The following is a 231130-nucleotide window of genomic DNA, read 5'->3' as shown; positions in this document are numbered from 1 at the left end:
TCCTATGACATATGGGAATTAACCCCATGTGGCTAAAGCCTTTGACCTCATCCCCAGCCTAAGAGCACAGAGGAGTAAGGAAGACTTCATCAATCACACCCTGTTGCCCATAGAGGTCCATCTTGTTTTGGTAATGGTCAAACCGTGTTGTGCAATTTAAAAGTGGTGTTGGCCTTCTCACACTCTCTTTCCAGTGACAGACCCCCCCAAAAAAACGGTACCCTGCAAGACAAGGCAAATGATGAAAAACAGATCTTCCACCCAGAGCTCAGGTGGTTGGAAGAGAGAATGATTTGGTATCTCTCACATCTTTTCATCTTTCAGTGAGACCTGTGTCAATGTCACTGATCTTTCTGGTAAGGAAACCATTGCCAAGAGGGACTACTGGTGTGGTGACAGGTCCTCCCCATATGCTGTCATGTCAGTTTCAAGGACTGTGTCATGTCGGTTTCAAGGACTGGGCAATGTTATTCTGTCTACCAAACTGTGGGTCACAGGAGGAAACAAGACCTGTCAGTCCTCGGAGTTCTTGCTCACTTGGGATGAAAGATCAGGCCGATTGAGGATGTGGCCTCCATCCCCTCTGACAGCCCCCACAGGAAGGAAGGTCGCTGTGGTCACTGTCTGTGGACAGGACTCCTCAGGTTGTTTTCTGTTAATAAATTGCTTTCCTGTATATTGCGGTAAATAAGGATCAGGATAAACAAATAGGCCGAATAGATGTTTATTCAGGGAGAAATAACTTACAACCTAGACAGATGAACACCAGGAAATTCAACCCGATCCTCTCCTGTCCGAGTCACGCCAGAAAGAGAGCGCCTTCCTGGCCCCCTCCGACCTCCTTCCTCAGGTCACCTCCGCCCATCGCTCCACCCCCCAATGGGCGTGGTCAGTGCTACAGAAGGACTACCTCACTACACCTGTAAGCTTTAAAGAAAAAAACAAAACAAACAAACAAACAAAAAGTGGGGGGGGCTCTCTGGCTTGAGGCAGCTCTGACTAGCTAAATCTGGGACACCTTTGGCATTTCAATAGAGCAACGATGGATCGTAATGTATTAAATTAGAATGGTTGAGTTTACCCTGATAGAAATAAATGGGGAAAAAAAATTCCTCAAATGGAGAGAATGGTGGCATTAGAGAGTGACCATCAAGGCACCACCACATTGTAATAACACATTGCAACGATGATCATCAGCAGGGATTTTTATTTGATGAGAGGCAAGATATTCTCATAGTTTGGAGCCAGCAAGATGGCTCATCAGATAAAGGCACTTGCCATCCAAGGATGCAAGCCTGACAACACAAGTTCAATCCCGCCAAATCCATACAATGGTCAGGGGGAGTACTGACCTCATGAAAGTCCAGGGACTGTGATGAGTTTGACAAACCAAGATGAATGATAGATAAGTGTTTATTGAGGAAAAACTTACACAGATGACAATAAGTAACAGTCTCAGCATTCTTGCTCCAAAATGCAGACCCTGCCTCCCCAGTACTCTCTGCGACCCCAAGGGGGTCTCCAGTCCTCTCCCTTTAACCGTTCAAAAGGCATGGCCACTGTTCCAGGTACACAGGCAAATATATCACTACAACTTCACAAAGTTGTCTTCTGACCTAGAAAGAGAGAGGATGATGATTATGAATAAAAATTGGCTCACAGTTAAGGCCGTACATTGCTCTTGCAGAAGACCTGAGCTAGGTTCTCATCACCCACACCAGGTGACTCACAACCTCTTGTAACTGCAGCTTCAGGGGTATCCGAAACCTCTGGCTTCTGCCTCCAGCTGGCACCTGTACTGACATGTCATCCCCAAAAATGAACCTTAAAAAAAAAAAGAGATTATCATAGCTTCAAGGTAATTTTCCACAAGACAACTGTTAACTATAATTAGGTCAGAATACTAACTTTTTTTTTTTCCAAGACAGGAACTTGATCTGTAGACCAGTCTGGCCTGGAACAGAGAGAGATCCACCTGCCTCTGCCTCTCGAGTGATAGGATTATCACTCTGGCTAGAAGGCCAACTTTCAGAAGTTTTCTCCTTTCACTGTGGGATCCAGAGATGAAGCACGACAAGCACTTTTATGTGCTGAGCTTTCTCGCTGGCCTAAAATAGTTAATTATTAGCTGCAGAAGGAAAATAGTAACTCTACAATGGAGGTATTTGGCGGACCTAACCTTCACTAGTGGTCCAAGTTAATAAGCCAGCAGTGGGACAAACAGATGGATTTGAGAACATGACAGCTCATAGCAGACAATACCATATTCTTTGTCCTGATAACTGTTCTTTGAGCAACACTTGTTCTTGATTTTAGGAAATACTCATGAAGTATTAGGTAAAGGGACCTCATGTCTTTGGTTTACTCTGAAGATATGGAGATACAAACATGTGAATAGTCTGTGCTACATAGTTTTATGTCAACTTGACACATGCTAGAGTCAATTGGAAAGAGGGAAACTTGATAAGAAAGTGCCTTCACCAGTTGTCCTGTGGACAAGCCTATAGTGCATTTTCTTGATTGATGTGGAGGGTGGGGAGCAGCTCACCATGGGCAGTGCCATCCCTGTGCTGGTGGTCCTAGAAAGCAGGCTGAGCAGGCCCTGAGGAGTAAGTCAGTAAGTAAGTTCCTCCATGGTCTCTGCATCAGCTCCTGCCTCCAAGTTCTTGCCCGGACATTCCTGTATTACAGACAATGAGATAAACCCTTCCCTCCCCAAGTTGGTTTTGATCATGGTGTTTATCACAGCAACAAAAACCCTAAGGCATCATGTTGTGAGCTAAATTGTGTCACCAAACTGTGAATATTGAAGGATACCTAACATACCCCAGAACATGGCTATACTCGGAAGTAAGACTGGTTTTTTTAATATGTCTATTTTATTGTGCTTGAATATTTTCTTGCATATGTTTATTTGTACCATGTGTGTACAGGGCCTTTATACACCAGACAGGACATCAGATTCCTCATAACTGGAGGTACAGATGGTTGTGAGCTGCCCTGTGGGTGCTGTGTCCTCTGAATATAAGAATACCAGCAAGTTTTAAAGAAGTGTGCGTTAAGATAAGGTCTTTACACTAACTTCATCTGGTTCCAGTCCTTAGAAGATGTGGGAAGAGCCAGGGGTGCTCACACAGAGACAGATCTGGGAAGGTGAGGCTTCCTGTCCACCCTGTCCTCAACTTCCAGTATAAGGTGTGGGAAAGTGAGTTCCAGGTGTGAAGCCACCCAGGCCATGACCGTTTGTCATGATAGCCCTATCAAAAAATAGAAGGGAATGTAATACAACAAAATCTGCTCAAATATCAACATTTGGGGACTCTTAATGACAATCATAAGAAAATTAAGCTTGTAATTTTTCTTTAAATTTGAATTGTATCATAATGGGAACTCTTAGAGGCAATCAAGATAGGTGTAGAGTCGGATTCTGGGCTGCTCCCTCAGCTGACCTCCTCTGCTGTGCATGCTGGCATGGTAACAGTGCCTGCTCTGCAGCCTGGGAAATAGTTTCGTGCACTCACCTACAAGCTTCTATACCATGCTTATTATGTAATGGAAAATCAATAACATTGGGTTAGACACAGATGAGGCCTCCAATGTTTCCTAGGGCACTCCCTCTGAGAAACCTACTTATCCCATGGTGAGTGACTTTACTTACACCAAATTGGGTGTGATCTCACCCTGCCAGGACACCTCATCATGCAGGGAGGTACCTTGTTGCCAGTTTCTAGAGTCACTCTCTGCTTGCACTGCCCTACAGGACTGTAGGCCAATTGGTTCGCCATTCATCTTCTAGACTCTAGGGAATGGGTGCCCAGCCTTGTACCCCTTGTACCTCAAGACTCTGGCTCATGGCAGAGGAAGTGGCTTGGATTGCACTTCTAGCTGACCTCAGTTGGGGTCAGAGAATGCTCTTCATTTTCCTAGGCCTCATTTGCTCCTGCAGATTGAGAATGTGGTACTAGGTCTCTGGTTTGATCTCCTGTCCCCGTGAGCTGATGTCATTTAGAGCTCCTGGTCCCCTTCAACATCAGGATATCAGTTCAGCACTGGGCCAGCAGCATGGGTCCCTTCACACTAAAAGGGACCCCTTCTGGTACCTTCAGTCACCTGGTATTGCTCCAGATGCTTCCACCTCCCACCAGTCTTGCACTAGTTTCTTACTACTGGTAATTAGTGACAGCTTCTAATAGTGATGATTGTGCCCTTAATGACACACTTCCTTTGTGCCAGGCACTGTGCTCAGTGCCCACAGCCTATTCTCGCACTGTCTTTCACTGTTCTCTTTTATTGTGAATCAGGACCTCATATAGCCCAGGCTGGCCTCAAACTTCTTATGTATCTGAGGATGACTAACTTCTGACCCTTCTGCCTCCACCTCCTGAGTGCTGAGATTACAAGTGTGTGCCTCCATACCCAACTGGGGATCAAACCCAGGGCTTTGTGCATGCTAGACAAGCACTCTATCTACCAACCAAGCTACATCCAACACCCTGCGTGCTGTGTAATACTGCCTGCCAGCTCTTCCTTTTCACTGTCCCAACCAGTCCAACAAGCCCCCCCTCCAGCAATTGATTCAAACTCATGTGGCATGTCAGTCTTCCCTTTTGATTATTTAGAGAATACTTTATTGCTGTAATCAGACCCATGAGGATCCCTAAGGTATGCTGCTCCTGTTTAAAGAATATCAATATATTTAAAGGTGTTTTCCCTTCTCCCAAAGCCTGCCTAGTGAGAATCACTGTCACCATCTCAGAGCTGTGGGCCCATCAACTAGGCCAGAAGGTGGGGGACCTCTGTTTCCCCAGGTGTTGGGGAATATTAAGATGTGTGACTTTTGTTTATGCTGCATTTGTTTAACTGTAACGAGGTTCTTGTCCTGGCTGGTCTTCAGCCCCTAATGAACACAGGGATGTGAACACACTGTTGGCTGGTGGCTAGAGCTTCTTATTGTCTAGCTTTGTCTTAATTATTAACCCATATCCATTAATCTATATATTTTCACGAGTTCTTGGTTTACCGGAGAACACCTGGCAAGTCCTCTCTTCCTGGGCTCACATGGCAACTCCATCTGCCTACGTTTCTAAGAATTCTCATCATCTCCTAGCCCTGCCTATATATCCTGCCTGGCCAATCAGCCAATCAGTGTTTATTCATTAACCAATAAGAGAAACATACATACATACATACATACATACATACATACATACATACATACATATATATGGACATCTCCCATCATTTAACTCTGTGAAGTTGTGATTCTTTGCCTGCCTAAAACACCTGATGGGCTAATAAAGAGCTAACAGCCAACAGGAAGGCAGGAGCAAGGATAGGCAGAGCTGGCAGGCAAAGAGTATAAATAGAAGGTGGCCAGAGGAAGGAGGAGCAAGAGAACAAGGAGAGGAGGAGTTCAGGAGCTGCCCAGCTGTCCAGCCACGCAGCCACACAGCCACGCAGCCACCCAGCCACACAGCCAGCTACAAAGTAAGATTTACAGAAGAGAGAGATAAAAAGCCCAGAGGCAAATGGGAGTTGAGGTAATTTAAGTTAAAAGCTGGCAAGAAACAAGCCAAGCTAAGGCAGGCAGTCATAGCTCATAATAAGCCTCCATGTGTGATTTATTTGGAAGCTGTGTGGCAGGCCCCCAAGAGTCAAAAAGATAAAGCAAAAGAATAAAACATTGCTTAACACCCAAGTGTGGTGAGTTCCCTGTCTCCTTCAGCCATCTCCCTATCTCAGCAGTTGAGTCTCACCTTGTAAAAATTTACCAGCTGGTCTTTGTCAGAGGGAGACCTGAACTTGGGGCTAAGAACTTGGGGCTGAACTGTCCTATGGGACTCTGTTAAGGAGGTGTCCTCCAGTGGAGGTTCAGAATTGTGGACAGTATTGAACTTCGAATCTGTTTCTTCTTATCCAGAGCCAGCTGTGATAAAATTTAATTTATCAATTAAGCACAATAAAAAATTAGCAACAGGGGCTAGAGAGATGGCGCAGCGGTTAAGAGTGTACCACTTTTGCACTGAATTTGGTTCTCAGCTCCCCCATTGGTCAACTTACAGCAACCTGTACCTCCAGTTCCAGGAGACCCAAGGCCCTCCTCTGGTCTCAGCACACTGCACTCGTGTGCACATTCCCACACAGACAAGTGATTACAGTAAAATGATTATTTTTTCAAATTACTTATTTCTGTACTTATTACACAGTGTTCTCTCTGCATGCATGCCTGCAGGCCAGAAGAGGGCCACAGATCTCATTACAGATGGTTGTGAGCCACCATGTGGTTGTGGGGAATTGAACTCAGGGCCTCTGGAAGAGCAGTCAGTGCTCTTAACCTCTGAGCCAACTCTCCAGCCCCATAAAATGATTCTTTAAAGAAAAAGATCAACAACTGATAATGATAAAATAGGATAGTCATAGGTATCATAGGCGTGATGTGAATGTGGCTCCCTTACCTTGTTTCTCCTGAGTCTAGACAAACATCGGTATTTTCAGGTGACAGCTGAGGACATACAAGTGAAACTGTGGGAAAGGAATCATGGATAAGAGACTCTACCATGCTGTATACATTCCTATGTTTTCCTATTCACCCCTCACTTTCCCCTCTAAAAACTTTTCCTCTGACAGTGGCAGTGGACGTACTTATCTGACATGCTGGAGACCACTGAAAGCATTTTAGATTTTGAGTCTGAGGATATTTGCATATATTCAATAAAATATTTGGGGGTTAGTGCTTGAGGATGAATGCAACATTCATTTGTATTTCATATTAATTTTCTATATAAATCCTAAAGCCAGTTTTGTACCTTATTTTTAGTGCATCCTTTTTGTTTTGTTTGTATGGTGGGAGATGTTTTCTTTTCTTGTGGGCTGTATCCCAGGCTGGTCTTGAACCCATGTAGCCAAGAATGACCTTGAATTCTGACCCTCTCACCTCTACCTTCTAAGTTCTAGGGTCCCTAGGGATCAAACCCAGAGTCTATGCATGCTAGGCAAGCCCTCTTCCAGCTGAACTATACCCCCAGCTTGCCTGAGTGTACCTGTGTCACCTAAGATCAGGTGGCATCATGATGGCAATCAAAATGTTTCAGATGTGGAAGCATTTCAGGCTTGAGACTATCAGAATAGAATAGTCTGCCTTGTCTAGTTCTTTCCATGTTGGATTATGGCAAACTATGACTCAGGTGCCATCATTTAGCTGGACTCCTCCTGCCTACCACATCACTGGGCTAGAGAGAGACCCCAACATCACTGCCACAGCCCCTCTAGCAGAAGTTGGGACTACACAGTGCCATCCTGAGGTACCACAGCTCTCTCAGATGTCAGGGGGCCTCTTGCAGGCCCCAGGCCCCTTACCGTATTCCGTCTCTTGCTCCACCTTCCCACTCGACACATCTTCAACCTTCAATCTGGCCTCACCCTTCCTGTCAGTCATCCTCCCATGCCCTTGCAGAAGCCACTCCTTGTTATGTATCAATCCCGCATCTCCACCTGTCCACTTCCTGGAGCCTGATGCCCACAGCACAGCCCACTTTGCCCTAGCAGTTAAGTTTTCCTTCAGCCCCTATCCCATTTCTCTCCCTCCTTCGTGGCCACGCCCCAAAGCATCTCACTCCCTTCCTCCAGCACTGCCAGTGCTACCCCATAATAGACCCTTGCTGAGGCGCTAGAGACCTCTTTGCTGCTATAACTAAGTGGTCCATGAGATGCTTGGCAGCCTTGTGCATTGTCCCTTCCTTTTGTCTTTCCTCTTCAACTTTCAAATCCTCTTCACTGGTCGGGCCCTACCCCTGACTCTTTCCTAGTCCCTAGTTCCCAGAGCTTTGGCCTTTGCCCTCTCTCCTCCCCAGGGCATCTGAGCCTCATCCAAGTGTTGGGTGTCATTCCTCTCCTGTCTCCCAGGCCACATCAGCTTACTCTGCCCTGCATGCCATGTGCCGCTCCATATTGTCTGCCCTGTGTGCTCCCCTTGTGTCTTTAGCAGCTTAGTGGCACCCCCTCTCCCACCACAGCCATTTCAGTGAGAAAGCAGGTCATGTGTTTAACACATCACTGCCAGACGCCCACGGCTAACGGTGACTGGCTTTTGATGGCCTCACATCACCCCCTCTGGCATCCATTCCTCTCCCCAGCTACCACTCCCTTCTAGCCAAGCTTTCTCTCCCCAGGACAACTGCCACTGTCGCCTGCCTGTCCTCCATGCAAAGGACTGAGGGAGCATCTGAAAACCTCAACTTGACCTTCCTTGGCTGCCTTGTTGACCAGAACCTTCTGTGGTCCCTTCCTAACTGCAGGACAAGTGCAGACCTTACTGTCAGGCCTCCAGGATCTGCCCCTCCCCTGCTATTGCCTTAGTGCGCTCTCTCTCTCTCTCTCTCTCTCTCTCTCTCTCTCTCTCTCTCTCTCTGTTTTTCAAGACAGGGTTTCTCTGTGGCTTTGGAGCCTGTCCTGGAACTCACTCTGTAGACCAGGCTGGCCTTGAACTCGTAGAGATCCTCCTCTGCCTCCTAAAGGCGCACTCCACTGCCTGGCCTGCCTCAGCTCTCTTCTCCCCCCCCCCCCGCCCCCAGCTGCAGCCACCAGGCTCTTCTGCACTCCCATGCTCTTAGTCCCACAGATCTGGCCGGCTGTCTTTCAGTCTCTGCCTCAGATGTTGCTTTTTTCAGCAGCTTCCCACATCCCACTGGGAAGGAGCTCAGGCGAGGAGCCCCAACTCCCTGGGACCTTTCCCACTTCCATGTTTCCACAGCTATCTCACCCGGCCCATTACTGTTTGGCACTGCAGCCGCCTCCTCTTCTTTTCAAACACAATGTATTTATATATGTGTGTGCACAGATGGGGTCTGGGGTTGCTAGGAGCGTTGTCTAGAGGTGCATGTGTGCGCACAGTGCAGGACAGGGAATTAGGCTACTTCAAGCATTGCTACAACAGCAGCGTGTGCATGCATGTGTGCGTGTGTGCGTGCGGTAGGTTACTATACTGTCTCCAGTTACTACACTGTCATAGGTTACTATACTACCATAGGTTTTTACTCTATTGCCTATGTTCCCTGCCTCCCTCTTTCCTCCTTGGATTCTGAAAGGTTCTTTGCTTACTTTGTGGTAATTCACCTATTTCCCTACACTAATTCAAGTTGGACTTTTGCCGCTTATATTCAAAAGTTGTGACTCGTTTTGATTTCTCTTTCTTCCCCTCTCTTCCTCCTTCCTAATGCTTCCCTTCCTTCCCTCCCTCCCTCCCTCTTCTTCTCCCTGTTCCTTTTTCCCTGTCTCCAAGATCTTGCAACAGAGCCCAGGAACTAACTATGTAGCCCAGGTTGGCCTTGAACTCGCAACTCTCCTGTGTTCACCTCCTGAGTGCTGGGATTTCAGGTCTGTGCCACCACACCCAACAATAGCCTTTTTCTGTTTAATCAAATAGGACCTTGGCCATCTTTTCTCATTTTTCTCTGATGGAAATCTCTATATAAATGACTACATTGTCATGTCAAACTCATTTGCATATGATTTGAGAAACCTGTCCAAAAACCGAAACACGACTAACAGCTTATCAAGCACAGAGGTCTTTGTCATCACAAACTAAACATAACCTTATGTTGCTGATTGTAAGGCTTGAAACATAACCCTTGTTGATCACCTTGAGGTCTAGTGAGATATTCACAAAGTGTCTAAGTTCTTCCTGCTTCCTTTTCCAGATCCTCTCAAATTATATATGGCTACATACATCGTTTGGGCCTCTGAGTTGCGAACCACATTGCTTCTAACCAGTAGCTTTAAGAGCTAGAGTTGGATGCAGTAGGAGTTCATCCCCTGCCATGGTGACCATGAGTGCCTCTGAGCCGAACTCTAAGTGGTGGCAATAAACAGGAGATCCTATCCCTCCTCACACTGAACAGAGAAGTACCTTATGGTTAGCCAATGAAATTGAGGGGCTGTTTGTATCAACGGTATTCATCCCCCACCTATCCTGCCTGATACAATCTAAAATACAATCCATTATCCCCCCCCTCTCTCTCTCTGTGTGTGTGTGTGTGTGTGTGTGTGTGTGGTGTACATGCAAATCTGTGGAGGTGTCAGGGTTCCTGCTCCATCATTCTCCACCCTATTCCCTTGAGAGGGAGCCTGAACCTGGAGCTGGGCTAGCAACCTGCAATCCTGAGTCTGTCCCCCATCACAATGCTTAGAGGCTCCAGGAGCCTCTGGCCACAGGCTGCTTTGACATGGGTTCTAGGTCCTCGGGCATGCTCAGCAAGTGCTTCTGCCTGCTGAGTCCTCTCCCTAGCCCATCAGCTCATGATTTTGACCAAGTTTTCACAAGCACCATTTTAGTCCTTCAGGATACTATATAGTAAAATACCTTAGACTGGGTAACTTACAAACTGAAAATTCACTGCTGGTAATGCTAGAGGCTGGGAAATCCAAGACACCAGCAGATTCTACCTAGAGCAGGCCTGCATTGCTTTAATCAATGACTTGTTGCCAAATCATGCAGTCAAGAGGCCAAAGGGGGCAAAAGGCTCTGTCAAGGCTCTTTGTAATGATAATGTTATAATAACATCAGGAGCATAATTAGGAGTGAAAGCCCATGACAGGTGTAAACAGAATCCTTCATTGGCATGAAGAAGTATGCTGGGGTTGATTAAAAAAAAAACTTACACATACACATTCTTGTCTATATAACCAAACTTTTTGTTTTTGGAGACGACATCTCACATCATTGATCAGACTGGCTTTGAACTTGCAGCAGTCCTCCTGTCTCAGCCTCCCAAATGCTAGGCTTACAAAAATGTGTCACTATTCCTAGCTCAACTTGCTTTCCTAGCCAGCTGGGAGACAGTGCCCTCCTGGGGTGCTTCTGGTGCTGCATCATCAGGGTCACTGAAATGCCTCTGGGGTATGTGTGGGTGGTGGCTCAGTGGGCAGATGCTTGCTCTGCAAGCATGGGGATCCGAGTACTCACATAAACATGGTAGTGAATGTCTGTACCTCAGCCTTAGTGGCTAAGGCAGGCAGATACTGAGATCACTGGCTGGTCAGCTTAGCCCAAACAGAGAGCTTTGGTTTAGCTATGGAGTATCCTGAGAGTTTCTGAAGGCAATAGACATGGAGAAGGGTAGAGGACAATAGCCAATGTCCTGCTTTGGCCTCAGAATGTGTGCTCAAGGATATGCACACCCACACACTTATGTGCATGCACCACATAAATCACATACTCACAAACAAATAAGTGTGGGGAAGAAGTCCTTAGGTGGGTTTTCCTTGCCTGCTGGGGATTATTTCTATGTGCCTAGGCCTGCTGGTCAGTAGAAAAGTCCCAGGGAAGAATCAAGCCTTCAGAACCAAGGATCCACTGTGGAGGTGGCACACACCTTTAATCCCAGTACTCAGGAACCAGAGGCAGGCAGAGCTCTGAGGCCAGCCTGGTCTACAGAGTTCGTTCCAGAACTGTCAGAAGAAAACATAGAGAAACCCTGTCTCACACAAACAAACAAATCCAGAAACTATGACACTAATCTGTTAGAAGTCATCTGTCTCCACACCCTTTGCTCGGGAGCTTTGACACCAGCTGGTGCTGACTGATGCTCCTGGTGGTTGCTAGTGAAAGCCAAGGGCTTCGCTACCTGCCAAATGTCAGGCCACTCAGAACAGAGCCTCTAAGCCAAGTACTTGGAACTCTCTGGTTTTGGTACCTGGAGCCACAAGCTTCTGAATGTGTCAGCTCAACCTATAAGCCTTTGGCTCTCTTCTGAGTAGAACAAAGGGAAGCCAGCCAGCCAGCTGGTCACATGCTGAGCATGTGGGTAAGGGGCCTCCACCGTGGGAAATCCCTCCTTTCCTGACCAGGGTCAGGTTTTCCCCTCAGGAAGGGAGTGGATGTGGTGGCTGCTTCCTTCCTGAGGAGGGCAGGAGGGCACAGCCCCAGTTGCCCCTCAGAAGCCACATAATTAGCCTAACCTCACACAGCTGCCTCTGGTCTCTAGGTCCCCTGCTGTCATCTTTCATACAGCAGAAGGATTTTACACACTGCTTTTCTGCATAAGCCACAGCCACAGCCCAGCACTCTAGGGCCCAGCTGACCTCCTTGGTCTCTGCTTACTAGCTCACCCACTAGCTTCCAGCAATACTCATCCATGTAATTTTATCCCAATCCGTGTAATTGCAAGATGTTGATCTCACCTCTTTTCCATGGTTCCTTCCACCTACAATGTTCCTACCTTCCTAATCCAACTATCCAACTCTTATTCAGACTTTGAAACACAATTTAATATTAAGGTCAGTCTCTCCCCTCCCAAGGAAAGAAAACCTCCAAGGCAAGGCAAGGTAAGATGTGGAGGTTTTAGCTGGATATTTTACAATTCAAGTCTTGCAATTGTGTTTTAAAGATCTGTTTAGCATGTGAGAGAGTCTGACAGATGGTGTCCCTGCTTCTGAGTGCTGAAGGGGACAGACCTTCATCTGTAACTTGAAATCAAAATTGTGAGGTTTTATTTTTTATAATTTAAGGAACGTGATGTTTGGGGAAAAGATTTTTGAGTTGGTTTCTTCAGATCAATGATTTTAAATGGAACTAGTGGAGATTTTTATAGCTCATATTATATTACTAATAATTATTAACTAATCTATAAATTGCAGTTAGTATATTTGTAATTATTAAATGCTATGGTATTTTCATGTTAAAAAAAGGTTCGGGTCAGTCTCACCACTAGGAAACTCACAGAATGCACTAACCTGTGCTCACAGGGGCTCCCAGGGGCTCCCAGGGGCTCCCAGGGGCTCCCAGGGGCTCCCAGGGGCCTGGCAACCAGGGAGCCTGCATGGACTGACCTAGGGTCTGCATATATGTTACAGTTGTGTAGCTTGTTCTTGTGAGACTCCTAACAGTGGGAACAGGGGCTGTCACCAACTCTTTTACTAGCTTCTGGAACCCTACTTCTCATACCGGGTCTCCTTGCCCAGCCTTAACACATGGGGAGTCCTTTCCTAAACAGAAACGGGGTGAGGGGTTTGGGGGTAACAGAGTGGGGGTGAGGAGAGAGAGACTGGGAGGAGATGAGGGAGGGGAAACTATAAAATAAAAAAATACATTTATTTAAAAATAAAATAAAGAATGGGTCAGTTTTTGTTTTTGTTTTTTTTGTTTTTGTTTTTTTTTTTTTGTTTGTTTGTTTTTTTTTACTATCAAGGCCAACCTAGAAACCCTTCACGTTTTGTCAGCCATGTGGTGTTTTGTCAGGACCCCTCCCTCAGGCCTGCCTATGGAAAGAACAGACATGTGTCAACAGTTGATGTGGCTGGGATCCAGTAGAACTTTGTAGAAGCAGGTGACAGTAGGCTGCATGCCCACTCCTGCTCTCGAGGTTCGTCATAGGGCTTCCCACAGGAAGAATCCCTGCCTTCCAGCTATGACTTCCTTCGCCTCACAGCTTTTATCTGAACGCCAACCAGGACTATGGTGATTCCCTTGCTGAAATTAAGTGGGTTATAACATGCGATTAAAAAAAAAAAAAAAAAAAGCTAAAGTAGCAATGATAAGATTTCACTATGTGGCCCAGGCTGGTCTCCAATGTCCAACCTTCCTGCCTCTGCCTCCCGAGTGCTAGGACTAGGTAGGGACCATCACATCACAAATTTTTGTATAAATATAAAAGTATTGAAATGCACAGCAAGTGAAAAGCTAATGCCCATGGTATGCTGTGGCGGCCATGATCATGCCGGGAACAGAGAGAAGAGGTAGAGGGGTGAAGAAGGGGAAGGGATTGTGAGGAACTACAGACAGAGAAGGCAATTTATTCACTACAGGTCAAATGATTAGGTAGGCATATGTCAGCAGGCAGCACACAGACCAGTACACAGGCTGCACAGAGGTGGGTACACAGACTTGAAAGCAAATACACAGGTAGGCTGGCTGGTGAAGGCAAAGGGAACAGCTAATAAGGGCTCTGACCTTATAGCCGTGTTTCTACAAAACCACACAAGAGGCACTCTGCCAGGAATAATTATATAACAGATTATATCACCGTTGACTCTAAGGTTCCCTGGACATCCATTGTCAGCCATTTTGTGCTGACTCATAGCTCCACCCATGCACCATGTCCATGGTCAGCCATGTTTTAGCTGACTCATACCTCGTATCCACATTACTTCCATGTTGCCTCAAGAATAAGCCAGCCCTTAAAGCCCGCTGTTCCCAACGCACTCACAGCCTTAGAGCCTGTATTTGGGGTCTGTTTGAGACAGGATAGAAAGACTAGTAAAACTGAGGCAAAATGTGGACAACAATAACAGCGTAATTAACAACAGTTGCTGTGACATTTGCCTACAGAGGCAATATGCCTTTTACTTCCATCAAAATACTTCAGATAAGACTTGAAATAGTAGTGAATCCTGCTTAAAGCTTGAGGACAGAATATGGATTCTCACCAAAATTCTCTTGCACAACCTTTGACTTTGGTTTTATTTTATCGGGTTGCAATCCTATCCAGGGATCCTGTAGAGCCACCCTATAACCCCATTAATCAAAAAGGAAGGACTCTGGTGTGAGGAACTGAGCTCAGGTCCCTAGAATCATGTAAAGCTGGTCTCTACCAGCCCTCCTACACTGTGATTCCAGGAGGAGCCAGGGACATCTTTAAAAGCTCACAGGCCAAGCAACCTGGCACTTCTGGTGGAAAATAACAAAGAGATCTTTTAAAAAACATTGTGTTCTTTTTAATGGATATATGTATGTATCTGCACATATGTACAGATGTGTAGGTATGAGAACATGGGTGCAGGTACCTAAGAGGACAAAGAAGTCGGATTCCTCTGGAGCTGGGGTGACAGGTGATTGTGAGGAGGCTGGCAAGGTGCTAAGAGTCAAATTTTGTCCCTTGGAAGCATAGTATGTCCTTAACTGCTGAACTGAGCCATCTCCCCAGCCCCGAGGAATGGTTTAAAGGTGGAAATCAAGGCTTGACAGCCAAGGTTGTCCTTTGACCTCTACATTCCAGCATCAGCACTCCTGTACAGACACACAGGATCGCACCAAGGAAAACATTGTACGTGCCGGGACCCTTGGGTGCAGCTCTCTCTTGAGAATTCACACCCACACTGTATGTGAACTACCATTTCTCCTCTCTCCCCCTCTTTCTTTCTCTCTCTTTTGTGAGACAAGGTCTCATTATTTAGCCTGTGATGATCTGGAACTCTATGTAGACTAGGCTGGCCTCAAACTCACAGAGATCTATTTACCTTTGCCTCCCAAGTACTGTCTCTAAAAGTGTGCACTACCACACTAGGCTTTGCTGTCCTGTTGCTAAGTGTGCCCCCTCTCTAAAAAGCATTCCTCAGGTTGCTGCAGGTGACTTCTGGTGGCCTGCCCCACAGTCACTGCCATATTGACAGGAAGCTGCTCTCATCAGGACAACTTGAACAAAGACTTTAAACATACTGCCTTTCACTTCTACATCTTGCTGGTTGCCAATTGGGATGACTAGTATTGTCAGCTTGACAAAAACTTGAGTCATTTGGGAGAAGAGAACCTCAACTGAGAAACTGGCTCTATTAGGTTGGTCTGTAGGCATGTCTGTGGAGACATTTTCTTGATTAATGATTGATGGTGGCACTGTGAGTGATGCCATCCCTGGACATGGGCATGGGTACAGGTGCAGACATGACAGGGAAGGCTAGGTCTGGGGTCCCGGACCTAAGCTTGCTCTCGTTTCCTGGTTGGGTTGCAGAGAACATCCGGGTGGCATCCATGAAGTGGGAACCTGTGGTGGTCGTCTGTTTCATGTGTAAGTGACTTCTCCCCAAATAAACCACGCTTTATCCAATACTGAGTCCAGTGAAACTTATTTCCCATGCTTTACTGAGGAAGCCAGTAAGCAGCACCCCTCCATGACCTCTGTTTCAGTTCCTGCCTTCAGGTTCCTGCCCTGGCTTCCCTCAGTGATGCATTGTGACCTGAGACCTGGAAGCCAAATAAACCCTTTCTCCCCAAGCCCTTTTTGGTCAGTGTTTTTACCATAGCTACAGGAGAGCAAACTAGAACACCTGTCTTTGCTGACTAGGGTGCCAACACCACATGCCCTTGGGCTTTGTTGGTTTTAGTAACTGCAATTTTATCAGCATCAAGAACATAGTCTAATGGGTGGGGGATGAAAAGATAAAGCAGGTCCTGCTTCTGCCACTCACTGACATGCAACTCTGGGATTAATTTCTTCACTCTGTCTATAAAGTGGGGATGATAGCAATGTTGTGATAGGGATAGAATCAGCAAATGTAAGCTTGCCCTATTGATGTAGAGTTAATTTCTGTCTCCTTCTCTAAGGGAGGGGACTGGTCTACTGTGACCCTGTGGACTCCTGGGAAACTCTGTGGTGCTTGTAGGGGCAGGCTTGACTACAACCCTTAGGACAATTTTTTTTCTTCTCTTTTCATCTCTTCTCTTCTCTTTCCTTTTCTTTGTTTGCTTGTTTGTTTTTGAGACAGAGTTTTTCTGTGCAGCTCTGGCTGTCCTGGAACTCTGTAGAACAGACTAGCCTCTAACTTAGAGATCCGCCTGCCTCTGTGTCCCAAGTGCTGGGATTAAAGGTGTGTGCCACCTTTAATCCACTTTCCAAATGATCTCTCATTCCCTCTCTTGATGTAGTCATTCATTAGCCAAAAGAACCAATAGAAAGGACACTTTGCTTCATCATCCATGAGGTTTTGCGGTTTGACTGCGTTTCCGTGCAACTTTGAGTGCCTCTCTAGCCCCACTGACCCAGGCTCCTTGCTTGTTCCTGTGTTTCAGATGTGGTTGTATAGCAGGGTTGTTAAACCCGGCATTCTGAACACAGGGTGGGTGTTTGGTTATGAATGGAACTCATCCTGTTAACCTTTCTGTTACTGGGCAGGATGCCCTGTGTTTTTCAAGCTTCCTTATAGCCATCACCCTAACTTCATTTTGGGGAGTATGGAAGGTAAATTGTTTTCACTGAGAAACTCATCTCTCTTTCTGAGATCAAATTTAAAGCTTGAGCAAAATTTAAATCTTAGCATAAAGGAACAGTTTCCCCCTTGCAAAAAAAGAGAGATTAATTACTCATTAACTTCACTTACCATGGCTGATGGTAGTGAAGCCACGCTCTAATCAGTAAAGCTCTAAACAGTTTTTAGTAACTGCAGTTGGACTTTGTATTTATTTATTTATTTATTTAAGGTGTTTTGTTTTGTTTTTGAGGAAGGGTTTCTTGTGTGGCCTTGGCTGTCTTAGAACTTTCTCTGTAGATCAAGCTGGTCTTGAATTCACAGAGAGCTGCCTGCCTCTGCCTCATGAGTGCTGGAATTAAAGGTGTGTGCCACCACTGCCTGGCTACAGTTGGTTTTACAAAACGGTGCACATTTTTATTCACTCTTTTATTGTTGTGGGATATTTGTATACTGTGTGAAAGTGTATTGCTGTGGTTGATGTAATAAAAATCTAAATGACCAATAGCTAGGCAGGAGGTATAGGCAGGACATCTGGATAGAAAAATGAAGTAGGATGAAGAATCTAGTTGCAAAAGAGTTGTCAGCCAGACAGGGAAACAGGAGGTACAAACTGAAAGAAAGATAAAAAGCTACATGGTAGAACATAAATTTAAAATTGTGAGCCGGGTGGTGGTGGTTCATGCCTTTGATCCCAGCACTTGGGAGGCAGAGGCAGGTGGATCTCTGTGAGTTTGAGACCAGCCTGGTCTACAGAGCTAGTTCCAGGACAGCCTCCAAAAGCCACAGAGAAACCCTGTCTTGAAAACAAAACAAAACAAAAATAAAAACAAAACAAAACAAAAAAAACCAAACAACAAAAAAAAATTTAATTTAAGATATAGGCTGAGCTTTTATAATTAATAAGAAGACTCCATGTCATCTTTCGGTAGCTGGCTGGTGGGACAGAGAAAATTCATTACTTTTACTTATATTTTTGAGATAAAATTTTTCTATGTAGCCCAGCCTGACCTTGGGTTTGTGAAACTATTCCTTTCCCTCTCAAGTTGCAATGGCAGGATTATAGGTGTGTGCCAATGTCCCGGCAAATTGTGTAGATTCTTAACTAAACACAGAAGGTTGGTTGCATTGGCTGCCCCACAACTGGGCTTTTGTGCCTGTGAAGGGACTAGAAGAGCACTAGCAACTGGCTTTCCATTTGGACAGAGATGTCTGGGAGATATAGCAAGGCCTCTGGCTCACAGCTCATTAGAGAAAATAAAAACAACAGAATCTGGTGGGCTGAAGATGAGGAAGAGGACCTGCTGAGTCAGCAGTAAATGAGTCACCAAACCTGTCTCCTGGCTGTCCTCCAACAGTCCTTATTATTAAGTAACATCATCATTGATCTTAACTGTTATTTATCGAAATCCCACTTTAGATAGGCACAAAGTTTCAGTCTTCTCAGTGACCATCGTCTACCCTCTTATGTCACTTCTCAGCTTCACAGCAATCATTTGACCAAATTCCTACTAAATGTGCTAAGCTATTTCCAGACATTTATTTATTTAGAGACAGAGTGGTTGGGATCCAACTGAGTTATTTGAGGCTGAGTTTGAACTCCTGATCTTCCAGTCTCCAGCATCTAAGTGCTGGGATTATAAGTATGTAATTACCACATTTCTTGACATCTTGAGGTAGGGTTGACAGGCAAGAAATAAAATTTTATCACTTAACACAGTTTGTTTAGGGGTGGGTAGACTGCTCAGTTGCAAAGTGCTTGCTGAGCTATCATAATGACCTGAGTTCAATTCCAGGATCCATGGAAAAAGTTAAATATATGTTTGTAATCTCAAAACTAAAAAAAAAAAAAAAAAAAGGGATTGGAAAAGACATCTAACGTTGACCCCTGGCTTACACACACACACACACACACACACACACACACACACACACGCACGCACGCACGCACGCACGCACGCACGCACGCATTAACATATTTGTTTGGTCTTAATTAAATCTAACCGGAAGTTTGGGAGAACCTGGCAAAATCAGAGTAGGTTCTTCCCAGTTAAGTTAAGTCCTGTGGCTTTGTTGGCTTTTTTACTATCTTCACGAGCTGTCATGAACAAAAAGTTTGGGGCCCCCGGGTTACTAGAGGTCAAGGTGAGCTGCCTTCTGCCCGTCACCAACATGTCTGCCAAAACTGCCGTCACGAGGACCTTCCGCCCGATGCAGACATGGCCGCCAACAGCCACGCACGATTGGCTCCAGTGGGAAGCCCGACCTCCCCCTGGCAACAGAAGCGGGTTCCATTGGGCAGTTACGGATGATGGCAGCGCCTGACCGCGAGAGAGACCGTGCTTCGGGGCGGGTCCATAGGCTTCCTGTCGCACGGGCTCCGTCGATTGGTGGAGAGCCAGAGGGTTGTCACGTGATCGAGGCGCGTTTGTTTGCGGAAGTAGGCGGGCGGAGAAGTGCTGAGTAAGCCGAGGTGAGTCACGGCACGGCGGGGGCGGGGCCTAATGGCCCTTCCCAAACCTTCTGGGTACCCCTATCTCGGATGTCGCCACCCGGACCCTGCTTAGGACCGTCTTCGTGTCTCCGACTCTGAGGCATGTCCTCTGTTAGCTCTTGTCTGACCCCTCCAGTGCTCCCGGCTTTTGTCCTTTGATTCCCCTGGTGTCCCCAACTCCCTTCCGGTGACCGCATTCTTCTCGTTGCCTCCCTTAGTTTCCCTAACTTCCTGAATTAACCCTTTTCTTCACTCAGTGCCACAACTTTCACCCTGGACTACCCACTGTCCCCAGCTCCTCCCTGTGCGCTTCTAAGTGCTTCTGGTTTTCCGCTTCAGTAAATTATTGCCCGATTTCCCCCACGCCATCTGCTTTCTGCATCTCTCCCTTTGTCCCCCTCCCCTTTTAACCCCCTGCCTATCTTCTGTGCCTCTGATTTTCATCTGCTCCCACATGCGTTCTTCCCCGTTCTAGCTCCCAATTCTGGGTTCACCCCCAGCTCCCACAGATGACCTGGAAGCTGGTGACAGGAAACCTGTGACCCAGGTGACCATGTGACTGGGCCAGGGATTGAGTTTGAGACTGGGAGGGCACAAGGGCTCATGGGTCTGTGCCTGTGTTTTTAATGGGCTACTCACATGACCCCAATACTAACCCTCTAAGGTTCCCTCACCTGCCCTCTTGCCAGCCCAACAGGATTGGGCAGGTTTGGTTTAGCATCATAGAAGCTCCACCCTTGGGCGAGTTCAGGGTTTTCTTGTTTTGCCCTCCATGTTTGTGGAGCTTGGAGACCATGTTCTATCCAGGTCTTAATTTTCTCATTACCATCGAGGACTGTATTTCCTGCCCACTGTGGCTGCCCTGAGGCTCAGTATTTGAATGAGAAGAGTTAGAAGACAATGCTTAGTGACCAGTGTGACCCTGTATAAGTGCATGGCTTTGCTGTTTGTCATAGGCAGGATGGAAAGGGAAAGGGACCAGTGATAGGAAGACATGTTCATGTTTTCAGTGTTTATTAATCACCTCTGTTAAACAGGCTCTTTTATTCATATTACCTTTGCTTTTCATTCATTTTCCACTGAGCAAATATTGATGTAGTCAGCACTCTTCCCACTTAGCATGAGAAAGGGAGGCCAGTTGATCTGCCTCGACAAGACCATGCTAATGAGCTTGGAGCTGGATTTTCAGTGTAGAGGGTCCCCAATTTATTACTTTTAAAAATATTTATTTTATGCATATGAGTGTTTTGCCTGTATCTATGTAAGTGTACCACATATGTGCCTGGTATCTATGTGTGTTGGTGGCTGGATAAGGTGCTGGATCACATGGAACTGGAGTTACTGAAGATTGTGAGCTGCCGTGTGGGACCTGGAAATTGAACCCTGGTCCTCTTCAAGAGCAGCAAGTGCTCTTAACTTCTGAGCCACCTCTCCAGCTATGAGGATTCCCAGTTTCTAATGGAAATGGGAAAGTAACAGATACTGTTCAGTGCTGAATCACATTGTTCATAGGGCAGATGCCTTCCCTTCTTTTCCTCCTGTGCCCTGTGGGGAAGTAAGGGGATCTGTGCCCCACAGTGTGACACCAGCCATGTGACTGATGTGGTTTAAGGGTTCTTTCTGTTGGCTCAGTGCTTAGGGCCTTTCCCCACCCTTCTATGGGTTACTTTGCTTGTTGAATGTGACTATGGTAGCATACTTAAGAGGGGATTTCCTATTTGCACAGCTCAGTGTTATCACTGAGCTACAGTGAAAGGAGCTACTGTGTGCCTCTGTGTGCTTTCTCTGCACTTAAACGCCTTGTGTGTGTACACAAGTAAGTGTGGCTTTAGTGGCGGGTATGTGCTCCTGAGCATCGTGTACAGATAGGAAAGGAAGGAAGTTGAGAGTGACAGCAGGCTTCATACCTGGATGAGCCCTCAGGCCCTCAGCCTGCAGCTATGGGAGTGGGGTGGGATGGACAGGAAAGGCCTCAGCTGCTGAGGAGGGTGGCAACCCAGTGTTCCAATCATGACACACCCTTCGGGAATCAACAAGAGGTTCTGTGTTTGATGTGCGCCTGGAAGCCCCTAAAGTGGCCATCTGAGATCTGCTAGGATGTTTTGGCTGTCTCTCCTCCCTCCATGGTTGTCTGGGTCAGGTGGAGGCAGCCCCATCACTGTTCAACTTTCATGGCAGGCTAAAGATGAGCTTGATTGTTGGTACCCTGCTGGTTGGTACCCAGGCGGTAAAGCTGATTTTTCCAGGAGGAACCAGTCCAGCATCCAGTAGCACTATTAAGACCCAGCAGGGCTGGAGGATGGTCTCTTGGGGGCTGAGGGGAGGTGCTCCTTGGAGGAAAGCAGGAGGCCTGAAATACCCATGTTTCTTTGTGGAGAGAAGAGCCTGATGTGCAGAGGAAGGGGGGATCTCCTTGGCCTCAGGATGCCAGCAGGTGGCTCACAGATATTCACTCATTCCCATTTGTTAAGTTAATGATAAACTTAATGTTTATCCATCAGCTGCTGGAAATGGGTGTTATGCCCTTGAAGAAGGCATAAAAGCAGTGTCATGGTCCCTTTGTGAGGGGTTGCAGAGGAGAAAGGCTGAGGGAAAAAGAGGGCTCCTATGTAACATGAATAAATAAAAGACCCAGAGACTGATTTTTGGGGTTCAAACTTCAAGCCGAATATCAGAAAAGCAAAGCAGCTGGCCTCTAGCTCAGGCTTAGTGGGCTGATCCTTTCTCCACGAGCTCCACCAAGCCTCAGACTGTAAACTTCCCTTGTTGTGGCTGGGGAATAAGTGCACCTATCTTCAGTGTGGATGGAGAATGAATGCCTCTCTGAGACCTTGCTTCTGTCTTATATACTTCCCTAATGTTGGGATTAAAGTTGTGAGCTATAATTCTCTTTTTGACTGACTCTTGTGTAGATCTGGGTGGCCTTGGACTCACAGAGATCCATCTATCTCTTAATCCTGAGTCCTAGGATTAAAAGTGTGCCAACATCTGCTAGCTTCTGGCTGTTGGGATTAAAGGTGGCCTGGCTTCTGTAGCCTGTGGCTGACTTTGCTTTCTGAATCCTTAGTCCAGTTTTAATATCATAAATAATGTATCACTACACATCTGGAAGAGGTAGCCCCCAAACTGGGTCTTGAGAGACAAGAAAGGAAAAGTTTATTTCATTAAATGCTTCTTGTCTGTCAGGAAAGAGGTTAAATGAGGCAGGGAGTGATGCAGGCCAGGAATGGAAGGTGCTGGAGCACCTAGGCACACTCAAGCGCAAGTATGACAGTCTGGGAGTAACGCTGGGCCTGAATTACCAGAGTGGGGTGAGGGGCTAGAGTGCAGGCTGGCCCTCTTTTGGGAATTCTGACTTGTGCTCTGCAGTTTGGACTTTCTCTGAAGTGTTGGAGATTCACAGGACATGCAGGGTCGTGGGGGGGGGGGGAGGCAGGGTACAGTCATGCAGCAGGAGGTGTGATCATGCAGCATGGGGGAGAAGGGTTACAGTCATTCTTTGTGTAGTCTATGTGCTAGATAGGCACCAAGAAGCCATGTGGGTAAGATTGGGTCAGGATCTGGGCTTTCACGAACCTCCATTTAGAAATGTCTTAAATGCCCGCTTGTAGGAAGGGGCCAGTCTAGTGTTTGCTTTGCCTTTGGAGTGATGTTTTACTCTTGGCTTTTTTATCTTTTTGAGGTGCCCAGCCACCCAGCTCCCAAATAAATCACACAAAGAGGCTTATTCTTAGCTATGAGTGCTTGGCCTTAGCTCGACTTGTTTCTGGACAGCTTCTCTCATCTTAAATTAACCTGTGTACCTTTTCACTGTATGCCTTTCTTCTGTATGTCTTCCCTTTTTACGCTGTGGCTGGGGGCTGGCCCCGATGTCCCCCTCTCCTTGTTCCCTCACTGCATCTTCTCCTTTCTCCTTCTGTTTATCCTCTCTGCCTGCCCTCCCCGCCTGTCCTTGCTCCTGCCTTGCTATTGGCTGTTCAGCTCTTCTTTAGGACCTTCAGGTGTTTTAGACAAGCAAAGAACCACAGCTTCACAGAGTTAAACAAATCTAGCATAAACAAAAGTCACATACCTTAAAATAACATGCTATCACACAGGGATCATGCACTCATGGACCCAAACAACCCCTTCTGGGGAACTCACTGGAGACTCTTCCAGAGTCTCTTCAGGGTTTTTGTTTTTCACTTTGGTGGCCAGATGTATTCTCTTGTCTTTTGAACCGTTCATTTGAGGCCCTCCCTGGGTGTAATCTCCCTGTCTCTGATGAGAGTCTACTAGTTTTTGGCCTTCCTGTCTTCAGTCCCTTCAGGAGAGCCCCAGACCCTACCGACACTGTCTGTCTTCCAGAAATAAACCAAGCAGATCCACTGGACTCCTGACTGGAAGCAGGTGAAAGAGACAAGGCCACAGAGCTTGACCTTACACTGGAGTCACCACTGGCACCATTGCTGTGGATGGTTTTGGGCTTGTCCCTTTTCACCTGTGGCACTTATGCCTGGAAACAGGCAGTCTATATCAAATGACCCCATCAGGGAGCCTGTTCTGCCATGGAGCAGAAGGGTCAGTAGTAGATAACGAAGGGTATAAGAACATAGACACTGTAAGAAGCAAGCCCAACAGGGGACAGGTGGGAAATGATGCTCTAGTAGCAGCTTGTTCCTAGCCTGAATTCTGCTGTGTGGCTAGGCTGGAAGGACCCCGCTGGGCCCTGAGGCAGTAGGGACAGGGTGGCACACATGTCTTCTCTTTGCCTTGTAGCATCATTGACTGGCCATGCCATTCTTGTTCCAGGATGTGACCCACAGTCCCATAGAGTTCATTTCCTCTCATCCACCGAATGAGAACAATGGCTGCTGTTAGAGTGTCACAGTGGGCTGGCATCCTGGCCTTTTCCTTAGTTATATCATTGTGTCACACTGGCCCCAGCAGACTGGATGGGAGCCAGGCCTTTCAACACATGGGAGGTGTCTCTATGGGAGGTGCTGGGGTGGGGATCTTCCTCTGTGAGGCTGCTGATTCCACTGGCAAGTGGGTTAAACCAGTGGGGCTCTTGAGTGTTCTCGAAGCCCCCCTCCTTCCTTGGAGCACTTCTTTGTATCTGGCCTGGCCTCTGGCAAATCTGCATGAAGCTATATCTCTTCTGAATTAGGGCTGAGCCCAGGCTCAGCCTACACAGCTGCTTTCTATAAAGCCATGGTAATTTTGTGTGCCATTTGGAAAGTCAAGAAAAGCAATAGTATTGCCCATGAAACCAGACCCTTCACCCCAGATATCCTGGTATGCTGCTTTTATCTATTGTCTTTTCTATGTTGGATCTAATTTTATATATATATACAGAGAGAGAGAGAGAGAGCTATGATGGACATGTGGTGAAGGTCGGAGGACAACTCTGTGAAGTTAGTTCCTAACACCTTAACATGTGTTCTAGGGATTAAATTCAGGTTTCTAGACTTGCACAGTAACTGTCTTTACCCAGTGAGCCATCTCACCAGCCCTTCAAAAAATTGTGCAAAATATTACTAAGTTAAATTTTGTCATAAAGGCTAGGCTCACAACCATAAAAAACAACTTGAGCCGGGCAGTGCTGGCACATCCTTTAATCCCAGCACTGGGGAGGCAGAGGCAGGAGGATCTCTTGTGAATTTGAGGCCAGCCTGATTTGCAGAGCTAGTTCCAGGATAGCCAGGGCTGTTAGAAACCCTGTCTTGGAAAGTACATAAAAAAAAAAAAGTAAGAAAAGAAACTTGAGCTGTACTCCATGCAGGGGTGAGAGACCTTTGGAGCTGCTCATAGAGGGCTGTGGCACTCATGCCTTCCCAGTCTGCTATGTGACCTCAGGCATGCCACTTCACCGCTCTGTGTGTGTGTGTGTCTGAAGGATCGACCTAGGTTATCAGGCTTGTCTGCAAGTGCTTTAATGTGCCAAGCCACCTTGCCACCCTGTGGTCTTATTTTTAACCATGACCTCATGTTGTCTGTCTATTTATCCTCTGTATCTATTTTGTGTTCTTTGTTTTTGTTTTGTTTTTGTTTTGAAAAAGAGCCTCTCCTTGTAGCTCTGACTGTTGTAGATCACACATATCTGGAAAACAGGGATCTCTAACTCTGGGCCTGGGGGCATGGCCAATGAATGTGGGGTCCTGAGTTCCATCCCTAGCAAACACACAAACACAGATCTGAGGCTCCAGTCTAAACTGAGAGACAATTTTTATAGCAGAAACTATGACTTAATCTGTAGTTTGAGAAAGAAAATCTCTAGCTGGGTGTTGGTGGTGCACACCTTTAATAACAGCACTCAAGGGAGGCAGAGGCAGGCAGATCTCTGTGAGTTCGAGACCAGCCTGGTCTACAGAGCAAGTTCCAGGACAATCTCCAAAGCTACACAGAGAAACCCTGTCTCAGAAAACCAAAAAAAAAAAAAAAAAAAAAAAAAAAAAAAAAAGAGAGAGAGAGAGAGAAAGAAAGAAAGAAAGAAAAAGGAAAATCTCAGTTAAGGAGGATGAACCCCAGTCTCCAGATGCCTTTAATCCCAGCAGTTGGAAGAAAGAGGCAGGTGAATCTCTGAGTTCTAGGCCAGCCTGGTCTACAGAGTGAGTTCCAGGACAGCCAGGACTGTTACACAGAGAAACTGTGTCTTGAAAAAAACTGAAATCTTAAAAAAAAAAAAAAGCTGGGCACAGTAACCCATACTTGGGATCTGCTGGAGAGGCAGACGGGGGGCGGGGGGGGTCCCTGGTTCCCACTGGCTAGCCCATCTAGCCTACTTGCTGAGTTCCAGGTCAATGAGAGAACACCTGAAAACAGATACCTGGGGTTGATTGACCCTGGCCACACAAGCACGTGCAGACATTCGCACACATCTCTATGTTCACAAATCCCCAAACGCACACTTGGCAGGTATGAGCCTGAGTTCATTTCCATCCTGATGACCCGGCTCTGTGGCTGTTTTCAGAGCTCTGTGTGAAAGCAGTGACAGGGAGCAGATAGACAGCTACTCCCTGCCCCCTTCCTAGTGCTGTGGTACAGTCTGGTGGGTGATAGTGAGGGCCCTTGGCTTTGCTTATGGAGTTGGCATGCCCATGCCAAGCTTTGCGATATCCAGAATGTCCTCTTTGGTTTTCAAGGAGAGAAACTGCTCACTTGCCCAGGCCTTGTTGCAGATAGCACATTTATGCTCACTGTGCTTACTGTCTGAAAGGTCCCTGGGTTGGCCTGAGGGTCTGGAACTTTCCATCAGACCTGCTATTCCATGAAAGGTGGTTTCTCTCCTTTTTAGGTTCCTGCCAGTCAGAATCGGTACAGAGCTGGTGGGGTGATGGAGTGCCTGAGCAGGAGGACACCTGTGAGTTGGGCATGAGAGGCTGCGTCCAATTGACCAGAGACCTTATTTTCTTCTAGAGCAAGGGGGAAAGCTGGGCCCTCACCCACCCCAGGGAGAATGCAGTTCTTCGGACGCCTCGTCAACACCCTCAGTAGTGTCACCAACTTGTTCTCAAACCCATTCCGGGTGAAGGAGGTGTCCGTGGCTGACTATGCCTCAAGTGAACGTGTTCGAGAGGAAGGACAGCTGGTTCTGTTCCAGAATGCTTCCAATCGCACCTGGGACTGCATCCTGGTCAGCCCTAGGAGCCCCCAGAGTGGCTTCCGGTAGGTGATAGGCAGTGAGACATGCACTCCCCTTTCATTCCCACTGTCCAGAGCTTTTAGGGCCCATGTGGATATGGCTTCTTTGGAGCGTCTTTTGCCTGAAAGTCCTATACTGGAGGGAAGGGCCAGGAGGAGAAAATAGTGTGTCATTCCTGAGTCTTGATGACTACAGATGGTGGGAAGGAGGAAGAATTGGGAAGCTGACCGGGACCCACTGGGGTGCCCTTCAACTGGATCGTAGTACCATAGGAGTCAGGGTTTGGACAGCTGCTGTGTAAGGGCTGGCAATAGGCAAGCTGGGACTTCTTGGAGCTAGAAGGCTAAGGCAGGGGTCCAGGGCAGGTAGAGTGGGGAAAGGGGAGATTCCACAGAGCCAAGTCTCCATTTCAGGGTCTGATGGAACTGGGCTGCCTCATGTTGAGCTGTTTATAGCAATGCTCTTTTGGCTTGCTCTTCTGTCTGGCTATCCCATCACCCACCTGTTCATAGGAGCTCTGTGTTTGGGGCCAGTCAGCCCTGAGAGGTGGCACACATGGGCTGTGTCTTTAAGGAACATGCAGACTGGTGAAGGAAACCACGAGTACACAGGCCTGCTAACCCCCTTGTAAGGAGCTGTGTTTTGATAGAAGTAGTGCCTGGGTAACCATAGAAACACAGGAAGCAGTCCTTTCTGTTGCTGGCCAAGCCTGCAGAGCTACTCTGGAGAGGGATGGCTTTGTTCCAGAGGAGAAGGGAGAAGGTGATTGTTCCAGGCTTTCAGAGACAGGGAAGACTGATGCAGAGGACCTTAGTTTGGTTCTCAGTTTGTGGGTCAGGCAGCTCACAACTGTTAACTCCTGCCCCAGGAATCCAGTGCCCTCTTCTGGCCTCAGAAGGCATGGCATTCATGCAGACACACACACACACACACACACACACAATTTAAAAATTGTGAAATACAACAGATATCTAGAAGAGTATCTTTTGCTCAGAGATTAAGCACAAATACCTCTGTACTGACATTATGCTAAGAAACAAAGCATGCTGTACCAGAGGCTTCTTTTCACCAAAGAATGGCAACCAGCAAGTTGACTTTCGTGTTCATTGCTTTTGTATTCACCCAGTTCCCAATTTCCTTTCTTTCTTTCTTTGTTTTTTTTTTTTTTTTTTTTTTTTCCTTTTTTGGTCCAGACAGGGTCTCTCTGTGGCTTTGGAGCCTGCCCTGGCCTGGAACTCGCTCTTGTAGACCAGGCTGGTCTTAAACTCACAGAGATCCACCTGCCTCTGCCTCCCAAGTGCTGGGAGGCAGCATTCACTTTTTAACTATACATTTCTCAGAATGCAGCCCTGTTATCAAATAGCATGTGACTATCTTCAGGTCTCTGTCAAGACACTGCAATAGCTCTGCTCTTGCTTATTGTAGTGGTAAAGCAGTTAGCCAGGCAGGTCAAAGAGCAGAGTTTTGTTTGGTGACAGGAATGCCAGAGGATTTGGGACCCTGTTTTATAGCCTGCACATGTGGTAGATGTGGATTGGGGCTTTGTTTTTTAAAAGATGTATTTATGGGACAGTGAGATGGTTCAGTGGGTAAAGGCTCTTTCCACCAAGCCTGACAACCTGAGTTCAATCCCTGGTACTCACATTTGCGTGTGCACACATACAAATAAATAAATGTAGTAAATATTTTTCCAAAAACAAGATGTACGTGTGTGTGTGTGTGTGTGTGTGTGTGTGTGTGTGTGTGTGTGTGTGTGTGTTGTGTCGGAAGACAACTTTTGGAAATAACTTACTGTGTTATCGCCAAGCTTTGGCATTTAAATTTTTTTTTTAAGTTTTTTTTTTTTTTTTTTTTTTTAATAGGGAGATGGACTTGGAGGATGGAGTAAATCAATAGAACTTTTTTTTCCTTTTAAATTTATTTTAGAGAGTTTGTAGACATTAGCCTTTAACATAGGACTTCCATCTAGTTTTTTCTGCTCTGTGTCTGACCCCCTCATGATGGTTTGTGTCTCTTCCCTGTTTTCCTGAATTTTCTTTTCTATTCTTTTTGTCTCCACACACTTGGTTCTGCCTGTTTTCTGTGGACTTTTCTTCCCATTCACTAATTTTTTTCTTCAACACTGTTCAGTCTGTTGAATTTCAGCTTTTTCAGACTATGTCTCACATACCCTAGGCTAGTGTCAGGCTTGTCACATAACTTAGGATGAAACTGAACTCACCTAAACAGAGCAAGTAAAGGAACAAACAAGTGGGAACACCCACTGCCATGATGGACTGGAGGATAAAGAGCCAAAATCTGCCAGGGCCAAAGCCCTGCTATCCTCCTCCTGTACGCCAAGTCCTGGTGTTGTCTTTATAGCCTCCCCTATAATAACAGACACTCTGTCTCAAAAAGACAAAAACAAAACAGAACAGAACAGACACTCAATGGGCCATGGTGGTGTGTGTCTTTAATCCCAGCACTTGGAAGGCAGAGGCAGGTGGATCTCTGAGTTCGAGACCATCCTTACCTACAGCCAGGGATACATAGAGAGACCCTGTCTTAAAAAGCCAAAACAACCAACACACACACACACACACACACACACACACACACACACACACACACAGACTCAGAGCAGTGTCCACACTGGTTTGTTCCTATAGTTGCTCTGTTGAGACCCATATCCAGCATAGAGCATGCCCGGAGTCTTCAGAGGACAGATTGGGGAGGACGAGCTGGCTCCATCAGACCAGCCGTCATCAGATGGGCACTGCCTGAACTAGAGCCAGGTAGCTTCTGACTTGTATAGGTGTGAGACAAAGCCCAACTATTGAGAACCATGGCCAGAACTTCAGGTCACCACCTAACGTGTAGTTGCCTGGCTTTGTGACTGTGCACTACTTTCTCAACATACTCACAGGAGTGCAGTTAATCTGTCTCATGTTACAGATGGGACTCAGGGAGGCGTTTACCAAAGGCACAGAACAACTTCATAGCAGAACTGGACTCAAACCCAACTCCTTTTCAATAAACAGAATTTTCTGATGAGGAAAACAATGCATATGCTCATTAGAGAAACTTAGAAAAAAGAGAAATGGGTAGGTGTTGGCACATTTTCTGTCCCGCCTGGTCCTGTCTTGTTTTGGCAAATTCATCAGTCACTTCCCTGTGGTCCTGCATGTCCAGTTTATACAGCATACACTCAAACAGTCCAGGTAAGAGCAGTTTCTTGCTCAAATGGCTATTTCTGCCATGTTGAAGGCAAACGCCAAACAAGTTTCTTCAATACCCATCTTCCTCTTTGATGTAATTGGTGTTGCCAGGAGCAGTTGTGTCTCACTGTCATGAAAAACCCTAATAAACCATCTTAAATGCCATCTTCTGTAGGTCTTTGAAAGGTTTGAAGAATATCGGGTAGGAATGTTGGATTCATTCTGCTTCTAAATGCATTTTGACACATCCTTACAGTCTTTTTTGCATAGCTGAGATCACTTTGTGTTATATATTATTTGTATCCTGCTTTTCACTTGTTACAAAATACACATCTCCCTGTACTTTTAAAATAATTTATTACATTTTGTTTATTTTGTATGTACTGGTACCATAGTGTAGGGGTCATGTCATAGTGTAGAGGCTGTGTCATAGGAGGTCAGAGGACAACTCTTTGGAGTTTTGCTGGCCCCTCTCTATTAATGTTAAGCCGTTTTCATGGCTGTATAATATCCATTGCATAGATAATTGAGCCATGGTATTCTGTAGCTGACCATCTAGGTTAACTATCACTAGTTCTGACCATATACAAAGATCCAGAGTTTGAGACTGAGACTCCTGGATGTGACAATTAGAGGAGTCTGTGATATGGCTTTCATTAAATAAGATATAAAAGCACCAGATGAAAGATTTCAAGCAGAGTTAAGTCCAAAGTAAACTCTACTTTTTGAGGGTGGTGTTGGTGTTGGTGTTGAGGGTGAGGGAGCAGACTGACTGCAGCCTGGGGCAGAGGGTGGCATTCATGGTCTGATTATGTTGGGCACTGCCCCTCAGCTGGCCCAGCTTCTGTCCCCATGACTCACCTCAGTGGCCTCTCTTCCTTGGTGGCAGACTCTTCCAGCTAGAGTCAGAGGCAGATGCCCTGGTGAACTTCCAGCAATACTCCTCCCAGCTGCCACCCTTCTACGAGAGCTCTGTGCAGACCCTGCATGTGGAGGTGCTACAGCACCTGTCTGACCTCATCCGCAGCCACCCCAGCTGGACCGTGGCACACCTGGCGGTGGAGCTTGGCATTCGGGAGTGCTTCCATCACAGCCGAATCATCAGGTGGGCAGTTGCCGGCATGAGTGTGCATGTTGCTCGAGGGCTGGGGACGTTGGAGTGTGGTGGTGGATGGTGATCAGCCCTGCGGGCACACGTGCTGCCTGTTGCAGTGGAGTGTCCCAGCTCAACCTGTGTTCTTTCCATGGCTTGGGTAAGAAAGGATCAGCACTACCCTGGCTACTAAGTGAGAACACTGATTTCAATCAGAAGGAAATGCATGTTTCCAGCTATTCTGTCATCTCAGAGAGCCCGTGGGACCAGGGCACAGCTATTCAATAGGAGAGGACTGAATAGGGACTCAGATATTAGTCTCCTTCCCAAGCCCCACTGTTTTCCTGGAAGCTTGGATGGCCTCTTTTATATCCATCTAATAAATGCTGTGTCAGCAAATCCCCCCCACACCCCGCCCCCAAGAGATCACCTTGGATGCCCTTGCAAGTCACTGGCTGGCTGTCCTGACTTCTCGGTTTAACGACTGGGTTCTAGCTAAAACCTTATCAAGCTGGGCATGGTGATGCCACCTTTAGTCTCAGCACTTGCCTGGTAGAGGGAGGCAGATTTCTATGAGCTCAAGGCCAGCCTCAGTTACGTAGTAAGACCTTATTTCAAAAGCAAAGCCAAAACGTCTCTGAGCTGTCCAACTCCCAGGAATGACCTTGGACACCATGGTATCTCATCTCACAACAGTCCCTAAAGAATGGAGGTTCAACAAGTTTCTGTATTGCACGACCCTTTTCCGTGTCATCCTATTGTCGCCTCATGTTGGTGTGGCCCGAGGGTCCATCTCCCCACAGGTGAGCAGAACATACTGCAGCCTGGCACAGCTCAGCAGATACGATGCAGTGGCTCAGGCTGACCTGGGGCTCGAGTCACCCCAGGACCCCAACTCTTGCCTGAACCCTGCTTCTACACTTGGACTTCTTGGCAACCCTGCCTTTGGTCCCCGTCTTATCACTTACCTATCGCTGCCTGCCCCAATGTCCCCTAACAGCTGCGCCAACAGCACAGAGAATGAGGAGGGCTGCACCCCACTACATTTGGCCTGCCGCAAGGGTGACAGTGAGATCCTGGTGGAGTTGGTACAGTACTGCCATGCCCAGATGGATGTCACTGACAACAAAGGAGAGACGGCCTTCCATTACGCTGTACAAGGGGACAATTCCCAGGTCCTGCAGGTGAGTGTTGGGTGGTAGGCAGGGACCAAGCAACCAAGCACCTCCTTCTGCCTGAAACTTGCTTTGAGGAGCCTTCTCACTCATCCATCCTTGATCCCTGAGGCTTAAGTTCCTTCATCGCTCCCCATCCCTGCCCCTGCCCCGTGACACTTAGAGGGAGATATATCTTTAGTCATGGAAGTGCTCCAACCTAGTGAGCTGGACTCTATGGAAACTTCAGTCAGGTATAGAGCTCAGTAGCTGCCCAAAGCCAGCCCCTGGGCTGGGTGCATCAGGTTAGCCCCTCCCTGAAGAGCTCAAGGTACACTGGGACTTGACCTAATTTATCGGTACTCAAGCCAAGCCAGAACCTAGAGGCATTTGAGGTAGGCAGTGATAGGTAAGTGATAAGACGGGGACCAAAGGCAGGGTTAAGTTGTTTTCAGGAATGCATTATTTTATGTGTATGGCTACTTTCCCTGCATGTGTGTCTGTGCACACATGTGCAATGCCTTCAGAGTACAGAAGAGGGTGACAGTCTTCTGGGGCTGAAGCCACAGATGCTTGTGATCTGCTATGTGGGTGCTGGGATTCAAACATCTACCTTCAGAAGAACAGCCAGTGTGCTTACCCACTGAGCCATAGTCATGGCTAAGAGATGGAGTAGTGCTGTTGAGAAGCCACTGTTCAGTTGGAAGGAAAGGCAGGTTCTGTCCCCTCTGCTGGGCATCTGGATTGTGCTAGAAAACACACATCTGTGTCTAATGCATAGCAGTCCAAGGGAAGACATGCCTAGTTCTGGAGGGGGAGTGAGGGTGTGCCTGGCCAGCAGTCATGCATTGCACCTGTCCCCTTACTGATGCTGGCTTGTGCCTGCATCATATGTTCTGGTCAGTTCTCAAAATGCTCTCCTGATTTTGAGTACTGTTGTGTTTTCCTCATATAAAAAACTGAGGTTCAGTACAAGCAAGAAATGTAGCTACTGAGGGCCAACAACCTGGGGATGTTGTAGGCTGGCCTAGGCTTCCCCCATGTGGGTCCCCAGCCTTCCTCTTGTTAAATCAGTACCCAGTGGTCATAACTAAGATCAGGGAGATGGCATTGAGCCCCAAGTAAGAGGACAAAATCCTGTCAGCTTCCCGCTAGCATAGTCATTCTTTGTGTCTTTGGGTGGGTTTCATATCTAGAGGAAAATTACATATGTGTATGGACAATTTTTCCTCATCATTATTTCCTAATAAACTACTGTTCATCTATTCAGGCAGTGGTGATACACGCCTTTAATCTCAGCACTTGGGAGGCAGAGATAGGCGGATCTCTGCAAATTTGAGGCCAGCCTGGTCTACAGAGTGAGTTCCAGGATAGCCAGAGCTCAAAAAACCAAAACAAACAAAACCCAGACAACTGTTCATCTGGTATTTACATTGTGTGAGGCTATAGACATCATCTAGAAAGGATCACAAATACTATGGGGTACATTCCATACTAAAGATGCCAGTACCTTAGGGTTTGGGTAGACCGGAAGGCACAGTACCGTGGATTGGACTCAGAACCTTACGTATGCCAGGTAAGCATTCTATCACTAGGCCACATTGACTTCTTTTATTGAAAACATAATACCTGCAAGCAGAAAGATATTCTGCAGGATTGGAGGTGTCCTAGTTGCTGTAACCACTCTGATCAAAATTGACTTAGGGGAAAAAAGAATTTACTTGACTTACATGTCTAGATTACAGTCTATCATTGAGGGAAGTCATAGCAGGATCTCAAGCAAGGACTGAAGCAGAAACCAGTAAGGACTGCTAGCCTCTGGCTTGCTCACCTGCTTCCTCGTGTTTGCCTTAGCTAGGTGTAAGATCACTTGCTTAAAGATGGTACTGCCCACAGTGGGCTGGGATCTCCTGGATCAATTAATAATCAAGACAGTCTCTCACAGATATGCCCACAGGTTCATATTACCCAGCAGACCGTTCCTCAGCTGAGGCCTCTCCTCTCACATGGCTCTAGACTGTGTCAAATTGACAGGACTATTCTGGAAAGAAGGATATCTGTGGGAAGCAAGAAATCTGTCCACCTAGAAACAAAGTTCTTTTTGTTCTTTTATACAGGGTCTCATGTAGCTCAAGCTGGTCTGGAACTCACTGGTAGTCTAGACTAGTTTTGAACTTGACCTTCTGAGATGACAGTCATGTCATCTCACCTGGGTTAAGATTCTTCAGACATGTTCATATGAGCCACAGTCAGGCTGATCCACACCCCACATGCTGAGCTCACTGTTAGGCTTTCTTATCTTCTCCAAATGCCATTCTCTGTTGCTCCTCTTTATCCTCGTGGAGTCAAATGTCCCTTCCCTTTCAGTGTCCAGAGGAAGATGCCCCTGGAGTGTTCTAGAGAGGGGAGTGGCAGGTCGCTTATCTGTGTTGTCCTGTTAGCTCCTAGGAAAGAACGCCTCAGCCGGCCTGAACCAGGTGAACAAACAAGGGCTAACTCCCCTGCACCTGGCCTGCCAGATGGGAAAGCAGGAGATGGTGCGTGTACTGCTGCTTTGTAACGCCCGCTGCAACATCATGGGACCCGGTGGCTTCCCCATCCACACAGCCATGAAGTTCTCCCAGAAGGGGTAAGCCTTGCCATCACATGACCCCTACTGCCCTTTAAGCCAAAGGCACTAGCCTCAAGAAAGCACTTGATGCTGTTATGTGGTAGCTACACATCCACATCTACAAACCACTGTGCAGAGAGTAGGCCGTTTAGAGTTTTGTACTAATGCACCCAGGTTTCTGACCTTGAGACTTTATGTGCCAGTTCTCAAGTCTGCTGCAAACTTGAGGCTTGAAGGATCTTCAGCACTTGGCTCTGGTGCTTACTGACAACCCAAGGATGCTAGTTCCAGCGGTCCAAGACCCTGTGTTCTAGCACATTGCTTCTTTGCAGCTGGCAGCACTGCAGGAGGCAGGTACCAGGCTCTAGCTCTCCTGTAAACCCTGGAAGTTCCGAGGTCCCACAAGGTTCTCCATTTGTGTTGGAGGAGAACTAAGGAGGTAAAATACTGCAAACTGCCACCCAGCCAGAGCACCATCTGGAGTGAGTGAGTGAATGGGGTCAATTGGTCTTCATCTGGCTCTGTGCTAAGCAAGATAGACTGCAGCCTCCCACCTCACGGTGCTGGACTACAGTGTTCTGTAGTGCAGAGGTAGGAAACAGGCAGCTTGTGACCTGAGAGGACACCAGATGATACACAACTGCCCATCTGCCTCAGGCTTCTCTGTGCCTGTGTGTCCCCTCCTTGGTGCCCTCTCTGCCCGACTGCGTCACCCTTGGTGAATCTGGAGTCACAGTCCAATGAAGATCTTTGTGCAAAGAATGGAGTCTGGGGACTCTTTGTATTGTTTTCTTTGTCTCTATTTCATTAATTTCTGCTGTAGTTTTTATTGTTTCTTGCTTTCCACTGGATGTGGGTTTAGCTTGTTCTTGTGTTTTCAAATTCTTGAGTTTTATCATTGGTCATTTATTAGTGTTCTTTCTGATTTTTCAATGTAGGCACTTAGAACTATACATTTTCCTCCTAAGACTGTGATTAATGTGTCCCAGGGGTTTTTTGTTATGTTTTTTGTTTTCATTTAGTTCCAGAAAATTTTTTTTCTTGATTTTTTTTTTTTTTCATTTACCTACTTACTCATCATTCAGTAGTGAACTGTTATATCTCTGTGACTTCCATGATGGAGGTCCTCTGCTCAGTGTGTGAGTACTCCTTCTCCTCTGCTCAATGTATGAGTGCTCCCTCTCTTCTACTCAGTGCTAGAATGTTCCCTCTCCTCTGCTCAGTGCCTGAGTGCTCCCTCTCCTCTGCTCAGTGCCTGGGTGCTCCCTCTTCCTCATGCCCTCACCAGCACAGTGCCCTATTACATTTTAATAATAGCTGTCCTCACAGCTAAGAGATAGAATCTCAGTGGCTCTGATTTGTGTTTCCCTTTTGGTTACTTAGGTTGAACAGCTTGCTGTAGACCTGTTGGCTATGTTTATGTCATCTTTAGAGAAATGTCTATTTGGGTCTATGAGGTGAAGTTCCCAGGGCAGGGAAAACCATCCCTGGGTTGAAGATTCAAGAAGGTTGTGGAATGGAGTAGAATGTCTTGATTGTGAAGGTAGAATTTTGAGATCCAAAGCCGAGTTCTCTTGGGCAATCTTAAAACACAACAAACAAAACAAAACAAAACCCCAAACAGGCTGGCCTTGAATTCCTGATCCTCCTGCCTTCCAAGTGCTGAGACTGTAAACATGTGCTACCACATTTGGTGCTATTTTGGACATCCTTTAGTCCCCTTAACAGATATTTATGCCCACTTCTGTGTCTATCAGGTAAAATATTCTTAGCATACCACTAGCTTCCAACCAACCCCCAAACTAAAAATGTCACCATTAGCAGATATACCATGGCAGAGATTTCCCAACCTTGCTGTAACCTACTTATAATGTTCCATGCCCTACCTGATAGATGATTTGCTTTTTTTTTTTTTTTTTTTTGAGACAGGGTTTCTCTGTAGCTTTGGAGCCTGTGCTGGAACTTGTTCTGTAGACCAGGCTGGACTCGAACTCACAAGATCTGCCTACCTCTGCCTCCTGGGTGCTGGGATTAAAGGTGTGCACCACCAAAGCCCGACTTAAAACATTTTTATATTTATTTTATTCATGTGAGTGTTTTGCCTTCTTTTATGTCTGCACCAATGTGCATGCAGTGCCCACAAAAGTCAGAAGAGGGCATCCAGATACTGTGAAATGAGAACTGTGGGTGCTGGGACTCCAACCCAGGCCTCTGGAAGAACAGCAGCCAGTGCTCTTAAGCTTCCCAGCCCATTACTTGCTTTTTAAAATTATTATTGCTCTGTCTTATATTTATTACTTGTTCATATGTAGCCCAGGGATTGAACTCAAGTCCTCAGGCTTAGCAGCAAGCACTTTTACCTGCTGAACCATTTTGTGCTCCACCCACACATGCCCTTTTTGAGAAAGGCCTATGCTATATAGTCCAGCATGGCTTAGAATTTGGAATCCTCTTGTGCCAGCATCCTAATGTTGGGATTACAAGTGTAATCCCTACCACGCCTGGCCTTAGTTTTCAATTTTTACCCAATTTTTGCCTTTTCATTTTGTTAGTCATTTCATTTCCTGTTGACCAGTTTTTCAGTTTAATGTAGTTCTGTTTATTTATATTTGTGCTATCTAGGAGGTCATCGTCAGGACAGCTAGTTGGCAAGCCCTAGGTGTCCAGTGCAGTGTCCCCCACTGTCCTGCTCTCTTCCTAGGTGTGCCGAAATGATTATCAGTATGGACAGCAGCCAGATTCACAGCAAGGATCCTCGATACGGAGCCAGCCCACTCCACTGGGCCAAGAATGCCGAGGTAGGCAGGTCAGCAGGTGAGAGGCAGGGCAGAGCCAGAGAAGATGCCTGAGCGGATGTCAGTGGCACAAGGATGCATGGCAGACTGCCCCAGGAACCGTTGAGGTCCCACCACTGTCCCGCTGCTCACTGGTTGGTGGACTTGATTCCTTGTCCATGGCTGGGGGCCCTGCTGCCTGCCTTTGGAGGTCTTGGGAAGCTAACAAAGCAGTGCATGGGAAACTGTGCCTCACATGTAGAAGGGGACAATGGTGATGGCCACTGAGCCCAGCAGTCCCCACAAAGAGCCTGGTGGCCATCCAGACTAAGGTCCCCTAGTGGCTCTGTCCTGAGAGGATGCCCAGTAGCCTAGCTTGGCAATACAAGTAGGCCACAAACATGCAAGTGTGTCCACTGTCAGGACTGAGAGCTGGCACTGCAGTGATGGGTTCAGGCTCAGGGTGCAGGAAGGGCTGACAGGGCTTTAGGGTCAGCACTGTCCTCTCAGTTCAAAGTAAGCCAGGGTACCATATAAAGGCCCCTGGGACACATCCCACAGAAGGCCTCAGGAAGTCAGTGCTGCAGGGCCTGGCCCAGAGACCCCTTTGTAGATCCAGGAAGGGAACAGAAGCTTCTGGAATCAATTTGTGCATCTTCACCTATTTGTCACCTAGTTGCTGAGGAGCTGGTGTATGTGGGTAAAGGTCTAAGGTCACTCATGGACCTGGGGCCTGCCTCTGGACTGCTCTTCCTTTGTTATACTGCCCCTGAGTGCCCACCTGGTCTGTGTCCCCAGATGGCCCGGATGCTGCTGAAGCGGGGCTGTGACGTGGACAGCACAAGCACTGCGGGAAACACAGCCCTGCATGTGGCAGTGATGCGCAACCGCTTTGACTGTGTCATGGTGCTGCTGACCTATGGGGCCAACGCAGGTGCCCGAGGAGAGCACGGGAACACGCCGCTGCACCTGGCCATGTCGGTGAGCCTGTGGCCACGTGGCCGCCCTGTGCTGGCTCTGCCAGCTGTCGTGGGGTGTGGGAGGGACAACAAAGGCACCCAGCCTCCGCTCACTCTCCTCCTTTCCTTGGCTGCTACATCATCAGACATGCTTCCTCCCTTGCCTAAAGTACCTGGAGGCAGCCATTGGTTGCTAGGAGACAGACTTCAGCCTTAAAGCATTCTAGTGTGATGGGACAAGGATGTGAACTTGCTTAGCCCATGGCAGCAAGAGTACCACTTGCTATCCATGTAGTCTCAGATGAGACTCTGAGGGAAGCAGTCATCCCACAGTCAAGAACAGCCTGTTTTGTACCATGACTGTCATGGGCGCATTGCCCAAGAGGCTGAAACTCTAATAAGACCAGGGAGGTTGTTAGCACAGGATGCCCCTGGAAGAATCTAGTTCTGCAGTTCTTCAGCTTTTCGACTTATTTTGTCCATTTATACTTTTGAAAAATGGCCAACCTAAACATCTGGGCAAAGGCCAAGTTCAAGACCACCTTCACCTACACAGTATTCAGGGCCAGCCTGGGCCACATGAGACTGTCAAAAACAAACAAACAAACAAACAAAAAAGATGTGGTAGTACACTTGTTTTGTTTTTTGATTTTTTTTTGAGACAGGCTTTCCCTGTGTAGCCCTAGTTGTCCTGGAACTAGCTCTTGTAGACCAGGTTGGCCTTGAACTCACAAAGATCCACAAGCCTCTGCCTCCTGAGTGCTGGGATTAAAGGCATGCTCCACCACCACCTGGCTGGTAGTGCACTGTATGTAATTCAAGACTCAGTCAGCAACAGTAGAATCACCACTCAACAGTAGGATCAGCCAGCCTGGGCTGCACGGCAAGACTATCTCAAAAGTAAAAGCCAATAACCAGGCACATACATCAGTAACATGTCTTCCCTTCCCTTCCCTCCTTTTCTTTTCCTAGTTGTTTTGTTTTTTTGTTGTTTTGTTTTTTTCAAGACATGGTTTCCCTGTGTAGCCATGGCTCTGTAAACCAGGCTAGCCTAAAACTCAGAAGTCCACTTGCCTCAGCCTTGCAAGTGCTGGAATCAAAGGTATGCACCACCACACCTAGCTATCAGTAACATTTCTATGAAAAACTTTATTTTCCAAACCAAAATAAAATTAATGAATGAAAAAAAGCAGCATTATTTTACATGTTGTGAAACTTTTGTGAAACTTTTGTGTAAAAACCATGAATTCTCATGTCTCCTGGGACATGAGCTCTAAAGCCCAACTCCTGCCTCATCTCCCCACCCCCACCCCACATGGGAAGTACACACCTTTTTAGATGTTTGCCAAGTTGCTTTGATGCTATACCAGAACTTGTCATGTGGCAGTTCTGACCTGCCGAGTGTGGGCCTCTCTGAAGCCATTTATTTCCCTGAACTTTGTCACACCACTGCCCCTGGTTCCTCTTGTGCTTTGCAGAGATCCCCTTATACGTGCATGACTTCAGTGTGAGGAAGTGCTTAAGCCCACTATAGCATAGGCTGATATGGGGAAATTGTGATTTTTTTCTCCTTGAAAGTTTGAATTTTTTTGTCCTGAGACAGAGTTTCTCTGTGTAGCCCTGGCTGTCCTAGAACTCACTCTGTAGACCATGCTGGCCTTGAACTCACAGAGTTCCACCTGATTCTGCATCCTGAGTGCTGGAATTAAAGGCCTGTACCTTTTGAATTTTGAATTTTATCATGAGGGGAAAAAAAATCGTCATTTGCTTTCTTACAGCTACAGGCTCTCTGCATTCATTTTGTTTTATTTTTATTTTTGTTTTGAAATAAGGGCTCTCTATGTATCCCTGACTGACCTAGAACTTTCTCCGTAGACCAGGTTAGCTTCAATCTCAGAGATCCTCCTGCTTCTGCCTCCTGTGTGCTGTGATTAAAGGCTTGTACCACCATGCCTGGCATTGCTTTCATTTTTGAGAATATGTGTCCTAGGTGGCTAAGGCTGAACACTGCTAGTTTATTTGGCAGTCTTTCCTACCTTCCACCAACCAAAGTAGCTAGTTGAGTTGGTAACTCACACAGCTATCTAATTCTTACTGATGCATCCTTCATCCTTTTGCTTGCTTGCTTGCTTCCTTCCTTCCTTCCTTCCTTCCTTCCTTCCTTCCTTCCTTTCCTCCCTTCCTCCTTTCTTCCTTCCTTCCTTTTTTCTTTCATTTTTGAGGGAGCACATGTAGTTGTGAAAAACAAAAGACTGCTGGCTGTGAACTTGATGCCAGTGTTGTGGTAAACTCTGAGGCACTGAAAGTTTCATTCACCATTGTTTTTGAACTGTCTTGTGTCAACGTGGTTCACAAGGCACATAACTTCTTAATGTTCTTGTGAAAACAGCTGTGACCTCACAGACTGTCTGGAATGTTCTCCTAAATTTATGGATTCCCCAGGCCTTATTCTGAGGGCTGTCTATGTGGCTTTGTTCCCTGTGCTATCGCATGCGGCACATTCCCCAGTTTCTGGTGAGTTACTGGCCGTTTTGGCAGTTTTATATTTAATCACTTCTATAAGTGAGTTTATTCTTTTTCTCCCCTAAACAAGGTCTTGCTTTACACCCCAGACTGGCTTTGAAATTGTGGCACTCCCTAATGCAGCCACTCAAGTGCCAGGGTTACGTGCCACACTCATGTATTTTTTAATAATTTATTTTTATTTTATGTGCATTATTTACCTGCATGTTTGTCTGTGTGAAGGTGCCAGATCCTCTGGAACTAGAGTTACAGACAGGTGTGAGCTGCCATGTGGTTGCTTGGAATTAAACCTGGGTCCTCTGGAAGAGCAGCCAGTGTTCTTAACCTCTGAGTCATCTCTCCAGCCCCATCAGCTGGTTTCATTTTAAACACACTTACGTTTATTTGGAAGGCCCTATTATAGCAATACCTTAAGTGCATATGTAAAAATCCAGAAAAGAAAGACCTGAGTGACCAGAACATATGTATTTGCCTGTATCCATATAAATCCAAATGGAACATGAACTACTTGGAAAACAACATTCTGGATGTACCACTTCATTCCCTTGGCAGGAAAATCAGGCTCTTAGAACAGAGCTTAGGTTTCCAGGCAGCCAGTCCTTTGGTTTGTGCTTGCCTACCCAGGGTTTAACTGCATGGCATTCTGGGGCAGGAAGCTCCCTTAAAGGCTGCCACTGGGGAGGGTCTATACAAGGTTGCCTGGAGTAGACAGGCAAGATGGCAATCTCAGTCCTCATGCATCCTGTATTGCTCCTGATTGTTGGCAGCATTTGGACCTTCCATGTCCCCAGATGCTTTACTGTTCTGTTGCTGTGAAAAGGCAGCATGGACAAGGCAACTCTTATAAAAGAAAGCATTTAATTGGGAGCTTGTTTATAGTTTCAGAGCCTTAGTCCATTATCAATCATGACAGAGAGCATGGCAGCAGGCTGAAGAAATAGCTGAGAGCTACATCCTGATTCATAAGCTGAGAGAGAAAGAGAGAGAGAGAGAGAGAGAGAGAGAGGACGAGTCCAACCTGGGCCTAGCATGGGCTTTTGAAACCTCAAAGCCTATCCCTAGTGATACATTTCCAACAAGGCCACACCTACTCCTAGTCCTGTTAATGCTGTCGAAGAGTTCCACTTCCTGGTGGCTGTTGTCATTCACAACACCACACAGTCTGGGTGCATTGCTTGCTTTGAGGAAGAGGGGGTGAATCTGGGCCAAGTCCTGTGCAGCTGGCCTTGAAACTTGACTGAGTGAAGAAGCAACAGATGCACTTAGAGAAAAGCTGGAGTGGGGTGGGATGTGCTGGCTCTGCTGGGCCAGCAGCAGCAAAAGGAGGGGCTAGCTAGTCTCATTGTGGCCTCTGTTGAGGCATGGTCTCAGGTTGCAGTCATAAGGGAGGAGGAAGCTGGGGTTGCTGATTTTTGCACATACTGTCAACATCTGCAAACTAGAGGAAGACTTTGCCAATCACGAGTCTAACTTAGGAAGGCTTTGACATCTCCATAGGCCTGAGGCGTTGGGGTCCTTGTCGCTATGCCGTGTCAGTAATACACATTCACTCCAGGGTTCTTCCATTTTCTTCCTGGGCTCTTGGGCCCTCCATGAGGGGTGCTCTAAAGGTCACTGGTGAAGGCACTGGTCTTCAAGGGGTGTTCTTTGTCACATCAGGGGACCCCAGTGTCTCCTCATGCTGCTGAGAGTCTCTGTGAGACAGTTGGTGGGTGAGGTCTTGGGCTGTTGCTTATTTCTCTCACCTTCTATTCCCAACAGAAAGATAACATGGAGATGATCAAAGCCCTCATTGTATTTGGGGCAGAAGTGGACACCCCAAATGACTTTGGGGAGACTCCTGCCTTCATGGCCTCCAAGATTAGCAAACGTATGTGTTATTCAGTCTGGGACCAGAGGTTGGGGGGGGGGGCAAGAATGGAGACTGAGGAGGGAAGTCCCAGCTGTAAGGTATCAGATTGGCCCAGCTGCTTCCTGCTGAGCAGCCTCATTCCCCAAAGACAGAGCAGGAGATACAGGCCCTCCCAGGGCTTGCTGAGCATGGTCCTAACTAAGCTCAGGGTGAGTGTGTTCGGGCTCCCAGTGTGGGTGAGACCAGGTCCACAGCAGCAGAGCAAGCATAGGGTCATTGCATGTACCATGCATGTCCACATATGCCTACGCTTCAGACATACTGGGTGCATACATAGACTTGCATGTGCATTGCTGCCCCTGCCCACTGTGCTTAGCTTCAGAGTTATAGGAGGCAGTTTCTGTTCACGGAAGCCTGCATCCCCTCTGGAGGTGCTGGAGTATGGGTTAGCATGGGTGTGTTGCCCTGATTGTTTGACTTCTTCTCTCAGCAGATAGCTCAGTCTCACCATCTGCTTAAACAACCTAGATGCCCCCTCCTCCCCTCACCTCCTCCATCATCCTCTCTCCTCCCCCCTCTTCTTCCCTTCCTTTCCCCTTCTCCTCCCCTCACCTTCCTTCCCCTTCCTCCCTTCTCCAGCTTTGCTCAGCCCTGGGTTCAGAGCCAACCCTGCAGAAAAGACGTGGGGCCCAAGGTAGAAGCAGGCAAAGGTGCTAGTTGTGTCCTCTCCCTGGTCTCCTCTGTTCCCTGGGACTGGTGCATTGGCTAGCTCAATCCTCTGGGGTTCTGCAAGGGAGGACAGTCCTTGTTTTTGAGAACTGCTGATCGTGGAGTTAGTAGCTTTGCATCATAGCAGGTGAAGGAGAGATGGAATGCCCTCAGTTAGTGGGATGAGTCTGCTCCCTCTTGCCATATCCCACAGTCCTCCTCAGCCCCTTCCCCGATGCCAAGAGGCTGTGTTCATGTAACAGACCAGTCAATATGCCAGTCAGGGTAGTTACCCCATATAGTCAGGTCACCTGCTATATGAGGACCGTGTGTAAGGGGGGGGGGTCTCACTTGCTAGCTGATGCCATGATTACCCTCTGCCGTCTCTCCTTCCCAAACCCTGACAAGTGATTACCAGGAAGGCGCTCTTGAGTCTGCTGAGAACTGTGGGTGCTGACCACCGCTTCCCACTCATCCAGGGGGTCCCCACGGACCAGAGCTCTGCAGCAACACCTCACCCCTTCTTCTCCCTGGACAAAACTCAGACCCCAGCAATCAGCTTAAACAACCTAGGTAGGCCACTGCCTTCCCTCCCTCCTCAGCTCTGTCTGGGCCCTCAATTCCCAGCAGCCCCCACTAAAAGGAACAGGGCTTCAGGGCAGAAGTCGCTGGAGGGAGGAGAGCCAAGCTTTATCAACCAGTATAGGCCACCAAATGACCCACAGATCCCTGAGGCCTACCGGGTCACTAGGAGAGGTCCCCGAGAGGATGTCCTGGACATGGGCTCAGGGTGGCTGTTTCCCGTGGTGCCTCTCAGGTGGGTACTGTCACAGCCTCTGGTTCCCTGAGAGGGAAGCGTGGATGATGAGGTGAGCCACCTGGCCTCAACTCTCACATTGTTTAAATCTGTGTAGCATAAGACTTGATACGTCTCCTGCTGGCTCCTTCACTTACTTACAGGCTTTTCTCTTTCTTTTCTTTTTGTTTTTTGTTTTTGTTTTTGTTTTATAAGACAGGGCTTCTCTGTGTAGCCCTGGCTGTCCTGGAACTCATTTTGTAGACCAGGCTACTCTTGAACTTACAGAGACCCACCTGCCTCTGCCTCCCAAGTGCTGGGTTTAAAGGTGTGAGCCCCACCCAGCACTTAAAGGCTTTTTGAAGTGGCCAAGTGACCATTTGCTGATGTGTGTCACTAATGCCCTTAGAGCAGTCCAAGAGTAGATGGGACCTGTTCCGGGCTTTCTGTGTTCTGGCGCACCCAGGGATCTAGGATGTTTGGGAGTGAGAGTCCTTAAACAGAACTGAGCAGCCACACCTCTCTAACTGTGGAGGTAGAAACCCCAAGCACAGCCCTGCCTGCCAACCTAGCCAGGCCTGGAGCTCTGGAGAGCAGAAAAGCTGAAATCCCCCAGCACCCACCTTTCTCTCTCCATTCACAGGCAGGCAGTCACTCAAACCAGGCTGGATGGCGGGGCCTGGGGTGCGGCCATGAATGGGTAATGCCTGCGCCTAAAAAAACCGCTGAGCCTGCCCTCTACTGTAGCTAGATCTCAATACCCACCCTACCCCCTCAAGCTGCACATCCAGGCATAGGCGCCATCCCTACACCCTGTCCCTGGCACCATCTGCTGTCTTGCTGGCCATTCTCCTGCATGTGTACCTTGCCTGCTCCATGGCATGTGCCTGCTAAGAGAAGCACAGCTGGCTCCCACCTACCTTGCTGCCTGTAGCCTCATTGCACAGTGGCTGTCAGCTCAGTCATGCAGGGTGACCTGGGGGGGGAGAGTGGGGATAGTATACAGAGGAAGATGACTAGATGGGGCAGATGGGTGGATCTGAGCCCAGAGGCATGGAGGAAGTTTGTAGACCTAGGACAGGACAAGGGTGGTCTGAGGGATGACTGGGATGTGTCCCTTCATTTGTGGAGTTGGCCCTGATCAGTGTCCTGAAGCCCTTTTGGCTGAAGGACTGTGGTCAAATCATGGGTGGCTGTCAGCAGCATCTGCTCTAATAGGTCACAGAACACACCTGGGAGGTCAAGCTTCAGGGTTGTAGAGGGATCTAGGAATTTCTGGGAGCTAGCTGGACAGGTAGGGAGCCCTTCCCAAAGCAGCAGGCTCCCTCCTCACTCCAGCTCCACTAGCAGGCCTGTGGCATAAAGCTTGGCTTTATCCTGGAGCAGAGAGCCCCTCCGGGGGCAGGAGGCAGATGCTGGGGGCAGTAGAGTATGAGTTCAGCCAGGTAGAAGTCAGCCTTGAGGAGATGTACAGAAGGATGGGGCACAGTTCTGTTTGCTCTAGAGACCTGTGGTGTCTGGGAGAGATCTGCTGGCCCCAGAGTGTCCTGCCCTCTCCCCACAGAGCTTCAGGATCTCATGCCCATCTCCCGAGCCCGGAAGCCAGCATTCATCCTGAGCTCCATGAGGGATGAGAAGCGAACGTAAGTAGACTGAGGACCAGGCTCACCTATGAAAGTTCTCCTGGTGCCCTCAGTGGAGTGTTCCTCATCCCCACCATGTGCTGGGAGGCCCTCTCCTAGCTGTGCACAGTCATGGCACAGACTGAGTCTTTGGAGCCTATGGCAGCTCCTTAGTGACAGATGATGCCCCCTCCAGAGAGCAGCACAGGGCCTTGCAGCAGGGTTAAGCAGTGTAGTCCCATTGTCTTTGCCTTGGCCTTATGGTTTATGGGGAGAAGGTGGTCTGAACCCCTTCTGGAGAGATGCCTGCATCTGCTTCCCTCTGCTGCCAGCTTCCCAACTGCCTTCCTCTCCTCAGACTTTGTTTCCCAGTTGTGTGCCCTGTCCCATTACAGGAGGTAGGCCTGAGAGACAGAGCAGAGATAGAGATGGGAGCTTGTTGTCCAGAGGTGGGGTGTGTGCAAAGAATGGTTGCTTCAGAGGCTGGCAGTGCCACCACAGGGAGTTATGGGCTGTTTGAGCTATCCTGCTACCGAAGTAAAGCAGCAGGTAGAAAACAGCCCATGGGAGAAAGGAGTCTATTTCATCTTCCAAGCCCAGGTACAGTCCGTCACTGTGGGAGGGTCAGAATAAGAATTTCAAACAACTAGTCACTTCACATCTGTATTCGAGAGCAGAGGAAACTCATGTATGCATGCTCTATCTTGTCTGTGCTCAGCTTGATTCCTCCTCTTGTACAGAGTTCAGGTCCTGCTAACTAGGAAACAGTGCTGCCCACAGTGGGCACATCTGAGCAGACCAACCCAGTGTGGGCAGTCTCTCATCAGGTCATTCTCATTTGTGTCAAGTTGACAATTAAAGCCAGCAATCACAATTGAGTTCTTACAGGCAGTGATGAAGCTGAGAAGAAGCCAGGCATGGTGGCGCATATTTGTAAATCTCACAGCTCCGAGGTTGGGGAAAGAGGATTGTGAATTCAAGGCCAGCCTCAGATAATGTGAAACTCTTGACTCACAACACCAAAAAACATAACAAAATCATAAAACCGAGAAGGGAAAATGAGCCTAGAAGGGAGGGTTGAGCATAGACTGCAGGTGTCCCCAGAGCATGGCCATGGAGTCCTGGCACCTTGCATTTTCTGTCATCTTTGGGACTAGACTGGGTTGGGCAGGAGAGTATAACCTTTTAACACTGAGACTTTACATAGTCATCTACAGAGTTCATGCACAAGAACCATGTAATTGCATTATAACACACACAACACACACACAAACCTTAAAAGTCAGTTTATGATTGCATTCATAGCTGTCCTCAGCCACATGCAACTCATGGGCTACAGGTTGGACAAGCCTGCTACAGTGTATGGACTCAAAAGCCAAGCTCCTCACCCATCATGCTCCCCACCCCACTTGCTGTCCTGCTGCTCACCCCACCCTTCCTTTCCCTTTGCATGTCTGAAACACTCTCTTCTTTCCTACCCACCTGGTTCCATGCCCAATAGCAAGTAGGCTCCAAGGCAGGCTCTGTTGCTTTGCTCATGTCCCCTGCTGTGCAGACGCTCAGGGGACCTGAGGTCAAGAGTGCCATCATGAGACCCTATTGGCCCACTGCTATCCTCACTGCAGCCATGATCACTTGCTCTGCCTGGACGGAGGGGGCGTGAAAGGCCTGGTCATCATCCAGCTCCTCATTGCCATCGAGAAGGCCTCAGGTGTGGCCACCAAGGACCTCTTCGACTGGGTGGCAGGAACCAGCACTGGGGGCATCCTGGCCCTGGCCATTCTGCACAGTGAGCATAGCCTCTGGGTGTGGTGGGGTGGGCAGGCAGGTCATCTGCCCTCACAGGTCAGAGTACAGGACCAGTTTAGGAGAGTTTTATGTCTCAGTGGCCTTTGTCCACCTCCATACTCCTGCAAGCCAGCACCATTGACCCTGCTAGCTGCTGCCAGTAGAAACACCTTTGGTGGATGGAATGGGCATTTCTGGGATAATAAGTGAGTCACAGGATGCTAGAGCCCTGGGCTGCTTGGACAGTCAAGACCCTGGCTGAGAAAGTGTGCCAGAGGTCCATGGCACAACCGTGGGAGTACCCAGGCTAAAGTATTCCCCTAGACTCAGACCATCACCTCACAGGCCACTAGTCCACCTCCTTTGAGTTAGCCTTGCAGAAGTACAGGCATTTGGGTAACTGGAGGTTTCCACATAGGGCCAGCATTGCCATTCAGGTGGCCTGGCATCTTCTCTGGGGAGTGATTGAGCTAGGTGGTGCTGACTGATTGGATATTCCTAGATTAAGACTCAGCTGCATCCCTATAGGCCTTGTCCCTGGTCTCCACCTTCCCAAGTAGTACCCCTTGCCTGGATGTTCTCCAAATTCTGTTTTTACCAAAGGACCTGCCAAAATCAAGATCCTGGCAGCCTAAGGCCCTGGCAGCACCATAGAACACCTCCCTCCATCCTAAGTGTAGGCCCCATGAGTACTCATGAGCTGTAAGGATGTAGAGCTGAGTCCTGGCTTCAGGAAGCTCCTGGTGAGATAGGAGTACAGGTACCTGGGGTGAGGCCGTGGGCTCATCCTAGGAGCTCTCAGGAATATGAGCACAGCTATCCCAGGGAGCTGTTGGGGCCATTTCCTGTGGGGCTCTGGAAAGGAAGTCTTCTACCAGGGAGAGCTGCTGGGGTTTGGTCGTCAGTGGTGGTCTAGCAGCAAGTACTTCACATGTGGAGAGATTCTCACCCTAGTTCTGTGGGATGAGCACACAGGGAATCTGAGGACCAGAGAGGGCTGCACTATGCATCAGACCAGAGCCAGGGCTGGTTTTGAGGAGTCAGCCCAGCTCCCCTGAGTCTTTCCTGGTCTGTGAGAGAACCTGCTCTACCCACAGTGCATGGGGTCTTCCTCCTGTAGAACGGGCAGAAGTCCTCGTTCATCTTCACATTGGAAGAGCTATGGCAGGGGAATAAGAAGTTGCCCAGTTCAGCCTCAGATAGGCACAAGGCCTGCTTTAGCAGGCCCATCTGCTTGCACACCCTAGGGAGCTTGTGAGATGGCTGGATACCACCTCCCCATAGCCTGTCTGGCTTGCAGGCTTAGAGGACAGGGGAATGGGACCAGCTCTGTACAATTTTATATTTTCAAGGCCCTTTTTGGTGATACACATTTAAGTAGAGGACCCTGAAAGGGGGCTTTCAGCCTATAATGGGCAGGTTTTATAGAAGGACCTGGAAGATTGTGTTCCATTAGCCCTTTGACAGATGCACCTCTTTACCACCTCCCACCAGTGCCTGCCCATGCTTCCTGAAGCTTACAGCTGCTTAGCATGCTCCTTCCCACAGGGGCCTGCACATCACCCCGGGGTCTCTCCATTTCCTCATCTTTTCTTCCTAGGTAAGTCCATGGCCTATATGCGTGGCGTGTACTTCCGTATGAAGGACGAGGTGTTTCGGGGCTCACGGCCCTATGAGTCTGGGCCCCTGGAAGAATTCCTGAAGCGGGAGTTTGGGGAGCACACCAAGATGACAGATGTCAAAAAACCCAAGTAAGTCACATTCCCTGCCTGCCCAAATCTGGGGATCAGGACGGTACCTCATCCAGTCTAGATGAGGGGCCTCTCCTGAGAACTTGGGGAGACTGTCTGCATGCATGGAGAGGAGAGGAACTGGGAGGGCCAGAGCTGGTGGCCTGGAGCTTCCTGGAGAGAGTGGGGCCTGCTTTCTCCAAGTCAGCTGGACAGCTTTGGTAGGCATTTCATGGGATATTGTCACACCGGACCATGCTTGTTCCTTGTTCTGTCAATGGCATCTGCTGGCCCAGCTTTGCGGTGCCCATGGAAGGGAAGGAGGAGAGCCACCCCAGGGTAGAAAGGCTAACTTCCCTTGAAGCTGGGAAAGAAGGAGCTAAAGAGGCCCCTCTGAAGACATGCTTGTAGCAAGGGCCATGTTCTTAGCCAGGCTATGAGCCTAAAAAGGCAGGAATATGGCTGTTCTCTGCAGCCCTGGCCTTTAACACAGACAGGCATTGAACAGTGTCTGTCATCCAACTAAGTGACTAGGAGCAAGAGAAAGGAAAGGGCTTCAGCTCCTGCCCCCCCCCACCCCCCGTGTTCCTGCCCTGACTTCCCTGAGAGTTGTGAGCTTGAAAAAAAAAAAAAAAAACCTTTCTTCCCCAAGTTGCTTTTGGTCATGGTGTTTGTCGCAACAACAGAAACCTTCTAAGATACAGTATATTTACTTCTGAAGTTCATTTAAGTTTGGAAGAGCTACCTAAGTATGAGAGTAGAATACTATTATTATTTCAGGACCTATGTGGTCCTCTATGTCTTAGTGTTTGTTTTATGAAACCAGGGGCTCTGATATTCAGCACATAATTGCCATCTGTTGCTTCCGAGGTCTCATGTGCAGCTTGTGCTGGTTGCTTGCCTGCTGGACGCTGCTGCTCAGCGTTAGGATGCTGACATATGCAGAGGTGGATTCTTGTACTGTCTCTATGTGGTCTCAAACCCTGGCGTCTTTCTTTGGTTTTGGAATACCGAGTCATCTTTTTAACTTATGTCTGTGCTAGTTCATTCCCCACCCCCACAGCAGTCTCTCTCCTTGTGTGTGTGTTTTCCCTACTTATCTCCTCTAGAGCTTTTAACCTCCCTTGATTTTCTTTTTAAAATTTTTAGCATTTATTTTAGAGAGAGAGAGAGAATGGAAACATAGAGGTCAAAGGATAGCGTTTAGGATTGTTTCTCTCCTTCCACCACATGGGCTCTAAGGCTCGGCCTTCGATTGTCAGGACTTGAGCATTCAATGCCTTCTTTACCTGCTGATCCAGTTAACCAGCCAGCCCAGCCTTCTCTCAAATTTTCTACTCCTTGTTTTACATATCAATCCCAGGGTTTTCTCCCTCTCCCCTCTTCACCCCCTGCCCTTTTTTTCAAGACAGGGCTCACTATATAAGCCTGGCTTTCCTGACAGACTAGCTTCAAACTCACAGGGACCTACATACCTCTGCCTCCCAAGTGCTAGAATCAAAGGTGTGTGCTACTGTGCCTACTTTCTAATGTTTGATGTCTTTGTGTTGCAGTCTGGGTAATTGCTTACCTGTTTTCCAGTCCACAGATTCTCTCTGTTGCTTTGTTTTTTTGTTTTTTTGTTTTTTTTTTTTTTAGTTTAATGTATTTTAATAGCAAACTTACAGGAACAGCACAGAAGACAGACAACATTAAAAACATGTACTTGCATGTAGGACAACTCAGTTAGAAAAGTATAGTGAATGGATGGAGTCTACTGTATGATAAAAGTGCTACAAACACCATTTAGTTGCCGTCAATAAGAAATTTACTTATTTTAAAAAAGTCCAAATGCTGGCATTGTCCAGAAAATTTTAACAGGTTTATTTATAATTGTTATAAAGTTGAACTGTTGAAAGTGTTCACTGAAACATTTTGCTTGCATTAATGCTTTATATCTTGCATTTATATTAAAAATTCACACACAAATGAAAATGGAAAAACTGCAAATACCTGATTTCTGTCCCCTATTTTTCCACTCGCAATCATATACTTAGGTACCTTTTGACCCCCCCATGGAAAAAATATCTAACATTCAGAACTACTGATAACAGAAGAAGAGGAAAAAAATTTTTGAGAATGAAATGTTTCCCCCCATAGTGGACTCTCAACACGTTCTCCACGTATGTGGCGGGCTAGCTGGATATCTTTTGGCATAATTGTTACACGTTTGGCATGGATAGCACACAGTTTGGTATCTTCAAATGGCCAACCAGATAGGCCTCACTTGCCTCTTGCAAAGCACCGATAGCTGCACTCTGGAAGCGCAGATCTGTTTTGAAGTCCTGAGCAATTTCTCGCACCAGACGCTGGAAGGGGAGCTTGCGAATCAGAAGTTCAGTGGATTTCTGATAGCGTCTGATTTCACGGAGTGCCACAGTCCCAGGCCTGTAACGATGAGGTTTCTTCACCCCTCCAGTAGAGGGCGCACTCTTGCGATCGGCTTTTGTAGCCAGTTGTTTCCTGGGTGCTTTATCACCGGTGGATTTACGGGCAGTCTGCTTTGTACGAGCCATGATGTAAGCACCTCCTTACTTACCCCCCTTCTCCTTCGGCTGGAGCTCGGCAAGCGAGAGGCGGCGCTGGTGTTAGAGAGCGCTGTTGCTTTGTTATTTAACCCATCTGTTGACTTCAAAAAAAAAAAAAATGTTCACGGACTTGTGCATATGGGTGTGTATGGTCCCCCCCCACCAAGGGGAACACTCTTTGGTCTTCAATTATTGCCTATAACCTACTGTCCCCTGGGCTGCAATCCCAGCCCAGTGATAGAGCTTAGTACGCTCCCAGCACTGCAGAGCAACAAAGATGTTACCAAGCCAGCATTTGTTAACTGCAGTGCCATGTCTGTTGCAGCCTGTGCCTGTGTTTGGTTGTCTCCAGTCTGCCTTGACTCAGAGTGGGTGTCTTCAGGCCCTTTGCTCTGTTCCCAGCTCTCTTGGTGACCTCTCCAGTGTGTCCTTCCTGATTTATCTGTTTACTGTCTGCACTGCTTCTTAGTGTTGAAAATCAGATTCTTTAAAACTGGAATGGGCCCACTTCCTTGGGTCTCTCAGGTACAAAGGCTTGCCTCTGGCTCTGCTGCTTTTATGGGTTATTCTCTTGGAAGCTTTGGGACTTTCCCCAGATGATGTGAACACAAACTAAAAGCTGACAGGCAGATTTGTTCCATTCATGTTCCATTCCAAGGTTTCTTTCCCTGTAACCTCCAGGGGTGAGGAAGGTGCATGTGAGCCTGGAGAGATGGTCTAGGAGTTGAGCATTTGCTGCTCTTGTGGAGGACCTGTGTTTGATTTCCAGAACCCACTTGGCTATTCACAGCCACTTGTAACTGTAGTCCTAGGGAATCTGATGCCTTCTTTTGTTCTCTGCAGGCAGTGACACACTTGATGCACAGACATACATGCAGGCAAAACACCCGTCCACAAATGTAAAATAACAATAAGTGTTTTCAACAAAAGGGCATGTTTGTGTCTGGTCTGTATTTATCCTGGAAGTGTAGCCCTTCGAAGTCCAACCCAATACAGAAAAGTCTCCCATTAAACCTCATCTTGGTAGACTTTTGAACTTCATTTATTCTGTCTTGTCAGGTGTCCTATCCTTGTAAACAATATTTTTTCATTGTGTGTGTGGGTGTGTGCCCATGAGTGTGGGTGACCAGAAGTCATGGATTTCCTGGTGCTGGAGTAAGTAACCAGCGATTATGAGCCTCCTGACGTGGCACTGAGAGCCAAGCTCGGTCCTCTGTAAAAGCAGGAAGTACTCTTGACCGCTGAGCCATCTTCTCAGCTCCTCTTGGACTGGAGGGCTGTCTCGGCGGTGAAGAGCGCTGGCCGTTCTTCCAGAGGACCTGGGTTTAATTCTCATAATTCACTGACACATACATGTGCTGCTACTCCAGTTAGATAGACTACACAGGGTGGCTAGCTGCCATGGTGCTGAGAGCTCCTGCAGGATGAACTTCCTCTCCAGGGTGGGAGCTGGAGCGCACAGAACCGGGCTATGCAAGCATCTGAACACATGCTAGTTTCGAAGGGTCTGTGCCAGGCTCTTTGTGTTACAGGGCTAGGAGGGGCCTTCTTCTTTGTTGTTGCTTTATGTTTGTGAATGCTTCCTTGCATGTGTGTCTGTGTGCTACATACATGCATGGTGCCTTCGGAGGCCAGCAGAGGGCGGGCATCCGGTCCCGGGGAATAAAGTTATAGATGGTTGTGAGCCATCCTGTGGGTGTTGGGAATGGAACTCAGGTCCTCTGAAAGAGGAGCAGGTACTCTACCCCCAACCCCCCAGGTGGGAAAGGGGCTTTTTTTAATGGGCGGTTGAGATGGCAGAAAGAAGACATAAAAGGAAGGTGTCAAAGGTCACAGTGAGGGATACCCTCCACCCACTCACCCCATGTCCCGGAACTGGAGCTGTGGCCTGCTCACTGCTCTCAGGGGCCTTCCAGAGTTGGCCTCTACCCAGCTGAGTAGCCATGCTTGTTGATTTAGTTTTAAACAACTCACAGCATGCTGAAGGCCCTGTCCCAAACCTTACTTCTCCTTGTATACCTGTGTCTTGGCACTCACCCGTCAGCAAGGGCCACCTCAGTTGTTCTTTGTGCCACGACACCCTGTGAGTAAGCAGTCATGGCTTACGATGGCTGGTGGCCGGTGGACAGTGAGGGTGTTCCCAGTCACCTGTTTTAATAATGAGTGCTGCCACTGGTGACTCTGTGCAAGCCTGTCTGCTGCCCTGGAGACCTTCTGGAGTGAATTTCCAGAGTAGGGTTATTGGATAGAGGGAAACAGCTGTGAGTAAGTACAGCAAAGTTGGCCAATTCCCTTCGTGAAACTGCCCAGGTCTATAGGAGACACCTGTGTGAGGACAGCCAGGGAGAACAGGGGTCCAGGGCATGACCCTGTTGAGGAGATGATGGTTGGCTGGGCCAACTGTCCTCTGTTGTTCCCTCAGGGTGATGCTGACAGGAACACTGTCTGACCGGCAGCCAGCAGAGCTCCATCTGTTCCGGAATTACAATGCTCCAGAGGCCAATCGGGAACCTCGCTTCAACCAAAACATTAACCTGAAGCCGCCAACTGAGCCTGCAGGTCAGCGTATTTGATGTGTCCATGGGAAGAGCTCACTGAGGCTGGTAGGGGATAGGGCATCACAGACAAGGTGCTGGACACCCTCCCCTCCCACATTACTGCCCTGGTCGTGGTTGGTTAAGGACAAGTGTGCTGGAGGCTGTTAGGCCTCAGTTCAAGAGGCCCCTGAAGTCCATGGTGACACAACCATCAGCAAGATGGCAGGACCCAGCAGCAAGGCCTTATGGGTCCTGTTTGTGGAGACTTCCTGGTTCCTCCCTCTGCACCCTGAGATCTGAAGGGACAGGTCTAATGTCACTGAGCCATCCTCTTTTCCCACCCTTAGATCAACTGGTATGGCGGGCAGCCCGGAGCAGTGGGGCAGCCCCAACCTACTTCCGGCCCAATGGACGCTTCCTGGATGGTGGGCTGCTGGCCAACAACCCCACACTAGATGCCATGACTGAAATCCATGAATACAATCAGGACATGATCCGCAAGGTGAGAGCCCTCTCAGGTCACAGTTGGACCCGACCATAAGTACTGCTGATGAGAACGGACCACTCCGATACATGTCCTCACCCATTTGTTCAACACTCGGCAGCAATCTTATCCCACAGAAGGCCTATCTGATGGGCAGGGAGCACAGAGACGACTGTGATCGGTGCCCAGCCCTGCTGTTAGTGGGGGGGGGGGCAGTGTACAGGCTGCACATCTGACACTACCCAGCTGGGACACTTGCCTTGCAGAGCTGTATCTTGCTTGGAGTCTGCACAAACAGGATGCTGTCCCATATATGTCAGTTCTGGAAGGGCTCCTGCAGAGGCAGGAGGAGGGGCCTGTGTGAGAGGACTCAGGTCTGGGAAAGGGCTCCTGAGCTTGGAACCTGTCCTGAGGTATGGGGCAGTGTGGAGGCACTGACTCAGCGGTAGGCAGTGGCCCTCACGCAAGTTGTTAGAGCGGGGTCACAAGGTCTGTCCCAAGGGAGGCAGAGCAGTGCTGTGGGTGAGCCGACGCTGTCTCACTTTCCTAACCTCCAACTAGTGTGCCCTGGGGAATCGGTGCTGGTGTCTGTGCCATACTTGAAGGCACCTAGCCAGGTGTGCACTGCTGGTTCCACGGCACAGACGTCCCAGCACAGTCCCCGAGCATTGACACGCTGGGCCACCTCTTGTCAGCTCAGCCTCAGCACCGACTCACCACCTGTCATGCCCACACCAGCTCTTCCAGGGAGCAGCTACAGGGGCTGTCCGGGATTCGATCTGAGTGTGTTCCTGTTCAAGGCCTTGTCTCTGCCCTTCACAGTTCTGCACTCAGCTTTGGCCTCCCTCTGACCCTACTGATTCCTACCTCTGACCACCTTTGTCCTGCTCACCACAGGGCCAAGGCAACAAGGTGAAGAAACTCTCCATAGTCGTCTCCCTGGGGACAGGAAGGTCCCCTCAAGTGCCGGTAACCTGTGTAGATGTCTTTCGCCCCAGCAACCCCTGGGAACTGGCCAAGACTGTTTTTGGAGCCAAGGAACTGGGCAAGATGGTGGTGGACTGTGTGAGTGGGTGCCCTTCCCCGGGCCTTTCCCCTCAAGTCTCTATCTGCAGCTGATGCCTCCACACACTGCCATGTCCATCCATGTCAGCCAGCCCTGGGAGACAGCCCAGACTCAGCCTCCTGGCTGACAAGGTCCCACTGGGGTTTCAGATGTTCTTTGACTGTAGATCTCTGTGTACACACAGCTCTGTGGAAGATCAGAGTGCATCCGGACAAAATCTACAGCAGGGAATGGGAGGCCCTCTGTCACTGTCCTTGCTGTCACTCAGAGATCCTGAGCAGATTCTGCACAGCTAGGCTAGCCACTCATGGACCTGTTCACATCACTCTGCTAATGAATGGCTGGAACCTAAGGATCTTGGAGGGTGGGTAGCAGGGCACTGTGGCCCGGCTTATGGAGACTGCTTTCCCTTAGTGCACAGATCCAGATGGTCGGGCCGTGGACCGGGCCCGGGCCTGGTGCGAGATGGTTGGCATCCAGTACTTCAGGTAAGGTTTGGGTCTGACCTGACTCCACCAAGGCCTGGTGAGCCCCGTATATACCCATCTCACCAGCAGAGCCCCCCCCCCCCTGAAATGTATCTACACACGTACCCAGCAGCCCTTGATGTGGTCTTTCCTAGCTTCAGGGCAGTACTCTGTTCCCTGGGCTCTCTCCAGCCCAAGTTCTTGTCCCTACCCAGGCTGAGCATCCTGGGTAACCCTCTCCTTCTTCCTCTCAACAGACTGAACCCCCAACTGGGAACAGACATCATGCTGGATGAGGTCAATGATGCTGTGCTAGTCAATGCCCTCTGGGAAACGGAAGTCTACATCTATGAGCACCGGGAGGAGTTCCAGAAGCTTGTCCAGCTGCTGCTGTCACCCTGAACCCCAGGCCCGCTGGCAGGGGCGTACCAGGCTGCCCAGCACACTGAGGGCCAAGCTGGGCCAGACAGCTCTGTATCCACTGGAGGACTGGGGCTCAGAGCACAGACAGGGTCCCCACAGGGCCAATTTGCACTTTGCCCAGAGCCCCCCTCAGCCCCTTTATGTGACTGTGAAGGACAGCTGACCCCATCAGCTGCCCCACATACCAGTGAGATCAACACTAAGGCACCCAGTGTGCCCAGAGGGGTCTCCCAGGTCTCCGGGCCACCTAAGCCCACCCCTTCTTCCCACTTCCTGAAATCAGGAACTACAGAAATGGGGTTCCACCTCATCTCCAGGCTATTGAAATCCAGTCTGTTCGACTTTGCCCCTCTGCACCTGCCAGCCACCCCGCCCCTGCAGCCACTCCACCTTAAGAGCCCTCCCAGCTCCCAAAGGTCGATCCTGTGCATACACTGTTCTCTGGAAGGAGAGTGGGCAGGGCTTCAAGGCCACCTCAGCTGTGAAATAAATGGGTTTAGACTCAAGTTCACCTGTGCAGTATGTGTCTTAGTGTGCCATCCCCAACCAGGACAGCCTCTCCCCGGGCCCTGATATAGCAGACAATGGAGTAGGCAGTGTTAGTGCCAGGCCCACCTGCCCACGGAAGCTGATGGGAGCCTCATCTGAGACCTGGCGAGGGCAGATGGTCTGCACACATGTCTGGGTAGTGAGAGAAGAGGGCCACACTTCGGCCCCACCTATGTGGGACTTGGGCCTGTGTCATCCTTGCTCTGGCATAAGGAGGTAGGGAATTAGGGCTGGAGAGGGAACTCAGGTTTACCTCCAGGTGCCTCGGCTTGCTCTGGCAGGAGGGTGTGTGTTGCAGACCCTATAGAACAGATGAAGGACTGGAAGCTCCCAGTGGGAGGTGACCTGGGAAAGTGGCTCATCTACGCATGCCCACCAGTCCACACCCAGAGGGTAAATAATTAAAGGGTATCTCACAGGAGCCTGCTTGCGTCACAGGGCACCGTCCCCACAGGGTCTGGTTACGCCCCAGATCACATTGACATCCCCCCCCAGCTGGTGAATAATTAAGCAGCCACCTCCTTCCAGACAGGACTCCATCTGCAGGCCCCACTCAACAGCTTCCTCGCTGCCCACCGCCTGTGGAACAGCTCTGGGCACCTGTAGAGACTAGACCCCACTGTTCTAAGCCCTGCTAGAACTCCCTGCCTCCTCAGTGCCAGCACCACCTTCCATGGCCCCCGAAATGGACCAATTCTACAGGTCCACCATGGCCATCTACAAGGTGAGCTCATGGGCCGTGGGCAGCATATAGAGGCCAGACAGGCTCCAGGACAGAGGAAGAGCCTGGGCTGGGCTAAATTGTAGGTGTAGGAGCGGGGAAAGGGCTTGGGAATTATATGCAGGACTCTTCCCCCATGCACACCTTGCACACCCTCACCTGTGAGGTAGGAAACAGCCAGCCTGTTGGATAGATGAGAAACTGAGCCCACAGTTAAAGAGCTCATTCAAGGTCAGCAAGAGAGAAGAGGTCCTGCTGGGATTGCGGTCAAACCTAATTCTAAGTGTTGGGGTTGCCCCAGGGCCCAGTGTGTTCTCCAGCTGGTGATAGCCCAGGGTGGTAACCCAACCATGTTGTAGACCCCCCCAAGGGGTCTTTTTGAAAAAGGGAAGATTGGGGTGACATCAGCAGTCCCAGGAATCTATTCTGGTGAGACCTGGGCACAGGATGGGCTGAGCTGTGCTCAGTGGGGTAGCAGCAGAGAGATGATTGCGTTCAGCCTGTGAGACCAAGTAGGGTTTGTCATGTCAGGAGGGAGCAGGACTCTCTGGGCCAGATGTGTGACAGAGGCTGTCTGCAAGGGACTCATGGCTTGGGACTGGCTCCCCCTAGATGCCTCTGTGGCATTTGTAGGAAGAAGCCAGGATTCTAGTGACCTCAGAGGTCAAGGTGACCTTCACAGGCTAGGTGCTTCTGTCCAACTGTCCTTCTTTTCACCACCATGGCCTGTGTCCCCTGCCCTCGGGTCCAGAGCATCACGGAACAGTTTAACCCTGCACTAGAGAATCTGGTGTACCTGGGCAACAACTACCTCCGGGCCTTCCATGGTGAGTGTCTTCTACCCAGGGACCAGCCCCTGCCATCACTGGGGCTGCAGCTTAGTGCTCCTTACTAGCTTCTGGGCTCACCCTCAGCCCTGGGTCGCACACCCACCCTTGGAATATGCACTCCTAGAGACTTTGCACACTGCCCTGCCCACTCCTCGAACACACAGGTGCCGGCAGCCCTCCCATAGGTCACACATGGAAGGTCTTCCCCAGCAGCAAACAAGGCAGCTGCCTCTTTATTCCGGAAGATCAAGCTTCACTCATCACCCAAGGACACTTTTACCCACTCCATCACATCTAAGTGTCCCCTTTACACAATCAGGGTAGCACAGATTGAGCACCGGGCCTAAATGTTCACCTTTCAGCTCTGTCCGAGGCAGCTGAGGTGTACTTCAGCGCCATCCAGAAGATTGGGGAGCAGGCTCTGCAGAGCTCCACATCACAGATTCTGGGTGAGGTTCTTTCCTCTTGACCCCACCCTTCACCCCCAGCCTCTGCCTACTGTCCCAGACCAGGGCCCTTTGCCTGTGGGTTTTTGTTTGTTTTTGTTTTTTGAGACAGGGTTTCTCTGTGTAGTCCTGGCTGTCCTGGAACTAGCTCTGTAGACCAGGCTGGCCTTGAATTTAGAGATCCGCCTGCCTCTGCCTCATGGGTACTGGGATTAAAGGCATGCACCTTGCTTACCTGTGTTCCTATTGTCTCCTTGGCTCTAGGGCCTATGTGACCCACGCTCTGGGGTTCATTAGGGCTTCCTTCCACACACGAGCCTTTCTAGAAGCTCCCACCTCAACATAGGCACATGGCCAGTGCTGAGAGCCCCATCTCTCATGCTACCACTCCCTGCAGACCAGAGTTACCAAGTCCTGAGCCAAAGCCATATGTGAAATCCTTGCACTTTGGACATGAATCCAGCCAGCAATGTCCTGGCTGGCTTCTGGAACAAGGAAGGCAGACAGAGAAGGCTCTCCACACTAATGGCAGCCCCTCTTGCCTCCAGGTGAGATCTTGGTTCAGATGTCAGATACTCAGCGACACTTGAACTCAGACCTGGAGGTGGTGGTGAGTATCAGGCCCCAGGGCCATAATCACCAAGCAGATAGGCTGCTGTTCAAGCATGAGGGCCCAAAGGCTGAGCAGATAGTCTCAGGTGGTCAAGTGCTTGCCTCAGGTCAGATCCTCAGCACCGATGTGAAAGTCCAAGAATGGTATGATCCCAGCACCGGGAAACGAAGACAGGAGCATCCTGCGGCTTGCTGGCCAGACAGTCTTGTGAGTCGGTGAGCTGTGAGTGAGTGAGTGAGTGAGAGACCCTGCCTGAAAAAAAAAGTAAGGTGGCAAGTCCTGGAGGAAGCCACTAGCTGTCACTCTCTAGCTTTCACGTATATGTACACACACATGCACATCTACCCCCCCCCCATGGACATACACAAACCTGTACATGCATACACCAGAGAGAGAGAGAAAGAGAGAGAGAGAGAGAGAGAGAGAGAGAGAGAGCCCATTCTCGCACCCACATCATCTAGGAACGACCTCTTAGGCTCCACTGACCCTTGACAACATGAAGACAAGTTAGCCTGGTCATGCCTCAGCAAGCCCAGCTGCCACTGCCTTTTCTGACCCATTTTATCAAGGAGCTGAGTCTCAGGGTCTGGGCATCACTGCTCACAATTCTAGAATGAGAGGAGCTGAGGAGAGAAAGGTCTACTGTACCAGGCCCAGGACATAACCCCTCTCCACCCCACCTCCTCCCTCCATCTCTCTAGTTGCAGGCATGGAGATCTGAATATACCACTCCATTGCCACCAGGAGTAAATACAGGCACCTCGGCAAAGGCCTCAAGCCTGCACATCCAGCAGTTCTGTCCACTCCAGGGTCCTAGCCCTGCTACCCTGAGCAGCTAGCCCTCTGCAAATGTTGTCATGGGCTGCTATCTTGTTGGCCTCATGGCCCAGAACTGCCAGCCCTTCCTCCTGCAGTCTGGCACAGGCGTTTGTATCCCCAGCAGGTGCTTCTGTTTGCTCCTAGCACATGAAAGTGAGAGCAGGAAGTTAGTTCAGGCTCGGAGCCTGGCTCCACTACTTACCAGATCCAGTGCCAGTGCCCTTGGACTCTGTACCACACTTCACCTACCTAAAAAAAAAATGGAGACAATTCTAGGGTTCTCTAGGGGGATAGAACTTGGCTTTGTGTGTTCTTATGGTTCACCTGGGCTGGGCAGGGCAAGTGTCACCCAGGCCCACTCTGTAAGGAGAGCTGCCTCTCCAGGCGCCAACTTCTTGGCTGTGACAACTGGGCAGGGCCCCCAGCCAGAACCACACCAAGCAGAGTTGCACAACAGGCTATTCCTTTGGCCCTCTGTTTCACACGGATCCTGGGCCCTGTTGGGGATGGCTGGGTTACACACAGAAATCTCACCCTCCCTCAGAGGGGCAAGACCGAACAGGTGACCAGGGACCATATGTATCCCACAGTGAATTCAAAGTTACAAGGCAGGGAATGTTTGGGGGCTTATAAGGAAGTCATGCGGAGGGAGGGATGTTGGGGAAGGCCTGGGGAGCTGTGGAAGCCCCCCCAGGGATGGACACAGGCTACAAGAACCAGCAGAAGATGAGACAGTAGCAGGGTCATGGTTGGCCATTACTCTCGGATGCTCTTTGAGTAAAGAAATGACAGGCTCTGGTTTAAATTTCTTAAAAATCTTTTTAAATGGGAAAATTAAAAATAAAGTACAGCAAATCTCACCATGATAAGATGGCCCAGCCCAGTGTCAGTGTTAGCTCCCAGGTCTAGAACTCGGTCTGCCCACAGACCCCGGCCATGGGAGGTTCCTCTTGTGTGCCACCAAAGTCACAGCCTCCCCTCCCTACCCTCACTGCAATGAACAGCTAAGCTGGCACTTCTTCGTAGGCTGTCCCCTGATTCGATCCCAAGGCCTAGAATGTGAGGTTTTTTCTTTTTAAAGCCAGGGTCCCTGTATATAGTCCTGGTTGTCCTTGAACTCGCAAAGCTCCTCCTGCCTCTGCCCCCAGAATACCAGGATTAAAGGCGTGTGCCACTTCACCCAGCCTTTGATGAGATTTTTTTTTTTTCAGGCCTTTTTAAAAAACAGACTGACTCCCCTTTGTTTTACCCTTTCATCTCTTTGGCTGTTGAACTGGAGCTCCTTGGTCTGGCCTCCTAACTCCTAGGAGTCCCTGCCATGTTCCTGGCTGAGTCTGGTGGGTTCTTCTAGCCTTGGATCTTTTACCCCAGGCTTGATCTGGGTCGTAAAGTTGGGGAGTACCCTACTCTATAGAGCCACTTGCAGTCAGGCTCCCCAGCACTGCCAGTTGCCTGGGAGAACATAGCTACCTAAATATGTCTGTCTTAGCTAGGGTTTCTATTGCTGTGAAGAGACACCATAACCATAGCAACTCTTATAAAGGAAAACATTTAATTGGGGTTTCAGTTTCAGAGGTTTAGTCCATTATCTTCATGGCAGTGTACAGGCAGGCACGGTGCTGGAGACGAAGCTGAGAGCTCTACATCTTGATCCACAGGCAACAGGAAGTGAACTGTGTCCCCACACTGGGTATAGCATGAGCTTGAGACCTCCACAGTGACACACTTCCTCCAATAAGGCCGTACCTACTCCAACAAGGCCATACCTACTAATAATGCCACTTCCTATGGGCCAGACAATCCAACATTTGAGTCCACGGGGCCATTCCTAGTCAAACCACCACAATGTCTATAGAGATAGGCTTCCTGTCTGTGGCTACCCACCATGTGCTTTACGCTGCAAAAGGCAGAATACCTCACTGTCCTCCCCTCCCCTCAGCTCTCAAGACAACGAGTACTGTCCCTCCCCCATCTTCCTCCAATTATTATTAATGTACATGATTGAGTGCGATAGTCCTAGATGTTGGAGTTACAGGCACTTGAGAACTGCTCAGTGTGGTTGCTGGGAACTGAACTCCAGTCCTCTGCAAGAGCAGTATGTGCTCTTAAAGCCAGAGCCATCTCTCCAGTTTTAATTTGATTTTTGAAAAGATTTATTTTTTAGTTATTTGTATTTAGTTATATTTATTTTAGTTATATGTATGCCACATGTATTCAGGTACTTTTGGAGGTCAGAAAACAGTATCATATCCCTTGGAGCTAGAGTTAGAGGGAGTTGTGAGCCACCCCATGTGGGTGCTGGGAATGAAAGTCTCCAAACTCCAAACAAAAGCAGTGTTCCACTGGCTTCTCTATAACACCCTGTCTCCTTCGTCCCCCATCAAGGGCCCCTCTCTGTGGGCTTGTGGAGAATGAAGCAGTAGGGTATCCTCTGCTGCATCCCACACCCCACACAGCAGCCTTGGGACAGCTATTGCAGACTGCACATAGGCCATCCTGCAGAACACTTGAAATGGGCTGTATCCAGTCCCCTGCACCCTGACAGCAGATGTACTGTCATCAGAGCGTGTCACACCTGCCACAGCTTTCTCTGAGTCCATCTTCCTGCTGTGGCCTGTGACTCCGTCATTTGGGCTGTCCTTCAGCAGCTCCCACCAGAAGGGGACGCTGGGACACTGTTCCCTGAGCTCTTGCTGCTGGGTGGCATTTCTTGTCACAGTAGAAAGACTGTTTTGTCTCCCCCATGCTTTTTTGCTCCTACCCCGCTCCCATTTCTTTCCCTTCTCCCTCTCCCTTTCTGTGGAGTATCTTGAGTGCTTTTCTTTTGGCCCAGCACCCTGAGCTCTAACTGTCCAGGCCTTCATTTGTGCTTTTCCACCTAGATGCGTGTGCTCCCCTATTTCCTGTACTCAATTAAAAATTTTTTTTCTAGAATACATTTTTGAGAGTGCTCAGTCTGGGTTATTTTCAGTTGATTGATGTACTTCTTTCCGTGTGTGTGTGTGTGTGTGTGTGTGTGTGTGTGTGTGTGTGTGTGTACATGTGCATGTACATGCAAACGCCCATGTATCCTCATATGTGGATGAACTAAAGGTCAACACGGTCAACATGAGTAACGTGTATCTCGCTTCACCTTAGTTTCTGAAGTGTAGTCTTTCACTGAACTTGGAGGACAACAATTTCAGCTTCACTGGGTGAGAGAGCACCAGGGATCCACCTGCCTCCACCCCTCAGTACTAGGGTTACAGAAACATCCTACCATGCCCAACTTTTTATGTGAGTGCTAGGTATCTGAGCTCAGATCCTCATATTTAAGCAACAGGCACATTACCATTGAACCATCTCCCCAGACCTGAAATGTATTTCTTCAAAAACAATTTGTATTTTATTTTATGAATCTTGAGTGTTTTGCCTGCATGTGTGCAGTGCTCATGGAGGCCACAAGAGGGCATCCTCTGGACCTGGAGTTATAGGCAGGAGCCTCCATATGGATCTTAGAATGAAATAGTCAGTGCTCTTATCTACTGAGCCATCTCTCCACTCCCTTCTTCAACTTCCTCCTCCTATCTCCTCTGATGTCTCTTGTTTTCTGTGATATGCCCATGAGCACAAAAGGCCACAAAAGGCCAGAGCATGATGTCAGTGTCTTCTTCCATCTATTGTCACCTTATCACCTAGAGACAGGGTCTCTCACTGAATTAGACTCTAAGTTTTGGCCAGGCTGGCTGGACAGTACACTCATGGAACCTACCCCTGTCTACCCCCCCCCCAGTTCTGGAGTTACAGACACACACAGGGATTTGAACTCAAGCCCTCATGTTTAGGAAACAAGTGCTAAGTGCTAAACCACCTCTCCAGCCCCATGCTTATTAAACATATAATTTCAAGTTTATTTAATTATTTATTTGGTTTTTTTAATGAAAATTGGTTTTTTGCCTGCATGTATGCTTATGTGAGGGTCTTGGGTCCCCTGAAACTGGAGTTACAGATAATTTCTGGAGCTTTTGACTTCTGAGCTCCCACAATGATGGGCAAGCATCTCTGCTTCTCAGCTACCTTGCCAGCACCAGTGCAGTCAATCATCTTCTGTTTTGTCCTCTTTTGGTTATGGTATGCTCCTTACTGTAGCTTTGTTTCCTACGCCCTGGATGGCTGTGACATCGATGAGCCCGCTGGACATCTGTGTGTGGTCTCCTGAGAGCATTCATTTAGTGTTTTGCCATTTTTTATAGGGCTGTACTTACTGTTGACCTTTTTTTTTTTGAGACAGGGTCTCCCTATGTAACTCAAACTCACAGACCTCTGCCTGCCTCTTTCTCCAAGTACTAAGATTACAGAAAAAATGCCCAGCTTATAGGAGTTCTTTCTTTTTCATTTTCTCTTTGTTTCTTTTTGTTTCTTTGAGACAGGTTTTCTCTGTATTTCTTTGGAGCCTGTCCTGGAACTCGCTCTGTAGAGCAGGCTGGCCTCAAACTCATGGAGATTCACCTGCCTCTGCCTCCCGAGTGCATTCACCACCAAACCTGGTGGCAGACACTTTCTTAAGAACCATGGGGCTGGGCCATAGTGGCACACGCCTTTAATTCCAGCACTCAGGAGGCAGAGGCAGACAGATCTCCATGAGTTCAAGGCCAGCCTGGTCTACAAAGAGAGTTCCAGGAAGGCTCCAAAGCTACAGAGAAACTCTGTCTAAAGAAAGAAAGAGAAAAAGAAAGAAAGAACAACCATGGAGTTGGGATGGCTCAGAGGTTAAGAGCACTAGCTGCTCTTCCAGAGGTTCTGAGTTCAATTCCCAGCAACCACATGATGGCTCACAATCACCTATAATGAGATCTGGCGCTCTCTTCTGGCCTGCAGGCATACATGCAGAACACTGCATACATTAGGGAGAACCTTAAGAATGCTCCAGCATACTCTCTGCACACGGGTGCATTCCTTTGTGGGTACCTTAGCCCTGTGGAAAGGGACCAGGCAGCAGGAAGCTTCCCACGGGTGAAAAACGGGTACAGAGAACTGCAGTAAATTCTTACCTATGGCTGGGAGAGCAAAGGAATGTGTGTGCATTATAGAAACAGAGGGCGTGGATTCCGCCTAAGGAGGTAGGAAGGGTTCTAAGCAGAGGGAAGGAAAGCAGCTTTTGAGGATGGATCAGAAACTACAGGCAGAGAGAACAGAATGAACACACAGAGCCCAGACTGACTAAAAAATGAAACCCAGGAGCCTTCAACACATTTACTGACAGATTCCAAGCCAGCAACCACCTGGTCAACTCTGCAGTCTTCCTTCCAGCCACACGACCTTATCATCCCAATTTCTCTGGTGTGTTAGGGATGCAGTAGGCAGAATGGTAATAAAAAGGGCATCCTGGCCATGTCCTGCCTGTGTTTCACTCAGGTGCAGACTTTCCATGGAGACCTGCTTCAGCACATGGAGAAGAACACCAAGCTGGACATGCAGTTCATCAAAGTAAGTCTGTCCTGTCCCTCTGCCCCAGCCCCTCCCAGGCAGGACACACACACACACACACACACACACACACACAGCCCTGCAGTAGAGGGCCAGATAGCCCCAAGCATCCACCCCAGGTTGTACACAGTCCCATCCCGGCCCCTTGATTCCTTGCCCACTACTCTGAGCCCTGGCCTCTTTAATGCGGGATCTCCCATGCTGTCTATCCTACCCCAGGACAGCTGCCAGCACTATGAGATTGAGTATCGTCACCGAGCAGTCAACCTAGAGAAGTGCATGTCTGAGCTATGGCGCATGGAACGCAAGAGGGACAAGAATGCAAGGGAGATGAAGGTATGAAGGCTGAGTGGCTGGGGACAGGTCTCTGGGGAAACCCTAGAACCCTATGAGCTCTTCTAGGCAAAATGATCCTAGCTTCGGGGAGCACAGCAGGGGAGAGTCGCCAAAGCCCACCCTCAGCACCTCTCCCTCTTGAATGGATAACAAAAAAACGGGTCGACCCACAGCCTGCCAGAAAAGAGACATCCAGTCCCTGCCAAGGGCACTCCCAGCTGCCGTCCCTGCTATCCCTTGGGAGCCAAGCCCAAGGTTTAATCTCTGGGTCCTTTGCTGACCTTTTAATGAGCTGCTTTCTCCCCAGAATCTCCCTTCCAATAGAGCATCACTCACCCTCTCATTCCTGTTTCCATAAACCATTCTCCCTATGACTGTCTCTGCACTCCCCTGTGCAGGATGCCAGAGAGAGAGGGACCCAGGCTGAAGGTGCAAACCGCGCCTTCAGGGGAGGCCTGGAGAAGGGGCATCTGAGCCAGAACAGGGCTCAGTCCCATAGCCAGACCTTCTCCTTCTGCCCCTAGGAGAGCGTGAACCGGCTGCACGCACAAATGCATGCCTTCGTGTCTGAGAGCAAGCGCGCAGCCGAGCTGGAAGAGAAGCGTCGCTACCGCTTCCTGGCTGAGAAGCACCTGCTGCTCTCCAACACCTTCCTGCAGTTCTTGGGCCGGGTGAGTGGGGTGAGTGGGGCTGGGGAGAGTAAGCCACGCCCTCCGGAGTCAGCTGTTGTGAGTTGGGCTTCCGAAAGCAAGCCACGCCCTCCTAAGTCCGCTGTGTGCAAGAGCAGGGACGCTCCTTCCCTTTCTCTTCCTTTTCTTTCTTCAGCTGAATAGAAATTAATCTCACAACACTGTTTCTGTATTAATTTGCAGGTATTATTAATTCATGATTTGTACATACACACATTTATTCATTCATATGCAAGTGATTTACTTAATGGATTAGAGGACAACTCTGTATAGTTGGTTCTCTGTTTTAAACTTTACTTGGCTCCCAGGACTCAGCTCAGGTTATCAATCAGGCTTTTGCAGAAATCTCTTTTGCAAAGTGCTATCCCTCAACCCCTTTCCTTTCTTTCTTCCCCTCTTTTTCCTCCCTTCTGTCCTTCCTCCTCCTCTCTTTCTTCTGGAGACAGGGTCTCCTATAGCCCACATTGGCTTCTAACTCATCGTGTAGCTGAGGATGGCCTTTAATCTCTGACACTCCTACCTACAACAAGCACATCCCACCACACACCGTGAATGTGGTGCTAGAGACTGAGCCCAGGCAGGGCTGTTTTTATACAAGGGAGCAACCTCCGTCCACAGCCTGTGTCTTCTAAATGGAAATTCCTCCATCCCCATTCAAGCTGATGCCTGCTATACCTAGGGTGGCCTGGTAACTGGAATGGTGAAGAGAATAAGGGGGAGGAGTTGTAGACTTTTTTTTCCCAAGGGGGGAATCTTCTTCCAGCTGGAGGGAGTTAATTGTCTAAATAGTGGAAGGTGGGCATGTCCCAGGTGGGATAGGGTCTGGTAGTCTTTGGCGGTGAAGAATTTAGTGACCCTCTGGGCAGTGAAAGTCTTTGCTGGAGAAACTTGCAGACAGCTGAAAGTTATCAGGAGCATAATGATTGGGCCGGCCAACAGCCACCCAGTAGTCAGGCATGCTCTCAGAGAGTACTCTGTCTGCCCTTTCCCTGTGTCTGACTCTTTCTAATTGCTTATCATGTTCTCAATAGGCCAGGTTGGTTCCCATGAAAACAGGTTTCTTCCCCCAGGAATGCCCCACTGGTGACAGACTAGTTCTCTGCGGGTTTTGGAGGACCACAGAAGCTGATTTGCTTTGTTGTACCAAGGTCTGGTCTTCCTTAATCTGACTGATCAGTTGGCTGTGTTATAACTGTTGAAGCTCTGTCATTGATAACTCTCTAGGGTCACCCCCAGGAGTACTGAAGTAGCCTGGGCTTCTCTTTCTCCTACTGCTATGATCAAGATATTGATAAACATCCCATCTTGGGAGAGCATCTAAGCCTAGTGTGAGGAAGACTGTGGCACATGTTCTTCCAGGGTAGCAACTGTTACCTACTATCCTGACATAAAAAGCAAGGACCATTTGATGCCCTTGTCTTGGGAACCAACTGGGTACAATTTGATTCTGGTCCTGTACAGTCAGCCTTGCCGATTATCTGAACCAGGGTTCCAGCTAAGCAGGGTTCATCTATTGACTGGTTGGTTTGTGTTAAGCTGGGTATGCCTGCCCGGTATGTGTCATTTGGCTGGCTTTCAAACAAATCCAGGAATTTTTCCTTGGCTCTGGACAGTGAGGCATGGCTGGAATTTCCCAGCTGGAGCATTTTTATAAGAGGGGCATTGGGATTAAAGAAGGGTGACTCCTGACCCCAGCAGTGAGTTGGTGAGCTGTGGTGCCCAGGGTCTAAGTTGTTTGTGGACAGGAACAGAAGTGGTTTTGGCTCCTAGGAACAACTGCAAAGTTTGGAGGGGCCATTTGCCCTGTAGATGCATAATCTCATTCTGAAATTGTATGGAGTCTTTTATGGTTAACTCCCAAATTATGTCCCCCCAAGAAAGGAATTGACACCTTGACCCTGTGTGGGTACCCCTGCCCATGCCTTTGAACTAGAAATATCGAACCAAGAAAGACTTTTTTTTTTTTTTTTCAGAGAATAACCCAGTTTGTGATGTCCATTTCTGCTGGTATGAAGGGCATGGGGATTACTGGTGGGGCCATCCTTCCTGCCACCTTTTGTAGGTAGGGGGACACTGTTGCCCTAGATCAGGTGTGGGAAGGGAAGGGTGGTTGGGGGAAGGGTCTACTGGGGATGGTGGTTTAGGTTCAAGGATGGGTGTATGGAAGGGGAGGTGTAGAGGATGAGAATGAGGGCTGGGCCCCAGGGAGATTGTTACTGCCTGGGGAGCAAGTTGTAGGAAGGAGCCTTATCCCACTGCCTAGGGCATCCTCCAGGTTTAGGGAGAAGATGGAACTGGACCAAAGTATTAGGAGGGGACATCCCCACTAAGACTCAGGGGATTTACAGAGTTAAATATGGCTGGTTCCCAGAACCTCCGAGTGTCTGTGGTTTGGAGGAATAAGAAGCCCCTGGGGTCTGGTCAGAGCGCCACTGAGTTACTTTGTCCTGCAGAATTTGGATGTGTGGATGGCAGTGATCAGTCTGGAGATCAGGGAGTTTGGGAGTAGGGACAGATGAAGAGGATAGGAAAGATTCATAGGACAGCAGAGGACAGAGTCAGAACTGAGATTGCATCAACAAGACTTGCACTACTCACGGAGGCAGAGGCCACAAAGACCAGGTCTCACATCAGACTAGTGATTGTTTAGCCTATATAGTGAGCATAGAGGGTGTCTGTGCTCCCAAAGGGATGACCCTGAGGGAATGGGGAAGGAGGGCTTTCTGCCTGGAAGATCTTAAAAGGGTCCTGGGTTTCAGCACCAGATGTAAGAATGAGGCAGAGAAGCAATTGAACTGAGGCTGCTTTGTTGGAATAGTGAGGAGTCCAAACCTTCCCACAGGGGCTAGGGATGTGTGTATACATGGCTAGTTTTTGTGGCTTGCCAGGGAGCAAGGTTTGCTTTTGATACCCGTGCATGTTATTTGTGCGGAGAAGCAGCTGGACCCAACACACCGTATTACAACAAAGACACAGAAGGCCTGGAGCAAGATGTGAAGAAACACAGGGGCCTGGGCACTGGAGGGTGTCCCTACTTCTTTACTAGTCAGGCCTTTTCTCCTGCTTCAGCCAGCTCCTCTGTGTGATACAGAAGTGGGTGGAGTGGATAAGCCCGAGGACACACTGCACTGACTTGTACTTTCACCCACAGCTCATGAGACACTCATGTCTGGGCCCCTTGACAATAGCCTGGGAACTGCTTTTTTAATCTTCTCTAATCAGAAAGTAGATGGTCCTCTCATAAGAATGAGTTTTATAAGTGAGACTGGCATGTCTTCCATTGTCAGAGTTATTTTTCTTCACCGGAATACATCACAATCTTTTCTTTCCTTTTGCTTATTAATTTTAGACATTTCCATTTTTTCTATGTGTTGTTCATGCCCGTGCATGTGTGTAGGGCCTAAGGCCGACTTCTGCTGTCTTCCTCTGTTGGTCTCCAATTTGCTTCCTGGGCCAGGGTCTCTTGCTGAATCCAGAACTCGCTGGAGCTGTTTTGGCTAGGCTAGCTGGCCAGCTTGAGAGGGGACCTATGACCTCCAAATTTTGAGGGTCTCTGAAAACTCAAACTCCCACCCTCCGAGCTTTACCCCCTGAGCCAGCTGCCCAGCTCTCATCTTGTTTTCTGGCAATGCTAGGGGTGGGCCACAGGACCTGCTGCATGCTCGGTGAGTGCCTACCCTGGAGCCGTGTGCCAGCCTACTACAACATGAGATTTCTCATGTTCTAGGAAAACCTTGGTGGTGACCCATGGCTATATAATAGCCCAGGCTAGCTTGGAACTTGCTATGCAGCCCAGGATAGCATCAAACTTGCAACCATCCTCCTGCTTCTGTCTCCTAAGTGCTGGGATTATAGGGGAGCACCACCATGGTAGGCCACCCCCACACCTGACTTAAACTTCTGATCCTCCTACCTCCAGCTCCTTAGTGACCCCACAGCCCTGGTGACTTTTTCTTTCTTCTTAGTATTTATTTGTGCATACATGTGCCACGGTAAATGTGTGGTTTGTGGGTCCTTGCCTTCCATCTTGTCCAGACAGGGTCTCTTGTTAGTGCTGTCCTCTGAGCCATCTCTCCTCTTATCATCCAAGAATCCCCTTTCTGCCCCACCCGTATGTTTTAGATTCTCAAATGGTGTCTTCTTTGGCTTTGGAACCCAGCTCCACTTGGTCTCAAGGTGTGGGTTAGTGGGCACTGGGCAGGGCTGAGAGAAGTTAAGTGCTTGGTGTTTCAGGCTTAGCCAGGGGCTCTCAAATGGGCAAAGGTTCCTCTAACCAGACAGGCAGGACCAGGGTACCAGGAGTTCCCTGACCCTGAAGCATGTCTCTGAGTTCCTATGCTAATTACTGGCTGCAAGGAACAGCTGCTCCTACAATGTAAGGGTTGTGATCACTGCTGCAGGAAACAGTTCTGAGGGTGCCTGCAGCTGCTCCAGCTTCCTTGAAAGGTATCCATGGGAGGTGCCTCTGCTGCCTGGTGGCTGTGAGACCATCACTGAGCAATCTGACCTTCTTCTGTAAGACTGAGATAGTAACAGGGCCACCAGGAGATGCAAAGTCTTGCTGAATCTGGATATGATGGTCTCATCTAGCTAGCCAGTTTGACCAGGGGATCCACACAGGCTAGACACTTTGCTCAAGCTTCCCAGTTCACCTTTTTTTTCCTCCTTGGTTTTTTGAGACAGGGTTTCTCTGTGGCTTTGGAGGCTGTCCTGGAACTAGCTCTCATAGACCAGGCTGGTCTCAAACTCACAGAGATCTGCCTGCCTCTGCCTCCCGAGCACTGGGACTGGGATTAAAGGCGTGCACCACCAACACCCAGCTCAGTTCGCCTTATTTTATATGATATGATAAAGCATCCAGTTTGGTCAGATTAGGACCATGGTGAAGGACCATGGTCGCCTATTGATTTCAGAGCCTGGCTGACCCATGGTTTCCTTGGTAAGGAATGGTCCAGGGAAAGGTGGGCAGACCTGCACCCCCACCCCCACCCTGCTGCCTCTGCTAGGAGCCGATGTGTGTGCCTTTGCCCAGGAAAGGCAGGCTCCCAGATAAGGGGTGGTATCTTAAGCAATCTCCAAGATATGACACACTGTAAGCCACACTTGACCCAGTATCTCCTGCCAGGCCCGGGGGATGCTACAGAACCGCGTGCTGCTGTGGAAGGAGCAGACGGAGGCCAGCCGCAGCCCATCGCGTGCCCACTCCCCGGGGCTGCTGGGCCCAGCACTGGGGCCGCCCTACCCCTCGGGCCGCCTGACGCCCACCCGGCTGGACATGGTGAGGCCCTGGCCGCCCCTGCCACCCTTCGCACCCCCGCCGCCCTTCGCTGGGCCCTGGGCACCGCCGCCCCCTGCACCCCCGCTCTACTCTGCGCCCCTCATGCCCTGGCGTCGAGGGGTCGCCTCTGCGCCCCCGTGGTGGCCCCACCGCGTCCCCAACCCTTACGCAGACGCCTGGGACTGGGGCTGGGGGCGGAGCTAGAGAGGCTCCGCCCCTCCCGCCCCACCCCCTGCCCTCTCCCCTCGCAGCCCCCGAGGTCCCTGGGAGAGTATGGCTGCCCCCGCTCCGGCTCCTATGGCCCAGAGCCCACCGAGGCGAGGTCAGCGTCCCAGTTGGAGCCAGATCACCGATCACTGCCCCGCACACCGTCGGCCTGTGGGTACCTCACGCACAGAGGTGCAGGGGGTGGGCCATGAAGGGGCTGAGGACTGGGTTGCAGCTTGAGGGATGGAGGATAGACTGCTGGAAGAACTTTCATTCATCCCCATAGCCTCGCTCTACACCAGCAGAACCCAGCGCTCGCGGTCCAATTCCTTCGGTGAGCGCCTAGGCGGCGGGGGTGCCAGGAGAGTCCGCGCCCTGGTCTCCCATTCAGAGGGTGCCAATCACACGCTGCTGCGCTTCTCGGCTGGAGATGTCGTTGAGGTGCTGGTGCCCGAAGCTCAGAACGGCTGGCTCTATGGCAAGCTGGAGGGCTCGTCCGCGTGAGTGTGGAGCCCCAGGGTCTACGCTCCACCAAGGTTTCCAGGCCTCCCTGTCCCCTTCTCCAATCCTCACCCCATCTCCGTCTCCTTGGTTGTCCTTGGGGCTGAGAAGAATCAAGTAAGAGCCTTGGAGAAAGGGACAGATGGGATGGGGCAGCGAGTAGAGGGACTCGGCAAAACCCCACTGACTCCATGCCTTCTGTGCATCCCTCTGCGCCCTCCTGTGCTGGAGCTGAGATCGCTGCACAGCTCACAGCCCCGAAGAACTCAAACTGGGCTGGCTGTTCTGCACCTTAGAGTGGAGGAGGGAGAGCTAGTCACCCCTGAGTCTCCACACAAATGGGACTGGTGGCCCTCTAGGGAGTGTAAGGGGCTCTGGTCTCTGCAAGAAGGGACAGGGTGTGGTTCAGTCTGTGACTCTCCCAGGGCTACCAGGAAGATGTAGATAGCAGTCAATGCGTGAACCCAGAAGGGCCAAGAGGTGACAGCTGGTAGCACCCCCACAGAAGACTGGGTGGTGGTGGTGAATGATGGACAGGTAGTAGATGGGGTTGTGTGGGGTCCAGGTAGACGTATGTAGGAGTAGAAGACAGATAAGGGAACCCCGGTTGTGGGGACAGAGTAGGATGTGGGTGTGAGCACCTGTATGTGTTGAGGGAGGATTGATTGGACTGATGGGTGACCAGTGGCTACAGAGGTGGAGGCCCATGGGCGGCTGCCCAGGTGAGTTATGGGTGGGTGAGCCGGGGTGAGGGCTGCGGGAGGTAATGTGACGTGTAGTTAGTGTTGGAAGCTGATGGATCAGTGTGCTCTGTGGACCAGGAGCAAAGGGCATTGACAGCCTGAACTGTAGGTATGCAGCTGCAGCCATGCAGACACATCACACCACAGATGGCTGGCAGAGCCCTGACACAGAGCCTGCTAGGTACAACTGTCCTCCTGTCTGCAGGGTGGAGGTCAGGGAAAGCGTCTCCTCACTGGGCATGGATTGTTATGTCAGTCACTTTTGGGGAACAATCTCCCAGCATCTTTTGCCCAACCCCCCTGTGAGCTTTCTGAAGGATTAAGGGGTACCTAACCTAGTGGCTGGGATGCTCATAACTGTGCCACTTACTAGCCTAGGCCAACTCCAAACTGGTGCTGAACACTGTGAAATGGAGACATGGCCAGAGGGCCTGAGGCTGAGGGCCATCACTACATGTCCCTGAACAGCCTCAGCCCCTGATGGGACATGAGGTTAAGTGACACAGGCTCTATTAAGCATTAACTACCAGGAAAGCCATGTTGGTGGAGTGAGGCAGGTCACTGTCTGTACTGTCTTACTAGGCCACACTCAAGGGGCCATTGATGTCCGCCCTACAGGAGTGGCTGGTTCCCTGAGGCCTATGTGAAACCTTTGGAGGAGATGCCAATGAACCCCATGAATCCTGTGACTCCCATGAATTCCATGGCCCCCATGAGCCCAATGAATGAACTGCCTTCCAGGTACCTTAGTTGGGGGTTGGGGCCCCGAGGGTGCTGCTGTCCCTCCCTCTAGGAAGCATCCATGGAATAATCTGTCCTCTTCAGCCTCTTGAGAACCGTGGCCCAGTTTCCCACCTCCTAGTGAAGGCTGCTGTGCAGTTTTCTCTGCCTCCTGTAAGGGCTCCTTCACAGTTATCCCCCAGCCTCAAGCCCAGAAGGTGGGAGGGGCCACCAGAACTTCCTGCTTCCTCTGACTCAGGTCCTACCCGCTCCGGGGCAGCCAGAGCCTTGATGACCTCTTGGACAGGCCAGGCAACCCTGCAGCCTCATCAGACTACTGGGATAGCCAGTCTCACTCCCGGAACCCCAGCCGTGCCCCCAGCCCAGCACCCACACCCTTGCCCAGCAGCAGGCAGAGCAGTGTGGACAGCATGGGGACAGCCACCGATGTCAAGGTCAGCCCCACCTGTCCCCAGCCTGGCCAGACCTATGGGGTAGCCCAGCAGGGGAGACCTTGGCCATTCTTTGTGGAATGGGAGTTGGTGGTGGAGGAGAAGGAGTGGGCTGGGGTCATGGGGTCACTAGCCTTACCTTGCAGGGACAGTCAGCCCCAGGCCATGGCACTGTGCAAAGTCTGGAGCTTTCTCTGAAACCAGACTTTGGGCTGCACTGTGTCTTCAAATCTGGCCCTTCAGGGCCTCTACCTCCCAGTCCTGTGCTCTCCTGGGGTGAGTGGTGGGACCCCATCTTCCCTTCGCCCCTGAACCTGCCCTCCCTTCATACAGAAACTTATGTCCTGGGAACACCAACCCCCAGAGCTCTTTCCACGGTGAGTCCCAGTGGGCAGGAAGCCAGATGGGAGCAGGTGACTCAAAACAGGCAGGGGGGGGGGGGAAGAAGCAGATGCTTGGCCAGCTGCCTGGCCATTCTCCCTAGACACACAGCCAGGGAGGGATCTGCTCCCCTTACCCTACTATCCCCCACAGGGGAACAAATCCCTTTGCCACTGTGAAGCTGCGTCCTACTGTCACCAACGACCGCTCAGCACCCCTCATCCGCTGAGGCGATGTCCTGCACCAGGGCCTGAAGTGGCCCAGCACACTTGCCCAGGGTTCTTCCAGCCGACTGCAGCAGCAGTGGACCCACGATGCCAGGCACTCATACCCGGGGGACCATCCTTACCCCTCTGCCCAAAGTCCAGGAGCTCCCTGAGGGCTGGGCCTGCAACTCAGAGCAGCTTGTTGCTCTCAGGGACCCGGAGCCTCTCCAGGATCCAGCCTGTTGCCTCCTGGCTTCTTCCCACCTGTGCCCCAAAGGCAAATGCCTTCTCTTCCACCCCTGTCCCAGATGCAACCCTATTTAACTTTTGTAAATGATAAAAAATAAAGAAAGTGAATCCAGCATGGGACTGACTCAGGCCCCCCTGAATATGGGTCTCAGCCAGAAGGACTAAGCAGTCTAAGGGACCTCAGACAGTGGAGCCAGGATGTATTCCTGGTACACAAAAGTACTTTGTGAACACATCCCCCATGGAGGGATAACTGCCTTAACCTAGAGACAGGAGAGAAGGCCTAGTCCCTACTTCACATGACCTGTCAGATCTACATGACCCCACCTGGATGGGGCCCTACATGTGGAATTGGGGTGGGGGGATGGGAGGGGAGGGTGGTCAGGGTGTGAGGGGGCAGAAAGGGTAAGAGGGAGGGAGGGGGAACTGGGATCGGCATGTAAAATGAAAAATAATAATAAAAAATAAAGTGGGCACAGTGGCAGTGAAGCTGTCTGATTTGGGGATAGGGTAAGGCCTTGGAGGTGGGGATCCTCTAGGGTGAACGGAGTCTCAGGTCTGTCTCCCCTCCAGCCCCTCAGGACTCTGTTTTTTTTGGTTTTAAGTCTTGAGGGCTGCACTAAAGGCTCTCACCTTCACCTCCCCCCCAACACACACACACATCTACTAATGGCCTTCGCAAAGAATGGTGCCAGTTCCCTTTAGCTGGGACACAGCCCCCTTTGTTCCAGCCACCCCACCCCCACCCCACTCCCCTACCCCCACCCCTCACCCCCCCCCCTCACACACAGCCAAGCTCAGGGCTGGATTAGCCTTATCCAAGGGAAGCTAGGAGCCCCTCCTGGAATGTGGCCTGGGGCTGGAGTGGGAGCAATAGCACACAGAAGTGACTTGACAGGCTGGGTCTCTCCAGGGTGCCACTGCGCTCCCCCAGGCCCAGAGCACCACACACACAAGGCAGGGCCTGTGCTCCTATCCGAAGTACCCAGGTGGTGAGGGGAGGGTCTCTTTGCCCTTTGTCCCGTCAGCCCCGAAGGTTCAGGGTCACTTTTGCTCAACTCCCTTACTGGTGAAAGCCTCTTAGTGGGGTGGGATGAGGGGCGCTAAGCTGCAGGCCTGGGGAAGGGGTTGAGTCAGCAGGGGTGCAGCCACAGTTGCCAAGGCTGCTGGGATCTATATCTGCCAGACTCAGGGAGCTGGAGGCAGCCCCTCAGGACATGTGAGCCTGGACCCTAAATCCAGAGTCAAGTCCAGGTGAGTTGTATGGGGAGGGCTGCCAGGGGCCAGTTTCCTGTCCCTGTGTTCATAGACGTGGGGGTGTGTGGGGGGGGAGGCATGGAAAGTCAGAGCCTGGAACTGGGGGAGGACAGAGTCCTGGGTGTCCCTGGGGAGAGGTCCTGGACAGAGAGCACAGGGCCTTTATGGCTTCCCTGGTCCCTCACTCCTCACCTGTGGTGGGTACAGTAGGACTTTGGAAACCCTGCCTATGGATGGAGAGCCTAGATTATGAACTGCTGGGGCTCAGGTCTCTTTTCCAGAGCTCCTCCTCTTCCCCAAGGTTTCCAGCTGGTGGGAAAACTGAGGCTCAGCTGGGAGAGGAGACTTGTCCAAGTTACAGGCAAACTCCTTCCAGAACTGGCACAAGCTGGACCAGAGGCTGCTGAGACGAGGCCAGTATTTCCTGCTGTTTTAATCATTCCCTGTCACTGAGAAAAGTTAGGAACAAGTAGAGGGCCACCACAGCTGCCATCCACCCCACTGGGTGATTTGCTCATTTGTCCACAAACCTATATGTACTCATAGCAGATACTGACAGTTCTCCTACACACACACACACACACACACACACACACACACACACACACACACACCGCTCGGGGCCCACAGTGGCTGCTGGTCTCTGGCACTCAACGCACCCCTCTTCCCCTGTCATTACTAGGTCTCAGGAGGAAAGCAGTCCTAGAGAGGAATCCTTGAAGTCAAGTCTCCATTCACCCTTTGCAGGAAGGTGGGAAGACCTGGGGCCTTCCTCCCTTGCTGGATCTATAAACCTGAAAGGGCTCAGTGGACAGCCTGGGGCTGCTTCTCCTTGCAGGTCTCAATTCACTCCTCTACAGCACCTACCACTGCCTTTTGTCCCCCTCTTCCCCAGCAGAGGAAGAGGCAATGGGCACTGGTGGCCAGCGTCGGGGTGCAGGCCCCCCAGATGGTGGCTGGGGCTGGGTCGTGCTGGGTGCCTGCTTCGTGATCACCGGCTTCGCCTACGGCTTCCCCAAGGCTGTGAGCGTCTTCTTCGGAGAGCTCAAGCATGACTTTGGAGCAGGTTACAGCCACACAGCTTGGGTGTCCTCCATCATGCTGGCCATGCTCTATGGCTCAGGTCAGCGCTCCTCCCAGCACCCCCTGGGGTCCAGCATCTGGGGTAGGGGATCTAGAGCCTCAGCCCTAGAAAAGAGCTGGTAGGACACATAGATGGAAATAGAAACCCCCTCCTACTGCTGGCCTGGAGGGATTTCCTGCCAGCAAATCTACACTGGGCTACATTAACCTGGAGAAGCATTCCAGCTCCCCCCAGCCCTGATGCTGGAGTTTAGAGAGGGTGGGAGCCTTCAGGAGGATGGCAATCTGGTGGGATACAGAGATGAAGAGGGGAAGCCATCCTTCCTATTTTGGTTCTGGGCTCTCAAGAGGGTAAGGGATAGGTGGCTACCAGAGGATGGACGGATGGACAGACAGACAGACAGACACACACACCATCCTGTCTGCCTGTTAAGCTGTGTGACATCAACCAAACGCTGCCCTCTTTGTCTCTGAAGGAGCTGGGGGAAGGGGGAGGGGAGTATATACTTCTTTCAGACCTCAGAGGTACAAAGCAAGGCCTGGCATATTTTCTGGAGGGAAGATTGGTCTAACCTGGGCAGTGACCCTGCTCTGCCCACAGGCCCCTTATCCAGCATCCTCGTGACGCGGTTTGGCTGCCGTCCGGTGATGCTGGCTGGTGGGCTCCTGGCTTCTGCGGGCATGATCCTGGCTTCCTTTGCCTCACGCCTCCTGGAGCTGTACCTGACAGCTGGAGTGCTCACAGGTGAGGGCATCTAGTTTCTACCCTGCAGGGATGTGGGTGTTGTAACCCACATGTGGGTGCGGGTCTGGAGTCCCTGCTGCAAGTCTTTCAGTTCCCAGCTTTCCCCAAAGGGCACCCCCAGCTCCCCGAATTACTTGGCTCACCATCCCGGGTTCGAACTTATCCTCCCGGTCCTGGCTCAGCCTGGCCCTGCCGCTGAGGCCATAAGGGGCACCCCAGCCACATCGCCTCGCCTGCAGGCCTGGGCCTGGCCCTAAACTTCCAGCCATCGCTCATTATGCTGGGGCTCTACTTCGATCGGCGACGGCCCCTGGCCAACGGACTGGCAGCGGCAGGCAGCCCGGTGTTCCTGTCCACACTGTCGCCGCTCGGCCAGCTGCTGGGGGAGCGCTTCGGCTGGCGCGGTGGCTTCCTGCTATTCGGTGGCCTCCTGCTACACTGCTGCGCCTGCGGGGCCGTCATGCGGCCCCCACCAGGGCCCTCGCCTCCACCACGCCCAGACCCCGCGGAGGACCGCGCGCCCTCCGGTGGCCAGGCTCGCCGCCGCCTGCTGGACGTGGCGGTGTGCACCGACCGCGCCTTCGTGGTGTACGTGGTCACCAAGTTCCTGATGGCGCTTGGGCTCTTCGTGCCTCCCATCCTGCTGGTGAACTACGCCAAGGATGCAGGTGTGCCTGACGCAGAGGCCGCCTTCTTGTTGTCCATCGTGGGCTTTGTGGACATCGTGGCTCGGCCGGCGTGCGGTGCCCTGGCGGGCCTGGCACGCCTGCGACCCCACGTCCCCTATCTCTTCAGTCTGGCCCTGCTGGCCAACGGGCTCACAGACCTGATCAGCGCGCGTGCACGCTCCTATGGTACCCTCGTGACTTTCTGCATCGCCTTCGGCCTCTCCTATGGCATGGTGGGCGCACTGCAGTTCGAGGTGCTCATGGCGACCGTGGGTGCACCCCGCTTCCCCAGTGCCCTGGGCCTGGTACTGCTCGTGGAGGCTGTGGCAGTGCTCATAGGACCGCCCTCTGCCGGTGCGCACCGTAGAAGGGTGGCTAAACAAGGGATGTAAGGGAAGCCCTTTAGCTAGAACTTTCAGGAATGAGAAGGCAGCCCTCCTTGCTGGAAAGCCTGTTTGGTGGACTCCCTCCACGACCAGGGAACTCCTCCACCAATCAGGGACCACCCCAGGGGGTGAGGATGGAAAAGCCAGAGGTCAGTCTCAAGAAACAATACACACACAAATAATCATCTAGCCAGCTGGCTAGATGTCTTGGGCATGACACACATGACCGAATGTGTGTGGACTTTAGCCCCCCAGCCAGTAAGGCAGAATGGAACCAGCCCTGGCTAGGAACAGAGAAGGGGTGCTCAGATGACAGGTGGAGAGGAAGGTTGTTGATGACCTTTTCTGCCAAGTCCTCTCTCTCTGCTCATCCCTGTGTAGTTCTGCAGGTGAGGACACAGTGTAAAAGGGCTGGGGGCGTTGCCTGGGGAAATATCACTGAACAAGTGAGGCCTAAGCTAAGATGGAATCGGTGTAGACAGGGACACTGAGACCTTCCTGAGCTGTCTGACTATACTGAGAAAGCAGGGAGCCAGCCTTAAGTGAAAAGACCACAGGCTTCAGGAGTGAATAGTAGATGATGAAGCCCAGGCTGCAACAGAGACAACCAGATGGCAGAGTGTCCAAGCAAGCTCACTCTGCCTACTTGACCCAGCAAAAAGGCAAAGTCCCTGAACCAATGTGTGGGTACCCTCTCTCAAGTCCACCACCCCAAAAGCCTCAAGGCTGGCCCACCCAGAAGCCCAGGGAGCACCTGCTGTTAGGTGGATAGGGAAAGAATGCAGGCTCCATGATAAAATGAAGGGCACTCCAAAGCTGAGTATGGCCAGAGAAGTGAGGGACTGAGACTTTGGATAGAGTGAAGATATAGTCATCAGGAAACTTCCTGAAGATCACAGCCTTGTGTGGACACAGGAATACTCTTAAGAGTGAAACCTGTGGATGAACAGCCCAGTGGGGACTAGGATGTAGCTGTGGCAGCATGTGTGCCTAGCATGTGTGACACCCTGTGTTCAGTGCCCCATAACAAGAACTAGCCCCCCCCATACAGAGATACTGTGCCCAGGAAAGGAACCTGGGCAATGAAAGGATATGAGGCCTTTTCTAGAGCACAGGCAGAGGTGCCTAACCAGCTCTGTTTGGATGGCTTATAGCTCCCGATGAGGATGCTGAACCAAATTCCTATAGACCAGATTATGCAGAAAGAGTTGGGGAGCCCTTAGTCCTAGCCAGGGCTAAGCAGGGTCCAGTCCAACGGCTATCTTCACACCCACAAGCAGGCCAATACACCTGTAGGCTCTCTCTGATGTGGAGGAGGAAACCTTGTATACTATAAAAGCATCACCTCCTCAGAAGCATTAGAAAGGGTGGGGGTTGGTGACATTTGGGACCTCCCAAGAAAGGATCCATGTGGAGTTTTGCATGTAATCAGGAATAAAGATAGGGCAAATGTGTGTCACCAGTAAGCCCCATTGAATAAGTGGAGGGGACCATGACAGGTTGTTAACCGCCCACCCCCCACCCCCAGGCCGCCTGGTGGATGTCCTGAAGAACTATGAGATCATCTTCTACCTTGCTGGCTCTGAGGTGGCTTTGGCAGGAGTCTTCATGGCAGTTGCTACCTACTGTTGCCTGCGCTGCTCTGAGGACACCCCATCAGGTCCAGCTGCTGAGGGAGGAGCCAGTGATTCTGAGGATGTGGAGGCTGAGAGGGACTCTGAGCCAATGCCTGCCAGCACTGAGGAGCCTGGCAGTCTTGAGGCTTTGGAGATGCTAAGCCCCCGGGCGGGGTCCCCAGGACCAGAACCAGAGGTGGAGGCAGAGCCTGGGCTGGGTCATGATTCTGTGTAGACGTCAGGCAGGTGGCCAGTGGGCCTGGTATATGGGGAGGCAGCCTGGGGTGGTCCCTGGGGGTACCCCATGTGCCAGGCTGTTTGTTCCCAGTGAAGCTACTGTGGACTGACAAGTACACAAGATAAAAGCCTACCGAAAGACACACTCTGCTCCTGTACCTCTGCCAGGGCTTGGGACACCTGAACTAAGAGAGGGGTAAGAAGAGCCATTGGAGTTCAATAAGAATGGTGGGGGAAACCCACTAGAGACCTAGGGGCTGGTGGGGATGCTATAGGCTGAAGCACGCCTGGCCGCCATCTGGATGAGAAATACATCGGCCAAGGTCAAGGTCAGGAGTGAAGACCTATCCTGGGTTGTCTTCATGTATAGATGTCAGAAGTCAATTCCAGAGGGCATGGGAGCCAGGTGGCCAACAGCAAAACCTTGGGGACTCTTGAGGTGTGTGTGTCCCCTCACTGTGTGTGTCTTCAGAGATGCAGTTTAACAGACAGCTTTGCTGAGCCCCATGTGGATGGATGCTAACAGGCTATCGCCCTCCAGCCTGAGAATCACACTTCCCGCAGGACCTGCAGAACTCAAAGCTACCAAGCAAGGGTGCTTTTCCATTTTGCCAACTTTGCACATTCCTTGCCTGTTCTGCTCTCAAGATGGCCATATCCTGTCCTAATGGGCATTTCAGTGTGAAAAGGTTGCAGGTGTGTGCCACGCCCAGCCAGGCAAAGCAGCAGGGAGACTACTGCCTAAGGGTGGCAGCACCTCCCTTGTGTCCCCTGGGCCCTGAACTGAACAGGCGCTCCTGGAGTAGTCTTGCCAGCCTTTTGTCACCTGATCAGTGTCTGTTCTGCCCCCTTGCCCAAACAAAGGTTTACTTCACAACCAGGTATACAGAAAGGGTTGAAGGGAGTGCTCAATGATGCTGGAAGCAGCGGGAGCGGGTGACGGTCAAGGCTTTGGGACCTGTAGACTCAAGCTCAGCTCCACTGTTCTCAGGTATGATCCTGAGCCTTTTGACCTCAGATGCTATGGGAACAAGAAAGCTGCTCCTGTAAATGCTGTGAGAGATGAGTGGTGGACATAGAGAGAACTGCCTAAGCCTGTGTCCCACCCTCCCTCATGACCCAGGAGGCAGCTGATATCTGGTTGCAGAGGAGGGTCTGAGCCATTTGCAAGGAGCCCATCCATTCTGTCTGGGTTTCTGTTTATTCAATACAGGCCCAGCATCCAGCCCTTGAGGCTAAGCCAGGAACAAATAAATATAGGCTGCCAAGGTGTGCATGTGGACTCGGGGGCCAGCCTGGTATGCTGGCCCCAGCCTCGGATGTCCACCCGGCTCCCATTCCCTGCAGGCTTGGCACCACCGAGGTACTCACAGGACAGGTCCTGTGCTCTGCCTGTTCCAGCCCCTCCTCTTTTCTGTCCAAGGCCCAGCTCTCCCTCCAGCTGGGAGGTGGGAATGAAGGACGGGGATGCCAGTCCAGGTCCCAGGCTGCAGCCTGGGTTCACTGTGCGAGGACAGAGGAGCAGGGAGGCAGGCGCCCCGAGCCAGCAGGCCTTTATGCGCCACTACACGCCTTCACTGTCCTACAGTGGCCCCGCCCCGTTCCCGATGCGGTCCTCCCGCTGCCCTGCCCCCCAGGTCCACTTGAGGGGGCACTCAGGAGTCACACCAGCTTCCGCCCTTGTCCATGGGCCCAGCAGCCCCGCGTGCATCCTTGGACATTTCCCTAGCTGCCCCATCCTCCTCATCCTCGTCCTCATCCTCTCCATCAGTGAAGCCACCCTGGTTAGGGCCATAGGCTAGAGTGGTGTGTGCCAGGTCCACCTCAATGGGGAAGACGTCAGCATCCCGCAGCACCGCATAGCAGTCATTGTAGTACTTGGACATGGTAGACACGAAGCGCTGCAGCTGGAACACGATGTCCTGGACTGGGGCAGGAGGTGGGCAGACAGGCCCAGTGGTACGGGTGCCTCTAAGGGAAGACCTGGAGCTGGCCTGTCCTTCCCACTGGGACACTTCCTGAGCCCCAGGCCTAAGGAAGGATGGAAAGGGGCCCTGCCTAGTTGGCCACCTAGTCCTCTAAACTCCGAGCTCAGGAAACAGAGAAGGCTGTCTGAGTGAATGGATCACCAACCCAAGCCCTGGCCCCAACCCAGCCAGGTTCTGGGTGGACTCCTGCCAGGGCCTGGCCCTGAGGCCCTTGGGAGACTACCCTCTCTAGGCCTTACCTCTGATCTAGGGAGAGAATGGCACCCACCCTGGGGCTAAGTGCCAAGAAAGGACCAATTGGGGTAGTGCACAGGGGCACTACAGGCTTCCAGAGACCCCCCTCACCATGCTTCTGGTCCAGCAGCTCCATCTTCTCTAGCACATCCTTGCGCATCTGGGAGAAGCGGGCTCGAGCCTCCTGACGGCAGCGCAGGATCAGGCGGTACTCATAGTTGCCTGTGCTCACTCGGTATAAGGGCTCTCCTAGGGCCTGGGGCAGGCAAGCTTATCAGCTCTCCTGGGTTGACCTGGGCCTCCCAGTACAGATGGGGCTGGAAAGATGCAGGGCTGGCCCAGCTCACAGCTGTACCACAATGGGCTTTCAGATGCCAATGACAGACAGAAGCTCACAACAGTAACTTTGGAGGAAGAAAATCAACCACAGAAACATGAACACAGCTCACAATAAATAAATAAATATTGGCCAAAAGATGGACCCTGATTGTAAACAAATCACAAATTAGAAACAAAAACCACAACAAAGAACAACCAGGGGCTGGAGAATGGCTCAGTGGTTAGAGCACTCATTCTTGCAGAGGCCTGGGTTGTTATCAGCACCCACATGATTGCTCACAACTGTTTGTAATTTTAGTTCCAACTCCCTCTTCTGACCTCCACAGGCATCAGCCATGCAAATGAACCCCCCCCCCCCACACACACGTAAAAACAAAAAACAACTTTTTTTTTTTTTTTTTTAAATCAAAGCATAGCTCAAAACTGAAATCAGCTATTTCCTGCAGGAGCCTCACAAACTTGGGATACCTGTCTAGAGCATGCCTGGGGAGTCAGTCACTTCATGGCAAACGAGCTGGTACTCCAATCCAGAGGAGCTGGTACAATGGGCTGACAACCCCAAACTAAGACCCTAGGATGCCTAACATACCTAAAACCTCTGGTGGACCCAAGGCCTTCTGAAGGCTAAGTATGGGCACCCCAAGCCTTCCTCATACCAGCCTGGGTCCCTTTGGTACTCACGATGCAGCTGTATTCCTCGTCGTCCATCTCCTTTACCTTTAGACAGTAGGACTGTGTGGGAATGGATGAGGCCAGAAGTCAGTGGCCAAGCTTCCTGGATGCCCATACTTATGACTCCAGCTCCCCCGCCCTGTCTCCCTATGCCCTCAGGTCACCAGGGAACATGGAGACACAAGTGAGCAGTGGTCATACAGGCCACCTAGGTCTGGGCCACCTAGGAAAGGCTGGAAGCAGGCACAGACAGAAGCCCAGGAGAGGGGCAGCAGCCGGGTGAGGAACTCCTCTGGGAGGGTGCAATCCCAAAGCAACCAAATTCAGGTCTAAGGGAGATGCTCTGGGGCTGTAGGATGTGCTCAGTGGTACAGCACCTGCCTAGCATGCATAAGGCCTGGGGCTCTATCTGCAGAAAAGCAGATCCAAAAGGCACTGTGTGCGGTGGTGCTGGCGAAGCCAAAGAACTTGGGAGCTCCTTGAAGACAAGTGCACAGGCCTAGTAAAGGTGCAAGTGCCACAGCCAGAAGCCTGATGCCTTAACATCATTTTCTGAGCTTTTTTGACAATCATACTACCATTTAGGATTCCAAATGTCCTTTGAAGTATCCCAGACCTAGTCTAAGCTGTTGCTAAAGGTGACAAGTTCCAAGGAGTAGACATGATATAGAATGAGAGCTCTCCTGCTCACTAGGCTCTAGGTATCTCTGAGTTCCCTGGTGTGGGAATGCAGAGTCTAGGCTGCTTCTGATTAGTCAGGCCTTTAACCCACACTCCTGACCCAACAGAGGTCTGCCCTGCCAGCCCTGTCATGGCTGCTTATCTCAGGGCTGGCTTCCAGGGTGGGCTCACCCAGCTGGCCAGCACTGCAGGGCACTCACCAGGTACTCGAACTTCACATCCAGGTATTTCTTGATGGTGAGGCGCGTATCAGGGATGGCTTTATTGAGGTACGTGTTCAGGTCTGTCAGCATCTACAAGGTTGGGTGACAAATGGCACACATGTGTCAACCCTTCCAGTGGACTCAGAAATCTGACAAAGGGCATGTGTTAAGGTTAGAAGACTATGTCAGGCCAAGGGCACATTGTGACCCAGCAGAGTCTTGAGGTCAACAGAGACTCAGGGAGGCAGAGTGACTAATGGCTGGCTAGCCATAGAGGTGACCAAGTTAGTGTCTGCATCTGGCATCTGACTCCAGCCCAGAAACCCCGCTGTGCTAAGCTGTCCCTCCTGCTCTGGCCAGTGGGACATGCTGCACTCTGAGGGACCCACCGGTTTGATGGTTTTCAGTAGCCGAATGCCAAACTTCTCAATGCTGCGGTGTGCATCAGCAAACTTCACGAAGGCCTCACTTGCTGCTGGCTGTGGCTCCCGTACCCCAATCACAGAGAACACGTCCCCAAAGGCTGCATGACAAGTTTGCCTTGAAGCCTCCTTTTGACCCCCTAATGGAGAAGCCAGGGGCTTGCCGGGCAACAGGACAGGGGCCTGATGAGCAGAAAGCTAAGGTCTGCTCGAAGGGTCTACATCCGAAGGAGGTACATCTTCAAGAGGCCCAAACCATACTTTCAAGGAGCTGAATCCTCATTCTACATTTAGGCTCCGGGGGGACTAGCTTTTGTTTCCCCAAGTGCCCAGACAAAAGGCTAAGTGAAAATCTACAGTGGTCAAGCTAGGCAAGAACAGAGTATCAGACTGACTCTGCACCCCTAAGTTCAAATGCCAGGCTCTGCCACCACTTCCTGCCTAGGCTTCCTTTCCTGGACAGTAAATGGGCTTGTGTCTTTACTGCCCACCATGGTACCGAAGAGACCAAAATGAAAAGGGGCTGCCTGCAGTTTAAGTAGTATCAAGGTACATGGCGTCCTCCAAAAGCCAGCTGGACCAGATGCTCCATGATCACTGCCACCTGGTGTCAGGCTGGAGGTCAAAGCTGGGAGTTGGCCTTGGCATAGGGATGAGAAGGGCCCCAGAGAGGAATCTAGCCACACCTCACTGTTCGGTGTTACTGAGCCCTGAGGGACAGGGGTTTGCAGGGCCACATGGCATGTCTGGGGATGCCATTACCCCTGTGCGTCTGTGACAGCTCATAAAAGGCCCGTAGGAGATTCTTGGTGTGTTCCGTCATCCCTGTGGAAAGAGACCCAAGTGACAGAAGACTGAAATCAGGAAACACATTGGTCCCCAGCCCCATAGTCTACCTGAGGTCCTCACTGGGCATTAGGTCCCAGGCTTTTCCCCAAGGCCAGGGGATGAAGGCTGAGTTGGCCATCTATGTGGATCCCATGTAACAGGCAGCTGGGAGTGTCCAAAACTTTCTAGGTAGCTCCCCTACCCCACTGCCACTCTCTAGGACAGGGATCTCCAAGGTAGACTAGCAGCAGGTGGCCTACCTACCTTTATACAGTTCAGCAGTGCGCTCCAGCTCCTCCAGCCGCTTTACCAGCCCATCTGTGGAGGTCAAGAACAGGGGAGGCTGTGGCAAGCCAGGGAGGACAACAGCCCAGCAGAGGCTGAAGAGGGAAGGGTAGCCCCTGAGGACTAGCCTCTGCCACAAACAAGAACTCTAGGGTGGAGTTTGGGCCTGCAAACCTAGAGAGGTAAGAGCCAGGCACAGCTGTTTCAGGACCCTGTCAGGAGCCTCCCTCCACCTAGGGCTGATGGCCATTCCAGTATGGACTCTTCCCAAATGAGTGTATGAGGGTGGGTTTTCCCTAACCCAGACCCAAGGATAGCTTCCCATAGGCCCAGAAGGCAAACCCTGGGCCAGCTGCAAAAGCCCCACACACAGCAATTGGAGAGGAGAGCCTTTTGATCATGGCCAGGGCTGGCTGAGACAAGTGTACATGATGAGCTGGGGTCAGAAAGAAGGGATTCAGGAGGGATTAGAGGAAGGTCTCCCACTAGAAGAATTTGCTGATCACAGCCAATGGCCAAACAAATATAGAGTAAGTACATACTTATCCTTGAAACTGAACAGAGTCACTCAACCACTCGCTGCCCAAGCATACAGTGAAAGCTGAGAGACCCTCTCAGACTGAGCTAAACTGCGGAAGGGAGGCCAGACCAGCTGCCTGGGAGAAGCAGAAGGAAGATAGCTTCCTGGAAGAGGTCTGGATCAACTGAGGCACCTGGGAAGGACTCTCCCACCTGCTGAGCTGCCTGCAGCTGTGCAGTGTGCTCCTGGGTCCCAGCTTTGTGAGCTGTCACCCATGCTGGGATGAGTCTTGGTAATGAAGCTGTCTCTGAGTAATTTCTGTTCCTGTAAGTGACTTCAATAAAGCTCATTGATTCAGCATGTTGGACTTGGTGATACCTGTATTTTGGTCTGCCATGGGCTCCCAATCTGGGGTGAGTAGAAATGTGTTGTCCTCAATAAAAGTTTTGTCACCAGCTTGGCTACCACCCAGGCCCACAGGTGGGCCTTGGGTTGGCCCACCCTAGCATCTACCCCATCTAGGACCTTCTGGAGCTCCTGAAGAAACTGGTCCTGTGGAAAGATATCCACAGATCTCCATGACTCAGAATGACCAGAGAAGTTGTGGAAAGGATCCAATGAGGATGGTGTCCCAAAATTCAAAGTCCTTGAACCAGACCAGTGACTCACTGCAATGAACATTTGCTAGTAAAGCTGACAGGACAAAGGGGTGTACTGAATGACACACCAAAGCCCCCAACCACCAGGACAATAAAGAAATAAAGAGGTGATGGAGAGGCAGGAAAGGAGAAGTAAAGAGACTTTTCTGTTGTTGTTTTGAGGGTTTTTTGCTGTTTTGTCTTGTCTTTGCTTTTGTTTGCTTGCTTACTTGTTTTGTTTTCTTTTGTAGGGGCACAGTGGGGATGAGGGGAGGATATGGGGGGAACCGGGAGGTGAGCAGATTTGGGGTGCATGATGTGAAACTCCCAAAGAATCAATAAAGAAGTTAAATTAAAAAGTAAAAATAGCCAGGCAGTGGTGGCGCACACCTTCAATCACAGCATTCAGGAGGCAGAGGCAGGCAGATCTCTGTGAGTTCGAGGCCAGCCTGGTCTACAAAGTGAGTTCCAGGACAGGCTCCAAAGCCACAGAGAAACCCTGTCTCGAAAAACCAAACAAACAAAAAGAGATGTAGAACTCTTCAGTTCCTTCTCCAGCATCAAGTCCACGTGCACTCTGCCATGAAGACAACCGACTAAACCTCTGAAACTGTAAGCCAACCCAATTAAATGTTTTCCTTTATAAGAAAAAAAGTTCTGTCACACAATACCACATTAGGTCTGGGGAGTGACTGAGGTAAAACCAAGCTTCAGGCCCTGCCCTCGGGGCTCCAAGTTCATCAGAGGAGTCAGCCAGTAGCCAGTGACCAGAACAGGATGATGGAGAGGGTGAAGGGACAATAGCCACCTCAACTTAGAACAGTCTGTAAATGAGGGCAGCTGACTGGAGGGATGCAAAGCACAGGCATGGGCTTGGGAGCACAAGGAGCATGGCCTCCTTGGGCTCCCCAACTCTGGATATGTTCTCACCTGTGGAGATGAACTACACACACCTCTCATGAGAGGGTGAAGCCTTCTAGGCCCTGACCAGGCCCGAGGACACCTGCAGCCACACTGAGTCACCCTGCTGGGAGCCAGAACACTGAAAGCCCCCTGATGACTCCTGGCCCTTCTCCAGCCTGCACCTCATGGGCAGGGACCACTTGACCTATTCTACAGAGAAAGCTGAGGGCTGAGTGGTGGCAACTAGCCTGGAGTCACAGAGCCATGCCTGTGTGCAGAGCCTGGCTTTCCTGCTTTGATGTGGAGATTGCTCAGTTAGGGGCTTTTGAGTAGGAGAGGAGGGACACAGCACAGGCAGCTTTTCTCTGGACAGGAAAGCTGGCTGTGTAAAGGGAGAATGGGGGTGGGGGTGGGGGTGGATACCTTAGAGGTCTTTAGGAAGCTGTGGTGGTCCACAGCCTAGGTCCTGGCTCCCGGATGCATGAGCATGGGACCAGTAGGCATGGTTGTTTTTAGCTGGGCCATGGGACATCATGACAGCTTCAGTTTTAGAAATCCTATTTAAAGCTAGGGAAATTGCATGGTTAGGGGGAAACAACAACCAGTTCTAATTTCATCTCAATGCATGGTGACTACAGTAACAAGGATTTATAGGCACCACGGGGCTGAAAATAGCAGCCGCCACTTTGTACCCCATTTGGAACATGCTCAGGCCCCACCCCCACTCTCCCAGCCAATAAAGATCAGCTGAGCCCATGGTTTATGTGGGTATTTTTATCCTCCCCGAGTACACGCATAGCACTGCTATTTATAAGCATAGGCTGGCGACAGAAGGACCATGGGTTCCATCGGCCTCCTGGGGAGATATCCAGTGCATGTGTCTGCCTGTGTGTAAAGTGCACATGGCTTCTCTGAGCACCAGCAAGGGAAGTGGAGTCGAGCAGCAGCACCACCTCCTGGTCAAGGGCAGGGCTGAGGTGAATAGCACAGGGACAGATCAAGTGCATGCAGGGAGCACACAGGCAGTGGAGGGGGACTCACCCTGGCCAGGCATCCATGCTGGAAGGGAGCACCTATCCTCCCAAGTCTGTGTTGCCCCCACCCCTGGCAGTGACCTAAAAGCCCACAACTGACAGCTGTCAGCTTCTGCTCTTGGAGAGCAGAAGATGTCCCCAGGGACACAGAGATGTGACTTGGTTGTCCACACTGAGGCAGGGAAGGGCTCTCAAGACCTCAGCCATCGAGCTGGTGGAAGGACAACTCACCATTGCACAGGATGGCACGGCTCAGGCCCAGGGCATCGGCTGTGCCTGAACTCATGTTCTCCACCAGCCGGTGTTTGACTTTCTTCAACACTGCAAGAGAGAAGGACCAATGAGTGCTGCTCACCGGGTGTCTAGGCCTGAGCCCCGTCACGGCTGCAAGTTGTGCCAGTGGGTGAAGAAGACTGGGCCAGGGTTTGGTGTCTGGAGTGGTCAGGGAACAATGACTCTCGGCAGTGTGCCCTGAGCTACCTGTCCCACTCAGTCCCAACTCGGAAGAGTCAGACAGATAAAGATGAAGTATAGAGACCTGCTGTCTGCCACTGATGTCACTGAGAGCCCAGAGCTTATCTATGCTAAGGGGTGGCTGACAGGCCAGACAGAGCCTTGTCCCTTCTCTCTTCCAGCCAGCATATGAGTTAATTTGTGCCAAGGTGAGGGCTCTGGAGGTGGGTTCTCAAGCAGATTACATCATAGTAGTAGGCACCATTAAGAGCTACTGGCTGGTTACTGCATGTAACCAGCTAAGGTCTTGGAAGGCGTCCTGGGCTGGAATCAAAGGGCTCAAGAACAAGGTGTCAGACCAGATATGGTGGTGCACACCTTTAATCGTAGCATTTGGTAGGCAAAGGCAGGGACACTCTCTGTTCAAAGCAGCCTAGTCTACAGAGCAAGTGCCAGCACAGCCAGGGCTACACAGAGAAACCACTGGGGAGCTCATTTGCCCTTAGCCTCTGTCCTAAAGGGCTGAGGGCTGTAGGTGAGCATGCGTTTATCTGGGTATTCTAGTAGGAAACTGCCCAGCCTCTTGTGCCTCTCTCACTGTGTCATGTGGCTGATCCAGAGAGAGTGGTAACTAACTATTGCTGTCTCAAAGCTTCTACAGGACTGAGGTCTGCCCTTCTAGTCACAGGGACTTTAGTCACAGGGACTTGCCAAATAGTACACCATAAGGCCCAGTTCATACCCAAGTCTTCCTGGAAGTACCCTGCAGGAGAGCCCATGGAGGAGGGGGTTAAAACCAGGCCTGACACACAGTCTGAGTGGGAGGTGTGAATGCAGGGCCACAGGCCTGTGAAGAGCTACAGGGGGAGCACCTGGCTCCTCCTAGCCAGAGTCCAGGGCACACGGCTGCTCTGGCCTGGCTTACCGATGTCCAGGGACATGCCCTGCTTAGGGTCCGCCTGCAGCTTGTTGTAATGGATGGTCACTTCCCCCTGCAAGAGTAGCACAGACACAATTAGGATAGTGGCTCCCAGGCTCCAGGCCCTCCCAGACACTATTTTCTACCCACCTGGCACTAGAACACCAACCATAAGGAAAAGAACAAGACTTCTTGGGAACTCCAGTCCAGCAGGAGAGGCTGATGACTTGGGGATTCATTTAGTCCCATATTCTAGTGAATGCTCAGGGGAGAGATACTGACCACAGGAGGCCAGCATGGTCACTCTAGCCCTTGCAATCCTAAGGCCTTGGAGACTGGGACTGAATCTACTAACATAAACTTGGATTGAAAACTTACACCCCCAGCACAGATGAAGTGAACCAGTGTGGTCAGTTAGGGGCAGGGTGTGAAGGGGTTCCCTTGGGATTGACATGGCTCTGAGCTCTGAGCCCCTGCCTGGTCTGCCTGATGCCTGAGGGGCACTAGGAGGAGCTACAGAGGTCATCCTTTCCTTAGTGAGAACTAAGTACCAGGGTGACTCGGATAGGACCAGAGGAAGCCTGGCCCTCTGTCTGAATAGAAGCAAGAAGAGGAGAGTGGAGGCTGAAGAAATGACTCAGTTCGCAGCACCACATGGTGGTTCACCACCAATTGGTAAATCCAGTGCACCACATGGTGGTTCACCACCATCGGTAAATCCAGTGCCAGGAGATCTGATGACCTTTTCTGACTTCCAAGGGCAGGAAGTAAAATGTGGTACACATACATACTTGCAGCCAAAATGCACATAAAAATAAGTCAAATTAAGAATATATTTTTAAAGCAGGGGATAGTATGTGCTGGTCCTGGAGCCTTGGTAGATAGCAACAGGAAGGGAAAGACACAGGCCTGGATGGGGTTTGGGGCCTCAGGCACTGAGCCCAAGTCTACACAAGCTGGACCTCACCCTTGGCTCTGGGACTGCCTTATCATCCTGTGGCCTTGCACTCTCACACAGCTAGCTCGCTCGCCAGTTTGCACAAGGTTCTTCAGTGGCTGAACTGCCGGGGAACAGGAAAAATGCCATGCTTGTTTTGTGAGTGACAAAGACACTGCATAGAGCAAGGATCTCAGTGGAACATCTGGGGAGGGGAACTATCAGGAGAGAAGGGGTGTGGGCCATATCTATACTGGGTTCTCTATAGCCTAAGTCCCTGGGATATGGGAAGCAGTCCCCCCAACAAAACTGAGGGCAAACATGGCCTAGCTGTGGTCACTAGAGTTCACTGACCCAGAGAGGTCACTGCTGGCATCTAGCTGCCTCTGCAGCTCCAACCAGGGACATCACAGCTCGTCTGAGTGTTTAGCACTTCTGGGAGCTTAGAGGGGCCCAAGAGACTGGAATGTGTTCCTCATACTACTATATAAGTAGGCAGTAAGTAACCCTTAAGCTTGATTGCTTCAGCAGGGACCTGACAGCCTCCATTTCACACTCTGGAGCAAGCTTCCAGCAGCTCTTGCAATGGTTCAGTTACTTTCCCAGTGGTCTTACCTTCACCTCCTGGATCATCTTTGCCACCTCTACTTTGGTTTTCCCTTTGATTGACCTGCCATTGACCCCGGTGATCTCATCACCAGCCGCCACCGTGCCGTCCAAGGCTGCAGGTGTGTTGTCAAATACCTGTGGATGTGTAGAAAGTGGAGGACAATGGCATGGACCTGGGACCTGGGCAGGCCATGGAAGACAAAAGGAAAACTCTTCATTTCTTGGGAAGAAGAAAGAAGACAAGCTGTGGATCCCAACAGGTAAGATTTTTTTTTTCTCTATACAGCAAATACAGTGGCTCTCATGGCCCACAGGAATATGAGCCACCATGTCTGGTTCCTGTGTTACCTTTAGTTTCTAAATTTTCTTTAAAAAAAAAAAAAGAGTCATGTCTAAAGGATGTTTTGTAATTTTTTTTTTTTTATAACGTTTCAAGGAAAAATGGAGTAACCAAGCTAAGCATGTATCAATTCAGATCATACTACAAGTCACAAGCCATGACCAGCATACCATGGGAACTGTGAATACTGCTAGGAGAAAGCAGGCATCATCAGGTGGATGGACTCTATTGATGCTAGACTTGACCTCCACTGTGAGCAGATGGAGATTGGTGAAGCATCCCTTGGATACGTCAGTGAAGATGTTGCCTGAGATTATGAACTGAGGGGGTGGTGCCGCCCCACATGCCTGGCTAACAAGGGAGGATTAGGAGAAAGGCTGCTGGCAGAGGTGCCCTCTCTGCTCTCAGGCCGTCAGGGTGTGAACTGCTCTGCTCCTGCCATGAAATACGATGGAAAAACGAGTGCTTCCTCGAGTTTCCTGAAAGGTATTTTGTTACAGCCCAACTCAGAAAATGGGTACTAAAGAGGTTGTTGGTGTGACTAAGCATGGCCAATGGTCTGTAAGCTGGTTTGCAGAGGAAATTTAGAAAAGTTGGGAGGTGCATGTGGGCGCCATATGTAAGGAGTAAGGTTTTTTTCTCCCGCCGCTGGTCTTGTCCTGCCGCCGTGCCAGCCCCAATTAACACACAGAGACTCTGTATTTGATATTATGCTGTTGGCCTAGTACTTGTTTTTTTATCAGCTAGCTCTGTCTTAAGTATTAACCCATTTCTACTTATCTATGTATTTTTACGTGGTCTTCTCTTACCGGGGAGCCAGCAGACATTCTGTTTTCTCCAGACCCTCCATCTTGACTCCTCCTTCCTCCAATCCTCCTTGTCTCCTAGTCCCACCTATCTTGCTTTCCTATTGGCCAACAGTACCACAGAATCACATCTCCCATCAGTGTAGGCTAGAAAGCCCCCAATGTGGTAAAATTATCCCAGTGGGCAGTTCTGGTGGTAGAAGAGAACCGACTCCTACATGCTGTCCTCTGTCTTCCACTAGTATGCCACGGCATGTGTACACACATGCACAAACACACATACAAAACAGATAATGTTAAAAATAGAAACAAGACTATGGGGATATTTAGAGATAGGTAATAAATTTGGATCTGGATTGTAAGATGAAGATGGATGCTGTGGTTTGAGGTGTCAAGCTGACAAGATCTTGACAGTCTATTTGACTGGACTGAGAAGTGTACTTTGCTGTCACATGGTGTCCTAGGAACCCAAGGACCTCATGTGTGTCTGTGAGGATGTCTCCAGAGAGGTTACCTAAGGAAGTACATGAATGCAGGCACCACCATCCCATAGGCTGGAGCCTGGATAGAGGGAAAGAAGAAAGGCAGCCAGCACAGGGCACTCACACTCCTGTTCTCTGTTCTCTTGAAAGTGATGGTCCATATTTGTAGATGACAAGATGTGAGTAAGAAGTCACTACTGTCCACTACAATACTCACTCAGTGAGCTCCCTGAAAAAGGCCCAGGGACATTTTCATAGATGAAAAACTCTAAAAACCTAAATCCTAAGATTCATACAGAATATCAAGGAACTTCAAAAGGCCAAAATAATCTTGAGAAAGAATAATAAAGCTGGGAGACTCACATTTGATTTCAAATTTTCCTACAAGGCTAGAGTCATCAAATAATGTGGTACTGACAGAGGGGACTAGAGAATTAAAAATAACCTCTTGCATATACAGACAAGTGATGGACAAGAGTTCTAGGAACATTTGAAGAACAATGGTCAACTGGAGAAAGCAGAAACTTAACTTGTTATATTTGAGTTAAAAGGAAACTACAGTACAATGAATTCCTAACATCACACTAGCCAAAATAAATGCCAAGTTCTAGGTACAAGAGTCCCTAGAGGCTGGTTGATGGTGGCACACACCTTTGATCCCAGCACTTGGGAGGCAGAGGTAGGTAGATCTCTGTGAGTTTGAGGCCAGCCTGGTCTACAGAGCAAGTTCCAGGACAGGCTCCAAAGCTATACAGAGAAACCCTGTCTCAAAAAAAAAAAAAGTCCCTAAAATAGTCAGAGCTACAGAGGGGCATGGAAACTGCAGGGGCTAAGGAGAGGAGGGAGTCAGAAAGGCCATGCCCAGTCGGTTTTAAAAGATGAAGAGTTCTGAACTGGACAGTGGTGATGGCTGTACTACACTTTGAGTATATTTTAATGCCACCTAAGAATGGTTAAGAGGGTAATAAGTTATGTGGTATGTGTATTTGTGACAACTGGAGAACAAGAGAGGCAGTAAGGACCACACAGGGAAGGATGTCATCAAAAAGTACTATGTGAGACCCTCATAGAGAGGCCCAGATGATGTCACTTTCTGAGAACACATCACAGTCACAAACAGGGCTGTGCCTGCAGCTGTCACCCTGACACCTGAGATATAGGAAGGACCAATTTCTCAAAGGCTTGATACATAAAAATAAGGCACACATAAGGTCCAAGTAAGTAAGACAGAGTGCTGGTGACAGTGGATAATGGAATGACACCATCAAATTTCTAACCAAATCCAGTGAGATGCTCAGTAGAAAAAGGGTGGAAGGAGACCAACTCCCACAAGCTGCACTCCAACCTCTGCACATGCACCATGACACAGGAGCCCCCGCCACTAAATAAGTGGGTTTTAACATTTTTTTATTGATTGAGTTTTTGAGACAGGGTCTCTACATAGCCTTGAAGTCACAATCTGACTGCTTCTGCCTCCCTAGTGCTGGGATTAAAGTTGAGGGCCATCAAGCCCAGCCTTAGAATCTTTATTTAAAGAATAAAAATTAGGGGATATAATCCAGACAGTGGTGGTGCACACCTTTAATCCCAGCACTTAGGAAGCAGGGGCACAAGGATCTCTGTGAGTTCAAGGCCAGCCTGGTCTACAAAGTAAGTTCCAGAACAGCCTTGAAAAAATGGGGAAAAAATAAAAAAATTAAATTAAGGGCTAGAAAGATGACTTGGTGGTTAAGAGTACTTGTTGCATTTGCAGAGGACCTGAGTTCAGTTCAGGTCCCAGCACCGACACCGTGGTTTACAGTTATCTATAACTCCAGTTTCAGGGGACCTAATACCCTCTTCTGACCTCTATGGGAACTAGGCATGCCGGTGGTGCACAGATACATGAAGGCAAATCATTCACACATAAATCTAAAAAAATAAACGTTTTTCAAATGTTCTGATTGAAACTTATTCCCAAACCTAGAATCATTTTTTTTTTTTTTTTTAGGTTTAACAGACATTTATAGAACACATATTGAACATCCATATGTTATTAGTTCCACATGGAACCTTCTCTAAAATCAACCACATACTCTGTAATATAGCAAACTTCAATAGGTATAAAACAATTGGGATAATCCCTTGTATCTTTTTTTTCCCCTAGAATCGTTTTTTAAGTGTCGGGGATGGACCACTCTAGGCACATAACCTACCACTGAGCCCTCTCCAGCCCTTTGCCCTTCACTCCTAAACTTGAGCTCATGGTAACTCTGAGGAATAAGGGAATGACACTAACAGAAAGACAAAAGAAATCTCTAGAATATACATTGTCCATCTGCCCCTCCTCAGAAAGCCAGAGGACATGCTCCATCCAGATGGGGATGGAAGCCAAAAAGGAGGCCCTGGGACTGGGAATGAAGAGCAGAGGTCCCCAAGGGGTTAGACTGAGGACAGATGACAGACTGAACAAGGATGTGGCAAGGCTATTGAGAAAACAAGATCATGGGGGCAAATAGCAGGAAATGCCAAAGAAAATAAGGAGAAGCTCTGCTAAGAAGAAAAGATGGGCTGAGCATGGCGGACCAGTATTTCAAGGCCAGCTTCGGCTACATGGGGAATTTGAGGCCAATCTAGGCTACATGAGACTTTAGTCTTTAAAAAAAAAAAAAAAAAAAAAAAAAAAGTCAAGAAAAAGTCACCAGAGGACCAGCACCCACATGGTAGCTCACTACTATCAATAACTACAGTCCCAGGGGATCTGATGCCCTCTTCTGGCCTCTACAGGTACCAGGCATGGATGTGGTGTACAGACACAAATGCAGGTAAAACACCCACACACATAAAAATAAGCGTTGGGCTGGAGAGATGGCTCAGTGGTTAAGAGCACTGGTTGTTCTTCTAGAGGACCCAGATTCAATTCCCAGCACCCACATGGCAGTTCACAACTGTTTAACTCCAAGATCTGACACCCTCACACAGACATACATGCAGAAAAAACAGCAATGCATGTAAAGTAAATAAAATATTTAAAAAATTAATAAGTGCAAGCCTTTAATCACAGCACTAGGGAGGTAGAAACAGGCAGATCTCTAAGTTTGAGGCCAGCTTGGTCTACAACGTGAATTCCAGGCCAGCCTTCAAAGCTAGACAGAGAAACCCTGTTTCAAAAAACAAACAATAAATGGAAGGAAGGAAGGAAGGATGACACCAGCTCATCAGAAAGTTCAACCCAGGTGCTACAGACAAGTGAGGTTTATTTTTATCCCTTCTCCATCCCCTTGACCTCCAGAGCTGGACAGGGATTTAAAAAATGTTTCCTGAACATTACCTATGGTGCTAATACTGAGTCAGAACAGTGAATGTGATGGGAAGATGGAGTAAGAGGAGAGCTTTAGTTTAGTTTTAGAAGAGAACTGAACTCTTACCTCCTGAACCAAGAACAGGTAATCAGTCAAGAAAACAAACAAAACCAGGAGGGCTGGAGAGGTGACTCAGTGAGTAAGAGTACATTCTGTTCTTACAGAAGACCCACATTCAGTTCCGGTCCCCACGTCAAACTGCTCACAAATGCCTGTGACTTGGCTTCAGACGGATCTGACAGCTGTTCTGCTTGGACTCAAGTGCACACACACGCACATACACATAAAAGTAATAACAAAACTAAGGAGAGCAGGGGAACCATATCTGTAGTAGTAGCTGAAGGGCAGGATGAGAGGAAGGGCAGGAACTGCTGATGGATACAGGCCTTGTGCACCTGACTTGCTATATGCAAACACAACAAATCCCACCATGTTAGGATGCAGTTCATCCAAACAAACATGCCCTTTGGGTCCTGAACAGATGGGGCTGAGCAGGCAAATGGCCAGGAGGGACCTTGGAAAGGTCTCCCTCATGTCTCCTGGGACAGAGGAGACCAAATCACCCTCGAAGGTAGAGGTAAGAGCAGATAATCCTCTCAAAGACCCAGTGTCCTGTCTACCCCTGAGGTCTACTCTGCTAGATGCCCCAATAGGGTAGAGCCTGGATCCTTCCAAGGCCACAGAAATGTCACTGACTGGTCAGGCACCTGGTGAAGGAGGCCTCCTGACAGGCCTGCCCCACTTGCACACCACAGAGGACATATCACAGGGTAACTCCCCTAACACTAGCATAGCAGCTGGGAAAGGCATATCTGCTAGAAACCACAGCAGCTGTGACTAAGTGAACAGGCCTAAGTGCCTGGCCCTGTGTTTTGCCATTCTGTTGCATTTTCACAAGAATCCAAAGACATTTATGCTTACATATTTTATAACATTTATGTACTTGGTTTTGTTCCTTTTGAACATGTAGCCCAATACACTTATTTAACTTTTAAAATTTCATATGTACATGTGAATGAATGATTGAGTACCATATGCATGCAGGGGCTGGAGGCTGCAGAAGACGGCATCAAATCCCAGGGAACTTGAGTTATAGGTGATTGTGACTGCCTGATAGGGTGCTGGGAACCAAACCTGCGTAGCTGGGCATGACTTAGAATTGTTGATCCCCCCTACCCCCACCTCCCAAGTGCAGGGAGGTGCATGCTGCCACACCCAGCAAGGACACTAGCTCACAGCCTTCCCACTGCAGTTGGCAAGCAGATTCACTAGAGGCTGTTACTGAACATCTGTTACACTCTACACATGGACCAGACTAACGTCAGTCCAACACACATAGTATAGGCCAAGAGTCTGCTAGATAGCTAGATCAGAACAAGCTGCAAGCAAAGAACAGGTAAAAAGGAACAGGGACAGTGCCACTTAGGGTGGTGGCCAGTCTTGCTAAGAATAGACCTTAGAAACAAGTAGGGTCACTGAGATGACTCGGCCAGTAGAGTGCTTACTATGCAAGCCTGGTGGTCTCATGTCAAACTTGTGATCTCACAGTAGAAAAATGACTGACTGATGGTTGTCCTTTGACCTCTGTGTGTTTGCCATGACACCAGAGCACCCATACTCACACAGATCAAACACACATAAAAAAAGCAAATACCAATCATAAAATTTTAAAGAAGCAAGAGACTTTTGTGTCTCTGTATGTTTACACATGCAGGTGTGTGTTGGTTAGTCCCTCTTTGCTTTCAGACCTTTGTGTGTCTGTGTATGTTTCACAGCCAGTTTCATTCCTCAGGTATGAACCAATTTTTTTTTTTTTTTTTTTTGGTCTCAGTGTCTCTCTGTGGCCTGGAACTCAATTAGGTTGGACTGGCTGGCCAGTGAAGCCCAGGGACCCACCTGTCCCCACCCCCCCAGCACCATGCTGACAAGAGCACACTGCCACACCAGTGTTTCTCAGGGGTTTGGGATTGAATTCTGGTACTCACACTTGCAAGGCAAGCGCTGTACAGACTGAGCCATCTCCCAGCCTCTGGAGCTAGTTTTTTTTTTTGTTTTGTTTTGTTTTTTCCCAAAGTGGAGAAGTGCACCTTTTTCTGTCACACCCAAGAAGGGAAGTGACTCACTTTACCCAGGACCCTGCCCCCATCTCCAAAGTGTGCCTCATACCTGAACAATATAGAGACAGGGACAGTACTGGGCCCCTCCTCCAATGCTGATCCCAATCAGGTTCTGAGCATCCTTCTGCAGTGTGACCTTCCCAGGCACAGTGGGGATTCCTCTGGAAATAGAAGCAAGTGAAAGTAAATTCTGGAGAAAGGATGAGTGGAAGGAGCAAGCAGAGTAGCCTCTTCCTCGGCCAGAAAGAGCATTGATACCAGAGCACACTCAGATGTCATGCACTACAGGGTAGAACCCCAGATGCCATAACCCACTGTGGGCAGGCACTTTCTTTGCCTCTGTTCCCTTCACCCGTAAAATGAAATGAGGCTCCCTGGTCAGAAACCTTACATGAAACGTACGTGGAAGGCTCTCCCCATCCTAGTCCAAGGAAACAAAGATTCAGCCAGGCTCCATCCTTGTCCCCATTTTAGATACATACGGGACATTATAGCCACCTTCCTTTTGGAATAAAGTTACTCAACTATCCTCCAGCCATCTTCCAATTATACTGTTCAGTTGCCACCCGGCATTCACTATCAATGAGCTTATGTATGCCTTGTGGTGAACAGGCTCAGGTGTCAGCTTTGCTAACAACCAATGACTGCTCACCCCTAACGAAGGACTAACAACCCAGAAGGCCATGAAATCTACTCCATACTCTGGGACTACTTTCTAATTCTTGAAAGTCTACCTTATCGGTCATCTATGCTGGGGAGGAGGGTCAGTGGTATTCACACACAGCCTTTGCAGCCCTGGCTCAGTTGTCACCTTTGGAACACCTTCCCAGACCACCCCAACAGGACCATGCACTTGCTGTGTTGTGGCTGGATCATGGCATGGGGCTTGAATCGTGATTTATCTGTTAATCTGTCACACACACACACTTCCCAGAAGTGATGAACTTCTGGGATGTCGGGCCCATTTCTGCTTCCGTCCACTGTGAAGTAAAAGTGTGTGGAGCTAGAACACCCAAGGGCACGAGGGACCTGGGTCCTCAGCTCCCAGGTCTTGGGGAAGAAAATACTCACAATTTATCCTCCTCGATGTCATAGTCTAAGTCTGCAAACATGGTTCCAAGAGTTGGGGCCGACTGGCTAACTGCCCAGCTCGGGAGGGGAATGGGGAACTGGGTCTGGGAGAGAAAAAAAACACAGGGCTTCAGGGAACTTAAGTGTCCAGATGCCAGCCCCAAGCTCCCACCCCTCCCCCATCCGGGACAGCTGCACTCTGGTCCTCCCCTCTGGACTGGGGTAGGGAGCCTAAGGCTGGAGGCGGGTAGGTGATTCTTACTTGGTACAGGGGACGACCCCAGGCCAGGGCGATGGGCTCGGATTCCAGAATCCGCCCTGCGGTGTCCAGACCCTTGGGAGCCTCTTCGGTCGCTCACCGAGAGAGTCGGTACCACAGCCAGGCCTGGGCCAGGCTGGCACCTGGACCCACCTGCCGTTCCACCTGGCGGCGACTGCGACTGTCGCGTCACTTCCGGTAGGACGCGGAAGTCCCGCCTCTCCCGTTGGGTATTTGCCCCAATCCCTGCAGGCAACCCTTTCGTCTCCGCTCCGAGACTCTCTGAACCAGGAAAAAGAACAAGTGTTGGGGGGAGTTCGCTGTTAGTGTGAGAAAAAGGAAAGGAAGGAAAGGTCTAGACACGCTGGCGGCCCCGGACCCCTCCCTTGGCTGTGTCGCCATCTTGGGGAGGGCAGGGCTCTTCCCGGCTTCCTTAGCGGCACACGGGACCAAGCAGGCCCGGCAGTTGCCGGGGCAACGGAAGCAGCTTGGGGCCGACGAAGTTGAGTGAATGGCAAACCTCAAGACCTTTGCTCTCAGGTTTTCAGTACCGATTCCTAAGGAAAGCCTGTGTTTCCTCTATCTACCACAAAGCGTCAGAGCTGGAAGGTCCCCTTAAGGTCTCAGTCTCACAAGGAAATTAAGTTCCTGAGAGAGGGCGTAACTTTGTTTAGAGATGCTTACAGTGGGTGTAAGATCCAGATCTTGGTCCTGAAACCCCTACCGCCAGTCTGGGGTCCTTTGAACATCTGTGGTAAACTCGGAGCCACGAGAGGTATACTCGGGGGTCTTTTAAATGACAGATTTGGTTTGCCTTTCCTGCACGTACCTCGGTTTCCCCACATACATACTGTGAGCATTCAGTAAATGTTTCTGAAGTATTTTGGCAAAAGATCCCTCACACCGAACCCCCTTCTTAGTCCTTTGGACCCTGGAGTCCTATTGAAGATACAGTCCCCATAGCCCTGAGGCTCAACAAACACCATCAATACCTCCCAGTTGGGGAGGCCAATGTCATACATCCACAGACCCCTGTTGCCAACGATTATGTCAAATAAGGTCGCTGGGGGGAAATGGCCCTGCCAGGGCCACAGTGCTGGAAACCACCTCATTCAGGCAGAGTGGGACCAGTGCCCTTACCCAGATGTTAGAGGGTGCGTTAGGAGGCATGAAGTCCTTGTTCTCCCAGATAACCACTAGGGGAGCCAGAGGTGCTAAACACACAGGGTTGTCACTTTAAGGGAGAGATGTATAATCCGTTTGCCCAGAAGACAGGCAATGGGCATGTTTAATTGCTTGGTGATCTTTGCACTATCTGCACGGCTGAAACCACACTGGATACTTCCCCAGACCCTTATCTTGATCTTGTTTTCTCAGTTAATCTATACAACCCATCTTTATGGAAGATATCACTTGTACTTTACAGTGTAGTCATGTCTCAGGCTTTGATGTGCACATGGCTGAATAATTATCACCAGGATACTTTTTCACTGAATTGTGCTGTGTGTATATATGCCCAAAATAAAATCCCCAAGGAGAAGACTCTAAAGGCTGCACCAGCACTGGCCACTGAGTCATATTGAACCAAACTACCATCGTGCCTCTCCCGGATTGACACTCTGCTGGCCACAGTATTCACAGAGACCCCGCAGGGGTGCAGATGACTATCCACATGTCCTCTGGAGGTCCTCCCATCACCTGCAGGATCTGAACTGTCTCAGAAGATGTATTGAATGCCACCATGGCAACCATCTCCCCCTGTGTCCCCTGCTCTGCAGCTCAGATCACTGTCAGAGAATCCTAGTTCGTCTTCACCTCTGAGAGGGGAACAAGTCCTGGCAGCTACCCTGTGCAATGCACAATGGACTCTGAGACATGTGGTCAGTGGCAGGAGTGGCCTGTGGTTTTTGGTTTTGAGTTAATACCTCATGTAGCCCAAGTTCACTAGCTGAGAATGGCCTTAAAGTTCTGTCCACCTGCCTTGTTGTCCTTGGTGCTGCTTGCCCAGCTGATGTGAATCTGGAGATCCAACCCAGGGCTTCCTCAGCTTCTCTCCCCCACACAACCCTAGTTCATACCCAGGCTCTGCAATTTTATATCAGGGAATTTGGGGCAAGTCACTGGCACACATCTGGCTGGGGGTAAAATGCTTGTAGAAATTGACTTGGTTCTCTATGGGGGACCAGGAGAGACATTTGGGGCAGGCTCAGGAGAACCAGAGGACTGGACATGTCCAGGGAGAGGTGACCAGGAGAGCAGCAGTGTCCCCAGTTTCCTCTGTAATGCCAGAGTCACAGGCCACTGTTAGGTACTGAAGTGGGCTCAGTGGAACAGCATCCTCCAACCCAGAATTTGCATCAAATTCACCTTTCCAGCCCCCCAGGTGAATAGCATAAGTCCAAGCCACCATTTCACTGGGGACCTTAGGCAATTACCATTTTTCTACAGGCCTTGGGTGCCTGCAGAGTGATCATCCTCCCACAGCAGCCGATAAAGGGAATGAAATGTAAATGTATTTTGTGAGGTCTATCACACAGAGGTCTCATTGTTGCTTTGCAAGAAAACCATGTAGCCCAACCACCTCAAAGGGCAGGGCTGACCATGCCTCCATTGGACCTTACAGTACTCATGCTTCTGTGTGTGGTACATGTGGGAAGCATCCTGAGCTCAGATCCCTAAGCTCTTCTCAGACCTACAGAGAGAATCTGGAGAAGGGTCCTGCAGGCTGCATTGGCACAATTCTGTGGGTGTTGTCCAAAGATGTCAGAGACCCAGAATGCAGCAGACAGGGCTGTTCAGGGTACCAATGCCATCCCTGGAGAGCAGGATGCTGTGTGGGTTTAGAGGAGTGCTCTAACCAAGGCAGGCTTCCTGGAGGAAGAGGTTATACACACTACAGGAATGTTCTGTGCCAGCAGAGGAAGAGAGGAGGGTAAAGGCTTCTAGAGGCAGGCTGTGGGGAGACTGTCTGACCTCAGAACCATGTGGCAGGAGAGACAGACAGCTGGGAACAGGGACTGGAAGACGGCCACACATGTCTCATGGGAGCACGATGAGCCCCCACGTGTAGTATTCAGCAGGGACCTCATAGAGACTTCTCGGCCCTTCATCAAGGGAAGGGCAGCAGGACTCCTGGGGTTTAAAACACAGTAAGGATAACCCCTCATTTCAGGTTGCCCTCTGATGAGCTTGAGCCCTGCCTTCCAGTTCATTCCCCCTTGCACAAGTCCCCTGTCCCCCGTTCTCTCCAAGCAGACACTGACCTCTCTTCTATATTTGCCATGCCGCTTTAAGCTTGTGACCATGTGCAAGTTGCAGGCCCTGGGTCTGCCAAGATTACACCTCTGTGATTCCGAGCATCAGATTCATTCCCCACTACTCATGTAGTCTTTTCCTGGGGTAGTGCTTCCCCCTGGTGGCTAATTTCAGTACTACTTAAGAGTGCCAAAATAGCTATCACAGGGTGGGAGGTGGGGGGGAGGTGTGTCAGGGCCTGCTGACTCAGGGCTGACTGTAGAGCCTGAAAGTCTGCAGTGTACGGTGCGGACCATGGATGAGGCTGGTCATTTATATGCCAGGCTGTGCCTGACCCTGTACCTCTCGGCTGCTGCTGTGACCCAGCACAGGGCTTACGTTCCTCACTCTTTTTTTTGAAGGTCTCTGTGAGAGTCAAGAAGTCAGGGATGGGTCTGACCCATTCACTTATTATTAAGTTCATTTTATAAATATTTATTGAGCACTTGCCAAGTCTAGCCAAGAGGACATACAGTGAAGGGGACAAGTGGAGCCTGCTGCTGACAAGCTCTTAGACAAAGTGGGAATGGCAGACAAAATGGGAGGAAATAGGCTAGTTCCAAGATGAACATGGTGGAATAGGAGACTGGCTCTATTCATTCTGTCTCTGGAGAGACTTTGGAGATGGCAACGGGGAGGCAGCTGGCAGAGACCCCAGCAGAGAACCCCTGTGACAAGTCTATAGCAATACCTTTTGGAGGGTGACAGGAGATAAACCCGGGAGGCCAGCAGGATCACTGTGTGTTCATATGTGGCGGTTTGTGGTTGTATGTATACATTTTCTTACTGACCAGCTCTCTATCATATTGTAAGCTCCCAGAGCCTGGAGCCTAGCCTAATCAAATCACCCTCTATCCCCCAACTCCTAGCAAGGTGGCAAGCATATGGCCAAACAGGTCTGTTTGGATAAATTAGTAACTGTCATAATGCCACCACTTTGGCAACCCTTTCTTCTCAGCCATTGCCTTCAGTCAGCTGACTAGGCCAGCAGTGGATATATACCTCAGAGGGGACTGAAGTCCCTTCAGCCACTGGCCCAGCTCAGGATGCAAAAGCTGACCCCTGACCTGCCCCTGCCCCCTGCACTCCCAGCACTCTGCCCTCTGGATTAGGTCAGTGATGAAAGCCATGGCAGCCTGGGGGTGGAGAATAGAAAGACAGTGTCTGATTGTTCCCCAACCCTACTGGCCACTCTGAGGACTAGGTCTCATACAGCCCCTCCCTCTGTGCCTTGTCTCCCTCTTCCTTCCCTCCTCACCCCCTTCCTCTTCCAAATTCCAGTGGGAAGTTATTGCCTATGCAGTGTAGATGCTAGGTACCCCTTCTGGCCTGGGGTTCCCTTTGGAAAGAGCCTCAGACTGAAGCCAGAAGACCTTGGGCCTTCTCTCAGGCTGTAACCTTGAGTGGCATATAGCTTGGGAGGCTCAAGTGAGTGCAGCCACACAAGAAGGCTCCAAGAATGAAGGGCTAAGACAGAAGTGAAGAGCTCCTTGTCAGTGTCCTGTGGTGTCCTCTGGGTGCAGCCTTGTGCTCCCTTGATCTCAGGGTCCAGCTGTGTGGCCGGAGCCCACTGGCCTGAACTGTCACCCTAGGCTAAGGCTGGGTACTCAGCAGGCAAGGCCCCACTCCTCTGAATGGTGTCTGGGACTCTTGCTATCCTCATGATGGATGGTTTTGAACTGAATGTAGATACATGTCCGGAAGAAGCAGGCACCTGACTTTCCTTGTGTGTTAACAGCTGCTTCTGCACATTGATTTGGGTCTGTCTTCTCCACTTTTTTTGTTTTGTTTTTTTGTTTTCCAAGACAGGGTTTCTCTGCGAAGTCCTAGCTGTTCTGGAATTCACTCTGTAGACCAGGCTGATCTCAAATTCACAGAGATCTGCCTGCCTCTGCCTCCCGAGTGCCACACTGCTGGGCCAAGGTTTTCATTTTTAAAAGACACCACTAAGCAATTTTCCAGTAACTGTAAATCTTTCATTATTTTTAATTGTGTTATGAGTGGAAGACTTTTTTAAGTCAAAATTTTCAGAGCCATCCAAGCTGACACACATCTGTAATCCTATCCTCAGGAGGCTGAGGCAGGAAGATCATTCACCAGCTTGAATGTCTACTGCATCCATCCAGTGATGTTAGGGCCTTTGCAGGGTTACACAAGCTTTACCAATGTTTAATTCCAAAATATTTTACCATATCCCCCCAAGAAACCATTTACCCACTCACAGCCACTTCCTAGCCTTCTTTTCATAGTTCTCCCCAGCCCCCTCTGCCCGAGGCCTCATGGTTTACCTGTTGTGGAATTTCAAAGAATTGGAATGATTTCATGTGTGTCCTTTTGTAGCTGGCTTCTTTCATTAGCATAATATTTTCTCTTCTAAAAAATAAATTACTTTATTTTATGTGTATTGGTGTAAGGATGCCAGATCCCCTGGAACTGGAGTTACAGACAGGTGTGCGCTACCATGTGGTTGCTGGGAATAGAACCTGGATCCTCTGGAAGAACAGCCAGTGCTCTTAGCCACTGAGCTATCTCTTCAGCTACAGCATAATATTTTCACATTTCATGAATACTGTCGCTACAGTTCATGGTTTTGTTGTTTGGATTTGTGCTTTAAAAAAAAAAAAAAAAAAAGACATTCTCTCACCATGTATCCCACCAGACCGGCCAAGGGTCAACTATGTAGACCCAGGCATCCTAGACCTTTCAACAATCCCCATGATTCTGCCTCTTTTTCCCCCCTTCATTTTAATTGTATGTGTATGGGTGTTTTGCTTTGCGTGTGTGTGTGTGTGTGTGTGTGTGTGTGTGTGTGTGTGTGTGTGTGTGTGTACAATGTCCATGGAGGCCAGAAGAGGGCATTGGATCCCTGAGACTGAAGTTATAAACAGTTGTGAGCCCCCATACGGGTTCTGAGAATTATACTCAGGTCCTCTGGAGGCACAGCTAGTGCCCTTAACCCCTGAGCCATGTCTGTAATACCTACTTCTGCCTCTTGAGTGCTGAGATTGTAGGTGTGTGCCACTAAGGCTGGCTTTGCAATTAAAAAAACAAAAAATGAAAAACCCTGAGGGGTGGCTCAGTGTTAGGAGAGTTCAATTTCCAGGACCCTCATAGTGACTCACAAACATCTGTAATTCCAGTCCCAAGGAATCCAACACCCTCTTCTGGCCTTTGAGGGCACCAGGCACATGCTTGATGCATATTCATAAACAAAACATTCACACACAAATTTTTTTTAAAACTGCAGTGTGTGTGTGTGTGTACATGTACCTATGCACGCACAGGCCAAATATGGAGGTCGAAGGGTAAACCATGGGAGTCTGTTCTTTTCTTCTACCATTGGGATTCCAGGGGTTGAACTCAGGTCATCAGGCTCTGACACAGGAGCCTTTACATGCTGAGCCATCTTACCAGCCCAGCAGTTAGTCTTTTATAGTGCTTCAGTGGATGTGTCTCTTGGGTAGATTTCATTTTCTAGCCATTTGCCTGTGGACTATTTTGGGTTTTGTGTAGGCAATTGTGCACCCTGCTTTTCATTCCCCACACTTTGTTTTGTTCTGAAGTTTACTGTATAGACCAACTGCCTTATCGAGGAGCTCAGATACAACAGGAACAGATGCTTGGATGAGTGGCAAGTGCAAGGTGTCTGACCTGAAGGGTCTCTTGCCCCTTTGGAAACTGTGCTGGCTTCAGCAATGACTCCCTTAGCTGGGAGGCTCCTTCCCCACCCCCACCCTGTGGGGCTGAGACAGTTCATCCTGGGAAGTTGCTGAAATGTGTCTCCAGGGCTGAGATGGCTGTGGGACTGTCTCCTGAATTCATTCATTCAATGATGAATTGTGTTGACAGATTCCAAGTATTAAGTCAGGCTCACATTTCTACGATGTGTACATGTCTGCCTGGCTGGATCTGTGTTGCTGAGACTTATTTAGGAGTGTTAATGTGCTAATGTTTGAGTAGGGCCCAATGTCTCATTTCATAATAGGCTTGTTCTCTGCTTGTCTTTGAACACATCGTGGGAGGGGACAAGAGCAGCCTTTATCTACTCTTCCTGACTGTGTCTCAGACTTTCCCATTCCTTCCTCTCACACTACTCTGGCTTAAAGCACTTGGCCCCATGAATGCTCCTGAGGGTGTCAAAGAGTAAGATGCTCTCTTCTGCTCAAACCTGAAGTAGCTATGGAGCTAGAGAGCCTGAGGCCCAAGCTCCAGAGGTGCCCACAGAAAGAGAGAGCTGTGACCCCCAAACCCCACTAAAGAGAGCATCATGATGGAATCCTGCCCTCCCTCCTTCTGCAGAGGAAGTGGCTAAGTAGGGGCCAGGGTCAGGGGTTAATGACCATATTGTGCTCAGGGCTGTGGATAGCTCAGCTCATCAGTGGCAGCATCTAAGCATTCATAGCCCCAGGGAAATCCCTCCCCTTTCCCATCCATCCTTCTTGGAGGGAGGATCCCTGCTGGCCTTTAATTGCCATCAGGCCATTGTACATAGTGGGGACACCAGGCCATCTTCTCTGGTGAGGTCTGTTTTGCTAAGGCCCCAGATACAACCCTCCATCTCTTTCTGTTCTACAGATATCAGTTCCCCACCACACGGACTACCAGGATGTGACAGGGACCAGGGTACAGTGAGAGAGCCAACCAGGGATTCATCTAGCACGCACACACCACACACATATATAATCAGGCTGACCCATGTTCATCTTCTGGACAGCAGGGTTCTCAAAATTGATCTGGTAATGCCCAGTTCTTGGGGAAACCGAGGTATGACTTCCATGGTCAGAAAACATGATCATGGTCCTGTGACTTCCTAGTCCATATGCCAGGCTGGGACCAATGCCAGGGAGGCAAAGGAGATGTGGACATGTTCCTCACTCTCAAGGTACTCACAGGCTAGGAGTGAGATACACAAACATAATCACACTCACCCACTCACAAATAGAATAAAATGTAATTCAAAATTAAACTCAGCTGAGCATAGTGACATACAACTGTAATCCTACCACTCAGGAGGCAGAGGCAGGAAGATTATCAAAAGGTCAGGGCTAGTCTGGTCTACATACAGTTCCAGCCTGGCCAGAGCTATATAATGGGACCCTACCTCAAAAAATATTAAGTAAGTAAATAAAAAACTAAGTTTTGCAATCCCAAGAATAATTAAGTTTTGAGTTTTATCTGTTCTTTCCAGATTTTATTTTTTTTAAAAAAAGATTCTTATTTATGTGTATGTGTGTTTATGCATGTACATGTGTCCAAAGAGGTCAGAGAGGCATCAGATCCCTCAGAACTGGAATAACAGGCGGCTGTGCGCATCCTAACATAAGTGCTGGAAATCAAACTCTGGTCCTCTGCAAGAGCAGCAAATACTTAATCACTGAGCCACCTCTCCAGCCCTCTATTATATCCTGAAAAAAGGTTTCCTGTGTGTGAGCAGGTTTGTGCATCCTCCCTACCTTCCCAAGGTGGGGGATGGAGGACAAATTTGGGGTGCCAGTCCAGGGTAAGGTCCACCTTATTTTGAGACAGGGATTCTTTCTGGCCTAGAACCTGACAAGTTTCCTAGGCTGGCTGCTCATGAGCTGAGGGATCCACCTGCATTCAGTTCTCTAGTGTTGAGAATTAGAAGCATGTGATACCATGCCTGGCTTTCTCATGTAGGTTTTGGGAATTGAACTCAGGTCCTCAGATGGCAAGCACTTTACCAATTGAGTCATTCCCCACCTGTCCCATTTCCTCGGAGCCCATCCTGTTCTCTTTCTACACGTCTGCATGCAGTTGATTCATGCAGGGCTCAGTGTTGGTTTTTACCTTGTTGTCCCTTGTTGAATGCATATATCTGCTTATGTCCTGGGGTTTCACATGAGCTTACACCATAGACACTTCCCAACACTATTAAGATCCTGCATGAATGTTGCTTTTACCACCACAATGTGTTCTGTTACATGAAAGTGATCTGCCTTGGGTTCTCGTCCTGTGCTCCTAAATGTTAAAGACACAGCCAGCTTTTGTTATTACCCACATTGCAATGGCGCCTTCAGGCATAGGTCTGTACAGACATGTTTTCTTTAGTGGAGTATTGTCAAGTACAGCCTCCCCTGGAACCAAGTCACCACAGAGACCGGGCTGGCCCGTGTCCTTTGGGAAGCAGCCCTGCCTGGCAGTTGTGGCAGGTGTGTCCTGTTTGTCATATGCTGACCCTGCAGCCCCTCATGAAGGGAACCTGCAAAAGTTGAAACAAGGTTAACTCAACAACTATCCCCTAGGCCCTGGGCCTTCCTGGCCCTGCGCACCCTGGCTGGTCTCCTTGTCCTATTGCTCCAGTCCTGGGAAATGAGCAGCAATGACGACTGATGTCTATGACAAAAAGTATGAGCAGTCTTAGAGGCCCATGGAGATTCCCTGGAGGTGAAATGTCTGGTTTGGATAGCAGGGAAAAAGATACTCCTCCCCTGCAGACCAGCAGGGGGCCCTGTTCTCTCCCCCTCAGGAATATTGTGTTGGGTAAGGTGGCCTCATGAGTAGGCGGGGGACAGGGCTTTGAACTCTGCCAAGAGCAGACAAGTACAGGGCAAACATGCTTCAAGTCCTACTGTGTGCTTTGGCAGCATGTTGTGGCAGGCAACAGCTTTGCAGCTTTGCACATCACAAAGGGATGTGCTGGGAGACCACCCAACCCCTCTGGAGCTGTCTAGTCTAGTGAGTACAGCCGCTGAGGACTGGGTGAGGCACCTCTGCAAAACCATCCAGAATGGCAAGGGTATAGGACAGGCTCATTGCTCCCAGACCAGGAATATGGCCAACACCAAGAAGGAAAAAGGCAGCTCAGCAACTCCTGGAGATGCCAGCTCTCAGGGCACCCCAAGCTCTATGCACCCAGATTCCAACTGCAGAGTATTAAGGCCACTGAACGGAGCCTCCAGTCTCCCCTCTCCCACCATCAAATGACTCCTGTTTCCAGAGTCTCCTCCTCAGCTCTCCTGCCTGCTGGGGATCTCCTGCCCCCTCCAAGTCCCTCCATAATCAGGTCCTCCCCCCCTGCACTCTCTCCTTCCCCATCCCTCCTTTCTCTCACCCTGTAGAGAACAATGCTCCTAGACTGTGATCCTATATCCCCCTCCTGTGCCCAAGGGAGCTGGTGCTGCCCCAGATACCATCAGCGAGGGTTCTTTCCCAAATATGCCCACCTCTGCTCTGGGGACGGTCCACTGCCCAGGCCCTTCTCTCTGAAGCCATCTCTCCTGTCTTTTCCAGGCCACATTGCTGGTCACCTGACCTCTGTAACCACCATCCCCGTGACAGTAGGGCAAACCAGCATCCTCCTCCTCTCTCCATGCCCAGGGGATCGACAACCTTTCCAGGCATCTCCCTGGCCTTGTGCTACGATGGTGGGGCTTCACCTTGCCCCACTCTTTTCCCAGTCCCAAGCTGTGAGAGCTGCCCCCTCCCCCAGACTTCGTAGCGTCTCCTCACTCACATACAAGCTCATGGTACTCAAACCTTTCTGACTTTCTATGAATGGAATGATCTCTCTGGTGAAAATTGAGGGGGTGGGCTGTTCTTGATACCTTCCCTGTCCTGAGTTTGCCCTCACCTTCTGGCCCATTGGTCTGAACTGTACCTTCAAGTCTCATCCATCCTTATCCTCATGATGGTAAGAGGCGGCATCTAGTGAATTTCCACCCACCACTCAGAGGTGGAGGTACCTTGGGTAAATCAGAGTTCCTACTTGAGCGTCATTTTCCCAGATGATGTGACAGGAAAAGCAACCCCTTCCTTCTTCATGGCTTGTTTGGGTGCTGTGTGAAGACCTTATGCCTTGGCGATCATCACTATTGTCATAATCTCTGTTGCCTCTGATCAGGGTCCCTGCCTCCATATTCCCCCAAGGAACATCCCACACTAGGGTGCTGGCCATACACAGGACATGGAGGTAAGGATGACATGTTTCTCTATCCACTGCCCACAAGGCAGGTACCTGCCACCCTATTTACATAAAGAGACTGAGGTCCCAGGGTCACAGCTAGAGAGACCCATTGCCTCAATAGATGCTGTCAGCACTGCTCACAGATTTAAACCTTTGACAGAAGCTGGGCACTGTGCTAGGTGCTGGAGGCCCAACAGTAAGCCAGGTGAGCACAGACCTAGCCAATAGGGCTGAGATTTTTCTAGAACACAAGGTAAATCCGACTCCATAAACTCAGTGAGTAATTAGGGCTAGTGGCCCATGTCTTTAATCCCAGTACTTAGGCAGAGGCAGGCAGGTCTCTGTGAGTTGGAGACCAGCCTGGTCTCTATAGAGTTCCAGGGCAGCCAGGACTACACAGACTCTGTCTCCTAAATAAATAAACACAAACTAAATCATTGTTTTCCCCTGCCCTCAGGACCCATGTGACTTCTCAGGGGCCACCCTTACTCCTCTGGGCTCACATGCCAACTCACCTCTGCCCACCCCTCACTTTTGCTGCCACACCCCACTACAGCACACATTGGCTATGGAGCCCCTCCCACACACACCATTCACCATCTCCTCCCTGCCTCTCCACAGAAGCATTTCCTCCATGTCCCTTACCTCAGCCTTCACTTGAATCTAATCTGTCACCTCCTCCAGGAAGCCTTTGCTCTTAGCTTCCAGACAGAAGTAGGAGCCCTCAGTGTGTCCAGGAACCCTGACTTGCAGTGTTTGAAACTCGTCTCCTCCCTTTGAGGGCCACAGGGGGAGTTGTTCAACTCAGGGCCTCTCCTCATTCTCCCACTGTCCCTCACCACCCTCCCACCAAGTCCTCGTTTGTGGCTGCCTCCTCCTCTGCCTCCCCAGGGTGCAAGCCCAGCTGAGCACAGAGAGATGAGCACACATACCCCCAGCCTGAGTGTGTGATAATGTGTAGTGTGCTCTGTCGGCATGGGTGGGTGACAAGGAACAGTCACTTGAGTGTTCTGGTGGCTGGCTGAGCCCAACCCCCTTGGAGTAAAGGCTTCTGGGATTCTAGACATGGCCAGGTGGCTGTGATCTGCCTAAATGTTTCTGTCCATTTCCTTCTAGGCTCTGGGTCCTTTGGGTGTAGGCAGGCAGTGGCCCTGGAAGACAGAACAGTGAACTGGAGTCAGTGGGGTGAGAGCCAAGACCCGACAGTGGAGCTTCCCTGTGACTCAGTTTCCTCATTTAAAAAGTGATATCATCAGTCCTTCCCTGCCTGTTTCACAGGGTGGCTGTGGGAGGGGACAGTGACAAAAACTTCCCAGAGAACAGACATTTAGTGTCTGGCTGGCTTCCTGGCACCCCATCGCAGACACGTTCTGTTTCGTTTTGCAAAATTCTGGGGAATTTGGCTTTGGCCAGACCCAGTGTGTGTGCTGCTCTATCTAGAGGGGCCTGCTGGGAGTCGCCTGTGCCTTGGCCCCGACCGCAGAACCTGCACACCGAGGCCTTAACACCAACAAATATATCCGCTTGGAGCCTGGTCTCTACTTCCCAGGACAGCAATTTCCTCGCCTCAGGAGGCCGCTGTGTAGATGAACTGAGATAGCGGACTGAAAAGGTGTCCTGTCTCAGTGCGGAGACACAGCCGGGGCTGGAAGCTCAGGAGAGGAGGGTCCCGTTCCTGCCTGGAGGCAGAAAATGGGTCACAGGACATCAACTTGAGCCCTAGGCTCTCCCAGAGTGGCTTCTCTGATGCTGGCGGCCTCAGAGAGGCCGCGGACAGCCTAGGAGAGCAGTTTTCAAAATGGCCGCCGGGTCCGCCAAGGTCCTTTCTCCTCCCAGGGCGCCCCCGGAGAGGGAGGGCACCACGGCCAGGCCACGGTCACTCCTGCAGCCCAAGGGTGCAGCAGAGTAGGGCAGGAGGCGTGGGGAGGAGGGGGTTGGGGTGGGTGGGGGGCAGAGAAGAGCCAGCGAGAGGGGCCGGGAGAGGAACAAAAGGTCCCTTTGTGACAAGGGGCAGGGAGAAGAGGGAGTGCATTACCCAATGCCCAGAAGCCATGTTGGTAACAAGAGAACCATTCTCTGCCTTGCTTGGAAAACAACTTGGAGCAGAGAGAGACAGGGAGAGATTTAACCCCATGGGCGCGGGCACAGGGGCCTGAGGCCACTGTGGGAGGTGGGAAGAGGCAAGAGCTGGAGGGGCCTATGGTCCAGAGCTGTGGGACTTCCTGTCGCCCAACCCTGTTATGTAGAGTCACGACCAGACTCCCAACATGGCCGCTTGGCCAAAGTTCCAGCAGCCTCTGGCTTGGGGACGAGCCACAAACAGGCTTCTGCATGCCTAGGCCTGGCTGGATGAGCCATGAGGAGAGCCTTCAAGTTCTAGGGCCTCACCTGCCTCAACTTCGGATTCCTTACATCTTCTGGGTTCAGGTCCCATGGCTGGTCCACCCAGTTCCCAGGCTGTCGGGCTTCCGTGTGGCTTCTTGCTGCAGGGAAACTTACCTCTCCTTGACAAAGTACCTCCCATCTTTGCACTGTTTTTGTCTTACAGAAAGTTCTTTAAATCTAATTGAATTTCTTTAGTCCCAGCCCAGCTTTTTCCTCTTACCCCACCTTCTACGTAATAGTCTTGGTGCCCTGGCCTCTAGAAGCCACATGTGATAACTGGGCAAGGGACACGGGAAGGTCCTTTTCCTTTCTCTCCCCTCCTCCCTTTTCTCTTTGTCTTCTTCCTCCTTTACCACTCTTTCCTTCACTTCCTCCCTCCCTCCTTCTTCAAACATTGATGGAATCCTGACTGTGTCCTCAACCCTTGTCCAGCTCAGGGGCTATAGCCATGGACAAATGGACTAACTTCACCCTTGCAAATCTAATGTTCACATGTGAGAGATAGGCAATAAACAAACCTATGAGCTAGCACCATGATGCTTGATGAAAACTAAAGCAGGGGAGAGGGCAAAACGGGGGGGGGGAGGGGAAGAGGAGGCCAAATGAGAACCAGAATCGACACAGGTGTGACTCCAAGGCTGAGGTGGGAAGATTTCAAGTTCTAGACCAGCCTGGGCTACAGAGTAAGTGGCAGACCCCATCAAGAAAAAGGTGGAGGAGAGGGAAGAGAGGGAGGGACACCACTGAAAATGTGACACTGGAATAAGACTCTGAATGAAAGGGAAGAATATTTACAAGGAGAATGTTCTAGACAGCAAGATCAACACATGCCAAGGCCCCGAGAAGGAATGTGTTGCTGAGCTCAGGAATGGGCAGGATGCCAATGGGACAGGAGCAGACAGACCCAAGGAGATGAGGGTCAGGAGCCCAGCTGTGGAGGCTAAAGGAAGAGAAGATATCAGGGGTCCACCAAGGCTTGGAGCAGGGGTGGTGTGGTCTGTGCTGTCCAAGGGTAAGAAAGACTTCACAGGAGGTCTCAAGCATAGGAGTTGGAAACCTCAAAGGACTTTGCTACACCTTTGGAGAGGACTTCTACAGGCCCCTCCTTCTTGGGTCCTGTCCCACTATCAGCCAATCCTTGCAGTTAGTGCTTATGTAATACCTACTAAGTGCCAAGAGTGGGGATTGTACCTACTAGGTGCATAAGGTGAGCTCACTGGTGGTAGGTAGGTGGCAGGCCCCTGAACAGCAATTCTAGAGGACAAACCTCACCTACAATGCCTTGGCCACAGAGCATGAAGTCCTCCTTTGGACTGTTTCTAAGGACACCCACCACCCAAGTTCCATGTTGCTACAAATGGCTCACAAAAGCAGAGCTTTAGTGCTGGGTCTCCCATCAATCTAGGCTGGTCAATGGCTTCTGGAAGCTTCACTTTCCTATGAGTAGAGCCACACCCACTCAGCAGGTTTGTGAGTACATTAAAAAATAGAATTCAGCCAGGTATTGTGGCACACGCCTTTAATCCCAGCACTCGGGAGGCAGAGGCAGGGGATCTGTCTGGGTTTGAGACCAGCCTGATCTACAAAGTAAGTTCCAGGACAGCCAGAACTATATAGTGAGACCCTGCTTCAGAGAGAGTGGCTATTTGGGAGGAGGGGATATTAATTCATCCCTCAGAGGGCAGAGAGGGGTCACTCGGCTGAAGTCATCATCACTCAGTGAGTCTTTTGGCCGGGCTTGCAGAATCACAGCTGAGGGGGAATCAGGCCAGGCCTGGGCATTAGCAGCAACCTGAGACCACAGGTGGTGGCTTCAGGGAGGTGACATGCTGTGGGCCCTTGGGCAGCCCCAGATCCTGGCACCCTCATCTCTCTGTAGGAGCCACTTCAAGCCCTTAGGGTGGTGTCAAGAGAAGAGCCCAGTGCAGGGAAGGCTGCCGATGGAAACAGTGGAAGGGGTCAGGCATGAGTACAATTCACAACCCAATCCAGCAGGCGGACTCCTGCCACAGGCTGTACAGAGAACACTGGGAGGCAGAGGCAGAAGAGTGGCAGACAGAAAGACTGGGGGACAGAAAGACAAAGTTAGGGGGAAAGGGGAGGACTCACAGTGGCAGAGAGGGAGGACCATGCAGGAAGGAGTCCCTTGTCTACATTCTAATGTAAACTCTTTCACCAAAGCACGCCTGTGAGCAAGAGCCCTGACCTCAACAGCTCTTTATTTTCTCATCCACAGAACAAAGACCATATTGGTGCCATTCTCATAGATGTTCCTGTAAAATGATAACCTTCAGGGATGGGACTGGCCTGGAATGTAGCAAGCATTACAAAAAAAATAATTTATTTAATTATTAACTAAAATTTAGTTACAGAGCCTGATGTTGCTATAAATGGACCCTAGTTCCTACTAAAAATAAATGAGCCAGCCAGGTGTGGTGGAGAACACCGTTAATGCCAGCACTCTGGAGGTGGAGGCAGGTGGAGCTCTGTGAGTTTGAGGCCAGCCTCACAGGAATTTCAGGGACTATAACTAGGGTTAGGAGAGAGAGAACCCTTCCCTGCCTGCAACCTCAGGCACTTCTCCCCAACACGCGGGGGCTGGGACTGGTCGGCAACCCCTCAACCAGGCAGTATCTGAGCAGACCCTGGGGGGGGGGGGTGAGAGGAAGCAGCGGGGAGTGGAAAGAATAAGGCCACCACTGAGGCAGTGACCAGAGTGTAGCTGGAGCCCAAGAAGGCAAGAAAGACCCCAGCTGGGATGGGGAGTCCAGGTGAGGCAAGCACCAAGACCCAGGCTATGGGGAGAGCTTAGGGAGCAGTTGGTGCAGGAAGAGGACGCTGGGGAGAGAGGCAGCTATGCACGCCCCAGGTCTTTTTAGGTACCTGGCCCCCAGGATGACACTGAGACTGGGAGTCAGCCACCACCACGATCACTCTTAACTCACAGGATCAAAGGGTCGACCCAAGTGGGGCAGCCTGCTTGGAGACAACGGATCACGCGGGGCGCGGCCCGTGAGGGCCCAGTGCCTTGGTCAACGCCACCCACTTGTCCAGCAGCCCAGGACGGAAGCCTCTAGGCCTTTCCACGCAGTACTGTCGTCAGCCAAGTCACATGGGAGGCAGGCAGCAGTGGGGCTATGGCGCCTTCCGGTGGCTTCTCCGCCTCCACCCCGCCCCTCAGGATACTGCTACCACCTTTGGAAAACAATCGAGGAAATCAAGTGGAAACGCAAATCCGCCACCCGGTTCCTCCCGTCCCCCCGGGGCAGACACCCCCATCTCACCCCACCCCACCCCCTAGCACATGGAGGCAGAGCCAGACACCCCCACCCCACTCCACCCCTTAGCACAGGGAGGCAGAGCCAGCACAGCTTGGTTTGCTTCGGCGAGGCCCTGTGGGCACTGTGGCTCTTTCTCAGGATCCCCAGAGGCTAGACCTGTCACCCAACCTGCTAGACTCAGGGAAATGGCCCACCAGGCTTCTCCCAAAGATACACAATGATCCCGGCCAAGTCCTTTCTTCTGTGGCCCTGTGTAAAATGGCCAAGTGTTGAGCCGGTACACTCTTGCTCTCCCAGACCCCAGATTGGAGAAGCTGATCCCATTTAGAAGACAGGAACTGCTGGGCAGTGGTGGTGCACACCTTTAATCCCAGCACTCAGGTGGCAGAGGCAGGCGATCTCTGTGAGTTTGAGGACAGCCTGGTCTACAAAGCTAAGTGAGGGAAAAAAAAAAAAAAAAGAATTACTTAGAAGACAGGAATTATGGATGGCAAGAAGGGTCCCTGAGGCCACACATCTCTGATCTGAAGTCCCTTAGTCCACAAGCTTTTCTCAGCCTAGCTTCACTATCTCCAAGTCTGGCTACCTCTCCTCTCCCAGCTTGACCCCTAAACACTTCCAAGCCCCTCCCAAATCCATGCATACCACTTCCCCTGCCCAAGTCTGCCTTCAGATAGAACCTTGCACATTCAAGGCTCAGCTCCACTGTCCTCTGCCAAGCTCCAGATCCCGGAAGAATGGCACCTGCTGCCCCTTGTGTGTATGTGCAAAGTAGATGGTGCCAGTGTGTGGTATCATTGGGTCTTTACCCTGTGTCTGACTAAGGGCAGGGCCCAATGGGAGTGAGCAGAGGGCATGAGTAGTGATGGGTGATGGTGGGCAAGATAGAGCTTGGGAGACAAGGACATTCTTGAAAGGTCAAAGCTCAGTGAGGTGCCCTGCACACACCCTTTAGGGCTCCTTCCTCCTTCAGGTTTAACCACAGTGTCCAGTGTCCTCAGCCTCTCCTGGACCCCAGCCTCCAGGGTGCAGCAAGGTTCCTTGCTAAGGGGTTGGGAGGGGGAGCTGGTGGATGTTAAATCACTTCCTACCAGGAAACTGCTGTGTGTTTCTTGGAGGGTCCCAGCACAACCCCTGGAGCTCTGCTGGGATTGGCCATTAAGAAAGTGGACAGAAGTATCCAGACTTCAGATTGAAACAGAGTCCAAGAAAGAGGGAACCAGAGCCCTCGCTCGGAAGGAGTTGGTGGGTTTGAACACTGGCTTAAAGGGAAAACTGTTGAGGTTGATGACCAGCCATGGGGGTGATGAATTCAAAAGTGTCATGCCTGGATCATTCAAGAACAGTGGGGTCATTGATGCAGAAGGAAGGGGTGGGGGCTTGTTTGGGGGCAGAATGGTGACACAGGTTTGGGACATGGATATTTTGGGGCTAGAAGCAACTCTAGAAGCTACCCACATCCCACATGAGGAAGTGGCAGCCAGATGAGGAGCAGCCACCTAGCCAAGAAACCTGTGAAATGAAGATTCTGGGGCCAGGGGCCAGAGTTGGCTTGAAGACTAAGGCTGGAGACTCATCAAGGTCATAGATGTGAGGTTCGTGCTAAGCTGGGGGAGCCCAGAGGGAAATGGCCTTCGTTCTCTACCCTCAGAAATTTGCTATCCTACTGAGGAGATGGGCATGGCCACAGTCCTCTCTGGATCTTGGAATACCATAGGTGTGGTGGGGACCCTGGGGAAGAATAAGGGGGACAGGGAGGGTAGCCATAATGTCAACATTGAAGTGCATCCATTTAACCCTTGCAACCATCATACAAGAAGCAAGCAGTGCTGTTTATAAAGGATGTTAGTAAGATAACTGACAGTTAATAAAACTGAGATCTGTAGGTTATAAGGCAGCAACGTTGATTTCCTGATATTTGATAATTACATTGTAATTAGGTAAAAGAACACCCTGTTTTAATGAAGCACACAAAATCATGGAGAATGAAGATTTATTTCAGCACCTATCCTTCAACAAGCAGTTAAGAAAGCATGTGTGATGTGCAGTGTGGGTGTGGTGATACATGCCAGTCACGAGCACATGGAAGAGTGGAAAAGAAAATGATAGGATGATAGATCAAATGAGGTCAAATGTTAATCTTTCTGGGATCTGTGTTGTAAGAGATTTGAATTTTTTCACTATTTTAATGGACTCTTCTATCAGATATATTGCTTAAAAAATAAAACAAGGGCTAGGGAGATGGCTCAGTTGGTAAAAGTGCCTCCTTCCTTTTCAGAGGCCCTGAGTTCAATTTTTAGCTCCCATGTGGGGCAGCTCACAACTCCCTGTAACTCCAGCTCCAGAGAGCCATACACCCTCTATGGATGCCCCTCTCTACATACATGTAAGTAAATAATAAAATAATATTTTAAAAATCTAAACAAAAACAAAGTCTACATGACAATAAAGTATTATACTAAAAGCAAAAAAAAAAAAAAAAAAAAAATCGAAGTATTGTCCCTGGTTGATAACTGAGTGTAAGGAAGATCAAGCAGACTGAAGGTCATATTGGATCCAAGCCCTTTAGACCAGGGCATTTCCCAGAGACAGGGACAGAGGGGCAGTGCCAGACGCACTAAGGCCTAGAGACATATCTCATCACAGGCAGGTTGAGGCATGGGTGGTCTGGAGTATGTTGCATGGGGAGTCTACTGTGGATCTCCCTGCCACTGTCTTCAAGCCCCTCACTTTGTATTCCCTGCATGGCCCACTCCTTGAGAGCTGGTTGATGTGTTCCACAGATGAGCTAAGGGTAGTCTTTATCTTTGTGCAGCCCAGCCCATCCTGCCCTTAGCCCCTTCCTGTATGTGGTCCTCCAGTGGTCTCACACAGCCCTGGGAGGTCGGGTCCCAGACAGGCAGGAGAGGGCTTGCCCACCCTGGCTGCCATCTGTTTGGTCTCCCTGGAGCGAGTGATAAACCAGGACAGAAGGAGGGCTAGCTACCCTCTGACTTAGAAACTGCACCCTATAGCTCTGAAGAGGCAGCTCACAGCAGCTCAAAAGAGCTGGCTGCTCCAGTCACCTGCACTTTAAGCTGTGGTTTTCCCTTGGAAACATGATACCGGTTGAAGGGAGATTTTAACACTGTGAAAATCCAAATCTACATCTCAGCTCTCCATCATGCTCAGAGCTGGTAACTAAGCTAACAAACTGCTGCCCAGTGTCCTTTGCCTGGCTCCCTTAGAGACTTATTAATTCTGTCAAGCTCATGGGAGAATCTTGAACTCAAAGTTGTTGCTGTGTTCAGAATCTCTCAGTGCCCTCCACTGGTCACTAATAGAAGCCCAAAATCTTCCCTGGGGTTTCCAGTCCAGCCCAAGGCAGGCAGCCACAGAGGTCTAAGCCACAGAGGAAGACATGGCACCCAGGTGCTGAGAAGACCTAGTGGAACCAAAAGGGTTGAACTGAGGTTCTGGAACCAGGAGGGAGCTGGAAAACTGAATCCCATGTCTCACCTCACTATAGAAGTATAGGGACGTACCTTTGGTCCCACACTACCAAGTCTCTGGAGCCCAGATTGGCTGCAGATGACAATCAGGGCAAACACAACAGCCGGCACAGCCTACCTGTGCTATATGGAAACCAGCTCCTCCACTTTCTGGTCAGCCTCCTCAACTCCTCTACATCCTTCAAAACCCAACCCAGATGTTGCTTCCCGCAGAGTTCTTTCCCATGGTCTGTCAAGTTCCCACTCTGACCCTTGCCCTCATGGCACTGAGTAGTGTTCATCTGATTGTCATGTTCTAGGCTACAGCCCCCCTGAGACAGAGCCTTGTGAGGCTGAGTCCTCAGCCTGGTCTTTTTGAGTTGGATTGTCTCTCATCATCTCAGCTGTCAGCCTCCCTCCCTGGCCTCAGCTCTCCCCCTAAGTTTTGGGTTTCCTCCAAACTTAGAGGTCAAATTAGGGCTTCCTTTGATTTTAGTTTTTTGTTCCATTTTGATTTAAAACAAGGTTGTACCATACAGCCCTGGCTGGTTTAGAACTAAGCAATCCCCTGCCTCAACCTTCTGAGTGCTGGGATTATAAGCACTGGCTGCCGTGCCTAACTTTCTCCTCTCTGTATAAATTAGACGTAGACAGTAACTTACCACACTCTCACCTAAGAGCCTGTGAGTACACCTGACAACACTCTTCTTTTTTAATTAATTAAATTAATTTATTTTTATTTCATGTGTACTGGTGTTCTGCCTGCATGTGTGTCTGTGTGAGGGTGTCAGATCTTGGATTTATAGACAGTTGTGAGCAGCCATGTGGGTGCTGGGAATTGAACCTGGGTCCTCTAGAAGAGCAGTGGGTGCTTTTAACCGATGAGCCATCTTTCCAGCCTCTACTTATTTTACTAATGTATATAAGTAAGTGCTTTGCCTTCATATTTGTCTGTGCACCATGTGCATTCCTGGTGCCTGTGGAGGCCAGAAGAGGGTATTGAAACCCATGGAACTAAAGTTACAAAGGGTTGAGAGCTTGCATATAGGTGCTGGGAATTGAACCCAGATCCTCTGTAAGAACAGTAAGTGCTCTGAAGCACTGAGCCATCTCTTCAGCCTCTTGTTTGTTTGTTTGTTTGTTGAGACAGGGTTTCTCTGTGTAGCCATAGCTGTCCTGGGACTTGCTCTGTAGACCAGGCTGGCCTCGAACTCAGAAATTCAATGTCTCTATCTCCCGAATGCTGGGATAAAAGCTGTGGACTCCCACACCTGACCTCTGTTCCTCCTAATCAGTCCCTAACCTTCAGCCCTTAGTGGGCAGCACTCCCCCCTCTGCTGCATTTACTCCTATTCTACAGAATTCTCTGGCAGTTTTTCAGGGTGCTTCCCCCCCTCAGATTGTGCTTCCTGAAGGGACACAGATTGCATCCCCCAAATCCAGCCTTCCTAGTTCCCTAATAGAAACACAGCACCCTAAATGGGCATCAGTGGACTGGGTTGCTATGGCCTGTGATTGTAGGCTGGTGGCAGAGTCCCTATTCAGATAGGCCTGTCCATCACAGCGAGTGTTCTCCTGAATCCCAGGAGAGCAGATAGATAGATGTTCTATCTGTTCTACAGAGGGCATGTCTGGTGTGCAGAGGCGTGTGAGCAGGAGTGTGTCCTCAGTCACAGATAAGATGTAGTGGTCATGCAGTCACCATCCTCTCTGGTCCATGCTGCACAATTCACATTTGCCCTTACACACCTGCATGCACTTACAGTCACCCTGCATCTGGAATCTGTGCGGGTGTCAGCATGCTGTTCACTCGTGCTGTCCGCTGGGGACCACAGAAATCTCTCAAGAGGCTTCTTTTCCCCTCCTCTTTTAAAGAATTACTGATTTGATGGATGAGAGAGAGAGACACATACATACAAAGAGAGAGAGACAGAGAATGAGCAAAAGCAAGCAAGAGCACAGATGTGCCTTGGTGTATGTGTAAAAGTCAACTTGGAGTCGATTCTCTCATTCTATCATGGGGTGTCTTGGGAATTTAACTCAAGCTGTCAGGCTAAGCAGCAACTGTCATTATCACTGAGTCATGTCACTGGCCCCTTATAGTCATTTTTTTTTTTTTGTTTTGTTTTAGATAGGGTATCATGTAGCCCAGGCGGGCCTCAGACTCCAAACTCCATATGTAGTCAAGGATGACCTTGAACTTCTGATCTTCCTGTCTGCACCTCCCAAGTGCTGAGGTCACAGGTATGTATCACCTGGTTTATACAGGTCTGGAGATAAACCCAGGGTTGAGTGCACACGAAGCAAACACTCTACTAACTGAATTATATTGCAGCCCCACTCAAGGATTGTGAAATGCCAGAACCTTCACCCAGAGCAGTGTCCCACAGCAGGAGAAAGACAAACCCTGGTCTGGTTCTTTTCTCCAGTACCTCCTTGTTCTCCAGTGCCTTCTGCATCTCTACCTTCATCTCCTCCTGTCTCTCTTGTGCATGGGGATCAGAGTCCAGGCCTGGGGGAGGGCAGAGCATACAAAGCAAGTGGCAGGGTGTCAAGCAGACAGGCTCCAGGTGGTGGGGACTACTCTGGAAGGCTCCTGATTTATGCAGATACAGTGGCTCAGAGGCTGGTCTCTAACATCGCCTCCCTAGGCATCTCCAAACTTCCCTCTAGCCCAGCTGGCCTCTGCGTAACACAGTGGCAGGGCACAGCAGTCCCATAGAGCAGCCAGTGTGACACAGTGGGCTGACAGGTGTCTGCCCCACAGTAAGTGTTCCATAAACATTAGCAGCTGGTCTTATGAGGCTAGAGGGGGTGGCATTCAAAGTCCTTGTCTGAGCTAAGGGCTGAGAGGTTCATGAAGATGAGCTGGGACAGACAAGGAGAGAAGGGGAGGGGCAAGGGACAGGGCAGTGGCTCCTGGCTTCTGTATGTGGATACACTACACATGTGCACATGCTTCAAGGTGAACCAAAGAAGCAAGCAAAGACAGGTAAGGGGCCAAGCCCTGCTGGAAGAGAGTAGAGAGCTGTGACAGGGCCCTAGACAAGAGCAGAGGAGTCCACACAACAGAGGACTGAACAGAGCAAGTTCAAGACAGAACGACACTTGAACAAATACCCAGTGAGTGTTGTGCCCCATGGTTGGGGACAGACAGTGGCTATGAAGCCCACAGCTTCGAGAGAACCGCTACCCAGTAAAGTAGCACCAGTGAGCTAACCTTGACCCTGTCCCCATCACTGTACACAGGACCTCCCAGCACCACCCGGGCTGTTTACATTGCTTCGTCTGAAGAAGTCACTGCCCCTTAGGAGTACTGGAACCTAGATAGTTGCTTCTATTATTACCAACAGATAGACAACTCAGGCTAATTGAATGAATGAATGAATGAATGAATGAAGCAACTACCACTTCTCCTCAATGCTAATGAATCACCCGATGACTGAATCCATTGGCATTTGACCACACTGAACAACTCAGAGAACACCAACACACATCAGCAGGCCAGCACCATCACCAAGCCTAGCCACCACCGTCACCACAACCACGTGGAGAGTGGCTTTCTCTCCTTGCACCCTCCCCACCCAGCTGCCACCCACGCACACTTTCCCTCTTGCCCTGGGGCAGCTGGTGGGAGGGGGCTGGGCCAAATTGGCGACTGGGGGAGGCTGGGAAAGTCCAGGCTGTCCCTCTGGGGGGGTGCCGGGGGCTGGGCTGTGTGCTGGGATGCTTACAGGGATGGAGGGAGGGAGGGTCGACAGCCCGTACAGCTGCGGTCCCCTTCCCAGCAGCCTGCCTGGGCACAGAAAGGTCTCTTTGTTCTCTGCCTTTAAAGGGTAAGAGAAACACTTACGCATGGCAAATTAGCCCAAAAATGTATTTCTCTAAAGCACCCGATTGTCTCCCCAGCCTGCAGCTGCAGGGAAGTCCCGGGAGCTGGGGAGGGGCGGCTTTGGGGTGACCCTGGGGGACAGGGAGAGGAGGTGGGGAGAAAGGGGCCATCTTGCCTTCCTGCCTCTGCTCTCAGACTTCCAGTCACAGAAGGGCACAGCTGGGAAGGGTCTTGGGCTTAGAGAGACAATCCACCCCTGTGTTACAGAAAGGGAAACTGAGGCTGATAGAAGTAGGTCACACTGCAGTGAGGAATTCTGACCTGTGGAAGAAAAGGTCTCTCGAATTAGAATTATTCTGTCTGTTTTGCCCTCGCTTGAAGGAAGGGGCTCATGGTCCCCACGGTCAGCCCCAGGCATGGAAGAAAAAAGAACCTGGTCACTTGCCTTAGTTTTTGCCTCCTCAGGGCCAGAAGGTAGACAAGGCCACAACTACCAAGCCTCCTCCTGAAGGCTGGCAGGCCTAGGGGAAGTAAAGGTTGAGGATGGAGCCCATGGTGGGAATCCTCCCTAGGAGCAGCAGGAAGATCACCTTGACCAGGAAATGAAGTCAGGTAAGGAGAAAGTTCCAGAATCACACAGTGTACTTCAGGAACCAGCTCTCTGTGGACCCTGCCAGCATCAATAAGTTCCCAAAGGCAAATAGGGCATAGTTGTGTCCCCAGGGAGCTCACAGTCCTTTGAGGGAGACAGATAAGCAAATGGTAACAAGAGTCACGCTGGAGAGGCCACAGAAACAGACCCCAACCAAGTACCCCAAATCCAGGGGAGCCAATATGAGTAAGGTCTTCCCCAAAGGGGGGTTCAGGCCTTGAGACTAAGCGTGGGAGGAGGAGCATGCCACTGTGGCTTCTGACAGCTACTCTTGTGACAACCACCTCAGACCCTGATTCTATAGGATCCATAGACCACTTCTGAGTCAAGCCTGTGGAGGACAGACAAGACAGTCTGCATCTTGGAGGTCTCATTCACCAGCTTGGTGAAGTAAGTTTTCTATGGGGACACTGCCCAGCTGACACAAACTGCCGCCCAAGAGGGTTCAGCTCTGTGAGGTGACCAGATTCTTGGTGCACTCTGGGGTAGTGAGGCTTCCAATGGGACAGTTGCAAGAAGTGAGCAACAGACACTGGATGAGCCAAGCCTGTTGCTGAGACATGTGGCAGTTGCTGGGTGAAGGTGCAGTACATACACATAAGCAAGACGCTCAAACACATAAAATAAATAAATCTTTAAAAAAAAGTGAAGAGTATATGGATGGGAGGCTGGTGAGAGGGTGCAGCAGGTGCAGGCTCCTGCCCAAGGTTGGCCTCTGAGAGCCATGGTGGAAGAAGAGAATGGACTGCTAAATTGTCCCCTGTTCTCACACACACACACACACACACACACACACACACACACACACACACACACTAAATAAATATAGTTTATTTTACTTTTGCCTCAGGTTCTCTCTATGAAGTCTTGACTGGCCTAGGACTCGACATGTAGACCAGGCTGGTCTCAAACTCAAAGACATCTGCCTTTGCTTCCCAAGTGCAAAGATTAAAGGTGTGTGCCACCACACCAGGCTTGTAAGCATAATTTTAAAAAGCTAAGGAGTTCATGTGAGTATGCATATGAATATGAATGAGCGAGGTGTGTATGTGTCTTGTGGTCACATGCAAATATGTGAAGTTTACACCCAAGCCTCTGTGAATGTGCTATGATTGCATATGGCTGTGTACTCCCTGTGAGTGTTCATGCCTGTGAATGCATATGCACACATGTAGGTGACTGGTGTGCACACTTGCATTTGAGCATGTACATGCCAGTGAATTTTGGGTACATGTTTGTGGTGTGTGCATATGTGCATATGTGTTCCTGTGTCTCATGTGGCAATTAGATGCATGCTGAGTTTCTGGATGGGAGCAGCTGGAAAATGTATGTAGAATATGCATGCTGTGAGCACATGGGTGAATGTGGTGGTGTGCACCCACATGTGACCATGGAGGGACCCTCTTGGGGATGCTTCTCAGGAAAGGAACCCAGCTGAGCCACTAGGTGTCCAAGAGTATAAAGGAGCCAAGCAGCCTGGGCAATGTCCTCTTGGGTGGATAGAGGGACCATGACAAACTCCAGTAGATTGATCTTCTATGGGGGAAGTCTTCACTCATCATGTTATTCTCTGGGTCAAGTGGAGTATGGCCCAGCTCCTACAGTTGAGAATCTTGCTTCCAGCAGAAGCCAGCACAGGACTGATGGATGCCCTCACAGTCACACCCTGCTAGGTGCCTGGGTTCCTCAGGCAGACTCTAAAATACCACCCAAAACCTCTCTCTCACACACCTTGCCTGCTCAGGAATCCTCAGTTAGCCACCAAGAGCCTAACTTCACTGGTTCCTTCCCTTTCTTCCCTAGGCTCTCCATAATGTTGCTCTCACACACAGAGGGGGCAGTCCTTGGGTGTGGATATGAGACCGTGGGAAACTTGTCAATGATCCCTCTATAAAAGAGCATAGACACTGAAGCAGACTCACACAGACGGACAGACACCAGACTGCCCCTGTTCCTAGCAGCATGATTCACACAGCCAAATGATGGGTCAATCTAGGACCCACAGACAGCAAATGGGCAAACAGACTATAGTCGGTGCCATGATTGACTTCGTATTGTTCACCATAAAATGGAGGCAGGGTGGCAAGGCTATGGATGGGTCAGCAGGTAAGACTGCTTGCCATTCAATCCTGATGACCTGAGTTCCCTCGCTGGGGCCCGGGGAAAGGAGGCAAGAGAACCAGCTTCACAGACTTGTCTGCCACTATTCACATGAACACCATGGCAATCATGTCCACACACACACATCATGCGCATGTTATGACATGGATGTCCCTTGAAGACACATGCCAAGTGAAAGAAACCAGAACAGGGAGACTCCACTTAAATAATGGAGCTGGAGTGGATACGGTGAAAGGCAGAAAGGGTTAGAGCCAGGGAGCTGACGGGAGCTTGGAGAGTTAGTGCCTAAAAGGTACAAAAATTTCAATTTAGAAAGATGAGAGAGCTGGGTGGTGGCACACACCTTTAATCCCAGCACTCAGGAGGCAGAGGCAGGCAGAACTCTGTGAGTTGAGGCCAGCTTGGTCTATAGAGTGAGTTCCAGGACATACAGGGCTGAACAGAGAAGCCTTGTCTCAAAAAAACCAAAAAAGAAAGAAAGGAAGGGAAGGAGGGAGGGAGGGAGAGAGTAAGGGAGGGAGGGAGGGAGGGAGGGAGGGAGGGAGGGAGGAAGGAAGGAAGGAAGGAAGGAAGGAAGGAAGGAAGGAAGGAAGGAAGGAAGGAAAAGGAGCACAGGGGATTGAATCCAGAGCTTCGTGCATGCTAAACTACATCTTCAGCCTCTAAGACATTTCTGAAGAGACATCAAGCTGAGCTAGTTTTATAGGAAAGTCATTTTCATGGTTTGGTTGAGACAGGGTCCCATGTCATCCTTAGCTGGCTTCAAAGTCATATGTAGCAGAAGATGACCTTAAATATCCAGCCTCCCCCTCGTGTGTGCTGTGATTACAAGTCATGCCATCACACCTGTTTTGTGTAGTTCAGGGGACCAAGTCCAGGGCCTCCTCCTCTAGGGCAAGCACTCTGTCAACTGAGCTATAACGCAGAGCAATTCTATAGATTTTAGGAAAATATTCCTGCTTTGTAACCTGTTGGGGCTGAAGGTGAATAAACAGCTTTGACAGATGTCACATCCCAGGATCCTGTTGTCCCACACCCAGCACAGGTGCAGGTAGAATGGAGGCATGGTGATATGTGCCAATGGCTAGTTAAGTGTGATTGGGTCCCCTGCCAGGGAGTTTCTTTCCCTCTCACCACATCCATGACAGCCCAGAATTTTCAGAAAATGCCAGGACCCCCCAAGGGGACACCAAATGGCCCAGTGGGGTGCAGAGAGCCATTTTCACTTTACTGTTACCATCTTAAAGTTTTTACTCTGAAAATGTATAATACAGACTCACATTTAAGTCATAATTAAAGAAATGGCTCTGGCTGGGGACACAGCAGATCCTAAGAGAGGTTCTATAAGATGCTCTCTGTCCAACCCTCAGGATACATGCCAACTGCAGTCACGGCTTCAGTAACCAAACTGCCCCGGGGGTGTGGGAGCCTGAAGCATGGCTCAATAGTGGGGATTGCTCCTAGCATGTGTGAGTTCAGCCCTCAGCAGCATAGCAAACCAAAGAGCTGGCATCTGAGGTTTTTTTTATTTATTGATTATTTATGGATGTGGATGTTTTGCCTCCATGTGTATCCTCCTGGTGCCTATGGAAGCTGTAAGAGGGTGTTGGATCCCCTGGAACTGGAGTTATAGATGTCATATGGGTTGCCTTCTCTCCAGCCCTGTGGCAACTGATTCTTGTTCTCTAAACTCAGGAGGTAAATAGCTTCTGCTGCTGAGGACTCTGCATTCTGGGGTCTCTGTGCTCCTCATTCTTTTATTTATTTATTTATTTATTTATTTATTTATTTATTTTAAGACAAGGTTTCTCCATGTACCTGGTACTTGCTCTATAGGCCAGGCTGGCCTCAAACTCACAGAGATCCACCTGCCTCTGCCTCCAAATAGCTGGGATTAAAGGCATGCACCACCACCTGGCTGTGCTCCACATTCTTACCAAGAAGGCAGAACAGTGGAGCAGGAGAGACATCTGTGGTCCCATTTAACAAGCAGGAGCAGTGAGCCTTGCATCCTCACATGCCCCTTACAGATGAACCTGGTGTAGAGAGGCCCATTAGCTCCTCCCTGGCACCAGGGCCAGAAAGGACCAGAACCAGGACTCAACCCCACTGGATCTAACCCAAAACTGTGCTGTTTTCATTGGTTACTTCCTGTCCTCAAGGAAGTGCTCCCGGAACCACCATGCCAAGCATCAGCAAATCTGGGTACTAGCCCCAGACAAGCTAATATCTGCCCTTAAAGCCAGTAACGTCATGAGACTTTCCTTGGTCCTCTCCCCAGCCAGACAACCTGTGAGCCCAGGCCTTCCCCCGCTAGTGTCTTCCCCAGCAGGGTGGTGGCTCCTCCAGCAGGAACAAGCTCATGTCTGTGGACTGGATGCTCAGCAGAGACTCAGTGTTCAGAAGACAGCCAGTAGGTGATGCTATGTCTGAGAGGTATGGGAGACCCCTTGGGGTCCCTTTGGGACCTGACATTGTGTGTATGATGACCCTCATAATAGAAGCCAAAGGTCTGGGAGATAGGCAGAGAGAGAAGAGAAAGGTATCAGTGGCCAGAGGGATATTCTCACCTATTTAAACCCTGAAGAGAGGCAGCAGGAAAGAACCAGAAAAGCTTAACTGTGGTGTCAGAGGAGTGTGAGTGAGGGACAGGTAGGAAGCCATCCATCTCATCCCACAGACTTCTCTTTGTTTTGTTTGGAGGCAGGATCTCATGTGGCTCAGGCTAGCCTCAAACTGCCTACATAGTCAAAAATGACCTTGACTTTGATCCTCCTGCCTTTACTTTCCAAGTGCTAGGATTATGGGTGTATACCATCATGCCTGGTTTCATGTCAAAAGGATCCAATCCAGGATTTTGTGCATGCATATGCTACCACAGTCCCCATGGGCTTCTTAGAAAGTGTCTGAAGACATGAGTTTTGGGGGCCTCGCCACCCTTCATGTCTTCACATTAGATCCATCTCTGCTTGCCTTGGTCATGTGCCTGTAACCAGAGTTTGCTTGGAGAAAAGGTATGTGGCGCACAGGGTTGTGACTGACCTCTGACCTGACAGTCACCCTGTTCAGCCACCTCTAAGCTGGTCCTTGCTAGGCCTTAGGGCTGTTTCTGACTTTGGAGCACCTCCAGCTACCAGCCAGTTATCACAGGCTCTCAGCTGACAGGTTGCGCAAGATTCAGATGCCAGTCATGTGGGATGGCCGGGACCCTTGTGGGATGCAGACCCTATTTGCTGAAGAATCAGTAGCCACAGCTCAGGATGATGAGAGAGAAGGCATCAATTTGACTCCATGCCGACCTACCCACATCACACATATGCCACTAAACCTAGTTCAGTCACCATCACCCCAGACTTAGGAGCAACTACCACGGGACATCTCCCTAACATGTAATCTCCTATCAGCATATCTGCACATGGCAGGGCTCCTCAGCCTCTCTTCCTAGTCTGGCTTCTTCCACTCTACCCTCCCCAGTCTCTCTGCAATAGCCATGCTTCCCAACCCCCAAGCATCTCTTCACAGACACAGTCCCAGACAGGGTCCTGACCCACATCACAGCTGAGCCCTGGCCCCAGGCCAGCCCCAGACAGAGTCCTTGACACTGGTTATAGATTGTCCATCAAAGCTGGGTGATTGCCAGAGGCCTTTACCCAGCCTGGCCCTGGCCCTGACCCCAGTCTGCAGCCTGACCTTAAACCCAAAGTGAACATTTACCAGCCTTGATCTTGGTGACAGACATGAACCTTAATTCTGAATCAAAAATGAGCACTTTCCTTGGTCATAGACTAAGCCTCAAGCCTGGCTTGAACCATTATCCTAACTCTAAAATGAATATTCACCCTCTCTCTGATGCAATCTATCTACTGAGCCTCTTTCCATACCCTACACTACCTTGATTCTTGGCCTATACAGGACCCTTATCCTGAGTCTGGATCTTGAGTAAACTCTTACTTTCTCCTACAATGAACTTCTCCCCGGCTACAGACTGAGCACTGACGCTAAGTACACTCTAGGCTATGATCCTAACCCCTGACTAAGCCCTGATCCTAGTTACAGTCTGAGCCATGATCCTAACCTCTGACTGACTAAATCCCAATCTTGATACTAGACTGAGCCCTGAGCTTAGGCTGAACCCTGACTAGCTTTAGCCTGAGCCCTGCCTGAGTCCTTGTCCTGGCTATATATGGCCTTTACCTTAACCCAATCCTAAAAAAACTGGGTTCCATCTCCAGTGTCACATAACCTCCACCCTGTGAAGGATCTCTTCAACTGTTCCCAGGACAGCAAGCTCCTAGCTAAGGAGGATCTTGAACTTTCCACAGACCCACATGTGACCTTGGAAGGACAGCGGAGATATCTGTCCACAATTTACAGGTGAAGAGTTGGAATCTCAGAGAGCCTTGACTTGCTCTATGTGGTTCCTGAAGCAGAGGCAAAAAGTATTTCCCGAGTCTGGGCCAGCCAGAGACAGAGATGGGCTGGAACAGGCAAGTGACTTCCAGCTGGCATTACAGAGAAGGCCACACGCAGCGAGCAGCAAAGAGAAGCCTACGGCCTTGGAGGCCCCTACAGCTCTGAGAGGTCCAGGGGCTTCATGCCTCCTTCGGGGACCCTGAATTCCCACACCTGAATAAGCCCAGACTGGAGTCTGACACCAGAGCAGAGAGAGGCTCAGAGCCACCCAGGAGCCTGTGGCTGAGCTGGATGGGCCCAGGGCTCCACCTCCTCACATCTGTCAGAGATGAGGCTCTCAGAGTCAAGCTGGCATTTGGTGTTGTCATTCTGGGGGCAGTCTGGGGCTCTGTCCCAGCATGTGTTCCCTCCTCTGCCTGGGCTCAGGAGTGTAGCCGCAGGGCTAGGGAGATACCCTTCCATTTCCAGAAGGGCAGGCAGCTTTTCCCCCCTAGCACTGCCCATTTCACAGACCTCAGACACAGAACTGAGAGGCAAAGCCAACTGGCCAAGCAGCGCAGGCTGGCAAGGCCACGTCGGAATGCAGACCCTAACCCTGGCACTAGTCCCACCCCAGCTGCCTCAGGAGGACTGGCGGATGGCGGGGGAACCTGGTGCCAGGCAGCAGAGGCTAGGGTGGGGGAGACTGGCTGACCCCTCATGCCACCACCCCCGCCACCAGGCACCCCTGCCTGGCTCGCATGCAGCCCTGCTGCCCAGCTGCCAGCACATCCGCCCAGGCCCAGATATCAATCCACACCAGGGCCTTGCTCAGTTTTCTTTGCTGTTCTCTTCCCTCCCAGCTTCTCTCTCTCTCTCTCTCTCTCTCTCTCTCTCTCTCTCTCTGTCTCTCTCTCTCTCTCTCTCTTAACATGTCATTACAGTAGACACAAAAAGCAAGGGGGACAATGCGGGCATTGACAGCGCCCCCTCCTGCCCCTCCCCCCTCAGTGCGTGCCAGCACTCTTTCCACCCGCCCAGGGCTGGAACCCCAGCCAAAGGAGCCCTGCTCATAAACAAGAGGAACCAGATAAACCAGGAACACAATAGAGGGATTTGTTGCACTCAGAATGGTGGGAACAATGTCAACGTCGCGCGCAGCTGCTTCTAAGTCTCCACCCCACCAAGTTCTGCCAAGAGCAGCCCCTCGCCCCCAGCCCCTCTGATTTATGAAAGGTCAGAGGGCATCATGGCTACAGGGCCCCTTCCTTGCATCCCTCGTTAACCCTTCGAAGACAATGGTCCCTTCTCTAAGAGGTGGCGCCTGGGGGCGGGTGTCATGCACAGCACTTCCTGGAGCATCCTGGGGCCGGCTGGTGACAGAGTATAGTATAAGGAGGCATGGGCTCCAAGATGCCTTCGGGCCAGGCTCCATCCTTTTCCAAGTGACAGTCCCATTGGATGAGGTCCTTCTTAGTGACCCCACACATTGCCATCCCACTGTGCATTTGGGGGCAAAGTGGCTGCTGATGCTTGCTCAGTGTGCACTGAGCCCTTTGACCCCAAGGGGTATGAGAAGAGCCAGGCAGAGTCCCTAATCTGGAAAGACACAGATTATGAGTGAGTGGAAGCCCAGGGAAGCTGGCCTAGCACTGCTGGCACTGGGCAGGGAACAGGGAGGGTAGCAGGGCAGATTTCCAGGGCAGGTGATGCATGAACAGAGGTGGCAGGAGCAACAGTGAAGCTGCCAGTTCCCCATGCCTCCCTGCTCCAGCCCTTAGGGGCTGGGAAAGGTCTCCGAGCTGCTGAGACAGGGGTCCTGGTAGCCATCTTACGGAGTGCTTGGGAACACTGAATGAGTGGCCACAAACAAGGCATGTGGTGATATTCAGCATGTCTGATAGCTGTTGTGGAGTCGCAGCTGCCCTGTCTTCCTCAAGATCCCCATGGCCAGACACCTGAGCTGAGACTCCCCTAATAATGTACACCTGACCTGATTGCAACCCAGATCTCATTGTCAGTTGGGTCCCCTCTCCCACTCAGCTGTTTTGGGAGAGGGATCCTGAAACCAAGAATCCAGGATTGAGGAAGAGGCCAAGCAGACTCGAGACTCCAGAAAGTAACTATTTTAGCCCCTTCTTGTTTAAGCACCAATATAGAATGAAGACTCAGGAGGCCAGTCTCTTTCCACCCCTATTGAGGAGGGGCCCTTTGACAATGTTACCTCTCCATCTCTCATGCAGCGACCCTCCCCACCACTGCCAGCACTAAACCCCAGTCTTTAAAGATTCTGTGATCTCTGCCTTCCCAACACACGTGGGACAGACAAACAGACATCTGCTATTACTCCCATTCAGTATTAATGGAGGAGCCAGTGTGGTAAGGCAAGAAAATGAAATAAAAGGCAGCAAAGTGGATAGGCAGAAAATGACACTCTCCACAGAGATTTATCCTAAACAAATGACTTTAGCACCAGGCACCTTTAATCCCAACACTCTTGGGAGGCAGAGGCAGGTGGATCTCAGTGAGTTCCAGAGCAGCCAGGACTACACAGAGGAACCCTATCTCAAAAAACCAAAATACATAAATAGATGGATGGATGCATGGATACAAGGATGTATGGATGGATGCGTAGATGGATGGATAGATAGGTAGATAATAGATAGATAGATAGATAGATAGATAGATAGATAGATAGATAGATAGAAAAATGAACCAGCTGGGCATAGTGGCACACACTTTTAGTCCTGGTACTCGGGAGACAGAGGCAGGTGGACCTCTTTGAGTTTGAGGCCAGGCTGGTCTAAAGAGTGAGTTTCAGGACAGCCAATAGATAAATACATAAATATGAATCTTAAACAGTATCACCAAATACAAAGTGTTGGGAAATTGAGGATAAATGTATATTATAATGATACAGAATGGTGGAAAGGAGGGAGCTGAGCCAGACAGTGATGTGCTTGTGCACAAACTGGAGATTAAGGCAAAGAGAACTGTGCACAAACACTGTATGATTGATGCTAAGTTAATTTTAGATAAGAGTGTGAGTTAGCAATTTTGACACCATATTTCATATATACTAATATTGAACAAATAGAGGGCCAAGAAGATGGCTCATGGGTTAAAGGTGCTTGCCACTAAGCCCAAAGATCTGAGCTTGAACCCCAGAACCTCCATGGTGGAAGGAGAAGCAACTCCCTCAAGTTGTTCTCTGAGCTCTGTACATGCACACACATGTGATAAATAATTTGAAAAATTGAACAAATGGCTAAGTTCTCACTATAAACAAGAAGGAGCAGGGAGTTAGAAATAGGCAGTGGAGACAGACCACAACACATCCTGCACTACTGGGAAGCTGCTTCCCTCCTCTTGAGTGTGAACTGCACTTAGGAATTCACCTCCCAGTAAGCATGATAGTATCCCACACTGCCCCAAACCATGCAATGACCCCAAGACCTCAAGACCATGGCCACACAACCAGACTTGGTGGTATTCTTTCACCAAATTCACACCTTCCACTCAATGAGGAAAAAATAAGGATCGGGCTACAAAGTGTTCAACTCTTCAACCATGTCAAAGTCACAGCACACAAGAGAAGATGCCGCAGGGACTGTCAGCAGATTAGAGGGGACTAAGGAAATGCAACAATAGTGTGGGGTGGGGCCCTGGTTTGAGTACTTGAAGCAAGGGAGGGAGGAAAGTCAATAATTCATTCACTTATTAGTTCTGCACCAACAATAATTCCCTCCCTCCTTCCCATCTTCCCTCCCTCAATTTTTAAAGACAGGGTCTCATGTAGCTCAGGCTGGCCTTAAACTTACTATGCATTTAAGAAGACCTGGAACTTCTGGTCCTCCTGCTTCTACTTCCTAAGTTTGGGGCCAGCTTGGTCTATAAAGTGAGTTTCAGATCAGGGCTACATAGTAAGGCCCTGTCTTGGGTGTGTGTGTATAGGGGGACTGTTAACATCATAGAAATCTGGGTAAAGGATATTTCCAGGGTTTTTTGGATTTGGTTTGGTTTTGTTTTTGAGTATCCTTACAAATTCTTTCTGTAATTCAAACTTTTTGCCAAACTAAAACATAAAAGCAAGACAACACAGCAGCTAAAACAGCCTTAAAATATGAAGTAGGTGAGTGAGAAAGATGGCTCGGAGGGCAGAAGCACTTGCCACTGACCCTGATGACTTAGGTTTGATCCCTGGGACCCACAAGGTAGAAATAGAGAAGTGACTCTTGTCTCTTGTCTCCGAGGTCCACATATGCACTGAAGCATGCACACACATGAACAAACTTTTTTTTTTTTTTTTTTGAGACAGGGTTTCTCTGTGTAAGAGTCCTGGCTATCCTGGAACTTGATTTGAAGACCAGGCTGGTCTTGACCCCACAGAGATTCTGCCTCCCAAGTGGTGGGATCAAAGGTGTGCGCCACCACTACCCAGCTACAAACAATTTTTTTAATAAAGCAAAGGCTTATGAATAAATTTAACAGAAATAAAATCTATGAGTAAAATCTATGTGATATTGTTGAGAGGCATTAAACAACAACCCATTACAAAGGTCCGTCACATTCAGGGGTAAAAAGACTCCATATTGGTGAGGTATTCAGTTCCCTAAAATTGTTCAACAGATTTAAGCCAATTTCAGTTGAAATGTAAACCCAGCAAGGGGCCAGCACTATGGTTCAATGGGTAGAGCACTTACTATGCAAGTTGGACAGACTGCTTCTCCCGAGAGATGATTGGTGGCTGAGACAGGACAGCCCCTGGAAGCTCAAGGGCTAGCTAACCCAGCACAGGCAATGGCAAAAAGATGGAAGGCAAGCCCTGGAACCCAAGGTCATTCTCTGACGTCCACACACACAGATCACGTGACTGACAAGGCCACAGTGATCACTGCAGTATAGTACTCCATTTAAAAACAAATGTCCTGGGCATGGTGGTACATGCCTTTAATCCCAGCACTCGGGATCTCTAGGCACACAGGACACAGGGAAGAAGGGTGGAGTAGCCAAGCAGATGCAGGCACACAAAATGGGGCAGAGGTAAAAGCCATGTGGTAGAGCACAGATTAATAAATGTATGGGTTATGATAAAGCACGTGGTGAACCTTGGCAGATTCCACGGTGGGCAAGGGTGACCGAGGTGGAAGACAAACATGCCAGCCAGCCAGAGCTTAGGTGAGAAGTTTTATTAGAAAGTAGGGGGGGGGAGAAAAGAGGTAAAGAGACACAGAGAGAGGACAGAAGAGAAGAGGGAGACAGGAAAAGTCCTGTCTGCCCCAGGGGAACAGCAAGAAAGAGAGAGGAAAGAGAGTGTTTGGGGGAGTGCTTTTCTTTCAAAGGGGTCCTTTGCACCTTTGTACAGACTATGCAATCATGAAACCCTGGGCTGACCAGGGTACTGCCTGAGTGACAGGGACAGGCCAGCATACTGCCTGAATCTTCACAATAAGAGCTAGTCAGAAACAAGCCTAAGGTATCAGACAAACTTTCATAATTAATAAGAAGTCTCAGTGTGGTTATTTGGGAGCTGGTTGATGGGAACAGAAAAATCTGCCTACACTCTCCAACTTACTTTTGGTTATGGATTATGTCCCAGCAACAGAAAGCAAACCAGGACAAGTTTTCTTAAAATGACAGGTCACTGGGGAAAGGACATTTTCTCCAATAGTGTTCGAGCAACTGACTAACCACGTGCAAAATAACCTGCATCTCACAGCAGATATGAGAAAATTACCCAGGGGGGTCACAGGCATAAATAGCATATCTAAAATTGTTGTATTTCTGGGAGAAAATCCGAGACCTTAGGCAAATATTCCCTAGACACATTAAATCATGACACATAAGAGGGAAAAAAAGATAAACAAAACTTTCTTTTCAAAGAACACCTTTAGATGAAGAGTCATCAATATGTTCTAATTAAAAGGTTTGTTTTTTGAGACAGGGTTTCATTGTACAACCCTGACTGGCTTGCAGTTCACAATGTAGACCAGACTAGCCATAGACTCACAGAGATCCACATTCCTCTGCCTCTGAGTGCTGGGATTAAAGATGTATCCACCACACCTGACCTAATAATAACTTTTAAAAATTGAAGACAATCCAAAGACAGAGAAATATCTGTAAGTTGCATAGGCAACAAAGATTTGTAATCATAAAATATAAGAAATTCTCAGAACTCAAGAACTCAAATATCCCTATTTTACTTTTTAGATTTTTTTAAGATTTATTTATTTTACTTTATGTAAATAAATGTTTAGCCTGCATACATTGCATGTCTATGTATCAAATATGTGCCAGTTGGATTCCCTGGAACTGGGGTAAAGGATGGTTGTGAGCCATCATGTGGGTGCTAGGAATCAAAACCAGGTCCTCTGCAAAAACAGCAAATGTTCCTAATCTCTGATCCACCATCTTTCCATCATTTATTATTATTTTGTAAAAATTTGTGCATGCGTGTAAGCTTATGTGTATGGGGGGCACACTTCAGGGCATATGTGTAAAGGTCAGAGGTCAATTTTTGAAGAGTCCATTCTTTCCATCTATCTGTCAAGGCAGGTCTCTCATATTCCTACCTACCTCTAGAGTTGGCCCATGAGCTTACAGCTGATACTTCTGTCTTTAGCTCCCATATCACTGTGGGAATGCTGGGATTACAGATGTGTACCACATACTGTGCTTTTCATGGGTTCCTGGGATTGCAAGCACTTTAGCCAACTCAGCTGTCTCCCTGATCCTATTTTTGTTTTAAGACCTGGTCTCACTGTATCCCAGGCTGATCTTGAACTCTACGTAGCAGAGGATAACCTTAAACTTCTTGGCCCTCTCACTCTATCTTCCAAGTGCTGGGATTACAATTCTGCCCAGACACATCTTGTTTACATTTTACTGTAGATGGAGCCAGGCTTTGTGTACCCTAGGCAAGCTCTCTACCAACTGAGCCACATCCCCAGACCCCACTATCTGCCCCCTCTCTACCAGTTTTTAAGACAGGGTTTCTCTGTGTAACAGTCCTGACTGTCCTGGAACTCACTCTGTAGACCAGGCTGGCCTTGAACTCACAGAGATCCACCTGCTTCTGCCTCCCTTTAATACTGCTGGGATTAAAGATGTGTGCTAACATCACCCAGCTTCTTTTTTTCTTTTTTAGATTAAAAAATCTGTAGATCATTCAGCAAAGAGGCCATATGGCAAATAAGCACAAGAGATACCAGAACATGATCTTTTAGGGAGAAAGCAAACCAGAGCCATGCTGAAGCTCCTCTGTGTTTATTAGAACAAGGAACCTTGAGTAAAGTGGCCGCAGCAAGGTTTCATCAGCATAGGGAGATGTTGGACGCTCTCACACTCTGCTGGTAGGGACATCAAACAGCACCGTCAATAAAAATACAATAACCGGGAAAAAAAAGTTCTCACAAAGTTAAATAGACAAGGCCTTTGACCCAGACGTCGCACCCGCGGGTGTTTACCTACAAGAAGAGAAACATAAGTCTATACAATGAGAATATGAATGCTCATAACGGTTTTGCTTGTAATAAGCTCAAATCTGGAAGCAGCCCAAACATCCATCAACACACAGATGAATAAACAAATTATGGTCTATCCATACAGCTTGGGGCTCTTGCACAATGAAAATGAAGCATTCCAGGCAAACAGCAGTGACAGAGATCAAGTAAGCATGCTGTATGGAAGGATCCAGGCGTTCTGCTCCCTGAAAGCACACACTGAAATCCATGAGAAGATTCTAGAAGATGCAGTTGAACCCAGAGCAGACCAGTCCTATCATCGGCTCCCTAGGGATAAGGTAGCGTTGGAGGGAGAGATTGCTAAGAAGGAAACTGGGGGAGACTTTACAGTAACGGTTTGAGGTTTGAGGTTTGCCGTCTGTCTAAGTGTATGTTAAGGCTGAGAGCCTTGCATGTCGACCAAACTTCAATGGAGCTGTGAAGAAAAGGAAATTTTTTGTTTTATTTTCCAAGACAGGGTTTCTCTGTATAGTCTTCCTTGGCTGTCCTGGAACTCACTGTGTAAACCAGGCTGGCCTCAAACTCAGAGATCCACCTGTTTCTGCTTCCTGAGTGCTGGGATTAAAGGTCTGGGCTGCTGCCACCACCAGCCAGCAGGCAGAGTAATTTTTAAGGCATGGGATGTGGCTCAGTGGTAGAGTGCTCCACAGCTGGAAAAAAAGGAGGCTGTCTTGGAGGAACTGGAGGAGGGCTTAGCAGAATGCACTGTATGAAAAAACAAATCTATTTTCAATAAAGTAAATTTAGAAATTGAAATTTAAAAACAAGTCACTTTTAAGCCAAGAGATGGTGGCACATGTCTTTACTCCCAGCACTCAGGAGACAGAGGCAGGCAACACTCTTGAGTTCAAGGCCAGCCTGGTCTACAAAGCTACACAGAGTAATACTGTCTTGAAAAATTAAAAAAAAAGTCATTTTTTTAAATGGGAAAAACTAACTCCCAATCAGGGCATTAGGGTTTCAGTATGTAGCCCAGGTGACCTCATTAAGGAGTGAGGCTAACCCTGAATGTGGGATCTTCTTGCCTTTGCCTCCCAAATACTGGGACTGCAGGTGAGCACCATCTCTTGTAGCTTACCCACCTGCTACTGGATTACCACCAAGCCTTCTCAGGAGCACAGACCTGACACACCCTTGACAATGTAGGCCCCAACCTGTCTCTGCTGGGCTTCAGAGCAAAGCCAGACCTGTGCAGAGACCATACCAAAGACCTCTACTCCATTGCATGCCCTCTCTCCTTCAACTCCAGCCACACTGACCTCCTGCCATCCCTACAATACCCCAGCCACTTTGCCCAGGGGGACTTCTGCATCCTCTGTTTCTCTGTCTGGAATGTTCTTTCTGAGATACCCCTGTGCCTGACCTCCTCAGAAGCCACAGGTCTTCAGTCAAGTGTCTTGATCTCAGAGGATCAGACTCAATCCCTCTGTCCACCTCTGTGACTGCTCAATTTCCTCTAATTACATCATGAAAACAAATGATTTGTAGCCCTTGTGATTCCTTGGGAGGCTGAGGCAGAAGGATTGCAAGTTCAAGGTTAGTCTGGACAATTTGTCTCCAAAAAAGGGAAGACTGTTCAGAGCAAGTGTTTCCTAGTATGCACCAGGCCTTAGGCCATCCCCAGTATTACCCTCCTCCCAGTCAATCTATTTTGGTTTCTGTTTGTTTCCTTTGGGTACAATTTGAATTGTACTTCTTCCCTGATGCAGCCTGAGGGCTCGAGGACACATGGCACACAATAGATTCCAATAAATATCTGTGGAAGGGTTGTTCCCTGTGCCCCAGTGTACACATTCCAAGTGTTCCCAAATATCACAATGACCTCAGAAGTTGAACTATGGTTCCATGAAACAACTAAAGCACAACTTGGCCGTTGGCTATCATCCAGGTGACTCTGCCACCTCCCCCAGTGCCAGGCTTAGGTCACCAGGTCACAGCTTCCAGTCATACCTGGCATGTACACCCAGGCTTCTGCTAGTAGCTGAGTCGAGGCTTTGCCCCTGCCCAGTTCAGTCTCATGTTGTAAGAACAACAGCAAAGAATGGCCCTTCCTGTTTCCATCCAAAGAGGAAAAGAGAAGCCAGGCATGGAACACAGAAAATGCTGTGGAAACAATAAAAAACACCGAAGCTGAGGAATCATCTCTCAGTAAAGTGCTTACTATGCAAGCCTGAAAACCTGAGTTCAGACTCCCAGCACCCACATAAAATTCTGGCCTAGTGACATGCATCTGTAACCCCAGCACTGGGAGACAGAGACCAGAGGATGCCTGGAGCTTACTGGCCAACCAGGCTAGCCGAATCAGTGAGCTCCAGCTTCAGGGAGAGATGAAGTCTTAAACTAGGGTGGAAGGTACCTGCTGTTGACCTCTGGCCTCCACATGAATGCACTCCCCACAAATGTGCACATATCACACACACACACACACACACACACACACACACACACACACACACCACTGCCGCCGCCACCACCACCACCAACAACAACAAAGGGAGGCACATTAAAAAAGAGGTAGGCGCTGGGGCCGCAACTCAGGGTAGACAGCTCACTACACAAACAGGGCAGATTGAGTGAGAAATAGGGTACACTGCTTCTCAAATCCCTCTGACAAGTTTCAAAGGCACTGATAGACAGTTCACTGTCCTTCAAAACAGTACCCATGGCTACAATTAATTTTAGCCCCCTTTTCCTTCAGATACCTGTTTTCCAAAGAGCACTAAATAAAACAAAGAACCAGAAATTAATAAAGTCAGTTGCTAATCATAACAAAGATATAATGGCATAAGTAAAGGGTAGAGAGATGGTACAGTGCTTAAGAGCCTGAACTGTTCTTGCAGAGGACCTGGCTTTGATTCCCAGCACCCACATCAGGCAGCTCACAACTGCCTGTAACTGCAGCTCTGAGGGATCTGACCCCCTCTAACCACTCTGGGCACCCACATGTATATGGTAGCATAAACTAATGCAAATACACACACATACACAAATTTAAATAAATAAATAAGCAAATAAATATTTTTAGACATAAATAAGAGTGCATCAAATAACACACCATCAAAAAACATAAAATAGCTGAGCAGCGGTGGCACACGCCTTTAGACCCAGCACTGGGGAGGCTGAGGCAGGCAGATCTCTGTGAGTTCCATGCCAGCCTGATCTACATAGCGAGTTCCAGGATAGCTGAGGTTACACAGAGAAACCCTTTCTTGAAAAACCAAACAAAAGAGGTGGGTTTGGGGGAGGACTCTAGAACAGTTTGCTGACAACAGAGTTGATGTGATCCTGAAGATGCAGAGAGACACATACATCAGTTCACACCCCACTCACAGACTGGTTTATTTCCGGGCATTTTGCTGTCAGGCAGTTACACACAAACACAGCCAGATGTGCACATAGCCACACAAGCACAGAGCTGAGGGTGTGGAAAGAGTCACACCCAACTGTCGCACTTTCTGGATGTGTTTTTGTCTTTGTTGTTTTGTTTATTTGTGGAGAATTCCGTCATGAGCTGCTGACACAGGTTTTAAGTGCAAGGCACAGAATTCTGGTTGGTTGAAAACTCACATGATGTGATTATAATCTACCCCTCCCTCAGGATTCAGTAAGGAAACACACTCTCTGTGGACTTAGCAATTCCAGGCCCACTCTGAACACCCAAAGAACACTGAGTGTTGTTATTGCCATCTGCTTCCCAGATCCAGCTGTGCCCAGTTCTCAGATGTGCCCTTGTAGTGCCACCCCACTCTGGCCTCCTCAGTGTCAGCAGGATCAACACCCCAGTCTCCTAACACTTCTTTGGCTCTCAAGATCATCCAGTACCTCTTCCTTACCACTCCTCCAAATATGGAACTCCCATGATGCTTTAAGAATAAACTTTAAAAAAGATTGAGGCCAAGGGGTGTGACTCATTATAGAACTCTTCTGTAACATATTGGGGGGCTTAGGGTTCCACTCCTAGCAACACACACACACACACAATGTACTCTCATGCATAAACATACATACAATGACCATGTCATTTTCCTAATTCTCTTCTTAATACCTTTCATGGTCCCTGATTGTCCTTAGGATAAAATTCAAGCCTAATAGGTAACATTCAGCCAGCCTCCTATGTACAGACTTTTACCTAAATTCTCCATGTGTTTTCCTTTCCTATAACCATCACTGGACCTCTTTTCCTTCTGCTTAATCCCTGCTTCTCCTTTAAGGTTTGACCCAAATATCACCTCCACTAGGAAGTCTTCCCTGGTGGCCCTGGACACAGCTATGCTTGCTGAACACCCTCAGTCTCTGGCACAAAGCAACCCCTCACTCACCTTGAGCTGTACAAACACCTATAAATTTTCCCATCTCTCTCTCTCTCTTTCTACACACACACACACACACACACACACACACACACACACACACACACACACACACATTGTTCCAGGCAGTTATGAGCTGTCTCACAAGGGTGATAGGAATCAAACTGGAGTTTTATGCAAGGTAGCATGTACTCTTAGCCACTTGGAATCTCTCTAGCCCTGCTTTTGGAAGACACTTCCATGGAGCAGACAGAGTAGCTCATTCCTACAACCCCGGTGCTCACCCACTGGTAATCTTGGGCTTCCTGCCCTGGGTTCTGCCCTGTGCACCTCTGATTAGCATCCACCCTTACACAGGGTTTGTGGACGAGCTCGGAACAGGACTGGCCCACCTGCTCTTCACCCTTGAGGCTGACTTTAGGGATTTGGTGTAGACCACTGGGCAGTTCCTTCATGAGGACCCTCAACACGCCTCATCTTTGTGAACCCTGACATACAAGGACACTGATCGCCTCTGGTTTGAGCTACATAATGACTTCCAGGTCAGCCTGTCTATAATGTGAGGCTCTGACCAAGAATACAAAAACAAAAAAGAGGGACATGTAATCACAGTATGTGAGGGGCGGTCAGGAGGATCAAGCATTCAAGGTCAGTCTGGGCTACATAAGAACCTGTCTCAAACAACAACAAAAACGCCTGTGGGGGTTTTCAATGATTTCTATTGTTCCATCTTTGTGTATTTTGTATGTGCATATGTATGCTCCTGTACAGTGTGTGTGTGTGTGTGTGTGTGTGTGTGCACTAGCGCAAGAATGTGCTTGTGTGTGAATACAGGGGGAAACCAGAGTCATTATTGTCTTCATTAATCACTCTCCACTTTACTTTTTTATGTAATTTATTTTTATTTTATGTGCATTGGTGTTTTGCCTGCATCTTTGTCTGTGTGAGGGTGTCGGGTCCCCTGGAACTGGAGCTACAGACAGTTGTGAGCTGTGAGCTGCCTTGTGGGTGCTGGGAACTGAACCAGTGTCCTCTGGAAGAGCAGCCAGTGCTCTCCCCAGCTCTTTCTCTCTGTGTCCTCTGGCTCATATTTTTTTCTTCCAGCCTCAACAATTTATATAGGCTGGTAAGAAGTCCACAAGCCCTGAGCAGTGAGGCTCCAGTGCAAGAAGATGCCCAGCGTGACTCTGTGCCACACTGACCTCTGGCATGCAGTCCTTAACCCTGTCTCTTCCTTGGATCTGGATGCTTCAGGGTAAGGCAGAGCCAGGCTCCTGTGTCCTTGCAGTTGAATAAGTTCATGACTTCTCATGTCACCAATCTGTTTCTCCTGTCTCTGAATCTAGCACATTGCAGACCCTGCATGTTTCTCTGTCACCTAGGTCACTACAAAGCTCTTCTCTCTGAAGCTGTTTGTGCACAACACAGGACACAGGACACAGTGGCCAGAACACCATCTACCCACATGCCATCCCTCTTGATCCCTGAGTAACTTACATCACCCCTACTTTATAGAAAAAGAGGCTTCAGCTAAAAGAGAAGAGCTGGTGCACAAGAGACTACAGCTTGAGTCTGAAGATGTCCCAGGAGTGTATAATCCCAGCTTTTCTGATCTCCTTCAGCAACCCTGCCTGAGACAGCCATCAGGTGTCCCTCGCTCCTGCCCTGTTCCTTCCAAGACCAGACTTCACCTCCTCCATTCACCTCCTCTTGCCAGCAGTTAGATTGGCTCAACAGCATTTTTCAATCTCACATTCCCCGAGGTCCCACTATATGATACCAGGCAGAGAAAACATCGAATGCCAAGGCCATCAGCTTCTGGGCCACTAGGGGTGGTGGGACCTTGGAAATCTCCATGAGATTGTTCTGTGGCCTGTGTCCCTGAGAATCTAACACCCACCACAGCACCAAGCTAAGCAGGAAACATGGGCTTCCCACGTTTCAGCCCTGTGCCATCTGCAGCTCATGCCTGGCCCATGTGCTGTCCACCTTTGAGGCTGCCATTAAGGATTCCCTTACAGGTCATTGGATCAGTTCCTTCATGAGGACCCCCAAAGTAGCCTTCTGTACTTTTCACGTCACACAATTTGGGAAAGGAAGTTGATTCTTCATCGATCATCTCCTTCATTGATCCTCTCCCCACTCTGGCTAGGAATAAGGAATTACTGAGGTCCCATCAGCTTCCAGAAGCTGCTGTGAGTCAGGTTGCAGGAATTCAGCCTCCCAGCCTTGGGTGAAAGCTGGCTAGTATTTATTGTCAAATTGGTAGAATCTAGAATTACTGAGGAGGCAAGTCTCTGTGCGTGGCAGTGGAGAATAATCTAGATGAGACTGAGGTGGGATGGATGATTCACACTAAATGTGGGTGGTACCAGTTCATGGGCTGAAAGGCGAAAATAAGGCCTGGAGAGATAGCTTGGTTTGCTGCTTTTGCAGAGGATCAAAACTCAGTTCCTAGCACCCACATCAGGCAGTTCACAACTGCCTGGAACTGTTCACAACTGCTCCAGCAGACACCATCTTCTGGCTTCTGCAGGTGTCTATATGCACATGGGTGCACACAAACACACACACACAATAAAAATGGGGCCACCAGCATTCATCTCTCTCCTCTTCCTAACTACAGATGAAATATGACTGGCTGCCTCAAGCTTCCTGCGGCCCTGTCTTCCTCTCCATGGTGGACTATACCCTCTAACTATGAGCCCAAATAAACTGTTCTACCTTAAGTAGCTTTTGTCAGATGGCCTGTGGCAGCCCTGAGACAAGCAACTGATACACAGCCCAGTGTAGAAAGGTTGGTGTACTCTGCTGATCCCTTGGTACCCAGGCATCCTCTCATCTCCAGCCCCCAGCTTTCCACTTGCACACTTCGAGGGTGAAGCCAGGCTTCCCCATGCCCCAGTTCCCATAGTGACTAAGACTGATCACTTCATAGGGGAGGAAGCTGAGACCTGAAGAACTCCAGAGCTGTCATTGTGTCATACAGTGTCATATCCCCTGACTCTTCAACACACTAGCCATCAGAGATGCAGAAACAAGATGGTCACCAGATACAGAATGACGTTGGTCCATGGGAGCACTGGGCACCAGGAACTCATCCCACCAAAACTGCAGGTAAGGAGCCTGATGGCATGCCGGGTGCTGGGGCTGCCATGTGTGGTAGCAAGCAGTGAAATGGTGTGCACAGCAAGCCATCTAGCCCAAGGGCACCAGGTATTATCCAGACTTCCAGGAACTATAACAGTCCTGAGCCAGGGCCTGAGCTAAAGCTCAGTGGTAGAGTACTTGCCTGGAAGGCACAAGGCCCCAGGTCTGACCCCTAGCACCAAATAAATAAATAAATAAATAAATAAATAAATAAATAAATGCGTTTGCGGTCAGCCTGGTCTACATAGTGAGTTCCAGCACAGCCAAGACTATAAAGAGAAACCCTGTCTTGAAAACAAGCAAGGAAGTAAGGAAGGAAGGTAAAAAGAAAGAAAGGAAAGAAGAAAGGAAGACAAAAAATAGCACACAATGGCTGTATCCAGGCTACACGCCTGTTAAACCTCATTTTACCCCAGAATGAAGTTGCTAGCTGACAGTGGTTGGTGATGAGACACCAAGCCAGAGACAATGCCTGAATCACACAGCCAGGCACTCTGCACCCTCTTTGGTTCTAGTTCTTTCTGCCTCCAGTCAAACACGGTGTTTGAGACCCTACACAGGGAGTCAGGATACTAATCTGGAGGCAGATGGCCTGGGCCAACTCCTGCTCAGCTCCAACCCAGGGCAAGCTAGTGGCCTCCCAGACCTCTGTATACGTGCCACAAAGCCAGAAGTGTGGCCTGCAGCTCCTCCAAGGTCTGCTTTAGGCTGTGACATTTCAGAAGACTTTTAGGACTACTGTTCCTCAGCCACGAGCCAGGCTGACACCAGAAGGCACAGCCTCAGCAGCTGATGAGCTGTGTCCCTGTGATGGTTGAACTGCCCAGTGTTCCCCTCTCATGCAGGGAACTAAAGGGCCACCTGGTGGAATGCCTCTGAGCTGACCCTGGAGCTGAGTCAAAGGAACTCCTGGGTCCAGGACAGAGGGTACAGCCCTGGAGCACAGGCTGGTCTTCCACAGCAGCCTGGGGGTCCACGTGAACCCTGAACCCCTAGGAAAAGAGAGGGAAGAAGGAACAGCAGCCAGTCTTGACAGGGTGCAGGGGAAAAGACTTTTGGGGTGGAGGGTGCAGCCATCTGGGAATGCTAAAAGAAAAGAGGGCTCGCCTTGGTGAGGGATGACAAGATCAGGTCTCCCTGCTGCGTGGAGACATGGACACAACTAAGGGCAAAGGATCTGTCCTAGGGCATTACAGCCACATGCCAGGAGCTACTGTGACCAGAAGGCTTTCAAGCTCCTCTCTCCATATCCGAGCTTCAAGCCTCTGTTCGTGTTCTCCCTCCCTCCCTCCCTCCCTTCCTCTCTCCCTCCCTCCCTCCCTCCCTCCCTCCCTCTCTCCCTCCCTCTCTGTCTCTGTGTCCCTCCGTCTCTGTTCTCTATCTCTCTGGTTCTCTCTATGTGTGTGTCTCTCTCTGTTTCTCTGCCTGTCTCTGTGTGTCTCTATCTCTGTATGTGTGTTTCTCTGTCTCTGTCTCTGTCTCTCTCTCTCTCCTGTGTTTCTCTCTCTTTCTCTGTCTGTCTCTTGCATTCCTCTGGGAGTTGATCAGGGCTTGAATGACACCCCCGTCGACTCCTTGCTATTAATTCCCACACAGAGAATAGAGCCCTTGTTCCCTCCAGAGGAATGGTCAGAGCCATCCCAAGAGTCCTTGACTTAACCCCTTCTCCCAACTGCTCCCATTGCTTGTCCCTCACTGAAGCCACAAGACCAACAGGGACCAGAGTAGACAGGGAGACTAGGTGATCAGGAGCTCCCTCCTTCCCAAGACTCATGCAATCAAGTTCCAGGGTGAGAAAGGAGGACCAGCCCAGCTGTCTGAGAGCCAGACCCCTGCTCTGAAGCCAGAACTCCCTGACAGACCTGATGGACAAAAAGTCTCTTCAGCCACACCTGGGCACAGGGTCCTCAGCCTCCCCAGGGCCAGGAGGACCTCATTGTCAGTATTGACAGACTTTGCTTATTGCCAGGACAGGTCTGAACCCTCTAAGAGCCCCAGATTCATCCAGACTGGCCCCTCCTCCTGGTGTCCTGCCACCAGTGGACAGTAGTATGGTGGGTGCCTGGGAGCCACATCCCAGGACAGCCAGCAAAGGGGCCAAAGGTGGGGAGCTGAGCTGGAAAATGGAAGAGGCAGCTCAGTGCTGGGCTCAGGCCAAGGGAGGGGCAGGTGACCCAGAGCTTACAGGTGGCTTGGAGAGAAACAAGGTGGAAACATGGGCTGGAGCCAGATGGAGAGGGCTCAGAGGTTAAGCCAGAAGAGCCCCAACCCCGAGGCTTGCTGTCTCTGGCATCCTTCACAAAAATCCTGATCCTTCCAGCCTGCCACCTTTCCCCATGGCTGTTTCTCCAGAGCTCCCTAAGTCCTAGGCAGCCCCACCCCAGAGAAATGCACAGAGAGAAAGGGCCATAGAGAGAAACAGAGACAGAGAGATGAGGAGACCCTGAGGGGGAAATGGAATGAAGCCTAGAGAGACAGGGATGCTGAAGACAATGTGGGCTGGATGAAGAGAAACAAGATGGGGATGGCCTCTGACAGACTGACCACTCCCAGCACTCAGGGAGCAGAGTTCAAAGCCACCTGGTCTACAAAGGAGATCCAAGACAGCCAGGGTTACATAATAGAGGGACCCTGTCTCAAAAATAAAATAAAATAAAATAAAAGGAGGGAGGCAGGGAGGGGAGGAGGGAGGGAGGGGAGGAGGGAGGGAGGAAGAAGGAAACAGGGTGGGGCGTTAGTGGCACACACCTTTAATGTGAGCGCTAGGAAGGCAGAGGCAGGTGATCTCAGTGAGTTTGAGTCCAGTCTGGTCTACAGAGTGAGTTCCAGGATAGTCAGGACTGTTACACAGAGAAACCCTGTCTCACAAGAGGGAGGGGACAACAAATTATGAAGCCAAAGTAAGAGGAAGAAAGAGAAAACAGTACAGAGAAAGAAATCGAAGCAGGAATGGAGACAGAGTAGAGAGGAAGAGATTATAAGGAGCCTGCCTGAGGGGACAGAGGGCTCCAGGCAGAGCTGGGACCTCCCAGGCTCCACTGTGCCAATCACTACAGCCAGTCCCTGTCCCAGACAGCTTAGGGGAGAGACCTGTTCACTTGGTGGCAGTTTTGACGCTGAGGAGGGAGGCTTTAGAAGCAGTATGCTCCAAAAATGTCCCTGCCAGGTCCATCTTCATAGCTGAGCTTTTAAAATTACACTTTCACCCAAATCTGCAATTCCAAATGGGGCCTGGGAATCTATATTTATAAATGCTCCAAAGAGTTTGCTGTAACACCTGGTTCGGAGGTTCCCTTGGCAGCTAAAGAGAGCAGCAGCCAGAAAAGACACACATAGTTCCCAGCAGGGCCTGGCCTCCCAGGGAAGCTTGTAGGCCCCAGCCTGTTCTTCCCTGTGCAGGGTGGGCTGGGGGGAGGCACTGCCCGCTGCACTTCCTTCTGTCCCTCTATCATCAAGGCCCAGGCACAACTTCAGGGGCTGCTGAGCCAGTAGCCTCCAAAAAACCCAAAGAAAGGATTGGGTAGGAATGGGATTTCTGTTCCCCCCACCCCTTGTCCCCACCCACATCCTCAGAGTGCCAAGGCCTGGGGCTGTAAGTTCTCACCAGAATGGGGGTAGAGGGTTGGACAAGAGAGAGGAGGGGAAGACACAGGAGCTTCCTGTCCCCCCCACACACACACACCGCCCTTGCCCTCACTCCCTGGGTTCAGGGCTGGGTCCTCTGGAGGGGCGGGTGGCATCTGAGGCTGACAGATCTTCCTTGTCCTTCCTGACTGCTGGGGGAAGGGGTGGAGAGTGCTCAGCTCTCTATCCCTTCCTCCCCTTATTTAGATACCAGGGTCTGGTTCCCCAATAAACTATGCTCCATTCCAGGGCCCCAACTCCAGGAAAAGAGGAACTCAATATCTGACCAGCTGCCTCCACTATACAAGGGACCCCGAGAAGGCTCGCCTCTAACCCTCCGCCTCCCAGGTCCCCATACCTCTCCCCATGAGGCTTCACTGGGTCACCAATTCCGTTCTCTGGGCACCACCATGCACCAAGCACCTTGCAGCAGCACGCCTTCCCCTGAGTGGCCATAAAACTGCTCTTCTCAGGGGAAGTGGACCACGAAGAGCTGGCAGTAAGCACATGATCATAAGTTGCAATATGCTTTAAAGGAAATGTCCATGTACCAGTAGAGAAGAGTCTGGTACTGTGCGATCATGGTCTGTTTGTAGATGTGACCATTATGCTGAGCACTAGGCAAGAGTTCACCTGAGAGTTGGGGTCCTGCCCCCACAGAGTTGGCAGGGATGGCATGACCCAAACCAAGGGACAGGTCTATGGGGAGGGAGGGTAGGAGGAATTTTGGTGCCATTATCTCCACGGTTAATAAGCTCAATAAACACGTGAATGACTGCAATCTGCTGACACATTACGCCCGGAAGCAGCAGCCTAGACAGAGACAAAACCAGATGCCTGCCATTCCCTGCATGATTGGAAGACCCCTGATGCTGAAAGTGATAGAGCCCCTAGAGGTGTCAGAAGCCAACTCTCTCCTTGTATAAATGAATGGACGCACCTACAGGGCAGCTGGCTTCTATGTGGTCACACAGCAGCAGTTGAGACCTTAGCAGAGTCTGAATAGTTCCTCTCTCTGCACCTGCCAAGATAAAGCCTCCAAGACTTTTGCTGTTGTTGTTTTGTTTGTTTTTCAAGACAGGGTTTCTCTGTGGAGCTTTGGAGCCTGTCCTGGAACTCGCTGTGTAGACCAGGCTGGGCTCAAACTTACAGAATTCCTCCTGCCTCTGCATCCCTAGTATTGGGATGCACCACTCAGCAACTCCAAGACTTTTGACTCTGGATCTAATCCCCAAACAGTAGGCACTCACACTGATTTCTCAGCTCAAAGGGAGGGCAAGACAAACAATCAGAATACAGGTAGCTGGGGTGGGTGAGCTGAAGCTTTAGTCACACCATAGGAAGCCCATCTCCTTGATGTGTGCACATACACCTCCTAGGCCTGTCCCACAGAGCCTGTTCTTGACATAAGGCCTCTGCACTTAGGAAGGGACAGAAAAGTCCAGGTCTGCTAATGTAACTCATCAGCTGCCGTGCCTGGCAAATGCTGGACACTCACAGTCCATATGCTCCAGAGGAGGTAGCACCCTGTCCAGTTTTGTCCCAGAGCCACACAGAGAACTTGCCGTTCCTTGTTCCTGTCCACCTTTGCAACATTCTTATAAGGCAGGTGTTGCCGTCCTCATTTTACAGATGAGGAGATCAAGGTGCAGGGACATTAGGTGGCCTGACCTGGTAAGTGGGACAAAGGCCACACTTGAACTCTGGTCCCTCTGGCTCTGCTGCCCAGGCCTCCACACTACTCAACTCCTCCCTCATAATGAAGTGACATCATCAAAGTCACACAAATGTCAAAATCCCCCCATCACCCCACTTTCAATTCTAGGGGACAGAAGTAAACCACGTGAGAACAAAAAATAAGTGAGTGTGGTGGGCTCAGTTCACATCCAGCCTAGTCCTGGGTGGGACCATGGATGACTGAGAAAAGTGACAAGAAATGCCAGGTGGGGAGCTGTCAGCTGTTCATCTCAACAAGCCCCTTACCCAACTGCTGAGAGCTGGCAGTAGAAGGATTGAAATCTCCAGCGACCACATTCAGACTCCCCTGTTTCAAACAACCTGCTGTGTCCACAGCTATGTGCCTCTGCTCCAGGCCTCCCTCCCTGGCCCTTCCTCCATCTGTCCATACACATCTATATAATGTTACTTAGAAAGTATCTGGGGATCTGTGAATGAATGAATGAATGAATGAATGAATGAATGAATGAACGAACGAAAAGCAATTCCTAATAAATCTGTAAGTTCTTCCCTTAACCTACAGACAGCAGAGCCCTCCCTTGGGTATGTCCTCGGGAGACCTAGAAGCAAAAGTCACAGTGATGCTCGGTCCCATAACCAGATGGTCACATGACCTCTGTTTCCTGTTCCTCTCTCAGTGTGGTTCAGTGGGCTGTGAGCCTGCTCCTGCTCTATCTGGTTTAGTGGGGGCAGATTCAAGGACTCCTGCAGAAAGCAATTTTACAGGTCAAGCAGCAGCGACCACTGTGATGCTCAAGATAGTGGACAGCCACCTGTGGTAGAAGCTAGGAGCAGCGACTCCCATTGACGGGCCCGTCCATGATCCAAGGGCTGTCCTAAATGTCTACCAACATGATCTGCTTTAATCCCAACCTCAGCCTAGAAGGAAGCTAAGAGCCAGAAGTCTTAAGCCATTTGCAGAGGAAACACAGCTGCTAAGTGAGGGTGTGGGATTTAAACCCACAGCTGTGCACCCTGAGTGCTACCTCGGGCCTTCCCAGGCCCCCAAAAGACCTCCACAACTACACTCAGGTAATTCCTTCTTTTACTGTGGACCTCCATCAGGCAGCCCAGCAGAACACAGCTCTGAGCTCACAACCAAAAGAGATAAGGCCCCATCAGTGGCTGAGCAAGGCAGGAGACAGAAGACAGGCTGGCCTGTGGGGCGGGAGGTGAACTTGGCTGTAGTGAAGGCCAAGGGCAGATATAAATTGAGGTTCAGGGGTTGGGAGCTCGGTGTGGGGATGGACAAGCTGAAAACACAGCCCTTCCCCCCTCACTCTTGAGAGGGGGGATGAGGGGGGCCAGGAAGCAGGAAAGCTCCAGTTGGAGGAAAGGACACGGAGGGAGAAGAGATACATTAATTATGGGAAAGTGAAGGTAGGAGGGCACCAAGCCATGTAAACCAGGCCTGACACCAGGTAGTCACCCAGCAAATGTCACAACAGGTGGGGCTGGGGAAGGCTGCATCGTGCTAAGGCCCTGAGGCCTCCAAAGCCACCCTCAGCAACTCTATCCTCTTTGGAATGGTGGGACTATCACCCCACCACCATCACCACCAGAACAGTGGTTAACAAGCAGAAAGACACTGTGGCACTTGCCTATAAACCACAGCACTCAAGAGGCTGAAGCAGGAGACAGTGAACTCAAGAGCAGCCTAGGCTACATAGCAAGCAAAGCCTAGGTCAGCCTGGGCCATGAAGTGAGACCCTATTCCAAAACAACAGCAAAGATACAAATAAAAATAAAATTGAGGGTTCCTCTGTAAGTTCGAGGCCAGCCTGGTCTATATAGTGAGTTCTAGGACAGCCCGAGCTACATAATGAGACCCTGTCTTCAAAACAAAACAAAACAAAAACAAAAATGAGGGCTCATGTTTTAAGTAAAAGGCCTTTTCTTAATTCTGGAACCTTGAACTTTCAACACATCATTAGAAACAACTGTAGAAGAGTATGTTATCCGTCCATGACCCTGACCCTCAGGAGAGACCCAGGGGCATGCTGAGGTACACAAAGGACAAGCACTGAGCTGGGCCCTGGCCTTCTTTGTAAAGCATGACACAGGCTATCAAGGCTCTCAAGATATCTTGTCTGCCCCTCATTTTACAAATGGGGAAACTAAGGCCCAGAGAGAAAGAAAGGTAGCTAGGGCCACAGTTGGGACTTCTGGGCTCCAGAGGGTGTTTTCAGTCTGTATCGTCCATAGAGGATCGGGCTCCAGTGGGTGTTTCTGGTCTATAACACCCGTGGAGGACTTGATCATGCCAGGTTAGGGTTCCAGGTTAGTCTGGTTGAATAAACCCTGAACTCCAAAGCCAGACTGGTGCCATCGCCTCCTGTCCCAGCTCCTGGCCCCCTGCCCTGCCCTGTACTGAAGGCAGTCACAAAAGGCTGAAGCAACTGAGCTGCTCGGAGCAGAGAGCAGGAAGGGCTTTGCCTGATGACAGGAACGGGCAGTCTCAGTCTCTGAGGGCTTCCAAGAAGGGGGCAGAGGCCAGGATGCCCCAGGCAGCAACTGGGCACCAGCCTCAACTTCCTTGTTCCCGGAGAGGGTGGGGTTGGAAGAAGGAAGATTTGGGCTTCTGGAATGGCCTCCAGTTCAGAGCAGCAAGAAACAGGGCAGTGCCAGAGCCCCTGTTGGGTCAGGCTTTGAGCATATGTCCTCCTCCTCCATCTCCAGGAAGCCCTGCCTGCCTGCCCCAGCTTCCTTCTCTTTTCCTCCCTAGGCAGCAACTCAGTTCAAGGACCACCAGTGAAAGGCTGCCGAGCAACCAAGACCAATGAGCCCTGCCCTCCAATGGCAGCAGCCACCAAGCTGAACCAGGAAGGGAACACAGGGAGCACACTATATACACACTTCTCCACTGGAGCACGGAGGGAAAATATTCTAGCAAAAATGCCCAGAAGAGGGCCTCTTAGCTGGGCTGAAGCAAAAACTGGACCTCACGCAGGCAGATGGTAAGAGAGGCCCAGTGAGAAGGCTGAGTGAGCAAGATCAATAGTCCAGCCCAGCAGGAGAGAGGAAAGGCTAGACCCCTGTGGCTCTGCCTGGGATAACCATCAGGGACTGGACTGGAGAAACAAGCCCCAGATCTCATAACTTTCATAACAAGCTGGTTGAGCATAGGCCCATTCCTCGGCTTTTCTGGGCCTCAGTTTCCCTGGAGAATAAGGATACCGACTCAGGCAGAGGGTTGTTGAAAGAGCAGAATCAAACATAGCAGCCCCCGGAGTTGGGCAGGTTTTCCCTCTCAGAGGTACAGGGTGGAGGCCCACTCACAGGCAAGAGCTCACTACATACCACCCTGGCCCGAACCTTGATTTGAGAGGCATATGAGAAGTTTCTGAGGGTAAGGGCTGGATATGGGTGCTTGCCTACTATGTGGGAGTTTCTCAGCCTTGGGTTCCATTCTGCATTCCCCAATTCCTGGCATTACAAAAGCAAGCAGAACCCGAATTCCTGAAGGTGAGTCTATAGCCAGGTGCCTTTGCAATGGGAATAAAGAGAGAGCAGCACCCCACCATGACTCTCGGCATTAGCCCCAAACCTACATTATTTTCTCTAGTGAATGCTTAGTGCAATTACAAAGTAGGAGTGTATGTGTTTCATTCTTTCTCTCCCTTATATACACATACTTTAAAGATACAGGCAGTGCATGTATAAAAGTCTCAACACTGTACAGGTAAAACCAAGTCCCAGCATTCCTAGACTATGATGAATGGATGTGAATGGCAGACCCTCACTGACTACACATCATTTCCACTATATCCATGAAGAGAAAGACACAGCCTTGTCAAGATGGGGTGGCCAGAAGGTGTTCAAGAGTACATACCAACCCCAGCCCCCCCCCCCAGTGCAAGCTGAGGCTCCAAGGGATGGTTTGACACCAGGATTACTCCAGACTTCCCCAGTGCACAGCCCTGCTCTTACCATGCCCTCAAACTCCTTGAACATCTCAGTGCAACCTACAAGCTTGGCCACTACTCTCTGGCTCAGAGTCTAAGCCCTGTTCAGTCTTCTTAGAGATTTTGGATCTGGCAGGGGGTCCTTCCCAGTCTTGGAGCTCCAGAGAGCCCTTGAAGAAAACCCGAGCCTGCCAAGGGAATTACAAAAACAAAAATAAAGTACACCTGCCTCTCCTTCCTAGAAATTCATTCAAAAATGAACCAGTCTGATGTAGAATCTGACGTTTTGAATCTGAACCAACGTTTGCTTCAACTCCACACAGTTGATGTGGTGGTGTACACCTATAATGGAGAGTTCAAAGCCAACTGAAGCTGCATAGAGAGACTTTTGGACATGATTCCACACATGAGACCAGCCCTGAGCAGGTGCAAGAAAACAAACCTGACAGGGATGCAGAGCCTCAAGCCCCTCACGACTGGCCCCAGGTCCCAGAGCAATGGGGGCACAGGCCTGGAACAGCAAATGAGAGGGAGCAGGGATCCCAGGGTGGTCTATACCTCTGTGACCAGAGATGGTAAATGCCTTCCTTATGGCCTCTCATCTCATCCTTTAACTGTTCCATGAGGAGCTGAAACACAGATACTGTACAGGAAAACTGAACCGGAGGCAAAGGCTCAAAGTTCCCTGGGGCCATCCTAACTAATCCCTCAAGGCTCCTGGTCTGCCAAACAGCAGGTTTCCCACTCTTTGTATATCCTCCAAGGCAAGGAAGGATGATGGATGAGGGGTCTGGGCTCAGGGCTGGGGATCATGAGTGAAGCCTGCTGCTAGGCAGGACGGCATCCCAAAGAAGAGTTAAGGGTTACTGTGGACATGAGGTGACTAGTCCTGGCAGGATCATCAGTGGGCTTCGAGGTCCCTTTCAAGGGCTGTCTTCTGGGGGAATTTGGGACCATCTCAAAGGAACATGAGCGGGACCCTGGAAGCTCCTGATTGACCTCTGCCCATGGCAGGAAGCCTGGATTCCACCATACCAGGGTCTTGGACCTCTGCAGGGGAGCACCACCCCTCACCCATGGTGGGGAGGAGCACTCCACTCAGAGCAGCTCTGATAGGGTGTGGGGCATGGGGTCACAAGCATCTCTGGGATAGTCAGGAGTAGAGAGAAAACAAGCCCTCCCCTCTAGCTACCAGCTGGGAAAGAAGCAGGTGGTAGCCCTGGCCCTCCTGGCCACCCTGATGTCTCCAAGGCCTGATGTCTTCAGTACGGACCCTCCCCACTCTCCTAAGTCCTACTGTGCAGAGAAAAATGGGGCCTTTACCTTCCCCTGCTGGAGAAAACTGGGTCCCTACCTAAGGTGAGGCAGAAGGCATCCTGATTGCCAGCCAGCCTGTTGTTCCAGATGTCTTGTTCACAGGGGGATCCCTCAGCCAACACACAATCCTTCCCCTGTCCCCACTGAGGCCTGGCCACCTCAGCAGCACCCCTCAGCAGGTAGGTAAGGTCCAACCAAACAAGCACTCAGGAGAACCTGTGTGCAGGGACAAGGAAGAAACAGAGAGGGAGCACAAGCGAGATGTGGCCCTCTATAGAGCGCCCCCCCCACAACGCGCACACCCCTTCCTGGCGGCTGGGCCCAAGAGGGTGGTGGCAGGGAACTAGAGAGGACTGTGAGACCACCACCTCCCCCACCCGACTTCCTATAATCCTGGGCCGACCCCCCCATAGCACTCCTCCATGCCCCAGGGGTCTCCGGCTCAGCCACGTACAGAGAGCAGGGAGGACCGTCCCTCCAAGAGGAGGGACCAAAGGGTGGAGGGATGAATAGGGACCCACCGGGAGAGAGATGCCAGGCAGGCAGGCAGGCAGGCAGGCGAAGGACAGCAGCGGATGTTGGGGACCACTGCCGGGGAGCCAGGACACGACTGGCTGGATGCTTGTAGCTCAGGCCCTCTGTCCATCCAAGGCGGCTTCTCTCCGGGCGGTTCTGAGGCCGGGCGGGCGCTGTTAAAAAGCTTTTTATGTGTGTGTGTGTTAATCACATGATTGCCGTTCACCTGTATTTCGAACAAAGACAGCTCACTGTTTCAAGGCCCCGAACAAGAGTCTGGGCACAGGGAAGAGAAGGGAGGCGGGGGGAGGAGGGTTGGCAGCGCTGGGGGTGGCGTCGAGGAAAACTGGGGGGAGATTGTCCAAGGCCAGCGAGCGAGAGAAAGAGAAAACCCTTATCAAACTCCTAATTCACTGGGCTCTGCAGTCCCAGACACACTGGCCCAATTGTCTGGCTGGTTGTGTGTGCGCAAGCATGTGTGAGTGTGTGTTACCAATGTCTGCCACCCCCTCGACATGCCTTTGCCCTGTGTGACTATCTCTTTGTGTCCCACCATCTACCCTGGGGCCTTCCCAATCATGAGGCCTTGACTCTCCAGACCCCGGTTCCAGCCTGACTCCAGACAGTACCTGTTTGGTGTGGGCCTAGGGCCTTGCCCAGCTAAGAGGGACAGAGAAGCCACACACTGTCACTGGTGTGATCCAGGCTCCTCTGTTTGTCCCTCCATGGGCACCCCAGTTCTGCTTAGCCACTTCGCTGAGAAGAGAAGGGGACAATAGCCTGTGGAGGTGTGACAGGGAAAGGAGCAAGGGAAAGGGGCCCTAGGGCGATGGGCAGGAAGAAAAAGGATAGGAGCCAGGGCCGAGAAAAGGGGGTCAGAGTCAGGGCAGTTCCTTTCTCAGCAAGGGACAGTAAGGGACTTCATGACATCAGGGCTGGACTCTTCCATCCTTCCCCTTTCCTAGGAAGGGAAGAGCCGAGCATGGGAGTGAGATTCCAAAGTTCTCTGTGTCCTTCTTAAAGATGAGCCTCTCCTCCCAACCTCAGTCTCTTGTGTCTCTACCCTGGGCCAGTCCACCCTTGTGGATACTGAATCCATAGAAAAGGGATCATGGCTTCAACCAACCCGGATTTACATACTGGGCAAAGGTTGCTCAGCTGCTGCCCTCATCGAGACCTCTACCTGTACAGGCTGAGTCTCAGAGGATAGCAGAGGTGACAGTTGTGCTGACATCTGGCAGCGGTGCCTAGCACACAGTGGGACTCAGGAGGACTTCTTAAGTTAAGCAACACCAGTCATCTGCTTTCCTCACATCTCCCTCTAGCCCTTCGTCAACAGCCCATGCCACTACCTGAGGCAGAGGTCTAGGGTCCCAAGCAACAGGTTCTGACTGCACTACCTGCATCTCTCCCTTCCCAGATGTAAAATGCCCCACTCTCACACCAGCCGCCCAAACCCAAGCTTAGTCCAGGGAGACGGGCCTAGGAAGTAATGCGGGCAGGGCTGAGGGGGGGGTGCTGGGCAGAGTGGAGGCGTCCTGGGTGTTGGGGATGAAGGCAGCGCTGGAGGCTCCACCTTCTGCCCTTCCCTCCCTCCTTTCCCCCCTCCCCTCCCCCTCCTTCCTTCCCCAGCCGTCTGCAGCAGCTCAGTCGCTCAGTCAGTCTCAGGCTGTCCAGCCAGGGTGTTTGGTGGCAAGGATTCAGGCTCCGTCCAGACAAGGCCGTGGCCTGAGGCTTAGGGCCCCCCAGCCCCTCCCTCCCAGTCCATCAGCGTCACTCCCCCAGCCCCGAGCTGGACCGCACACCTTGGGACACGGTTTTCCACTTCCTCAGGACGAGCCCCAGACTGGAGGAGAGGTCGGAGGAGGTGAGTGCGCACTGCTCCCCTGGGCCCGGACTGCCAACAGGGGCCTGGGTCCCCCCAATTTGGTGTGGGAGAGGCTGACACCCCACAGGCAGACGTGCGTCCCCCACCCAGCTTCCCTAGACTGTCAGGGCAGACAGTCTAGGGGAAGGAGAGCTGAGAGAAAAGGTGGGAAATTCCAGGGGCCGGATTAGAGTCGAATAAAGGGTCCGTTTTTCTTCCTTTCCATCAACAAACCTCCACCCAAGAGTAGGTTGAAGGAAAAAACCCACCCACACCTAGAGACGGTTGGGATCAGGGGGTGGGAAGATGTGGAGGCGGGTCGCACCCTCTTAGGGTCTGGCATGTGCGCGGGCCCAGGCCCTAGTGAGTTTGCAGGGGTCAGGAGGGCCGCCACCTCGGGGCTACATCGCGTCCAGCCTGGGTGGGCGCACAGCGCTTCTCCATCGCGCCCTTTTCCCTGTCTAGGTGGGCGTTGGGCTCTTCGCGAGGACCCCTGCAGTGGGCCTGGGGGAGGCGGCCGAAGCGGCGGCGGCCGGGAGCGACATGGCTGAGGAGCAGGACCTATCAGAGGTGGAGCTGAGCCCTGTGGGCTCCGAGGAGCCTCGCTGCCTGTCCCCTGGTAGTGCACCGTCGCTGGGCCCCGACGGCGGCGGCGGGGGCTCAGGCCTGAGAGCCAGCCCGGGGCCGGGCGAACTGGGCAAGGTCAAGAAGGAACAGCAGGACGGCGAGGCAGACGATGACAAGTTCCCTGTGTGCATCCGCGAAGCGGTCAGCCAGGTGCTCAGCGGCTACGACTGGACGCTGGTGCCCATGCCCGTGCGTGTCAACGGCGCCAGCAAGAGCAAGCCGCACGTCAAGCGGCCCATGAATGCCTTCATGGTTTGGGCACAGGCGGCACGCAGGAAGCTGGCGGACCAATACCCGCACCTCCACAATGCCGAGCTCAGCAAGACGCTGGGCAAGCTATGGAGGTGAGCCCTGCCCCGCCCCAGCCCTGCAGGCCCTAGCCTCGCGGGCGTTAGGGCTAACCTGGGGCCCCAAGGTAGGATGGCCCAGGCTCCTCTCCTAGGGAATCCAAATATCTCTTTAGAAGACCATATTTGGGGACTTTGCCCACTCAACTATCCCTGGGTGCTCCCGTGGGGGCTCCTCTGGCTGCTCACCCTGGAACTCAGAACCCCAGCGGCCTAGGCTGGGCCTCCCCATCTTGGGACTGCGGGCAGGGAGGCGCCCCCTCGTGGTTGGAATTCTGTGGGTGGTGGGCAGGGAAGACCTTATGGTGGGTCGCTCTGGTGACCTCCACCCAATCCCGTATTCACACTCTTAGATGAGAGTGGGAAACTTTGGGAAAGAACTGTTCTAGCTGTAGATGCTGCGAACATGAAGCAGCCAGATGGAGAGCTTGAGGGGAGGAGAGGCTGCAAGGAAAACAAGGAACCCAGAGAAAGCAGAGTGTGGAGAACTTCGTTCCCTGCTGCCACAGGGTCCCTGTCCCAGATGCCCTGGGACACCTTCCCGACCCCAGCCTCTAAGACTGAGGGCTTCTTTATTCCCAGCAGAGGGCACACACAAAAACAGGCCTTTGCCTCCAGGGGTGTCGCCGAGCCACCAAGCTACTCACTCCTTTTCACTTTCTCCAGCTTTGGCGCCATCTTCCCTCCTTGGGCTCCACCCAATGGTTGAGCAACCTCTTCCCTAAGCTCAAGAACTGGAGCTGAGCACCCTAGCCAGGAGGAAGCCTGGCTCTGGCCAGGGTCTCACAGAGCCCTAGGCTGCCTAGGCTGGCCTCAAGCCTCTGGGGCAACGTTTTCCCAGGTAGCAAATTTGACCCTTGTGCTCACCTGGCCAGTTGCAGATGTGCAGACACCCCTACACACTGCGGGCGCCCTGGGCCAGGCCCAAAGGGAACAAGGGCTCCAGCAGGTTCTAGACTGCTGAGGTCACCTCATCCCCATTAGCCTTTCCAAGAGACAGGCCTAAGAGAAACACACTAACTACCTAGGTCAGTCGGCGACAGAGGCTAGCCACCGAGCCTTGTCAGAGGTTATTCCTGAATTCTCCCTGGTGACAGTGGGGAGTCACACTTCACTCTCTGGAGTGGTCTGCTGGGGGTAGGCAGAGAACAGGAGAATGGAGGGTTCCATACTTGAGGAGACTTGAGGTCTGTTAGAACAGCTGGCTCCTTCCCCTTTTCTGGCCTGGTATGAAGACCAAAGGCCTGGGAGCAATTCCTTCCCTAAGAACAGAGCAATCTGCAATCAGCTTCCTGGCCTGCACTTTGCCATGTGCTTGCTGAAGGCAGGCCCAGCACCCTCCTCCCGCCTCCTCAGCCCTCAGCTCTGACCAGCAGCTGGATGGCCAGCTGCTATGAGCCCAGAACCCAGCTCCACTCAGGAAAAGCAGTGGCAGCTAACTCCTTTGTCCAGGGCCGTCTAGGTGTATAACAGCAATGAGAGATGGACATTCATTCTCACACAGCCATCTGTTGCCAGGAGTATATGGAGTCCTCCGTTGTCCCTGTCCCAATTCCCACTCTAGGATAATTGATTAAGTCCCTTTTGGGCAGACTTGTTCCTGGCTACCTCAGATTGTGCCCACAGCAGTCCACCTGGGGCAGGGAAGGCAGGAGAGCCCCAGGGATGGGAGGTGGCAAAACAATACCAATGAGCCAAGACTGAACATGTGGCGGCTACCTGGACCCTGGACGGCAGGGACACTGGAATGTGGGCTGGGCTGGCCAGGCGCTCTAAGAGTCTGGACCTTCTTTCCCAAGCTCACGACTCCAAGGACACGAGGAGCGTACATGGTTGGGTAGACAGAGTGGAAAACATCCTAAAGTACAGACTGAGGAGAGTGTGCCTGTGTTCAGGGTCAAAGCTCTTGAACACTGGCCCTGTGAACACTTGGCACACTAACCTTGGCTGCCATCTGGGGAGGAACCATTACATGCTGACCCCATGGGATATTCGGTGCTGTTTAACCTGTATGGAAAGTAGTCTGAGCCAGGTCACTAGGACTAGGTTGCATCTGAGCATCTCCTATAGGGGGCTTATAAGCCTTTCCTTACCTCAAGTTGCACAGGCTTTTGGCCTAACAAGAGGACACATATTACAGCAGTCAGCATCCTACCAGGAGCTGCTCACTGGGCTGGGAACCAGTCTCCCTTCTTCATCCACCCATTCCAAACACAGAGGCTGGTGGAAAGACAAGGGGCAAATGAGGACTGAGCTGGGGGGTGGGGGTGACAGTGGGGAAGGGCAGCCCTGAAAGTGAGGGTTTGTAAGGAGTGAAGGTGAGCTGTGGGGATGGGGTGGGGTAAACGAGGAGACCTGCGTAGTGTTGGCAAGGAGGGGCTAAGATTGGAGCTGGCACAGCAGCACCCCCAGGTTCCTGTCAGGGCTAGATGGGTACAATGCGCTTGGGAGGTGATGGTAGGATCCAGTGTTGTGATCTTCCTGCACGTCTGGTGTGTGTGGCCCTCTCCCACATTCCCGGCCATTTTCTTGGTGATTTCAGGTTGCCATCCAGGCGGGAGACAATGAGGGTAGGGGAGAGTGTCCAGTGTCACCGGCCATCCCAGGAGCATCAGCGCTGGGCCCATGCTGGCAGAACGGCACCACCCCGCTATGGGGTTCTTTCTGAGGCCTGGCCTTGGGGTCTCTATCTATCCTGAAAGTCCACTGGCTCTAATGGAATCTGACTTCTCTAAAGGGTCCTTTGGGGAATGCTGGGAGGGTGCAGGGCAGACCAGGAGGCTAAGCTGCAAAGGAATGCTGCTGCTGGCTAGAAAGTGCCTGGTGTAGCCAGCCCGGAGAGGGGGCTTGGTCTTCTGTTGCCTAGGAGAAGAGGGCACCAGTTGAGTGTGCTGGAGGGAGAGAAACCCTTAAGTGGACGAATGGTCCCTGTGTCTGGAGTCTATGGATCTGTTCTTCCCCCCTCTTTAAGGCGCCCACCCTGTCTTCCTTACCCTGAGGCAGGCAAGTCCTGGTACCCTCCTCCATCCTACTTTGACCTGAAGCTGGAGTCAGAGGGCTTCTCCATGCCATGGGCTGGCCTCAGATTCCTCTACCCTCTGTCACAGATACAGGATCTCTCTCTGGAAACAGCTCCCCCATATTGAAGGGGGCTCACACCTAGAATTTTCAGTCTCACCATATGGAAATTTCACCAAATCATTTTTCTAGTGTTGAGGATGTACCCTTGGCCTCTCTTGTGCAACTCCTCCCCAAGGACCATTAGAGTAGCACCCATTTTCTCTAGGCCCCTCCCTCCCCAGGCCAGGTCATTTTATATCTCCGTTTCTGTTGATCCCACACCCAAGTGGAATAGGTGCTATCATCCCCATTTTGTAGGCAAAGAAACTTGGACTCAGAAGTAACTTGTGCAAAGTCTAGCATGCAGCTCCTAAATAGCAGAAACTAGGTTCCTCCACAGCCATCTGCTTCTGTCCACACCCCCTCCCCCAGGGTGTGAGCCAGGGAGCTCACCCTTCAATGAGGTGACCAGTTCAACTTACAGTTCAGTAACAGGAACATTTCCCTCTCCTGAACCTGCCCCTTGTAACTTCTTTTTGACTGCATGCTCAGTGGCTGGCCCCGGTGCCCTCTAGCCACTGAGAGGTAGGGGACAGAGATCACAACCACCTCAGGCTGGGGCTCCTTGGCCTGGTATTTTCTGGGCACTAACTACAGGGCACAGCCCTACCTTGGCCCTGCCTTCTGGGTGCCCCAGCATTCATGTTGGCTCTGGTGTCTTCCACCTCCAGGTTGCTGAACGAGAGTGACAAGCGCCCCTTCATTGAGGAGGCTGAGCGGCTCCGGATGCAACACAAGAAGGACCATCCGGACTACAAGTACCAACCTCGGCGACGGAAGAATGGGAAGGCAGCCCAGGGGGAGGCAGAGTGCCCAGGCGGGGAAGCTGAGCAAGGAGGGGCTGCTGCCATCCAGGCCCACTACAAGAGTGCCCACCTGGACCACCGGCACCCAGAAGAAGGCTCCCCCATGTCAGATGGGAACCCAGAGCACCCCTCAGGTGAGTGCTGGGTTGGGAGCTAGCAGTGTGCCTTTGACAATGCTGCAATGGGGCTGGAAGAAGCCAAGCAGTGGGGGGTTCCCTAGCCTGAGCTGGGATCTGGGAAAGGTTGGCCAGGGGTGCAATTCCCCTAGCTGGAGTACAGAAAGAACCCAGTGGCAGTTCAGGGGGCATTCTGGTAGCTTACAGTTAGGCAAGGTGTCTAGGGAGGGTCACTGGTGCTGGGCAAGGAAGCCAGTTCAGAAAGCCACAGCGGCCATGAGGTGAGAAGACTCCACTGCAGTTACAGGGAAAGGGCAGAGGGATGCTTTTGAAAAACAAACAAGTAAAAAAAAAAAAAAAAAAAAAAAAACGGGTGGTGGCACACACCTTTAATCCCAGTAGAGGTAGAGGCAGGCAGATCTCTGTGAGTTCGAGGCCAGCCTAGTCTATAGAGTGAGTTCCAGGCAGGGCTATGCAGAGAAACCCTGTCTGGAAAAACCAGAAAGGTGTGTGTGGGGTGGGGGTGATCAAACATGGGTGGACAGGAAACCATTGCCTCTTCCAGTTCCTGCCCTAGGGTGATGCTGAGCAAGCCCACACCACGGAGGGACCAGACATGGCCCCATTCATATTTAATTCACATTGAAGGTGTGAGCTGTACTGAGCACACACAGTGTGCCAGGCACAGGCTGGTTGCCTTGTATGTACTCATTCCTTCCACCAACCCGTCAGCACCAAATGGTGTGGTGGGGTACCAGCACTCAGATCACCATCATTCTAGAGATGAAGAGACAGAAAAAGGAGCCTGCTCCATAGCTGAGGGCTGAGCCCAGGGGGTGGGACTCCAGGACTTGGGGCCAGCTTTATGGCTACCTCATTTGTGTCTCTCACTAGCAGAGTGCCAAGGTGGTATGTAGAGAGTGCTCAGGGAGCAGAAAGCTCTGCCATCAGAAGACAAGCTAAGTCCTACTTTGTGTCAGGCATCGGAAGAGGATACCATGAGCCCACCAAGAGAAGCCTATGTTCCCTGACTCAGTTGCCTGCAGTCAAGAGGGAAGAGTAGGGATGGAACCGAGTGAATGGCATATAGGAGAAAGTAGCCTAGGAGAAGCTTTTTTGAGACACAAGTGGTTGCTTCTGTCTGTCCAGGAAATATCCAACTCCAGACTGTAATCAGGGAGGGGCTCCCAGAGATACAGCATCTAAGCTCAACTCCGCTTTACTGACAAACTGCTTAAAAGAAGGTTGAGGATTTTCCCGGAGTCATACAGTGAATGGCAGGGCCAGAATTCAAGCCTTGGTAGGTCTCCTGAAGTTTGGAGCCCTTAGCTAGTGAAGGACTTGACATTGTCTCCAGTGTAATGGTGGAGGCACAATCTGCCTCTGCAGCTGCTAGCCTTACAATGCAATGCCATGGGTTTGTTTCTCTATAGTGGGATGCGATGCTCAGTCTAGTCACCTTCCTTACATGTAATCTCATCATCAGAACCTCCAGGACATCCAGATGCACTTAATGAGATGTCCCCCAAATCCCTGGGACGGCAGGTGGCTTCCTTCTCTAGTCTCCTCAGTCCTTTGCATGTCCCTTCACACAGTACCTACTGCAGCAGAGCCTTGAATGGGCTCTTATCTCTTCATGGCTGCAAGCTTTTCTTTTCTTTTTTAAGAAACGGGGCCTGATTTTATTTCCGTTTATCCCTAGCATCTGGCACGCTGCCTGGCACTTAGCAGTGCCCTGAGCATTTGCTGAGATGTGTGGATGAGAAAGTTAACAGACAAAGAAAAGGGGGCCAGTAATCTAAGTGCCCTCTTGCGCAAGGATCAGCAGGGCAGAGAGTAGTTGGGCTTGAGGTTGCATTGAAGAGGACACAGTGCTGCTGAGGTAGTAGGAGATAACAGTCCAGAGTGGACAGGGCAGCTGGGGCTAGACAGAGAGTGACCAACAGATGTCAAGAGTGCTCTGAAGAGAAGGCAGGGCCCAGGACAATGGTCCAGCATGACCCAATAGGGTCAGCCATCAGGCAGCATACCAGAGAAGCTAGTCTCGGAGGTCAGCATCCTGCTGCTTAGAAGTGGGCCATGAGGCCTTTTAGGGCCCACTTGCCTCTAACCTGCTCATTCTTGCTCCTCCTGTCTCTCTCCTATCCAGGCCAGAGCCATGGCCCTCCCACCCCTCCAACCACCCCAAAGACAGAGCTGCAGTCCAGCAAGGCAGACCCCAAAAGGGATGGGCGCTCCCTGGGGGAGGGCGGGAAGCCCCACATTGACTTCGGCAACGTGGACATCGGGGAGATCAGCCACGAGGTAATGTCCAACATGGAGACCTTTGATGTGACTGAGCTGGACCAGTACCTGCCACCCAATGGGCACCCAGGCCACGTGGGTAGCTACTCAGCAGCTGGCTACGGGCTGGGCAGTGCCCTGGCTGTGGCCAGTGGACACTCTGCCTGGATCTCCAAGCCACCAGGTGTGGCTCTGCCCACGGTCTCACCCCCTGGTGTGGATGCCAAAGCCCAGGTGAAGACAGAGACCACAGGCCCCCAGGGACCCCCACACTACACCGACCAGCCATCCACTTCCCAGATCGCCTACACCTCTCTCAGTCTGCCCCACTACGGCTCCGCCTTCCCCTCCATCTCACGCCCCCAGTTTGACTACTCTGACCATCAGCCCTCAGGACCCTACTATGGCCATGCAGGCCAGGCCTCTGGCCTCTACTCGGCCTTTTCCTACATGGGGCCCTCTCAGCGGCCCCTCTATACCGCCATCTCTGACCCCAGCCCCTCAGGGCCCCAGTCCCACAGTCCCACACACTGGGAGCAGCCAGTATATACGACTCTGTCCCGACCTTAGAGGGGGCCCTGTCACCACCAGTCCCTACCTGGCCCCAGGGCCCCTTCCCCCAGCCTGTGTACCCTGCTCCCCATCAGCCCCTGGCCTGGCAGTGTCAGTGGAGGAGGCTACAGGGGCTGACAGGAGCAAGGAGGCTTATGCCAGCTCCTGCCCTGATGACCTCCACCCACCCTGGCTCTGGAGGCCCAGCCCTGACTGAGCTGGCAGAGGAGGAGTTTGATGGCTGCCCCAGACTTACGATGAGGGGCCACCCACCCCTAGAAATGAGCCTGTATCCTAGCACCTAAGAAGTCCTGCTCACTCCTTCAGGGAGGTAGGAAGCATTAGGGTGGAGTGCCTCAGTCCTGTTTCCTCCTTAGAGAGTAAGGGGCTCAAATGTCGGTGTGCCATTCTGTCACAGTGCCTGAGAGCTAGCCTGCCCAGGGACCTGCCTCAAAGCCTGGAGCTGGCTCTGTCCTGTCACTAAGGACTAAGGACAGCTTTGAACAGCTTTGTGGGGAGTAAGATGGGATACTCAATGGAAGCTCCGATCCTTTCAATGCCCCCTCCTCACCTGAATGCAGGAAGGAACTAGCAGAGAGAAGTCCCCAGATCCAATTCTGTGTTGACAACCTCATCTTTTGTCTGAGGACTGTCCCCAGGCTCTTCCCCATCACCTCCCACACCTCAAGGCCCACCCCAAGTGAGGGGCAGGGCTTCCAGGAAAGGTCAGAGGCATCTTACCCAGCTTTCCTCTTGCCTCCTGACTGTCAGCCTCAAGTCCCCAGGCTCAGAGTTAGTACTGCACGGGCCCTAGTCCCAGAGCCCAGCACCCAGGCTGCTGGCAGCAGGCTGGACACTTAATCCCTGCCATGTACATTCCACCCTTGCCCTGTGCCCTTCGCTCCAGCGACCGATACCTTAATAAAGTACATAGCTGTCTCCCCATCTCCTGTTCTCAGCCCAGTCCACATGTAACACATCAGTGCCCCTTATTTATCTCCGTAGCCGCCATGTTCCTGCCCCTTCTCTAGTTACTCCAGTCCCCATTAACTTTCATTAAGCACTCCAAGTAATAAAATCAAAACTTCTGGTCACCTGCTTGGTGGCCTGACCTGGCCTGTCTCTTGGTCTCTTATCCCCATACCTGTGCTTCTTCAAAGGCTTTACGGAAGTGACCAGGAGAGCGCAAAGGTGAGCAATTCCTAGGATCTTTCTCCCCTAAGGACATGGGGATGGTGGTTCCATAGCATCTATGGATGGACCCTCTATGGCTGCACTTCTCTATTGCATAGAAACATATGTAACACACACACACACACACACACACACACACAGAGAGAGAGAGAGAGGGGGGGGGAGAGAGAGAGGAGCCCATGTCAGCATCTAGCCAAGCTATCACAGCAGCAGCCTGTTTGTGTCTAAGCCAAGAAACTCCATTCATTTGTGCTCCCCAAGAGTTTGTCCTCAGTAGGAGTCATGACCTAGGCCACTGCCAAGCCCACATCACCAAGGTCAGGGGAAATCTCTACCAAGTTGCTCTGACAGGAAATGCCAATGGCCACACATTCCCACAGTAGCAAAGTTCCTAGTGTTGGTTGCTGACTTTGCCAGGGTTGTACATCCTTCAAGCCTCCGAGGGTGTGGCCCCTGTTGCCTGATGTTTTGGGAAGCTGGTGCCCTAATGACAGACAGCATGTATCCTGAACCACTTGTCCCAAACCCCACATCATCCCTCCATCTCCATCAGTCCTTGAGAGGGTGGGTACCACTCCATCTAAACACTGTAGCCAGAAAGCTCTTCAGGCCACCTCCCCAAAGCTGCTGGTTCCCTTGGAGCTTGGTATATGAAACCTTTGCTCTTTTCAACAATATCTAATGCAGCATCAGACTACCCAACTACCTAGAAGCTGGTTGTTTTTTATTGGCCTTTAATAGATCTTTACCTGTTGAATTTGGCCCATTGCTCCTCCTCTATTAAATCTTGGGGCCTAGCTTTCCCTGAGTGAATCCAGGTCTATGCATCTATGTCTGTGAGTACCTTCACTGAAGTCACTAATAAAGGCTGGGATGAAAAGGTAGGGCTTGCATATGCCACCAGGCGCCGTCATCAGCTCTCTTCCTCACACATGGACTGTGTCCTTCACCCATTGCAGGTGTCAGGAGAGTCCAACTCCCCAGGGAAAACCAAGGGCACTGTGTGGCACTGGCCCAGGACAGCTGGACAGGTGCTTGGTCCCTAGACCGACCAGCCCAGAAATCATAGAAAAACTGTTTTTTTTTTTTTTCTTTTCTTTTCTCTTGACTTGGCAATACTGACTTTTAAGACCCCTCCCTGGTTTTCCTCTTATGATTAACAGCACCGTAAGACACCTTGCATGCTGACGCTCAGTTGCATGTGTCCACTCCAGTCTGAGTACTGCTCCTGCTCTGACGAGGAACTGCGGACAGAGCTGGCAAGATGGAGGGGCCCCATTAAGTGGGGGTGGGGGGACACCTCACAAGATTGACCATATAATCACTGCTAGTACAGTCAGGTGGGAAATGGTCATGGGAAAGACAAAATTGGAAGCCAGCATTAGCAGGCTGTTCGCATCCCTTGGAACAGGTTTGGATGTGCTCTGCCAGAGCAGAAGCTCCAGTCAGGTGTGTTCAAATGACTGAGATGACCTTAAACCTACTGAGAATAAAGAGTTTACACTGTTGGAAAGGGACAGTATATTCAGCAAGAGACAAACCCAGACCCAGCCAACTGAATGAGGGGCTCCCCAAGAACATCAGAGTGCAAAGGGGAGACAGGAGATGTGTCCTCTTCTCCATCCCCTTGCACCCTATCCCCTAAGGGTTAACACCCCTCCTACCCAGGCTCCATCTCCCTTTATAATCACATCTGATACTGAGCAGCCCAGCAGGGAACAAAGGCCCCATTTAGAGAAATGGGGCCGAGAAAGTGACCCTGCACTCTGGGGTGGCTGCCTGGACGCCAGCACAAAGGCGGCATTTCAGAGCTGAAATTTCAGCACCCAGCTTGATTAAAGGATTCCAAAACCTTGGAGGAGGGTGACAGGGGTGCGAAGTCTGTGACTCCCAGAATTAACCCTCACTCGGAACAGCAAGCACCCCTCCTACTCTTGTAGCCACTCATCCTTCCCACCCTGACCAGGGTGGCCGATCCCACATGGAATGCCATCCTCCTTGGGGTTGCAGTGGACCACAAGTTAGGCTGGACCACTCAGAAGCCAGTCTTCCTCCTAAGTGTGCCAGTGTCCATGGTTGCCTTCTTTTCTGAAAAACATTCTTAGACAAGGTCTCATGTAGCCCAGGCTAGCCTTGAACTTGCTGTGCAAGCTTCCTGCCTCCACCTCCACGGTTCTGGGATCATAGGCGTGCCCGCCATCTCTTGTATGAAAGGCTCTTCCTGCGGTGGGGAAGCAGGGTGCACAAGAGGGTCCATTGACAGAGAGGCAGGAGAGGAACTCCAGCACGGGCTGAACCCAAGAGCACACCATCCCAGCTCAGGTATGAGAAGCAGGGCACAGGTGGCAGGCCAGAGAGAGGGTCATGGAGGGCACTGTGTGGCACTGGCCCAGGACAGCTGGACAGGTGCTTGGTCCTTGCTCCAGTTGCAGACTTGCCCAACAGGGCTCTGCCTGGGGAAGTGGGGGATCACTGCACCCCCACACTTCCTGCTAGGGCACCGCTCCTGAAAGGGGATCTAAGTCCTTGATAAGAGCTCGAGGCAGGTCCCTAGGAACAATGGCTGGCTTGATGAGACCTGCTCTGTGATACTCCTGAGAAGGGAGAAGCCCCTGCAGCCAGTCCCCACTGGAAAGGAAATTGGAGGTTTCCATGGCAACCAGCTCCCTGGGCACAAAGACTCATCTGTCTGCTGAGAAGGCAGCTGAGGTGTCTCCCCTGCAGCAGCTTTTGCTCTGGTTCGTGGGGAGATAGACGGAGTGATGTGTGTGTGTGTGTGTGTGTGTGGGAGGGGGGCAGACCCATGGGGCCCAGGGCCCTAGTATTTCAGAAAGAGCTAACAGTTTAGTTACAGGGCCACCTCCCTGTGGGCCCACTCTCTGCAGCAGGACAGGAACAAGGAAGAAGCAGGTGGCAACTTTGCAGATAGCAGGCACAGTGGGGTGGGAAGGTGAAATTTATTATTTACATATATAAAATGGGCGTAGAAGTGGTGTCCAGCACAGTCGGCAGCTCTGCTCAGTCGGTGATGATGAGCTCATCCACTCCCCAATCTTCATAGCTCCCATCTGGCAGGTAACGGCGAATGATGATTGGGATCTTCCGGGCCCTGTTGTGGGGAGACGCCACAGGACATGAGGGCTGGTGCCCTGGCTCTGAGCAGAGGACAGGTGGTAGAAGTGCACGTCACATAGATGCCCTCCTCCCACTCCTGGGGCCCGACTGTGAAATGAGCCAGAGATCAACAGGATGGGGCTGACAGCTGCATGCCGGGCTCTGGAGGAAAGGGCCACTGTCGGAGGCACTTACTTGAGTTCCTTCATGGCGATGAGCAAAGGGTCTGTCTCCCCCTCCAGCTCTACCATCACAGGGGCACACATCCTGCAGGAACAGACATGGGTTGGAGAGACAGGAGATAAGGCTCAGAGAAGGTGACTATGGTGTCCTGATCCTCGTTTAGCAAGGTCACCTAGGCAGGTCCAACCCCACAAGCCCTTCACAGCAACACCCCCAGAAGGGCCCCACTCTTCCAGCCTGGACCTGTCCAGCCTCCATTCAAGCACCTGTAACAAACAAACTTCTATGCCTTCCTCCTCCACTGTGTTATGGTTCTTAAGTGACCCTATGTTAAGTTAGCATGGCAACAGTACTGGAGGAGGGGTCTTTGGAAGGTCATGAGGGTGGGACCACTGTGAGCATTCAAGTGGCTTTATAAGGAAGAAAGAGAAATCCATGCCAGCGGGGTTTCTTGTTCTCACACGGCACTCTGCCATGTTATGTTGCAGCTTGAGGCCTCATCAGGTGCAAGCACCATGTTCTTAGACCCTCCAACCACTAGAACTGTGAGCCAAACGTACTGAGCTAGGAACTTGCCTCAAGTACTCTGTCACAGTCACTGCAAACAAGCTCGGGCACCTGCACATTCCACATCATTCCTCCTCTGAGTCCCTCTCTCCAGAAGCCTGAGATTCAGTGTCCCCACTCTGGAAATGACAGTTTTCAGTGTCTGTTACTTTACATATGCCTTTTGTGGCATCAAAGTCACTAGACTACTGTAGACCATGAGCTTCCAGTGGCCCAGGACCACACGTGGCCACTGTGAGGGCCTAGACCCCACCTGATGGTTGGTCCACGCAGAGGGCCCAACACCAAACAGGAAGATGTCAACTCCAGGCATGTCTCCTAAGAAAGACATCTCTGATCATTCTGGATGGCTTATACCAATAAACTCAGGGCTACTAAGGAATACACCAAATCCAGGGCCCACGCCTTCTCCAGACCATCAGGACTGGTTTGATTTGTTTGTTTCTCTGTGTAGCCCTGGCTGTCCTGAAGCTCGCTCTGTAGACCAAGGTGGTCTCAAACCCACAGACACCCACCTGCCTCTGCCTACTAAGTGCTGGGATCAAAGGCGTGTGCTACCACCCAGCTTCCTTAAAAGTTCTTAATTATTTTACTTTATGTGTACGGGTATTTGACCTACACGTGGGTCTATGCCTCTGAAGGACACTGAACACCCTGAAACTGGAGGGACAGTCATCACTTGGGCAGCAGTAATCAAACCTATGTTTTCTGCAAGAGCAGCAAGTGCTCTTAACAGCACTGGAGCAGAATTTCTACTGAAGGGTTCTGAGGACTATACTTTCAGACTTTGGAGACCAACCAGTTTGAGAGCTACACTATTTATTTTGATCTTTGCTATTCTCAAAAGCCTGAATTTTCCCATGGGCAGAAACCAAGTATCTTTCCCGAATAACAAAATGTCCCCAAAACATGGGGTGTAGGTCGGCAATAAAACAGGTAAGGCCCTGGGTCTAGTCCCTAACCCTAACACCAAGAAAACAAAAGAAATGCATCTCTATATAAAGCCTTACAGACCATGCATGGCCGCCCTGGCCTTCCTGGGCCTAGTCTCTCCAGACGGAACAGGATAACTAGAAGGCATTCACTCATCAGTGCCCTAGGGACATGCAAGTGCAAGTGTGGGCTTCAAGTAACTCTTGGGCTGACCAATAAAACATATCACCATCCAATTAGCAAGTAATGAACAACATCAGCCACCGGGTGGTGCTAGCGGGCCAGACCAAACTTAACCAAAAGCTATCCAAGCATTTCAGCACCTAAGCAAAGACAGAATCCAGCCTGGCTATCTGTGAATCACAGGCAGGGAGGGCACCACCAGAGGGCATGGGATCCCTCAGGGGAAGGAGCACTAAAGCCTAGACTATGCTGGAGTCCTCCTCCCAAAGAAAAATGACAGTTGTAGTCTTGGATTGAGGGTAGTCTGGGCACTTCACACCCCATGAATGCTCCACACTGGCTTATCAAATGTCAGTTTGAATTTGTCCTTGTAGGATCTACTGACTTTTTTTTCTTTTTTCTTTCTTTTTCTTTTTGAGACATCTTTTACTAATTTTGTTTCTTAAAGTTTTTGTGTTTTTTTTAATTATTTGTATTTGTGTGTCTATGTTGGAGTATGTACAGGAGAGGAAATGCCTTTGGAGGATAAAAGTATCAGAGCACCCTGGAGCTAAAGTGATAGGTAGCTATGACTCAGTTCCTCTACAAGAACAGTATGTGCTCTTAACTTCTCTCCAGCCTTTTTGTTTTGTTTTTTCTTTCTTTTTTCTTTTTTCTTTTTTTTTTTTTTCAAAACAGGGTTTCTCTGTATTGCTTTGGAGCCTGTCCTGGAACTCACTCTGTAGACCAGGCTGACCCCAAACAAGCACTGGGATTAAAGGCATGCGCCACCAATGCCCAGCTCTCTATGTTATTAATATTCTGTATGAAGAGTTGAGTTTTTATTTTTACTTATATGCTTTTGTGTTTACGTAGCAAAGCCTCAGGTGCATAGATGTCTATGGAGGCCAGAAGAGGGTACTGAGTCCCCAGAAGAGCATCAAGAACTCTTAACCTTTGAACCGCGTCCTCAGACTGCATTGTGTGTTCAGATCTCTGCGTGTGTGATCATACGCATGCCACAGCAAAAAGGAACCAGATCAGTTCTTTCCTTCTACTCTGTGTGCTCCTGTAAATCAGGTAGTTAGGCTTGGTGGCAGGCATCTGTACTGGCAAGCCATCTTGCTGGCCCTTTAGTGATATCTTGGCCATCAGTGTGCTGCAAGCTTGCCCCCTTAAGCTGCACTCACCCACACTATTTTTTAGCGCTGGGGATACATGCAAAACCACCACCCTTCATCTGGGGATTCTAGCCCCTCCATGAGGCTGCCCTGCTTTTCTGTACCCTTTGGAAAGCACTATCCCCACCTGCCTTGAATTCAGGCTATCTGTGCTCCAGCCCAGCCCTCTCACCAGAAGGTACCTGGGAGCTGGGGATGACATCTTTAATCACCTCTGCATCCTCAACAGTGCAGCAGTGAGCACTGCTGGATTTTCATAGGCTATGAAGGCTCCTGCCACTGGACCTTAGCTACTTAGCTAAGCTTAGCCACTTAGCCAAATGGACATGGCTCTGATAACACTCCGCAAATTGGAAATGTCCGTGCCTGTGCTGATCCCTGTGCTGTGCACCACAGAGATGCTCCTGACCCCTGAGATAGGTCTGTATTTAGGGGGAGGGGTTGTTTTGTTTTCATTAGTTTGGGAAGAACTGTGGTGGTGGTGGTGGTTTGGGGAGTTTTGTTATTGTTTTGGAAATTGGATCTCACTGTGTGACCCTGGCTGTCCTGGAACTCACTCTGTAGACCAGGCTGGCCTCAAAGTTACAGAGATCCACCTGCCTCTGCCTCCTAACTGCTGGGATTAAAGGAGTGTGCTACCTCACAGAGCCAATTTTTTAATTAATTAATTTAAATGGTCACATGGAGCTAGTGAGTGTCACAGCAGACAGAACAGGCCAGCAGGACTGTACCCCCTGAAGGTGGCTCCAGCTTTACTCCAAAGTGCAACCATGATAAAGAAAAGTCTATTGCTGAGGAATGGCCCTCACATAAAACTCTTTATGAAAGAAGACACTGAAGTCATCTTTACCCAGGGCTGTGTGAACCTGTGGGAGGGGATGCAGACAGCACTATGCCTCCCCAACATGCAGGCCTCCACATACCCTGTGGTTGGATGCCCAGTCTACTGTTTTTCTTTTTCTAGTCTCCCTAGTCCCTCCTGCAGCATCCACTGTTTCCCACACCAGCCAAGTCTAGCAGTTTCTCTCAGACTTAGGTCTCCTACTAGAGTTTCTTCTAGATTACCACTGGGTGGCCTGGGCCTGCCTACTGTCCCCACAAGCCACCACTGCTCTCAGGTTTTCCCAAGTGAAAGGCCCTCCCTACTTCACTGGGTTAGCCAGTCTCCCCTACATCAAGAAGTAGCATAAGCCTGAAGGGGCTGCTGGAGCCTTCCCGAATTCACCATCATTCCATTTCACCAAACTGACAGGAGTTATCTGAACGCAGGTCCTCACACATGCTAGACAGACACTACTACTAGCTACATCCCAGACCTCTTCTTCACTTTATACCTTGAGGCAGGGTCTTACTAGTTGCCCAGAGTAACCTTGAACTCAACACATGGCCCAGGTAGGCTTGAACCCACGATCCTCCTGTTTCCGTCTCCTGAGTGTCCGTGCCACCAGGCCTGACTAGGGTTTTTGTTGTCACTTTTTTCCCGTGCAGTTATTTGGCTCCTCAGTTACTTTTCATGGCCTATTTTTTAATTATACCACAGGTTCCCTAAGCCCAACACAATGCCTGGCACACAGGGACAGGGCATGATCAGCAGCCTGGGGCTCACTGTGGCCCAGCTGAGGGAGAGGACAGCAAAGAGGCAACACTTACGCGATCTGGAGTGCCCGGGTGCCCAATACACGGGCTCGCTCATACTTGGTCATGTAAGGAGTGGTGATGCGCTTCTGGTTGGCCTGTGGTCGCTCACCAGAGGGGAGGATCTCAACATTCTCCTGACCCTCCTGGATACCAAGAAAACAATGACAGGAAATCTCAGGGCAAGTTCTGAGTCAGGGAGGAAGATGATGACAATGATACTTACCACCATCAATGCTTTCTGGATGCCAAGGACTATAGAAAGACTTACTAAGAACCCATTCCTTACCAGTGAGGCAGGGATCATGGTCCCTATTCCAAGGGCTTCAAAACCCAGCCAACATAACCAAAGTCTCCAAGAGGACTGTGGTAACACACACACACACACACACACACACACACACACACACACCTGGCCAGACGCTGCTGCCCACAGATACTGAGGCACAGAGCAAAGAGGTTGTAATAGCAGTCAGAGAAAACAGGCACAAGGCAACAGCTGCTACCAGGAACGTGCACAGCCTTTGACTGTGTTTACAGGGCTCTGAAACCAAGAACGAAAGGCCTAAATTTGGTTCCTCAGTCTCCATGTGAGAGTCTGGATAGATAACAGTGTGTGTGACAGGTAGCGACAGGAAGATTTCTGGGGCTTGCTGACTGACAGCCTAGCCGAAGCAGTGAACCCAAGTTCAGAGAACGATAGAGACTGACACCTGACAGCAACCTCTGCCTCTGCATCGGAGCCACACAGCCGAGTACACTGCATACAGACACACATGTGCATAAGCACAAAATTTTCTCTTTGTGAGACAGGGTTTCTCTGTGTAGCCCTGGCTGTCCTGGAACTCACTCTGTAGACCAGGCTGGCCTTGAACTCACAGAGATCTGCCTGTCCCTGCCTCCTGCGTGTTAGGATTAAAGGTGTGTGCCACCGTCACCTGGAACAAAAAAAAAATTTTTTTTTAAATAAAAAGTGTTTGCTAAGTACTTACTACAGGTCCAATGTTTAGGATAGAGTAGTGAATAAAAGAGATCAAAGCTATTTTTACCAGGACCCATGCCTTTAATCCCTGCACTCAGGTGGCAAAGGAAGGCTGATTTCTGTGAGCTAAAAGCCAGCCTGTTTTACATACTGAGTTTCAGGGCTACACAGTAAGAACAAGTCTTGAAAGAAAGAAAGAAAGAAAGAGAGAGAGAGAGAGAGAGAGAGAGAGAGAGGGGGGGGAAGGAAGAAAGAAAGAATGAAAGGAAGAAAGAAAGAAAAGAAGAATACATAACAAGACTCAACAAGCCAGGTGGTGGTGGCACACACCTTTAGCCCCAGTGCTTGGGAGCCAGAGGCAGTCTGATCTCTGTGAGTTCTAGACACAAGAGCTAGTTCCAGGACAGGCTCCAAAGCTACTAAGAGAAACCCTGTTTCAGAAAAAAAGAAAAGTAAGATGCAACAATCCTAAGATCTAGCTGAGGCGACACTTTGGCCAAGGCAAAGTGTGTCTGTGGGAGACACATTCCTGGAAAGGGCGATGGTGAAACCGTTTGGCAATCACCACCATCTCACTGTCTAGAGCCCAGGCTGCAGGGCAGCAAGCTGAGGCTGGCTACTGACCTCCTCGGCATTTTCCAAGTCATCCAGTCCTTCGTCCTCTTCCACATCATCAAAGTCATCGCCATCGAAACTAAGCCAGAAGAAATTGGGGTTACAATCACCTGCCAGAATCAGGGTACAGCTTGGGGTCTCTGCTGTGATGTAGGAGGGACCAGCAAATCTCAATGAGGGATTCAAACTCCGGCTTCACTTTATGCTTCAATCTTATCCCATCTGCTCCTAAATTTTGCAAGGACTTGTTCACTGCTGTTTCCCTCTCTGTAGATTACTTCAGTCAGTCCTTTTCTGGTCTTGGGTTTATTTTTAAGGTTTATTTTATATGTTTGTGTGTGTGAATGTACGCACAAGCACACAGATGCCTGTGGAAGCCAGAAAGAAGGTGTTCAACATGGTGACTGGCACTGAACTCTCACTCCCTGGAAAAGCAGCAAGTGCCGGTAATTACTAAACCATCTCTCCAGTCACCAACACAGTTTTAGCCCTTACAGTAAGGGGAAAGCTATACATTTGTGAGTGTGATGGCACACTCCTGTACTCCTAGCATTTGGATAGTGGGAGTGGGAGACTCAGGAGTTTAAGCCTAGCCTGGGCTACATAGTCAGACTGTCTCAAGAACAAACAAAATTTACTTCAGGGCTGGAGATGTAGTTCAAAAGTATTGTATATATAACATGCATGAAATCCCTGGGCATTAATTCCCAGCAGCAAAGCATCACCACCATCACCCTACCCACCCTGGAAAAAAAAAAACCACATTATTCTCTTTCCTCTTGCTACAGCCCAACTCCATGTTCCCTTACAATGGGGATAAAAAATTAAGGCACGTGTGACACTGCCATCCTCAAGGCCTCCAACTACCAGGCTTCTAAAATTATTTTTATTTATGATTAATGTATGCATGGTATGTGTTTGTATGCAGGACATCCTTTCCCTTCTAGCATGGGTTCCAGGGATCAAACCTGGGTTGTCAGGCTTGTACAGCAAGTAACCTTCTCCCACAGATCAATCTCATCAGCCTTCTATGATATAAAATCTGTGAAGGAGCTGTCCAAATTCACTGTCTGCAATTCTTCTCTTTCCTTAGTCACAATCTCACCTCAGTAAGACTTCCACCACACTCCAAACTATTCATGTATTACCTTTTTTTTGGGGGGGGGGGGTTGAGAGACAGTTACTCTGTGTAGTCTTAGCTGTTCTGGAACTCGCACTGTAGACCAGACTGACCTCGAACTCACAGAGATCCTCCTGCCTCTGCCTGCACCACTTCCCTAATGATCTTTTCATTGTTAACTCTTTCCACCCTCATTCACCTTCCTCTAACAGCTAGCACACCTGGCTCCTCCCTGCCACTTTACACTTGGAGCATGGGGCTGCCCCTCAGTCTTTTCAGGGTCCTTCTCCCCAATCACTCACTACCCTGGACAACACTCCCATCTCTGCTTTCATTGTGTTTCTGCCTGGGTTTTGTTTCTTTGCTTGGCTTTGAGACAGAGTCTCACTCTGTACTCTATGTAACTCAGGCTGGCCTGAAACTCAGTAAGCACAGACTGACAGCTAGTTCATGGCAATCCCCGTGCCTTAGCTTCCCCAAAGCTAGGATCACAGGTGTGAGCCCACCACACACAGCTTCTGAGTTTTAACTGCCCTATCTATCCTATCTGAGAATTCACACAGTTTATCTTCTCTTTTGACCTAACACATGCAGCCTATCAGGAAAATCAATCCTGTTGGCTCTATCTTTAAAATATATCAGGAGCCAGGCATAATCCCAGTGCTATAAGGAGGCAAAGGCAAGAGGATCTCTGTGAGTTTGAGAACAGCATAGTCTACACAGTGACTTCCAGTACAGCTAGGGCTATGTACAGAGCTTCTGTCTCAAAATAAATTGATAAAATATATCCAGGAGCTGGCCATGGTGGCATACACCTGTAAATCGCAGTGTTCCAGATGTGTATGTATGTGTATATGTGAATACCATCTCTCCCTCTCTCTCTGTCTGTCTGTCTCTCTCTCTCGTGTGTGTGTGTGTGTGTGTGTGTGTGTACACAAGGGGTCAGACATAGTAGATAGGTCTCTATAAATTTTTTTTTTTTTCCCTCCTTGATGCTCTTTAACAGTCCTGGCAGTCCTGCAACTGGATTTGTAGACCAAGCTAGCCTCGAACTCACTAAGGTCCACCTGCTTCTTCCTCCCAAGTGCTGGGATTAAAGGCGTGTGCCACCACTGTCCGGCTGTATCACTAAACTAGAACCTGGCATGCAGTGAAATTTTTTGTTTCCAAATAAATAAAATATATGTCCAAAATTCAGCTGGGTCTGGTGGGTCATAACACTAACACTTGGGAGGCTAAGCAAGGAGGGTTGTGGCGAATTTAAAGCTAATCTTAGCTACATAGTGAATTCCCGACCAGTCTGGTTTTCAGAGTGGGACCCTGCCTCAAGCAACACTAAACTGCATTCTCCATATTTCAGCCCGACTTCCGGCCACCTCTGCTACAAACCATCGCCTGCTTCCAGCCTTCCAGGCCACCCTCTGGATTGCTTCTTCCTTCCTATTTCTACGACTACGCGAACTACACCACCCGCATTCCCTTCCAGAAAGGAGGTGCCGCGGGGCAAAAGCTACACGGGGGCTTAACTTTGCATGCTGCCCCGCATTGCTCCCGGAGGTAGGAAGTTCTGAAGACTTCGCCCAACAGACCCGGTATCTGGGCTAGCCTGTGCTCCAAGAGCCCGGCTCGCACCACGACCTCCTCCCCTCTGAGCCCGCGCTCACTTGTCCTCGTTGTCTGACATGATGCCTTTGCCGCACTGGTTAGTCCGGAGTACAGAAAAGCGAAGCGCGCCTCAAGCTCACCCGGCACTACAAGTTGTCTGCGCCTGCGCCGTGACCCAAAGGCAATCACTTCCGGGAGACAGCCGAGGGTTAGTTGCAAATGCGCGTGCGTGGGGCGTGTGCGCTAGTTACCATAGCAACCAGACGCGTTTGGTGCAAGCTCTAACACTCTGGCTTCCCCCAGGACCTCCTTGAGGAGGGCGCTGCCACCGTTAGGGTAAGCTCTCTGCCGGAGACCGTCGCGATGGGGATTGTGGTGACTGCGCTGTCCGGAACCGAGTGTTCGGGCACCGGCTTCTCAGACTCCCAGGGTGCTGGCGATGAGAGGTTGGGACTGCGACACGATGAGGGCTGGTCGTTGCTTCTCTCCCTCCTAGGGCCCTCCCATGGCTTCACAGAAGAGAGTGGATGCAGTGACCAAAGGAACCGGGTTTCGGCGCTGCCGTAAGCAGGTCGCTTACACGCCAGGAACCTGCGAGCTGCTCAGAGGTCAGTGCTTTAGAGGAACAACGATAGGAGACTGGGATTCAGAAAGGTTCGGGATGAAATTTGGGGGGTAGTTAGCTCATCTTTCACTTTCAATGAAGTCTATCTCCTCCGTACCCTTCACTCTGTGTGTGTGTGTGTATACACACATATATTCATACATACATACATACATTAGACCTTTTAGGCGTTTTGTTTCCCAACTATCACCTTATTTTTAAGATTTTATTTTATGTGCACTGGTGTTCTGCCTGCATGCATGTCTGTGTGAGGGTTCCTGATTCCCTGGGAAATGAACCCAGGTCCTCTGTAAGAAGGGCCAACCAGTTCTTTTTGTCTGCTGTTTTGTGTGTGTGTGTGTGTGTGTGTGTGTGTGTGTGTGTGTGTGTGTGTGTGTGGCTTTTCAAGACAGGCTTTCTCTGTGTAGCTTTGGAGCCTGCCCTGGAACTCACTCTGTAGACTAGGCTGGCCTTGAACTCATAGAGATCCTCCTGCCTCTGCCTCCGGAGTGCTGAGATTAAAGGCGTGGGCCACCACTGATTGGCCAGCCAGTGCTCTCTTTTTTTTAAACTGTGGTAATTTTTTATTGATTTAATATAAATTAATACATATAGTTGTTTTTCTATTTTCAACTTCAAATGCATAAGTAGCAACAGACATTAGTTAGGCATGATAACATAAACCTATAATCCCCATTCTGGAGACATGGGATGAAGTCCTGTATAGTGGAACACACCTTTAATTCCACCAGTCAGAGCTCTTAACCTCTGACCCATCTCCAGCACCCATAGCTACCACCTTCTAAATGGTGAATGCCACCACACAAAGTGCTTCAGCCGCTGACATGTGAATGAACATATATACATTAATTTATTTAACAACTAAAAACCTACTGTGTGGTTTTGATAGTCCTGGAAGTAGTGTTAAGGGAATTGCAATAAACAAAAACCAATTTTTGCTCTCATATAGCTAATAGTACAGGAGGTTAACAAGAAAAAATTATAGTTGGGGTGTAGTTCAATAATACATTTTATACTAGACATACATGAAACCTGAGTTTTAATCCCAGCATACCACACACAGTTGGAGAGATGGCTCAGTGGTTAAGAACATGTACTGTTTTTCAATAAGACCTGAGTTCAGTCCCCAGCACCTATGTTAGCCACTCACCAAAAAAGTGTGTGCATCTCTTAGGTAGATATAATAATTTGCAAATTTGATGCTTGAGAAGAGCCCAAAAAAGCGTTTGGCCCGGATAATTAGTAAAACTCTGTCTTCAAAATAAACTGAAATAAAGAATGTAGAGATGGCTCAGAGATTAGGAGCTCTTACTGCTACTCTGGAGGACCCAAATTCAATCCCAACAACCATATCAGGTGGCTCCACAAAACCTATAACTCTAGCTTCAGGGGATTCAGTGGATGCTCACACACACATAGGCATACACATGCACACACACATAAAATCTTAAAGCCAGGTGGTGCTGCACACCTTTAAACCCAGCACTTAGGAAGCAGCAGATGCAAGTGGGCCTGAGTTCAAGGCCAGCCTGGTCTGCAGAGTGAGTTCCAGGAAAGACAAGGCTGCACAGAGAGACCCTGCCTTGAAAAACCTAAATAAATTAAATAATAAAAAAACTTTAAAAAAAGAAAACCTTGGTGGTGGTGGTGGTGGTGGTAGTGGTGCATGCCCTTAATCCCAGCACTTGGGAGGCAGAGGCAGGTGGATCTCTGTGAGTTCAAGACCAGCCTGACTAGTTCCAAGACAGGCTCCAAAGCTACACAGGGAAACCCTGTCTTGAAAAAAAAAAAAAAAAAAAAAAAAAAAACCAACAACAACAAAAAAAAAAAAGGCATGTATTAGGGGCTGGAGAGATGACACAGAGGTTAAGAGTACTGGCTGCTGTTCCAGAGGTCCTAAGTTCAATTCCCAGCAACCACATGGTAGCTCACAACCATCTGTAATGAGATATGACACCCTCTTCTGGCATGTAAGCATACATGCAGACTAACACTATATATATACATAACAACCTTTAAACAAGGAGCCCACCACTCTGGAGGCAGAGGTGGGTGGACCTCTGCCAGTTTGAGGTCTGCCCTAAAAACATAGCATGTTTCAGAACAGCCAAGCTACATAGTAAGACCCTTTCTATATGTAAATAAATAGATAATGAATAAATAAATAAATAAATAGAAGAGGGATAAAAATCTGAAGTGGCATGTGCTCTAGAGAAAATGAAACAAGCAAAAGAAGGTGACTGTTCAGTTCAGAGTTGTGCAGGCAATGCTATAGTGTGGAATTTTGGCAAGATGGGACATGCTAAGACACGGTAGGGCAGATGCAGGAGCCTGCTGCAGCTCAGGAGGCCTCACAGAATACTTTATTTTGCAGTGATGATGAAGGAGTCCAAACTGACTAGCTTTCAGCAACGACACATCATGGACACCGTGAAAAGTAAGGACAGTCACTCGAGAGACTTCCTGGGCAGAGGAACCAAGGATACATTTTTAATGCTCCTCTATATGAAAGGGAAAGGGAATTTATTTCAAAGGACAGAGATGAAGTCAGACATGATGATGTACATCTCTAATCCCAGCATTGAAGAGGCAGAGACAGGTGGATCTCTGTGAGTTCGAGGCCCACCTGGTCTACAGAATGAGTTCCAGGATAGCCAGAGCTGTTTCACAAAGAAACCCTGACTCAAACAAACACACACACACACACACACACACACACACACACACACACACACACACAGAAAATCTGGGCTGTGGTTTTGGTTCAGTTGGTACAGCCCTTACCTTGGATGCACAAGTGCTGGATTTCATCCCAGCACCAATAAACCAGGTGTGGTGACACACAGCTATAGTCCATGCACATGGAAGGTAGAGGCAGGAAGATCAAAAGTTTATAGTCATTTTAGTTCTATAGGGAGTTGGATAGAGACCCTGCCTTTAAAAAAAAAAAAAAACAAAAACAAAAAACACAGGGCTGGTGAGATGATTAAGCAAGGAAGGTATTTGCTACCAAATGTAACAATCTGACTTTAATCCCCAAAACTGATTCCTATTAATTGTCCCCTCATCTCCATATTCTCTCTCTCTCTCTCTCACTCACACACACACACACACACACACAAACCACACACAAAAATACCACAACAAAGACTCAGTGTATAAGAATGTTTATTGCAGCATTGTCATAAGTAATAAAAATCCAACCCTCCCAAAAAAAGGAGAACCTGAATGACTAGCTGAATAAATAGTGTGATCATTCTAACAACTAATTCATTGCTTAAAAAAAAAAAATAAGTTACATATAAATGCATCTTTATGAAGTTGGTCATGATAAATTGGTATGTTAAAGGGGTCTGTTATTGAACATGTGTTATGATCCAGTGTTTAAGAACCATATGTGTACATACCAAACAAAACATCTTGGGATGTGTGTTAGAAGTATCAAGAACGAGCAGCAACCACCTAATTTTTCCTACAGCCTACATAGGAGCAGGCTGAGAGGCTCAGAGACTCTCTACACTTGGACTTCTAACTGGAAGCTACCATTTTTCTTTGAAAAGAAAGACAAATAGGTGCTGTCACTTGGCCCTTCTATTCCTAGGAGGAGCCCCTCTGCCCCTGCAGTGTAACCCAACATCCAGCCAGAGGGGTTCTCCTTCCAAGAAGCCAGCTACAGCCACCTACCTGCCGCCTATCCTGGCTACCCACTCCCACCTCCGGCCTGCCAGCATGTGTCAAGCCAATGGGGCATACAGCCGTGAGCAATTCAAGCCTCAGGCCACCAGTATGTGACCAGCTGGGGTTAGGTGCTTTCTATCTTCTGGGGTCGTAGCAGCCTGGGACAGACAGCACCATTCCAGTAGTGGCCCTCTTTATCTTCCTATGGCTTTTTTCAAATTAATCCAGCTTTCCCAATCCCAGGAGGATACATGGCTGTCATCTGCTTATCTTCCCAGTCCCTCAAGTCTATTTCCTCTGCATTTGAGCCCACATCTGAGAGCCCCTCCTCTTGGCCTCTAATAGTATTTTTGGCCCAGACCCCCAGCATCCCTCAGAGGCCTGTGTTTCTGGGTTCTCTCTTAGCTCTGCATTGAGATGTTCAACTGCTAACCTGACACATTCTGCTCAGGAACAGGCAGGGGAGGGGCTGGGTCTGCAGAAGCCCACTCCTCCCAACCCAGACACCCTGTAGTGTGCACAGACAAGGGAAACACCTTAACAAGACCATTTCTGGGCCCTACAGGAGATCTAGAGAAGGAGAAACGAAGACTTCAAAATATCTTTGCCACTGGGAAGGAAACAGAGGAACGGAAAAAGGGTCCTCATGTGCGGCAAGAGGACCCAGCTCCTGAGCTGGACCGGTTTGAAGAACGTGAGCCTGTGTGTGTGTGTGTGTGTGTGTGTGTGTGTGTGTGTGTGTGTGTGTGTGTGTGTGTGCAAGCATGTGTAGAGAGTAGAACTGATGAGACTGGAAAGAGAGAAACATGACTTGATACAGACCTTCCCCCACTCTCCCTTAGAGACCATGTGCTGCCTAGGCCCCTGTGCGCTCCCACTGCCCCGTGCACTGATAGCCCTTCCCCTCTGTGCAGTGGTAAAGGAAATCCAGGACAGGAAAGAATTCTTGGCTGCCATGGAGGCTCTAGGACAGGGCAAGCAATACCGAGGAATGATCCTGGCTGAAATCTCCCAGGTAGGAGAGGCCATGCAAGTGGGGAAGAGGAGCTCCAGCCAGCTCCATGGCTAGCCTCTCAGGTGGCAAGCTCCCACCATGGTGGACCGCCCTGACAACAGCTCTTCCTAATGGCCCTTTGCAGAAACTACGGGAAATGGAGGACATTGACCGAAGTAGGCGCGAGAAGCTTAGGAAGGCTCTTGCCACCACTTAATCCAAGGGTGGGTCAGCCACCAGAGCAGCACAACGGACAATCAGTGACATCCTCAGGTCTGCCCACCCACAGGGGCTGTGCCAGACCATGATGTGGCACTGTCTTGGAGCACAAGACACTGCCCAGGGATATGGAGGCCTCAGTGGTGCCCCTGAGCTACTGTCACAGCCAAAGTGTTGAACCCTTCCCTAGGGGAAAGAGCCCCAGACATATCACGTTGACACCCAGGCTCACCACCTTGGACATTTGCCTAAGGACACCCTCTCTCTGGCTCTCCTTCTGCCTCAGCTGAACACAATCCTGCCCATCCTATATCTTAGGATCCACTTCTTTGCCTTCTTGTAGCCTTTGGCAAATGTTTGACCACACGATTAATTAGCCAATAAAACACATTTAACTTGGTCATGACATGTTCTGCCTTGTTTCCACAGGAATAAAGCCTATAACTGCTGTCTGCATATTTCCGGAGGAACAGGGAAACAAGGTTCCTGATCAGCCTGTAGTCAATGCTGACCTTCAAGACTGTGGTGTGAGAACTCAGGTTCACCAAGACATTCCATCCCGGCAGTTACTGCAGAGGAGCCCACTTGGAAGAAACATAACGGAGGGATCCATACTGAAAGGGCCCTGGCAGGTGTCACAGCTTTGGGTCCAACTCCTTTCAAGTGCCTCTGAGGCCCCAACCTGAAGGTCAAGGAACCCCTACAAGGAAGGCAGCCTGCTCCCCACCGGGTATGTCACCTGCAATTATTCGCTGCACATCAGTGTCCTTCCTTCAAGCTACTGACACTGATCAGCCTGACCTGCACTAGTATTCTATTATTTCCCTGTCTCTATAAATGAAAGTATTTCCTGTACCTGCCATTAGTCCCATAATTCCAATAGAACATATCATCTGTCTTCTTGCCCAAGAATAAACACAGATACCATGCAACAGCCAGCAGATAAGAGTCAGGTCAATAAGGATACACCCTCCACCTCACAGGCCTCACACACTGGAAAACCCAGGACAAATGTAGCCCAGTGTGGCAAACTCAAATTGATGTCAGCATTTACAAATTATGCCTATACAAAAAATGGATTCTGGGGTTCTTTTGAAAAGTGGGCAAGATCTGGCAAGCCTGGGCCCATGTTCACCGAATACAGGTGACTTCCATGAGGAAGGCTGTTCCCTTGAGTCAGTGGAAATGTCCTTGACACTGAGACAGCTTCCTGGTGGAGCCCACCCTTGGTTCTAGCAGCTGGGTCACAGGACCCCTCTGAAAGACCTCTGAGGTGATGGCCCTGGCTCCAGATCAACAAGTGCATTTTGGAAAACTGCCAAGGGCTATACGGGAGTTAGCAAGCACATCTCCCCAAACAGGAAGGGAACCCTGCCCATGGTAGGTGGTGATGGTCAAGTTCCCAAGTGTGTGGGCAACACAGAACCTCCTGAGTGACCAGATGCCTGAACATGAGGTGGAGCACAGACAGGCAAGAGGGCACACATGTGGCTGTACCCAAGGTTACAGGGCACTGGCAACTGAGGTAGAGTGCGTTCCTTCCTAGGATGCACAGAGGGAGGGGCGCTGAAGACCCCAAGAGCAAGAACAGTGCTTGGACCATAAGCTGCCTGGCATATTCTCTAGGGAAAAGAGGTACCCCATCACCCTTCTCCCAGAACCACCCAGTGGTGAGTGGCCATCAGTCCTTGAAGGGAACAGACAACAGAAAAGACAGGCTGCACCAACCACAAAAAGGGATGGGTCCATTCCCTGGGCATGGGGTGGGAAGGGAGCCTGCATCAGAGGTCAGACTACAGTGCTTTGGAGAACAAATGTTAGCACCTACCCAAGCATGCGTCCTTAGGCTGGTCTGAGGCACTGCCTCAGCACAGCCACCAGGTCCTCGTGTGGTGGGTGAGACTTCCCATGGAGCATGGGAGATGAGGGAGGCAGAGTAGGCAGTGCATTCCCAAATGACACAACACAGCACTCACTGAGGGGCCAGAATTTGAGACTTCATAGCTCCTGAGCGAGGGGGCATGACTTTCAAGGGTACCTGTGTTAGACAGGAAGGTCAGGGTTGAGAAGGAAGAAGTGGAGCAGCCAGTCTTGCTGCTGACCTTGCTGCAAGGTGCACAAGTCCTAGGCCAGGGCCTGCCTTGGGCAGGGCTGACAGCGAAGACTCCATCTGGCCTGGTTCAGAGGATCAAGGAGAACCTCTGCCTCTGCCAAGACCCCTGGGCCTATCACAGCACCTGGAGTCAGAAGCCAAGTGGACTGGGCTAAGTCACAGCTGTCTGGGACACAGGGAAGAGAGTAGAAACCTTTAGCCCATACCAGCTGGAGACCCCCAAAGAGGGTGAAGCTCACCCAGGGACTCCCTCCCAAGGTCATCGTCCCCCTTAGCAAGTCTGAAAGCAGAGTGCTGCTCTGGCCTTGAGGCTCCAGAAGAGGAGAGGACGTCTGCTTCCCTTGCCATCAGCTCTTGTCCCCAGGGGCCTTGCTTTTGGTGTCACGCTTGTTGCCTAGCAGCTTCAGCATCTTCATGGTCTTGAACTTGCCTTTCTTCTTACCCTCAGACTCAGCCTCTCTTTGGAACTCTGCAGTAAAGAACAAAGGTGCTCAGCCAGGGGAGGGGAGCACTGGGGGTGGAGCATGGCCAGTGTCACCGAGCAGGTGTGTGACCATCAAGGCTCTAGCCCATCCACACACCAAGTCATGCCATTATATCCAGTCTCCCTTTTTTCACCGAGATCCACATCTGTGAGAACAATCTGGAACCTCTGAGGCAGGGGTGCTCAACCTGGGGCATATCAGATACTTAAGATTCATAACAGTAGCAAAACTACTTATGAAAAAGCAACAAAATAATTTTATAGTTGGTGGTCACCACAACATGAAAAACTGTAGTAAGAGCTTGCAGCATTAGGTAGGTTGAGAACCACTGCGAGGTGTAATAGCTCAGATCACCTGTACTGAGGTACATAGCTCTGCAAGCTACAACAGAAATACTGAGGGCTAGGACTAGGGGGCATCTCAAAAAAATCTGCCCAAATCTCAAACTCTCACAAGGAAAACACGCCTTTGAAAAGAAGCAGCGCCAGCCATGCACTGTAGGTGCCTAACCCCAGGCTGGTGCTCTACACAATCAGCTCCACAACCCTTGGCCCACACCAGGAGAGGCAGCATCACAATGGGAGTGAGGTGAGGGCTGAAGGAACACACTTAGCCACCCAGTTCATTTCTGAGCAGGGACCAAAAGCCAATCTGGCTCCAGCCTCAGCCAAGATGTACCCACAAGGCCACACAGTGAGCCACAGATAGAACCAAGGTCAATCTCCTGACAGCTACCTTAGCCACTCTGGACACTCTGACCCTGAACAAGCTCGAGGTTCCCATGCCCCTAAGCCAACCTGCAGAGCTCTGGGAAAAACCACCCCTGGTGGACCACAGTCCTTCTGTAGACACAAGTGAATCCCCTGGCTGCCCTCCCGGCCTGAGCCACACCACATGGCTATGACTGCCTCCCTCATTTCACTTGGCTTTCCAGCAAAACAGCCTGTGAGTGACTTTACATCACAGCCATCATCCCTACCCAGCCTGCTCAACCTCCATTTCCAGGCTGCAAACACAGGCCCTTCCACAGGATGAGCCTCACCTTTCTTCCTGATCATAGCTTCCAACATCTTGTCTTCCTCCTCTTCCCTGGGGTGGAAAAGACAAGCTGAGTGCTCACAGCACCAGGCCATCTGAGTCCCTTCCAGCCTCCAGGCCCCACAGGACTGAGCAAGTGTGAGGGAAAACTGGCAGTGAGGATAGGGCTAACTTTCTCCCTGACTCCGCCAGGAAGTGGCTCCACCCATGGGGTCCCAGGCATGGCACCTCTGCCGGTCTTCATCCAGGCAGTTCACAATGGCATTGCGCTGCTCGATGAGAGTCATGAATTCCTGCATCAGCACCTTCTCTCTGGCCCTATCCTCCTCTGTCCAGTCCTTTTCTGCCAAAGGAGAAAGTCAGAGTGAGTGGTGAGGACCCCTGTCTTCACCATCTGAGATCCTGGGAAGATTGCAAGTCATCCATACTGTGGGTTGAGAGGAGGGCTCAGAGTGCCACTTACAAGCTCTTATAAGAGATGAAGATAGGCTGGGTGGTGGTAAGTTCAAGGCCAGCCTGGTCTACAGAGCTAGAGCTAGTTCCAGGACAGCCTCCAAAGCAATACAGAGAAACCCTGTCTTGAAAAAAAAAAAAAAAAAAAAAAAAAAAGAAAGGAAGGAAGGAAGGAAGGAAGAAAGAAAAAGAAAGAAAAGAAAGAAAGAAAGGACACTTGGCTATCCACCAAACACCCTTCAAGATACACCCTGTAAGCTGGGCATTGGTGGCCCACACCTTTAATCCCAGCAAGTGGGAGGCAGAGGCAGGTGTGAATTCGGGACCAGCTTGGTCTGCAGAGCTAGTTCCAGGACAGGCTCCAAAGCTACACAGAGAAACCCTATCTGTAAAAAACAAAAACAAAACAAACAAACAAACAAAAAAAAAGAGATACCCTGTATGTAGAGCCACAAGGGCTTCCTACCCACCAAACACTGTTCAAAGACACCATACAGGGCCAATGTGCCCACCAAACACACCATTCAAGGACACTGTGCAAGGCTGGTAATTCTCAAGGGCTTCCTACATACCAAGCACACTATTCAAGACACTAGGCAAGGGCCAGCACTCCTGCAAGGTTTCTGGCAACAGACTTTGTTGGTGGCTTTTTTATTTATTTATTTATTTATTTATTTATTTATTTATTTATTTATTTATTTTGGTTTTTTAAGACAGGGTTTCTTTGTGTAAAAGTTCTGGCTGGCTGTCCTGGAACTCACTTTGTAGACCAGGCTGGCCTCGCACTCAAGACCCACCTGCCTCTGCTTTCCAAGTGCTGGGATTAAAGGTGTGCACCACCACTGCCTGGCTTATTTTTACGTTTTTATTTAAGATGGCTCACCTGGTTTGTTGAGAAGGCATCGAAGTTCAAACTCCACATCAGCCTGGCGCTGCTCCAGGTTCTGCTGCTTGACACTAAAGGGTGGGATGAAGAGGAAGTAAATGCTTCTGCACGATGCCCACCCCACCCCTCTGGTGTCAGGGCAGAGGGTGAAAGTTCCCAGGTCTCCCTCCACAGACCCCAGCAGGGAGCAGGCAGGGAAGCCAGGACTCACACATAGATGAGCTCTGACTCTCGCCGCACTAGTAGGTGTTTCTCGTGGATGAGTTTGAACCAGTCCACCAGCATGCTGTCCTCACTTCCCTCTGGAAGCCAGATCCCCACTGAGGCCAGAGCTGGCAACCCCCTCCCCAGCTCAGCACCCCCAGGTTGAGGGACTCCCACCAACCCACAGCCCTCAGCCAGCTCCTCTCTGCAACTCCCGCACCATTTGCTCCTCCACGAAGCTTCTCCTCCAGCAGAACACCACGGTGTTCCAGGGCATCCAGCTGGCGTTCAATAGTGTCCATCTCACCATAGATATCTTCCTCAGGGATATACTGATCAGCCTGGACCTGCCCAACAATAAATACTCTGGTCACTTAAAGAGCAATGGCCCTCCCCACCAATTCACAGGGTCCTCTGGTCACTGCAGGCTCTGGGAAACCAGGTCCTGTCCCACGAGGTAGCATGACAAGAAAGCAGCATAGGTGTGGGGAAGGGGCCGGAGAGGGGACAGCCATGACCAAAGGTCTGACAGACTCCCAATGAGAGGTCCAAGCTCCTACTCCAGAAGGGAGCCTCTGCCTTCACTGTCAGTCAGGAGTTCTTTGAGGGACAGTGAGCTAGTGTAACAGGTTGCAGAGCACCCTGGGGGCACCTTCTGAGAAGCACAAATTTCTCCTAGCACTCCTAGAAACAAACACGTCATCCACTGCCCCTGGACTAATAAGTTCAACCTTCCAGCAGAGCCACCCACCCGGCCCAGATGCCTAAGGCTGCCAGGCCAACTGAGCCTCAGGGTCTCTCTGTGGTACCTTGCGTTTGATGAGTGGAAAGCCATGTCCAGGGGCAGGTGGCCTCATGGGCTTGGCTCCTCTTGTGGCCTTCCTTATGGTTGGAGATGCAGAGGGAGATGGCTTCCGATTGAAAGGGTTCTCCTTGCAGGAAGACTGAAGGGAGACATGACAGATGGTTAAGTCTGAGAAGTCTGATCATACAGGAACATGGAAAGCAGGCCAGGATCCATGGGACTGGAGGATGAGGGTCTAGACAAGAACAGAATCCCCTAAATTCCATCTTTCCACACTCATTTTCCAGAGCGCTTCCCCGGGGTCAGTACTCACGCCTTATACATCATCTGCTCAAGAGCATGGCTGAGTAAAGAGTCTCTGTATGAACCTAGTATGGTAGTGCACCCCATTAATTCCAGCACTCAGGAGGCAGAGGTAGACACAGATCACTGTGAGTTCGAGGCAAGCCAGCCTGATCTACACAGTGATTTTCAAGACAGCCAGGGTTATAAGGTGAGACCTTGTCTCAAAAAAAAAAAAAAAAAAAATGTAGGAAAGGGGGTGGGGTGGGTTAAAAGCTGAGCTTAGAAGGTGGGGAATTAAAATAATCAGAATGCTTTTTTGGGGGGGGGGTTTGAGACAGTGTTTCTCTGCAGCTTTGGAGCCTGTCCTAGAACTACCTCTATAGTCCGGGCTGGCCTCGAACTCACAGAGATCCACCTGCCCCTGCCTCCCGAGTGCCAGGATCAAAGGTGTGCACTACTACTTGCTCAGAATCCATTTTATATATGTATGACATTATTTAAAAAAAAGAAAGAAAACTAAATAAAGTTTAAAAAACAAAAACGAGGGGCTGGAGAGATGGCTCAGTGTTTAAGAGCACTGGATGCTCTTCCAGAGGACCTGGGTTCAATTCCCAGCACCCACACAGCAGCTCATAACTGTTACTCCAGTTCCAAGGGATCTGGCACCCTTACACAGACAGACATGCAGGCAAAACACCAATGCACATAAAAAAATAAACCTTAAAAAAAAAAAAAGCAAAACAAAAACGAGGGCTTGCCTAATGAGTGCAAAGCCTTAGAGCCACATGTGTACGGAAGCCTCACTTGCTGCATGCCCATTTATAACTGAGCTCACTGCAGAGAGGTTAAACACCCAGCCCCAGGTTACCCCCTTCCTAGATGTGCAGTAGCATCCACCACTCAGGGGCAGTGGTCAGGCAGTGACGTCAAAGACCCCACCCTTAACTATACAGTTACAGTCTTCACAGCCAGCTTTCTCCAGTAAAGACTGGAAGGAGCAAAGAGGCACCGAGCCCCCATCTAGGGTTACCCAGCTAGGAAATGCAACAGCAGGGCTCCTACCCTCCCTCTAGCTAACAGATGAGAGTCAATTCTCCCTCCCTACCCACCACAGACACACTCAGATCTTGGCTCTGCATCTTCCTTTTTCCCTAGAGACCCCTTCACTCCCCTCCCACCCCTATCTCCCCACCCCCACCCCCACCCCCCGGGGACCAGGGCCCTGCCTTCCTGACAGTGCCCTTCAGCTTAGGGGAAGCAGGCATCACACATGAGGCCTCACCTTCCTTGCACCTAGAGGAAGGTGGAGCAGGTCCTGCCCTCACCCAGTCAGAAAAAGTACCTAAGTCGGAGCTGGAAATGGCAGGATTGGCATTTGGTTTCATGAGGTAACAGACACAGTGGGCCTGAGGGTCACCCTGTCAACCTGCTTCCTGCTCCAACTGCCTCTGACAGTTTCTCCTAATCACAGATGTGAGAGTAGAATTGGGATTCTGCTCTCTCCCTCTGTTATCAATACAAAGAGGGAGTCCAGTAAAGCCCACAGCCTCTAAGCCCTTCCAAACTTTTTCAGCCACAGAACTTAAATTGGAGTCCTGTACAACCTGTGCTTTCATTACAAGTGGAGCTGGGCAGGCTGCTGACATGGCTTAGTGATTAAGAACATGCACTGCTCTTCCAGAAGTCCAGAGTCAGGGTCCCAGTACCCATATCAGATGACGACAGAATCCCTGTAACTCCGACTCTTAAGAGGTCTGACACCCTCTGGCTACCATAGGCCTGCACTCGCATGCACAAACCCATACATGGATACACATAATTTAAAATAAGATACCCAGAGCTTCTTCAGAACACTCTGGAAACTTGGCACTAAACAGTAGCTTACTGTCAAATGCATGCCTTCTCTACATCACGTAACAGGTAGCAGAGCTGGAAGTACCACACCTACAGGAGCAATTGTGGCTCAGGGAGGGTCAGTCTAAGAAAGAAGTGAACCTAGAACTACAGAACCCGTCAAAAGCCAAATGGCCAGACAGTGGCCCAGCTAGGCCCTCCTCATGCCCACCTCCCTCTGAGAGAAGGCGGGTGCCCCCCACACATGGAACGTGGTCAGCAAGGGCCAGCTGCTTGGCAAGAGCTACATTCTCTAGTGAAGAAGTCACCTTTCCTCCTGTGCTTCACTCCAGATTACATTGTGGAACAAACATATGCCTGTCTCCCCATGTAGACTGGTGCCTCTACAGGGTAAGCACAGGGTCTTAATGAACATGCCCAAGGCCTGGCATCAGTGAGGTCAGTAGGTGGTGGGGTAGACAAGGTGTGGGTGTAGGCCAGAGGGATGGACAGATCCCACTGTCAGTAAACAGTCTGGGAGCAAACAGACAGAGGGATGGACAAATACACAGATCAGTGCCCCACACAGGAAACTATGATTATGTCCACTCAAGTAGCCAGAAGACAGACATTCTTGACCCAAAAAAAAACCCCTCATCCCCTAGCTAGAAGGCTGCTCCTGGCGACCATGGAGCACTCACCTTGATCTGCAGCTGTGGAGATGAGCTCCCCAGGGAAGGGGCAGGGCTCCCGTCTCCAGCCAACAAGAAGGGGGTGGGGGTGGCGCCACGGCAGGGCTTGGTGGCCTGGGTACTTAAGCTGCCCCTGGTCCTGGCCTGTGGCATTTGTTCACCACTAGGTTGTCCCAGCTCCCCAGAAGGCGATAGGGAAGAGTTGGCTGAGGGAGTGACAGAGTTCCCAGATGTGCAAGAGGTACCAGGCATGTGCACAGTGGGGTCTGAGGAGCTCTTGGGTACAGCAGGCGGCTCCAAGGGCTCTGCATTGGCGGTGTGACTGGAGTTCTCAGAGGACAGGCTCTCCACGCTAAGGGCTGGTGATGGTGTGGCTGAAGGAGGCTCTGAGTGTGACAGGCGGGAGGCGTGAAGAACTGCTGGGACAGAACAGCAGTAACATTCAAGTGGTGGACAGGGCTCTGTTCTCCTCCACACACCCTGCTCCAGAGCTGAGGGCAGCCTGAACACCAAGCTTTTCCCCATCTGGATGGGCAAGAGGCCAGAGGACACCAATGCCACACCAGGACCCACAGCACAAAGGCACTCACCGGCCACCAGACCCATCTTGTACCCTAGTGTGCCACCTTGTGACACATTTATGGCCCTAACTTCTTACCAGAAAGAAGCTGCCTTCCACCCCACCTCCCACATGCCCCATGGTCCTCCCACACCCAAGCCCCTGGGGCAGATGGAGGCTCTAGTACAGGGAAGGCAAGAGAGATGAGGCTGGCCTCGGTCTCTGGCACAAAGACCAGAAAAAAAGCAACAGCAGCGGATGGGGGCGGCACCTGCTGCGGCCAGTGCTGGCCCAGGCACTGCCAGGCACGGCTTTCTCCTTCTGCAGATGACATGGACTATGCCTCCACAGCCATCATTGTACTTCCTGGATGAAGTCAGATTCAGCAAAGGATTCTCCCTAGCTAGGGTCACCCTTAGACACAGATTGGTTCAACTTCAGAGCTCATGCCCCAATTACCCCAAGCCCAGCCAGCAAGGGGACCCAGGTCAGAGACCACCAGATCATTTGCCTCTAACTGTTCCTGGCAGGTGCTTGGTCCCATAGAGCTTTCAGCCACACCCCTAGGAGTGGGAAGGGGACCAAGAGTTTAAGACAAATCTGAGGTCAAACCAAAACAGCGTGCTGGGGCAAAGGGACCTGGAGCTGACCCCCATCTCAGACATGAGGAGACAAAAGCTAGATCAGGGAAGGACCAAGTCCTACAAAGCCAGGAGGGAGCCAAGCTGCTCAGTGACTGGAGAGACCAGGGATGGGGGGTTAGGGGTGGGTAGTGGGGGTGGGAGGGCAGGGTTCAAGCAAACCCCTGCCTCATGCCTTTCAGAAGCCTGATAGAGGGTCATGCCAAGCCCCTCCCTGACTCCCACACTGATTAGCATAACAGGAATGTTAAAAGCTGGGGTTCAAATCCTGCCTCTGCTGTTTTGCCACTGTGCCTCCCTAATGAAGTGGCAATAACGCCACCCTCTCTCTCCCAGCCAGTTCTAGGATGAAATGGGAGCTCATGCACCCACAGTGCACACTCACCCAATGGGGAAGTGCCAGGTGCTCTCGGGGCAGGACGCTTCTTTGTCTTGGGGCTGCTGGTGGGGGTGATGCCATACCAGGGGTGCAGGGACTTGGGCGTCGACGCTGGGACTGCTGGGACTGACTCTTCCTCTTCCTCTTCCTCCTCAAAAGGGTTGCAGGGCTTAGGCTCTGGCTCAGCCACTGGGCTCTTCTGGGTCCTTTCTTCCAAACCTCCATTCTCCACCTGTCTGCTTGGTGGCCCAGGGCTGCTGCTGGGGGGCAGTGGGGCTGGCTTCTTCTTTGGCTCTGTTTGCACGAGTGTGATCCATGGGGGGTCCTTCCTTGGGGCTGGCATCCTATAAGGAGGCCAAGCAAGGCAAGGGGTCAGATTTCTGCCCTCTAGGAAGTTTCCTTCTGTCCCAGAGGAGGGAAAGACACTGACCTTCTGCTCTCCCAAGCCTAGCCCCAAGGTCAGGCCAGGCAAATATGGGTGATAGCAGTCACATCCCAATAGGGTACCTTGAAGCCCAGAGAAGACAAGCCTTCAATCACAGAGCTGCTGTCAAGCCAGCCCCCCCAAAAAGGGGCTGTGTGACATTTAATGATGTCACCCACCTCTCTATGCCTCAGGCTCATGGAGGCAAACCTAATATTCCATTTCACAGAGTCTAGTGAGTTCTACATCCTGCCCTAGTGTGGTCACACACCAGGAGCTGCACAAATGTTCACTAATAGGACACTGTGGTCCCTTATCCCTCACAGGGCGACCATCCTGTTGAGGACTGCTCTCAAAGAAGAGCTAGAAGCATGTCCTCCCCTGGGGGGGGGGGGTAGGGCAGACAGGTACAGCACCTTTGCTTACCTGGGCCTTTCTGTGCTCCATGAACAAGGAAAGCCTAGACTCCCATGTAATACAGGAAGCACAGACTTGGGGAAGCACAATGACTCTAGAGGTGGCTATCCCCACTAGGAGCACAAGGCAGACAGATCGGGGACACAGTTTTCCTTCCTCACCCAGAAAGGAACTTCCCTGTGGGTTCCTGTGGGCCCAGGAAATCCTTTCCCCACCTGGGCCCTAGAAACCCCCACTCCCCCACTGATGCCTTTCGGGGCCAGCATACCTCTCTGACAGCTTGGGTGTCCCTCTTGGCCTGGGAATAGGAGGTTCCTGCAGTCTTCCTAGACATGAAAGGACAATGAGCCAGGCCTTCATGGGCTGCAGAGGGGTACCAAGAACCAGCCAGAATGCTGGCTTTGCAAGGAGTGTCCTTGTGCCCTACCTGGCAGGTCACAGACTAGGGTGACCACAGCCCCTCCCTAGCCAGCCCTCAGGGAGATTAGATAAGACAGAAGGTGAATGGGAGAATGGTCAGTCAGAGGCTGCAGACAGGCTTCTAACAGACCCAATTGCATGTTAGCTGACAAGTCCCAACCCAAATCCCCTCAGTCACTTCCTCTATGCCAGGGTATCTACCCAGGTGCCACCTCCACCTGAAAGCCTCCCTTGACTCCAACTATCTGAATCCCACAACCTTGGCTTCCTTCCATCCACTCCAGCAGTGTGTCTACACTCTACCAAGTCATTTATGGATACCTGTGCCTGTCACCCTTGGACATTGTGTTTCCACCAAGAAAATACAAGGTCCAAATATTATCTGTGTCCCTAGTACCCAAACCTAAGCCAGACTCCAGAAATGCTAGGCAGATTCAACCACACAGAATGTTTTGGTACAAGTCCCTGGGAGGCTCTCTCCCTCAAGGCTTCATGGCCTTTCCTGACCGAATGATAAGGGATGCTCAGCATATCTCATGTTCTCATGAGCTCACAGCATGGAGGTCATCCAAGAATACACCCCAGACAGCAGGCCAGGAGTCCCCACTGCAGTTCAGTTGAGCTCAGGGGCCCTAACCCACTACTCTCCCCAGGCCCCTTAGCTCTCTCCAGACAGATGACAGACACACATGGTGGGAATGGGAAGTTATTTGGTGCATACCTGGGAAATGAACCAGGATACATACGACTGATATCAACATGCACAGTCCCAGAGACACTTAGGACACATATATGTACATTTGCTACACTCAAAACCACAAGACAGAAACAAGACACACACAGGGAACACAGGTGAGGCTGTGGTTTTGAGCTGTACCAGTTTGGAGAACTACATGGCATGAAAAAGCATAAGGTGACTGGCACACACACAGATGACCCCATCACATAGCACATACAGGTGCCAGCTCAGAAAGCATTTCACAGGGCTGGAGAGATGCCTCAGCAATTAAGAGCACTTGCTCTTCCAGGGGACATGAGCTCAGTTCCCAACACCCAGACCATGTAACTCACAACAATCTGTAACTCCAGCTTTTCTGGACTTCGGACTTTGTGGACACCTATAATCACATGCATGAACATAAACATATATACACAATTTAAAATAAATCTAGGAAAGAAGGAGGGAGGGAGGGAAGGAAGGAAGGAAGGAAGGAAGGAAGGAAGGAAGGAAGGAAGAAGGCAGGCAGGCAGGCAGGCTGGCTATTTACATGCCCACAGGAGGGCACACATTCAGCCAGCATGCCCCATCGAGCTGTACCCTCACTCACCATTCATAAGGCCGCTGCTGATACCCTGCTCCACCAAGCCATCCTGTTGCAGACTAGACCGTGGCCGTGGTGTTGGGGGCATCAAGGCTGAGATCTCAGAAGCCTTCCTGGGGGCAGGTGTGGGCCGGCCAACAGGGGGACTGGCTAGCTCCTGGGGCTTGCTGGGAAGAGGTGGCTTGTTCAGGGTCTGGGGCTGTACCTCAGAGCTGGCCTGGAGACCATCTGCCTCAGCCACCACAGCCACACTTGGACTAGGGTCACTCTCCTCTCCATCCTTGGCTTCTTCTGCTACCTGCTGCTGTTTTCGCTGTGAGAGGGGCCTAGTTCCTGACCGGTCTCCTGGACCCAGCCTCGTGCAACGTTCTGCACACACAAAGGTGCCTTCCTCAAGCCCACTGCTGTAAGAGCCTGGGAGAAGCGTGCTGGAACACTGCTGACATCTGCAGGGGACAGAGCAGGTATTCTCTTAGCAGAGCACATTGGCTAAGCCTGGGTTAAGTCAGAAACCAAAGATATTCCCTCATTCCCCCCTTCAGCAACCATGCCCACGCTGGACTTTCCAGAAGAAAAGGAACATGGCAACTGCCAGAATCAGAGGGGAACAGTAAACCAAGTCAAATTAGAAACAGGAATTGTGAAACATGCTTGTGCAGCAAGGGGAAGAGGCCAAAATGCCCCAGGGTTTGCCCCAGGGGAAGATGGCCACTAGCCAGTGACTCAGGAAATCAATTTGGCTCCCTACCTTCCAGGTTTGTTTTGGTTAAGTTTTCCTTTCACTTTGTTTTTCAGGGCTGGGAACCAAAGCCTAGCCTCAAAAAGTACTACACACTGTGTGCTACCCTCTGGGCCACAACCCACAGTGGGCTAGCCTTGTGAATACTGGATAAGCATCCCACCACTGAGTCACACATACTGCAATCAGCTTTCTTTTAATGAAATAGGATAAAATACCATCATGTATCAGAGTGTCTCCTGTGATGAGAAACACAGCTACAGGAAGCTCTCGTAACAGGTTGTGCATCAACTGACATGATTCATACCTTGTAATATCAAATGTGTGTTGGGGGAGAATTTACTTTTCTTGTTTTGGTTTGGTTTTTCGAGACAGGGTTTCTCTATGTAGCCCTGGCTGTCCTGGAACTCACTTTGTAGACCAGACTGGCCTCAAACTCACTGAGCTGTGCCTGCCTCTGCCTGCCCCCACCCCCAAGTGATGGATAAAAGGGGTATGCACCACACCAGGCAAAGATGGTACATACCTTTATCAAAGCATTTAGGATATTGAGGTCAGAGAATTACCAGTTCCAGGCTAGCCTGGGCTACACACTGAGGCACTGCCTTTAAAAAAAAAAATGGAAAAAGCAAAAAGGAAAACCTGGCTTCCTTAGGCCAGGAATATAGCTCAGTGGTAGAGTGATTGCCTAGCAGGCACAAGACCGGCTTCAGTCCCAGCACCACAAAACCAAACAAACAACTTGGCATCCCCAGGAAGTCACACTTAAATATAAGAAAATTCTTTGTTTCAGTTGACTCCAATGGTGAGAAGAGGCTGAGCCCAAAGCCTGGTGGTGGGATGCTAGCCCTGTGCATGCCTGATCCTGGCTTTAAGCCTCAGCACCTCACAAAGACTGAGGCTGGAGAGGTGGCTCTCATTTGAGAGCACCTGCTGCTCTTGCAGAGGACCTGAGTCAGGACAGCTCACAACTGCCTGTAACTCCAGCTGGCTTCCAAAGGCATCCCCATACACATGGCATCTGTTTCCACAGTCACATACACAAACATAAAAATAAATAAATCTTTATGGAGAATGAGAATGGGAGGGAAATTCTGTGACTGAGTGGGTCTTTTTCTCCTAAGCCAATTTGTTCCTCTATAAAGTGAGGATAAAGGGGATGTGAACAGCCCAGTGGGTATGAACAGTGTGCTGACCCAAGGGTGTTCCCTCCCCGGTACAGGAGACAAGCCTTACAGCACTCACCGGAAGCAGTGCCGGTGGTAGAGCCTGCCCTCAGCCAAGTACCGCTGCACCAGGTGCACCCGCTGCCCACAGGCTGCACAGGTGCTGCTCGGGGGCTGCTGTTTGCCCTGCTCAGACAGGCTGTCTGAGGAGAGGTCATCACCCTGCAGGAAATGAGGTAGAGTTACCAGCCATGCTGCTCCTGGATAGTTCCCTTCCCCTCCCCATCACAGCCATGTCCCTCAAGTGTACACCAAGTTCCATGGTGCTAACACATGAAGATCAGAGTCCTAGGAGAGCCAGAGGACAGAGGCTGTTGCCTTCTCCTACATGAGAAAGCCCAGAGAAGGGAGATTTTTTTTCAACACCCCAAGCCAGTACAGAAACAGCAAAGCCCAGACTTCCAACTTCCAAGAAAGGCTCCTAACCCTAGGAGAGGCAACTCTGAGTTGTAACACTGCTCTAGCCAACCCTCCTTTCCTCTGGTGGACTTGGCTAACCCACTCATGTCAGCCCACCTGGGCAGTCTGGGCACTCTCTCTGGGCCTACTTCTCTCTAAAGCTCATGAAAAGCTTATGCCCTTTGGAAAGGGGACTAACAAGGTGGCCCCACTTCCCTACTGAGTACCCTTAGACAAAGGACCAAACTTTACTGAGTCACTGTTTCCTGTATGGACAACAGGGCCTCAGTGAAATCACACCAAGTGGTTCAAAGCTCAGACTCCACAGAGTCAGAGGGAATATTCCCATCACTATGCATCATCATGCATGTAGCTCCTGATAGTCCCATGATGGCAAGGACAGCATGAGGTTTGTCCACTCGGTCACAGCAATGACTGTGACTCACTCAAAGTCTGGAGAAAACATCCAGGCTCCCTCCTACAAGATGGGGCTGGTAGGCTGGCACCCTGGCCCTGGGAACCCAGCAGGACAACAGCGGAGAACGCTCTCTGAATAGGGACACAGCCTGCTTCCTACCACAACAGTCACTGTCATGACAGCTGTGCCCCTCACCACCCAAGGAGTCTGCCTACCTGAGACTCCTCCCCTGGTTGTACAGCAGGTGATGCAGATGTAGGGGAGGGGACTGCTGGGTCCTTTCCTGGGGTGGGTGGTGAGACAGCAGCTACAAGACAGGAAAAACCCTGAGGCAGGTTCAGAACCTGGAGCTCAGGGAGACACCAACCCACCCAAAGCTTTACAGTCACCACCTCTGAGCAGAACACTGGGCTGCAACTGTACTCCATGTAACACAGAGCAGCAAACACTTCCACTTTCAAGCCATGAGCCAGGGGCGAGCCACTCACTCAGTGGCTAAGTCTCCCTCAAATATAGCCAGTAATTCCCACTGTACAGGTCTACCACAAGAATGGGTACAGCGGGCCGGGTCACAGCTTCCTTCCCTCTCAGACAAGAGGGATGAAGCCTCATCTGCTACTCACTGAGGTCACCTGCCTGTCCCCATGTAAGCAGATGTTGCCTCGAAGTCAGAGGAAACCCCATACCCAAAGCAGGGCTTCTCTCAGACCATCTCCCTCCTCCATCAGCTAGTGTCAAGTTCAGAACCTCCTCTGCACCTAAGGAGTAAAACAAAAGCCCAACCTCTAACATCTTTAGAACTCTGTGTGGTAATTTAACAAGATTCCAGACAGCTCATCCATAGAGCATATGACCAGCACGATCAATGCTCTAAGTTCAACCCAGTACCAAAAATATACAAACAAGGTATGCACATGTGTGCATGTGTGGTACACACCTGTAATCCCAGTACCTGGGATGCTGAGTAGTGTGAATTCTGAGCTAGTCTGGTTTACAAAGCAAGACCCTGTCTCAAAAAATAATTAATCATTAATTAATTAATTAAAGGAGGTAAACACTCTTGCTGCCAAGGCTGAAGATTTGAGTCCAATCTCTGGAACCTACATGGTGGATGGAGAGAACTGACTCCCACAACTGTCCCCTGACCTGCACACATGATATGTATGTGCAAAGATTAAACAAATGTGAACTTTTTTCAGTGGGTAGGGTTCAAGACAGGATTTCTTTATGTAGCACTGGTCATCCTGGAACTAGTTCTGCAGATCAGGCTAGCCTCGAACTCAGAGATCCACCTGCATCTGCCTCCCAAGTGTTGGCATCAAAGGTGTGCGCTACCTCCGCCAGGGTTAAAAAATGGCCCTGACAGAGGACCTGGCTTGAGTTTTTGGTATTCACGTGGCAGCTCACGAACACCTGTAACTCCAGTTCCAGGAGACTCAATGCCCTTCTGGTGTCCTGCAGGCTGCTACACACACATGATGCACAGAGCTATGCTCAGGCACACACATACACTTATATACAAAACAAGTATTATAATAAGAATGGTAATATGCCTGGCTCCTGAGAAAGGTACTGTTTAATGCCTCCTTTCCCTTCCTCCAGCGTCATACAACATGATCCCTGAGACTTCCTCTTTCCCCAGCAGCCAACACAGCCTGGCATACAGCTAGGCTCTAAAAGTACTTGCTAAAGGCACGAGAAGTTCCAGGTGCTGGGGCATCACCTTCGCAGCTGTGCAGACAGTGATGGTCTGCAGGTGAAGAAGAGGAGAAAGATGTGGGAGTGAGATAGGGCTCAGTGCAAGGTGCCTGTTTAGCATGTGGGAAGCCCTGGGTTGTACATACTTAAGTATAGTCTGTGTTCCCCAGGAAAAAGGGGCAGTGGCTACTGTATAGATGAGAGGCCAGGCAGGAAAGAATTGACGCCATACACATACACACACACCTACCTTCCACTTGCCCAAAAAGTACAATACAGGACCATCTGGGGAAGGGAACACAGGGTTGGAACACATCACAGCGGTGGCAGATGGGATAAAAATGGTCTGTGTCTAGAGGTCTGTATCTAAAGATACAAACTTAATCAATGAAATCCCATAGGATACCCCCACCTGGCAGGCAGGTCTAGGAAGTGACTTTCAGAAGGGGATTAAGAGAGACACATGATTGACCACAAAGAGACTGGGAAATAAAGTGAGAAGCATCCTGAGTTTCAAGCTAGCCTGAACTACATGAAGAGACCATCTGAAATGGGTGGGAGAGGGAGAAAAGACTAGAGCAGTACAGTTTAGGAAATAGACAGAATTGTGGTATGGGTTACATGGTCCATTCATAGATCCTGACTATTATGCAAGGTACACTCAATCAACAGACACACACTCTTCTATTATAGTGGGCTTTCACCCAATAAAACCACCAGACCTAGAAAACACCCTTAGGCTGAAGTTCATCATTTATTTATTTTTTTTCTGTTTGTTTGTTTTGTTTTGTTTTGAGACGGGGTTTCTCTGTGTGACAGTCCTGGCTGTTCTGAAACTCGATTTGTAGACCAGACGGGCCTCGAACTCACAGAGATCTTCCCACATCTGCCTCCCAAGTGCTAGGATTAAAGGCATGCACCACTACCACCCAGCTCTATTTTTTTTTAATAATTTATTTAGTATGTGCTTTGGTGTTTTGCCTGTATGACACTGAGGGTGTCAGTTCTCTAGAACTGGAGCTACAGACAGTTGTGCCATGTGGGTGCTGAGAATTGAACCCAGGTCTTCTGAAAGAGCAGCCAGTGCTCTTAACCACTGAGCCATCTCTCCAGCCCACCTCCTGGATCTCTTCAGGCCTTTTTTTTTTTTAACTAACATTTTAATATTTATTTACTCTGGAGTAGGAGCTTGGAAGTGCCACAGAGCACAAATGAAGGTCAGAGGGCAAATTTCAGGGGTCAGTTCTTCTACCATTGTGTGGATTTGATGGCTTGAATTCAGCCATCAGCCTTGGCAGCAAGTGCCATCTTGAAAGCCTGATTTCATTCTTCTTAAGGCAAGATTTCCTGTATCCCAAGTGGTACAGTTGACAAGGAATTTGAACTTCATGCTTCCATCTCCCAAATGCTAGGATTACAAGCATGTGCCACCACCGCTGGTTTATGTGGTGTGGGGCACTGAACCCAGCCAGGGATTTACGCATGGTGTGCAAGTACTCTGCCAACTAAGCTACAAGGTCTCACATTGTAGCCCTGGCTAGCCTAGAAATCCCTTTGTAGACCAGGATGGCCTTAAAGTAACAGAAAGCAACCTGCTTCTGCCTCCTATGAACTGGTATGCAAGGCATGTACAACCATACCCAGCTTTTTCAAAAAGCTTTATTATTTTTGTATGCATGTATGTCTGTTCATGCCTGATGCTTGCAGAGGTCAAGGAAAGCATCTGATGCCCTAGAACTAGAATTGCAGACAGTTGTGAGCCTCTATGTATATGTGGGCACTGGTCCTCTGAAAGAGCAGACAGCGCTCTTAACCACTGAGCCATTTCTCCAGTCCTACTCCACCCCTTTTAAAGAGGCAGACTGGATTTTCCTCACACAGAAGATACAGAAAACATGACCCACGTGGGGCTTTTCAGGGTCTAGCAGCAGCAACTGCCCAGTGCAGGACTGAGGACTCCTAGGTCTCAGCCCCACTGTTTAGCTTTGTATTGTGTTCTTGAGCTCCTTGCTTCCCCTCTTTGGATTCACTTCCCCTATACAGGAAGGAGCTGTCTGTCCCCAAGCTTCCCTGGGACACTCAGCAACCTGACTGGAACAGAGAGGACACCTGTCTGTCCAGCATAAACCCTTTTCCCATGTCTCTGGGAAAAGCCAAGGAGGCAGGCACTGCAAAGACGCTGTACAGCAGCCCAGAAGAAAAGAGCAGCACTGCAGGAAGAGCCCCAGGAAGTGAAATGTCGGGACAGGAAGTGTCAGACAGACAGTGCAGTGGGTGATAGGAGGTGAACTCAAGGATGAGTTCACCTGGGCTTATTGCCTGTCTCCCCGACACACACACACACACACACACACACACACACACACACACACACACAGAGAGAGAGAGAGAGAGAGAGAGAGAGAGAGAGAGAGAGAGAGAGAGAGAGAGAGAGAGAGAGAGCGCAAAGCAGACAGGGTCTAATTCTGTGGTCCTGGCTGACCTCAAACTTGAGGTAATCCTTTTGCCTCAGCATCTCAAGTACAGAGATTTCACCCAAACCAGTGCTGTTTAACGCAACAAATATATGAACTAGCAAATCCAGTCAGTGAATGAATGACAGGCTGTTTGTTTCCTGACTATTTATTCTTTTTTTTTTTTTTTTGAGACAGGGTTTCTCTCTGTAGCCCTGGTAGTTTTCAAACTCACTCTGTACACCAGGCTGACCTCCAACTTGGAGATCCACCTGCCTCTGCCTCCCATTAGAGGCATGAGCCAGCATCATCCGGCAACCATTATATATGGTTGTGAGCCACTATGTGGGTGCTGGGAATTGAACTCAGGTCCTCTGGGAGAGCAGCCAGTGCCTAACTGCAGAGCCTTCTCTCCAGCCCCTCTGGCTAGCTCTTAAACACTCAGAAAAGAAGTAAATGGTCCTGGGCAGCCTCCCCCAAGGGCTGGGTCCCCTCTTACCTTGACCAGAACTGGTAAAGTGGTTGTAGTACTGGGACACATAGGTCATGATGCTGAGACAGTCAGGAACACTCATGGAGACCATGTCATTGGGGTCCAGGAGAGCAGGGATCCCCAGCTCTTTTTCAGCCACTTCAAAGGCCTAGGGTGGAGGCAGGTAAAAAGATGGAGACAGGAGCAGCCACAGTGAAGAGAGGACAGAGAGATGGCAGTTAGTGAATACTTCTCAGAATGGGGCCAGCTCATTATAAGGGGATAGGGTGACTACAGTACCATCCCACATGGTGGCATGAAGGGCACCCATGGGAAGAGGTGAGAAGGGCCCCTCTAGGACCTGTGCCAGCCCCTTTCCAAATGCAGTGGCCCCTGTGACTCCTACCCTTTGCCACCACAGCCCTTTGTGCTCCCGTCTGTCTGAGGACTCACCAAACAGTTATTCTCAAAGACATTTTCCTTGGAGAGCGATTGGAAGTCTCTGCAAGAGACAGGAGGACCGGTCAAGAGAGGTAATGGGCAGTCGGGAAGGAGGGGGAACAGGAGATCTTCTCTTGGCAGGGCTAGCCTCAGCTCTATAAGGTTTGGGAGAGCGCTTATAGGTTCCTAAGGAGGAAACTGAGGCTGCCAGCCCTGATGGAGCTGTCGCTGTCAACTGGAAGCAGAGAGTGAGTGAGTCTGTGGCCCCTGAAGGTACCCAAGCAAGGCCTGAGAAATCACTGAGAAGAGGTGGGTTCAAGCCAAACTCCTAGTCATGGCTGGATTCCCAACTCTTCCCCAGGTGGCCTTCTCTTCAGTCAGTAGCAAAAAGGGCCAACCAAGCATGTGGACTTGCAATGTGGGCACCTCATGCAGAGAAGCCCACACTTCCTAGCATCTCACCTGACAGGTGCTCAGCACATGTTATAGAAGACAATGCAGAGAAGATTCAAGAGGGAAGCTTACAAGCCCTGGGAATTTATACTTTTGGAACTTCCATCAAACGTCACAAACACACAAGTCACACCAAGCACAGAATCCAAAAGCCCATCCAACTACAGAAGGAATGTTTCCTTGTTTTTTTGTTTTGTTTTGTTTAAATTTGTATTACTATTTTTGTGTGTAGTGTGCACACATTTTTTCTTGTTTACTCATTTAATATATATGTTTTCCCAGCATGTATGTCAGTGTCCCATATGCCTTGTCTATGTTCAAGGAGGCCAAAAGAGGCATCAGATTCCCTGAAACTAGAGTTACAGTTGAAAGCCACCATGTAGATGCTGGGAATTGAACTCAGTTACTCTGGAAGAGCAGCCAGTGCTCGTAACCACTGAGCAAACTCTCTAGCCCCTACACATGTTTCTTAAATGGGGCCCAAAAAAGAACAAGTTAGAACCAGAGCAGGAATGAACCTAATCCAGAGCTGCTAGGAGTAAACAGATGGTCTGACCCATCAGCCACTACTGGGGACAGCTTCCTTAAAGGCTTCTCAGCTTCCAAAGTGGGGCAGGTGAGTGACGGCAGCATCTATCCACAGGGCATTGCTGTGGAAACATGGGTGCTTGCTGCCTCCATCCATCTGTGGAGACTAGTGGGCTGCAGCATGAGACTAGTGGACCTGCTCTTTCAGGTAGGCTACGTGACTGTGGGCTGGTCAGGAACCCTACCTCTCTCTACTGCCCTGAAAACTCAGGAGAACCTCAGGCCCTGTTCCCAGGCTGGAATGAGGGCCAGCAGGGTCTGAGATTGACAGAGACCTCCTAGATACCACAAAGTGTACTTAAGTGTACAAGCTTTGCCATTGCCTAACAATGACCTTCTTCAGCTAGCTATTTAGTCTCCTTACCTCAGTTTCCTGGTCTGTGACACTAAGCACAATTAATGACCAACATGGGGATTCCAAAACCAACATAAGGGCAACCTGTCTGGACAGTTTGGTTTCCTCAGCTGTGTTCCTACAAGGTGGGGGTCACAGTTTGTCCCCATTGCTTCCCTAGGAGCCTACACAGTCCCTGGTGTTTAGGAAGCGTTCTTGTACATGTTTACTGAAGACTGTGGTAACTGGGCCTGGGGAGGTGGCTCCCTTGTGATGTGTTTGCCACACAAGCAAGAAGACCTGAGTTCAATCCCCAGCACCAATGTAAAAAGCAGGTGTGGTGGTGAACACTTGTGACCCCAGCACTGGAGAAGAAGAGACAGGCAGATCCCTGAGGCTTGAGGCCAGTCAGAACCTAGCCTAATTAGCCAGCCCCTGGTCTTAAAGAGATCCTGTCTCCAAAAAAAAAAAAGTGGACTACGCTAGTCTACACACACACATACATACCATATAAATATACATTACCTACATAAACACACACAATACTAGTCCTGCCCCCAACCCCCCCATCCCCATCTCTGTCCCTTCTCTGTCCCTAAATACCATCTGGGTTTCTGAGAATTTTCAAAGGCCAAGGAAGTTCCATTTGATTCTAGAGGAAATGAAAGAACAGAAATGAATGCCACATGGGTCCTGGTGGCAAGGGAATTTAGAAAAAGCTGGAGGAGGGAGAAAGGCATGGTTCAGTTCCTCATCAACACAGCAGAACACCCACACTCACATAGAGTCCTGGGGCCAGCACTGGGCTGGCAGGGCCTGCAGCTTCAGAGGCTAGAACCCTCACCTCACCCTACCTATACTCTTGTACAAATCTGCAGAGTGTAGCTCTGCAATTGAGTGCTTGCTCAGGTACTACAGATTTGGATTCAATCCCTAGCAAATAAATAAATGGACAGATAAGCCTCCATTCTTCCCTGTGCTCAGTTTCTCTCCCATGCAGTTAACAATCTTCCAGGCCCAGCCTCCCTAGCTATGAACAACTGGACTGAGTCTCAAACTCTGCTTGGAGGGAGCACCCTTCACACCTGCTTCCTGGACATCTGAGTGACCACCTCAGGCAGGACCTTGGGACCTTCTCTTGACCTTTGCCTTTTCCCCAGGATATCTCTCCTGGAGGCCTCCAATCAGGCACTGAAACTACTCTTTGGCCACCTTGAGCCCCACTTGTGTGACAGTATGTAGGGGTTTTTGTTTTTGAAATTCAAGACAAGGTTTTTCTGAATAGCCTTGGCTGTCTTGGAACTTGCTTTCTAGACCAGGCTGGCCTCAAACTCACAGAGATCCACCTGCCTGTATGTAGGTTTTTGCCTTGTTGGCTATGATATCTGCCAACTCCAGTGTGTGGGAGCAATGACTATATATACTTGTTGACTAGATGAAGGAGTTAAGCAGTCATTCCCACCCCCAACCACCTAATAGCACCTCTTCTAGGGTTAGTGTTAACTGCATGCTTATTATCTCATTTAAAATCCTCACCATAGGGCTGTGAGGTAGGTCTTGTTATCAACCCCACCTTCCAGATGCCGGGAGAACCAATAACCAATGATTTTCCCCAGGGCTTAACATTAGCACCAGGCAGCCAGCCAGCACTTGGTGTTGTGTATGGGGGGGGGGGGTTGTTAGCACCTAGAATCCCAACACTAAATCCTCCCTTGAAGCTCATCCCACCTCCTGCCTCAGAGCTAGTCCCCAGCAAAAACACAAGACTCCAGCACAGCAGCTCCAAAGCAGGGGCCAAGCTCCAATCACCACTGCAAGCCTGGGTCCCACCTCCCTGAGTCCATTATAAAACCTGGCTCCCTCCTGTATTCACATCCCCTAAACCCTGTCTTCCAGTTGACACAGTTCAACTGGACACATGGTTAATCAAGTCAGAGTTGGGCAATCCCTTGGGGGGGGCCCTCCCACATTCTGTCCTATGGAAACAGGTCTGGGAGAGATCCATAGAGACTGCAGGTTCTGAGAGTTAGAGGGGTCCTCCCAGGGGCTCTGTAAACAAGACAGAACCAGGACTCTTCCAGGTGCTACTGAAACCTGAAGGGAAAGGAAAGCAGACACCAGATGAACTATCACTTTCAGTTTTATGAATAAGTAAATCAATGAACCAATAAAAAGAGGTTCCCGGGTTGGCTGGGCAGTGGTGGTGGTGGTAGGCAGAGGCAGGGGATCTCTGTGAGTTCAAGGCCAGCCTGGTCTACAGAGCTATTTCCAGGACAGCTAGAGAAACCAGGGAGGGGTAAGGGTTCCAGGGCTCAGGGAAGAAAGCTGAAATAGAAGCCCATGTAAATTATTCTGCCGGTCTGAAAACATTTTCCCAGGAAACCCTTCAGAGTAGCTCCGGTAGGAGGGACCCAATTTCCTGCTGGAAGCTAAAGATTGGTGGCTGTCAACTGTCCTAGAGTCTTCCCCCTGCCAGGCTCCTTCTCTGCCCCATCGCTGTGCCCCACAGAACAGCAGAGCCATGGGGCATACACCTAGTCAGACCCCTACTTGAGGTGGTGTTGGGAAGTAGTGTACCCCAAGTCACCTGATAATCATTAATCAGAAACGGGGTTAATGCCCTACAGCGTACCAGCCCAAAAAGCCTTACAGAGGTAGCTTCCTTCTACCCCTCTAGGTTCTTCGCACTTCAAACGTAACCGACAAAACAGCTGGAGAGAACTGAAACTAATGACCTACATTCCCAAGGGAGTCCGACAAAATATGGGACTTGGAGTCAGATGACAAAAGCTTATATATAGAAGGGAACCGGGCTGAGGCTTCTGGGGAAGGACCGGGGAAGTGAATAAGGCTGGCTCCGGGCAGCGGGGTCTCTCAGGTAGGAAGTGATCTGGGACAGCACTCTTTCTGAGACCCTTTCCCGTGGTTGCCCTTACAGATGTAAATTCCTACTGGGGAAAAAAAACAAAACAAAACAAAACAAAAAACAGCCTTCCAGAGGACTTGGAGATCTGCTCACACTAGCTCAAACTTGGAGGCATCCTATTTGGGGGAGTGGCACATTCTGATTCCCTACCGTCAAATTTGGGGATACTATGCTCTGGCGCCAAGGGAGGCATGCTCACTACGTCTGCTGGAGCCTAGAGTAGGAGCACCCCTGGGGTGGGGGTGGGGGTGGGGGTGGAGGGTCAGAGTTCCCTCTTAGAGGTAAGAGCCTGACACCGGTGGCCCGAGGTGGGGGAGGGGTGCATGGGTCTGGGATTTCGGCGGCCCTGCTCCGCACTCAGGGCCGACGGGCGTGGACTCCCGGACTTCTCAAGGTGGCGCGTGCGACCGCGTCACTGAGGGGGGCGGCGGTCCCCAGCCCCGCGCGCTCGCGCGCCCCGGGCACTCACAGCAGGTCCGGCCGGTGCCGGTGCAGGATGGCGCAGAAAGCCAGGCCGTCCCGGAAGGAGCTGCTCAGGTCGCGGATGTCCACGCCGCGGTAGCCCTCGCACTGGCGGCGGCACCAGGCCAGGAGAGCGCCCCGCGGCCCCGCCATGGTGGGCCGGGCTCGCACTCGGGCTTCGGCTCGTGCGGCTCCGACTCGCAGTCAGGTGGCACTAGGCTAGCGCTCGGGCTCCGGCTGGGCCGGTTTCCGGCTGAGTCTGCGGCGCGGCTCCGGGCTCGCTCGGGTCGCCACCGGCGGCCGGGGCGGGGCCTCGGTGTCCTCGCTCGGCTTTGGCGCGGCTAGGGCTGCGGACTCGGCTCCCGACCCCGCCCGGCCAGCCTGCCCCGACCTGCCCGCGCAGCCTCCGCCCCGCGCGGCCCGGCCTGGCCGGCCGCCGCTTACTCACCGCGGCCCGCTGTTCTCATTGTGGGCCGGCCGCCGGCGCCCACCGCCTCCGTCCCCGCCCGCCCGCCCGCCCGCCCGCCCGCCCGCCCGCCCGCGCCGCTGGGGAGCGCGAGGAGGAGGGGGCCCCACCCTGCGGCCCCGCCCACGCCGTCGAGCCCATTCCCCGGAAGGGCGGACGCCCCATAACCCCTCTTCTCCAGACGGAGTCACCCCTTCCCAAGGGGAGCCCCTCCTGGCAGCCGGGACAACCCATCGCTGGCTAACCCCTCCCCATCGCCACCCGCAGGCTCCCCAGGCCTCCTACCCCAGAGGCGGGACACTCTCGATTGCCGCTTGCCTGCCTCAAGCTCACCCCTCAGACCCTGCAGATCCTCACTCCTCTGAACCACACCCACACCCGGTTTGAAAGAATCAGCACTTTTCCCGCAGATCCCAAACCTTCCATACTTCTTCACTCTACAACACCCCGATCTCCGGTCCCTCCACCCCACATGGCCTGCCTAAGGGACCCAAACACCTCTACCACCACCAGTCCAGAGATCTATGTAGTGACAGATTAGAGACCCCACTACCAAGCTGGTCCTTCTTGGTAGTCCCTCTCTAGCTGTGTAATCTAGGAGATCTCAATGCGCGCACACTCTGCGTCCCTTCAACATTAAGAATTGGCAGGGGGACTGGGCTCTTGCTGAAAGGACCAAGAACAGACCAGTGTATAATGGTGTGTTCTGGCCACACCTGGCTTTGGAATCTCCCCTGCCTTATCGCCTGGTCTCCTTGTTTCTTAGGACCTTGCCAATAGACCCCTCCCCCAGATTCCTCTCCTAACTACAGGCTGATGAATCAGCTGCAGAAACGATGACATCACTCTGACCTATGCGTAGCTAGTCAGAATGGGTCTGCCCCCCCCCCCCCAGGGAATGAACAGGGTCTCTTAGTCATCTGGAACAGAGTTTTGGAGTTCTATCAACCCAGGCTCAAATCCTGGCTCCCTCCCCAGCCATGTGACTTTGTGTCACCTTGAACTATGGTTTCAACATCTTAAAAATGGAGATAGAATCTTCTGGTTTGTGGCTATAATCCCAGAACCTGAGAGGCAGAAGCAGAAATTAGAAGCCAGCCTGGGCTCCAAAGACCTATCCCAAAAATAAAAAGCTGGACAGAATGACTCACATGCTTATACAAGGCAAGGGGGAATGAATGCTGAGGCAGGAAGAACCGGCTAAGTTTGAGGGTTACCTTATTACACAGTACCAGGTCAGCCTGAGCTACGATGTAAAACTCCAGAAATAAATAAGAGCAGCTGGGGTGGTGGCAGACACCTATAATCCCAGCACTGGGGAGGCAGGCAGATCTATGTGAGTTTGAGACCAGCCTGGTCTACAAGAGCTAGTTCCAGACAGCCTCCAAAGCCACAGAGAAACCCTGTCTTGAAAGAAAGAAAGAAAGAAAGAAAGAAAGAAAGAAAGAAAGAAAGAAAGAAAGAAAGGAAGGAAGGAAGGAAGGAAGGAAGGAAGGAAGGAAGGAAGAAAGAAAGAAAGAAGAAATAGGAGCCTCAGGAGGCAGGGGCAGGTGGATCTCTGAGAATTGGAGGCCAGCCTGAACTATATAGTGAGTTCCAGGACAGCCAGAGCTACACAGACCTGTCTGTGAATAAATAAATAAGACCAGTAAGATGGCTCATCAGGTAAAGGCACTTAGCTGCCAAGCTTGCTGACCTGAATTCAATTATCTAGACCCACATGATGGAAGGAGAGAACCAACTTCCACAACTTATCCTCTGACCTTCACACAGGTCTCCACAATCATAAACTCACAAGTGCACACAAAAATAAATGTAAAATAAGAAATGTATGGAACAGGAAACAGCTGTTCTTGTAGACAACCTGGGTTGGACTTCCAAAACATGTAACTGCAACTGCAATTTTGGAGCTCTGACACCCTCTTGATTCTAGGGACATGGTCTGCATGTTGTACACAGACATACATTCAGGTAAAATACTAATACATACAAAATCCCTGTCTTTTTAAAAATGATAAATGAGCCAGGCAGTGGTGGTGCATGCCTTTGATTCCAGCAAACAGGAGGCCGAAGCAGGTAGATCTTGAGGTGAGTTTGAGGCCAGCCTGGTCTAAAGAGTGAGTGTCAGGGTTGTTACACAGACAAAAACCAAAGTAACCATAATATAAATGTATGCCTGACCCTCATAAATTAAACAATTGATATTGGTACTTTATAACATGAGACAGATTGAAACCTTTGTATCTAACTTATCACCTGGGCCTCTGAGGGTCAATTATCAAGGAAAGAGATTGACTTGGATTCTGTTTCCTCAAAGCCCACAGAATCACACTGTAGAATGCAGTTGTGATCCACAGCCTGGGGATATATTCATTGGCCAGGTTCACACCTCTGTATCTAGAAGGTCAATATTCTGCCTTTCACTGCCCTGTCCCCTGTGGAGTCAGGGCCTAGGCACTTCCTTTAAGTCAAGGACTTGGGGTTGGGATCCCTAGCTTCTTCAAGCATCACTCAGGGTTGTCACTAAAAACACAGAAAAATGGGGTTTCGGCATTTAGCTCAGTGGTAGAGCACTTGCCTAACAAGCAAAAGGCCCTGGGTTTGCTCCTCAGCTCCAGAGTTGGGTGGGGTGGGTAGGGTGGGAAAGGGGAAGAATTAGGGGCCAGTTTGGCCTATGTTGTAGCAAAATCTGTCCAAAAAATATTGAAAATCCAAGGAGAGCCTGTAGGTGACTCACTGCTGTTGATCTTACCTTGATCTCTCCCATTGCCTTAATAATAGTTTACACAGCTCAGTCCTTGGCCCCCAAAAGCCATCTGTGGGCTTTCTAAACCCACAGCTTGCCTCATCATCATGAGGGGCTGGAATGGTGACCAGAGCTGTGTGAGTGCAGGCCAGACACTTTACCTTGGTAAGGCACAATTCCTCTCCCTGTAAGATTCAGGTAATAATCTTTGCTCTGCCTGCATCCCAGGCTCGTGGGTAACCAGGTGAGATAGTGGTGGTAAAATGCTGTGTAGACAGTCAGCCAAGGTGCGGGAAGAGGATGAGTCCAGTCCCTGACTATAGCTGAGGTCCAGAGCCACAGACCAGTGGGCAAGTCTGGCCTCCTGGCCAAAGTCAAGGTGAAGCCACAGTTTTAAGATTAGGACTCAGGGTCTTTAGTGCATTTTTTAAAGTAAACTTTTATTTAAATTAGAAACAATCTTATTTTTTACATATCAATCAAAGTTCCCTCCTTCCTATTCTCCTATGTCTTTCTGTATAATCCTGGCTGTCCTGGAACTCTCTCCACAGATCAGAATGGCCTCAAACTCAGAGATCTTGTTTCTGTATCCTGAGCACTGGGATTTAAGGCATGTTCTGCTATGCCCAACTAGCACTTTTTAAAAATTATTATTTTACTTATATTTTTTAAAGATTTATTATGTATAGGGTACTGGCTTCATGTATCCCTGCAGGCCAGAAGAGGGCACCAGAGCTCATTATGGATGGTTGTGAGCCATCATGTGGTTGCTGGGAATTGAACTCAGGTCCTCTGAAAGAGCAACCTTAACCTCTGAGCCATCTCTCTTGCCCCACAACTAGCACTTTGTTGTTATTTTGATTTGTTTTTCGAGACAGGGTTTCTCTATATTGCTTTGGAGCCTGTCCTGGCACTCACTTTGTAGACCAGGCTGGCTTCAAACTCATAGAGATCTACCTGTCTCTGCCTCCCGAGTGCTGGGATTAAAGGTGTGTGCCACCAACGCCTGTCCCAACTAGAACTTTTGATAATTAGGTAAGCATGTGTTTTATTCTATTTCTGCATGTCTATGTTTTTGCTATGCAAGCAATATAGCAGATGGGCTTTGTCATCAGCCCTCCCTTATTTTTAGAAAGAGAGAGAGAGAACCATGGAGATAGAGTGGCCAGAACCAGAGAAGGTTTCTGGCTGACCTGGGTAAGAACTGGGGGCTGTGCCTTCCACTTGCTATTCTGCCAGCCAACTTGCTTGGCAGAAGAGCTGTGAAGAAGATAAGAACAAGGTTTTAAAAACTGACAACAATGCATTCATTACTTTCTCCTTTAAGCAACTTAAGGAAGGAAGGAAGGGCTTATGCTGGCTCATGGTGTGATGGTTCAACATGATGGGCAAGGCATGGCTGCAGGAGCATGAGGGGGCTGCTAACAAAGGGCTGACTGTGATGATGCTGATGCTGACTTTCTTCTTTTTCGGTTTTCTGAGTGTGTATGTCTGTGTGGTATAATGCACAAGTGTGTACACCCTTGCACACATGCACAGAGGCCAGAGGAGGCTGTCAAGCACCCTACTCTATCATCTTGCAATTACTCTTTTGAGATGGGGTCTTTTACTAATTCTGGAGCTGAGCTGGCAGCAAGCAAACTCCAGTTTGTCCCACCCATGCCCCCACAGCACTATGGTTACAGGTACCTGTGGCAACATTTGGTGTTTTCCATGCTGCTGGTGACTCAAGCTCAGGCCCTCATCCTCGTGCAGTAAATGCTCTTTCCCGCTGAGCCATCTCTCCAGCCCTATTTTATTTTATTTTTTTCCTTTTCATACAGTCTGGGCCCCCAGCCCATTGGATAGCATGGTAGTTTTAATGAGAATGGCCCTCACAGGCTCATTTATTTGAACATTTGTTTCCCAGTTAGTAGAACTGTTTAGGAAGGATTTGGAGGTGTAGGGGTGGGTTTTGAGGTTTCAACAGCCCATTCCAGGCTCAATCTCTTATTTTCTCTCTCAGTCTTCTGTTTGTGGATTGGATACAAGATCTTAGTTATTGTTCCAGTGCCATGATGATCATGTACTAACCCTCTGAAATTCCAAGCCCCCAATTAACGGCTTTCTTCTATAAGTTGCCTTGATCATGGTGCCTCCTCAACAGTCAAACAGTGACTAGACTAAGACAGATAGTATCACCTGCACTCAAGGGAAGTCTTCCTTCCTGACCTCTCACATGGGCCCGAGATCTATGTATCCTGGGTGATTCTATGTTGGTGGTGATGGAGCACACTTTTGATCCCAGCACTCGGGAGGCAGTGGCAGGCAGATCTCTGTGAGTTCGAGGCCAGCCTGGTCTACAAAGCAAGTTCTGGGACAGGCTCCAAAGCTACACAGAGAAACCTTGTCTTGAAAAAAAATAAAAAATAAAAAAACTAACCATCACAAACAGCAGCCAAAAGCCCACTAAGTATGAGAGAGGGTGGCATCTAATGACTACTTTGAGAAGGAATGAACGAATAAACTAGGGCCCAGGACTCACATTTATTTTCACATACAGGTCTCAAGGCAAGTTTGAGAGAGAGAAAAGGGAGAGGAATGGGAGACGGATAGTAAGTCAAGGTAGAACACTCACCTAGCAATTGCAAGACCTTACTTAGACTCAATCCCAGTGCCTCATCCCTCCCATGCAAAAAAAGGAACATCATAGAAAACAGAAGGAGATTAGAAGCGAAGAATATTCTTGTGGCTTTTAATCTCAGCACTTGGCAGGAGAGGCAGGCAGAACTCTGTGAGTTCCAGGCCTACCTGGTCTACAAATTGAGTTCCAGGATAGCCAGAGCTGTTACATAGAGAAACCCTGTCTAGAAAAACCAAAAATAAATAAATAAAATAAAATAAAGATGGCTCAGTCAGAAAATGCCTGGTACTGAAGCTGGAGGACCTGTGTTCATATCTCCAAAGCCCACTTAACAAAAAAGCCAGATGCCTAGAACCCCAAAGCTGTGATGGGCTGAGACAGGAAGATCCCTAGAGTTCATAGGTCAGCCAGTTTACCTAGGTCAGGGAGAGACCCCGTCTAAAGTAAGATGTGGGGCTTGGGAAGATGGCTTAGGTTAGGGTTCATGCTGCTTTCAGAAGACCAGAGTTTGGTTCCCAGCCTAGAACCCACATTGGGTAGTTCCCAACCACCTGTAACTACAATTCCAGGGGATCCAACATGTCCTGCATCCCAGTGGAAGCAGCTGGGTGGTGATGATCCATGTCTTTAATCATAGTACTCAAAGCTTGATGGGAGATGTCATTCTGTATATGTTTCTCATACTGGTTAATGAATAAAGCACTGTTGGCCAATAGGAAAGGAAGATAGGAGGGACTAGGAAACAAGAAGGAAAGAGGAAGTAGGTAGGAGGAGTCAAGATGGAGAGACTGGGGAGACCAGACACCTGCCCCACTCCCCGATAAGGAGGCCACGTGAAAATACATAGAAATGGGTTAATAATTAAGACAGAGCTAGCCGATAAGAAACAAGAAACAGGCCAACAGAATTATATCAAATACAGAGTCTCTGTGTGTTACTTGGGGCTGGCGTGGACAAGACCAGCAGCGGGCAGAAAAGCCCTACTCCTTACAAAAGCTAGCTTGGTCTACAGAGCTAGTTCCAGGATAGCCAGGACTACACAGAGAAATCCTGTCTTGAAAAACCATAAATAGGTAGGTAGATAGATATATAGATAGACAGACAGATAGATAAATAGACAGACAGATATAGATAAGGTAGAATCTGGGTGTAGTGGCATCCACCTTTAATCCCAACACTCTAGAGGCATAGGCAGGAGGATCTCTGTGAGTCCCAGGACAGCCAGAGCTACGTAGAGAGCGCATGTATCAAATAAATAACTAAGGTGAAGTCAGAGAGATTGAAAGACCTAGCATCAGCTCAGGACACCCCAAGACCAAGTTCTCAGCACAAAGATTTATTTACCCCAGAGGGACAGAGGGCAGGGAATAAGAGACAAAGACAGGAGACAGAGGATGAGGGAGAAGGGGAGGGAACAATGGAGCAGGACTGGGATATTTGTCCCTGAGGAACAGGGACTGCCTCTGGAGAGAGAGGAGACAGATGTGGCCCATAGGCAAATGTTGGTTTATAAAGGCAAAAGGGAAACTCTGAGTTAGGATGAGGCGCTCGGTTTTAATTGGGCATGTTAATTAGGTGAGTGAAAGGAAACTTTTGATTGCTGGACTTCAATATTTTGATAGCTGGACCTTGATAGTCAGCCTCAGAGGGAGGAAATCAATAGGCTTTGGTGGCTAGTTTTAGAAATGTCATCTAATGGTTTTTTAGCAAGGTAGAGGGAATGGTAGCTCCAGCTGCTAGATTCCCTTCAGAGATTACTCAGCGGATAAGGGCAATTGCTACCAAGCCGAATAACCCGAGTTCAATCACTGAGACCCTCATAGCAGTAGAGACACTCTCTGAGTTGTCCTGACTTCCACACCAGCTGTAACATGTGCACCCCTTCCGCACACAAAATAAATGAATAAATGCAACAAAAAGAAAAAAAAAAAACAGGTAGAGAGTGGTCAAGGAAGACATTTAGTTTTGACCTCTGGCCCTGCACCCATGTGAATAAGCACCCTCCAATGCATGTGTACAAACCCACATGAACACATACACATACATACACACATGAACACATACATACATACACACATGAACACATACACATACATACACACATGAACACACATACACACATGAACATATACATACATATACATACACCTACATACATACGGAAAAGTCATTTGAACTTTTTCATGTCACTGTAACACTGCTGCCAGTTAAACATCATTGGAAGGCAATCAGTGTTTTTACTTAGTTATTGTTATTGTTATTATTGCAGTGCTGACGATTCAACCCAGGACTGCACTGTACTACTAAGGCATACTCCCGATGCCTAATAATAAAGCCAGCCCCCAGACAAAGAAACACAAATTTGCCCACTCAGCCACCCAGGGCCTCAGCAAATCACTGGGAAGATGGGAAGTCTGGATAACTCAGAGAGGGAAGAAAAGGTAAAGAGGGGGGTAGATAGATAGATAGATAGATAGATAGATAGATAGATAGATAGAGGAGTCTAGAAAAGGAGAGACAGGGAGGGAGAAAGAAAAAGAGAGAGAGGGCTCTGCATGCACACAACCATCCCTCTGGAATAGACAGACTGGAGCCAGACCACCTGTGGCCTAATTTTCACTGCATTTTCTAAGGAGCCTTAACCTTCAGATTCTAGGGTTCTTAGCATAGGAGTCTCCAAGTTACTTAGCTGCTTCTGGTGTGACCTGCAAATTTTTTCCACCCAAGCTGTCCTGAGAGTGAGGTCCTGCACAGGCCCCCAGCTCAGGGCTGCTCCCTGGGGATCAGCCTGGGGAAGCAGTAAACAATGGGAGCCTTGTAGAGCCCCAGGAGCAGGGCTGGGGCCAGCAGTGGGCATGTGGGGTGCTCATTGACAGGATGGCAGCTTTCTGCCTCTTCACCAGCCTCCTGGGCCAGAGCAGCCCACAATTTGCTGGGACACTTGCCCACAGGAAGCCTGAGCCCTGGAAGCCCAGATAGGCCTAGCCTTCCAGACCATCCTGTCTTTATTCGCTGTGTTCTACTTTATCTTCCTGGGACTGGGCAAATGGAGTCACCCTGGTACTGGGTGTATGCTGTCATCTGGGACTGCTCTGGGTCAAAGAACCTACTACAAGACCCAACTGGTCAACACCCTAATTTAGCGAGGTCCCCTATGTACTGAACTGAGAAGAGAGAGAAGAGGTTTGTTATGGGCACACATGTGCTCAGATTGGGAGCCCAACCCCTACCCTTTGCAGCAGGCACTATTGAGGTTTCGGTTGTCTCTACTTTTGGCTGTTCTGGATTTGTATTGCTGCTCTTCCAAACTGTATATACCTGGGCTTTGAAACTCAGATACCACCTCTTCCTTGAAGCTGTTTCTGACTGGCCCAAACTGAAGCCAGGCCTTCAAATCTTTTCAAAGGAGTCACCCTCAGAATTAGAAGGGCCCCAGAGGGGATGTTCATGCCGAGTTCAGACAGGAATTTCCACATATCCCCAGAGGAGCCAACAGCTGGTGTAGAAGACAGATATGTAAGCATGGACCATGAAAAGATGATGAGTGACATGATGAGAAAATGGGCAAAGGAGCCCCTCACTTCTGCAGGAGCCTAAGGGTCGATCCTAAAGGCTACATTTGGGTGGTCACCTACACTGAGTGATATTTTTTTGTACACAGGTGTTTGCCCATTGGACTGAGATGATAAATAATACAAACAGGGAAACTTAACTGGGCATCAACTATAGTCCAGACATTGTGTGTATTTTGTAACTAACACACATTGTCACACTTCATAAGGACTCCAGGCTCAGAAAGATAACTGCATCAGAAGGAGCCAGGACTCTGCTTTGGTCTTTTGGACTTTACAAGAGTTTTCATCACCATCAAGATGTATTCCTGCTGGGTGTGGTGGTGCACTCCTTTAATCCCAGCATTCAGGAGGCAGGGGCAGGCAGATCTCTGAATTTGAGGTCAGCCTGGTCTACAAAGTGAGTTCTAGGACAGTCAGGGCTATACAGAGAAACCTTGTCTCAAAAAAAAAAAAAAAAAAAAAAAAAATCAAAAACAAAAACAAAAAGCCCACCAACAAAAAACAAAACAAACGAACAAAAAACCAAAATGTATTCCCATGCTAAGAATCATGGTGTGTCCACTGATGCATTAGTGGCATGATATGGGAGTAAACAACTGCTTTCTGATTGGATTTGAGGAAATTCATGCCTGGTGCTATAATCCTGTTCAAAAGGCAAAGGCAGTAAGGTTATAGGCTGTAGTAGAAAAACTACTATTTCTATTCTTCTAATCTAAATGGACATGATGTACTTACTTGTCAAACTGCCTTCTAAGTATTCATGTTTACATCCACAGATTAGTTTTCAGCTTTAGTCAGAACAGATCCCTACCTCGATACCCTGTAGGCAGCAGTTACTGAAGAAACTCAAAGCTGGTCAAAGTGCTGAGAATAAATGACCCTTCAGTGGTCAATCCTAAATACAACATCTATATCACTATTTCCAGCATTCAAGGAACATCACAAAAGAGTGGGCAGAAAGAATGTGAATGCACGAGGCCTGGGTGGATATTGTATAACCCTGTCTTCCATGAGTGGCATGACTCTTACACTCATAAACTCACATTATCTGTGATTACCTACAAAAGATTTCATTTCACCATGGATGGGGCCCTACCCCTCCCTGGGGAGTTACTGGAAGCTTTCAGGTGTAGCCACTGGTGAAAGGTCCATGTTCTGGGAAGTAACCCCTTACACAGCTTGTGTACATAATCCTAACCAAGCCCACTGGGTTACAGACACATACATAAAATAGAAGGGGTTGAGTTGTGAGCTGGAAAGGTAAGCAGGAGCTGGATAGGGGACAAAAGAGAGTGATGAGGGGGGAATATGATCAAAATACTATACATACAACTATGAAAATGAAATTCATCATAGTAGGTGGTGGTGGTGCACAACTTTAATCCCAGCAATTGGAAGGCAGGGGCAGGTGGATCTTTGAGTCTGAGACCAGCCTAGTCTACAAAGGGAGTTCCAGGACAGTCAGGGTTACACAGAGAGACACTGTCTTAAAAAAAAAAAAAACAAGAGAAATTCATTATATATAATTAAAACATTCTGAAAAAGATGCATTCCTCGTAAATCACAGCAGACATGGTGTCCGAGTTACCACTGCTTAATTTGTTGTCACCATTCAGTTAGCTTCTGGATTGCTGGTGTACAAGAGCCACCCTAGGCTGTTCCAGAAACACTGAAGCCCTGCCTTAAGATGTCAAAGGCCAAGCCTGGACAGACATCCCCCAAACCTCCAGCTTAGGCCTTCTAGTAGTTTCTCATCTTCCTGTCAACAGTGATAACTGCTAATAGCACTATTTGCCATTTGTCCAGCAGGGCTCTAAGAGATGGGCTCCTGTGGTCAGTAGATTAGCACAAAAATTTGCCTGGAGGATGAATCAAAGTGGTTGACTTAGAGTTGGCCCTCCGCATTGTGAGTTCCTTGAGTATGCTTCAGCTGTTCAGGGGAGCTCTCTCCCTCTCAATATAAACTGCCCCCTCCACAAGTCAAAGGTGGGCAGAGCGGAAATGTTCCTGAACTTTCCTGATACAGGAAGATGGCCTCTCTGAGGACTAAGTGATAAGGAAAGAGCTGTCACACACAGGAAAAGGTTTGTTTGCTTCCCAATTGCCTGTCTCCACGCAGCATGGAGCCAGTACCTCTTCCTGTCACAAACAAAAAGTGGCACTTTTCTGTCCAAGATCCAGGAGTTAGGGTGTGTTTGAGTCCCAGGTGACCCAGGACACCAGCTGACTGGGGGAAGAGGAAGAAAACACACCCTGGGAGCTAGGTGCTAATAGAAAGGTCAGGAGTGGGTGAGCAAGAGGACTGACTGGGTAGATGGCAGAGGCTGAGAAAGTGAGTGCAGAGGTCTCCTAGTCTGAGTGGCTGCAGCAGGGCGGGGACCCTGGAGGTTCCTTGAGTCCCCAGCTATGATCAGAGGAGGAGGTCATTTCACCAGCTTCAGAAGATATAGAGGTTGGGTGGTAGATGTGGGAGGGCAGAACCTGGCCAAGGGTAAGGTGGGGCTAGAAATGAGCAAAAGCCTGGCCTCCCGACAGACTGCACAGGAATGCAGAGCCAGGCACCAGGACACACTACTGCTTCCCATCCCCACCTCCCTCCGGAAAACCTCAGGAAATTGCTTGTGGAGTTTTAGACCTTGACATTGGCAGGTCCCCTGCCTCCATCTCAGCCTCTTCCCGGAATCTCTCCCCATCCCAGGAAGCCAACTCTGGACCTGACTGCAGTGCAGGCCCCTGACACAAAGCCAGACAGGCAGTCATTTTCCCTGAATGCATCTCACTACTGGGGCTTTATGGCCCTTGTTCTATGTCTCTACATTCTGTATAGGAGTTGGGTATACACCTAATTTTTCCTCTTATTTTTCAAGACAGGGTTGCTCTGTGGAACAGCCCTGGAACTCAATTTCAAATCCTGGGATGTACCTGCCTTTGTCTCCCCTGTGCTGGGATTAAAGTTGTGTGCTGTCACCACCACTGTTGCTGTGTTAATTCTTATTCATGTATTCCTCAAGAATTTATCAGCTGAGCCGGGCGGTGGTGGCACACGCCTTTGATCCCAGCACTCAGGTGGATCTCTGTGAGTTCAAGACCAGCCTGGTCTACAAGAGCTAGTTCCAGAACAGGCTCCAAAGCTACACACAGAAACTCTGTCTCGAAAAACAAAAACAAAAACAAACAAACAAAAAGAATTTATCAGCTGCTCATTCAAGATATGTCCACTGCCTGGGCCTTTGGTACCAAGAAACCTCCTTCTCAGGTGTTCAGGTTCACATACATCCTAAATGGCCCTCAGAAATTGAAACAGGCAGGGCTGATGTCACTGTCTTGCTTGGCAGAAGAGGCACTCCTGAGCCACCGTAAGGTCTAGGCAATACAGGAAGGAAAGGTCCATTTTGGGTTCCCAAGGCCTTCAGAGGCTGCTCTGTGCGGAGAAGCCAACTCTAGTCTGGGGGTTCTAGATTTCAGGATTGTAGCCCCAGCTATTGGCTGTCTCTCTTCAAGGTGTTATGTCCTTGGAACCTTGCCAGCCCCATACAGGTTCCTCCCCAACTACACATGCCTTCACATCCCTCCTGCCCTAGCACTGCCCCCATCTCCCCATCTCACGGGCTCCATCATCTCTCCAGCCCCCATAACCAAATCCTGGGTTTTCCTGTGCCTGTTGTTGGGCTACTCTGGGGAGTGCCTCAGCCTGTGAAATGGCCTCTGCACTGGCCCTTCCTTTGTTGTGGGAGTGGAACCCAGAGTCTCCCGTAAGCACCTCCTGCACTGTGCCACTGGGGGCTCAATCCCTGACTCCATTTGGCCCTTGGAGAAACAGACTGGAGAAAGCCCTTACTTAGGTGGTGTTTGGAGGCTGCAGGCCCCTGCTCTACCATAGCATTGCCAGGCTGTTGCACACATGACCTTTCTGCCCAGTTTATGACTGTCAAGTTCACAACCAGCTAATAATGGTTTCCAGTCCCTGATTATACATTAAGTGCCATGCTAAGAACTTTATTCATCAGCACAATCTGGAGGCAGGTGCCTCTCCCATTTTATAGATGAGAAACCATAGCATTGAGCAGTAACTTGGGCTGTAATCACATAGCTAGGGAGTGACAGGCAGGGCTCAAACCCCAGTGCGGCCATGCCCACACTTTGCTATGCTACCTTCTCTTACTGATTCAGAAACTTCTGGTAACCAGCTCCACCCACCCAGAACTCCCTTTCCCTGATAACAAAACCCTTGCTCTGGCCATGTATGGAAGGACCCTGAGCCAGCTTGCTCAGCTTCGGGCAAGACAGAACCAAGTCCCTGCGTGTTGGGTGCAGCTGCTCCCTCACTACATTCTTCATTGCGCCAGGCAGAGTTCAGCTGTGCCTGCCTGACATAAGGGCTGCTGGCTGCCAAGCACAGCCACTTGGCTGAGAGGTGATCTGGAGCCAGACACTCACACACACTGGGCCTGTGTGACCCTGGCTTAGGCAAGCAGAGGGCCGGAAGCCATGTCAGCCCACTGATCCGGAAAATACCCTGAGAATTATTCTTATCTATTTATGTGTATGAGGCTTAGTTTAAATGCAACATGTGCTTGCAGGTGGTCAGGGATGCCCTAGAATTGGACTTATATGGAGTTTATCTTGTTCTTAATTTATTTTTATTTTATATGCATTGGTGTTTTGCCTGCATGTATATCTGTGTGAGGATGTTGGATCCCCTGGAACTGTGATTACAGACAGGTGTGAGCTGTCATGTGGGTGGGGGGAATTGAACCCAGGTCCTCTGGAAAAAGAATCAGTGCTTCTAACTGCTGAGCCATCTCTCTAGCCTCTTACAGGAAGTTTTGAGCTCTTAACCACTCTCCAGGTTCCTGACCAGCACGAGAAAGGAAAGAGAAAACCTGTAACTCCAGTGTTAGGCCAGAGGTTGTGTTTATTTTTGTTATTGTTTCACAATACACAGTTTTTCTGTGTAGCTCTGGCTGTCCTAGAACTTGCTCTGAAGACCACGCTGGCCTTTAACTCATATTCTGCCTATCTCTGTCTCCTGAGTGCTGGGATTGAAGGTGTGCACCACTGTCCAGCAAACATCTAATTTTTAAAACTACAATTGGGATGAAAATTAGTCCAAGGGAGTCACCCTTGTTGAATGCCAGGGGCTGCTGGTGGGACAGCAGGAGGCAATCTTTAGGAATCCAGCTCAGCACCCTCCCCCATCCAGGGAACTACTACCAGACAAGATGAAGGAATCCAAAGCTTGGCAGATCCTGACTCCACTCTTCAGGCTCCTATAAGGTCAGATGACGCGCTTGGAAAATTCCCAAGGGTTTTAAAATACTTGGATGTTTCCCATATTAAAGGAACAAATGGGAAGTGGGTCTGTGTCCCAGTACAACAGCTTTTAAAACTGGGCTGCCTTGGGTTATAGTCGAACTCAACCCTTTGGCTCTGTAGCTAGCAAAGAGCTCTATTAACTCTTTCGTGGAGAATGGCTTCCAGCCTCAGGCAGGCAGCCTCTCTTACCATCACCTACATGTAGTCCCCATTCGGTCTCTAGCCTCCCACTCAACTATCTGTATCACCTGGCCTTCCTTCTGCATTCTCCTGACATCTACTGTGCTCTGGCCTCAGTGTCTGTTTGCAGATATAACACTTAGCCCAGGTATCTGTAATATTTGCCTTCTGTTCAAAATGACACCTATCAGTGTGTTCCCTCATCTTGACCAAACTCCATTTCCCCACACACACTGCAAGGTGTCCAAGGACTCCCATTGATCTTCCAGCTTAAGTCTCCTAAGAGTGGGGATTACAGACACAACCACTATACCTGGGTGAAAACTACCCTGAGACCTTGCCATAATTTTCCATAGCTCATACCACAGTTAGATACAGTAAACATGATTTTTCATCTACCATCAAAGAAAGTTTAAGCTTAAAAGATAGGATTTGGAGCCAGGTGGTGGTAGTGCATGCCTTTAACCCCAGCACTCAGGAGGCAGAAGATAGGTGGACCTCTTCTGTGAGTTCGAGGTCAGCCTGGTCTACAAAGCTACAGAGATACTGCCTCAAAAAACAAACAAACAAACAAACAAAAAGATTGGATTTGGGGAACCTACTCCTCATACTGAGTTGCCTTGCTCAGCCTCAATACAAAGCGAGGAGCTTAGTGATATGCCATGATTTGTTGACAGCCATGGGAGACCTGTCCCTTTCTGAACAGAAACAGGAGTGGATGGGGAGGGAGGGAAAAGCAAGAGGAAGCGGTGGGAGGGAATGGAAGGAGGAGGGAGGGGAAACTGGTTAGGATGTAAAGTAAATGAAAAAAATCTTAATAAAATGATAGGATTTTGTTTTCCCATACTTGGACCTCCTTGCCTTGCAGTGCCCAGCCGGCCAGTTTCCCTGTGGATACAGGACTCCATCTTCCTCTCAAGTTCTATGCTGTCCCCAGGGCTGCTGGAGGCTTAGAGCTGATATCACATTGTACTAGAAGCCAAAAGTCCAGTCAAGATGACAGCTTTCCAGGAGCAAATGGCTGGGGAACTCCAACATCTGCTCCTTTCTGTGTCTGCTAACTGCGGCTCTTGTAAGGATCCCTGTCACTGAACTCAGAGCCCATCTGGATGCCCAAGACTCTAGCTTCTATCCACACAGATTTCCTTCCACATAAGGTTACATCAATAGCTTGCAGGCAATAGGCAAATCAGTGGGAGAGAAGAGCTTATGGGTTCCAAATGTGGGGGAGGAATAAACAAGAGCATCTACTGTGTGCCAGGTAACAAATGGGTGCAAACAGCATCCTGCCTATTCCTACTCTTGGCTCAGAGAGTACAAGTTGTCCTGTAGTCACCTTCTGCACTAGGCACCAAACTCTGGCACTGGATTATAAGCAAAGGTACCAAGGTTCAGGTACATCACAAGCACGGAGGAAAGGGAAAGCCACTTTGCCCAGCTTTAGCACCTGCCAACCACCAGAAGCTGCCTAGGAAGGCGATTACAAGTCTGAGACCATTGTGAGCTACTTTTCTAGTTAGGTCAGCCTGAGCCACATATCAAGACCCTGTCTCAAAAAGCCAAAAGGCCAGGCAGTGGCATTACACGCTTTTAATTGAAGTACTCAGGAGGTAGAGGCAGGTGAATCTCAGTGAGTGAGGCCACAGTAGAGAGAGGTCTACAATGCAAGTTCCAGGACAGCCAGGACTGCTCTACAGAGAAACCCAGTCTTGAAAAACAAAACAACGACAAAGTTTAAAAAAGGACTATAAAGATGATTGAGAAGCTAAGAGGGATCTGACAACCCTTTCTGGCTTCTGCAGGCACTGTGCACATGGTGCACAGACATAATATACAAACACTCATACTCATAAAAGCCCCCCCCCCCCAAGCTCTAGAATGATACATCTATAATCCTAGTAGTAGGGAAACTGAGATGGTAGGATTATGTCTGAGGGCATCCTGGGGTACACAGCCTTGTCTCACCTGCAGAGCAGGCCTAGCTTTGTCTAGCAATG

The 231130-nt window shown here is 50.0% G+C and overlaps 9 protein-coding genes across 11 annotated transcripts; 5 read left to right on the top strand and 4 right to left on the bottom strand.

Moving 5' to 3' along the window:
• Window positions 1–3807: 3807 nt before the first annotated feature.
• On the bottom strand, window positions 3808–214720 carry Micall1 (MICAL like 1). The gene is made up of 17 exons (XM_051189356.1): window positions 214235–214720; window positions 209477–209525; window positions 209051–209192; window positions 204616–204707; window positions 203603–203745; window positions 201625–202064; window positions 200145–200202; window positions 199042–199379; window positions 197466–197875; window positions 194651–194785; window positions 194062–194188; window positions 193849–193939; window positions 193635–193708; window positions 192527–192641; window positions 192303–192349; window positions 190765–191244; window positions 3808–3819 (listed from the first exon to the last, which is right to left on the bottom strand). The coding sequence occupies exons 1-16, from the start codon at window positions 214378–214380 to the stop codon at window positions 191123–191125; spliced, it is 2529 nt and encodes an 842-aa protein (XP_051045313.1). The 5' UTR covers window positions 214381–214720; the 3' UTR covers window positions 3808–3819; window positions 190765–191122.
• Pla2g6 (phospholipase A2 group VI) lies at window positions 26857–57498 on the top strand. Of its 2 annotated transcripts, XM_051189357.1 has the most exons (16): window positions 26857–27094; window positions 31158–31373; window positions 32362–32545; window positions 34957–35144; window positions 37828–37924; window positions 38699–38881; window positions 43144–43252; window positions 44351–44515; window positions 46303–46381; window positions 47986–48149; window positions 49749–49899; window positions 54868–55004; window positions 55330–55484; window positions 56364–56531; window positions 56947–57020; window positions 57257–57498. In XM_051189357.1, exons 1-16 carry the CDS (start codon window positions 26886–26888, stop codon window positions 57399–57401), a joined length of 2424 nt encoding a protein of 807 aa, XP_051045314.1. In that variant the 5' UTR covers window positions 26857–26885; the 3' UTR covers window positions 57402–57498. The 2 variants fall into 2 exon arrangements, with proteins under 2 accessions (XP_051045314.1, XP_051045315.1); XM_051189358.1 differs by lacking the exon at window positions 44351–44515 and having other exon boundaries at window positions 57257–57497.
• LOC127225780 (histone H3.3A-like) lies at window positions 52053–52533 on the bottom strand. The gene has a single exon (XM_051189363.1). The coding sequence runs from the start codon at window positions 52431–52433 to the stop codon at window positions 52080–52082; it is 354 nt and encodes a 117-aa protein (XP_051045320.1). The 5' UTR covers window positions 52434–52533; the 3' UTR covers window positions 52053–52079.
• Baiap2l2 (BAR/IMD domain containing adaptor protein 2 like 2) lies at window positions 58496–76442 on the top strand. The gene is made up of 14 exons (XM_051189366.1): window positions 58496–58695; window positions 59444–59519; window positions 59885–59976; window positions 60522–60578; window positions 66795–66866; window positions 67086–67202; window positions 67727–67873; window positions 73017–73169; window positions 73421–73547; window positions 73663–73876; window positions 75239–75361; window positions 75600–75795; window positions 76126–76169; window positions 76327–76442. The coding sequence occupies exons 1-14, from the start codon at window positions 58645–58647 to the stop codon at window positions 76400–76402; spliced, it is 1545 nt and encodes a 514-aa protein (XP_051045323.1). The 5' UTR covers window positions 58496–58644; the 3' UTR covers window positions 76403–76442.
• Slc16a8 (solute carrier family 16 member 8) lies at window positions 78734–82618 on the top strand. Its single transcript, XM_051189365.1, has 4 exons — window positions 78734–79008; window positions 79570–79713; window positions 79953–80735; window positions 82296–82618. The coding sequence occupies exons 1-4, from the start codon at window positions 78795–78797 to the stop codon at window positions 82616–82618; spliced, it is 1464 nt and encodes a 487-aa protein (XP_051045322.1). The 5' UTR covers window positions 78734–78794.
• Pick1 (protein interacting with PRKCA 1) lies at window positions 83803–103044 on the bottom strand. Of its 2 annotated transcripts, none has more exons than XM_051189360.1 (13): window positions 102855–103044; window positions 102443–102546; window positions 101421–101532; window positions 94292–94420; window positions 92746–92812; window positions 91599–91688; window positions 88252–88305; window positions 87922–87984; window positions 87127–87260; window positions 86735–86827; window positions 85863–85913; window positions 84954–85098; window positions 83803–84547 (listed from the first exon to the last, which is right to left on the bottom strand). In XM_051189360.1, exons 2-13 carry the CDS (start codon window positions 102481–102483, stop codon window positions 84276–84278), a joined length of 1251 nt encoding a protein of 416 aa, XP_051045317.1. In that variant the 5' UTR covers window positions 102484–102546; window positions 102855–103044; the 3' UTR covers window positions 83803–84275. The 2 variants fall into 2 exon arrangements, with proteins under 2 accessions (XP_051045317.1, XP_051045316.1); XM_051189359.1 differs by having other exon boundaries at window positions 102705–103042.
• Window positions 162494–170800, top strand: Sox10 (SRY-box transcription factor 10). Its single transcript, XM_051189364.1, has 3 exons — window positions 162494–162975; window positions 166770–167038; window positions 169170–170800. The coding sequence occupies exons 1-3, from the start codon at window positions 162548–162550 to the stop codon at window positions 169871–169873; spliced, it is 1401 nt and encodes a 466-aa protein (XP_051045321.1). The 5' UTR covers window positions 162494–162547; the 3' UTR covers window positions 169874–170800.
• On the bottom strand, window positions 173993–183295 carry Polr2f (RNA polymerase II, I and III subunit F). Its single transcript, XM_051189362.1, has 5 exons — window positions 183206–183295; window positions 180431–180500; window positions 178840–178970; window positions 174359–174430; window positions 173993–174158 (listed from the first exon to the last, which is right to left on the bottom strand). The coding sequence occupies exons 1-5, from the start codon at window positions 183223–183225 to the stop codon at window positions 174068–174070; spliced, it is 384 nt and encodes a 127-aa protein (XP_051045319.1). The 5' UTR covers window positions 183226–183295; the 3' UTR covers window positions 173993–174067.
• On the top strand, window positions 183382–189068 carry CUNH22orf23 (chromosome unknown C22orf23 homolog). Its single transcript, XM_051189361.1, has 7 exons — window positions 183382–183482; window positions 183643–183754; window positions 186146–186208; window positions 187373–187555; window positions 188015–188143; window positions 188364–188464; window positions 188589–189068. The coding sequence occupies exons 2-7, from the start codon at window positions 183652–183654 to the stop codon at window positions 188658–188660; spliced, it is 651 nt and encodes a 216-aa protein (XP_051045318.1). The 5' UTR covers window positions 183382–183482; window positions 183643–183651; the 3' UTR covers window positions 188661–189068.
• Window positions 214721–231130: the final 16410 nt, after the last annotated feature.

Source organism: Phodopus roborovskii, unplaced genomic scaffold (genome assembly GCF_943737965.1).
Source record: "Phodopus roborovskii unplaced genomic scaffold, PHOROB, whole genome shotgun sequence".
Taxonomy (NCBI): domain Eukaryota; kingdom Metazoa; phylum Chordata; class Mammalia; order Rodentia; family Cricetidae; genus Phodopus; species Phodopus roborovskii.
The sequence above is the reverse complement of the archived record's forward strand: the minus strand, read 5'-3'. Positions and strand labels throughout refer to the sequence as shown.

What these genes read in the sequence shown, in the direction of transcription:
- Slc16a8 (XM_051189365.1), top strand. Translation starts at nt 78,795, where the DNA reads ATGGGCACTGGTGGCCAGCGTCGGGGTGCAGGCCCCCCAGATGGTGGC. An exon ending in GGCCATGCTCTATGGCTCAG is followed by an intron (nt 79,009 to 79,569) that starts GTCAGCGCTCCT and finishes CTCTGCCCACAG; the next exon opens with GCCCCTTATCCAGCATCCTC. An exon ending in GACAGCTGGAGTGCTCACAG is followed by an intron (nt 79,714 to 79,952) that starts GTGAGGGCATCT and finishes CCTCGCCTGCAG; the next exon opens with GCCTGGGCCTGGCCCTAAAC.
- Sox10 (XM_051189364.1), top strand. Translation starts at nt 162,548, where the DNA reads ATGGCTGAGGAGCAGGACCTATCAGAGGTGGAGCTGAGCCCTGTGGGC. An exon ending in ACGCTGGGCAAGCTATGGAG is followed by an intron (nt 162,976 to 166,769) that starts GTGAGCCCTGCC and finishes TTCCACCTCCAG; the next exon opens with GTTGCTGAACGAGAGTGACA. An exon ending in GAACCCAGAGCACCCCTCAG is followed by an intron (nt 167,039 to 169,169) that starts GTGAGTGCTGGG and finishes TCTCCTATCCAG; the next exon opens with GCCAGAGCCATGGCCCTCCC.
- Pla2g6 (XM_051189357.1), top strand. Translation starts at nt 26,886, where the DNA reads ATGCAGTTCTTCGGACGCCTCGTCAACACCCTCAGTAGTGTCACCAAC. An exon ending in AATCAGCTTAAACAACCTAG is followed by an intron (nt 44,516 to 46,302) that starts GTAGGCCACTGC and finishes CTCTCCCCACAG; the next exon opens with AGCTTCAGGATCTCATGCCC. An exon ending in GCAAGATGGTGGTGGACTGT is followed by an intron (nt 56,532 to 56,946) that starts GTGAGTGGGTGC and finishes GCTTTCCCTTAG; the next exon opens with TGCACAGATCCAGATGGTCG.
- Micall1 (XM_051189356.1), bottom strand. Translation starts at nt 214,380, where the DNA reads ATGGCGGGGCCGCGGGGCGCTCTCCTGGCCTGGTGCCGCCGCCAGTGC. An exon ending in TCTTTGAGAATAACTGTTTG is followed by an intron (nt 209,193 to 209,476) that starts GTGAGTCCTCAG and finishes CCTCCACCCTAG; the next exon opens with GCCTTTGAAGTGGCTGAAAA. An exon ending in CTTTACCAGTTCTGGTCAAG is followed by an intron (nt 204,708 to 209,050) that starts GTAAGAGGGGAC and finishes CCTGTCTTGTAG; the next exon opens with CTGCTGTCTCACCACCCACC.
- Baiap2l2 (XM_051189366.1), top strand. Translation starts at nt 58,645, where the DNA reads ATGGCCCCCGAAATGGACCAATTCTACAGGTCCACCATGGCCATCTAC. An exon ending in CCACCATGGCCATCTACAAG is followed by an intron (nt 58,696 to 59,443) that starts GTGAGCTCATGG and finishes CCTCGGGTCCAG; the next exon opens with AGCATCACGGAACAGTTTAA. An exon ending in AAGCTGGAGGGCTCGTCCGC is followed by an intron (nt 73,877 to 75,238) that starts GTGAGTGTGGAG and finishes TCCGCCCTACAG; the next exon opens with GAGTGGCTGGTTCCCTGAGG.
- CUNH22orf23 (XM_051189361.1), top strand. Translation starts at nt 183,652, where the DNA reads ATGGCTTCACAGAAGAGAGTGGATGCAGTGACCAAAGGAACCGGGTTT. An exon ending in AACCTGCGAGCTGCTCAGAG is followed by an intron (nt 183,755 to 186,145) that starts GTCAGTGCTTTA and finishes TTTATTTTGCAG; the next exon opens with TGATGATGAAGGAGTCCAAA. An exon ending in ATTCAAGCCTCAGGCCACCA is followed by an intron (nt 187,556 to 188,014) that starts GTATGTGACCAG and finishes TGGGCCCTACAG; the next exon opens with GAGATCTAGAGAAGGAGAAA.
- Polr2f (XM_051189362.1), bottom strand. Translation starts at nt 183,225, where the DNA reads ATGTCAGACAACGAGGACAA. An exon ending in ATGTCAGACAACGAGGACAA is followed by an intron (nt 180,501 to 183,205) that starts GTGAGCGCGGGC and finishes CTTCTGGCTTAG; the next exon opens with TTTCGATGGCGATGACTTTG. An exon ending in ACTTGGAAAATGCCGAGGAG is followed by an intron (nt 178,971 to 180,430) that starts GTCAGTAGCCAG and finishes CTTGGTATCCAG; the next exon opens with GAGGGTCAGGAGAATGTTGA.
- Pick1 (XM_051189360.1), bottom strand. Translation starts at nt 102,483, where the DNA reads ATGTTTGCAGACTTAGACTATGACATCGAGGAGGATAAATT. An exon ending in GACATCGAGGAGGATAAATT is followed by an intron (nt 101,533 to 102,442) that starts GTGAGTATTTTC and finishes TTCTATTTCCAG; the next exon opens with AGGAATCCCCACTGTGCCTG. An exon ending in ATGTGAAGTTCGAGTACCTG is followed by an intron (nt 85,914 to 86,734) that starts GTGAGTGCCCTG and finishes ATTCCCACACAG; the next exon opens with TCCTACTGTCTAAAGGTAAA.
- LOC127225780 (XM_051189363.1), bottom strand. Translation starts at nt 52,433, where the DNA reads ATGGCTCGTACAAAGCAGACTGCCCGTAAATCCACCGGTGATAAAGCA.